The sequence below is a fragment of the Phyllostomus discolor genome, chromosome 3 (assembly GCF_004126475.2).
Source record: "Phyllostomus discolor isolate MPI-MPIP mPhyDis1 chromosome 3, mPhyDis1.pri.v3, whole genome shotgun sequence".
NCBI lineage: Eukaryota > Metazoa > Chordata > Mammalia > Chiroptera > Phyllostomidae > Phyllostomus > Phyllostomus discolor.
Genome location: NC_040905.2, coordinates 209071543 through 209340908, shown reverse-complemented (window position 1 = coordinate 209340908; position 269366 = coordinate 209071543). Strand labels below are relative to the sequence as shown.

General features: G+C 59.1%; 14 protein-coding genes and 5 long non-coding RNA genes across 69 annotated transcripts in view; 8 read left to right on the top strand and 11 right to left on the bottom strand.

Moving 5' to 3' along the window:
* The window catches only part of GLE1 (GLE1 RNA export mediator), a 21677-nt gene extending 10247 nt beyond the window's left edge, over positions 1–11430 (bottom strand). Inside the window, exons 1-7 of the mRNA XM_028517854.2 lie at positions 11247–11430; positions 5036–5266; positions 3677–3790; positions 1734–1882; positions 1408–1468; positions 884–1138; positions 249–474 (exon numbers count right to left, since the gene is read on the bottom strand). Coding sequence (XP_028373655.1) covers positions 249–474; positions 884–1138; positions 1408–1468; positions 1734–1882; positions 3677–3790; positions 5036–5266; positions 11247–11345 — 1135 coding nt within the window. The 5' untranslated portion in view covers positions 11346–11430. The remainder of the gene's footprint in view (positions 1–248; positions 475–883; positions 1139–1407; positions 1469–1733; positions 1883–3676; positions 3791–5035; positions 5267–11246) is intronic.
* A 3484-nt stretch (positions 11431–14914) lies between these two features.
* On the bottom strand, positions 14915–45136 carry ODF2 (outer dense fiber of sperm tails 2). Of its 11 annotated transcripts, XM_036022317.1 has the most exons (22): positions 44958–45077; positions 43652–43872; positions 41915–42005; positions 40982–41098; positions 40580–40705; positions 35297–35467; positions 34221–34381; positions 33408–33537; positions 32696–32827; positions 29730–29801; positions 28221–28292; positions 27983–28099; positions 27147–27332; positions 26535–26644; positions 24574–24709; positions 21621–21731; positions 21344–21448; positions 20205–20363; positions 18757–18857; positions 17152–17314; positions 16592–16717; positions 15563–16157 (listed from the first exon to the last, which is right to left on the bottom strand). In XM_036022317.1, exons 2-22 carry the CDS (start codon positions 43681–43683, stop codon positions 15969–15971), a joined length of 2607 nt encoding a protein of 868 aa, XP_035878210.1. In that variant the 5' UTR covers positions 43684–43872; positions 44958–45077; the 3' UTR covers positions 15563–15968. The 11 variants fall into 11 exon arrangements, with proteins under 11 accessions (XP_028363243.1, XP_035878210.1, XP_028363218.1 ...); XM_028507442.2 differs by lacking the exon at positions 40982–41098 and having other exon boundaries at positions 14915–16157; positions 40637–40705; XM_028507417.2 differs by lacking the exon at positions 43652–43872 and having other exon boundaries at positions 44958–45136.
* Positions 43881–46041, top strand: LOC118499826. The gene is made up of 2 exons (XR_004902375.1): positions 43881–44711; positions 45406–46041. It is a non-coding gene; the product is annotated as an uncharacterized LOC118499826 (long non-coding RNA).
* An 828-nt stretch (positions 46042–46869) lies between these two features.
* LOC118499360 lies at positions 46870–47767 on the bottom strand. The gene is made up of 2 exons (XR_004901873.1): positions 47170–47767; positions 46870–46958 (listed from the first exon to the last, which is right to left on the bottom strand). It is a non-coding gene; the product is annotated as an uncharacterized LOC118499360 (long non-coding RNA).
* Positions 47768–53363: 5596 nt separating this feature from the next.
* On the bottom strand, positions 53364–64681 carry CERCAM (cerebral endothelial cell adhesion molecule). 2 transcript variants are annotated; one of them, XM_028516794.2, is made up of 13 exons: positions 63749–64681; positions 62215–62325; positions 61943–62060; positions 61260–61394; positions 60883–61087; positions 58545–58664; positions 58236–58312; positions 58018–58124; positions 57068–57200; positions 55696–55823; positions 55310–55513; positions 54238–54490; positions 53364–53876 (listed from the first exon to the last, which is right to left on the bottom strand). In XM_028516794.2, the coding sequence occupies exons 1-12, from the start codon at positions 63943–63945 to the stop codon at positions 54238–54240; spliced, it is 1788 nt and encodes a 595-aa protein (XP_028372595.1). In that variant the 5' UTR covers positions 63946–64681; the 3' UTR covers positions 53364–53876. The 2 variants fall into 2 exon arrangements, with proteins under 2 accessions (XP_028372595.1, XP_035878207.1); XM_036022314.1 differs by having other exon boundaries at positions 64579–64676.
* An 18691-nt stretch (positions 64682–83372) lies between these two features.
* On the bottom strand, positions 83373–100486 carry URM1 (ubiquitin related modifier 1). 3 transcript variants are annotated; one of them, XM_036022313.1, is made up of 5 exons: positions 100392–100486; positions 96307–96377; positions 87635–87716; positions 85963–86011; positions 83373–84962 (listed from the first exon to the last, which is right to left on the bottom strand). In XM_036022313.1, exons 1-5 carry the CDS (start codon positions 100424–100426, stop codon positions 84357–84359), a joined length of 843 nt encoding a protein of 280 aa, XP_035878206.1. In that variant the 5' UTR covers positions 100427–100486; the 3' UTR covers positions 83373–84356. The 3 variants fall into 3 exon arrangements, with proteins under 3 accessions (XP_035878206.1, XP_035878205.1, XP_028373950.1); XM_036022312.1 differs by lacking the exon at positions 100392–100486 and adding an exon at positions 100067–100385 and having other exon boundaries at positions 83375–84962; XM_028518149.2 differs by having other exon boundaries at positions 84613–85692.
* A 3719-nt stretch (positions 100487–104205) lies between these two features.
* Positions 104206–105112, top strand: LOC118499825. Its single transcript, XR_004902374.1, has 2 exons — positions 104206–104820; positions 104914–105112. It is a non-coding gene; the product is annotated as an uncharacterized LOC118499825 (long non-coding RNA).
* Positions 105113–106949: 1837 nt separating this feature from the next.
* SLC27A4 (solute carrier family 27 member 4) lies at positions 106950–118521 on the bottom strand. Of its 5 annotated transcripts, none has more exons than XM_036022310.1 (13): positions 118364–118521; positions 116172–116338; positions 114199–114593; positions 112821–112979; positions 111838–111907; positions 111629–111720; positions 110754–110863; positions 110352–110561; positions 110053–110179; positions 109240–109374; positions 108869–109033; positions 108645–108791; positions 106950–107807 (listed from the first exon to the last, which is right to left on the bottom strand). In XM_036022310.1, exons 2-13 carry the CDS (start codon positions 116330–116332, stop codon positions 107650–107652), a joined length of 1929 nt encoding a protein of 642 aa, XP_035878203.1. In that variant the 5' UTR covers positions 116333–116338; positions 118364–118521; the 3' UTR covers positions 106950–107649. The 5 variants fall into 5 exon arrangements, with proteins under 5 accessions (XP_035878203.1, XP_035878204.1, XP_035878202.1 ...); XM_036022311.1 differs by having other exon boundaries at positions 118407–118521; XM_036022309.1 differs by lacking the exon at positions 118364–118521 and adding an exon at positions 117578–117865.
* Positions 118522–121043: 2522 nt separating this feature from the next.
* COQ4 (coenzyme Q4) lies at positions 121044–130329 on the bottom strand. Of its 4 annotated transcripts, XM_028521944.2 has the most exons (7): positions 130089–130329; positions 129874–130005; positions 128686–128782; positions 128075–128177; positions 124053–124182; positions 123429–123522; positions 121044–122952 (listed from the first exon to the last, which is right to left on the bottom strand). In XM_028521944.2, the coding sequence occupies exons 1-7, from the start codon at positions 130165–130167 to the stop codon at positions 122781–122783; spliced, it is 807 nt and encodes a 268-aa protein (XP_028377745.1). In that variant the 5' UTR covers positions 130168–130329; the 3' UTR covers positions 121044–122780. The 4 variants fall into 4 exon arrangements, with proteins under 4 accessions (XP_028377745.1, XP_035878197.1, XP_035878198.1 ...); XM_036022304.1 differs by lacking the exons at positions 121044–122952; positions 123429–123522 and adding an exon at positions 123572–123737 and having other exon boundaries at positions 130089–130208; XM_036022305.1 differs by lacking the exons at positions 121044–122952; positions 123429–123522; positions 128686–128782 and having other exon boundaries at positions 124048–124182; positions 130089–130208.
* A 3-nt stretch (positions 130330–130332) lies between these two features.
* Positions 130333–138566, top strand: TRUB2 (TruB pseudouridine synthase family member 2). The gene is made up of 8 exons (XM_028518067.2): positions 130333–130737; positions 131104–131235; positions 132577–132651; positions 133776–133837; positions 133984–134065; positions 135798–135870; positions 136358–136494; positions 137261–138566. The coding sequence occupies exons 1-8, from the start codon at positions 130362–130364 to the stop codon at positions 137611–137613; spliced, it is 1290 nt and encodes a 429-aa protein (XP_028373868.2). The 5' UTR covers positions 130333–130361; the 3' UTR covers positions 137614–138566.
* Positions 138567–153952: 15386 nt separating this feature from the next.
* SWI5 (SWI5 homologous recombination repair protein) lies at positions 153953–160369 on the bottom strand. The gene is made up of 5 exons (XM_036022303.1): positions 159931–160369; positions 158814–158862; positions 156348–156469; positions 155644–155738; positions 153953–154157 (listed from the first exon to the last, which is right to left on the bottom strand). The coding sequence occupies exons 1-5, from the start codon at positions 160107–160109 to the stop codon at positions 154093–154095; spliced, it is 510 nt and encodes a 169-aa protein (XP_035878196.1). The 5' UTR covers positions 160110–160369; the 3' UTR covers positions 153953–154092.
* Positions 159546–176673, top strand: GOLGA2 (golgin A2). 5 transcript variants are annotated; one of them, XM_036022291.1, is made up of 27 exons: positions 159546–159692; positions 161336–161458; positions 162398–162478; positions 165182–165277; positions 165525–165568; positions 165686–165746; positions 166180–166239; positions 166419–166499; positions 167362–167400; positions 167668–167730; positions 167820–167913; positions 168002–168108; positions 169551–169609; positions 169924–170065; positions 171301–171390; positions 171496–171603; positions 171791–171878; positions 172267–172604; positions 172873–172986; positions 174349–174573; positions 174662–174737; positions 174960–175048; positions 175320–175538; positions 175622–175724; positions 175819–175925; positions 176010–176166; positions 176271–176673. In XM_036022291.1, exons 1-27 carry the CDS (start codon positions 159612–159614, stop codon positions 176465–176467), a joined length of 3042 nt encoding a protein of 1013 aa, XP_035878184.1. In that variant the 5' UTR covers positions 159546–159611; the 3' UTR covers positions 176468–176673. The 5 variants fall into 5 exon arrangements, with proteins under 5 accessions (XP_035878184.1, XP_035878182.1, XP_035878185.1 ...); XM_036022289.1 differs by having other exon boundaries at positions 174957–175048; XM_036022292.1 differs by lacking the exon at positions 162398–162478 and having other exon boundaries at positions 174957–175048.
* A 601-nt stretch (positions 176674–177274) lies between these two features.
* On the bottom strand, positions 177275–219826 carry DNM1 (dynamin 1). Of its 18 annotated transcripts, none has more exons than XM_036022301.1 (23): positions 219575–219825; positions 206508–206581; positions 206052–206201; positions 205497–205700; positions 204707–204805; positions 204445–204605; positions 203299–203441; positions 203030–203165; positions 202780–202847; positions 201502–201640; positions 194950–195036; positions 192245–192315; positions 192017–192068; positions 191800–191811; positions 189522–189635; positions 185732–185841; positions 184822–184933; positions 184391–184402; positions 183836–184006; positions 182268–182509; positions 181692–181907; positions 179510–179546; positions 177786–177916 (listed from the first exon to the last, which is right to left on the bottom strand). In XM_036022301.1, exons 1-22 carry the CDS (start codon positions 219733–219735, stop codon positions 179525–179527), a joined length of 2556 nt encoding a protein of 851 aa, XP_035878194.1. In that variant the 5' UTR covers positions 219736–219825; the 3' UTR covers positions 177786–177916; positions 179510–179524. The 18 variants fall into 18 exon arrangements, 12 of the variants coding, with proteins under 12 accessions (XP_028365923.1, XP_028365925.1, XP_035878194.1 ...); XR_004902371.1 differs by having other exon boundaries at positions 177862–177916; positions 182294–182509; XR_004902367.1 differs by lacking the exon at positions 177786–177916 and adding an exon at positions 178287–178599 and having other exon boundaries at positions 182294–182509.
* LOC118499824 lies at positions 218478–222750 on the top strand. Its single transcript, XR_004902373.1, has 3 exons — positions 218478–219027; positions 220915–221526; positions 221776–222750. It is a non-coding gene; the product is annotated as an uncharacterized LOC118499824 (long non-coding RNA).
* A 2357-nt stretch (positions 222751–225107) lies between these two features.
* CIZ1 (CDKN1A interacting zinc finger protein 1) lies at positions 225108–247444 on the top strand. Of its 6 annotated transcripts, XR_004902364.1 has the most exons (19): positions 225108–227683; positions 228379–228508; positions 228713–228831; positions 230642–230713; positions 231752–231984; positions 234817–234907; positions 235111–235195; positions 235698–236266; positions 236519–236640; positions 237267–237467; positions 237962–238086; positions 240311–240398; positions 240850–240963; positions 241155–241313; positions 242771–242840; positions 243189–243310; positions 243694–243849; positions 244271–246260; positions 246294–247444. XR_004902364.1 is itself a non-coding variant. In XM_028521882.2 (18 exons), the coding sequence occupies exons 2-18, from the start codon at positions 228384–228386 to the stop codon at positions 244277–244279; spliced, it is 2460 nt and encodes an 819-aa protein (XP_028377683.1). In that variant the 5' UTR covers positions 225108–227683; positions 228379–228383; the 3' UTR covers positions 244280–247444. The 6 variants fall into 6 exon arrangements, 5 of the variants coding, with proteins under 5 accessions (XP_028377683.1, XP_035878176.1, XP_035878174.1 ...); XM_028521882.2 differs by having other exon boundaries at positions 244271–247444; XM_036022283.1 differs by lacking the exons at positions 244271–246260; positions 246294–247444 and having other exon boundaries at positions 235698–235881; positions 236011–236266; positions 243694–244045.
* On the bottom strand, positions 245005–248433 carry C3H9orf16 (chromosome 3 C9orf16 homolog). Its single transcript, XM_028521922.2, has 2 exons — positions 248196–248433; positions 245005–245481 (listed from the first exon to the last, which is right to left on the bottom strand). Exons 1-2 carry the CDS (start codon positions 248272–248274, stop codon positions 245309–245311), a joined length of 252 nt encoding a protein of 83 aa, XP_028377723.1. The 5' UTR covers positions 248275–248433; the 3' UTR covers positions 245005–245308.
* A 535-nt stretch (positions 248434–248968) lies between these two features.
* LOC118499823 lies at positions 248969–262066 on the top strand. Its single transcript, XR_004902366.1, has 2 exons — positions 248969–249096; positions 261736–262066. It is a non-coding gene; the product is annotated as an uncharacterized LOC118499823 (long non-coding RNA).
* Positions 250812–254621, bottom strand: LCN2 (lipocalin 2). 2 transcript variants are annotated; one of them, XM_028531064.2, is made up of 7 exons: positions 254401–254621; positions 253731–253867; positions 252567–252646; positions 252275–252394; positions 251922–252023; positions 251090–251122; positions 250812–251009 (listed from the first exon to the last, which is right to left on the bottom strand). In XM_028531064.2, the coding sequence occupies exons 1-6, from the start codon at positions 254536–254538 to the stop codon at positions 251097–251099; spliced, it is 603 nt and encodes a 200-aa protein (XP_028386865.1). In that variant the 5' UTR covers positions 254539–254621; the 3' UTR covers positions 250812–251009; positions 251090–251096. The 2 variants fall into 2 exon arrangements, with proteins under 2 accessions (XP_028386865.1, XP_035878181.1); XM_036022288.1 differs by having other exon boundaries at positions 250812–250968.
* A 999-nt stretch (positions 262067–263065) lies between the features above and the next one.
* Positions 263066–268396, top strand: PTGES2 (prostaglandin E synthase 2). 4 transcript variants are annotated; one of them, XM_028513805.2, is made up of 7 exons: positions 263066–263828; positions 264985–265182; positions 265919–265977; positions 266347–266496; positions 266753–266953; positions 267054–267171; positions 267856–268396. In XM_028513805.2, the coding sequence occupies exons 1-7, from the start codon at positions 263559–263561 to the stop codon at positions 267976–267978; spliced, it is 1119 nt and encodes a 372-aa protein (XP_028369606.1). In that variant the 5' UTR covers positions 263066–263558; the 3' UTR covers positions 267979–268396. The 4 variants fall into 4 exon arrangements, with proteins under 4 accessions (XP_028369606.1, XP_035878178.1, XP_035878179.1 ...); XM_036022285.1 differs by having other exon boundaries at positions 263565–263828; positions 265047–265182; XM_036022286.1 differs by lacking the exon at positions 263066–263828 and adding an exon at positions 263893–264525.
* Positions 268397–269366: the final 970 nt, after the last annotated feature.

Here is a 269366-nt window from a genome sequence, read left to right as displayed (position 1 = left end):
ATACTTGGAATCCTACATCTACTATATTACACAGAATCTCAAGTCCTTGACGGAAGGTGTTGGAGTGAGAAGGCAAGCTCCATGCGAACCGAAACTAAACCTAATTCAGTGAAAGTATTGAATTTTACATTTTATGTAAAAGTTCTGGCAATTTTTCCTGTCGCTTAATATTCAAAACGCATCCGTGCTCCTTCCCACATTCTGAAACTCGCAACAAGTTACAGGGCCTTACCCACACCCAAACTCACCCTCGCCCTGCTTCCCTCCCGGGCCCTGGCTGGGCGCGGGGGGCTCCTTGCGGACCTCCGGGCCCTGCTGCATCTGTGACTCCTGCTGCTTCACCCGGGCCGCCGCCTCCTCCTCCTCCTCCCGCCGCCGCTGGTCTTCACGGGCCCTGGCGCCCGCGCAGAGCTCCCGCATCTCCTGCAGCGCTCTCTCGGCCACCGCCTGGTCCTCTGCCGTGGGAAAGCCGTCCTGGGGGGTGACAGAAGCAGAGCTTGGGGTTATGCCCTAGGCAGCCTGTGGGGCTGACTCACACCTCACCCGTCGGTGCATTCCTAGAATTGGAACTGTTGCGTCAGTGCCGTGCCCTTCAAAAACACGTGCTACCTCCTGCTTTCCTGTTCTCGTAAAGGGAGCAGCATTCACCATGGTCGTCCACTCCCGGACGCCTCTGTGAGGCTTAAATTTTTACTGTGAGGAAAGCAGGCGCTCAGACTGTATCACGGGATGAACCGAAGTGTTTTGCAACCAGAAGACACGCACATTTTTGTAACCTCAGATGAGATGCTCTGCACCTACAGAGGCCAGTTTGGGGTGGGGAGCACACCCACACACGTGCACCCGAAGCCGGAAGACAGAGCACCCCCCGCCGCCCCCTCACCTCAGAAGTGGCCCGAATGATGCCGGAGATGAGGCCGCACAGCTGGTTGCCTCGCGTCCGGAAGGCCGACAGGTCCACCTTCGGCGGGTCCCTGCGCTGGTCCCCGGAGTCCAGCTGCTGGTTGAGATGCAGCAGCTCCTCCTGCAGGGCGTACAGGCTCCGCAGGCGGCCCTGGCCTTCCTCCCTCCGGAGCCGCTCCTGCTCCACCTGCTTCTGGCGCTGCTGCTCTGCCTCCCGCAGCTTCAGGTTGAGGATCTGCGGAGAAGACTGCCAAGTCACCTCCCTCTGAGGGGCTCCTGGGCCTTCTCCTTCTACACCCCCAAGTCCTGTGTGGGCTGCACACGCTCCCCCGTGGGCCCAGAACAGGAAAAGGACCCTGTGCCCAGGGTCAGTCGCACAAATGCATGAAGGGGCAGGGTCCTCGTGACTGTCGACCAGAGCCCGACTCTCGGGGTCGGTCACTGCTGGACACGGGTCACACTCACATGGGAGGACACACTCACACGCGTCCCCCAGGCTCTGACCTTTGCTCGGTGACGATGCTCGGCTTTTAGCTTCTCCTGCTGGCCCAGAGCCTCCCTGGAGCTGAAGGGGAAAGGGCAGGGAGAGCCGGTCAGGGGTGTCTGCTGAAACCCCTGATTTCCTCGCCCCGAGGAGCCTCCCTCTCTCTGGGAGACACTGCCTGTCTTCCCCAGGTTGGCGGTGGTTTTTCTGGACCATCAGCTTCTCTGTTTCATTCTGATACTGAAGGGCTCAGGAGCTGTGCAACTCTTTCCCCTGGGGTTTCCTGTCGGGGAAGAGCTGCAGCCAACCACCCCGACACCTCCAGTCGTCATTCCGGGGGGCTCACCTCTTCTCCATCATTTCCCGCAAGTCCTGGAACTCCTTGTGATGCTTCAGCTCCTTCCGCTCGTCAAAGCGCTTCAGCTGTTCGGACGCCATCTCAGAGAGCGCTCGCACCCTCCTCTCCTGCTCCTCCTGCCACTGCCTCAGGCCCTCCTGAAAGGGATCAGCACTGCTGCCTAGACCTCCCCACCACCCCGCTCCCTCACACTGAGGGTTACCTCCCGTCAGACCCCCAAGGGCCCGGGGACACCTGTGAACTGATCAGATGTGCCTCAACTAGGCATCGAACCCGTGACCTTGGTGCAGCGGGACGATGCTCTAATCAGCTGAGCTCCCCAGCCAGGGCCTCCTTTGGGGTGATCTTTAAATTCAGCGGTTTTGGAAAGCCCCATGTGGTTTATGTCACCCCAGGAGAACCTGGGAAGGGACAAGTGTTCACCCAAAGAGTATCAAATGGCCCTGCACTCCCAGCTCCATCATGTGTTACACTTCTGAGGATTTCAGGTTCGCTTCCGAAACCCTCACTGCAGCTCCGAGAACCCGCTGGGCACACTCCACCTCACGCCTTTCCTCGTGTCATCATCTCTGCCCAGGCTCCCCCAGCTCCACTCAGGAAAGTCCCGCTCCTTTATGCCTAAGGGGGTCAGGTACTTCATCTTTTATTCTTGAGGGTCTTCTCATGGGATTTTTAAGGGCAACTTGACATTTCAGCCATCAAAATTCGATAGTTAAGTAGTATATATAGTTTATATAGTATATATAAATATAATAAAATATACATATATATGTATGTATGTAATATATCTTTGGACACTATTTGCACTTTAGGAATTTGTCCCGAAGAAACACCTGCAAAAGCGTGCAAAGATGTACGTACAAGGATGCTCACCACAGCCCTGTTGACTATGGCAATAAATTTAAAACAATTTAAGTTATCAGGAGAAAGACTAACTACATTATCTGTATAGTTAGGTTATCTATTATCTATCACTACATTACCTACTCTCTCTCTAGCAGAGCACACTGGAGGACACTGCAGCTTTACGGAAGATGAGGTGATGAGATGTTACATATACCAGCATGGAAATGTGTCAAAACACGTTAAGACATTATTTTATTCTATTTTAAAAATTATTGTTATTTTTTAAAAGATTTTATTTATTCATTTTTAGAGAGGGAAGGGAGGGAGAAAGAGAGAGAGAGAGAAACATCAGTGTGCAGTTGCTGGGGGCCGTGGCCTGCAACCCAGGCATGTGCCCTGACTGGGAATCGAACCTGCGATGCTCTGTTTCGAAGCCCGAGCTCAATCCACTGAGCTACGCCAGCCAGGGCTAAAAATTATTTTAAAGCAAGCCCTGGCTGGAGTAGCTCAGTGGATTGAGCTCGGGCTTCGAAACAAAGCATCGCAGGTTCGATTCCCAGTCAGGGCACATGCCTGGGTTGCAGGCCACATTGATGTTTCTCTCTCTCTCTGTCTCCCTCCCTTCCCTCTCTAAAAATAAATAAATAAAATCTTTAAAAAAAGAGAGAGAGAAATCTCTCTCTTAAAAAAAAAGCCAAATACATTCATTAAAATAGCGCTCTTCTTTTCTCAAGAGGCTGTTAAGGTCCATCTTCTCAGTGCACTCTCATCTGACCACCTCATACCACCTCCCAGTCCTGGAGCCGTGCACGGAAGCCAGGAGAGCACATGTAATAAGCTCCCTGAAGTCCCATGTGGGATAGAGGGTGAGGACCGGAAACCAGACGTGACTTCGGAGCGCTCACTCTGGACCGCTACATCACACCGCCCCCACAGACCGACCCGGAGCTGCCGGCGGCAAGCTGGGCTCCACGATGGGCGTGCAGGGGGTGTGCAGGGGGCGTGCAGGGGACGCTCACAAGCCTAAGGGGCTGCACCTGGATGTGGCCCCTACAGCCAGGCCTGCCTGCCTCAGGGCCACTTACCATCCCCTTCATCCTGTGCACCAGCTCATACATCCGGATGCAGCCCTCCACGCGGGCGGCCCTGGAGGGCGGCGGCGCCACAGGCTCCTCTGTGTGCTGGGGCTCATCCCTGCCCTACACAGTCAGAAGGTGCGGAAATTAAGCTTTATATATATATTTTTTTTTTGGTAATATTAAGCTTTTAAGATAATATAGTTGGCATTATTCCTTCTACACAAAAACCACATGCCTACTTATAAACAACAACAAAAACAAGTTGGGTGAGAACTACAGCGTTTTCCATGATACTGACTGTTCTGATTGCTGTCCTGAAGACGACAAGATGCCCAAAGCGCAGCAAGCACCAATCTTTCCTGCTTGCTTGTTTGCTGTGACCTGCCAGCAAGTGTTCCCCCTTTCTTGCGGTAAGTGTCCGTCCATCAGCGCTAGGATGGACGGTCCACGTGGAGCAGCCCCTGTCCACGTCCCCAGTACCTTCACCTCCCCGGCCTCAGGGGGAAGTGCATGGCAGCTCGCACAGTCCTCTGGCCTCCCGGGGCCAGTAGCCACTTCAGCCATGAGGCTCATGAGCCAGGCGAGGCCGGAGCCCACCTCTGGGTCTCTCCGGTGGAGCTGTCTAGGAAGGCTCTCTCTGGGAATGCTAGCCACCCATAACGACTCAGTTTTTAAGCGAGAGAAACAAACCAAGGCAGGGACAAAACACAGCAAAAAAAAAAACAAACAAAAAAAACAGGGTAAAGCCTCATACAGCACCAGTGGAAAGCTATGGCAATTTCAAGAGCGGGGACAGGTTTTGCCCTGTGCTCCCACAGCCGGCCCAAAGAGGGAGACATCGCCAGTTACACAGGTGCGAGGCTCGTGTGAAAAACCATCCCGCTGCTCGTGACATTCACTACTGCTCTTGGCGCTAAGCTGAGAGGGACATTCCTCTGGGTCTTCGCAGAGACAGCACTGGGTGGCTGTGGTCAGCACCGTCACTGCCAACAGCCAGGAGAAGCAGTGGTTTTCTCCAGCACAAGGTCATTGCCACACGACAGTGTTACACAATTCAACTGTGTAACCACCTTATCCTTTGTCCTCAGCTCATCAAAAACCTTACCTTGGCCCCTGACTGGCATGGTTCAGTGGGCAGGGCCTTAGTCCCACAAACCAAAAGGTCACTGGTTCAATTCCCGGTCCGGGTACATGCCTGGGTTTTGGGGCCAGGCTCCCGGTTGGGTGCCATGCAAGAGGCAACTGATCAATAGTTCTCTCCCACACCAATCTTTTTCTTCCTCTCTTTCTCCCTCCCTCTCCCTCTCTCTAAAAATAAATAAAATCTTTTTGAAAAGAAAAATAACAAATAAATAAAAACCTTACCTTGGTTCCATCTGGTGTTGCTGGCGCTCCCGGGGAGGCTGGTGAGAAGACGAGGCTTCCGACGGGAGATGCGGGGGCAAGTGACGGCTGGCCCAGGCCTGCCGTGGATGCGGGGGATGGCGAAGTCTCAGAGGGAGCCAGGTTCTCTTGTGTGTGGGGCAGGACATGATCCACCACCCATCCGGCGTAAGGAGACAGCTTGGGAACCGATGTATACTCCTCTAAAACATTCTAAAGAGAAGAAGAGGCGAAACTCGCACATCCACTGATCTAAGCAATCAGAGATAACCTACCGCACGTCTTACTGAAAATCTAAGAAGGCACACACACATATATTTGTAATGTACGTACCAAAGACCCAAAGTCCCTGTATAACAATCAGCGATGATGAGAAAGTAGTTTTTTTTTTCCAGATTTTATTTATTTGTTTTTAGAGAAAGAGGAAGGGAGGGAGAAAGAGAGGGAGAGAAAGAGCAATGTGTGGTTGCCTCTCATGCGCCCCCTCCTGGGGACCTGGCCTGAAACCCAGCCATGTGCTCTGACTGGGAATCGAACCAGCAAACCCTTGCTTCACAAAGTGACGCTCAGTGCACTGAGCCACACACCACCCAGGGCGAAAGTAGTTTCTTGATAATGACCCTGACTGTTATCCTTTTAGAGTATCAGACTAAATAACCCTAGCTACAGAAAAAGGGCCCAAGCACAAAGGCGGTCATTAAAGTATATGCCAGAGAAATCTAAAAGGCTGAACAGAAAAGAACACAAAAAGGATTTTGAAATGTACCACAGCACACACAGCGGCACATCAGTCATCAGAAATACTGCTCATAGTCCTATGTAATGATATCTAAAGATCCAATTTTATGTGACAAAATTAAGAGCATAAACACAGTACATCTACAATTACATTTTAAAAAATTCTACTACAAGAAACTAAGCAAACAACTAGAACAGGAACAGAACCACAGAAAGGGAGATCACATGGAGGGTTAGCAACAGGGGAGTGGGAGAAGAGAGGGGGAAAAGGTACAGAGAATAAGTGGCATAGATGGTAGGTAGGAAGTAGACAGGGAGAGGGTTAGAATAGTATGGGAAATGTAGAAGCCAAAGAACTTGTAAGTCTGATACATGGACATGAACTAAAGGGGGGGAATGTGGGTGGGTGGGGGTGTGCAGGGTAGAGGGGAGTGAAGGGGAGAAAATGGGACAACTGTAATAGCATAATCAATAAAATATATTTAAAAAATAATAAAAAAATAAAAATGCTACTATATACACAAAAAGAAAAACCCCACAAAGGAAACGTACCAGAAATTATGTACCAAAAATTATGCTTGGGTAATAAGTGAAATAGTTCTTCTTGTTCTAATTTTATGTATTTCTTACATAAACTTTTAAATGAACATGTTATAAATTTTTAAATGAAAATAACAGGCACTGAAAAGTAGCTGCTAATGTAAAGGCCGATGAAATAAAATAAAGTGGAATTTACAGTAGAAAGTAGGAAGTGGAGAGGGGAGCAGCAGAAAGTAGACAGACAGACACTTCCAGCCAAGATGGAGGCGTAGGTGGACACACTGCCTCCTCACACAACCAGAATTAAGGACAACAGAAATTTAGAAACAAAAAAACAATCAGAACAGACAGAAAACTGAACTGTACAGAAGTCCCGACAACCATTCATCCAGACAGGTAGGAGGGGCATAGTCTGCGGCCGGCGGAGAGGGGTCCCGGCAGGAAAAAGTGGTGGCTGGAAGACCCGGGCATGCAGGTGGCGGCTAGCAGACCCCGGTGGCAGACCCCCAGCTCGGGGAGGCAATGAGCAGACCCAGTGAGGCGCACAAGGCAGCTGGCTGTCCGCAGTCACACATTTGCGCGCAGAAAAACCAGGTGAAAACGGGCAGTGAGACAGACCGCGCGACCCAGGGCTCCAGCGCCGGGAAATAAAGCCTAAAAGCACTGATTGAAAACACCTGTGGAGGTTGAGGTGCGGGGAGAGACTCCCAGCCTCACAGGAGAGTTCCTTGGAGAGACCCACAGGGTCCTAGAACGTACACAAGCCCACCCACACGGGAATCAGCCCCAGAAGGACCCAGTTTGCTTGTGGGAGGCAGCAGAGGGGACTGAAATCTGACAGACAGCACAGCGAGCGTGCCTGTTCCCTCTCTGACCCCATCCCCACATACAGCGTCACAACCCAGGGACTGGGTTGCCCCGCCCTGGTCAACACCTAAGGCTCCACCCCTCATGCGTAAGAGGCGGGACCAGACCAAAAAAAAAAAAAAAAAAAAAGGTTCAAACTGAAGAAAAAATGAAAGCCCGGGAGCCAATTTTTAAGCAACCAAGAGATAGCCAACCTATCAGATGCACAGTTCAAAGCACTGGTGATCAGGATGCTCACAGAATTGGTTGATTTTGGTCACAAATTAAGAGTTCATCATCACCAAGCCTTTATTATATGAAATGTTAAAGGGGCTTATCTAAGAAAAAGATAAAAAATATGAACAGTAAAAAGAGAAAACTCACAGTTATTATCAACCACACCTAAAACAAAAACAAAAACAAACTAAGCAAACAACTAGACCAGGAACAGAACCACAGAAATGGAGATCACATGGAGAGTTAGCAACAGGGGAGTGGGAGGAGGACAGAGAGGGAAAAAGTACAGAGAATAAGTAGCATTGATGGTAGGGAGAAAATAGACAGGGGGAGGGCAAGAATAGTATGGGAAATGCAGAAGCTAAAGAACTTATGACACATGGACATGAACTAAAGGGGGGGAATGTGGGTGGGAGGGGTTGTGCAGCAGGGAGGGGAATGAAGAGGGGAATGGGACAACTGTAATAGCATAATCAATAAAACGTATTTAAAAAAACGGATAAAAGATCTACCTCAAAAGATTTGGAGGTGGGGTTTAAATGCATAATAAGACTTAGAACAGTACCTGCCACAAAATTACTCAAAGATTGCAAGCTATTACATTATCTACATCAGTGGTTCCCAAATAGGGCCAATTTTATCCCCCTCCCACGCTACCCCCACCCCCACCCAGGGGACATCTGGAGACAACCGGGAAGGGGCTACTGGCATCCAGTGGGTAGAAGCCAGGGGTGCTCCTAATCCTGCTACAATGCGTAAGATGGCAACAGCAGCCCCCACCCCAGAGAATCATCCAGCCCAGACCAAAATACAAACAGTGCTGTGCTTAAGAAATCCTGGTCTAGCCCTGGTCAGTGTGGCTCAGCAGGCTAGAGTGTCACCCTGCAACCAAAAGATTGAGAGTTCGATTACCAGTCAGAGCACAAACCTAGGTTGCAGGTTCAGTCCCCAGTTGGTGCAAGAGGCAACCAATCAGCGCTTCTCTCAAACATCGATGTTTCCCTCTTTCTTCTGTCTCTAAAAATGCCATGAGCCCTGGATGGTATGGGTAAGTTGATCGAGTGCCAGCCTGAGAACCAAGGGCTTGCTGGTTCGATTCCCAATCAGGGAGCATGCCTGGGTTGCAGGCCAGGTCCCCAGTAGGGGGCACATGAGAGGCAACCACACACTGATATTTCCTTCTCTCTCTTTCTCCTTCCCTTCCCCTCTCTCTAAAAATAAATTAATGAATTAAAAAAATAAAAACACAACGAAAAAGTATACATGGGTGAGGATAAATAATAATTTAAAAATAAAAGAAATCCTGATGTAGATTGTAGACACACACACTATGTATAATAAACAGGTTTTCAACCTATGGGGAACAATTTGGACACAGAAGCAAAATGCTGTATGCACACTTAATGCAGTAAAAAGGCCCATTTTGAAGACATATTAAAAATAATGTTGAGCCTGGCTGGTATAGCTCAGTGGATTGAGCGCAGGCTTTGAACCAAAGGATCACTTGTTCGATCCCCAGTCAGGACACATGTCTGGGTGGCAAGCCAGGTCCCCAGTGGGGGATGCATAAGAGGCAACCACACACTGCTGTTTCTCTCCCTTTCTCCTTGTCTTCTCCTCTCTCTAAAATAAATAAATAAATAAATAAACAAAATCTTTTTAAAAATAATGCTGAGACAACACCTTTTTAGTTATTCACACACCAAAATAAATTCCAAGGGCAAAGTTTCAAATTAAATAAATAAATAAATAACACAAATACAAAAACACCATAAACAGAGAAAAAATTTAATTGACAAACTAGAAAAATATAGTCCTGGCTAGTGTGGCTCAGTGGACTGAGTGCCGGCTTGCAAACCAGAAGGTCACCGGTTTCGATTCCCAGTCAGGGCACACGCCTGCGCTGAGGGCCAAATCCCCAGTGTGGGGCAATGGATGTATCTCTCACACATCAATGTCTCTCTCCCACTCTTTCTCTCTCCCTTCCCCTCCCTCTAAAAAATGAATAAAAAAAAAACCCTAGAAAAAACACATGTGATATATATCACATATAAAGGTCTATTATTATCCCTAATACATAAGAGAACTTGTAAAATTTAAGGGAACAAAACCCCAATAGAAAAAATGAGAAAAGACATTAAACAGGCAATTATGAAGTAAAGATATAAAGACGTTCAATCTCAGGGAATCGAAAGAGAAATGCATTATCACTATACTGAGACTGCCCTGGCCAGTGTGGCTCAATTGGTTGGAAGGTCATCCATAAACTGAAATGTCGTGGATTCGATCTCTGGTCAGGGCACGTGCCTGGGCTGCAGGTTCGTTCCTGGTCTGCGCACGTACAAGAGGCAACCGATCAATGTCCCTCTCTCACAACCGATCAATGTCCCTCTCTCACATGGATGTTTCTCTCCCTCCCTTTCTTCCTCTCTTTCCCTCTCTCTAAAAATCAGTAAGCATGTCCTCAGGTGAGGATAAATTAATTAATTACACCAAGACCTTATGCTTACCTATTTAATAAATAAAAATTGAAACTACAATAATATATTCTGTTGACAAGCCTGTGGGCAAAGGAGCACAATGGTGCACTGCTCATGGGAAGGCAAACTGATATACCCACTTTTGGTGGGAAATTGGCAATATATAACAAAACGACAGCTATGTTTACTTTTTGACCCAGCAATTTCACTTCTGGAAGTTCATCCTGAAGATACACTTCCCATAAAATGAAAATACACAGAATAAGGTCCCAAGTAGTGAATTACAACTCAGCGGATAAGAACCCATGAGTCCATACTGACACAATTCATTAACCAGGGGAGAAAAGAAAGCTCTCCCTTATGGTGGAATGCCAGTTCACAACCACAGAAGGAATGGTGGACACCAAGAAGACACATTTGGCCCATCACAAAGGTGACTAACTCAGGCAGAAATCATTAATGGACGCTACGGGGGGGGGGGGGAGTTCTGCTAGAAAAAGGATATCCATTGGTGTAATCTTGGAATACCTCCCTACACAATACTAATCCGTTAAAAAGGAAAAAAATGAGTGTTAAGTGGAGATATCTAGCAGTTACCACCACTGGGACCAGGGGGTCAAGGTCAGCATCCCTAGTGGCACTGGGTTGGGCTGAAGCATCCGTGTGCTTCCTGCTGCGCGTTACTGAGAACACAGCATCGTTTCTACGGTATTCCTGCTAAGGATGCATAACCTAAGTATACAGCAGGCAGGCCCATGCTGGGACTCATGCTATAGAATGTAAGGTACGTTTTCTTTAAAACCATCAGATATAAAAGACAAGGAAATGCTTTAGAATTGTTTTACATAAAAGTCTGACAAGACAGGGCAGTGGCTAGATTACCAGCAACTCGGGAACAGGAGCTATGTATGCCTTAACGGTTTCTACCTGCCCCCCAACCCAGCGACCTAGTACACGACTTGGCAAATACAGTGACACGCCCCCATTCAACTTCACAGGTCCAACCAATGTCATCGAAAAAGGTGTTGTTCTCACTTGCAGCAACAGGTCATACTAATCGTTCACTGCTAAATGTGGATATCCTAGCACGTCCCCCTGCGAAAGTTAACCGACCCTGAGAGGCCCGGGCTGCTTTGGCAACAAGGCGGACGCGCCTCTCCGGGGCTAGAAACGAAGCCTTCAGAAAGAAGAGCGCCGAAGCAAGGGGAGTTCCCCCAGTGGCTAGGAGAGGCCGGAGATGGCAGAAACCCGGGGACAGAATGATGCACACACAAGAATCAGGAAACAAATGCGGACAGTTAGAAAGGACTCGCGAGTTCCCGGCGCAGCGGCCGTAAGGACCCATTGCTGACCTCGCCCTGCAGTAGCCAGTCGCGGTGGTAGCAGAGGCGACCTTTCTTGGAACTGCGCAGCGCCTGCAAGGTCTCCCAGCAGCGACCCTCGGACGGCATGACTCCGACTGCGGCAGCTTTGCGGAGAAGTGCCGCTTATGAAAGAGCAAGCCCTCCAATCAGCCTCCCACAAACAATCCCTCACTTCCGCTTCCGGTGCGCGCGCTCAGTGCACAATGGAAAGCAGCCTCGGAACGGTGCACGCCCCACTTCCGGTGCCGAGCCGACTGAAAGCGCGCCTGCGCGTGCACGGGATTTGCATTCGAGGGTGGGACCCTGCGGAGAGATTCAGACCCCGGGGCTCTTTTGAAGTTTGGATCCGCCTCGGATTACGTCCAGAAGCGGATTACGCTACATAATCCGAAACTGGGGTCCGCCCCGGATTATGTCGGAAGCGGATTATGTAGCATTGATGTGGACGTTGAGAAGTGGAACCAGCCCCACCCATACTGTGGGTGGGACTCGAAAAGGGGACGGCGGCTGTGGATGACAGTCTGGCCGGTCTTTAAAACTGTTTGTGACCATTTGACCCAGTGATTCTCCTAGGTATTCGCGTACACCCGAGAGAGATTAAATATGAGTCCGCACAAAAATGTGTTGAATTTCCTAGCAGCATTGCTCAGAATTGCCAAAAAGTGGGAACCCAGATGTACATCAACTGATGGGTCAATAAAATACGGTGTGTCGTGAAGACGAAGTAGAAATACGTGTGACAACAGGGGTGAACCTTGAAAACATGCTAAGTGAAAGAAGCCAGTCACAAGAGGTTATATATTGTACGATTCCACTCAGGTGAAATGTCCAGAATAACAAAGTCATAGACATTTAGACTTTATTTGTGGTTTCCCGGGGGGCCAGGAGAATGGAGAGTGGCTACTGAAGAATTAAGAGTTTCTTTCAGGGGTGATGAAAATGTAAAGTTAGCACAACTTTGTGAATACATGTAAAAAACACTAAATTTCTACACTTTAAAAAGGTGAGCCTCAGCTGGTGTAGCTCAGTGGATGGAATGCAGGCCTGTGAAACAAAGGGTTGATGGTTCGATTCTCATTCAGGGCACATGCCTAGGTTGCCAGCCAGGTCCCCAGTGCGGGGCGGGGGCAGGGGGCGGGGGCAGGGGGCAGGGGGCGGAGGGCGGGGCGGACACGCATGAGAGGCAACCACGCATAGATGTTTCTTTCCCTCTCTCCCTTCCTTCCCCGCTCTCCAGAAATAACATCTTTTTTTAAAAGGTGAATTTTGCCCTGGCTGGCGTAGCTCAGTAGATTGAGCGCGAGCTGCAAACCAAAGCATTGCAGGTTTGATTCCCAGTCAGGGTACATGCCTGAGTCGCAGGCCATGACCCCCAGCAACCGCACATTGATGTCTCTCTCTCTCTCCCTCCCTCCCTCCATTACCTCTCTAAAAATAAATAAAATCTTAAAAAATAAATAAACAAAATCTTTTTTAAAAAAGGTGAGTTTTATGATACGCGAATTATAGCACACAAAATAAATCAAACGTGGTTCAACATCACCCAGAGACAGCTTTAGTTAGGACTCTTTACTTTTTTCAAATTAAAAAAAATCTTTTTAGAAAATTATCTATTTGTTGTTCCACTTGCTCAATATTTATGCAATCATTGGCTGATTCTTGAGTGTGCCCTGACCTGCGATTGAACCCGCAACTTTGGGGTATTGGGACAACGTTCTAACCGACCCCCTGGGCCGGGGGCTCGGCTCTTCTTTTGCCTGCTTTGTGGCAGGCTTGTTGCTGGAGTTTGAAGCCAGATAAACATTTTTCATTATTTTGGGTGTAATAAATTCTCTGGACAAAATAAAACAATGTTGTTGACAGAGTCCCAGCAGTGGACTCTGAGAGGTTTCCCACATCGGCATGATAAGAACCAGTGCCTTGCATCGAGGTGTTTATTAGTTTGGTGAAAATAAGAATGAGTTATATAAACAGGTGTGCACACTGGTGTAAGTTTGCTCCCTGTCCTTCCTCGGGAAAATCTTGCACATATTGTTAAATTCAGGTCCATGTATGTTAAAGGTATGAAAACAGGCTTGGCTTTGTGGCAGTGGTAGTTTGTGGTTGTTTTGTTTTTGTTTTTTAAAGATTTTACTTAATTTTAGCCCTGGCTGGTGTAGCTCAATGGATTGACTGAGTGCGGTCTGAGAACCAAAGGGTTGCCAGTTTGATTCCCAGTCAAGACACATGCCTGGGTTGTGGACCAGGTCCCCAGTAGGGGGCGTGTGAGAGGCAACCACATATTGATGTTTCTCTCCCTCTTTCTCCCGCTTTCCCTCTCTCAAAAATAACTAAAATCTTTTTTTTTTTTTTTTTTAATTTCCCGTGTGTGTGTGAGAGGCAACCACACACAACCCCAACCAGGGACCTAGCCCACAACCCAGGCATGTGCCCTGAGAATCGAACAGGTGACCTTTTGGTTCGCAGGCCTGCACTCAGTCTGCTGAGCCACACCCAGGGCTTGTGGTTGTTTCTTCAGAACTTCTTTGGCAAAATTAAGTTGGAAACTACAATTGTCACCAAGACTGGGTTGTGGGGAGTAATCTGGTCATGGAATCCAGATGCCCGGGTGGCGCCCACTGCCCTGGAGGACACAGGGGAGTCCTCCGGAGTTCTGGACTTGGACTGGAGTGGCTGAGAGGACAAGACTGCATCACCCAGAAGGCTGATACCAGCCAGAATGAAAAGGGTGGGGTTCAGCATAGTTCCACATTTGTTCTCTCTAAAAATTTGTTGCTTTTGGCTTTTGGCTCGAAGGAGGCTTAGGTGCAACTTTCTTCGGTCATCCTGAATCCAGGTTCATCAGACACCAGCCGCTGCCACCACGCTGCCAAAGTTCAACCCCAACGAGATTAAAGTCGTATTCCTGAGATGCACCAGTGGGGTGTTGGTGCTACGTTTGCCCTGGCCCCAACACCCATCCCCTGGTCTGACATCGCCAAAGCGACCAGGGACTGGAAAGGTCTGAGGATCACAGTGAAACTGACCACTCAGAACACACAGGCCCAGAGAGAGGCAGTGCCTGCTGCCTCTGCCCTGGGCATCAAAGCCCTCGGAGAACCCCCCATGGGACAGAAAGAAGCAAAAGAAAAAAATCAACCGACAAAAAACATTAAGCACAGTGGAAATAGCACTTCTGATGAAATCAGCTGTGCTGACAGCTGTGTTGACTACCAGGCTTCAGCTAGAGAACTCTCTAGAACCATTCTAGATATCCGGGGACAGCCCAGTCTGTGGGCTGCAGTGTCAATGGCCATCGCTCTCACGACATCATAGGTGATGTGAGCAGCGGTGCAGTGGAGTGCCCGGCTTAGTTAAGAACTACTACAAAAGAGCTCTGGCTGGTATAGCTCAGTGGATTGAGCACAGGCTGTGAACCAAAGGGTCGCCAGTTTGATTCCCAGTCAGGGCACATGCCTGGCTTGTGGGCCAGGTCCCAATGGGGGCCGTGTAGAAGGCAACCACACATTGATGTTTCTCTCCCTCTCTTTCTCCTTCCCTTCTCCTCTTTCTAGAAATAAATTAAAAAATATTTTTTTTAAAAAAAGCCTTATTAAAAGAAAAAAAAAACTACTACAAAGGAACATATTTCAATTAAAGTTCAACTGACAACCAACGGGAAAAAATTTGTTTCTTTCTCTTTCTTTTAAATACAAGAAAATGTGAAGAGAACAAAAATAGCCAATGCATCATTCGCAAACCAATTAACATTTTAAAAACGGTAACGTATACACATATCTTCTTCCCACCAGCTAAAGTGATCTTCCCCTCAAGGATGAGCAATGCCCACCCCCGTCATTTCGAGGAACGCCCACAAAGACGACACTGGGCCAAAATGAAAAGAAAAACCTCATGTTCCGTGCACCAAGTACTTTACAAATGTCTACGGGCTCCCTTGCAACGTTTTACTTAATCGTTTTTAGAAGCGGGGCGGGGGGGGTGGGTAAAGAAAATCATCCACGGACTCTTAAATATTGACTAGAAAAGCTTTTTGTAAAACAACACAAATATTTCAAAGATAAATGCATTTCTCGGCTACAAACCTGGCAAAGAGAAACAAAAATCAACGATCCTGGGATTACCCTTTCCGAAGGCCAACTGCACGTGAGCCCTTGTGCGTCTGCCGTGAAGTGCGTGGGAGCGAGTGGCCTCGCGGGAACTCGGGTGTGAGAGGCCACCCCTGGGCTTGGGGAAAACACGGCACCCACGGGGTAAGGAAGAGAGGAAGCGACCGTGCTCCCGGCCCAGGACGCGTGGCGAGGACCTCAGAATACTTAAGAAAGATATTTCTAGAAAGAGGGCCATAACGGGACTGGAGGAAGAAGTCCAGTCCAGTCCAAACATTCTCTCTGGAAAGGTACGGGCAAAGCTACGGTGAGTTAAAATCTGGTTCCCTCATCGCAGTGGATTTGGGAGTAAGGCCTGGCACGGACGTCGAAAACTTCCATTGGGCACCTCTAGCGGAAAGAGGAGACAGTGGTTCCTGCTTCTTCGTCCCTCCTGCTTTAGGGACTTCCGTGGAGCCAGTGGCTAAGGACAAGATCCTGAGCGCACTTCAGCACTGGAAGAGACGGGAAAGCCACACGTGGGCTTTCCGGGTATGGCTTGGCGACTTGTCAGTTCCCGCGGCCTCGGTCCGGGCTCCAGGCCCCAGGCCCCAGGCGGGCGGCCTCAGGCGGGAGGAGACCTGGAGCGGATGGGGGAGCTGGTCAGGTAGGGAGCGTAAGGGCTGTCCCCGAACACGTTGGCGTAGGACGACTTGAGGAACTGGACGTAGTTCTGCATGCTGCGGTTGGTGCTCTCCGACTGCTCCAGGCGGTCCTTCAGGTCCTGCAGCCGGCTCTGGTAGCGGCGGTCGGCCTGAGGGGAGACACCAGCGTGGGCCGAGTGTGGGGCGTGTCCGGAATAACAGGGCCATGGCGACACAGAGACTTTATCGGTGACTGCCAGCGGCTAACGGGGAGGGGAGCGGGAGTGACTGCCAATGGGCACGGGGTCTCCTTCTGACAACATCCTAAGCTCAGACCGGGATGATGACTGTACCACTCCGAATATACTAAAATGACCCAATTATACAATTTAAATGAGTGGATTTCATGGTATGTAAATGATATCTTTCTTAACGAAGCCAGTAATAATGAAAAGGATCTACCCGGGATACCCTTCGGGGATGAGAAAAATTAAATCGTAACATGTTCCTAAAACAGCAAATCACCCTGCCCTGCGGGGCCCGGGAGGCCAACCCTCAGCCCCCTCCCTCCCGCCCGCCCGCGCCCGCCCCCAGCCTGACTCACGTCCTCACGGCTCCGCCGCAGCTGGCTCAGCTCCGTTTTGGTCCTGCTCAGCTGCGTCTCAAGGTCCAGGATTTTGTTCTGGGCTGCTCGTTCCTTGGAAGCTGCGTGCTCCTTGGTTTGGTCCACCTGCCCAGAGGGAGCGGGGTGGAGGGACGTGCCTACCCGACAGGGCAAACACCTGGCGGGAAGGCGGGGCCCCTGCCCGCTCTCAAGGACCACGCTGCACATCACCACGGACAGAGAGCTCTTTGGAACCTGAGAGCAGGGTTTGCTAACTGCGGGGACAACCTCCACAACCATCTTCACCCGCCCCTTCCCAGCGCCCCGTGAGCCATGACCTAAGACACAGTAGACCTGTCCAAGTCCCGCGAGGGCAACAATGAAATGGGCAGCCACGGGTCAAGCCCCAAGCCCTGTGCCCATCTGATCCCTATGGTGAACTCACGGGGGCGGGGGGAACTACTACTCCGTGCCCGTTTCCAGATGGGACTCCAGGCTCAGAGAGCTTGGGTGGTCCGCCCAGGGTCCCAGAGCTGGTGAGTAGCAGAGCTGAGACTGACCTGCCTCCTGGCGTCTTCGATGGCGCTCTCCAGCTGTCTTGCCAGCGCCCCGCATTCTCGAGTTTTCTCCTCCAGCCGCAGCTGGGACTGGTGGATGGCCTCCTCCCTCTTGGCGATCACCTGTAGGAACTCGATGTTCTGGGCGCTGGTCGCCTCCAGTTTCCTAGGTGAAAGCACACAGTCAGACCCTGCTCACCCCCACAAGCTCTCCTGGTCCGCCCCACCGGGGGGGCTGCCAGGCCCCCTGGGACCAGAGCTCTCCTCATGCAGGGAATCTCCAAGGAGTCACAGGAGGAAACCAAAGGAATCTGCTGATCAGCCAGGCAGCAAGGAGTGGCAACTGGAGCAGCTGGTTGGAGAGCTGTGTGAAGAGCCAGAGAAGCGAGCACAGACCGACCGACCGACCGCGCACCCTCCCGGGTAACACAGCAGTGGGCAGCTTGGGAAGGTGCGTTCCCTTGTGATCCCCACTTTGCAGCGAAGAAATGCAGCCTCAGAGACATGAAATCCAGAGTCAGCACGGCCGGCGGGCCTATCGCCAAAGCGCATGCCCTCAACTTCTTCTGTTCACTGCTGCCTCCTTCAGCAAAGGGACTCCAGCTGGGCCACACCGTGTCCTGTGTGACCAGCCCAGCGTGCGAGCACCGTCCCCACTGCATTTCTGGGGCGTGTCCCAACTTAAGGAGCTCTGCAAGACCTGCTGAGTGCAGCTGCGGGTTGCAGGCCAGCACGGCAGAGCAGAGGTGGAGGCCCGGAGACCCCCGGGTTCAAGTTTCCACCTCTGGGGGCTGCATGACTAGTCACAGCCTCCGAGGACCTCAGGCCGTTCAGCTCTCCAGCAAAGGCCCTAGCCCTGGTGCTGGAAGCTCTGGAGGAAGACAGGGGCGGGCGGGGACGGTTTAAGCTGCAGCTCTGCCAGGTGCCAAGTGTGTGACCCTGGGCAAGTCACTCCACCTCTCCCCGAGCTCAGTCTCCTCATATTTCAATTGGGACAACCCCAACCGCACACTATGCTGTACATCCGCACGCCAGGCCATGTGCGATAAGCCCTTCGAAGATGATCTCACTGAGGACTCACAATAACCCCAAGAGCTACGCTACTTTGCCTACCTCAACACCTTTCTCAAGATTAGTGATCAGAGGTTCAAAAATAAAAATAAGGGGACCCAAGGCCAGGGCCCCCGATTCCCGCAGGTGTGGTCTTCACCTCCGCCTGCCCCCAGCAGTCCCTAAGTAACAGACTGGTCTCAGGAGGGATGATCGGAACACAGAGCAGGATGGAGGGGCAATGCCCCCCACCGCCGTGCGCAGGCGCACAGGCCAGCTGGTGCGCTTGGGCGCGGTGTGCCCGGCAGGGGGTGCCTCCGGATGGTCCGATGTTGACCACGCTGTTCCGGAGCCTCCCCCCGTGGCCGGAGACCACCTTCCTCTCTCCCACAGTGCTTACCACTGCGTCAGGAGCAGCTTTTCCTCTGAGGTCTGCCTAGTACCTTCCAGGGCCTCAAGTCCCTCAAACACTTCCGCACACCAAAGCCCAAAGCAGCGGAGTGGCTGAAAGCCTCAGGTCCTAGGAAGAGGACAGAGATGGGACCAGGTGCCTCTAACCTCTCCAGTTCATCCACCTTCAGACTCAGCTGTTTATTTTCCTTCTGGGAGGCCTGGTGTTTCTCTCTTGCCATCTCCAGCTTGTCCCCCTGATGTTCGATCTACAATGACAGGAACACAGACTGGTTTACGAGGGAACCCCCCAGCGCGGCCCTCCCTTCTCCGTTGCCTGTGATCCACACCCCGGAAGGAGGCGCGCCGCCCTCAGCAGGTATCCGGGCCTTAACGCACAACCTGCGGGAGAGAGAGCAGGCACAGGTTAGGCCCTGCCCCCGAGACCGCGGGCTTTCCTCCAGCAAGAGGAGCCGGGTTTGACCCCGAACACCCGCGAGGATGCTTTCAGAACCGGGAGAGGCCACACGGTGGGATCCGGGGCAGATGCGAGGAGGCAGGAGCAGGTGGCAGGCCCACGGGACACACTGGGGAGCTTTTAGCAATTGTGTTGTGGGTCCTGGTGACGTCACGCTTCCCTGGACTGGGCACAAGGGCAGGCGAGGCAACAAGAAAGCTATCGATTCTTTCGGGGCTGGCAAGTTTGAGGAGTTACCTAGAGGGACGCTGTTCTCAGAAGCCTCCGCATCTGGGCTTGGAAGGCCCTGAGAAGGCTTGGGTTTGAGAGGGGGCGGGAAACTGTGGAGTGCTGAGAACGCGCGGGCCGGGCCAGCAAACCAGACAGTGGCCTGCGCTCCAGCCGTGTCCATTACGTTTATCAGCCCAGTGATCTCAGGGAATAACGTCTCCCCTCCGTGCCCCGGGCTGCCTTCTGTACAATGGGGAACACAACGCACCTCACCAAGTTCCTGGGAGAAACGAGTGAGAGAATGGTGGAGCGCAGGGCGTGTGCTCAAACATGGTGGCTACTTTTACTAGTAGCACAAGGATGCAGGTCAAAGAGGGGAAGGGTCTTGTCCAAGGTCACACTGGACACGAGAGGCATACACTCTCCTAGGCCCCGCAGGCACGGCTCCAGGAGCCCAGGGGCAGACTGCTCCCTCCTCCCGGGAGAAAGGGAGCCCTCTCTCAGGACAGAATCTCAGGCAACGGGTCGGCTGCGGAGCGAAGGCGGCTAAAGCAAGGGAACAGCGGGAGGAAAGAACACCCGTGGCCTGGCGCCTGCGGCTGCGTGGCTGAGGCCGCCGGGGGGGCAGGAGGGGGAGCAGGAAGGGGGAGCGGACGGAGACCTGGCCCTCCGGAGGGCGGGGTGACAGCAGGAGGGCCCAGCAACTGCGGTGAGTGGCGGCTCCTACGACTACAATCACTCCGGGCAAACACGAGGCATTTGGCACACCAGACTTTTATTTCACAGCACTGATGATAGCTCATTCCTTTCAGAGCCGGCAGCCAAGAAAAAGGAAGCAGTCCTCCCTCGGGGTGGGGCGTGCAGCTCATCTTGGTAAGCGGCCCCCGCCTCGGACCAGTTCATGGGACCCTTTCTGCCAGTCCCTTACCCGGCTGCGCAGGTCTGATATGATGGCTGTGAGGTCGATGTTCTTCCTCTCGTAGCCCTGCAGCTGGTCTTGGCACTCTGCCAGCTTCGCCTCCGTGATCTTGAGGATGTCAGGCAGCTGCTGCAGGTCAGCCAGCTGGGACTGGAACTGCCTCCGAGCCTGCAGCGCGGGAGGAAAAGGCCACGCTGAAAGGGTCCTCCCAGCTGCCGAAGGGGCTGGCCCGGTGGTTGGGAGGTAGGGCGGGGCCGCGCTCAGTCCTCAGAAGAGGATCCCGCAGGATCCGCAGGTCTCCCGCGGGCCCCTGAGGGCACCTGGCTGTCCTCCCGGGAACACGCCCGGACGCCCCTCCTAGTCATCATCAAAACACACTGCCGGGCCCCAGGCTTTGTGCCGAGGGCTCTCGGAACTACTCATCTAATTCATGCAACGGCCTGTAAAGTAGGTCCTGTTTCCCCAAAGAAGGACATTGAAGACCAAAGGCTCATGGACCCAAGGTCGCTCAGCTAGAGCTGGAGATTTAGGTCTAGCCTAACTCCCAGTCCCATGGAAAGGCAATCACAGGCTACAGGCCAGAGGGAAGGGTGAGAGCTGTCTGGCCTTTGTTCCCCCCTTGTAGTAACAAGGAGACTGAGGACTGGAGGGGGGCCGTGACCGGCCCACGGTTATGCAACAAGTCCGTGGCTGAGCCAGGAACCAGCCGTCTCCAAGGTTACTGCTATTAAGATGACTCCCTTCGAGTCTAGACAGCCACGCCACCTCCAGAAGAATAAGGCTCTTTGGGGAACAGGATGGGGGGCACATTGTTTGGATGGCACAAAATAAAGACACCAACTGAACGAAAAAGGCAAAAAGGCAGGGCATGTATGTGGATTTGAATCCACCTGGGTGCTCCAAGGAGGAGAAACTTTTTTTTTAAAGGAAACTGGAGAAAGAGAAAACCAACCAGTGGGGAGGAGGAGATAAAGAAGCACCGGTGAGAGGAGGTGAGAAAGAGAAAGAGAGCGCCCGCAGACAGCAGAGGGGAGCAGCCCGGCAGTAAGAAACTGCTTCACTTTGTTGTCCACGCCGGGGAGGGGGAGGCCCACAAGAGGGACAGACCGACGGACGTGGAACTGGGAAGCAAGGAAGGGGAGCAGTACCGCTTCAATCTCTTTGTTCATCTCATCTTTAAGCATCTTGTTCTCTTTGTCGCAGCGTTCCAGCTGGGCAGCCACTTCGTCAGCCTCCAGTCTGGTCTTCATCACCTAGGGACCAACACAGCATCTGGCCGTCTCAGACAGGGCCACTGTTTGGGTGGAAGATACCTTCCACACCCGGCCCTCCCCAGCAGAGGCCCCGGGGTTTTGCATCTCCCGGCCAGCTGAGAGGTGCTGCCCCGGAGGCGGGGGGGGGGGGGGGGGGGTACCAGGGGCCTACCTGACTCTTATAGTTGTCAATCATCCCTTCGTAATTCTTAACCGATGCCTTCAGCTGCTGGACCTCGAGGTGCGCCTGATTGAGTTTGTCCTCCATCGGAGCAAAGCTGGCCTGGAGGAGGCGGCCCGTGAGTAACTGATACGAAGGTTCCAGAGCGGGTCATCACCCCGCCCTCGGTTCCTCCCCCAAGGGGCCGGCAAAGGGAAGCCGCCGCAGCTGTTCAAACCCACGCCAGTGGTTTCCTCGGAGAGGCACCAGGGCAAGGCTCCTAATGTGACTAACCCAAGTGAATATATATACAAATAAGGGACACGTGTTTTCTTCTTCTCATTTCAAAAGCAACAATAATCAGTAAAGAAAGTGGAGAGAAAACAAAACAAAACAAAAAAACCCAGCCGTGGCTGATTTTGTAACTCAGAAGACTGAGTGCCGGCACCTGCAAACCAAAAGATCATCAGTTTGATACCCAGTCGGGGCACATGCCTGGGTTGGGGGCCAGGTCCCCAGTAGGGGGCGTGTGAGAGGCAACCTCACACTGATGTTTCCCTCTCTTTCTCCTTCCCTTCCCCTCTGTCTAAAAATAAATAAGTAAAATCTTTAAAGAGTAAATAAATAAAATCTTTAAAAAGCAAATAAATAAAATCTTCAAGAAAAAGAAGACCAATGAAAATGAATCAGGATGCACGATACTTTAGTTCACAGCTACATACTAACAGGTGTGCAGCGGTTTTGTTCTTCAGCAAGAATGGGATGATGCCATGCTTACTGCTGTGTCAACAATTATGTTGCCAGCTAATTCTGAGGTCAACAAATGTCCTCCTGCCACCCAAATGCTCACCTTGGCAGGTGGGACAAAATAAACCGTGTTATCTCAATACAATAAAATAACAAGCGTTCATTTATAAGGGACACAGCTTCAAAAAGACCCCCAAACAGCCTGACCTAAAACACGCCTGAAACACTGCTGAAGGAGGCAGGCGAGCCGCAGAAGGACGAATGAGCGGCGTGCGTGTGTTTGCACGCACGTGGGCGCGGGGAGGGGCCAGAAACAACACACATCCACGGTCGGCCGGGACCTTTCACTCCCGCGGCACATTTCTGTGATGGTTTACATGTTTACTGTGAGCAGATGGTACCTCTGTAATCACAGCACCTAGGAAAAAACTCTCCTACACGCTTCACGGAACAGCCACACCGCACCACCACAACACACGGACACGCGCTGTTCGCCGTGGAGGCCGGAGCTCATTGGCACCACGGCACCCGCACCTCGATGCGGGAGACGCCGCCACGCTCCCAGCAGAGCGGCTGACGTGGAAAAGCCCACGGTGCCGAGTGCGGGCGAGGACCCTCGGGGCGACTGTAACTGTCACACGCCCCGGATGGGGGTGTAACTCCCGACAGCCCCTTGACTGAACGGTACCGTCTACCAAAGCCGAGCTCGTGCACACCACCAGATGACCTGGCGTTCCGCCTCCAGGAATAAAGCCGATAAAAGTACAACACACAGGCGCGCCAACAGATGCAACACCGACCTGCGAACCCAAAGGCCCATCAGTTCCATTCCCGGTCAGGGCACGTGCCCAGGTTGCGGGCCAGGGCCCCCGTGGGGGTGTGCGAGAGGCAACCAATCGATGTATCTCTCGCACATCGATGTCTCTCTCCCTCTCCCTCCCTTCCCCTCTCGGAAAGGAAGTAAATAAAATCTTAAAAAAGAAAGAAAAGATGTTTCACAACCCAAACGTCCAACCCCAGCGGAACATGCGACAGCGCAGTCGCGCGGCACAGCACTGAGAACGAGTAAGTGTGCCGCCGCACACCGCGTGGGTAGCTTTCACAAACACGACAGCTAGGCACAGAGCTCGGTAAGAAGCAAACAGCCCTGGCCGTCCATTTCTCCGCCGGCAAGGACGCTGGCTGGCGCTGAGGAGAGCACAACCACCGTGCCCTCTGGCGCTCTGACAGAGCCCGGCTGCACGGCCCTCTGGCCAAGCGTCTGCGGTTTCATGCCGTGGGAGCCGTCCTGTGCCCTGGGGGTCACAGCTTCCCGTGAGGTGGGTGTGGCTGAACCCAGATCTGCAGGCATACGCAGATTTCTGCAGAAATTGGGGTCCCAGAGAAGGTTCTGGGGAGATGGGAAGGCTGCCATCTCAGAGGGCAAAGCGACCTTGGAACATAAAGAATGTCTTTGGGGTGAATTCCATGGAAGTTTGTCTGAACCCGTTTTCCTGAACTGACACTTGAACATTTGGGCTAAGGAATAGTTTCTCTTGATAAATAAACAATTAAGAAAAAAAAAACAACACCCAAAACCACCCCTAGATGTTGCTGCCAGATTAACTGAAAAGCAAGGTCGAACCTGGCTCTGAAATGTCAACCTCTAGCCAGGTGTCTCTCGCCCCCCCGGAGCACTAGGAGGGTATACAGTGAGTGATTAAGAGCTACAGCTCCCATCTCCGACTCAGGTTCAAATCCCAACCCCAAAACTCCCAGGGGCAAAATCCTGGCAAGAAACTTGACCTTTCTCTACGCCTGAGTTTCCTCATTCTACAAAGTAGAGACAATAATCTCAGTATTGGGAGAATTCATTCATGTGAGGGGGCCCAGCAGTGACCTGGGGGAGTCAAGGTTAACCTCCGAGTCAGGTGTGGCACGTGGCACGGCGGAGTGTGTCACGTTACACACTTCACACGCATCCCCAGTCTCACCAGGGCCGCATTTCCTCTCGCTACGGAAACCACGGCAACAAAGGGTGAGAGGTCTTGCCCCGGTCCTGCAGCTGGTAAGGGGCAGGGGGGGACTCGAATCCGGGTCTTTCTGACTCCAGAGCTTCTTAACCGAGCTGCTCCCTCCAGGCCCTCTGAGGACCCTCACGGTCACGGCTGGGGCCCCGCCGTCGGCCCCTCCGCAGTCCCCCTACCCGGCCCGTCCTGGCCCGGCTGTCCCTACAGACCTTCAGCCTCTCGTTCTCCAGCTTGAATGCGGAATACTCGGCGGTCTGCCGGTGCAGTCTCTCCACCAGGCTGTCCCGGTCTTCCCGCATCTTCTCCTCCAAGGTTTGCTGTTGGTTTACGAGATCTGTCACTCGGCTGGAAGGTGACAAAGTGAAAGCAGACGGGGAGAATCAATTACACAGGCCCTGAGGAGCCCAGGTCCTTGTGGGGCAGTGGGGCCGAGGGCTCCGCCCCAGGTGGTCACGTCCCACCTCTGGCCCCCCGCCTGCGCCCCGGCCTCCACCCCGAGAAGCCCACGCGCGGTCCTGCCATCGCTGCTTGCGGCACTCCCACGTACCCCGGCCCTGAGAGCAACCTCTGAGACCTGCCTCTCTCTACAGGCCTTCTCCTCCCAGGAGGCGAAGACACTCCCTGAAGACAAGGACTAGAGACTCGACCTCCTCCCAGCTCCCACAGCGACCCCTGGGTCTTTCAGCCAATCAGGTCTTGCACTGAGGACGGAACTCCACGCTGAGTGGTCAGGGACCCCACGCCCCAGGCATCCCTCTCCCTCAGGGGACACATCACACCGGGGCTCCGAATCGCCCGGACAAGGGCAGGTGTCATGATCGTGATCAGGCAGGGGCAGGTGTCATGATCGCGATCGGCTTGTTCAGCTGCGCGAGCACTCACCCAGCTCAGGCAGGCATTGCCAAGAACGTACACGAAACAGCAGGAAAGGAGCTGTTCCAGCAGCGGGCTGCCCACCTGCCCGGTGCCCCCCGCCCCCGCCCCCAGTCACGTGGCAGGGGAATCCCCAGGCAGGCGCAGAGACCACAGCCTCAGGGCAGCACTGGTGCTCACGGATGCCCGCGTCTACCCTGACTGCAGACCCAGCACGGAACCTCCCCGAGGTGTGTGTTCTCAGCACCCATCGAGTGTGGTTCCGTCTGCACATACTCCCGGGCGATGACCAGGCCCAAGCAGGCACACCACGTTGCTTTACCTGGCGAACTCCTACTCGCCCGTAAAACCCCAGCTCGGCTGCCTTCCTCCTCAGAGCCTCTCTCCCCCGACCCCTCTCATCTGAACCACACAACCTCTCTGTCTCAATTACGTTTCCCCCCGTGAGGCGGAGACCCTTCCGAGAGCCGCACTCGGCACAGGCCGAGCCCACGGCAGGTTCTCGGGGCACGGTCTGCTACACTGACTCGAACTCAGCGAAAGACGTTTCCTCTGGGAAGGCCTGCGTGACCTGGAGACTGAGGCAGTCCCCCGGGACCTGTCCTCGGCCCGTGGAGGGCAGGTCTCCGTCGCCCCAGCCCCTCTCCCTGGGCTCAGTGCTACCTCCGTGAAAGCAGGGGATGCGTGTTTTGAACCGCTGTAACCCTCAAGGCCAGCACAGAGCCTGGCGAATGGCAGCTGCTCAGTGAATGTGTTTAAACGAGCGACCACGGGAGCATGTCTGAGCACGTGCTCGCTGACACTGAGCACGTCTGAACAGTCCCTGCAGAGGACTCAGGGAGGCCACTTTGTCCTCCCCACACCGGCCACACCTCTGACTACAGACTGGGTGGCACACGGCAGAGAGAGCTACAGGGGTTACGGGCCGTCCAGTGCCCCAGGACAGGCACGAGGTGACTGGTGTCCCTGTGCCCGTGTCCTGTGCTGTGCAGACCAGGACCCGGGTCGGACCCAGGAGTTGGAGTCGGGCCCGGCCTCTGTGACGAGAGAAGCCCAGCCCCTCCCTCCACAGAACTGCTGCAGACGGGGGACCCAGGGACTGCGGCTGGAGCCAGGGCTTGGGGTCCAACCAGAAAGCCCACCTCGGGGCTGCCCGCATCGCAGCACAGGGCAGCCCTCGGCCAGGAGACCAGATGGCAGCCGTGTGAGACGTGACTTGCCCTAGGCCGCCAGGCCCCTTCCCCCGGCGCCCCCACCTCCCTCCGCGGCCCGAGCCCCCCTCCTAACACAGACGTACTCGTTCAGGACAATAATTTCCAGCTCGAGGTCCCCCTTGTCTTTCACAACTTGGTTGTAGCGGCTCCTCCATGATTCCAGAGTGGACAAAGCTTCAGCGACATACAGATCCTGGGAACACGGGACCACAGGGCCCGTCAGCCTGGTGTCCGAGCTGAGGCTGCTGGGTCGCCCTGGGAGACCCCTAACCGTCACCCCACAGCCCCTCTGCGAGAGGGCGCCGAGAGCGGCAGTGGGGGGTCGGGGGCTGCTTCTAGATCCCCAGTGATCCCATGCAGCGTCACACACCCCTCCTTAACCGTCACTCCTGCCCACAGTACTGATGTGGAGAAACTGTCCTGCCATCCTCAGGTCATCTCCAGCCAGCCACCGGCCCCAGCATCGCCCCTCCCCCATTTCATCCCGCCACCACCGGCCCCCTCCCCAGCCATGCATCCCACCAGCCCCTTCACCCTCTCCACCGCCGCTTTCCCTCCACGCACCCGCCCAGCCACCTGTATCCGGAGTCTCTACCTCTGCCCACCCAGACCACCTGCATCCAGCCACCCATCTGCCACCCGCCTACCCACCACCCGCCCCACCCCCACCCCGGAGCCTCGGGCACGGCCGCTACCTTGTCGGCAAGTTGCACGTGCAGCTGCTCGGCGTACTCCTCGCTCTTCTCGGCGCGTTCCTTCTGGGCTCGGATGGCCTTCTTCAAGGACTCTTTGTCTCGGTCTCCCTTTTGCTTCAGTTCCTTCAGCTGCTCCATGATGGCCTCCACTTCCGCCTTGTGCTGGTTCCCAGTGCGCTCCAGGTTCTGGGCGCGGGGAGCAGGGGGGGGCGAGGGGGAGGGACAAGAAAGGCCAGGGGCAGGCAAGGCAGAGAGTCGAGGAGCGAGAGGGAGAAAAGGAGGCCAGCGTGGAGAGGGAATGAGGGAGAGGGAGAAAGAATGGGGGGGGGGGGAAGAACAGGTCATAAACTGCGGGGGGGTTGGGGCTCCCCGAACACAGACCAGAGAGGCGGGCCCTTCCCACGCTCTCCACAGCACCCCCCCCGGGTCACCGGGTCACTGAACCCATGGGGTCTTCACAGGAGGACTCTCCCGTTATGTCCCTGTCACTCAGCAGAGCTGTGGCTTCAGAGGGTCCCTGGCTCACAGACACAATTGGCATTTGAGACCGTCCCTCCTCCCCATGGGTCCTTAGGAGAACTGAGGGCCTAAGGGACAAAGGGACGGGCTCAGGGCCATGAAACCCAGCCCACTCGCTGCTGGGAAGGGCGCCCGAGACCTCCGGGTCCATCTCGCCAGTGTCCCAGAGCCTCTCTGAAGCACAAGTGCTTTGGCAGCAGCTGCCCCACAGCCCTCCTGGGCAAAGCCTTACTGAGCGTGCCAGCCTCGGCCAGGCCACCACCCTTGGACGGCAGGCCCCTTCCCCCACCTTGCCCACCCATGGCGCCGGCAGGTACCTTGATCTGCATGCACAGGCGACTGTTCTCTGCCTCTTTGCACCGAAGCTGTGCCTGCAAGTGCCCACGCATGGTCTCCATGGACTTAGAGAGCTCGGATGCTGTCTTGGCTTGAGCCTTTGGAGAGATGGAGGAAATGACAAAGCCAAAGCTGGAACCCAGGCCTCCAACTCCAGAGCATCCTCCACCCGCGGAGCTCTACCGGCCTATAAGGAGAAGCAACCGCCGGGGACGGTACCTTCTCACACTGTATTTCCTGGAGGAGCTCTTCCAACTCCTTGTCCTTATCTTGCAGGAGTAACAGCAGCCGCTGCAGAGAACACACACCTTCGTGAGCTCCCTGGGAGGAGCTAGAAAGCCCAGCCCAGAAAGGAGAGACACTCCTATGAGGGCCTGGCCACAGGCGCCCAAGGTGCCAAACACATTGGCCCATGTCAAAGAGACCCTGGAGGGAAGCACCTAACATCTTAATGAAATGTTAAAGACAATAAACACATATTTATTTTGCAATTTAAAATAAGGTGCTCTGGCTGGTGTGGCTCAGTGAATTGGGTACTGGCCTGCAAACCAATGGGTGGCAGGTTCGATTCCCAGTCAGGGCATGTGCCTGGATTTCAAGCCAGGTCTCCAGTAGAGGGCGCACAAGAGGCAACCACACACTGATGTTTCTCTCCTCTTTCTCCCTTCCTTCCCCTCTAAAAACAAATAATAAAATCTTTGAAAAAATAAAAAATTTTTAAAAATTTAAAGAAAATAAAATAAGGTAACTTCACCCTGGCTAGTGTGGTTCAGTGGATGGAACGCTGGCCTAGGAACCAAAAGGTTGCCAGTTCGATTCCCAACCTGGGTTGCAGGCCAGGTCCCTGGTTCAGGGTGTGCAAGAGGTAATCTCACACAACGATGTAAAATAAAAATAACAAATTAAAAAAATAAAATAAGGTAACGTTAATTGTGGAAAACACTGAAAAAAAACACAAAAATATGCTAAAGAACCCCACAGTCCCCAACCCAGAGACAGTTGCCACATTTGTGATCGAATCTTCCACGGCCCTTGAAACAGCAGCGTCACGCTTCCAGGCACTGGTGGGTCGCAGTGTGACAAGGCCCCCGGGCCGGGGGTGCAGGGTTAGACATCGCCACTGCGACACTGAAGTGCGCACGGAGACGTGCAGGGAGGCACCGAGCGCCGCAGGCCCAACCCTGGGAAGCACGCTGGGCGCTGACGCACCAACGGCGCAAGGGGCCCCGGGGCTAAGGAACCTGCTGGACGGTGTGTCCGGGCCAGCCAGCAGCCCCCAAGTTTCTCTGGCCGTGGACCACTCCTCCCTGTTCTATCTGCACCCACTGACATCTTGAGGAACTTAGGTTCCACAGAGGAGATTTTGGAACATGCTGCCTTGGGAGGCATTCCTAGAACTGGGATCACCGAGTCAAAAGTCTCTGCCTTTAGATGGCTTTTGGTCCACAACACAAATAGGAAACTCAGGCGACAGACGGGGATCTGTAAATCCACCGTCCTCACCACCATCTCTCAGGGGGACGCACAGCTCGGCGGCTCAAGCTCTCCACCGGTCGACTAGACGAGCCCAGTGGAGCACGTAGGACAGGGGACACCAGCCCATTTTCTAGACCGTGAAACCAAGGCCCAGAGGAATGTCTGAGCGGGTGTGCAGCCCTCCTGCCTCCATCCAGCACCTGCGGCTTTCTCGAGGTGACCCAGGGGAGCAGGCGGGGGCGCCCGACGTACCGCTTTCTCGGAGTCTGCCTCTGCCAGCCGTTTCAGAAGGGCCCCCTGCTGCTCCATCATCCTGCCGGAATCCTTCCAGGGAAGGCAAAGGGAGAGCCAAGTCATTAGGCGATAAACCCAGCTGGCTACAGCCTATCGATTCTTCTCTCTTCCAAAATTACACTTCTAGTTGTGCAATAAAAAAAATTACATTCTCATTATAAAATATTTGGCGAACACAGATAAAAGCTAAAGCCCCCCTCAGCCCGATTCTACTGTTATTAGCTTGGGGCCTGTCCCGCCTCTTCTTCCTCCATGCATTTATTTATATGGAGCGGCATGTGGAGAAATAGTATCTTGCCCTGACGGGTGTGGCTCAGTGGACTGAGCACAGGCCTGAGAGCCAAAGGGTCACGGGTTTGATTCCTAGTCAGGGCATGTGCCTGGGTTGCAGGTCAGGTCCCCAGTGGGTGGCACATGAGAGGCAACCACACATTGATGTTTCTCTCCCTCTTTCTCCCTCCCTTCCCCTCTCTCTAAAAATAAGTAAATATCCCTGGCTGGTGTGGCTTAGTGGATTGAGCACGGGTCTGCGAACCAAAGGGTAGGTTCAACTCCCAGTCAGGGCACATGCCTGGGTTGCGGGCCAGGTCCCCAGTAGGGGGGCGCTCGAGAGGCAACCACACATTGATGTTTCTCTTCCTCCCTTCCTCTGTCTCTGAAAATCAATAAAATGTTTAAAAAACAAACAAAAGTAAATAAAATCTTTTTTTAAAAGAAATAGTATCTTTTGGGGGTAGAAAGGGATTCATGTGTAATTTTACCAAAATGTTATCATATTATATTTTTGTGCTGCAACTTAATTTTTTCAAAAATACTTCTACTGAGATATATAAATTCATATACCATATAAGTCACCCGTTTAAACTGTACAATTCAACTGTTTGGGGTACATTTCATGACTAGTTTTTTTAAAATTATGGTAAAATATCCCTAACACACACTTTGCCGTTCTAACTATTAGGTGTAGAATCCTGTGGCCTATAGTACGTTTACAATACTGGGCAACCCTCGCGACCACCTAGTTCCAGCACGTTTTCATCACCCCAGAAGGCGCCCCCGCACCGTGGAGCAAGCAGTCGGCACGCTGCGCCTCCCCCAGCCACCGCTCATCCGCTTCCTGTCTGTAACACCCCGCTGCGCTTCTCAGCTCTCCCCCTAACCCCTGGGCAATAAGGTTCGCCCGGCTTTTGTGACTGCGACAGACACCGCTGGGCGTGTCCGAAGGGCCTCCTCAGGGCTGACAGCGAGAGGGGGCTTTCTGCAGGGCGTTTCGGCCACCACAAATCAGAGAGGTACAGATCACCCACCCGAAAACACTGAGTTGGAAATAAAAGTTATTACAATTTGCCCTGGCTGGCATAGCTCAGTGGATCGAGCGCGGGCTGCGAACCAAAGCATCGCAGGTTCGATTCCCAGTCAGGGTCATGCCTGGGTTGCAGGCCATGGCCCCCAGCAACCACACACTGATGTTTCTCTCTCTCTCTCTCCCTCTCTCTCTCTCCCTCTCTCTCTCCCTCTCTCTCTCCCCCTACTCCCTTCCCTCTCTAAAAATAAATTTAAAAAGTTATTACAATTTTAAGAGAGTAATTTCACTATAACTAGTGAAATTCATAGAAATATGTTCCAGAAACTCTCAAGCCCACCGGGACAGCGCTCATGAGGGCTCAGAGTAACGCTGCTTGTAGTTTTTCTCAGAGTAACAGTACTCGTAATGGCAAACAAGCGAACGGAACTAGGTCTCCATCGACAGAAGAATGGACACGTGAATGGTGGTATTGTCGTGAAATGGGAGAAAGCAGTGGAAATTAATTACTTTTGGCCACAAGGATAAAAAATGGATAAATCTTAGGAGATGGAAGATGGGAGAAAGCAGTGGAAATGAATTACTTAAGGCCACAAGGATAAAAACGGATAAATCTTAGGAGGAGAGGGTATGGGGGGAGATGGAAGAAGGTGGGAGGGGGGATAAGTGGTAATGGAAAAAATACAATTAAAAAAAGAATTTTAAAAATTAAAAAAATAAAATTAAAAAACAACAAAACCAAAAACAGACACATCTCATAAAAATATTGAGCGAAAAAAGCAAACTCAATAGGGTGTATGTGGGATAATGCCACTTACATAAAGTTTGAGTACTTGCTCAACAGCACCAGATGTTGCTTAGGGGTTCACACTCACGTAAGCGATGAAATGTGAGACTCCAGATCAAGGTCCCCTCTGAGGGGAGGGAGGCGAGGAGTCGTCACGAAAGGAGACATAAGAGGGACTGAACTCTGGGGAGGAGGTTTTCTGATACACCGCGTTATATTGCTCATTTTAAATGTTAATTTTTAAAAATAAAAACAAGAGAAGTCGCCAATGTTAGGAGAAGAAAAAAAACACTAAACTAAAAAACGTCATCATTTCATCAGCACAGGACTTTGAGATTCTTGGTATCCCGTTCATCTGAAGAGAAAGACGGCTCGCCGCACTGCCAGTCCTGCCGCAATTATGTGCCGACATAAAATGTGTCTCAGAGGCCACCTTTTAGGAAATGCAGTGACACCATACAAGCCACGCCTGCCAGCCACTAGTCTCCTGGCGAGCGCTGGGCGCTCAGGTCCGGCGGCCTCCCTGTCTCGCTGCACAAGCCCGGGAACAGCTGAACCGCCCGCCGGCCTGACTCCCCGCCGCCCTTCTCCTGACCCTGAAGGTCCCGCCTGTGCCACCAGGGCCGGCTTCCACCTCTACCGGGTGCCGGCACTTTATGTGAATGACTGTGTCGAACCTCCCCGCAGACCCTTCCCCGTCGGGCCCCACAACACTGTTGTCTTCTCCCGGAGGAGGAGACCGAGGTTCAGGGAGGAGGCGCGCACGCTGCCGAGGGGTGGAAGGGAGCCCAGCGCGGTGCTGCGTCCACGCGAGGGCGGGAGCCAGGAGCTCACCTCTTTGGAGTGCTGCTCCCTCAGCAGGTCTCGGAGGGTGCGGTTGGTCTCCTCAAACGTGCTCAGCTTCTGCAAGAGAAGTTCCTTCTGCCTCGTCAGGGTGTTGATGTCCGAGCAGGTCATTTGTTTCTCCTGGAGGACAGCAAGCAGTCACGCACAGGGTGGGGGGGGGGGACAGCAGAGGCAGGCCACGTGGGGGGCTTAAGAGGAGCTGGGGCCAGGGAGCCCAGGCAAGCCCCAGCCGGGCTGTGTACAGGGCCGGGTGTGGGGGGTGAGGGCAGGGTCCCCAGAGGTGGTGGACCCGGAAGGACGGGCAGGATCTGAGCCTGCTGACAGCAATAAGTGGAGAAGGGGGTTGGGGAGCTCGCTGTGGGAGAGTGCAGTCAGGGCAGGCTTCCTGGAGGAAGCCCAGGAGGACAGGCAATACCTGGTGGCTGATACTGCACTTGCAGGAATCGGATGGTTGAGTGGTCCCAGGAGACCCATGATGAGGTCTCCCCTTAGAGGCCCTGGTCACCAGAGGTCATCCTCGAGGGTCAGGCCTCCGGTGTGAGAGCAGAGGGTGGGGCTGAGGAGTTAAATGTGCCCTCCCCCGGCCTGGAGATGTCATAAAGTCAGCCTGATGACTGCGCAAAGCCCCCCCCCCAGCTTGTGACTGCCCCCTCCTCTCGGGGCCCAGTGCCAGCGCTGGGCCAGCCTGCCTGCCACCCACCGTCTTCAGCTTTCCGATGGTGTCCTTCAAGGCCATGACTTGCTTGGCAGCGGCAGCCCCGTCCATCTCAGCCTCTACCAGCTTGGACATGAGGCACTCCTTCTCCTGCTGGAGGTGTTTCTTCTGGAGCCTGGGGCCAGAAAGAATAGGGCTCTCTGAGCCCGCTCAGGCCCCTGGCCGCCTGGAGCTCTGAGGCCCCAAGGCCCTGAGGCCCGCCTCACAATGCCCTGTGAGGCTTATCCCTGGTCAGGGCACAGTGGGGGAGGGGAACGGGCAGGCCCGCTCGCCCAAGCAGCCTTCCAAAAAGACACGTGGGCACCACAGCAGGATTCCACACCAGGTCCCATCACACCACCTCCAGCCCTGCTGGTGTCTCAGCCCCGAGCATGGCCTCTGCCCTGGGCCACGACCTCCTGGCCAGCTTCAGATCAGCTTTCGGGCCCCCCTACCCACTCTCCAGCCAGAGCCAGTCTGCTCACGCCACTCCCTGCTTTGAAAACCCTTCCGTGGCTCCCAGCTGCCGTCCATGCAAACTCCTCCAAGTGGCTGCCATGAACCAGCTCTTGCCAAACTCTGTGGCACCCCTTCCCCTCTGCCCTGCTTTCCACTTCTCAGCCACAGAATCCCCCCAACCTTGGGGCCTTCACCCAAAGTGTTCCCCAGCACCCACCAGCCTGACCATCTACAAGACTCCCCTTAAAGGTTGCTTTTTCCAGAGAGGCTCCCTGACCACCCCCCCAACACACACACACACACGCACAGGCAGCGGGGGTCCCCCCGCCCTCGCACCACGGCTGAGGAGGGCCGACTCACAGGGTGTAGTCCTTCTCCTCCTTGATGCGCTCGATGTTGTGTCTCAGCACGTTGTTCTCGTGCTCGGTCTCGGCCAGCTCCTGGGCCACCTCCTCCAGCTCCTCCTTCCGCTCCTCCAGGAACCTTTTGGCCATCTGGCGCTCGTCCTTCTGCATCTTGACCTGTGTGGGGGTGCACGGGCGGGGGCCACTGAGGGGCAGCCCATCGTCTCCACCCCATCGCCAGGCCCATTGCTCTGGGTCAAGTTCAGGGCACCTCTTCCAAGAGAGAGCTGTGCGAGCACTCGGTGCTTCTGAGTACGACCCTAGTTAACTGTCCCCAAGACCCTGGGCAGGTACTAGTCCTCTCATTTCCTTGCTACTGAGGAAACCAAGCGCAGAGAGAGCCCGAGTGTCTTGCTGGCTGGGGACCGAGCCAAGACACAAGCCCGTCGTCCAGCTGGAGGAGAGGGGACAGTATGGCCCCTGCGCTGTGGGCTACAGCGGAAGTGGGAGCTGTTGCCAAGCAGCCAGCCCCAGGTTCCTAGGAGGGGCTGTGGGCCCCACGTGCGGGCTGGAGGATTAAAGACACAGGCCACTGAGTGGGCAGGACCCGGATGTCACGCCAGCAACGCCAACCTCCTAGTTGGGGCCGTGGTCTTCCAGGTTATTTCTGATCCCACTGCCATATCCCACCTACAGACACAGCCCAGCAACTGAGGACAAACTTCCTTCACCTCCATGGGACTTTGTTTTTCAAGAAATCTTTTGTGTAAAGTGGAAAACAGAGATCCCCGAGTCCCCGTCACATTAATTCCAAAACGGGGATGGTAATACCACCAGGTTCGTCTACTGTTGTAAAAAATGAAAACAGGCCATCCATACAGAGCACCAGGCAAGGTCAGGATTAGGCATGGGCTAGGAGTTCAATGCAGAGGGACCCCAGGTTGCCCCCACTGCCCCTCCAGGGACATCCTAAGTCCTGGGGAGCCTGCTGAGGGGGAGGGAGGCCTGCGGGGCGGCAGCCAAAAGGAAGGCCCCCCAGCGCTGCACCTGGGCAGCCCCTCACGACACTGCCTCAGCCCCCCACACCCTCACCTCAGATTTGAGACAACCAACCGCGTTCATAAGACTGTCAATCTTCTTGTCATAACGGTTCATTTTGCAGTGACCTGAGTTGTCATCTTCGGTAGAGAGGTCACTTAGCCGCATCACCGAGACCAGCTTTTCTGAGGACGGGGGCGTGATCTCCAGGCAGTGAGGTGGATTCTGGTGTGGAGGGAGAACACAGGCGCTCCTGAGGCGCGAGCCCCCACCGCCGGCAGCCGCCCTGCCCCTGCCTGTCCACTGGAGGCAGGAGAACCCGCCCGGGGGCACGAGCCTTCCGGGCCTTCTTGAAGGGGTGTCACCGACCCTTGCTCAAGTGTTTTCAACGATTTTCTAACACAGGAATGAAGTTCAAAATAAACGATATAACAAAAATGGCAAAAAACAGTAATTCCCACGGTGGGAAAAAGTTTGGGGTAAGAGATGTTCTCATATGCCTAGGGCAGAAGTAAAAGATGTCAAAGTCTTTTAAATGACTATGAATGCCTAACAGTAGACAGTTGCAAAGGTAACAAATCTTCTATAAAAGGTACTTTAAGGACAAGTGAAAAAATTTGAACATGTACCAGATAACCTATGTATGATATTTAGATATAAAGATTTTAGGAGTAATCATTGTTATTTTGGTTATGTAGAACATTATTATTAGAAATGCATACTGGATAATTTAATATGGTATGATGTCTGAAAAATATTTCAATATACCAACATACAATTTTTTTTACAAAAAATTCTAAAATGCATGTGCCCCTCAGAAAAGTTCATGCAAAGCTGGATAATACTTTGCTTTTAAGACTTCAGAAAGAGCCCTGGCCAGGCAGCTCAGCTGGTCAGAGTGTCAGCACCACACGTGACGGTCGCGGGTTCAATCCCCAGTCAAGGAGGAACAAGAATCAACCAGTGAACACATGAATAAGTGGAATGACAAATCAACATTTCTCTCTCTCAAATCAATAAATCAAAATTTAAAGAAAAAAGACTTCACGCCCTGGCTAGTTTGGCTCAGTGGAATTGAGTGCTGGCCTGCAAGCCAAAGGCTTGCCAGTTCGATTCCCAGTCAGGGCACATGCCTGGGTTGTGGGCCAGGTCCCCAGTAGGGGGCGCGCAAGTGGCAACCACACACTGATGTTTCTCTCCCTCCCTCTCTCCCCCCCCATCTCTAAGAATAAATAAAATCTTTAAAAATAGATACATTAAAAAAGACTTCAGAGAGATTATTATAATCTGGGGATCCAAGATTTCCCAGGGTTTTTGAGAAATTGAACTTGACTCATTCTATACATTTATTCTGATGTATTAAGTAGTTGTTATTTGTCATCATTTGTACAGTTCCTTTACTCCTCTTGATCCGACATCAGCTGACATTCTCAATTTCCAGGGCAAAATGACCAGGAATAAAAGGAAGTGTTCAATAAGGCTGTAACTGTTACAGCAAACAAGCAGGTCTCTCTCAGGGTACAATTAAAAAAAAAACACAATTGCCTTCGGAATTGATCAAGAACATGAACCAATATTTAAATTCAAGGCAAGGATACAGATACATTGGTTAATACAGATACAAAATAGCATTGGTTAAATATGTAACAGTATAACCATGCACACAATGGAACATAGCCTTAAAAAATAGCGTGCAAAGCAAACACAAGGGAAGTTTTAAAAGAAGGATGTTGTGTGACAATGAAAATATGATCCCACTGTTACAAAAATAAAAAACCAGTCTGTTCATAAGAAAAGATCAGGAAGTCTTGCAAGTGACGTGGGTCTTCTCAGGATGGGAGGGTCACAGCTGTTTTTTAGTTTTTTCCTTAATTTGGATTTTCTTCTTTTTTTTCTTAAAGATTTTATTTATTTATTTTTAGAGAGAGAGGGAGAGAAACATCGATTGGCCGCCTCTCACACGCCCCCTACCAGGGACCTGGCCCAGCACCCAGGCCTGTGCCCTGACCAGGAATCGAACTGGCGACCTTTCCGTTTGCAGGACGATGCCCAACCGGTCACACCAGTGAGGGAAAGATTTTCTAATGTGCCAACAATGACTATGCATAGTTTTTATAAGAAAAAAGTAATTTTTAACATTTAAGAAAAGGATAATGGGAAAACATACACAGCATCATTATAATTAGAATAAAAAAATAAAACAAAAGAAACTACATAGGAAAAAGTGAGAGTAAAAGTACTACAATATTCATTTTGTATTATTCAAAACTAATGAATTATTCTTGGGAGACGCGGCAACAGAAACAGGAGCAGGGGGGATCTAGGGACGCTGGCGCTGTTTCACGCGCTGGGCGATGGCCACACAGGTATTTTCCACGAAGTCATCAAGTAACACATTTCTAGTGCGTCCTTCCTGCACTTCTCAACAAAAAGTTTTTTCAAACTTAATAGGAACCAGATTAGAGGAGGAGAATTATAGATAATTTCTTACCCTTCTGCATTTTCAACTTCCCATAATAGAAATGTCCCTTTAATAACAGAAAAAACGCAGACCTTCCTTCCCCCAAAGCTAATCTTACGTACCAGAAGGGGTCTTTAAACACTGAACTAGCCCTGGCCAGGTGCTCAGGTTATAAGTTCGATCCCTGGTCAGGGCACACATATAGGAACCAACCAGTAAATCCATGGATAAGTGGAATAACAAATCAATGTGTTTTTTTTCTCTCTCTCTGTCCCTTCCACTCTCTCTCTCTAAAAGCAATCAATTAAAAAAATTTAAAGAAACATATTAATGTGCCTTTAAAAAAAATAAAAATCCAACTAGAAACTCCTCCTGCACACAGCGGCCTCTGGGGCCCACCTTCCGCTCCACCAAAACCTCCAGGTCTCCCCCCCCAGGTCTCCTCTCTCTTGTCCGACATGGAAAGGGCCAGGCTATGGTGCCCTGGACACACGGAGGGCCCCTGGGAAGTCGCCAAGGGCCAGCCCGAAGCGCATGAAAGACAGCCACTCTTTGAGAGATGACAAGATGACAAGCCACCTCTCTGGGCCCCTCTGTTTCTGGACTCCGCGGCCCCAGGACCGGAAGGGTCGCCGAGCTTTCCGGAGGAGACCATGATTCCCAGCAGCCCGTGTCAGCAGGCAGTCAGTTCCCATAGCGACATAACTTGGACAAACCCTTCAAAAATTGCCAAGTCTTCTTATTTTTTTTTGAAAGGCATTTTAAGTTTATAAAATATGGTATGCTCGTTATAAAGAAATTCAAGCAGGCCATAAAAAGGTAATAAACCATTAGCGGCTCCCACACTCCAGGGGTAACCACTGCTCAGCACGTCCTGTGTCATCTCCCAGAAAGCGCTGGGTATGCACAAACATGGCCACAGCGCAGGGGTGCACAGACGCCCTCCTCTGTACCGGCTGGGCCGGGCTCCGTCCACCGTGTGACTCGTCACCGTGCACAAATACCACCCCGGTCTCTGTCACGTGGGTATGGCATTCCACTGTATGAATGGATCGTAATTTAACCAGTACCCTCCAGAATGATATTGAGCTTGCTTCCAGTTTTTCTCTACTATAAACAATGCTGCAGCAAACATCTTTATACACAGATCCCTGTACTTTCCATGACTTCTTAAGGACAAATTCCTAAGGGTGAAATCATACCACCCACGTTCCGATGGAGGCCGCCAAGCTGCCCCCAGAACAGCTGAGTCGGTTCCGGGACCCTCTCACGAACTGTCCGAAAAGATTCACTGACACCCCGCAGGCTTGCCAATACGAGATATCTGTCATCTTTTCAGCTTTTTTCCACTCAGTAAACGATAGCTTTTTGTTTTTAAAATGGAGTTGTTTTTCATTTACATTTCACTGACTATTAGTGAGGTCCTCAGAATTAAAAAAAAAAAAAGACACCACGTGAATTCCAGCCTCTCCTGCATTTTACACACACGCTAGTTAGAACACGTTTCATTTACTCCCTAGAACACTCCACACTCCCTTAATCTCTTAGGGAAAAACTGGGAAATCAGGAGGTCAAAACCATGAGCATGATTATAAACTTTAGAGTCATTACTTTTATTTATTTCTAACTTTGAAAGTAATAAGCTATCAGAAAAAGACGGCTCTTTCCAACCATTTTAAAGTGGCCTCAAGTCCTGTATCTGTCCCAATAATGAGGTCTCTGCCTGAAACGTGACCGGAAGGCCGCGTCCCGTCACTGGGACTTCTCACTGCGATCAGCTGGCACGTGAGCAGAGGGCACGCCCGCCACGCTGCAGGTTAACCCCGGGGCCGGCGGGCCGGCACGGGTCTCAGCGAACACGTGCAGCAGGAAGTGCTGCAGGGTGAAGGGGCGGGCAAGACGTGCACAGGTGTGGCTAAAGGAAAGATGGTAGCTCTCTTGGGGTCTTGACAACTAAAGCTGAAGGCAACTGTGCCCCAGGAAATTGTCCCAAAGTGGCTTTGATGGCTTTTGTGGAATGTGCACACGGTCTTAGGGTGACCACCTCAGAAGAGGCGCCTCCTTCCTGGATACGCACTTTCTGGGGTGCATGCGCATTTGGTTACGCTTCGGGTACTGTCACAGTTACATGGGGAGAGACATGCGGCCCCTCACATACAGAGTGGAGAGGTCCGGAGGGCCCTGGCTGGGTGGCTCAGTGGGTTAGAGCATCGTCCCGACACACCAAGGTGGCAGGTGCGATACTCAGTCGGGGCACATAAAAGAATCAACCAACGAACACATAAATAACTGAAATGACAAATCGCTCTCTCTCCCTCTCTCTAAAAATCAATTTTTAAAAAAGTACAGGATCTTCCCTGGCTGGCGTAGCTCAGTGGATTGAGCTCGGGCTGCGAACCAAAGCATCGCAGGTTCGATTCCCAGTCAGGGCACATGCCTGGGTTGCAGGCCATGGCCCCCAGCAACCGCACATCGATATTTCTTTCTCTCTCTTTCTCCCTCCCTTCCCTCTCTAAAAATAAATAAATAAAATATATTTTTTTAAATCTCTCTAAAAAAAAAGTACAGAATGTTGAATGAGACCCTCCCCTCAGCCCTAACTCCAGCTCTGCTACTTCCTCTGTGAGCCTTCACCCCTCCGGGCCTCGGTTTCCTTGTCCGCACACCGGGAGGGCAGGGCCCGCCACGTGGCAGCGCCGTGGGGGACCCGAGAAGACTCACGTACTTCCGGGGCCCGGCAAGGCTCTGAGTAACCGGGACCCACGGGGCTGTCTCTAACAGCTACAGCCGACCCTGAGTCAGCCCGGGCCTGAGGCCCGCTCGACCGGCCCTGAGCAGGCCGAGGAGAAGAAGAGCCTGAACAAGAGTGAGCCTACCTCCCACTTGCATCCCACATGCCGGGTAGATGACTTTCCAGGGGGCATCCAAGGTACCTTGGTTTTCACCCGGACACTCCGCCGCACGTTCACGGTGTCCCCTTTCATTCCGCGCTTATGAGATTTCTGTGGAAAGGCACAAACCCAGGGTCACTTCCCCACACACAGCTGGCGGTGGCGTCACTCCAGTGGCATCCATCTCCAACGCTGCACGAGAGCCTCTCCTGACTACTGCCGCCCTTTCTGCGCGGCAGGCCTGCCTACCGTCTGGCCAGGCACCTGAGACCCGCCAGCGGGCGCCTCTGTCTGCCAAACCTTCGGAGCTGGCGGTGCAAGGAGCCTGAGCTGCAGGGCGGCAGCCGGCTCCGCAGGCTTCACCTCGCCCCACGGGCATGCTCCTACCTGGCTGCTGGCCGCTGACGGTTTCGGGAGTTTTTTTATGTGGACGTGGACAGGGGTGTTCTCATCCACGTGAACATGTAAGGGGGGAGTTGACGAGCGGTCCTTCATGGTTTGCTTCTGGCAGGCCGGGGAAGACAACACAAAAAAGGTTGATCTGCGGATGAGTAAACTGGGCATAAAAAACAGGGCTGGCAGCCTCCGGGGGCCACTGAAAGCCTAGCCACCAAGCAAGCAGGACAGCTACCGACTACCGGCATGCAGGCGGGGACCAAGGCGGCAGTGCCGTGCAGCAGGCTCCTGAGAGATCCCAGCGGGAGACCACCAGAGGGATCCAGGTCCCACCGGGAGAAGGGTCTCTGCAAAAGAGCCCGAACCTCCGTCCCAGCCTGCTGGGATGCGGAGCTCTTCCTCGGACGTAGCGCGGAGCACGGCCGGGAAGCAGGTGCGTCCTTTTACACTGTAATCTGCACTGCACATGCGTGTTAGCAGGGCAAACACACAGCATTAGGGTGCAATATAAAGCAGGCAGCGGGCAGGGAAGGCATGATGAACACAGAGAGCTGGAGGGAATGCCAAGATGAGAAGGTTGTATCGATCGTAAAAAAACATACAAGCAAGGCAAAACCCCAGCTACATACACCGCATTCACCATCAGCCCCTAGCCCCCTCTCCAATCTTCTTCTTCTTTTTGTTATTAAAAAGTTTTGGAATTTGTTTGGAAGGATTAAGACAACCTCCTCACACCTGGCAGCCTTGCCACAAGCAAAAAAAAAAAAATCCCAATCCACCAGCAGGACACGGATGAAGGCCCCGAGCAAAGGGTCAGGCTGCTGTGCTCTCCGGCAGGGGAAGGCGGCTCCTGGAAGCGGGGGCGGCGGCGTGTCTCTGGCAGGGCTTCAGACCGGAGGGCTGCTCCCTGTACGTGCCACCTACCGTCACAGTCACACTGGGTACGCCGCAGGGTGTCCTCAAGACCTTTTTCTGCGTGAGACTTGTTACTCCGTTCTTCCCACACGATGGAAACCTGCACCCAGGCACAAGGACCGGATTATAAGCAGACACTTAGGGCTCTTCTGTTTCTCAGACCTCCCAGGATTACGTACTACGTGTGGTGGGAACACGGTTACAGTGAAGAGAACCAGCCTGGGGTCACTGGGCTCCCCTCACGTGGGCACCAGGCATGCATGGTGTGCCCCGCGGTGGGATGGAAGCAGGGGTGGTGGGCGCTCACAAGGCTGGCCTTTTAACCTGCCATCGCATCATACGGATTGTGACCTTTTGCTGAAAAGCCCAGGTGTCATCCTGTCAGGTGACAAAAAGCAGGCAGCACAGGAGCAGCAGCCAAGGTTCCCATGTGGCCAAGGGTGCAAGCGCCCAGGACGGTGCCTGGAGCAGAGACGGCTCCGGACAAACGCCCAGGGAACGAGTGACAGAAGGGGCCAGGGCAACAAGCTCTGGAGCAAAGTCCCTGCGCCTCGGATTCATAAAATTACAGTCAAATGGTCAACTACCAGGATGAAAAATTAGTGTTTCCCAAAACAGCCCACTTGCTACTCTTTAACCTCTTAATAAACAGGGTGATGCCCTGGCTGGTGCGGCTCAGTGGATTGAGCGCTGGCCTGTGAACCAAAGGGTTGCCGGTTTGATTCTCGGTCAGGGCACATGCCTGGGTTGCGGGCCAGGTCCCCAGTGGGGGGCGCACGAGAAGCAACCACACATTGATGTTTCTCTCCCTCTCTTTCTCCCTCCCTTCCCCTGTCTCTAAAAATAAATGAATGAACGAATGAATGAATGAGTAAAATATTTTAAAAATAAAAATAAAAACACCATACGTAATTCATATTATACATAAACAGCCCCATCACCAGATTTGCAAATGTAGCAAACATTTCATCTCCAAAACTTGGCAGCAGTACACCCAGGAATTCCAGGATGGGAAGCTACCTGAAAAGTTCATTTCATCCATCCCGCTGCCTTCTGACAGCCCCAAAACACTACTTCACCCTCCCCACAAACACCTGGGGCAATAGTGCAACGTAAAAATGCAATACAAAAATCCTTGAGCTTTTTAGCCAGCATTTTGCTGTCCTATAGCACACCCTGATAAACAAGAAAAAGTGCTTACGGAGCCCTCCTGATCCTTCAGCTGAGGAATACTAAATCTGAGCAGGTTTCTTCTCCTCCCCCCCCACCCACCGTCACTTAGAACACTCCTGCTCACTTGGAGCCAGGAGAGCTGGGGAACCTCTCCCCCCAGCGGCCTTCCCCTCAAACCGCTTGGTTTCCAGCAACACCTTGCTAACTGCCACATCCATCCCCTACATCCTCGCCCTTTGTTTACGCCCGGCCTCCTTTCAAAAGGACCTGAGCCTTGTCCTCCACTGAGACGACAACAGTGACCCAATTTGCTACCAGGAACTGGGACAACTGGGACAACTGGGAAGAGGGGGAGAAAGGGAGGGAGGGAGGGGAGCAGAGCTGGGGCCATGTGCACGCATTTTTTTCCCCCTCCTTCCCTTTAAAAATGATTTCCAAGTATTTTGGTGCAGACTTTCAATACACTGAACAGAGAAGCTGAACAGAGAAGCCTCCAGCAAGCAAGCCCGGCCCGGGGGCCCCTGAGCCACCTTTCCCTGCCCTCCAGGGGAGGCGCCCCCCCACTGGCAGTACCTGGGGGAGCCGCCCGAGGATGAGGCAGACATGACTAGGCATCAAAGCCGCAAAGGTGGGCTCTGTTCAGGGGGACCCAGAGGGGCTTGTCAATGAGACTCTCAGGGGCCCGGCATCAAACGTCCTCTCTGAGGGGAGGAGGGTGGAAGCTTTGGGGGTAGCAGGTGGATGAAAACTTGGGAGGCGCTCCTCTCTACTGTCCAAGTCGCACAGCAACTGTCCTGCCAAAGTGGGGGGAGAGAGGAGAGGCTGAGCGACCTGCGGGGCGGGCGGCGGGCGGGTGGGCGCTGGTCAGTGGGCGAGGGGCGCAGCGGGAGCTCCCTTCTCCAGGGAGAACAGGAGGCGGAACTCAGAGGGAGAGGACCACCACGCCCAGGCCCCGAGAGGGAGGTGGGGGGCCACCAAGAGGAAAACCTGAGGTGCTAGCTGACGTGCGTGGAGGGCGGGAGAGAACCGCTAGGCCCCAAGTGGGCCCGAAAGGGCCAAAACCGGCGCAGGGTGCGAGGGTTGTGGGGGCTTGTCCTGGCGGGGCCAGGGCAACTGTCTCCTAGGAGAAGGGGCGTTCCCGGCTGAATCGACTCTCCATGAGGACCAATAGTATTTGAAGGAAGGAAAGCGGAAGCAACCGGGGGGAAAGGGGGCGCTCAGCCACGAGTGGGTGCCCCCGATAGCGGAGGGAAAATCCTCCCGGTTGCAGCAGCGGCTGCTGGGATCTAGTCTCCAGGTTGGAGCGGATTAAACGCCCGGTTGTGCGCGGAGCGGACCTCGGGCGGGTGAACCCGCTCCAGCAGGGTCGGGGCCCCGGAGGCGGCCCCCAGCGGACAGCGCTGCGCACGAAGATCGGGCAAATAACTGACAGGACGAGGCCCCCGGAGAGGGAAGGGCAGACCAGGCGACGCCCACAGGCAGGCAGGAGGGCGGGGGGCCAGTCTCCGTCGGCGGAGAACAGGGACCACTACCCACCGGCGGGGAGCTGGGGACTAGTGTAAGCCCATAGAGAGAGGGGCGAGGCCCCGCCGGAGGGCAGCAGAGGGGCGAGCCGAGCCCCGCCGGTCTCCAGGTGAGGACGGAGGCGGCCGGCCGGCCAGTTAGCGGGAGGAGACGGCCCGCGCCGGTGGGCGGGGCGGGGGTCCAGGTTCTGACGGGAGCGGACTGGCGCACCAGAGGACTGCGGGCCGGGGGCGACCCGGAGAGGGCAGGGGCGGCGGCGAACGGCGAGGGCCACCCCGCCCACGGGGACCGGCCCCGGCGGCGGCCGCGGGGCGCCCCGGAGCGCCCTGGGTCCCGCCCGCCGGCGGCCTCTCACCAGGAGCGACACGGCTGAGCCCAGAAACGCCTTCTTATGAAGTCGTTGAAATCGGCGGCCAGGGTCGTGCCATGGAGACGCCGCGGCGGATGTAGTCCTGCTCCTGCGGCGGCTCCTCCCCGCTTCCGCCTCCTTCTCCGACACACGGTCGGGAGCTCGCCCATTGGCCAGTTCAAACCCCCCGGTGAGCCTCTCGGGTTTCGCCATTTAGGCCCAGCCCCTGGCGTCACAGAGATGCCCCCTCCCGTCCTAAGCTCCGCCCACCCCCGGGCCACGCGGCTCGTCCCCATGGATACGCGCGACGCTACCAGCTAGCCTTGCCCGGGCAGGCCCAAAGGTTCTGGCCCTGCTGCCCTCTCTGTCACTTTTGCCTGCCTTCGGTCCTTCTCGAGTCCCAGAACTTAGAGGGGCGCCACAGCTCTAACCTGCCCCATTTGACAGGTTTCAGGAAACTAGGCACAGAACGAGTTAGTGGCCGGAGCTGCGCCCTGTTTCTGGGAATCCAGCCCTGTCTCTACCCTGCTGTTGGTACGGAGATGGAAACGGCCTCTGCTCACCACTCAGCCTCTCCCCTTCGCCTGTGTATCTGTCCATACAGGAGGAAGGGTGTGATCTCCCCGCGCTCCTCACCGCCATCCTGCACACGGAATGCACCTGTGTGTACAGACCTACTCGAATGAGGCGCGCTCAGAGCCGCCATCTTCTCAACTATGCTTCACTGTCAGCCAATCAAGAAGGAGATGTCACGTGACTCACAGAGGTTCGCTGGATTCCTGGAGATTTGAACTTCCTCTGCCCCTACCTGGCTTCCATTTCCTTGACAGACCCATTTCCTTGACCTTCCCCGCCCCTGTCACCTCAGCCATGCACTGCCAGGCTCACACAACTGGTCCACCTTGAGATTTTAAGTTCCGACCCCCCACTCTCCAAACAGAACCTGCTTCTCTCTTGCTCTCACAGTCTAATGCCTACTATATCCATTTTTTTCAGTGTTAGGGAGCGTTTCACTCCCTTCGGCCCGTTCATCTTCTCCCTGTTGACCATGCGATGGATCCCCAATCCCTGTGACCCAACCATCTGAGACTCTGCAAAGACCAAACCCACAAATTTTTGCCTCTCGCAGCGGTGGCTACTCTTTATTTCATTTTATTTATTAAATACTTCTTATTTATTTGATATTTCTTTTTACTTCTTTTAAGACTTTATTTTTTTATTTTCATACAGAGGGCAAGAGAGGGAGAGAAACATCCATGCACGACAGAAACATAGATCGGTTGCTTCTTGCACGCCCCCGGCTGTGGACCTGGCCCACAACCCAGGCGTGTGCCCCAACCAGGGAATCCACCCACCACGCCACACCAGCCAGGGGTCCGTGTAATTTTGAACTGACCCTTTCCGACCTTCTCAAGGGGGTGAGAGACTTAGAGAAAAAGCAGAAGGGAGTCTTCTGAAGCTTGCCTGAGGGCCAGGCAAAAAGAAACCTCCACATGACCCAGCCTTGTGGACCGGGAAACTTTGAGGGGTTTGGAGCAAAAGCCAATATGCATTTTATTGTCAGCACGCGCCCTGTGCACAGGAGTTCTCTCTGGAATTTGGTGCAAGGATGTGACGAGCGCAATTAATACAGAATAGTTAAAAAATAAAAATAAAAAACAGAACATAGGTTGGGGCAGCGGGACACTCTAACCTGAGGCCTCATTAAAATGACTCAGATTTGTGGAAGGATGAAAAATCGGCCCTGACTGGTGTGGCTCAGTGGGTTAGGTGTTGTCCTGCAAAGCAAAAGTTTGCCGGTTCGACTCCCAATCAGGGCACATGCCTGGGTTAAGGGTTGCATCACCGGTCTGGGTGCATACAGAGGCAACCACTCAATGTTTCTGTCTCACATCAATGTCTGTCCCTTACCAAAAAAAAAAAAGGGAAAAGAAAAATCAGTTGGGTGCTTGATAAGTTATGTGATGTATATTCAAGGGAATACTACAGAACCATTAAAAATAAGACCTCAGGCCCTGGCTGGCGTAGCTCAGTGGATTGAGCGCAGGCTGGGAACCAAAGTGTCCCAGGTTTGATTCCCAGCCAGGGTACATGCCTGGGTTGCAGACCAGAACCCCCAGCAACCCCACATTGATGTTTCTCTCTCTCTCTCTATCTCTTATCTCCCTCCCTTCCCTCTCTAAAAATAAATAAATAAAATCTTTAAAAAAAATAAGACCTCAATCGTTCAGACATGGAAAGATCTCTAAAATCTAGCTCAGAAAAAGAAAAGGCAAGGCTGTTAGCCACAAAATACTGGAAGTTGGCCGTGATGCTATTTCTGCATGAAAAAATCCTGTGCCTGTTCGTATCTGCATGTAAAAAAAAGCTGGAGGTGGGGAAGATTTTCACTTATAAATTGTAAGTTTCTGTCATGTTTAAGCATTTTTGCAAAGGAATATGTTTCCAGTCAGAAAACCAACAGATCAAAGACTTGTTGGAGAAGATAATCATGACATAGTGGTTGGAAAAAACGGTAATAGAATGGGGTGTCTGGTGAAGCCGATGTAGGAGTTTGGGGGTAGGACATGTGCGGATATAAATTCACACAGAAGAAGACTGCAAATTTTGGCAGAAGGTACACGAGTATTTCTTATGCTATTATCTGTTCTTTTTAGCACTTAGAAAAATTTATCGTGAAGTGTATATTCAAAAGATAGCATGTAACGTGTATTTGTTTACAAGGGCCGCCAAGGCACCGCAGACTGAACGAAACAAGAGAAATGCATTCTCACAGGCCCGCGGGTGAAGTCTGAGGTCAGGGTGTGGGCAGGGCCAGCTCCCTCCGAAGTTGTTGGAAGTTCAGGCTACGAGTGCTATTGTCCTCTTTTCATTAAAGATTTTATTTCTTTATTTTTAGAGAGAGGGGAAGGAAGGGAGAGAAACATTGAACATTTGACTCTCACAATCCTGGGGACCTTGCCCAAAATCCAGGTACGTGCCCTGACTGGGAATCGAACCAGTGACCTTTCGGTTCGCAGGCCAGCTCTCAATCTACTGAGCCACACCAGGTAGGGCGCCAGTCATGCTACATTAGGGGCTATTCCGATATGACCTCACCTTAAATGATTACAGGTCCAACGACCCTGTTTCCAAATAAGGTTACATTCTGAGATTCTGGGGGTCAGGACTTCCACATCTGAACTGGGGGAGGACGGACACAATTCAGCCCACAACATAGTGAGGATACTCGGTTTAAAGATGCGCAATAAAACAGACGCTAACAGGCCGCCGCCCCATTTAAGAAACAAAGGAGAAGCCCTGGCTGACGTATCTCAGTGGATTGAGCGCGGGCTGCAAACCAAAGCGTCGCAGATTCGATTCCCAGTCAGGGTACATGCCTGGGTTGCAGGCCATGACCCCTAGCAACCACACATTGATGTTTCTCTCTCTCTCTCTCTTTCTCCCTCCCTTCCCTCTCTAAAAATAAAATAAAATCTTAAAAAAAAAAAAAAAGAAACAAAGGAGACCGACCTGCTTTAAACCAGGAGACCCTAGCTCAAAATGCTGACACTGGCAATTTTCTTTTTCTGCTATTTTTCTGAATTGGGACGATGAACGCAGGTTTCCCTTGTTAGTCAGAAGTCCCCACGGGTGCAGGAGGAGCTGCCTCCCCAGCTCCGGGACCCAGCCCTGGCGCAGCTCGCCCGCCCCTGGGCCCCTGAGCCCCTGGGCCCTCCGGCTCCAGACTCCCCATTGGCCCCAGGGCCTGATTACCGGTTGTTTCTGGCCGGGAGCAGCTCCTCCGGGGACCTGATGAAACTACCTCGCACCGCCCTGGGGAGAAGGAGTCCGTGCTCCAGAGTGAGCCTGGCTTTTTCTTTTGGGTGACGTGAAAGATTTCAGGACCTGGGTGCTGCTGGAAGAGAAAGTTCTCCCGGGCCCTGTGAGGGTGCGGCCCCCTGGACCCTCTGACCAGGCACTCACTGGCCCTGCCTCTGAGGTTGGGTGGGCACGGGAGTGCCCCTTCTCGGCGGTGGTCCTGCCCCACCAGCACCCGCATCACCAGGGAACTCGTTAGAAACGCAAATTCTCGGACCCTACCCCCACCTACCAAGTCAGGAGCCCTGGGGGTGGGCCCAGCCACTGTGTCTTAGTAAGTTCTCCAGGGGGTTCGGGTCCCCTCTAAAGTTTGAGAACCACTGCCCGGAGCATCGAGAGGCATCTTGGGGGGGGGCAACTCTTGTGCCCTTTCATTTCACAGAGGGGAAACGTGACAAATTTTACCGAGAGGACAAGGACCTGGCTCAAGAGACCCAGATCACGAAGTGGCAGTTAAGGTGGAACTGCAAGTTAGGTCGTGGGTTTTCGCAGTCCCCGCTCTTTGCTCTGACTCGGGCAGACCTCCCAGGTCCACCTGATGTCACTGTGCTGTCACCGTCTGGAAGGTCCCCGTGATGCCAGCGACCGTCAATGCAGCACTCCTCTGTGCAGCACCGTGCCTCCCGCATTAGCTCATGGATCCTCGCGATACCCAGTGAGACCTGCCGGAGGGCTGGCTGAAGGTCGGGACACCTGCCCAAGGTCACAGGGCTAGGAAGGGCAGAGACAGAACTCAAACCGGCTTTCTCTGGCCCCAGGGCCCATGCTGTAGATAAAAGACCACACCAGAGACTGCCACCACCCAGGGGTGGGGACTGGGGCCCTTCTCCTGTGTCTACAGTTCGGCCGAGAAACCAGAAGGGAGTCGAAGATCCCCCTGACCAGGCAAAACAGCTGGCAAACAGCTGATGCCGAAAAGCTACCACCATTCACTCATACGACAGCCCCCCGCCCTTTGGTTTGCACACAGCCGTATCAACCTGGGCGGGGGACAGGGCAGAGTGGAAGCAGTCCACCACTCATGACTGACTGAGTGCCCACTCTCTCTGTCACCCCTGCCACCTGCAAGCAGCAGGTGTGCCTCAGGACAAGGTTTCCCGACCTTCACGGCGGGGCACTCACGGAAAACCAAAATATTTGCACAGCCTCTGGGTGGTCGGAGGGCGCTGTGGGGGGTGTGGAAGTCTTGATGAAAGTTTTATACCATGTTATTCATAATATACGGATTAGAAACTGTAGTATAAAGCATTAGGGGAGTTGGTGCAGCTCAGTCTGGTATAAAACTTCCAAATAAAACATGACACTGGATAAAAGAGAAGACAGCACAAAAGACCACACGCTATGTGATTCCCTCCCTGTGGCAGTTTAGAAAAGGCAAAGCCATAGGGACAGAAAACAGACCAGTGGTTTCCAGGGCTGGAGGGGGCGGAGGGAGCTGAGGGCAGAGCAGCGGTGTAGGGGAGCTGGGGGGGAGAGACGTTATATAATAATTATACAGCTCGCAGGTTCCCTGGCTGCAGGTTGTGCCAGTGGCGGTGGCAACACGACTGTTTACGTTGTCAAAGATCATCACAGCAAACGTTACTTTGTAGAGTTAGCCATGGTTCCCAAACCTGTCAGCTCCTCGGAATGACCGGGGATGGCCTGGTTCGAACACAGTCAGGCTTGACCCACGACCCACTGAATCAGCACCTCGCAGTGGGAGACAGGAGGGGCCGGAATCGGCGTTTTAACAAGCTCCCCAGGCAACCGGTGGTGGAGTGTGCAGCTTGGGGCCCAGACTTCTGGGGCAGGACGGGTTTCTGAGCTTCCGGCTCCAGCCCAGACTTGAACCCTGTGTTCCAGACTCGAGAATCCACCCCCTGCCTGACACCCGTGCCTGGGTGTCAACTGCAGCACGTGGAGAAGTGACCTCCTAACCTGCCCCCAAACCAGCCTCACCCATCGTCTTCCCCATTCTCCCAGGAATTCTGCCGAAAACGTTGGCATTGTCCTCAATTTCTCTCCTCTTTCTCCCTCTCTCTCTCTCTTCGTTGTTGTTTGGTTATTTCACAATTATAAACTTAACTCTTCGGTCCAAGGTCATGGACTTGGACAAAGGCAGCACGGAACCCAAACAGCTGCAGCGAGAAAAGGAGGACAGTGGGGTGCTGTGAGCGGCAGGTGTGGGGGCGCCCTCCTGGGCCCCGTTCTGGCGGTCGAGATACAGCACAAGCCAGCGGCAGCGCTGTCCACACACAGCCAGCAGCAGCTACCGGCCTTGTGGTTCCCGGCCCTGAGGCGCTGCACAGCTCCCGCAGGGCTCATGGCCTTTTCACCTGCCCGGAGGCCACGCACTTGCCATCCGCCGCTCGGGCTTGGCAGCACCGAGGAGAAACTGGAACCGTCTGTGTTGGTCCAGCTTTTGCCAGACACCAGGCGCCAGCACCCATGTGCTTCAGGGTGAAATTCTCGTCATCTCTCTTGCGGCAGGTGGACTCCCCCCGCCAGTGCCACGGCGGTGTGTGAAGTCACCGCCCTGGCACGTACGTCCCAGAAGAATTCCGTGAAAGCAGGGGTCGTCATGGCCAAGTTATTTCTCACCAGGGCTCAGGGCGTGAAAGGTCCTGCTGTCTTTGGAAGTCGGTCTGCAAGGAGCTTGGAGGGCCGGCCAGCACGTCCCAGAACGCGGCAGTGGGGCTGAGTCTGGTTGGGGCAGCACCCGGGGCGGCGCCCAGGGGGGTGGCTTCGGTGTCTGTAAAGCCTCCTCCTCTCTTGAAATTCGGGGGGGCTTTGCCTCATCACCCCCACTGTCGACAACTTGGTTGTTGAGTCACTGCCATCGTGTCTCCCCTGGATTATTTTAATGGGTTCTAACTGGCATCCCCGTTTCTACCCTGGACTGCCCCACAGTTCACTGTTGGCACAGCAGCCAGAACAAACATGGAAGTGTAAGTCATTTCTCTGCCACAAACCCTCATGGGGGCCTCCTTCTCTCATAGTAAAAGCTAAAGTGGCCTCCCAGTCCTCTCTGCTGCGGCCCTTGCTCACTCTGTTCCAGCCACACTGGCCCTCCGGCTCTCGTTTGAACCCGCTAGTCCTGCTCCTGCCTCAGGACCTTTGCACATACTGCTCCCTCGGCCTGGACTGGTCTTCCCTCGGGTTTCCCCATAGCTTCCCCGTCACCTCCTTCAGGTCTTTGTTCGGGTGTTAGCTGCTCAGGTTGTACTCGATGTCTCCGCCCTTGTTTTCCTCCAGGGCGCTCATCCTCTCGTTTTCACTTGCTTTTTTCTCTGGCTCCCTCACCAGAATGTCAGCTCCATGAAGTCAGGGACTTTTTTTAATCTTTTTTTTTGGTTTGTTTTACTTACTGCTGTATCTCTGGTACCTAAACCTAGCCCATAGGAGGTGCTCGTCTAAAGAACGAAGGGGGAGCCCTGGCTGCTGTAGCTCAGTGGATTGAGTTCGGGCTGCAAACCAAAGTGTCACAAGTTCGATTCCCAGTCAGGGTACATGCCTGGGTTGCAGGCCACGACCCCCAGCAACCACACATTGATGTTTCTCTCTCTCTCTCTTTCTCCCCTGCCCTCTCTAAAAATAAATAAATAAAATCTTTTTAAAAATGCCCTTAAAAAAAAGAATGAAGGGGGGTACCCCAAACCTGGAGGGAAGTGACTTGTTCAAGGTCATGGCCACCCAGAATCAGTGGCTTTCACTCTTAGAACAAACAAATCATCACCCCCCCAGTTCTGGCCCAACGCCCTTCTCACAGCAACGCCGGCTTCCAGAGCCAGAGCCCGGCCAGCCGGACCTCATCCCCACGACAAAGCGAAGGAGGGCGCGGCCTCTGCGGGTACCTGTCCGGCTCTGCCAGGACCCAGTGCTTACAAGACCACATCAAGGGGCTGCCAAGGACTCCTCTGCGGAGGGAACCACAGAGCCGCCTGATCACAGTCCTGTGCCTGATCACAGTCCTGTGCCGGTGGAGGCCCAGGCAGCCATCTCCCCACCCCTCCAGCTGCCCAGGTGCAAGCACTGGAGGCAGTTGCTAGGCCCAGATGCTCGACTCCAAGGGGTCCGGGGTGGGGTGGTGGAGCAAGGCCTGCAGGTCCCGAGCAGAAGAGCAGAAGCATGCAGAGCTGCGGGGGCTAACTCACAGCACAGGGTCAGATTTCAGAAGCCCCAGGCTCCCTTCCCGATATCTGTCCCATACCAGCGACAAGGTCCAGGCTTTGCTGCCTAGCGCCCTCTGGTGGCTGCACTGGTTCGGGCCACAGGGGAGCCCTGGATCTTCCCCCAGAGACTTCCACCAGAGGGGTTCCAGCCCCACAGTGAAGATCTGAAGGCAGGAGGCATCAGAAACCCTGGGTCTGTGACCATGGCGGTCCCAATGGGTGTGCATCCCCTGTGGACCGGGCTTCTCTTCCCACCTGCACTGCACCAACCAGCAGGCAAAGAAGCCAGGTGGGCCCACCTCTGCCTCCAGGCTGCCCTCCTCCCCTCTGTCTCTCCACCTAACTGCTCACCCATAGGTCCCAGGCCCTGTAACAAGCAAAGAGGCTCAGCCATGAGTTAAAAAATATAAAGTGCAAACACCAGCTGGATTTTATTGAGGACCTACTGGGCGCTCGGTCCTCCGCCCACCTCCTTGTGTTTCCCGCTGGCCAGGGAAGGCGTGGGCCCTGGCAGGGGAGACCCGGGCTTTGAGCCGGGGGTCGGGGGGTGGGCTGAGGTGGAGGTAGAAGGGGGTGGAGGGGCCCCAGCAGCTGGGTCCTCAGGGAGGGCAGGGCCCAGCCTGAGCCTCCCTCCTTCCCCCGTGCCGGGCTGTGAGGTGGGCGGGCCGGCCGGGGAGAAGGCCAGCCAGCCTTGGGCTTCCACGAGGAGATGGAGGAAGGGGACGCATCTCTGGTTTCTACCACCAAGAGGTGGCACCAGAGCGCACAGTGGCCATGCCTGAGGCGGCAGCCAGGTCTCCCATGGCTCTGGGGTTCCTGGTGGCGTCTCCTGCCACCAACCGTCAGCTCTGCTCCCTGGACAGCTCCGGCCTCCTCCCCCTAGGTTCTCCTCTGGAGTCACCGCCTGGACCTGGTGGGACAGGGGAGGCAAGAGGAGAGAAGACCACTGGAACTGGACGGTGAGAGGCACAGACGGAGAGTCAGAGGGGGACACCAGCAGATACAGAGAAACACAGAGAGACAGAGACAGACCGAGAGAGCTAGAGGCAGAGAGAGAACCGCAGAGACAGCCGAAAACACAAAACAGACAGAGACGGGGTCAGGGAGGGGGACGGGGAGAGGAGGAAAGAGAGGAGACAGACCCGGCTAAGAAGCCGAAAACAGACCCGGGCAGACACGGACGCAGAGCTGGCCGTGAAAGCAGAGAGAAACGCCCCCCCACCCCCCCGCAGGCCCACAGGGGCGGGGCCTCTTCCGAGCCCCGACCTCACCTAGAGCTCGTCCCTGGGGTGGGGACGCAGGCCGTGCCCACTGCTGCTGGCCAGGTCCAGGCGGGGGTCTCGAAGGGTCTTGTGAGAGCCGCTCCAGCTGATGAGGCGGCCACTGTCGTCGTCCCAGGGTGAGGAGGTCTCCGTGTCACTGAGCCACTCGGCATCCCCCGCGAAGTGAGTGGGCTCGGCCAGCAGGGGCCGGGCAGAGAAGGCCCGCAGGTCCCGAGGCCAAAAGTGCGCTTTGTACTGCTCGCTGTGGGGTAGGGGGGGAGGCTTAGGGGGCTGAGGTGAGCCCCCCTCCCCGACCCAGACCTCACTCTGGCCTGGAGCCAGGCCCCTCTTTGGTCACAGCCCCTCACTGCCTTCCCCGTCCAGACCTCACAGCAAACATGACGCATAGTTTCTCTCTCTCTCTCTCTCACTCTTTCTCTTTCCATTGCTTTGAGAGAGAAAGGGAGACATCAATGTGGGAGGGAAATATTAATTCGTTGCCATTTCGTTCTCGCCCTGACTGGGGATCAAACCCATGACCTTTCAGACTATGGGACGGTGGTCCAACTTCCAGCTGGGCCATGCCGGCCAGGGGAAGGCATGGTTTCTGCCCTGGCTGGTGTGGCTCAGTGGACTGAGAGCCGGTCTGCAAGTCAAGGGATCGTCGGTTCGATTCCCAGTCAGGGCACACGCCTGGGTTGTGGGGACAGGTCCCCCGTTGGGGGCATACAAGAGGCAACCACACGTTGATGTTTCTCTCCCTCCCTTCTCCTCTCTAAAAATAAATAAATAAAGTCTTAAGAAAAGAAAGGCATGGTTTCTCTTAACCCCACTTTCCAGATGAGGAACCTGATGTCCACAACAGGGAAGTACCTTAATAAAAACCACATGGCCAGCAGAGAATTCAAGAGAGAATTCACACCTAGGTTGTCCAGAGTCCAGGGCGAGGCTGGACTGCTCAACTACTCCTTGATGACCCGGAAGAAGTTCTTAGCCTGGCCAGCCTCAGCCTCCCCGCCTGCCCAGCCGGGGGCACGCTACCTGCTGAGGCGGGCCTGCCCTGCCCCCACCGGAGACTCACTTGGGGTGCTGGTCAAACATGATAGGCAGGAACTCGTCCACAGGCAGCATCCGGTGCAGGGGCCGGGAGGCCAGCAGCTTGCGGGCACCAGCCAGGCTCAGGACGTAGGCCAGGGTCCAGTAGGAGTACCCGGCCACCACCAGGCCCGGCAGCCCCGGCACGGCCACCTCCTTCTCGGGGTTCACCTGCTTCCGGCCGAGGTAGCTGTAGGTTATGTCAAGGGTCCCAGGAGTCACTACAGGTCCTGGTGCGTCCCAGCACCCCCTCCCCCCGCCCCGTCCTCCAGGACCAGCGTGGGGGAAGGCAGGCCCCACGCAGGAGGACGCAGCCCCCAGAGGCCCGCCCCTCTCCCTCACCCCCGGGGAGGGGGGAGGCGGGCTGCCTACATCAGGTCCCACGGAAGTTTCTGGGCCTCCACCTCCTCCATCAGCCTCTCCAAACGCCCCTTGAAGTTGCTCTGAAATCGCACGTCGTCCTCGAACACCATGACCTGGGCCAGGCCCCTGGTGACCACCTGTGGTAGAAGGTGGGGTGGGGGGGCGGTTCTTTAGATTCGGGCCGTCCCCTTCCACCTGGCTAACGCAGACGCTCTCCCTGGCCTCCGTGATGTGCAACAGGCTCAGTCCTGGCCACACCCCTCAGCTGCTTCGGGGCCCGCTGGGGCTCCCACCGCCTGGGGGGGCACTGAAACCCCAACGCCTCGCTCGCTCTGGCGTTCAAGGCCCCCCATGTTAGACTCAAGACAGCGGTCAGAACCCATGCCACACTCAGCGAGTGCTACTGCATCCCAGGCGCAGAGCCACTGCCCGTCTCCAGGGACCCTCGGGGGGCAGCACACACGACGGCCGGTACTGCAGTCAGGAGACAGAGACTTGGGGAGGAGGGCCCGCTCGCCCAAGGACACACGGACGGGAAGTGGCGGAGCCAGGATCTGAACCTGCACCTGCTGGACGCCAGGGCCCGGGTCCTTACTTCCGCCTCCTGAGCTTTCCTAAAGGAAGCCGGGCTGGGAGGGGTGTGGGAGACCCCAGCCCCCAACAACCCGAAGAAAAAGCACTTTCTGCAGCTTTTGCAAATGTGCAAAGAACAGGAAGTCGGCTCAGTGAACGGTGCCCTGCACATCACCCACCAGCCGGTTCGGAGACCGTGGAAAACGAAGGGACTAAAGCTCAGACACGTGTGGTTTCTCCACAGCAGAAAAAAGCAAGGAGCACGGCTGTGCGCCGCCTCCTGCAGGGAGCGGCATCCGGGGGCTGGGGGTCCCAGCGGCGGCCTCTCAGCGCTGCCCACGCCCCAGCCCTGGCCGAAGGCGCGCCCAGGCTGTTCTCCTTCCCAGCCCCGAACAGCCAACTCCTCCCTGCCTCGGGGCCTTGGCTCCTACTGTTTTCTTCTGCTGAGGAGGCGCCTCTCGTGGCCTGGCCACGGCGAGGCCCATGCTGACCCCGTGCCGGGCCAGAAGTCCAGGCCAGTCCGCACTCTGGAGCGGCCCGTGCCCCGCCCTTCCGTGGCAAGTGGGTCCTTTCCTGATTTCCACGGTCCCTCGGGTCCCCGAGCCCCAGGAGGGCCAGGGCTACATTTTTCTTGTTCACCTCTCATCTCTGAGAGGATACCTCCTAGCACACAGTAGGTGCTCAGCAGAGACCATGGAAGGACTGAGACGGAGGGCTGGACACACAGGAGGTTTAAAGCCGCTGGTCATCTTTGTTGATGTATCATTCACCCGCGGTTCGCCGCAGGGGCCGAGGGGCGGGTCCTCACCTCCTCCCAGATGGAGTGGTGGCTCAGGAAGCAGCCCACCTCGCCCTTGGTCAGCGTGCGGCCCGAGTAGGGGTCCCGGTAGCCAGGGAGCAATTCCACACCGAGGCTCCTCATGACACTGCTGTTGAGGGTCCTGAGGGAGACAGGTGGGAAGGGGTGAGGGGTGGCCAGTAGGGACCCACCCGGGGGCGCCTGGCCGGTGCGTGTGGGGTCGGCCACACTGGCGCCTGGTTGGAAGGAGGTTTCAGCCTCGTTACTGCTTCGTGTGGCCTGAAGCCATCAGAGTGACTGGGTCAGGGAGACCGTAGCCCCCTCGGGCAGGGGGGCCCCCAGGGGAGGGGGTGGCAGCCTCGGGGGGAGGCACCCCAGGATGCACACGGGGAACGTGGCAGAGGCCCCAAGCAGAGGGTGGGAGTCCTGTGGGCGGAAGGGCTGGGGTGTGTGCAGCAAACAGCAGCGCGCTCGTGGGGCTGAGTAACCCCGGGTTCCCCTGGGGCACAGGACCGGTCAGCGCCACCCCACCCATCAGGGACCTAAGTCCAGGTTGGAGAAGAATGACCCTGATCATTATCACGCAGACACCTAGGCTTGCAACACTTCCCGAGTCGGGCCCCAACCCCTCACAACCCCCTGAGAGGAAGACGCTGCGGTTGGCCATACACCCGGCAGGGCTGGGAGATGGGGGCGGCTTGTCGAACCCGCACAGCTGCCCAGTGGCAGGGCTGGAGCCCAGGCTCAGCGGCCCCAGCTCCCGGGCCTTAACCGCCGCACTCTCCCCGCTCCGGTGGGCCGAGGACGGGCGTCCCGTCCTGGTTCTGTCTGCTCTGGGGCGCCCTGGGACACCATTTCTCAGGCCCTGTTTGAATACCTCCCGGGACAGGGAACTCACTCAACTCATTCATCTGCTCTCCCCACGCCCCGGGAGCTCCCGTGGACCCCTGGGGCCTCACCGGCCATCCACGGCGTCCACCACGCGCCCAGAGATCTCCATCTCCCAGAGCGAGCTCAGCATGCGCTCCCGGCGGTCGGGCCTGCGGGCCAGGCTGATGACAAAGATCTGCAGGAGGCAGGGGAGGTGGGAGTGGGGCTCGGGTACAGGGGAGGCGAGGACCCACGGGGAGAGCCCACCCACCTCCCGACCCCAGTCCTGCCGGCGGAGGGAACTTACCTCATCAAACCCCATCTTGGTGGGACTCTTTGGGGGCCGGGACACGTGAGCCGACGCCCGCATCGGGGGGCCGTCCACTGCGGAGGAAAGCACCCCCAATCGTGAGTCCCTACGGCTCTCACCAGCAGTGACCCTGGAGTCCTAGCTCCCCTGCCCCCACCCCTGCTCCCTCGGCAGAACGCCCAGCTGCCAGGGCCCTTGGAGACCACAGACCCCACCACACGGATGGGAGGCTGAGGCCCAGCATGGCCTGGGGCCCTGGAGAAGGAGCAATAGCTGCAGGTGGGCCCCCGGGCCCCCAGTCCTCACCCAGCGCCTCCAGGACCAGGTGGATGAAGTTGACCCTCTCGTCCGCCAGGTCCTGGTGGGATTTCACCGGCACGTTCATGTACCCGTAGCGCTGCTCGTTGCACACGTGCACCGAGACCCCTGCAGAGACAGGCACGGTGAGGGCCGGCGGAGCGGGGAGGGCTCTCGGACCCAGCTGAGAGGCCCCGGGCCGGTCCTGCCAGCGTCCCAGTGCGAGTCCCCTCTGGGACTCGGTGTCCCTGCCTGTGGGACCGGAGAAAGGGCTTGAATCAAATAATATAAATATAAATATAAATAGGGAGCTTTCTGCTGAGGTGGGTTGCTCATTTAACAGAGGTTCCTAGAGCACCTGCTGGGTGCCAAGACAGACTGAGTCCCCACCCTTGGGGGCCAGGGTGACGCAGGAGCAGGCAAACTCCCTGAGACTCCAGCCAGTGACTCCGGCCACGGAGGCCGCCCGGTGGGGCCATCGTCTCACACCCCAGCCTCCGCCCACCGCTGCCCAGGTCCGGCCCTGAGCCTCACACTTAACCCCACACCCTCCCTCGCCCTCCATGTCGTCCTCCCCGGCAGACTTGTATTTCTCCATGACTCGCCGCCTTTACTGCAATCATTGATTTACTCTTCATCTTCTGTGGACCGTGAGCTCCTCGGAGGCAGGCGCGCGGCGTCTGCGTACCAGTTAACTGCACGCCCAGCGTGGAGCAGAGCCTAGCCTGGAGCGGGGGGGGGGGGGGGGGGCTCCATGGGTCGCTGGGGGTGGACGGGAGCGAGGCCACCATCCACTGAATTCCTCCAGCCGCCGGTGAGCTCACTGGGGCTCACACTCCACGCAGCGGGAGCAACGAGAAGGGCTTTTGCTGCTTCTTCCCACGCTTTCTCCACGTATTGGTGTCATTCACTTTTTGCACGTGGTTCTTCCCCTCCTGCACACCTGCACCGCAGACACCGCCAACACCCCGTGCACAGAACAGCTGATGGCGATGCTCTGCTCTCCGGCCACCCCTCACACCCTGCCTGCTCAGGTGCAGCACCTCTGGGTGAAGCTGGCTCTTCTCATTGACCCTGACTGCCAGCAGAGACATTCAGGTCCTGCCCCACCCCCCTGCCCCCCTACCTCCTCCTCAGTCAATGCCCCAAATGACACTCTGCGGGACCGTCTACAGAACCGAACCCCAACACTTGTGTCTGCCTCCGTCTCGTCTACGGCTCTTCCTTGGACCTGGATTCATCTCCTCCAAACCCAGACGTTGTCAGGTAACTTCTACCTTAAAACGACCAACAACGAGCTTTTCAGGGTTCAGGTCCTGTCCCGGGACCCTCCCTCCGACAGCTGCCCGGAGCTCCCAGGCTACAGCCCAGATGCCTGCCGACCAGGCCCGCACCCGGGGGCACGGTTTGCCCATCCCGCCTTGGCCTGCATTGGCCCCCACCCCTTTCTGTACTCAGCCACTTGTCTTCTTGTGTCCCCTGCCCCCTCAGGTCCTTTTTGTTTTAAATAGGAGAAGGGAGGGAGAAAGGGAGGGAGAAAGAGAAGGAGAGAGACATCGATTGGTTGTCTCTTGTATCAGCTCTGACTGGGGTCTGAACCCACAACCCGGGCATGTGCCCGGACCGGGAATCAAACTGGCGACCCTGCACTTTGCAGGACAATGCTCAAGCAACTGAGCCACGCTGGTCAGGGCTTAAAATTGATTTGAGAGAGAGAGGAAGGGAGAGAGAGAGAAACATCAATTTGTTGTTCCACTTCCTTATGTATTTGTTCATCGAGTCTTCTATGTGCCCTGACTGGGGATCGAACCCGCAGCTGGAACATGTTAGGACAACGCTGTCACCAACAGAGCCACCAGGCTGGGGCAATCCCGCCCATACTGTAGATCTCAGCCCCAAAGTCCACATCCTCCAGGAAGCCTTCCCAGATTAGACCAGCTCTAGTCTAGCCCCCGGAGCACCCACAACCAAGATGCTGTCCTTCCTGTCACAGCTGTGACTGGACTTTGATCTGTGTGCCCCCGGGAATGATGGGAACGGAGGCTCCGGGAGGGCAGGGGCTGCCTGCTCCTACTCACCACCCTCTCCCCAGCCTCTGGCACACGGTACGCACACCACAAATATTTGCCTAGCGGAGGAATCCACAAAAGTGCCACAAGGCGGACAGCCAGAAGCAGGATCAAACCCACTGGAGCAGCGGGCTCAAGAAAGGCTCCACGGGACCCAAAGGACAAACATGAGTTAACGAGATGAACTGTGGAGTGGGGAAGGGCATGCGAAGCAGAGGGAACAGCACGTGCGAAGGCCCAGAGGCTTCCGGGGAATGATCGGGGAGAGCTGTCCTCACCAGCGGCCTGGCAGGAGTAGGCAAAGACGATGATGTCATCAAAGGGCCAGGTGTAGCTGGGGTGAGGGGGGTAGAAGGCGAGCTGGGCCGCCCCCTCCGCCCGCAGGGACACCAGGAAGGTGGAGTGGACCATGGGGACCCGGAAGCAGCCCCGGCGCTGGCGGTTCTTGGTAGGGAAGTACTCGGCCGTGCGGCGGTAGTAACCCTGGGGAAGGGGGTGCTCTGGGTGGTGAGGGGCGGTGAGGGGCGCCCTCCATCGCAAGAGCCCTGCTCCCTGCCACAGCACGCAGACCCCGAGGCCTCCAGGCCCTCTGCTCTCCGGGTCCCTCCTCCCACAACCCCAAGCTTCCTGGGGCCCCCTCCCTCCCCGGCCTCACCTGCGGCGTGATCCCGCACCAGAAGTTGGAGTAGTAGGTCTGCGAGTCCAGCATCGGGGCCGCCACAGGCAGCCCCCGCTCCATCAGAAGCCGCAGCGTCTGGTTGTTGGTCAGGATGTTGTCTGTGTCTGCGAACTTGGAGGAGGGGCAGGTCACGGACCCCAGCCTTGCCTGGGCCGCAGCGCCCCGGGGAGTCACGCGTGAGCGGGATCCCTCCAGATTGCCAGAGACCCACTGGGGTGGCTCCCAGAAGCCAGTGGGGTCCCCTGGGAGCGGGCTAACACACAAACCAGGGGAGCTGCCTCCGGACCAAGGATCGAGTCTGGGGTGCTGGCTCAGCAGCGGGTCCAGAGAGGGGACCTGAGCTGCTGACCTAAGACCTTCCTCTGAGAAGTGACTCGGGGAGCGGATCCGCAGGCCTCTGCTGGGCCCCGGGTCGGGGACCCAGGCCCGGTGTGCCCCGGGGTCTCTGTCCCAGGGATCCCGGCTGAGTCTCTAGTCTGAGTTCCAGCCCTGAGAGAGCAAAGCTCAACATCCGGCCTGCTTTCTGGTGCAGGGTGCGAGCCGCAGGGGAGGTGCCGCACCACCATCTCTGCCAGGGCCCGGGCCCAGCCCAAGTGGGCAGCCCCGTCGCAGGGTCGCAGGGTCACAGGGTCGCAGGGTCACAGGCGAGGCTTTCTTACCAGGATGTAGTCGGCCCCCAAGCCCCTGGCGAAGGCCAAGGCTTCCTGCTTCAGCTCCATCAGGAACTGGTGCCTTTCTCTGGTCCAGTGCTTGGGGCCCTCTTCGTCCGGGTAGGGCCTGCGGGGTACAGAGGGGAGGTGTTTCCCCGGGGCCGGCGCCTCCCCCTCTCTGCAGGACAGTGGGCAGCAGCCTGGCCTGGACGCTGCCCCTGCTCCTCTCTGGGTCGCAGCCGGTGCCCGTCTCCCCCCAGCCCCCCCCCCCAGATCCACACCTGGGCTCCCCCTCGGGCCTCCAGAACACGGCCGCATAGTCACTGCCCACGGCGGCCAGCCACTCCTGCAGCATCTCTGTGGTGTTGTCCACGTTGTGGTCCGTGGCACACCTGGGGACACAGAAGGGAGGAGGGTGCGGACGCAGAAGGACCGAACCCCGAGGCAGCCCCGGCCTGCGGAGCGCCGCCACCCTCGAGGCTGGCCGGCTCTCCGGGGGGCAGGGGCGACAGGTGCGTCACAGAGGAGGGTCTGAGAGTGGGCAGCCGAGTCCCCGTCACAGACAGGTGTGCGACCCACTGTGCGGCCTACGGCAGGTCCCCGTCCCTCTCTGGGCTTTGGTGTCTCCCTCTGTGACTGTAAGACGCCCGGCCGGGGCCGGGGCCAGCCCAGTGGGCTGAGACAACAGAACCCAGGTGCGTGCGTTTGGGAAGACGTGAAGCACTTCGGCTTTGAAGAGTGCACCTGCCCCGTGGCCTGGTTCCCCACCTTCCTTGCCGGGTGGTCACAGGTCGGCCCCTTCCCCTGAGTCCGGGCTGGACAGAAAAGCTGGTGCTTCTCTCTGCCCAAGAGTCGCCATGAGGACCAAACGACCGTCCGAGTGTCCCCGAGAAGTGCCGATGGCCCACAGAACGTATGTCACAGAACACAGCCTCTCCTCTCCTCTCCCATGACTGCGCGGGGCTGCGGGGGGCGTAGCTGCGAGCCCAGGCGTTAGGGGACACTGGCCCTTTAAGCCAATTCCCCAGGAATGAACACTCACTACGTGTCAAGTCCCGTAGGGGTGGGACTCACAGCTCCCAAACTGTGGTCATTGTGGGCAGCCTCCCCAGGCCGCGGCCCCACCCCCAGCCCGAGTCTGGTGCGCTGTGAGGAGCAGCTGGTCACTTCCCTCAGTTTATCCCCAACCTCAGCTTGGGGCTCCACCCTGTCCTGGCTTCCAGAGACTGTGGCCTCTGACTCCAGGGCCCTGTGGGGGTGCCTGGGTGGGGGGCGGGGACACCAGAGAGGGGCCCTGCCATCAGCTGGCAGGACCAACCCTCTCGAGACAGAGTCTGGGACCAGCCCAGGGGGAGGGGTCGGGTCTGACTCCCCTGAGGAGCAGCCCGGAGCCCGGGGCTGACAGCACCCCCGCTGCTGCCCAGGAACCCCCAGTCCTGCAGATCCCTGCCACCTCGGGCCCCAGGGGACGCCAGCTGTTCCCAGTCAGCTGCTCCACTGCGAGTGGAGCCAACCACAGGTCTGTGGGGTTGAGTCTGGGCACTGACAGAAGAGGGGCCAGGCCCAGCCTGCACCCAGAGGTGGTCCTGAGAGGAAGAGGAGGGGCCAGGGTGGGTGTCCTAGAGTCAGCCCAAGGCCTGGGACAGAGGTCTGTCAGGGGGGCCAAGGGGTACCGGGTGCAGCCTGGGGCCAGGGGCCGTGCAGGACTGTCTGCCAGGGGAGGAGCCTGTCTGGGTGGTGTCTGGAAGGGAAGCAGATGGCCCCATGGGGCTGGGGGGCAGACGCCCACTGGGTGCCCATGCCGGGGTCTCTCACCAGAGGGCCAGCCGGGCCCGGGGGTAGTCCAGCCGCTCCAGAGCACCCAGGTAGTGGGGCAGCGAGTGCTCGGCATTGCGGGCCAGGATGGCAATGACCACGATGGGCGGCGGAGGCTCCGCAACGCCGGTGACCTGGAGCGGCGGCCCCAGCAGGAGCAGCAGCTGGAGCAGCGGGGCGGCGGGGGCAGCGCGCATGGCGGGCGCTCGGGCTGCGGCGGCGGCGGCCCCCGGGGCTCCGGGCCCAGCCGAGGGGAGTGGGCGGTGCGGCCGGGCCGGGGCGGGGCCCGGGGCCGGGGTGGAGCCAAGGCGGCCCGGAGTGGGGTGGGGGGAGCGTACCCCCCCCAAGTAGTCTCCCACTTCCCCGCCTTATACGGTGGTTTTCAAGTGTCCTCTCCTCGGCCAGAGGCACGGGAGGGCCAGGGCCCGGAGACCCGCCCCAGACGCGACCCGGGAGCAGCCCCCTCCCTGCTCCACGCGGGAGGAGGGAGGGGGACAGAGGGGAGAGTGTGGGGTGACGGCATCCGAGCCGTCCCGGCGTCTGCGAACGCTCCACTCCAAATCCTTGAGCGTGCAGCCCCCGGAAACCGGCTCCACCGAGCGCCCGACACCCCAGAGTCCGGATTCTCAGGGCCTCCGTCTGGCCTCGGACCTCGGCCGCCCACCCCGCGGGGCAGGACTGATCCTCGCGGCCGGGCCCGGGTTCCCCGGCGCCGCCGCCGTCCCCCGGGCGCCCTCTGGCGTGTCCAGACGGAACTTCATAGAGTCGCGAGGAGACTCGTGGGCCTGAAAGCAAGACCGACTTGGGGGCGCGGAAGGGGTCCTCCTGACCTGGGCGCGCCATCCCGCTGCGGTCCGAGCTCGGTGTCCTCCGCGCGTCATCGTCCTCGCCCTCGCCTCTGTCGCCGGCACCGCACTGCTTCGACCCTCTGGAAGAGCAAAGTCCACTCTTAGACTGAGGTGCAGAACTAGGAGGCACCACACTAGGAGGCACCACGCTAGGAGGCACCCCTTTCACAGCAGGGGACGCAACCTTCCCCTGGGGCGGAGTGGGGTCCTCGGCCCGGCTGAGATGGAATGGGGTCTCCAGCCTCTCCCAGGAGAGGGCGGTAAAGGGGAGGGGCCTGGAAGCACCGGCGGAGGGTTGTGGCTGGACACCCGCCATCCACCTGAGGCGGGCCACTCTCCCGGAACCTCGGGCCCTCATCCGGACCGGGTCGCGAGGATGTCCTGAGGTTTACATCGGCACGGAGCCTGCCCCTAGGAGGAATTCCTGGGGCTGGAAGGCAGGGCTGGAGAGGAAGTCAAGCTCCCCTTCGTTCACCGCCCACCAGGAGAGCCTGCTTTCCTGCAACACCCTTGGTTCTCCCTTCAGCCACTTCCCCGGGTCAGGGAGGAGGGCTAAGTCTGTGCACACCGTCTCCACTGGGAGGGGCAGGGGTGGGGCCCAGCACGGAGCGGACTTGCCTACCGATGGGGCAGGCCGCCCGCCTGGCTCCAGTACTTCCACCAGGCCCAGTGGAAGCGTCCCTCCAGGCAGGACCACCTCCCGGCCAATGGCCCCGCAGTGGAAGGCCTCAGGTCTCTCCCTGATTTTCTTTAAAAAAAGATTTTATTTTCCCAGCCCTGGCTGATGTGGCTCAGTGGATTGAGTGCCGGCCTGAGCACCAAAGGGCTGCTGGTTCGGTTCCCAGGCAGGGCACATGCTCCGGCTGCAGGCTGGGGACACGCGAGAAGCAACCACACACTGATGTTTCTCTCCCTCTTTTTTGCCCTCTCTCTAAAAATAAATACACATATGTTTTTTAAAGATTTTATTTATTTTTAGACAGAGGAGAAAGGAGGGAGAAAGAGCCGGAGAGAAACATCGATGTGTGGTTGCCTCTCCCATGCCCCCTCCTGGGGACCCGGCCTGCACCCCCTCCCTGATACTTCCTGAAGAACACGGAAGCCATCAGCCCGGAACTCCCATTTCCAGCTCCTGCCCCCGCAGCCAGCCTCTGGTCTCCCCGCCCAGCGCGGTGAAAGAGGGGGGCCCCCCTCACGACGGAACTACCCCTGGGCTTCAAGCGCCACCCCCTTGCCCTCCCTGGACGGCCAACCTCCCTCTCTTCTGGATCCTTCCTTTGACATTCCAAAGGACTGAACTCTCCCCCGACCTCAGATACAAAACACCAAGTGGCCTGCCCTGCGGGGCCCCAGCTGCAGCGCCCCCTGCAGACTTCTGGGAGGGGATTCTGTGCTCTGCTCTGCCTCTCTCCGCGCAGAGCTCCACACAGGCCCAGGCCGCTGCAGCCCACCTGCTCCTGCCGAGACCAGCACCTCCCGGCCACTTCCCTCAACGGACGCCTCCTCCTCACCCAGGAGGGCAGCTGACCACACGGACTGCTTCCTCCTCCCAGTTTCTGGAACACCGGCACGCACCTCTACCGCCCACCGAGACCCACAGTCCGTCTGTCCGAAACACAGCCTCCGTCTCTTCCCCGGACCTGCTCCCACTCTGCTGGCCTCTCCACTCTATCGAACGGCACCTCCGCGCACCCGGTCCCTCGTGCTGGAGACCTGGGTGTCACTGACAACAAGCCCCTCTTCTCTTGGCCCAGCCCATCACCTCACCCTTGGCGTCCCCTGCACGAGGCCACCTCTTCCCTTAGGCACTGTCACTTGCTTGGTTCAGGTGCCGGCACCGCTCACCTGGGCCCCTGCACTGCCCAGCTCCCCGCATCCCCTGGCTTTCCCCCTGGAAACCATTCTGCACTCAGTGGCCCTTTCCAAAATGCCTGGCACGAACAGTCATGGTGGGGTGAGGTGAGGACTGCTCATGGCCCTTAGCAAAGAGCTCAAACCCCTCCAGGGGCAACGGGGCCCTGCGGGGGCTGCCTGACTCTTCAACCCCCCTGCCCTCTCCTCCCACCCGACCTTCTGCTCCAGGCAGGCTGGACTGTGTACGGTTTCCAGAACACTCCTAGCTTTAGGACCTTCCCACACCCTTTTTTCTTCTTGTTCCTCTGCGTGAACTGGTCTTTCTGGCCAACGTTTCCACGCCCTCCGATCTCAGCCTAAACTTCCTTCCTCTGGCAAGCTGCCCCCTGTGTCATGTTTCAGGGACAGAGCCCTACACGGCACCCTACGTAACCCCGTCCCCTCAGCAGCTTTCACGGAACACATGCCAGGTGCGAGCAGAGCCCTCGGGAACGGTAGCGGGGCGCACGAGGCAGACAGACCGTCTCCGGTCCCGCGAGCCCACGGGCCGGCCCCAGGAGACAGACAGGACAGGCCAGGTGATGATGAGTGAAGAGGCAGTTGCAAAGAAAGGAAGCGCTAGGAGCAAACTATAAGGAGTTCATAAAAACAGAGAGCAGCTGGGGGTGGGAGGGGAGTCGAGGTGTCAGTGAAGACATCGCAGAGCCCAAGGGGAGCCTGCCAAGGAGAGTTCTGGGGGAGCAGTGTTCCCCGCGGAGGGAGCAGGTGGGGCCAGTGTTGTGCAGCAGGAACAAGCCGGGGGGCTGGGTGGTTGGAGCGACGGGAGCCAGGGGAGCGTGGGAGGAGGCAAGGACCACCGAGGGCCTTCAAGCCACGACAGGGTACTGCATTTTTTAAAGTGCAATGAAAACCTCTGGCTGGCTATCTCCGCTGGTCAGAGGGTCACCCTGATACACCAAAGGTGTGGGTTCCATCCTAGGTCATAGCACATATATGGATCAACCAATGAATGCATCAATAGGCGGAACAACAAATCAACTTCTCCCTCTCTCTCTCTTCCCCCCACCCCTCTCTCTCAAATCAATTTTAAAAACATATTTTTTTGCCCTGACTGGTGTGGCTCAGTGGATTGAGCATCAGCCTACAAGCCAAAAGGTCTCTGATTCGATGCCTGGTCAGGGCACATGCCTGGATTACGGGCCAGGTCCCCAGTGGAGGGGGCGTGTGAGAGGCAGCCAGTTGATGTTTCTCTCACTCACACATCCATGTTTCTCTCCCTTTCTCCACCTCCCAAAGTAAATAAATAAATAAAATCTAAAAAAACCCCGAAACGTTTTTGAAAACTACAGTGAAAAGATATTGGAGGTGATAAACAGGGAAGGGAAATGATTTGTCTTCAAAAGACTGGTCTGGCTACAGCTCGGAGGGAGGACCGCGGGGCCAAGGACGGAAGGCGGGAGACCCCCATACAGGGACGACGCACGGAACGGGGGAGGGGAGACGTGGGAGCTGGAAAGAGGAGCCCAGAGGACCCACCGCGTCTGCAGCCAGGCCACTTGGGGGGCTGCTTCCTGAGTGGGGAAGACCCGAAAAGGTGGAGCGTAAGCTGGGTTCTGTTTGGACCTTATTTTAAGCTGCCCTTTAGACTTCCGGGCAGAAAGACCACACGCCAGACCTGCCTGGCTGTGAGTTCTGAGGCAGGGACCTGTCCCCCTCCATCACCATTTTTTAAAAGATTTTATTTCTTTATTTTTAGAGAGAGAGGAAAGGAGGGAGAAAGAGAGAGAGAGAAAAACATCCTTGTGTGGCTGCCTCTCACACGCCCCCTACTGAGGACCCCCAGCCTGCAACCCAGGCATGTGTCCTGAATGGGAATCGAACCGGCGACCCTTTGTCGGCACTCAATCCACTGAGCCACACCAGCCAGAGCCTCCCTCACCATTTTATCCCTGGCCCTGGAGCAGGGCCAGCCAGCCGACAGAAAGGTGATGAGGTCACTGTGTAGGTGGGCTGATGGAGCACCTGCACCCCACTCGTACACATTTGTTTTTGCCCCCCGATAGAATAATAAGACATACTCTACAAAGGTAATACCGGGCCAAATTCACAGCAATCCTAAAGCAGTGCTCCTCAAAGTATGGTCCCTGGATCAGCCAGCATCAGCGTTACCTGGGAATTGCTAGAAATGCCCGTTCCTAGGCCCTCCCCATCCCGATTGGACCAGAAACCCTGGGAGCGGAGGTTAAACCAATAAGCCTTCCCGGGGATCTTGAAGCAGGCTAGTGTCTGAAGCCGCTCTTCTATGGGGCCCACGGCCTTGCTCTCCAGGTCATGCAGGACACGTGCCTACATGCCTGGAGGAAAACTGGGCCCATCGCTCTGGACAGTACACAGTCCATCCTGGACCAGCACCTAGTTGAGCACCTGCCGGGTTTCTCCCCCCGCCCCCCCCCCAACATCTTCACTCCCATCCCTCGGCCACTGTAGTTCTGGCTACAGCCAGGTGGTGGCGCCAGCGCCTCAGGCTTCACTCTGGCATCAGGAAATAAGAGACCCCAGAAGAACCGTCCCCCTCCCCAGGACCTTCTTCCGACTCGGAGCCCGAGCTCCTGAGCCTGCCCACTGGCGAAGGCTCTGCAGGGTGGCCTCCACAGAGAGAAGGGTGCTGAGGGTGGCACACCCGCCGGGGGGCCAACCCCCTCTTCCCGGAGATCGGGAAGGTGGGCTGGAGGCCACCTTGTTCAGAGAGACTTTAGGGGTGTCCGGCCTGTAGGGCTTGGGGATCAGGAGCCCGGGCAGGGGGCTCTGGTCCAGTGGACTCTGGCCGCACTCCCATTAACCCTCTGCCTGCCTTGCCCAACCTCATGTGAGGTCTCAGGTGCCGTTTCTCTGCCAGTGGGTGGGGCAGCCTGGGGGTACCCCAGGGCCCCAGTATTGGGGGTCCCAAGCAGATTGGCAACGGGGCCCACAGCTGGGAGGATGCTTGGGTGGAGCTCTTTCTTACCAGCTGCCGGCTTCACATCGCCCGGGTTGGGGGCTCTCTGGGCCCCTGTCCTGCTTTGGGGCCACGGAAGCCCACGATCCCCGCCAGAGGATGAGCCCACGCCCCACTCCTGGTCCTGGGTGCCGTGCAGCGGGTGGGAGTCTAGGAGCCCCGTCGGGCTCCCTCCCACCTCAGGCTCCAAGCCCCGTCCCCGGAGGACCCAGGGCTGAGCGCAGGCTTGCCCCCCATCTGTTCCTCTGCCTCTCATCTTTCCTATTTGAGGGGAGACAGAGCCCCCCAAATCCCGCTGGAGTCACCCTGCCCACTCCGCTGAGACCTAGCCTACCTTGGTCTCTCCTCCAGGAATCCGCCCCCACGCCCTCCTCTCCCGAGGTCCCACCCAACACCCACACCCACTCCAGAGGACTCCCCTCTTGGCCAAGACTTCCTCTCCCAGCACCCAAGACGCGGAGCTGCCCTCTGGGGCTCTGCCTCCGTCCTCCTGCGGGCGGCTGGGGCCAGGCCAGCTGTTTTCCACGGGCGGCCAGCTGTTTTGCCCATCAGGAAGCAAGCGGCCCTGGCTCCTGCGCTAAAGCTAAAACCATTGCTGTGGCTGGGCTGCAGCGTGGCAGCCCGGCTGGGCCAGGGCCTGGGAGCTGTTAACTCCTCTGGGCCCAGGCGGCCCCCCCTACCCCACCCCCCGCCGCTCGTCCCTTCTGCCTCCCCCGAGCACTGCAGGGGTGCCCCCACACTAGACTTCTAGAGACCCCCAGGAGACCAAGCATGCTGCCCCCACCCCCATCAACAACTGCTGCCTCTCCCCACTCCCCACAACAGCCTGTCCTCGGGTGACCCCAGGTGAGAGGAAGGTTCAGAGGGATAAACGTTAGCAAGTTTGAAACAATAACAGTAACAGCTGTCACCGAGTGCCGCCGGGTGCCAGGCACGGCGCTAAGTGCTTGAAGTGTGTGATGTGACTTAATTTTCACAACTACCCTGGGAAGTCGGGAATATTTTCTTTTTTTTTTTTTTTATTCTCACCCAAGGACATTTTTTCATTGCTTTGAGAGAGAGAGAGAGACGGAGGGAGGGAGGGAGACGGAGGCAGAGACAGAGAGAGAAGCATCAATGGTCACCTTCTCCTATGCACCCCGACCGGGGATCGAACCCACACTGTCCTGACTGGGAATCGAACCCGCGAACTTTTTGGTCTATGGGATGACGCTCCGACCCACCGAGCCACACCAGCCAGGGCAGCGGCGGGTATTTCCACCTCACAGGCGAGGAGGACACTGAGGTGTGGGAATCTGAGTCAGTCGGCCACGCCCACGCAGAGCTGGGGTTTGAAACTGGACTCCCTGCCTCTCTCTGGCTGGCCCCCGTGGCGCCAGGATCACTGTTGCTGCTGCTATGTAAGTCCCCCCGAGTTCCTCGCCCCGGGCTTTCTTTCCCTGGCCTGGGCCTCAGTTAGCACCGTCCGGGAAATGGGAAGCCAAGGGGCACAGTGGCCTCCGCCCCCCCCCCCACCCCCGCCACTCCCGCAGGCCGAGCCGGAGCGGCGCCAGGCTCCGGGTCCCACACCTTCCAAGTATTTATTAGCAGATGATTCCTCTTGGTGGCGGCAGTCAGCCTGGGCTCGGATCCCGGCCCTGCTGCTTGCTGGCAGCCGGGCTTCGGGCAGAGACTCCACGTCTCGGAGTCTCCGTGTCCAAAGCTGGAAAACAGACACAGGAACGCACCCACTGCGTCCTCCGTCTGTTGGGAGGAGGATGAGATAACGCAGGTGACGTGGTTAGCACGCCACCCTACACCGAGAAAGCGGGAGGCACATCGCCCCTTCCTATTAGGGCCATTACCCACAACCTGGAAGGGTGGCGTCGCCCACCACGGGGCACCCCGGCGGCGCCGGGCACAGAGCTGGCGCGTAGGAGGGCTCCATAGTTACTTCGTGAGTGAATGCACCCTGACACAGGGGACAGCAGGCTGCCCAGGGGCACAGTCACCAGGGGGAGCTACAGGGATCCCAAGGCACCCCATTCTTCACTCCTGCACCCCCGCGGCCTTCCTTCCTGAGGCCGGACCCTGGTCTAGAGGAAGGTGAGGAGGGACAAGGGAGCAGGGACCATCCCCGGGCCAAGACAGCCCAGGAGGTGACTAGGCCATGGCTGGGTGGTGTCTCAGGGTCTGGGAACGACCCCTCAGGACGCAGTGACCCGTGCTCTCCCCCTCTGTCCCCTCCCCCGGCCCACCATGGGTCAGCTCCCTGGTCCCAGCCTAGACATCTGGAACCGGGGCAGACAAAGGGCTGCAAGGAGGGACAATAACCTTCTGTCCATTTTCAGATGCCGGGCCGGGCCGGCCAGGGCTGGGGGCCGGAGCCCCGGCGAGGCGGTGCCAGGCCCCCCGTGGGCAGCGGACAATGTTGGCAGTGATGGAGAGGAGGCATTTCAAAGTGTTTTGTTCCCACTGACCCCTCCCCGCCGCATCTCGACCCAGCTCGGGGTGAGGCCCCAGCCCCACCCCCAGCCACCCAGGCCCCTTGCTCCGGGCGGCTTGGGGACTGGCCACATTCTTGACCTCAGGGGAAAAGTTTAGACTCTTCGCGCCCTGGGCAACAATAACAGTGTCACAGAACTGATTTAGGAGCGGCACTTACCATCACAAAGCGGCAGACAAAGAGCCGGGGCTGAGAGTGCCGGGCCTGCTGCTCCGAGCCCCTCACTGCTCTCCTGGGCTCCGCCTGGGGGGGGGGGCTGGGTGCCAGGCCCTGACCTTGGGCATGCTGGAGGAGGCCTGGAGGTGAGGAAGGGGCGAAGGAGAAGAAATCCAAATGGGAATGGGCAGGGGGCGGAGGGGCTGAGAGTTACTTCCTGCTCCACCACCCATTTGCTATGTGACCTAACAAGTCCCCCACTCTGGGGCTCGGTGTCCCTGTCTGTAATAAGGAGGCCAAACTGTAAGGCCAAAGGCCGGAGGCTCAGACCTTGCAGTGTCGATGACGATGATGGTGATGGTGATGATGGTGATGGTGATGAGTATTTACTGCTGCATTCCAAGCACATGGGTGCCGGGCTCTGTGACCACCAACCCTGTCCTGGCCTTCGGCCTTTCTAAACGACGATGCGGAGCCCTCACGGCCTCTTCCCCCTCCTCCTCTCCCAAAGGCAGAGAGGAACGGACAACTGATGATCAGCACAAATGACGGCTGCAGAAGCAACGCTGGAGCCAGCTCCGCACTCCGGGGAGAACTCTGGGCCTCCCCTCGGGTTTTGGGTGCTCTGTGCTCTCAGAGAAAACTTCTCCGGTAACGGAGTGTACGGAAACGACCCCGGAAAGCGTGGGCTGCTCGACCTCTTTTACCTCGTTCGGTCCTCAGCAGCCTCACAAAGCAGGTGCATCATCGTTAACTCCAGTTTACGGCCGATGCCCGGCGCCCCGAGAGGTGGGGTCGCTTGTGTAGGCCCACGCAGCGGGGAGGCTGCGGGGCTGGGGCAGCGTGGGGCTGGTTCACCTCTGATTGATTAGGCTGCGGCGGGAAGGAGAGAGAGGCTGGAGGCAGCTGGACCGGGGTGCGTTCTGGGTGGGAGGGCCTCTTCTCCCGGCCAGAAGGCTATGAATAAATAAATGTCTGATTACCCCCAGGGGGGATTCCACCCTTGGAGCAGGTGCCTTCAGAAACGAGATTGATTCCTGCCCGTGAGCAGAGGTTGGCCCGGGCAGACACCCACATGCTAGGGACTAGACACCATGACCCCTAGCGGGGACCCCTCAGGAATCAGAGGCAGGAGAGGGAACATCTAAGGACTCCTGGGGCTCTGGAGACGGGCCGTGGGTTCGAAAGCCAACTAGGTTTTTCCCGGTAGTGTGTCTATGGAGGACAGGTCACCTCAGCGCCCTCTGCCTCGGTTTCCCAATCTGTACAACTGTGCCCGCCTTACAGGAGTGTGGGGACCATCCGGTGAGGTACAGGGAAGGCCCGGAACAGCTGGGTGTATGTCCTGACTGGGAATCGAACCCGAGAACTTTTGGTCTATGGGATGACGCTCTGACCTACCGAGCCACACCGGCCAGGGCAGTGGCGGGTATTTCTACCTCACAGGCGAGGAGGACACTGAGGTGTGGGAATCCGAGTCAGTCAGCCACGCCCACGCAGAGCTGGGGTTTGAAACTGGACTCCCTGCCCCTCTCTGGCCGGCCTCCATGGCGCCAGAATCACTATGGGCACTGCCTGTTTCCATTTGGCAAGGTCCTCCCCGCCAGGCCCTGTGGCCAGGACACCTCCAGGTGGGCGCTGCGGGGACGCCGTGGCAGACAGTCGGCTGTAGACCTTGCTTTCCAGGACGTGGCTGGGCTTGGACTGCAGCATGAGGGCCCGCGGTTAGACCTGAGAGCATGGGGGCAGGGGGGGCGGCTGTTCTTTGGGATCCGTAAGGTAAAGGCCAGCCGCGGCTTCCCCGAGACAGTGAACGGAGCTAGCGGCTCCGCCCCACCCCCCGTGCCTGAGCAGGGCGGTCAGCCCCGGGTGTGGCTCCTGGAGAGAGGCCAGAAGGAGAGGGGACCCGAGGAGGCGCTGCCCAGAGTCTGCCCCGGCCCTTCGGTCCGCAGGGACCGACCTGTGCGTGCAGAGCAAGGACAGATGGCCAAGCGTGGCGTCGGTAGCACGAACAGTGCTGCCCTCGGCGTCCTAAGGGGACCTGGTGGGTTTGAGTCCCAGGGCTGCAGCTCACTGTGTCGCCCAGGGTGCGCTGCTAACCCTCTCGCGCTCATCCTGCAAGTCTTTCAGACCCCGAGGGCTCAGAGGGGGCCGCCAGGGGCAGCGCTAGGGGTCCACGGGTCCAGTCCGAACGCTGGCCGGGACCCGGGGGTCCTGCTCCCCACACACCAGCCCCTCCTGCCCCCCTCACCCTGCTTTGCCTCCGGTTTCCCCAACCATCCCTTTGGCTTCCTCGCCGGAACCGCCAGTGTCACGTGCGCCCCCGGACAGAGGGCAAGGCAGCCCAGTGGGAAATGTCGCAGATTCTCAGGGACTCGCAACGGGTGTGGGGGCGCCGGGAGTTAGTCCCGGAAAGGACAGCTCACGCTCCCTCCCTGCCTGTCTGTGGGCACAGAGTAGCACTCACCTGGGCAGAGCACCTTGGGGTCCCCCTCGGCCTGGGAAGGCGGCTGGCACTGCTGGGCCCGCCTCGGGCACAAGCTGACTTCCCCACCCAGTTCCTGCTGCTGAGACGGGCTGGTCAGGCAGGCCCGCAGGTGCCAGCCAGCCCTTCCTGGCACAGACTTCCTGGCATCTGCTGGGCAAGTAGGCTGGGGGTGAGGCAGGGGGGCAGGAAAGGATTCCTGGGAAAAAGGTGAAGGTGTTTCTTACAGAATTTGTCCCCAGCCCTTAAACCCACCCCCCTTCTGGACACTGTGGGGCAAAGGTCCTCCAGGAAGCCACGGGCCTGCAGGGGCCAGGAGACAGCTGATGGAGGGAGAGGGAGCCCGGGCCCCTGCCCTGTCCTGTGCCTACCCCCCCTCCGCCCCCGCCCCAGCAGGCCAGCGTGGCCCAGGCCGCCGTGTTTGCTTTTCCCGGCTCCACACTGACTCCATTCACAGCGGCCTCTCTCCACCCCCAGCCAGCGGCCCGGGAGCCAGGGCACCAGGGGGAGAGATCACCACTCACCCCGCCCTCCTTCACGACCCCTCCCGCCGCCTTCTCTTTGGGGATGGCCAGCTTCACGGGCTTCCTAGTTGTTTTTTTTTTTTGGGGGGGGGGACCACAATAGGAGGAGGACTGGGGCAGAGGGGGCCCACCCTGGAGAGGAAGAGGGAGAGAGAGACGCCAGAGGGAGGGACCGAGGAGCGTGAAGGGAGGTGGGCAGAGCCAGGGGGACAGGGGAGGAGAGAGGACGGTGGCGAGCAGGGCTCCAGCTGGAGGGTCCGTCCAGGCAGAGGCGGGCTGGGGAGACGGGCGCGGAGCAGGGAGCCACGTGGCAGAGGCTGGCACCTGAGGCCGGGAGCCCCCTTCCGGGCCAACCCAGGACCTGCCCCCTCACCTGGCTCTGAGCCATCGAAGCAGGCAGGGCCCGAGGTGGACCTTGAGGCCGGGGCTCCGGGCTCCCACCTGGAGACCAGCCTTCTCCTCACCCCTGGGACAGGGGCCGGGACGGGCCGTGACCCAGTCTGGGGCCGGGGGGAGGAGGAGGGTGACAAGTCTCCTCGAGTCAGAAGGCCATGGGGGGAGGCATCTGAGGGGGTCCTGCTCTTTGCTCCCTCTGACTGTCACGTTGGTACATAAAGGGGGTAGAAAGGTCAGATGCGGCCTTTCAGGCCCGTGGGAAAAACGCTGCCCATTTCCCTAATCCATATTTATTGGTGTGAGACACAGGGGTGGGGGGAGCCCCGCCCTCGCCCACGGTCCCAGCCAGGCCAGGTTAGCAGTACGGACGGGCTCCGTGTCACCCAAATCCTACTCTTTGTCTCCAGATTGGCTCCCGAGTCCTCTCCCTCCCCTCCTCCCCTTGGCCCCCCCCCACCCCGCTTTGGGGTTGCCAAGCAACTGTGGAAGGGTAGCTGAAATATTTTCTTTATTACAAGCGAAAGCAAGACAGCATCATGGCCCCTGGAGGGAAGCGGGGTGGGGGCTGGGGGAGAGGGTATCTTGTGCCCTGGGGGGACCTGGACACCTCAGCGTGCCCTGGCCCGGGTGGTGGGGAGGCAGGGCCTCGGGGCCCAGGAGAAGGTGGAGGTGGAGCAGAGAGGTGGCGGTGGGGGGACTAGGTGGGCACACAGACACTGGCCCGGTCCCCCTGCCCCATAACGCTAAAAGGAGGAGCAGTGCCTGGAGACTCAGGCCCCGGCCCCTCATCCGTCACCCCACAGCACGCATTCCGGGCCCAACCACTCCCCTCCTCTGGGCCCGAGCTTCCTCCTTCCTGCAACGGGGATAAGGGCACGTATTATCTCACTTAATGCTCACACGAACCCCACGAGACATTCATTCTTCCCAGTTTACTGGGTGGAGAGCTGAGTCTCAGGGACGTGAAGGGATGGGCCCGGCAGGTGAGTGGCAGAGGTGAGGTTCCTGAGCCCAAGCTGTCTTGAACAACAGGCTTATCGAGATGTGACTCACACACCACACAGTCTGCCCAGTTCACACGGACAGTTGAATGGCTTTTAGTGAGTTCACACAGTTGTATGACCATCGCCACAACCCATTTTTGGACATTCCCATCACCACGCCCCAAAGAAACTAACTCCTCATCAGCCTTCCCTCGTTTCCCCCAACTTCCCTCCCGCCAGCCCGAGCTGGCCGGCCACTAATCTGCTTTCTGTCTCTACAGATTTTCCTATTCTGGAATTTTTTTTTTCTTTTTTAAGAGAGTGGGGAAGAGAAGGGAAGGGAAGGGAAGGGAAGGGAAGGGAAGGGAAGGGAAGGGGAGGGAAGGGGAGGGAAGGGGAGGGAAGGGGAGGGAAGGGAAGGGGAGGAGAGGGAAAGATGTGTTGGATATATATCGATCTGTTGCCTCTCACACACCCCCGACTGGGGACCTGGCCCCGCAACCCAGGCATGTGCCCTGACTGGGAATTGAACCTATAACCTTTCAGTTCGTGGGCCGGGAACTCAATTCACCGAGCCACACCAGCCAGGGCTCTATTCTGGATATTTTTATACATGGAATTAGACAGTGTGTCTGAGTCCCAACTCTTCCAATGGCTTCAACCTCCCCGGGGTGACAGAGTGCGGTGTCAGCCGGTGGCACGGTTAGGGACGTGGTTTTTGCTGTGTAAAACCTGGCTGTGTCCCTCGGCAGCTCTGTAGCTGGAGGAAGCAGCTTCCTCTGAGCCTCAGGTCCCTGGTGTGCAAAATCAGGAGGGTCATGGCGTCTCACAAAGCAGCGGTGACCTACCGAAGTGTCAGCCCGGGCCCAGTGCTTAACATACGGCATTGGCAGCTGGGTGTCAGTGATCCGTTCACCCAGGCACTTAACAAAAGCACTGCTTTTATTCAGCACCTGGCTGCATCAGCACCACTCTGGCTGCTGTGGCTCAGTGGATTGAGCGTAAGCCTGCGAACCAAAGGGTCACAGGTTCAATCCCCAGTCAGGACACATGCCTGGGTTGCGGGTCAGATCCCCAGAAGGGGGCGTGCGAGAGGCAACCACACATTGATGTGTCTGTCCCTCGTTGTCTCCCTCCCTTCCCCTGTCTCTAAAAAGAAGTCAATAAAGTTCAAGTAAAAAGCAGTCAGCACCTTCTAAGGGTCAGGCATTGTTCTAGGTGCTGTGGACACAGGACTGAACAGGATGGGGGGGTCTTTGCCCACATGGGGCTGACCTCCTGGAGGAGAGGCGAGTAAGGCAGCCGAGCAGCCAGAGGGTTCCAGCAAGGGGTGCGCCCAGCGAAGACAGCGCGGCATCGCGGGGTGAAGCCGCCCAGGTGGGTGGAGGCGGCTGCTTCAGCTAGAAAGGCTGCCCTGACCCGCCCTCTCCTATCTCGGTGGGGGTGGGCGGGGGGACATGGTTATAAACAGAAACACGTTGTTATGCAGGGGTTCTTAGGGTCCTCTGTGAGTGAGGACAGTGGTCTGGCTTTGTCAGGTTGTCAATCCATTTATTTAGAAAAAAGGATTTTTATTTATTTGGTTTTGGAGAAGGGAGAGGGAGAAAGAGAAGGGAAAACACATCGATGTGAGAGAGAAACATCAATTGGCTGCCTCTTATACACGCCCCGACCAGGGACTGGACCTGCAACTGGCCGGGAAACGAAGGCCCAACCCGCTGAGCTACGCTGGCCAGGGCTCAGTTCCTTTCTGAATGTAGACCACTCAGTGGTCACCACGTAGGAGTGCCGGCTACTCCTGGAGAACTCGCTTAGTACACATGGGGCAACCGGAGCCCAGAGCAGGCGCAAGCCGACTGCGGGCACACTGCGTGCGCACCAGGAGAGGGCGGGGTTCTCTTCTCCAACGCCAGCTGCCAGGCCCGGCTTCGGGGGAGCCCGGACCGATGGGAACACTTCGGGACAGGGTGGGGAGCGTCTGGCATGTAGGCGCAGCCTGCCTGGCCTGTCACCACAGCTGCTCCCTGGGCACCTGCCTGCCACGCTCTGGGCCTTGGGCCCGCCTCTGAGGCACAGAATGGTAACCGCAGCGTGAAGGGAGCCCCCTTCAGGGACCCCCGCGCACGCACAGCAAGGCCTGCAGCTCCACACCTGGAACCTCAGTGGGCAGGCGGCCTTCCTGGCCCCTGTGGATGCTTCGCTCACTCATCTTCCACTCCAGTGTCTCAACATCTGTCTTCTCCTTCATTTGTCTGTCTGTCCACCCACCCATTCATTTAGTTGTGATGCAGTCATTCGCTCATTCTTCATTCACTCATTCAGCAGACATTCACTGAGCAGGTCCTTTGTGCAGGCACGCTGTCTGGTCGCACGCCAGTTCCGGGAGGAAGGACGTGCTGACCTGGCCGTGTGGACAGCTCTGCGACCTTCTCTCTCAGAGCCAGTGTCGAAGAGGGAGCGAGAGAGCAGAGGCTGGGAGCGGCTGAGTGCACGCAGGGCCTAAACACATGTCCTGTGTGTGTGCGTGTGTGTGCGTGTGTGTGCGTGTGCAGACAAGGACGCGGCTTTGCCGCCGGCCAAGGCAGGGTGCGTTTGGGCCCTGCAGCACCGCGGCCACCTCTCCGGAGGAAGGCCCGGCCCCACGCGCCCACTTCATGGAGCCGCTGACTACCAGTCAGGCCACTGGCGTTCACCGACGCTGGGAGCCCACGGCCACGCTGCCTCTTCCGGAAGCGTCCCACGGCCTCCCCGCCGGCACGCAGGGCTGGTCTCCGGTGATCCCGGGGAACTGCACTCCCCCTTCAGCTGCAGCGCTGGCCTGCGGCTCTGCTGCTGTCGCCGGGACTGGCTGGGTGTCGGTGTGTCTGAGCAGGTCTTCCTGTCCACTGGGCGGGCACTTCTAGGGAGGCAACACCAGACCCTGCGGGTCTTTGTCTGGCACTCCCCTCAGCCTCCAACCGACAAAGGGCATGCGCAGGCGCCCACTGCATGTCACTCGTCACCACGTGGCCCGCCTGAGGCCAGCCGGACGGTGGTGAGCACAGTCTGGGGCCCTGCTCCGGCGTCACCTGAGCCGGGCCACCATCGGTTCTCCCCTGCAAACCGGCAGCTGCTGAGCTGCTTGCTCTCCTCTGGTCCCGCCAGCCCTGGTTCCCCTCCCCCACCTCCCGCTCCTCCATCCTCCAGGCATCAGCCCCAGCAAACCTTTGAAGACGTACACCTGAACTTGGCAGACCTCTCAGGGTCCCCGCTGCAGGGAGGAGAATATCCCAAAGCCTCCTCGTGTCCTGCAGGGTCGAGCAGGGTCACCCCAGGTCCACCTCAAACTTCCTTTCTCTCTGTGCCCAGCCATGCCAGATTTTTCTTTCCCAGAACTCACCATTTTTTAATTAATTTTTTTTGCTTGCTAGCTTTGCGGCATGCTGTAGTTCCCGCTGCCTGGAACAGGGTCAGCACGACCGGCGCCCACCCAAGTTCACCTACCTCCCCACTGCCCGGGGCGGCTCCTCCTGCACCCTGCCCCCGCCCCGAGCCCGCCCTGCACTTGACCTGCCCCCCTGTGCATCTCCTTTGGGGACTTGTGCCCACTGCTCAGACCCCCACTGGCACACAGTAGGCGTTTTACAAACGTCTGTTCAGTGACTGGAGGCAGTTTCCCTGAGGGCGAGAGTGAGGCAGATCGGCCCTTTCCTGCTCAGAACCGCGGGCTTTAAAGAGCCCTGACACCCCGCTGAGGCCCCCTCCTGGGACGCAGCTGCGGGGGGGGGGGGGGGGGGGGGGCGGCGCGAGAGCTCTGTGTCCCGCAGAGCCCACTCTGGCCACTCCCTCGGGGCCCTGTTCCCCCCAAGGGTGGGGCCGGGACAAGGTTCTAATTTGTAAGGAGACACTGGGTGTTCTCCCAGGTTTGGAGACTCCCCCACCCACTTTTTTTCCCTGTTTTTGTTTTCTTTTTTGGGGGGGTGGTGAGTCTGGAGTTTTCAGTGAGCACTCCCATCAGTCCCCTTCTCATCCCTGGCTCCGCCACCTGCCAGCTAGGGCCGAGGCTCCAACCCGCCCTGCCGCCGGTCTCGGTTTCCTCGTCTGCGAGGCTGGACGGAGAGCAGCGCCTGCCTCCCAGAGCTGCTGGGGGCGTCAGCAGGCCACCACGACCTTTAGTGCACACAGTGCTGGCCACCCTCGGTGCTTGTGAGTGTTGGTGTCGTCGCCCGATGGGCAGGGCCCTGGGGAGGCCCCAGTTAGTCGGCGGGGCTCCCTCTCTACAAAAAGCCGTCACCCCAGGAATGGCTCCCCGGATGCCACGTTCCTTCAGCTTTCGTAAGAAATCCCTGGAGGTTTACGTGGTTCGTGACGAGTCATCGGCCGACGTCCAAGGGCGGACTGGAGGGGCCACGCCAGGCCCCGGAGGCCCAGAGATCAGTAGCACCCACTTCCTGTCCCAGTGAGGACACACACACCAACATGATAATTCAGGGGGGCACGTGGCAAGGTGGCCCCCAGCCATGAGGAGGGGATGAGGGGACCCCTGGGGTCGATGGAGGGCAGGAGGTATGGGAAGAACGGCCACAGACTCCCCTCGGGGTGGGGAGTGAGACTCGTTGGGGAAGCAGGGCTGAGGGCTGTGGCGAGAAACTGGGCATGTGCTGCCCCAGGAGACTGAGAACCCCTCCTGGCGGAGGTGGGGGTGGGGAGCGCCTCTGGGCGAGACAGAGCCCCTGCCCTGCTGGACGGGTGGGCTGTCCAGGGTAAGAGACAAGATTCCATGCCCCTCTTCCACCCTGCTCCCCACCCCCGGCCCCTGCCAGAGCAGAGGCACCTAGGAGCCTGCAGGAGGTGTCCTGGGCATCGCCCTTGTCCCGGGTCCCTGCAGCCCGCGGATCCTGGGGGGTGGGGGTGGCGGAACGACGGATTGGACGTGGTCCCTGGAGGCGAAACCTTCGGCCTGGGGGTCAGGACTGCATCCCCTCCCTTAAGCTTCAACAGAGCCTTTTAAAAGGGGCGACCCTCTGACCTCCAAACTGTTCCCCCACACCCTCCGGATGGAAGCCCCTGGGGCAGGAGCTTAAGGAAGGAAGGCTCCAGAGGCCTCAGCTTCAATGCGGATAGGAAGCCAGGAGTCCCCCGGGGGCAGGAGAGGGAAGCTCAGCCAAGGCCGGGAGCCTGAGTCAGGGCCATGGGAGCGCAGGGCCGAGATGCGGGTGCCTGGCCCAGGAGAAGGGAGGGGGCGACGGGCGAAGGGTTCAGCGGAGGGAGCAGGCGGGACACCGGGAGTCTAGGACGCAGGGTGGGGGTAGGAGGGCGAGGGGTCCGGCCAGTACAGGGGGGGCGCCCCCGGGGAGGGGCACGCTATGTCTTTAAGAGCAGCCTGAGCGCAGGTTGCAGCTGCCTGGCCAGCCCGAGAGACAGCGGAGATTCATTACCCGCCGACACAATGACCATTGATGGCCCCGTGGCGTTATTCAAATCCAGTACCAATTGCAGCCGAGCCCCTTTCTCCGCACCAGGCCCGTATTGTTGGAGCGGCCCACTAAAAGCCCGCCCCGGCCCCGAGCCGCCAGAGGCGCCCGCTGGGGTTCAGCCCTGCGCCTCGCCAGCCTGCCGGCTCCCAGCCCGGCTCACCGGGCACGGCAGGTGACCCGGCGGTGCATTCCAGCGCTCCCCGCCGCGCCCCGGCCGCCGCCACCACCGCGACAGGCGCCCCGGCCGAGACTCAGCCACAGGGAAGCGGAGAGCACCGGAGCCGGTGCGTGCGCGGGGACAGCGGGGGCGGGGACCCACGAGTCTGGCAGTCCCGACCCGGGCTCGGAGACGCCACCCGGCCTCGGGCCCCCGCTTTCTGGATTCCTGGCGAGTGCGGGAAGCCCAGGCTGGGGGTGGGGAGAGGGGAGTCGGGGTTCCCCGGGCCTGACGGAGATTCCCCCAACCTGGGGCCGCGCAGAGAGCCAAAGCGGGCCACTTGAGGGACCCAGGGCCGCGACGGAAGGAGACGCACGCCGGGGGCGATGGGGACTCCCCGAGCAGGGTCAGACCCGAGTGTCGGCCCCTCCACCTTACCGCGGTACGGGCTGCATCCGCTGAGCGTCTGCCGGGCGGTCGGCGTGCGGCTCCGGAGGTCTCCCGGTCCCCCGCTTTTAGGGAGCGAGGGGGAGCCCCGTAGGAGACCGGGGCCCTGAACTCAGGGGCTTCGCCACTGATTGTCCAAACGCAATTCTTGTACGAGTCTGCGGCCAACCGAGAATTGTGGCTGGACATCTGTGGCTGAGCTCCGGGCGCAACAGGGGCGGAAGCCGCGGGGACCCAGCTCGAGAAGGCGAGACCCCTGGCTCGCTCGCTCGGAGCGGCGGCTGGCTGGCCCCAGCGCCAGGATCGCGGCGGCCGGGCCGCGCTCGAGACACCGGTGCGCGCCGCCAGCGTCGCCATCCTCATCCTCGTCCTCGTCGTCCTCCTCCTCCTCCGCCGCCGCGGGTGACCAGTCCTGGCCGAGGGCGTCCTCCAGGCGATCGCGGCGTCCCCCTTTTTTCAAATTTCGGCCGAAACGAAGCTGGCACGCCGCGGCAGCAGGGCCCGAAGGGGGTCCCGGGAGCCCGCCCTCGGGCCAGCCGCAGGAAGTCGGGAGCGAAAGGAGATGCCGGCGGAAAGCGCTAACTCGTTTTGAATTGGTCCTCACCTAGCCCCCCACCAATAGCCCCCAAAGAAAAGGCCTAAACCGACCCCTAGATCCCCAATAAGCCGACCCCTCCGGCCAGCCCCTCTAGAGGGGCCGATGGGCAGAGCCTCCTGCAGCCGCCGCTGCCGGAGCCGAGCCGCGAGGGGGACGGTGCGATCCAGCCGGGCGGCCGCCTGGGCTCCGGAAACCGAACTCGGACAAACGAACCCTTTTCATTAAAGACAAATCTCCGGAGATGGTGGGACTTATTCGTTTATTTCCTCACAGGCTGGGGGTCAGGAGCTGCCCGGGGGAAAGGGGCAGCGGGGCGCCGCGGGCGCTGAGGTCAGGTCACCTGTCCCTGACCCTTCTCAGGCTCCGGGCTGAAAATGACCCCGAATGCTGCGGACCGTGGCTTGGCGCTGCCGCCCGCACCCCCTGCTGCCCCGGAGAACGCGGTTTTCCCCGCGCGTCCTCCTGCCCTACTGCTCAGTCCTCACTGGGGTGCAGTGGGGGGAGGGATATCCCGTCTCTAACCCCCTGGCCCCGGTGCAGGTGAGAGAGAAATCCGCTGGCCCAGACCCCAGCACCTGGAATCCTGGGAGGGACAACGAGCCCCTCGGAGGGGCTGGAGGCAGGGGAGACGTCTGGGTTGCAGGGAGGCGGCGAGGACAGGCTGCAGGGGGCCGCTGCAAGCCCCTCGCTCTGTTCCCTGACTCGGAAGCCCTGACCTCGGCACGCCGCGTGGGCTGGTCCCACAGCCTCTCTAGACGGAGTTCAGGGTCCCAACGACGCCTCCATTTGCACCCAGACCGCCTCCTACCAACAACCCCAGCACAGCTGCCTCCACCCACGCAGAGGCCCGAGGGCCTCCACCTGCAGAGCGAGCGCTGGAGAGCAGCTCGCTAGCCAGGGTGCGGCCGGCGCCTCGGGCCTGGAGAGTGCCAGGTGCGCACAGCCCCCTCGCCGCCGCCAGCACCGTGCTGGGGCACCCAGACTGGAATCTCACCCTACAGAGCGAGAGGAAATCCCACCTCAAATGGCCGATATTTAGTGACAAGCAATGTTCTGGGCAAGATTATGTTAATGCCCTATTTTTTTTTTTTTTTTTTTTTGAGGTCTCCCTCCAGCAAAGAAAGCTTTTCTCCAGGTCACGGGGAAGAGGGGCTCGGTGGTCTTATCCACATCACCCCTGTTGTGACTGGGGCTCTGGGGCTGCTGGCGGGACAAAGCCTGGCCTCAGATGGACGTGTGACGGACTGTGTGTCCTGGGACCCTGACTGGGCTCGGCCACCCCCTTCTCCAGACGGCCTGGTCAGGCTGCCCCTCACAGTTGGGCGAGGGTTTCGACCCCTGCCCTTTCCTGTGTGAAGGGCGGCTCTGAAAGCCCTGGGTGCGGGCAGAGAGTGGACCAGAGAGAGTGGACCAGAGGCCGTGGCTGAGGGCATGTGGGGTGCCTCTGGTTTCCAGGGATAAAGCTCCAGGCGAGGCTAGTAAACAACCCAGTCTTTTATTTGCCCGAGGCCAGCTGTTGCAGACCCCGAGGCCCAGAGACTTCCAGAAGGGTGGAGGGAGGAGGGGTGAGCCGCCCCGCCTGCCCAGGTGCTGCTGCCCCAGCCCTGCTTCCTGCAGGAGGCAGGACGGGAGAGGGAGCCTAATCTGTGACGTCAGTGTCACCCACGTTTTCAGACACTGTAATTCATCAGCTGTTGCTGAGGAGGAAACTGAGGCACACTGACCCTTCCAGGCCTCTGGCAGTCCAAGGTTAAGCCCACTCCTTCCTCTCCAGAACGGGCTGCAGGCAGCCTTTTGCTGGGGGGAGGTCTCAGGAGCCCATCTGGTGGCCTGCTGGGGGGGGCGGGGGAAGGCCAGCCAGGGTCAAGGGCTGGGGATGGGGGAGCAGGAGGAGGGGTGTGGCTGGAAGAGCAGCTGCTGGGTGGTGGGCAGGGGGTCAGCACTGAATAGGGGATCCCAGCTGGGGTTCCATAATGACACCAGTGGGGGACAGGCAGAGCCCTCTACTGTCCAGATAGGGAAACTGAGGCGGGGACGCCTCCAATGTCTGAGGAGGGAGGGGCATCCCACCAGCTGTTGAGGGCCATTCGTCTTTCCCACGAGGACACTATGACCCGGAGCTGCAGCGCCTTGTCAGTGGTCACTCAGTGTCTAGACGGAGACACAGGAATGGAAGGCAGCTGGGTCACCTGGCCCCAGGGCCCCCTCCACTCTGGGCAAGCCGGAGGGGCGCCCTCCCCCACCTCAGCTGCTGGGAGAGGGAGGGCTGGGCTCGGGCGCCCGCCCGCCCGCCCGCCTTCCCCTGCTCATGTGCCTGCGAAAGGCTCATTTTAGCACCTGCCCTCTTTTCCCTGCCTGGAGGGAGCTCAGGGGACAGAGCAGGGAGGCAGGCAGCCGAGGGGGAGAGGGAGCTCCGGAAGCCGGGTCCGAGGGGAGGTCCGGTCGGTCGTCCTCCCCGCCCCACAGGGGGCCCAGGCACAGAGGGGGGCCCTCAGCCGCCGTGCAGCGTGGATATGAAGAGGACGCTGTCCTGGTCCTGAAGCTGATAGTCCAGCTCGCCCTGGTCCGGGGGAGAGAGGAGGAGGAGGGTGCCGTCAGGGCTGTTCTCCCAGTTTCAGCCCACGGGCCGGGGGAGGGGAGCCCCTGGCTGCTTTGGGGGAGAACCGGGGGCCCTGTACTTGAACTTGCAAACGTCCAGGATGGAGGACGGCTCACCCCTCCCCCTAGCTCCCCTCTTCTCCCTCTCTCGGGATGGGAGGCTGAGCAGCCCAGCACGGAGGCTAGAGCGGCACGGGGAGGGGCCGGGGGAAGGGTGTGCCCAGGTACTGACCAGCAGCTCCCAGTCGGCATCGTTAATTAGCACCAGAATTCCTGGCCGCCTGCGGGAAAGACGGCGGTGAGCAGCAGGAGGGGAAGGGCAGGGGGCAGTCAGTCGCGAGGGCTGCAGGAGAGTGTGATGGGAGCCTTCCCCCTGAAGTTCCAGTGACAGATGTCCCAGGAAGTGGAAGTGACAGTCTGACTCTAAGGCAAACCTGGTCCAACAGTCATGGCCGTGGGGCCAGGTAGAAATCCCAGCATCCCCGCCTCCCTGCCCCGGGACCTCAGGCAGGTCCTTTGGTTTCTCTGAGCGTCAGCGTCCCCAACTGGGCACAGGCCAATGACAGGGCCTCCCCACAAGGCCCGCTCGAGGGTGAGCTGGGATGGAGGGCGAGGGGCTTGCGCGCCCGTGTCTGCGGGGGCACCCGCGGGTAGCAGCGTGTTTTCCCAAGGGCCCGTCTCAGCGCTCCCACCCCAGGGGCAGCCGACGGCGGCCCCGGGCAACGAGAAGCCCCAGAGCAGCCGTGCCCGGTGTGAGGCGGGCGAGGCTGACTTTCAGACTGGGTCCCCAGCCTTGCTGTCTTTGGGGGGGGCGGAGGGGGAGCAAGTGGCCTCCATGGCTGCTGGGCCATGACCTGAGCCAGGGGCTGGATGCAGCCTCAGCCCCCAGGACCTCCTGGTGGCCTCTGCTTCCGGGCAGATGGACAAGCGCCCTCTTCGGCCGGCCTTGTTGTAGAAGTCAAGTGACTTCTTGCACACGGAGCCTGGCTCCTTGCCGAGGGGGCTGACCTGGGCCTGGGGCGGATGAAGAAGCTGTGGCCGAGGGTAGGGGTGTCTCCAGCGAAAGGAAACGACATGTGTGTGTGTGTGTGTGTGTGTGTGTGTGCGCGTGCACGGTGACCCCCTGGAATCCTAGGCCTCTGCTGTCCCAAACTGCAGGGGCCCCCAACCCCCAGGCCCTGCACAGAGGACAGGTACTGGTGGAGGCCGGTCAGGAGCCAGGCTGCACAGCAGGAGGCGAGCGGCAGGCTAGCCAGGCCGCCTGAGCTCTGCCTCCTGTCCCTCCCCACCCACCCCTGCCCGTGGAAAAACCGTCTTTCACGAAACCAGTCCCCGGTGCCAAAAAGGTTGGGGACGGCTGCAGCATGGCGTCTATTAGCCACGCTTAAATTCAAATTTAAATCACCTTTGAATGAAACTGAGTATTTAGTTCCTCATGCACACTGGCCACATTTCCAGGGCTCAGCAGCCTCTCGTAGCCGGTGTCTGGTTACCGTACCGGACAGCACAGACACAGAACACTGCCGTCTGCGCGGGAGGTTCCAGACTGTCCGGGAACGAGAGGGACCTTGGGCAGCATCTTGTCCTCAGTACTTCTGAACAGAGAGAGTGGCTGAGGCCCAGAGAAGTAAAGTAACTTGCCTAAGGCCCCACAGCAAGGTCGTGGCAAGCAGAAGGAGGAATCCCAGTTTCCTGAGAGACGTACCAGTTCCCTGACCCGATGTTGAAAACGTTCCCGACAACCCAGCACGGCAGCGAGAAGACTGAAAGCTCCTTTGCCTCAGAGCTCGGGGGACGGCAAGGAGACGAGAGGGCCCGGGGCAGGCTGTGGCCTGCACAGATATGGGGCTCAGCGCCCCCCACCCCCGCCCCCCTCCCCCCAGGGCAGGGCAGAGGGGACTCACACACTGTCTCCTTGGAGGAACAGCTCCGGCCGCTCCTTGAGCAGGTTCTTCTTGATCCACACGAGGAGGCTCCGGAGGTCCCCTGGGGGGAGGGCACAGAACACGCCGCTGTGAGCCCCGTCACTGCCGACCCCCGGGCCCTGCCCGCACCGCCAGGAAGCGCCCGTGGCACCCAGGGCCCTCCTTTAGCCGGAGCTGCCAGGGCCCCTGGCCTCGCGGACTCCCGAGGCGAGGAAGGTCAGCAGGGCCAGTGACCTGCCAGAAAGGTTGTCAGAGGAAGTGTCACCTAGCACGACTGAGGGCTTGGAAAGGGACCCGAGGCAGACAGCAGGAGGCACTGTCCCATCTGGGGGTGCTGGACGGCAGACCCCACCCCCAAGTCCCGGAGGGCGGTCTGGAAGGGCCGCAGACAGGCTGCCGGAGGCTCCTGAGGAGCCCGGTGCACCCCCACCTCCCCGGCCAGCCCCGTGCGGGGGGTTCCGCTGGGGTCCTCAAGGGTCCGCATGCATGTCCCTTTGCCAGGGAAGAGCAACAACCGCTGAGCTGATAACATCGGCTAATTTCCTCCAGCAGAGGGGAAGCCGGGTCCCTCGCCGGCCAGAGAGCTGACGAGTCGCTGCCCCGTGGGCCCCCCTTCACGGAGCCCCCTCCCGCCCCGGGGCTGTGGGGACCCACCCCGAAGAGGCAAGGGGTTCAGGGTCGACAGGGCCTCTCCTGCTCCCCTGGACACCGACAGCCGCCACTCTGTGGCTGTGGGGCCGCCACCAAGCTCCTTGCACATTGAGTGGAGGCTCTGGGCCACCTGTCCCCAGGGTCACCTCCCTTTCCCAGGAGCAGGGTCCCAGGGCACAGCACCCCGACACCTGGTTCGGGAAACTCCTCAAGCGCGACGGCTCTCAGCTGCTGCTCCTCGAACTGGCCACCTCCCGAGGCCATAGGAGTCCCCTCTCCCCTGCCGTGACTGGGGGGCTGAGGGCCCCGGGGGAGACAGCTGGTCCCTGAGAAGCCAGTGGGGACCTCGGGACTAGCCACGCCCACCCCACCCCGAGACCTTGGTCTCAGGCGGAGCTGGAAAAGGGCCCCCAGGGCCCTGGTCTCTCCACCCAGAGCCCGAGTCCCGGCACGTGGGGGAGAGAGGGGCTGCGCGGGCAGAGAGAGCACGGGTTCTTCCCGGGCCGGGCCCAGGAGCGTGCCACACGTGCAGGGCCCGCCTCGGGCAGGGCCGTAAGACGCCCTCCACGGCCCGCACACCATCCCCGGAAGGCGGCTGGGCCGCACCCTGGACACCACGGCTCCCTCTGCTCCGGGCCGACTTCCCTGGGGCGCCAGGAGAGAGCAGGGCCGTGGGCAGCGTGTCTGTGGACCGAGACGTCACCTTTCGATTTTAATTCCTGCTGTCACACGGAGTAGGTCAGAGGCCTCGCGGTCCCTGGAGTGCAGGGCGCGGGAGTGCTGCCCCCAGCGGGCTGCAGCCTCTGGGGCCTGGGTGTCGGAGGCTTCCCCTCGGCTCCCTCTCGGCACTGGCTGGTGGGCCGCCAGCCCATACGTCTTGGGGCCGCTCGATAGAGCCGCCGGAGTCTGGCGCATCCATCAGCCCGGCCTGGCGGGCTGGGCTCTGCCCGTGTGCGCAGAGGCGCCGAGAGGGACCGGGCGGCGCCTGGCCCGAGGGCCACCCGCTGCCCCTGCACAGCCCTGGCCATCCCGAACCGAACCTGACCCAGCTGTGTTAAAGGAGGGGCTGCTCTTCCAGTCTGGACAAGCTGGGGGTGGGGTGGCCGCTGGTCACGCTGGGGTCACCCGAGCGACGGCAGCATCACGGAGCCCCGGAGGGGCGGGCTGGGGGCGAGTCTGCCGCCGGTGCTGGCTCATTTATCACGATGCTCCTCTTTGCTGAGGTCATTCCCTCCCTCCTCTGCACCCCCCGGGCCTGCCCACATTCTTGATAACCTGTTACCATGGTGAGGCCACCACATCACCATCCTTATTGTTCCCCCATGCCTGGATTTGGGGGTGGGGAGGGAGAGGACTCATGGCAGGCTGCGAGGGCTCCTAGGCCTGGCCTGAAACACCCCCCAGGGACATCTTGCTGGGCTTGCTGAGGCCCAGACAATATGCAAATGGCCTCCAAGCCAGATGGTCGGCTTCCAAAGGCACCCAGGGGAGGAGGAAGGGTTAAGCAGAGTCAGGGGCTGGTGGCTGGAGGACGGCTCTGGGGAGTCTCCCTTTCACCTGGCCCCAGTGTCCTCCTGCCTCCCCACCGCCTCAGAGGATGGCTTTCCCCCTGGAACCCCGAGCAATCACTCGTAAGATGAATGTTTACTGAGCAACTACTATGTGCCAGGTGCCAGGGAGATGCAGTGAGTGAGAGACACGGAGCCCACCCTCGTGGAGCTGACATTACGTATTTAACTAGCTGTGACAGACGTTATTTCCCTCGCGCAGAATCAGAAAAGGCTTTTCTGAGGATGGTAACCTCGGAGCTGAGACCTGAAGGGTGAGCAGGGGAGGCCGGGGGAGTGTTCCAGGCGGAAGGAAGCACACGTGGGAAGACCCGAGGCCGGAAGGGATGGGCAGCTTCAAGGTGACAGAACAGGGAAGGCCAGGAGACCGGCATGCGCAGCAGCCAGCGCCCAGACCCCTCGGGGCACGTGTGGGCCCCAGAAGGGGCCTGCTCGGGGAGAGACGCCCCCCGCCCCGTGAACCCCACAGGCATTTGCCAAATCTGTGCTCCGAGGGCTCACGGCCCACACTGCCCAGGCCGCACTCCGTGTCCCTCTGCCCTGATGTGCGTGCCGAGACCAGGGCAAACGCACAGCGTCGCCAGCACCGGGGCGCGCTGCGAGGACCCAGCTATGGCCACGGCGCACGGCACAGAGACCCAAGCGCAGCACCTCGGCCCCCCTGCATTCCAGTGACAGGGCCTTAGGTGAGGCACTCCACGAACCTCGGCCTCCTCCTTGCAAAATGGAACTGGTAAGAACTTCTCGTGGGGCGGCTGTGAGGAGGGAACAAGATGGTCCATGCACAGCTCTCGGGGCTGCTGTGGCGTACCGCTGCTGTGACTCCCCGATGATGCAGAAGAGCCCGTGCCTTCTGCCCTCCCCTGACGCCCTGAGCTCCCACACTCTGCCTGGGGGCCTGGACCCTGGGCACGTGCTCAGCCCAGGCTGCTTTGGTAGAGTCAGCCAACCATTAATCAGACAGTGCTGGGGCTGGCTGGGGTTTTCTGTGGGATCCACTAGCTTTCCACCAGAAGCTGCAGAGGGGTTGGGAGAATGGTGAGGGGGCCCCAGACACTGGCCTTCCCTCTATTTCATTTCTTTATTGGATTTGTATAAGAGTTTATTTTTTAAAATTTATTTTATTAAAGATTTTATTTATCTTCCGAGAGGGGAACATCAATGTGTGATTGCCTCTCACACATCCCCTACTGGGGACCTGGCCTGCAAACCAGGCATGTGCTCTGACTGGGAATCGAACCAGCAACCCTTTGGTTTGAAGGCCGGCACTCAATCCACTGAGCCACACCAGCCAGGGCTGTGTAAGAGTTTATCTGAGCCAAACTGATGACATATGTCAGGACGCAAAATCTCAAAGCCTCCTCTTCCCTCCACCTTCGATGTGCAGACCCTTCAGATGCCGCCAGGAAAATCCAGCTGCAAGGAATCCCATCCTGAGGCGGTGGCCACTAGAGGCCAGAGCGCCCCTGGGCACGCGGCCCCAAAGGAGGAGGGGAGCACCCTAACGCAAGGTGTGCGGGGCCTGGCCCTCCCGTCTGGGGAAAAGCAGGTGATGGGAGCTGCTCGCCACTCTGCTGGAGCGGCTGAGGGCTTGGTGTCTGGAGGCGGGGACTGGCACTACATGGCCTTGAGCAGGAAGTCACTTCACCTCCCCGAGTCTCAGGGTCGTCCTCCAACCAATGGGGACAACAGCCGAACCACGGAAGAGCTGCCGTGAGGACTCGGGCACGACGCCAGCGGCGGGCCCAGCCTGCACCGCGCCAGGCGCTCAGGACCCACGCGTCCCTGCGCCCGGTGACTCGGGGCTCCTTGTCCTCTGGGCTGCCGGAGCCTACAGCTCTGGGCCTCGGGGCACCATGCACGCCCCTTGCCCACAGGCCCCCTCACCCCAGTGGGCTGGTCCTTGTCTGGGAACACTGGCCACCCAGTGCGGCAGGGCCCCCCAGCGGTGTCCGTCGCGTTTCTCAGGCCGCGGGAGCGATCTCAAGGTCTCATCTGACACTAAACCCTCGCTGCCACAGAGCCCGAGCCAGCCTCTCTGCACGCCCCAGGGGGAGCTTTCCTCTCAACCAGAAATCCGTCTTCCTGTCATTCCCGCCGAGCCCGGCTGTCCCACGGGGACCACGCCGACACACGTGTCCCCCCTTCCCCACGCCGGCCCCGCAGATTCGGGGGAGACAGATGCCAGGCCTCCTGGGCCTTCTCTTCCGTGGGTTCAACCACGCCAGTCCCCACCACGTCCGCTGGGCTCCTCGACGACGGGGCTCCTCTGGGCGCCCACCCCGGCCTCCGTTGAAAGGGAGAAGAAAGAGCCGGGGTGGGGGGTGAAGGAGGAGAGAGGGTAGGGGGAACATCAGAGGGCCCATTTACAAGTGAATGGGGGCAAGAATGGAGCAGTTTGTGGGCTAAACTGGCCTCAGAAGGAGGTTTACAGATGTGCGCAGGGACGCTGCTCATTGTTTAATTAAGCAGAAAGTGGATCTTTTCAAAAGCAATTTTGCACAGGGACGGGGAGGGGTGGGGGGAGTGGAGGGCGGCGGGGAGGGGATCAGCAAACAGGCCCCAGAGCAAAGAAAGGAACAGCTGGCCCCAGAGAGGCTGTGAAATGCATGCTAAGCAGTTTAAAGCGCCAGCCCGGGAGCTCCCTCCAGCTCCTGCCCTCCCCCGTCGGCCACCCTCTCACACAATGGCAGGGCAGGGGAAGAGGGGCAGGGAGAGGGGAGGCAGACACGGCTCCTCCTGGGGGCCGGGGCAGGTAGTGCCCAGGCTGGGGCAGTAAGTTCCGGGCTTGTTCCAGGCCGCTGGCCAGGCCTGGGCTGCGAGCCTTGAGACGAAGGGGTCCCTGAAGCCTGAGCATAGAAGCCCGCCGCCCACGGCCACAGCGCCCAAAGCGGGTGGGTGCCTACCAACTCCCGTCAGTACAACCGAGGACAGGGCCTGCTCCGTGCAGATGGCTGTCAAGGTGTCCCCTACGGACACGTGGCTGCCTAGGTCAGCACGCCCTGCCTCCCAGAGCTGTACGCTTGATCTGACAGCAACATTTCCGCACTGTGGGTGGGAAACAGACAACCAGCTCAAGGAGACGGGATCTAGCCCGACCTCCCATTTCACAGATGGGAAAACAGAGTCTCTCGAAAAGTAGTGACTTGCTACGGGGCCTGGCTAGGACTCCTCTCTTGCAGTCTCACCCGCCTTGGCCTTGGCCTTGGCTGTCCTCTCTTCCCAAACTGGCTGGGTTGGAAGCCCTCCCCTGGCCCAAGACTCAGGGCGCTGGAGTCCCCTTGTTCGTCAGACTTGTCACAATCCATAATCTTATGGCTGCTATTTTCTCTGCCGGAGCCTCCAGGACCTACTTGGCCAGGGGCAGCCCATGGGCCGGGAAGGCTGCCAGACAACCAGCCGATCTGGGCACGGGCTTGGGGGAAGAGTAAGACTCTCCTAGTGGCAACTGCGGGGCTCCCGTGTGCCAGGGTCAGGCCCGGCAGCTGCCAACCAGCCATGCGGCTGTGATGTGACCCAAGCCTCTGGGCACAGCGGGGCAAAAATGGGGACCAGGGGTACAGTCACAGCCAAGGGCCCAAAGACCGAGCAAAAAGGCCCGTTCAACTACCCACCCCCTTCCCTTTCTTGCTTCCTGGGGAGGGGAGGCAGGCCCCGGCCACCCTGCAAGCAGCGGAGGGAGGCTGAGGGACCACAGACCTGGGTACCCCCGCTCCCCAGTCACTCTGGGCAGGTCACTCTCTTCTCTCTCTCTCTCTCTCTCTCTCTCACACACAGGTGTGGTGTCCTCGATGGTCTGGGGTGTGGGGTCCAGGTGTGGGGTCCAGGATGTGTCTACTGGGGTCATTATGAAAATCGGAACAAGCAGCTGCTGAAAGCATGCATATAAATGAACAAAAGGGTAAAAACCGGGAAGTACGCCCCAAGCGTGAGATGGCGCGTGACCCAGGGAGCCTCCCGGGCCAGCGGTGCTGTGCAAGGACCCCGGACAGAGCCCCTGGAGTCTGGCTCTGAACCCCAGTTCCACCGTCTACACAACCGTGTGGCTCGGAGGAAGGTCCTTGGCACTTGGGTTTGGACTTCCCCTTTGTAAAACGGGATGACAGCTGCCGCCTAGGAACTCGTGACAATGATTTTCGCACCCAACTGGGGCCTTGCCTACCAACACCGAACTCAGCCGGCGCCCCTGGTGACACCGGGCTTCTTTTAGTCCCCGGACCACAAGGGCCGCGTCCTTGGCCTGGAGCAGGCCCCGGGCACCTCTGCTGTCTCCCCAGTTTTACGGGGCTGGCTCCCTTCCATCCTTCAAACGTAGCCTCCAGGCCACCGCTTTAAAGAGGCCTTCCCTGACCCCATCGCCTGGCTCCCAGCGCCCTCTGCCCTCCCGCCAGCGACCCCACTCGCACAGCCGCACCCCTACTCGCCGCCCGGCTCCCCTTCCATTATACCGCGGGCTCCGCGCGGGCAAGAGCCGTGTCTGTTTCACTTGGCACCGAACACCCAGCAACCAGCACGGCACCTGGCACGAAGGAGGCACTCGAAGATGTGCCGACCGCAAGGAAGAATGAAGGACTGACTTCCGCAGTTGGCATCTGGTAAGCATTCAGCCAAAGAATGAATGAAAAGGGCCGGAATTATTAAACCTGAGGATGTATGTTCGTGCTATGCAAATGCAGGGGGAAGTAAATCATAACTGTGATATTTTAATCACTTCCCAGGCAGGTCTTTAAGGATGAATCTTTTTTTTTTAAAGATTTTTATTTAATTTTAGACAGAGGGGAAGGAGGAGAGAGAGGGAGAAAAAAAACATCAGTGTGTGGTTGCCTCTCATGGGCCCCCTACTGGGGACCCAGCCCACAACCCAGGCGTGTGCCCTGACTGGGAATCGAACTGGTGACCCTTTGGCTCACAGGCTGGCACTCAATCCACTGAGCCACACCAGCCAGGGCTTTTTGTTTTAATCCTCACCCAAGGACATTTTGTTTCATCGCTTTCAGAGAGCGAGGGAGGGAGAGAAACGTTGACACGAGACAAAAACATCATTGGGTTGCCTCCCACGTGCGCCTGGACCAGGGGTCGTACACAGGTCTACCCAGGCCAGAGATCAAACCCACAACCTAGGTGTGTGCCCTGACCAGGAATCGAACCCACAACCTTCTGGTTACCAGACAACTGAGCCACACTGGTCAGGGCAAGGCTGAGTCTTCGAGACTTCTTCTGAGGGCCCCTGCTCCCTCCCAAGGCTGGGTGGCCACCTGTCAAACCCAGAAACAGTCGCCTCTGCCACCCCAGCTCTCACCCCACCAAGGACACACAATCCCGCGGTCCTGACATCTACGACATTTAACCTCAGCCTCACACCCACACTGGCCGAAGGGGAGCAGTGAGTGCCCTGTTCCTTGGAGGGCATCCCCCGGCGCCAGAACGTGGCACGCGGACCTGCCCTGTGTGCTGCTCTCCAGCCTGAGGGGGGGGCTGGACACAGTCCTGGTGGCCAGTGAGTGTGGCCGCTAACTGTGCGCTTCCCGGCAGGTGCTTGTCTAGTTCCAGAAGAATCCTGTCTGACCTCACCGTCTTCCACCGCCCGCCTCCAGGAACCTCACCCTCCTGCCTGCTGACCGACTGCCTGCCCTCCCCCACAAGCGTCTCGGCCTGAGGTGAGCTGGGCTCGCGGTCCCCAGGGTCCTGAGCACTCGTCTCTGACCGGCATCGTTGTGAGGTGCGAGGTGCACCCCCGCAGCTGGGACGCCGGCCCACGTCCACACTGCGTGCGGGTGTTTACCCAGCTGGATCCCCCCCCCACCCGCCCACTGTGAAGGCGGGGCTGGCTCTCGCCCACGGTTCTGTCCCCAGTGCCTGGTACATGGTCTGCCACCCAGGACGGGCTCAGTGTCAGCGTGTTAAGCAAAGATGAACGAGTATTTGAACGGACAAAAGGAGAAAGCCCACTGTCTCCTTCGTCAGCCTCCCTCCTCCTTGTCGGCTGGAAACGTTCTCATCTCAATACTCTCACCACAACGTGAGCCCGTCCGCACTGTTCTGTTCTCGGAGAAGGTCACCCCCCTCATGAGAGCCTCTCCCTGCTGCCCTCTAATAGCAGCAGAGACGCTCTTTCTAACAACCCGGAGGGCGGGGGACCGCCGTGCCCGCTTCTCAGGTAAGAACGCTGAAGCCAAGAGGCGAGGCCCTGGCCTGAGGTTGTGAGGGGATTCCCATCTGAGTCTGTCTCAATATAGAGCCCACATCCACAGAGACTGAGGTTCACTACACCCTGCTGGGACTGGCTGGGCCCAGGGCAGATCGGGGAAGGGTGCTCTGGTGATTTCTCTTTCTCCCTGCCCCCCCCCCCCCTCGGGCCAGGGAAACCCAACCGTTCCCACTTGGATGGGGCTGAGTGGCCCCCGGGGGGGCGGTCAGACAGCCCATACTCACAGGGCTCCTCCTGTCCAGGCAGGGTGATCTGATGCTTCTTCACACCGTCGAACAGGAGCTCCGCGCCGCCCCTGCAGAGGAGGGCCAGAGGAGGACAGCGGGTCAGCGCCCGCAAGCACCTCGCTGGGACTGAAAACCGAGGTGGGGGGTGGGCCTGGCAACAGAAGCCCGAGAGGTGCTGGAATCCGAGGTTTGGGAACACCTGGGGTCCCGCTGGCTGACTCTCAAACCTGACTCCCTGACATGGCGAAGTGGGATAGGAACCATTGTTCCCAGTAACCAAGCACCCAAACTCTCGGACTTCTGCTTCTGCTCCCGCTTCCTCAGGAGGCAGCTGAGCACCCGGGTTCGGGCTCGGTGCTGTCGGCCTCAGGGCGGAGCCCGGCCGCCACCTCTGCCCGGCCCCTGGACCCTAGGCTCGCGGCTCTACGTTCTCGAACCTGTCCTTCCGTGCACAACGACGTCGAGAGGCCACCGTGAGCACACTGGGGACACTCTGTGTGTTGCGGGGTTCCCTCTGGCCAGGGGAGGGTGTGGAATGTCCCTGCTCGTGCCGACCACCGCTGGTCTGCAGGGCACACACCACAGGGCCAGAGGGTGAGACACTCCCCCTTGCACAGCAATGTGCAAGCCCATTCTCCATCTCACTTCACCCTCGGGCCATCTGGGGAGGGCGGAAGGGAAGCAGCTGCTGTTAACTCCACCCAGTGGAGAATCGGGGGCTTGAAGAGGTTACGTGACTCATCTAAGGACACAGAGGCAGTGGCTGAAGTAGGCTTTGGATTCTGACGGGTGTCCGCTCAGCCCCAGGGGCCTTGGCAGAAAGGAAACCAGGACGCCCCGAGGTCAGAAAGCCCCTTGAGGGCAGAGTGCGGTCCGCTCGTGCGCGCCAGCACCTGGACGGGGGAAGGCGGGTCCAGCAGAGACGCTTGCGGCCAAGGCCAGCAGCCAGGGCTTACGGCGGGGACACCAGGGCTCATTCAGTGCCCCGCACGGCCTCTCCCTCGTGCTCTCCTGACTCCGTCCCAGACCTCACGTGGCTCTTAACTGAGAAGGCCTTAACAGACTCCGGCCGGGCGCGAGGCCTCCCGCCCCACCGCCCTCTCCCGACGTCGGGGAGCAGAGATGTCCTGAGACGGTCCGCCGGGGAGCACAGGGAAGGCAAGCACTGTCACGGGGGAAACATGGGGCGACTGTCATCCGAACAAGGTCATGCTTTGTCGACGCAGAAATGCGGAGGGGGCGAGGAGGCCCATCTGTGGCTGTGTGCGGGGCCGTTTCAGCTGCGAGCCTGCACAGAGCCTCCATTTATCCCCTTCCAAGGGCCTCCTTCTCTCCTGGGTGGGGGCTGGCACATGCAGCAGCTGGGTGGGGGAGGGCCACAGGCGAGGGGCTCAGGAGTTGGGGGTCAGAGAACAGGGGTGGGAGCTGGAGGCACGGGGACCCAGGCCAAACCCGGCGGTGCCAGGCTCGGAGGCTGAGGCTGTTTTCCCTTTACAATCGGATGAGGGACCAGGGGGTGACCTGTCACCATTGGGTTTGCTAGCCCCCCACGAGAGGGGTTTTTGCTGTCAGCACATCTGGACAGGAGTGAAGTGGACACCCAGCCCCTGGAGTGATGCAGGAGGGCAGGCAAGGGGCTTGTTTTGGCCCCAGAAGAGAACCAAAGCTGAACTCTTTTATGTCTGACAGAGTTCGCTCTTCGGAGTCAACTAAAGAACTGTATCTTAAGACACCCCATCCTCCCTCCACTCCCCAGTTCTTGGTGGGAGTGCTTCCTGGTCCCAGTGAATGATACAGACATTCCCCAAACCGCCTTTCCTTGTAGTTTATCACCTTCTTGTGTTTTTAGGTTTTTGTTTCTTTCCTCTCTACCTGCTGGGATGTGAGCTCCGCCTGAAGCAGGGCCCCGAGCACAGCAGGCACCCGATCTGCCACATGTGAAAGTGCCCACCCCTCCCACTTCTTCTCTCACTTCAACGGCACCCCCTCCCTGTGCCAGCACCTCCCAGGCTCAGGAAGGGGGAAAAGGGAAGAGAAGGAGGGAATCTCACACCTCACACCATTGGGGCAAAACACATTTGTACCACACACTCTGAATCCCGTGTGACCCGAGGAAATGCCCTGCTAGGGACAGCACAGGGGGCCAGAAAAAGGACAGAGCTGGTCACTGGGAAGAGCGAGGACGGTGTGAGCGGTCTTCCGAAGACTCTGTCCCAGCTGGTGGGGCCCAGGAGGATGCCTGCTCCGGGGACGGAGGCCGGGTCCTCACCAGCCCCCTAGAAGGGTCAGGGGACCAAAGGGAGAGACTGATGGGCAAGGCAGCTTCTTCGCAAACCTGTTCAGGTTAGGAGTGAGGGTGAAGGGAGTCTGCTGAGAGACGTACGGAACAAAAGAAGGGCCGGGGACAAAAACACACATCAGGTCAAGGACAGAGAGAGAAAGAATGTGGGTTTGCCCTGCATCTTGGGCATTCCTGCTCCTGAGAAGCTGGGATTCTCATGAGACACCACAGCAGGGGTGGAGGTGGGCGAACGGTTGGAGGAGCAAGGTTGCCCTGCCTTGCCGGAGCTCACTGCTGCTCAGAGGAGTCTCGAGCAACAGTGAGGCTGAGGCTCGAGGTGGCCAGGGCAGAAAAGGGGTAACTAAGCTGGTCTGCAGCTCTGGGGCGCAAGGACCCTCATGTGAGTTCCTTACTGCCGCCACCGGAGACAGAAGGCGTTTCTGATGAACAAGATACCGCGTCTGACGCAGTGAGACTGAAAAGTAAGCTGGCTGTAGACAAACCCGAACCCTGGCAGTCTGCAGCCTCTCCCTTTCCAGCTCTGCAGAGGCCTGCCAAAGCTCTGGGGATCCTCCCAGCACCTCCAGGCGCTGGGGGCCATCGCTGGGCCAAGGGTCGGTAAAGCAAAAACAGTCGGGAGGCCAAACCAGTATGGTTCTAATTAAAACCAATTAAAATGCACTTAATATTCATGAGACTACCCCACTTCTCAGGGACAGAAACGCTGAACACTGGGAAACATAGACAGAGTTCTATTTATCTTTGTGTCCTCAGTGCCTGGCTCACTGCCTGGCACATGGTAGGCACTTAATAAATGACTGGTGAATAAACTACCCAATGAAGGGAAAGCATGAAAGAAACTGGGGGTATCCAATGGAAGAAAAGGCATTTAGGGACAGAGGTTTTAGAGTTTCCATTCCAGACTTTTCTTTTCACATAAGCCTAGGCTTGTTTATCTTCTCACACAAACACACACGCTCACACTCACAAACACACACACGCAAGCTTCCATATGACTCTGGAAATGACACCACCCATCTCTTAGGGTCTTAGTTTCTTTTCCTTCTGAACTCTGCGGTTTCTCTCAGCTCCAAAACCATACGTAGGCGAAGACAATAGCGGCTTGAGGAGACATGCTCCCTGATCTGCGTTTCTTCCGTTACTGGTGTGCGCCCATTTCCCGCACTTTCCATCTGTACTGTCAGGGTGGGTCCCCTTCACTGTGCTATCTTATTACCCCTGTATCTCCATGGCTGCGGAGGGCGCTCAGCGAATGCATTGACGTCCTAAAAAGGGCTCCGCTCTGTTTCACGCCCCCCACATCCTGCGAAAAAGAAAGGTGTCTTGTCTTGGCCACACATCCCACGAGAAACAAGACTTCAAGAACCTTGGAGGTAGACTTGCTGCCCAAAGGAAGGCATGAAGGAGTTGAAGGGTGGTCCTTCTCGGTTCGAGGAGCTCAGGTGCCAGACTCGCCAGCCTGGTCCAAAACGGGATTGGCAAAGAAGGCAGACACGCCACCTGCTAACCATCGCGCCTTTGGAGTCTGGCTGGGCGCAGGGCACCAAGGAGTGCCCAGCCCGCACTTCCACAGCCGGGCGTGCGCCTCTATTCCCGGACATACGGCCTCGTCGCCAAAGGAGACCGAGCCTCTCAGGCTCTCCGAGGCGATGGCGTCGCTCAAAGAAGGTGCCCGAAACCTCGGAGATTCGGTCGTGACAGACCCCAAGGCACAGGGAGAGGAGTTCCGAGCCCCAAGACTTCCATTCATCCCCACGGCGCCCCCAACTCTCCGACTCACCCGAACTCCACCTCCACTGATAAGGGCGCTGCCATGTTGAGGAAGCCGAGCTTGCAGGAAACTCCCCTCAACTTCCGGTGTTCCCACCCACTTCCGGTCACATCAGGCGGAAGAGGCGGGGCCGTCTTCAGCTATTGGAGACCGGCCAGTAGTGGGTATCGGAGAAGGGAGGTTCACGGGCGTTGTGGGGGAGCGTGCTTTGGTGGGCGTTTGGACTGGGTCCCCACCTCTGTCTTTTAGAGACGTGGCTCGGACCACCAGGGCGGGCAGTAACCTGTTCGAGCCTCAGCTGGGCGGAGGAGAGCCCGCGGCATGTTTGAGCAGTGAGTGCGAGCCACTGGACTGGTTTTCTTGGAGTAATGACAAACTGTTTTCAGTCGGCACACCGCTTGGGCGAGCCCGCCCACCGCTCTGAATAAATGACCCCTAAGATCTCTCTCCTGAGTTATTGACTCCTATCCAGCCACTCCGCCTTCAACTTCGATTTAACTCATTCTGCAGATATTTACTGCACGTCCTCCGTGGGCCAGGCATCTTGGTGGGTGCCGTGGGCGCAGTGGTGCACGGGGTGGAAAAGGTTCCTGCGTTAGCGCACTCACAGTCTAGTGGGGGAAACTCACTCTGATCAAATAAACACACCAGCCATACTGTGAAATGTAAAATCTCAAACGGAAAGAAGCGACCCAGAGTAATCGGAACACAAAAAGAAAACAGACTGGACTGGACTTGAGCTCTGAAGCCTGAGTAGAATTAACTAGGTCGATGTCAAGGAGGAGAGATTTCTGGGAGAGTTCCAGGGTGGAGAACAGAAGGCGCAAAGGCCGCGGGTGGGAAAATATGCTGGATCACCAAGACAGGGAGGTGCGGATTGGGGAGCAGAGGGCCTGGTAAGAGATGCGGCTGGAAAGGAGGGCAGGGACTAAATTATGCCTTGTGAGCCAGGTAGGAGTTTCAGTCTTGGCCCTGGTTGGTGTGACTCAGTGGATTGAGCACCAGCCTGTGAACGGAGGGGTCTCCAGTTTGACTCCCGGTCAGGGCACATGCCTGGGTTGCCGGCTGGGTCCCCAGTAGGGGGCATTTGATAGGCAACCACACTTTGATGTTTCCCTCTTTCTCCCTCCCCTCCCCCTCTCTAAAAATAAATAAATAAGTAAATAAATTGTTAAAAAATTTTTAAATGTTTTTTTAAAGAAAAAATTTCGGAGCCCTGGCTGGCGTAGCTCAGTGGATTGAGCCCGGGCTGGGAACCAAAGTGTCCCAGGTTCGATTCCCAGCCAGGGTACATTCCTGGGTTGCAGGCCATAACCCCCAGCAACCGCACATTGATGTTTCTCTTTCTCTCTCTCCCTCTCTCTCTCTCTCTCTCTCTCTCTCTCTCTCTCTCTCTCATCTCTATCTCCCTCCCATCCCTCTCTAAAATGTCCCTCTCTAAAATGAATAAATAAAATCTTAAAAAAAAAAAAGGTTGGAGTTCAGCTGCCAGCTTCATGATCAGTCCCCTCACCTCCTGGCTGTGTCTTTGGGCGAGTCGCTTAACATCTTTGTGTCTCAGTTTCCTTATCTAGAAACAGCCCCTACTTCGGAGGGCTGTTGTAGGGTCTACATGAGCATGTGGCACAGCGCCTCTCCTTACAGCAGGGTCTCACGTGCGCCACTGCCACCCCCTGAAACACCCGACCAAGAAGGCTTGGACGTGGTTCTTAATCTTGTCCTATAGCCAGCCACTGAGGTTGGATTCGTCTCCCTTCTTCTTCTTCTTTTTTTTTTTTAAGATTTTATTTATTTATTTTTTAGGGAGGGAAGGGAGGGAGAAAGAGAGAGAGAAACATCAATGTACGGTTGCTGGGGGCCGTGGCCTGCAACCCAGGCATGTACCCTGACTGGGAATCGAACCTGCGACACTTTGGTTTGCAGCCCGAGCTCAATCCACTGAGCTACGCCAGCCAGGGCTTGATTCGTTTCCCTTCTGAGCTGGTGTTGCCACCCCACCTTCTTCCAGCACCACCCATCACCCTTCACCTGCACCTGCTTCTTGCCTGGAGGCCTGTCTCCTACCTCCCTCTCTGCAGCCTGGGCTTCCTTATACAGTCCGACTGCATGGACAGTCCTGAGCACCCTCTACGCACCAGGCACTGTTCCAGGGCACTGGCGAAATGAGGACAGATGCGACGCAGCCCCGGTCCTCAAACAGTACAGAGGAGTCATGTGCCTCACAGGCCCCGCGTTCACCACGCTGGGTAGGTCACTTCCCTAAGAACGTTTGGGACCAAATGATCTCTTAAGGTCCTTTCAGCAAAAATAGTCTAAGACTCTGCCGCTGCACCCAGCTCCCCGCCCCCCCCCCCCGCCCCCCAGCAGGAGCCTTGTCTGATTCGTCTGCGATTCCCTAGCTCGTACTGCACATGGTAGGGGTCTGGTAAGTGCTTGCTTGCGAATGAATGAATGAATGAATGAATGAACGAACGAATGAACGAACACATATCACTCCACTGCTCGACATCATTTAATGCTTTCGTTTTGTTAACAAGACAAGGGCCTTCCTCGGAGGCATGCAGAGCCCTTAGCGCCTCTGTTCCCAGCCCCCTCTTTTTAGGTTGAATGTCCTCTGGCCCTGGGAACTGCCACCTCCCAGCGCTGGAACCGGAGAGCTGGGGAGCGTGTGCACAGCTTCATCCCTTTAGCAAACATTCACTGAGCACCTGTTCAGTGCCAGGCCCAGGGCTGGTGCTGGGAACACAATGGTGAACCAAACCAAGGGGATCCCCGTCCTCCAGGGGCTGATGTTCTAGGACAGGGGTCCCAACCCTTGGGCTGTGGACCTGGGCCAGTCCCTGGCCTGTGGGGAACCTGGCTGCCCAGCAGGAGCTGAGCAGCAGGCCTGCGAAGCTTCGCTCACGTTACTGCCCAAGCTCCACCTCCTGTCCCCCGTCTCCCCTCCCCCCATCCCCTTCTTGGAAAAATTGTCTTCCACAAAACCTGTCCCTGGTGCCAAAAAGTTCGGAGACCGCTGTTCTAGGAGACACGGATGGAAAAATGTAAACAAACAAACAAACAAACAACGGACCACACAGTGCAATCAGTGTTATGAAGGGGGTGGCCCCACATGGCTGGGGTGGCGGTGGGCAGCCCAGGGGTAGCCTGTGGGAGCCGGAGGTGGCCCCTAAGCCAGCCCTGGAAGTCGCTTCTAAACCCTAACCCAAAGGAACTGTGGGAGGCGGAGGTGGGGAGGGAGAGGGCACAGGGGAGGGCCAGAGGCCCTCCCTCCCTCCCGGTCCCCACAGGCAGGGGCCCTCCAGCTCTTCCCTGCACGGCCCGGGAGACTGAGCTGCCTTCCGGGTAAACCAGCCCACCCTGTGAGCGCCTGGGTCTCACCTGCTCCTGAGCCTACCCCACTCAACCTTTTCATTAGTAACAGTAACAGTGTATCCTTCTCTTCCTTCAAGGAGTACATATTGAATGCCCACTTTGCACCTGCCAGGTGCTTTGCATGCATTACCTGAGTGACTCCTCACAGGGATTATTATCCCCATTCTCCAAACGAGAAAACTGAGGCTCAGAACCAGCAGCTCGCTGGCGGGACCCCTTAATGTCCGGCCCAACCCCAGGCTGCGTTGCCTTAAGAATCCCTGCCTGCTGTTGGGCACGGCTCGCCCTAAGGCCTGCCGCGGGGATCCGCGCAGAAGAGGGGCTTGGGCCCCATTCCCCTGTCCCTTCCAGCAGGCTGGCCGGCCCGGGCGGCGGCCACCATCCCCTCAGAAGCTGCTAGGGAGACAATGGTGGGGTCGGCGGGGGGAGGCGAGGGCGCGGGCGCCCCCCTGCCCGCTGCCCTTTGTCTTCCCTCCTGCTCCCCTCGTGCGCCCCGGGAGGCTGGGAGGCGCCTCTCGCAGGCTTCCTCCTCCCTTTCTTGTGCTAATTGGGTGTCAAGCTGAGATCAGTGAGAAAGAAATCCTCCCCGGCTCGGGTTAAACTGCCGCCAAAGACCCGGGCTGAGCCCAGAATATCATTAGGAGGGGAGGAAACAGGGCCCCCTCCTCGGGGGGGAGGGGCCAGCCGCTCATTCAGGCCCCTTTGAAAGTCACTCGGTCGCCCCCTCCCTCACCGCCGTCGCTTCAATGGGCCCCTCGGAGGTATTTAACCTTCTTCCCAGGAATTGAAAGCGATACGCCAAGCACTAGCCTGGGCGGCCACTTGCCTGTCCCGAGGGCGGTAGGACCTCCCGGGAGGCTCGAGGCAGGCCCCTCGCAGCCTCCCTGGCGCAGGTTGCGGATGGCAACACCGAGGCTCCTGGAGAGACTCTGCGTCTCCGAGCCTCGGATTCCTCACCTGTGCAACGGAGGTCAAAATAGCAGCTACTTTGTGTTATGAGGTTAATGAAACAATGCACGTGAAACGCCCCGCGCAGCGCCTGGCACGCAGGAAGTGCCCCCACGTGGTGGCCATGACAAGTCTAAGGAAGCGGTTTGGCTTCCTTCAAGGTTCTCCTAGCGGGGCTCCCAAGTCTCTGGAGGTGTGCAAGTGCCAGGGCCCGCACGGCTCTCCCTTTTCAGATTCAGCTTCAACTCTACAAGCACCCCCACCCGCGTCGACCCCTCCCCCACCCACCCCCAGCCTCACTGCACTTCTGCAACCTGCCGGGCTGGCGGTTCACCCCCAGGCCTTTACACTTTGCTGCTCCTTCGTGCTGGGACACTCTTCCCCTGGGGTTATCGGAGCTCTTCTTTGAAAAGTCTCTCTGACCAGGAAACACGACCCCCTCAGCCCCATTCCTACACCCCGGGCACGGGCTAGGACGCCAGGCGTGGTGCAGCTGAGCACACAGCCTTTGCTTCTTCACTGCTAGGCCCCTCTGCCCAGCCCCCAGGCCATAGGTCTAGGGCCTGGGTCTCTAGCTTGCTCTGAGGGACCCCCTCACCTCCCACCCCACCCCCCTGCACAGACGCCTTTAGCATCTGCTCCCCGGATGAAACCACTCGGTGCTTTGTAAAGAGTGAAGCACTATATAAATGTCAGGAAGTGCCCAATGAACAGTGCCCATCGTTAACATCACAAGCACGTTTCGAGCACCTACTGTGTGCACGGAGACAACTCACACAACCATGGCTTGGATGAGGCTGCAAGGCCCAGAGGCCCACCAGCTCCACCCCTTCACGGAGGGGCTGATGGGGAAGTGGGGAACTTAGGTCTAGTCTGGAGTCTCCCTTTTAAACTGCCATATACTGAGCAGATATCAACACTAGACCCTGGGCGAAGAGACTTCCATGCGTGGTCTTATTGCACACCCACACGGGTGCAACGTGGAGGCCTGAGGGACAGGAACTGAGGTTGAGCCTGGCTAATGGGCTTGAACGCACGCATGTGATTCCTGAGCTGGAGCTTCCACCGTTTCATACTACTTTTGGTGACTGCGTTTAACCTGGAGGAAGGCTTGCAGGGCACGCACTGCTGAGAGTTAAAGATACAAGGCCGTGCTGTCAGCCAAACCCAGCCCCCTGGAAGTCCTCAAAAGCCCAAGCCAGGGTCCCCTGGGCTGCGTCCCTGCGGGCTTGCCAGGGCTGAGCACTAAGGGCCGGTGGGACTGTGCGAGCTCTGCGCGCCCTCTGCTGGCCACTTTGGGGGACTGCAGGCATGCCCACCGCCCCTCCCCCGACCCCACTTATTTAGCATCTTCGTCGGAGGGGCCGACTGCCACCCCTCCCACACTTCCCCCCAAGAGAAGCCCCATACTCCTCTTCCAAGTCATTTCCCCCGGAGGCAACCCAGGTTTCTTATCCTGGCCACCCTCCACCTGAACTGCCAGCTGCCGGCCTAGGGTGTGGCCCGCAGGCATGCGTGGAATGAAAGGTCTTCCGGCTTTCCCGCAGTGCTCTGGCCCAGAAGGTGGGTGGGACAGTGGGGAGGGCTGAGGGCTGGGCTCTGCATTCCAGCTTCCACTACTGCTGTGTGACCTCAGCCAAGTGACACAGACCTGGGTGAGAGTCAGCGAAGATGAAAACCGGGGGCACAGTGCCCGATGCCCTCAGCCGAGGCGGACCCCTTTCCTATCAGGCCAACGGCTCCAGCCTGGGTGTGACCCCAGTGTGGGGCCCAAGGCACTGCTGGCTCCACAGCCCTGGTCAGACCGCTCCAGGGAGCTTTCCTGCACTCTGCCAGGGCTGGCGGGGTAGCCCTGCGCTGCTTCCTCGCAGCCTGACACCCCCAGGGAAAGGTACCCCAGGCAAACGGAAGAGCCAGGGTGTGGAAGGGGGACCCTGCCCTGGGGTGAGGGGGTCCGAGCAGGCCTTCCGTCATAATGGTTCCCTGAATCCTCCCCATTATTCCCGTGTCACTGAGAAGACTGAGTCACTTGCCCAAGTCCACATGCTCTTACGTGGCACACCTACTTTGGACTCTGGAGCTAAACCCCTTGCGAGACAGGTGGGACCTGAAACGTGGGATGTGGTGTGTTACCGCCCTAAGTCCACACGGTTGAAGAGATGGGTGAGTGATGGGACCAGGGGGCAGGAGGAGGGTGGGGCCTGAGGTCGAGTGAGCTCAGGTGGCAGGCACACAGGCTGGGGGGGGGGGGTCAAGGCAGTTTATTGGCTCCTGAGTGCCCCCCACCGCCCTCCTCTCAAAGCCAGGTCAAGACTGAGATGGAGAAGGTGACACGGACAGACCCACAAAGACAGAAAGGCCCTGCCTGAGGGACAACCAGGCAGCCACCTGGGGAGAGAGAGGACAGGAGAGAGGGAGGCCGCTGGGTCCCCCTAGGGGTGGCTGCTGCAGGTGGGGGGCCTTCTCCCATCCTCCTGGAGGCAGGCAGAGCCGGGTCACTTCAGAGCGGCTCCAGCGCCAGGAGCCCCTTTGCCTAGCTGATGGACGGCCACCTCTGCCCCTGCCCAACGCGCTGGCTTCCTGAGTCTGGGGGCGTCTGCCCCAGCCCCATCTGCAAACTCCCCGCTCTGGGGAGTGCTTGGACCCTCCCCCGCCCCCCGACCTAACCCAAGACATCATCCTGAGGGGCTCAGTCAGTCTCAGCCGGGGGACCTGCCTGGCCTTGAAGACAAACGTGGACACGAGGCTTTCACAGAAAGCCGCTGGGGGAGGGGGCGGCGGCAGTGAGTCACTTGGCAGTTTGAAGAGGGAGGGGGGTCGGCGCCTCGCACTCGAGGGGCCGGGCCCTGATCGCTTTGGTCTGGCATTGCCTGGGACCCTTCGGGGGGTGGGAGCCGGGGCTCTGGATCCTGCATCCGCTGGCCCCAAGAGGGCCCGGGGCGAATCACAGCTTCTCCTCGCCAGCCTGGATGCGGGCATAGGCCTCCTGGTCCAGCGGGACGTAGCGGCCCTTCCGGGCATCCATGTAGAACAGGGGGTCTTTCACGACGGCAGGGTCGAAGCCCTCCTTCCGCAGCTCCATCTTCTGCAGCTTGAAGGTCCCTGCGGGAGCAGAAGATGGGGAAGGAGAGTCAGAGGGTGCAGGGCAGGGGCTGAGCTCCTGGGGACCCACCCAGCGGAGCTGAAGGTGGACAGGGGAGGGTCAGGGAGACCAGGATAAAGGGCACCGCACTGCCATACGAGGGTGAACCCACCCCTTGGGTGGCCCCGGAAGGCGACCAGAGCCATGCACTCATCCCCTTCCCCCACTCCCAGTCCCCTCCCCTCGCAGCAGCCAGAGGGCTTTGCAGAACACGCCTCTGACCAGGATACCCTGCACAAGCGCCTCGGGGGCTCCCTGCAGCCACCTCTCTGGTGCCAACGCTGGGGGCCTCCTTTCTGTCCTCCGGTGTCCAAAGGCCTTCCTGTCTCAGGGGCTTCACACTCGCCCTCCCCACCAAGTCCTCCCTCTGGCTCAGGCCGCAGCTGACACGCCCCCTCCTCAGGGAAGCCTCCCCGCCCTCCGAACCCCTCTCCGTTCACTTTTCCGCCGGTTTGATCTGTGCCCCGTTCTTCCCCTTGGAGGCCCTCGTCCTGAGGCTGCCTCTGCCGCCGCTCTGGACGCACAACTCGGGACTCAGCACCCATATCCCTGAGGCCCAGCGCAGAGCCTGGCACACAGTAGGTGCTCACTGTTTGTTCCGTCCATGACTGGATGAACCCTCTGTCTCTGAAGGTTCACCCTGCTCGCCTGTACACAGGGAGGTCAGTTTGCCCACTACCTGGCTAGGCTATGGGTGAAGGTCAAGTGACAGCCACCCAGGTCTCTCCAGAGGACACCCGGAAGGGGCCGGGGCCCGGGCCCGGAGGCTGCAGGCCGCAGCCAGGGCGGGGACGGACCTGTTTTGTGAAGCTCGGGCAGGAAGCGCAGGAAGATGGGGCGGGCGTACAGGGGCAGCTCCTTCTCCAGGTGCTGGGCAAAGCGCTCCAGGTCACAGTTGCCAGAAGGGTTGGCCACAGCAGCCATCCCGGCGCGGCCCTCGGTCCCTGGGGGCAGAGGAGTGGACAGTGAGTGGCCCGCAGTGCCCCTTGGTGGTGCCTCCCACCCCGCCGCACAACCGTACCTGGCACCTCCACGCCATAGACCGCCACGTCGGCCATGTCCAGCAGGCGGCTGAGTGTGCCCTCCACCTCCGTGGTGGACACATTCTCGCCTTTCCAGCGGAACGTGTCCCCCGTGCGGTCTCGGAAGTACAGGTAGCCCAGCTCGTCCATCACCAGCACGTCGCCTAGGGGGGCGTTAGGTGAGGGTGGGCCTGAGCCAGTCTAGCTCAGGGCCCAGGGGCTTGGGCCAAGCAGTCCTTGCCAGACCCAAGGATTTGCTTAACTCTGGGGGGGGGGGGGCGGGGGGAGTGCTGAGCGGGGAAGGCCCCTCGTGCCTCTCCATCCCACCCCCTGACGGGCTGTGAAGGGCTGGGGAGAGCTGCCCACCCACCGGTGAGGTAGGCCTGGTCCCCCTTGCTGAAGACATCATTGGCGATCTTATTGTTGGCGCCCTGGTTAAGGTAGCCGTCGAAGCGCCGCATGGGGTCCTGCTGGACGATGCGGCCCACCAGCTGGCCAGGCTCACCTGGGGGCAGGGAAGGCGGGGCCAGGTTTGCCCTGGGTGGTCTCTCCCACTGGTCCCCCCTGCCCCCAAACATGCCCTGGACACATGGCTTCTCACAGGAAGGCCCATTTCTCCCCTGGGCCCAGGGACCCCCAGGGCAGGCGGCTCCTCGTGGCAGGCAGGTCTGACACAGGCAGGCGCTTGGTGACGTCTGGTCAGCCCAGTGGTCGGAAAGAGGAACAAGGAGATGGAGGCGGGGCCAGGCCCTACAGGGACAGTCTAGCCAAAGCCAGCGCTGCCCCCTCTCCTGGCTCAGCTCCAGGAGCTTCCCGCTCCGCACCACACTGCACCGCCCTCAGGGCCCCCCAGGGGGCAGTGCTGAGCGCTGCCGTCAGCCCCCCTGCACAAGCGGGGACTCAGGCACAGGGCTGAAAGGCTGAGCCAGGGGCACCCCAGGAGGCCTGGACCCAGGGCCTCCGGCACGGAAGTAAATGAATGGACTGAGGCTGGCTGGCTGGGACGGCGAGAGAATGGGCGGGTGACCGGATGGCTGCAGAAATAAACGACCTGGAGCCCTAAGAGAAGAACTGGCTGATGGCCACTGGTCGGAGCAGGGCCACGGCCCACCCAGCCCTGTCCCGTGTCTCTTCCGGGCCAACCTGCCCACCCCCCACTCCCAGTCTCCACCCCAGGGCCGACCTGGCTGACAGGGAAGGCAGACGCCGTCGGGCCCCCGGATGAGCTCCATGGTGTCCTCGTTGACACGTACCAGCCGGATCGGGTACACGAAGGACAGGATGCGGCTGTTGAAGCCGCAGGCTCCGACCTGTAAAGGCCGAGACTTGGGCCTGGGCTCTCCACCGGGGGTCCAGACCTGCACCGCGTGTGTGCGGAGGCACGCTGCAGCGCCCACAGCCCCTCGCCGGAGCCCCGCCCACCCCTGCTGCCAGCGCCTCCCTCGCCCCGCCCACACGCTCACCCCGCCCCCCAGGTCGCACCTGGCTGTCGAAGTTGCCCAGGCTGCAGTTGCACTCAGTGGCCCCGTAGAACTCAGACACCTGGGAGATGTTGAAGCGACCGGAAAACTCGGTCCAGATGGACTGCCGGAGGCCGTTGCCCAGCGCCATGCGCACCCGGTGCTGGCGTTCCGCCTCCCGGGGCGGCTGGTTCAGGAGGTAGCGGCAGAGCTCCCCGATGTACTGCACGATCTGGGGGCGGGCCTGGTGTGAGTGCGCCCCCGAGGCCGCTCTCACCGCCCCCCTCCCCACGGGGTGATCCTTCTCGCTGGGCCTCCACTCCCCAGGTGAACGAGGACCCACTCGGCTGTAGGACAGTGGTCCCCACGTGGTGGCAGTGGCGGGCCGGGCCGGGACAGGGTCACCCCCGTCACTCTCACGCACCGTGCAGTTGTACTTGACACAGTCATCCCAGAAGCGGGAGGCTGAGAACTTCTTCCGGATGACCACCGTCAGGCCATGGAGCAGGCACTGCCCGATTCCCACGATGTTTCCTGAAGGCCGAGTGGGCCCTGGAGGTCAGGGACCTGGGACACCCTCCCCTCCGGTCCCCCTCTCTCCTGTCCTCACCCTCCAGCACTAATGATCCCGCCTCTCCCCTGGTGAGACATCGTCCACGGCCCCCCAGCACCCTGGGATGAAGTACTCGTGCTCCCAGAGCCTGCGGTGCGGGCCCCACGTGCCTGCTCTGATACCCGTAATGCACCCATGACGCTGTCCTCCAACTGGGGGGACCAAGCTCGCCTGCATGGTTTCTGCACCTCACATCTGCCTGCCGTGGGCACCTCTTCCAGGAAGCCTTCCTGGCCATTACTAGGCTCTTCCTTTGAGCTGAGCTCCTACTCCCTGGCCCTTCCACACTCACCGCACTATTTCTCACACCATGTAAAGTGGGTTCCCATCACTCATCCTGCCCCAAACACACACCCAACTCTAAGCACCTGGAGGGCCAGGACTATATTAATTCATTTGTCTTCCTTTAAGGCCCTAAGACCAAGCAGCGAGACCTCGAGCATCTGCAGAAACGGAACACCCAGACCGGCCAAGGTGCCCTGCGGGACACGGCCACGCGTACGTGCACCCACCAGCCTGGAGCGCCCGTGCTCACTCAGAGGCCCCCGGTCAATGGCCACGGCTAGATCTGAACCCCGATCTGACCCCAAAGCTCATGTGTTTCCACTGCAACACACTGCCCGCCAAGAGCGGTGGGGTCCCTGAGGCCCCAGGGGCTCCGGAGATGGAGGGGCGGCCCAGGTTACCTGCGGAGTGGTAGAGCGGGAGGCAGTCGTAAATGATGTCGTCATGCCGCATGCGGAATCCGTAGTACACCAGGGCGGCCATGCGGTAATACCTGGGAGGGCAGAGGGCTCAGTGGGCCCCCCGGGCGGGGGGGGGGGGGGCGGGCAGGAGGGGAGGCTCCCGGGCCCTGCCACAGCCTACCGCTCTCCCCCAGACACCGGCCCCTTACCTGCTGTGCACCACGATGGCGGCTTTGGGCAGCCCCGTGGTGCCCGACGTGTAGACATAGAAGAGCTTATCTGGAAAACACACCCATAGGCGGCCGTGAGGGGGACAGCACAGGGCTGGGCGCGGGGTCACACGGACGCTGGTGGGGGCGCCATTCAGTGCCCACGGCCATCCCGCCCCCTCCAGAAAGCCCCCTCCAGTGAGCCCGGATGCCGCTGTCTGCCCTCATGCCTGAGCCCGTTCCATCGACAAGCATGTGCCGGGCGCCCCTCTGTGCCGAGCCCAGGGAGACGCCGGTGACCAGTTACTGAACCCTTCCCGCCACACCCTAGTTCCCACATATCTTTTTCAACCCTCAGAAATCACCTCCTGTCCCCATCCCCAATTTTATGGCTGTGAGAGCCGGGGCTCAGAGGGCAGCACAGGTGTCTGGAGTCAGACAAGGGAAGCGGCAGGGCTAGGACAGGAGCTCAGTCCAGGCTCCGGGACACCAGGAGACACAGCAGGCTCTGGGCTCCACAAGGCAGTACAGAGGCGGGAGGGCCCGAGGGGCTGCCTGAAGGAGGGGAGGGGCCAGCAGGCAGCCCAGTGCAGAGGGATGTCACAGCCCAACAGGGTCCTGCAGTGGACAGGGGCTGGGCGGATACCAGAGAGTCCCGCCCCTCGCCCAACCCCACCCTGACTCCGGAACCGGCAGGCACACGCTGGGCCTCCGAGAAGGCTCGTTCCACGAGTCAGAATCGGATTTTGTAAGCTCCGGCGCGTCCGGCACCAAGCCTGGCCCATTCACACACATCAGCTCGTTTAACCTGCACGGTAGCCCCAGGGCTACTGTCCCCAATTTCCCAGATTGAAAAGGGAGATGACCTGACTCACTCCAGGTTGCTTGGCAAGTATGCAGAGGAACCCGGGCGTCTGGCCCCCGGGAACAGTGATCTCTCCTTGACCATCCTAGGTCCCCTCTGTGGGGGTGGGGGGGCTCACCTGTGAAGCCCTTGTCAGGGCGACTGGGCAGGTTCTTGGGGGCTTCCTCCAGCAAGGGGTCCAGGTGCTCCGTGTGGGCAGGCACCGAGCTGGGCTCCCACGGTCCGGAGCAGAAGAGGCTGAGCTCGGGGTCCAGGCTGGCCTGGATCTCACAGATAGCTGCGGGGGGTGGGGGACGGGGTGGGTCAGCAGGCCGGCCGGGACCCAGGGGGAGGCTGGCTGGGTGGGGGGCCTCTATGTTACAAAGACTGACATTTCCCATCGGCCACCGGCCGACTCTTTGCGTGACTCCTCCTGCCCACACCGCCTAGGACGTAGGCACCAACACCCGCCCATTTTACAGATAAGGAAACTGAGGCTCTGAGAGCGAGGGGCTTGTTCAGAGCCAGGCTGTGCTGAAGCTGGGAACCGAGGCCAGCTTTACCTCACACCAGGATCTGCACTTACCCGCTGCACCAGGCCCAGTTTGCGGGGGTCTGGTTGGAAGGGAGGGTGAGGCTCAGAGCCTCGCCGCCCCCCAGCCCCTTCAGACAGTGGGAACCTTCTCAGGCTCCCCCACGCACTGCAGACATCCCAATGGTCCACTGCCCCGGGCACCGGCCGGCCCCAGCCCACCTGGCCCCTTTTCCTAGGGCATCCTTTTGATTTAGCCAAACACCTCCCCTCTCCCTGCCGAATCCTTCCTCCTGCCCGTTCAGCATCTCAATAACCTTCCCTGTCTGTCATCCCACACCTGTCCGTCATCCCACACCCGTGGCAGTGCAGGAGGAGAGAGAGGGGACACTAAGGCCAAGCCTGGGGCAACTCTGGGTCCTGGCGACGCTTACAGACGTGCAGCAGTGGGGGTGCCGCTCCCACCCCTACAGACCTCAGTCTCCTGGCCTGCAAAGCCGGTGACGGCCCCTCCCCCACCGGGCTTTGCGAAGGCGAGAGCTGCTCTCGCAGAGCGCCACGCTCGGCACATGGCCGGCGCCCAGTGTGGCAGCACATGGAACAAGCTCTGCAGGCAGCGGGGAGTGGGTTACTGTTCCCACTTTACAGATGAGGAACTGAGGCCTAATGAGTCACAAGGATAGGCGCCCCTAAACCTGAGGGCTCGCCTGGCACCCGCCGCTTTGTCAGTGGCCCAGGTGAAGGATCGCCTGGAGAACAGCACTCGGGAGGCAGCAGGAGAGGAACCTGGGGCAGAGAACTCCGGCCCCTTAGCTCGGGGCACCGGCTCACCAGGAGTGGCCGAGCCCGGGCCGTGTGGCTCCAGGGCTCCTGCCTTAACCCCCGAGCTACGCAGCCTCCCCACCCAGGGCTGGAGCGGGGAGTGTGGTCTGTGCAAAGTCCCACGGGACTTCCCTGCCTGTGCCCCACCCCTTGGGGGGCTTACCCGGGGCCATCTCGCTGCCGAAGATGAGGGCCCGGGCCCGGGAGGTGGTCAGGCAGTGGCGCAGGGCGTCCCGCCGGAGGTTGGTGTTGATCAGTGCCGCCTCCACTCCGACCTTGGCCATGCCCAGCCACAGGCCCACGAACTCGTTGCGGTTCTCCATGAAGACGGCCACCACATCGCCGGAGGCCAGGCCCCGGGCCTGCAGGAAGTTGGCCACACGGTTCGAGTAGTCGTCCAGCTGGCGGAAGGTCCAGTGGGTGTCCGTGCCCTCAAAGATCAGGGCTGTCTTGTCGGGGTGGCGCTGCACCGTGGAGGCGAACAGAACGGGCACCGTCCGCCGCTGCCGCAGGTACCGCCGGACCTTCGCCTTCACCGTCAGGAGCACCAGGCCGCCGCTGTGCGGGAGCCGGCAAGGGGGCTGTGACTGCCGGGGCTGGGGGTCGGGTCCCGACATCCCGGCCCAGGGCGCTGCCCCATGGGCCTGACACTCCGGGGCCCAGTCACCTATAACACTCTCCTTGTCCAGCATCTGCTAGCTGATGCTGCAAGGGGGCCGGGCGGTTACTCCCTCCCCTGGACAGAGGGGGAAACTGAGGCTCTGCCAGCAGGTGGCTTGCCCTGGCTACACGGGGTGGGGGTGGGGGATGTGGTCAGACTAAGATTTGAAGCCCAGTCCCCTCTGGCTCCAGAGTTCAATCCCTGCTACCGCCCCTGTCTGCTCGGAGTCAGCTGCCCTGTCAGAGCCTTCTGGGACGCCAGGGCCCAAGTCATGGTCCCAGCTCCCCTTCCGGGCTTCCCACAACGCCACATCCTATCTCCCCCTGCATCGCCATGATAAATCAAGGGTAAGCCTGCGACCTGTCTGGCCTCCATCTCTGTGAGGCGGGCAGGAGCAGCAGAGGGAAGGCTCCGTCTTGTTCGCCACCTTCTCCCCCGCCCTGCTTGGCACCAGGTAGAGATGTTCCCCAAGTGTTCGTGGAGTCTCTGGTTGCAGCCCCCTTTCCTGCTCTGCCTCTGCCACCTCTGACCCCTGACCTCCCTCAACGTCCCGGCCTCCAGGCCTTTGCTGATGCTGCACCCTCTGGCTGGAATCCCTTGTCCCCACCACCTGGCAGTGTCTCTCAAGAACAAATGCCTCGCCTCGGGGGGGCCTCCTCTGGTCCCCTAAGGCCCTGGCCCACCACCGTTCCTCCCTGTCCACGCTCCCACAGCTCTCGGCTCCGCTGCCACCCTTCTCGCAGTGGCCACTGGACACCCCCTTCTGCAATCAGATCAGACTGACAAATGCCGAGCGTCCTGCTCCGGGTGCGGGTCACTGTTTTGGGTGCCGGGACACTATTGTGAGCGACTCTGCCAGGGTCTCTACCCACACTGCACCGCCAGGTCAGGGATTGACTGTGCCCCCTAAGTACCTCCCTGACCAGTCTAAGCTGGTCCCGGGCCTGGGTCTGCCTGGCTCCTCTCTGGGCCCCAGAGCCTGGCGCCTGGCATGGAAAGTGTGGCCGCAAGTGTTCCTGGTACAGGGTATGGACCAGAAACACCTGCGGAGCACACCTGACGTTCTCTGGGGAAAAGATGCTCCCAGGCATCTGACTTGGGGCCCTGCTCTTGAACTCAGGCCAACCCGAGGACAGGGCCTCTCCCGCAGGGTTCCCGTCACCCTCTCACAGGCCACAGCATGTCCCTGGGACCCTTTCACAGGTCTCCTCAACACAGCTGGCATTCCGTGTTCTGTCCCAGGCCCCCAAGTCCGCCCCAGGCTACAGAGCACCAGGTTAGGGAGAGTCCCCGGGAGGGGACTGTGACCTGGGAGACGGAGGTCCAGGTATTGTGCCAGGGGGAGGGTGGCTGCTCCTTCGGGGCCTAGGTGCCCTGGGCTGGTAGAGGCCACGGGTCTGGTCTGGGGAGACCCGGGGGACTAGGAGCCCAGAGAGGCATGGGAGACTCCAGGAAGGGCTATGCCAGGTACTCACAAGACATCGCGCCTGATGGTCTTGATGAAGATCCGGACGAAGCGCCAGCCCCCGGCCCCCAGGTAGAGCAGCAGCAGGGAGAACCCCACTTGGGTCCACGGCAGCTTCAGCACCAGCTTGGAGAACAGCAGCGCTCCGAGGAGGGACGCCCCGAGCAGCATGGTGACCTGCAGGCACGGGGCGGTCAGAGGGCCCACGGGAAATGTCTGGGCATACCACGCCCTGGCCCAGCCCGCCAGGCCACTGTGATCCCAGGGGGTCCACGTGAAGTGAGACTCAGTGGCAATGAGTGTGGCGGCTGGAGACAGGGCCCCTTTCCAGGGCCGTCTGGAAGGGGCAGGCTAGAGGCGGGGGACTGGAGGTGAGGGGTTCCTGCGGCGACAGGCAGGAGGCCGGGTTCTAGCCCGCTGTCCCTTTCCCACTTCAGGACTTAGTCTCCCGCTCTGTGCAATGGGCGTAGTGAGATTTGCTCTCAGAAACCCTCCGGCCCAAACAGGACGGCCTATTCTGCCACCCACGGTCCCTAACCAAACCGGCTTGAACAGAGGTACTAACTCAAGTGCCTCTGGCTGGACTCTGCACCCAAAGCCCTAGGGAGGTTCTGTGGATGACCAGGCCAAGCCCCCACACTCAGAGGGACCGACATCTTCCTGCCTGGGAAGGGGCCCTACTTAGTCCCTGCCCAGAGGCTCCGGCAACGCCATGCCTCTGCTGGCCCATAGAGGGCGACAGAGCAAAGGAGGTAGAGGCCGGAGGTACCTGAGCGGTGACCGCCCAGAGAGCAAAGGTGATTGAGAGGAAAAAGACCTTGAAGGCACCTCCCCAAACACCCTCAGCAAGCCACTCAGATGATTATTTGGGGATTGGACTCGGGGGAAGAGAAAACCTGGCTGGGCTGAGATTAGGACACTTGGGTTCTATTCCTGGCGCTTTAAGGATCTGCTCAAGAGAGTGGCAGATGGGACTGAGTTTTTCTTCGGGTCCTCCCGTACCTGGGGAGGGGGTGAAGGTCAAGGCGGTAACGTAGCCTAAGAGCCTCCAAGCCAGAATGAGGACATGGCCTGGACCACAGGGAGCCCTTACAGGTCGTCTCCCCTTCCTTCGGCCCAAAAGGAAAAGCCGGGAGGAGAATGAACCAGCGACCCCAACTCCAAAGCCATGATCTCCCAGGTTCTCAGACCGCAGGCCTCCCAGAGCCTGCCAGGGATGAGGTGTGGAGAGAAGGGAGTGCCTAGTTCCTGCAGGCCCCTGTCCACAGTCACTGCGGAGAGCCCTGGCCCCCCAGGAGCCAGGGTAGCAAAGCGCCCGGCAAGGAGACAGAGCAGTAGGGTGCGCCTCCCACCCCGGGCCGGCACCGGCACCTCCCCGTGCTGGGGCCGCGCATATTCTCCCGCTCCGGGACCCACTTCCCTGGCTTATGCTCACCCGGCGTCGGCCCCGCCTTGCGGCGCCCCGTCCAGATGCGGCCCGGCAGCGGCAGCGGAGTGGGGAGTGCGGGGGGCATCAGCCGCCCCTGGGCGCGCAGAGCCGGGTCTCAGCAGCCCTTCGCCAGCTCCGCGCCCTGCATGGTGCGGCCCGCCCCGCCCGTGGGGCTCCTCCCCCGTCCGCCTCCAGCAGCCCAAACCGGCAGCGCCGGCCGGCAACACCGCCTTCCGCGCCTTCCCCAGGGCAGGCGAGCCGCAGAGCCGGCGACGCAGCGCAGCCCTGGCGCTCCAGACACCGCCTGGCCCAGTCCGCCCTGCGCGCGCGACGGCCGCAGGCGGCGCCCTACGTGGCACTCTGGGAGTTGTAGTCCGTGTCGCAGAGACCCCACCCCCACTCCCACCCCACCCCCCTTTTCTCCTCCAGGATCAGTAAGAGACAGGCGGACTCTGTCTAGGTTCCGAACTCCCAAACCCCGGGCAGCCGGGCGTGGGGAAGAGCACCCCTCCCCGCTACGTGGGCGGAGTCTGAAGTTAGACCTGAGAAGGGTTCGGCGAAGGCCCAGCGCCACACCTACAAGAGATCTAAAAGGGTGGTTTCCACCGAGAGCTTAGCGGGGATTAACTCCAGGCACAGGCTCTGTTGCCCAACGGCTAGCGCACAGGACCTCTACTGGAATTTGGAATGGTCATTTAAAGGTTGTGAGTGCGAGTCCCACCAGAGTCCAGCTCCTCCCTCAATTCCATTCAGGTGTTTCATAACCACAGTACCTGTAGAAGGTTCAGAAGAACTGCAGCCCTGAGCGCCTCTCACCTGTGCTTCTCGGGCGACAATGAACCTGTGTCTGGAAGACTGAGTAGCAATACTTCCCCATCCATGGTATCTCGTAAGCAACCGGTCACACCTGGTGGTACAAAGGGCACCGGCCTGGAGACCTGTAACTACTGTAACTTTGGCCTCTGATCACTCTGAACCTACGGCCAATCGACCTCCAAATCAGTGACCGTGTTTGTCATGCCACTGGCTGAGATCTGGGCCACTGGCCAGCTTCCCAGCCCTGTGCGTCTCTGGGCATCTGGAGACTTGGCGCCTTCATGATGACAACGAGGTGGGCATCCGTAGCTGCCCTTGGTCTTCGAACAGATCCCTCAGTCCCTTAGTCCAGAGGTCTTTGAAGTGTGTCTATTCATGGGACTAAAGATTAAAATTTGGTCTGGTAAGTATTAGTATTTGGACCTATTTCTTCCAGAGTGTAGGGGGCATCCTTTCGGGGGACCTAGGTAAATGGGAGCACCGTCTTCTCAGGGTGTGGGTGGTACAACCAGGAGGTGGTGGTGTTGCTCAGGGGGTATGGGGGTGGGCGTCCAACAGGCTTGAGTCAACTTCTCAGTTGAAAATTCAAAGTCCCCATTTCTTCTTACGTGTAACAATGAAGACACGCTAACAGTGACAGCCTCACAGGGCTTGTGTGGAGTGCCACGGGGGGCACCTGGATTAGCACCTGACGTCATTTGTTATTGTAGCTTCCGGGCTCCCTGGTAACAAACCACCGACAAAATCTGGACATGAAGACTGATCCACCGGGCTCAGCACACAACAGAAACTTGACAGATATTTGTCGAATGAGTAAGGGTGGACCGGAAGTGCTGACCTTACCCACACCAGGACCCAGGAGTATAAATATGATTACTTCTGCACCAACCGCTGAGGTCACATACAGAGAAGGCAAATGAGACTTTGAAGGTCGGTTGGTGACCAGCCACCTCCCCATTCCCCCTCACTTGGGTCGGTCACACTGGCAAAGCCAGAGCAGTGACCCCAACAGACGCTGGGCCAGAGCTGAGGGGCAGGGGCCAGGGGACCCCGAGGAAATGAGGCAGTGTGCCTTTAAGGTGCTTACAGGCTACTTGGCCGCACGGAGAGCGCTGGCGGAGATTAGATCGCTGGGCTGGCCCTCACCAAGCGCTCACGGCATGTCTGTTCATTCCTGCCATGGTTGTGACGTCTTCTTTCCCTGTCAAGTCAGGCGCACCTGGGCCGCGCTGCCAGCCCCGCCTGTGAGGCACTGGGCAAACCGCCTCTCCCCATGGAGCCTCAGTGCCCTCGTTTGTAGAATGGAAATACCTACCTCCTGGGGCTGGCCGCTGTTGAGTCAGTGAGGAGATGCTCGTCACGCTGTCAACACAGGGCTGGCACCGGCAGGGCCTCAGCTGCCGTGAAGTTGCTCAGCTCCGGGAGGGTGGGGATGCAGCTGTCTGGATCACTGAGAAGCCCCAGCAATCAGCAAATACTTGGAAGATGTTTGTGAAATGACTGAGGACTAGGGGGCTTGTGTGTCAGAATCCACGGGCAGGGGAAGGCCACCTGGTGGGGTGCGGCGGGAGGGACTGGGTGCGCCAGGCTGAGCTGACCCCGGTGCAGTGAAGAGGCGCCAGAGGTCCTTAGGAAGGCCAGGGGCTGGGTGCTGCCGCTGGTGGGATGGGCTGTGCTTAGGCTGACCTCACAGTGGGCTCCTCCACCGACAGGACCCCCATGTGCCCCGCACTAGGGAGCCAACATCAGCCTTAAACCTCCAGACTTCTCTGAGACTGACGTTTGGACTTGCCTGAATTGAACCCCCCGAGGACTGAAGTGGTCTGGTCCCTGGCACACAGTAGGTGCTTACCCTATAGCTATGCAGTAGTGTTTGGCATTGGTGACCTCTGAGCTGTGTGAGTCCTCCCACTGTGGGCGTGTGCAAAGCACATACCTCTGGCTTATTGTGTACATGGCGGTGTCAGAGGCCTCAAGGGGCCTTAGTGGCAAACGACAGCTCCCACGTCCTCAGTGCTCACTGCGTGCCACAGCAGTGCTCGGGCACACGGCCCTGTCGTGAGACGGGCACGCACTATCTGGTTCACGGAGCAGAACACAGGCCCCAGGGGGCGCCGTGAGGACCGCCAGGGTCAGCGCTGGCCAGGTCTACCTGCCTTTAGCGCCTGTGCCCCCGAACACTGCTCTGGGACCAGCTATGTGGGGCTTTCATTGGGCAGAAAGGGAGCTGCCCCTTGGCTACTGGGAGAGGGCTCCAAACCGGTGCGTCCCAGGACGCCCCAGCTGTGTGACCCTAGGACTCGCCCCGAACCTGAGACCCTCAAGTGAGGCTGTGTTGCTGTGGGGACTTTGTAAGACCTGGAGTGCGGGAAGCCCGACCCGGGGCTTGCCACGCACCCCTCCCACGACACAGCAGCGAGCCCCGGCAGCGAAGGGAAAGAACAAGGTCCCTGCCGGCCCTGGAGCAGACCCAATCTTGTAAATAAATAATTTCAGAGCGGCAGGCAAGAGAACAAGGTGATGTGATGTGATGGCGTGAGGGGGGCTGCTCAGTCGGCGCGGTCAGGGAAGGCCCCTCCCGGGGGCACATGTGAGCACAGATGTGAACGACGAGCCCTGTAATGACCAGCGGACAACGACAGGAGAAAGGCCCACACGGTTTATTGAGATGAATGAAGTTTCCGGGCAGAGGTTGGCAGGGCCTCGCGGGCTGTGTAGGAACTCGGTAAGGGGCACCTATTGCCAGCACAGTTTTTCTCCAGCGGATGACAAAAAGGCCACCCTATGCTCTGGACATAGGACTCCGCCCCAGCTCATCCTGACGCCCAGCGCCCACCTCTTGGGCGCTGCAGAGACCCAGGGCTATGCGGGCACCCAGTGGCTGGAGCAGGCGGGCTACCAGGCTGGGCAGAGGCTACCCGAGTCTGACCTTTCTCCCCTGACCTTGGCACTGTTGACTTTTACTGACCTGGGGACAGGGGTGCCTGGGACCCTGGGGTGCCACGGAAACAACGAGTGGCTCTGGAAAGCTGGCCCACACTGCAAAGAGGGATGAGGTTTAAGGAGCGCACACCCACCCCCTCCTCTTTCTGCAGACATTCAGAGAGCCCAGGAAAAGGCCGCTGCCCTTTTGGAGGGCCACGGTTCCGAGGTCAGCCTCCCGCAGCCTCCCTCTGCCACGGGGAGCGCCCCGGGTGGGGGTGGGGCAGGCACGAGGAAGGCCGAGGCCCCGCCCTGCGCCTGTGGTCTCGTTAGCGACGTGCAGTAGCACCCCCAACTCGATGGCTGGTGTCAGCGCGCTGATGCACCCAAGGGCTCGGCACCGCCCGGCACCAGTGCAGCTCCAAACACCCTGCGGCCGTCGTCATCCACGGGAAACCGAGGCCCCGGAGAAGCAAGCAGGCGGCCTTGCGACCTCTGTTCTAGTTACTCCAGGGAACTCCCTGCCCACCTCTGGGCTGTTGTGGCCTTATCCACCCAAAACCACAGGCTCTGCCACTCTGGCCGTGCATCTGACACTAAGACTAAAGGCAGGGCCGCCCACTCTTCCACAACCCTTCCCGTCTGCCCCACTCCTTGTCTCTGACCCGAGGGAAAGGCCCGGCTGCTGCTCCACAGTGACCTGCCGGCTGGCAGCTGCCTCTCCCAGCTGAGAACACAGAGACGCAATCGCCCCTGCCTCTTGGGTAACCCTTCTCCTCAGCATCGCCCCATGGAGCCGCCACAATAACCATAGGAGGAGGACCCTTCCCCTCTCACGGATGAAACGGGCAGAGCGGAGGGGCCCTGCCCTAAGCCCCGCAGCTGAAAGCCGCAGAGTGGGGAGTGTGAACCTTTTTGCCCAACTTCGGACCAGACGTGGGGTGGGCAACTGGAGGGCAGGCTGGAGGGGGCGCGTCCTCTTGGGCTGCAGCCTGAGGCCGCCGGTGAGCCGGCACCGGGCAGAGGCAGGGGGAGCCTTCATTCGGACAGTCCACGGAGGCTCCTCTGCCCCGCCTCTTCTCGGGGAACCTGGCCTCTGGAACTGGGTACAGTCTTCCCCCCGGAGGACACCCAGCCGCCCTGGCTGGCAGGGGGTCTAGGACACGGGCGTGGACCAGAAACACCCCTCACGAGCCGGGAGGGCTGGCTCCTGCGCACGTGCGGTTCTCTCTGGGCGGCTCCAGGCGCCCCTCGTGTCCCCCTGCACTGCCTGCTCCCTCCCAGACGGGCCCTCGCCGCCACTCGGCAGCAGTGGGTATGACAAATTCTGATAAAAGACGTCCAAGGGTCAGCATTCACAGACAAGGGACAAAGGGGTGGCCAGGAGCCCTCTGCCCCCGGGGAGGTGGGTGGGGAGCCGGGTCGGGCCCTCCTGGCTGGGCAGCCGAGGGCCTAGGCCGGGCCCTTGGTGTGCCCCGGGGGGCTCGTGATGCCCAGCTCCTCCCGCAGGGCCGTCAGGGGCTGCGCCCAGCGCCGCTCGTAGTACAGGTTGAGGACGCACGGGGCCCGGCGCCCGCTCTGAACTGCCCACGGGATCAGCTCCGAGACCAGCGCCGGCAGGTGCCTGCGGGCAGCGGGGGAGGAGGACACAGAGGACACAGAAGGTGCTGGGGGCCGGGCTAGCACGTTTCCCCAGGGAACCTTCACACGGCCCCAAGAGGAAGCTAGTTACTGTCACCGGTTTTTGAGCGGGGAAGCAGCAGCTCAGTGCGGTCAGAACCCCGCACCCAAAGCCCCGCGTCCATCCAACGCCAGAAACGAATGCTAGATCCCCCCCCAGCCGCGACTGCAGCGTTCTGACCCGGCACTGAGGCCTGGCCCGAGAGACCCCGGGGTCCCAGGAAATGTCCAGGCCGCCCCCGTTGCCCAGGAAACCCCGCGCCAGGCCAGCTTCACCTCCCCGCCCGATTCTTCCCACCCTGGCTTGCTGGGGGGCCACGGGGGCTGCTGGGGAAGGCTGCATGCTCTTCCGTGCCCTGGGGCCCCGCCCCCTGTGAGGTCTCCCTTGACCCCCAGGCCCCCCACCACCTGAGAACTTACCGGGCGCGGAGGCGGACTGGTCCGAAGAGCGCACCCAGGATGCACATGGGCAGGCCGGTCTGGACAGCTTCGAACCACTTCACCACGATCTCCCCTGGGGGGCAGGGCGGGGGTGGGGTGGGAGGTGAGCAGGGGCCGGAAGGGAAGCCAGAGAAGCCAGCGGCGCTCACGGCGTCGAGCAGTAAGGCGCCTGCTTCCCGCTAAGGCGTCTCTTCTCTACCAGGGTCGGCCATGCCCAGTCTGCTCTGTGCTGTGCCCTGGGGCACTTGGCTCGGAGTGGAGGAGAGGGTCCATGAGTCAGAGGAAGGGCTGAAAAGGAAGCCCGGGGTCAGGATGCAGAGGACTGGACAGCCAGGCTGGCTCCTACAGGCCGCAGGGGGTTCCTGAGGGTGTCGGAAGAGGGGCCCCCGATGCTCAGGTGCGCGAGAGGCAGGCTCGCGGGGATGGCACGGACGCTGACCTCACGTTTGGGTAAAGTGGAAAGGAAGGCACCGAGCCAGCTAACTGGTGCAGGGCCGGGGTAGTGAGCCCTGCCCTGGCCCTGGACACAGACCCCGAGGGATAGGCCCGTTGACGTGCCCTCTCCCCACCCAACCCCCCGGTGGCTGGCAAGGTGGCACTCACCCAGGATGTTGGTGGGCATCCCCAGCAGCGTGTGGAGCATGTCGTGCACCTCCCGGTACCGCTGGTTCACGTAGGCTAGCTCCTCATCGTCCACGAACCGCGTGGGCGCTCGGGTATCTGGGGAGACCCTCTGACAACCATGAGCCGCCCCTATACCCCTCCGCACAGTTCCCGAGGCCCAACTGCCAGCCGCTCCTCCACTCTGTCAACCACCCCCACCAAGCTCAACCCCCAGACTCTCCAGGGACTCTGCTTCTGCCTGCACCTGCTGACAGGGGGGTCCTCGGGCAGGGAACGCGGTAGCGCCGATGGCCGCCCCCCCACCACCTGAGCCGACTCACACACAGTGTCTGCTGCGCCTGTGGGACTCCGCAGTGAAGGAGCCCGAGGGGAGGGGGGAGTGGGAGTGGTTTCACGGCTACAGAGTTTCCCTCTTACAAGTGAAAAAGCTCTGGAGGTTGCCTTCGCAACAGTAAGAGGATACTCAGTACTTCTGAGCTGTCCATTTATAACTAGATGAGAAATTTTATGGGTTTTGTGTTTTTTTAAACACAATTAGAAACTGGGTAAAAAGACCCAAGGAATGAGCTAAGGACCCTAGGGTGCCTTGGGAAGGTCCCAGGTGCTCTCCCCCACCACCCTCACCTTCCTGCTCATCCTCTATGACCTGGCGTAAGCGCGCCCTCCACGGGAGACCGTCCGTGACCTCCAGACGGGTCAGGCCCAGGTTCTGGCCACCGGAGCAGCCCGCGCCTGCCCGTGGCACTGAACACACTTGTGTCGTGACATTTAACGCACATGCTTGTTGATGTCCCTCCCCCAGACCCGGGCTGTCCGGTGCAGCACCACTTGCCACACGTGGTCACTGCGCCTTGAAATGCGACAAGTTCCAACTGAGATGCACCGTGCATGAAAAATACTGGATTTCAAGGACTTAGCGTGAGAAAAATGTCAACTCTCGATAACTAAAAAACCATTGACTACCATGTTGAAACAATATTTTAGATACACGATATTAAACATTATTAAAATAAATTCCACTTGTTTCTTCCTGCTTTACCAAAGTAGCTAGGAGCAGATTTTACGTGTCCTACGTGGCTTGTGTTCATCTACCATGAACAGGGCTGCAGCGGCCTGCCAGCCGCACAGGACGGGGGCGGGCTGTTCCGCTCACTGTTTTATCCTCAGGGTCTGCGTGACAAGCATCCCCTGGATGCCTGGGGAAAGGCCAGTCCCAGGCACTTTTCTGACCCCAGGTAGGAATGCTGACTGCCATTTCACCCGCCCACAGCCTCTCTGAGCCCTCAGCAGCCACAGTGGACAGACTGGGAGCGGTCCAGTGCCCCTGTCCCCGAAGCCCGGCCTCCGTCTGTCCAGGGGCTGAGAGGTGTGACGCCTTCCCTGCTTTGGGGCTGCTGGCTCAGTGTCATGGTCTGTCTGTGGCCTCAGGGGGTCCCGGGTCCTAATGTCTTCTGCAGGGTTGTATTCGCTGTGTGAAGCTGTAGGTGAGCATAGTAATAGCAGCTGCACTTACTGAGTCCCTACTATGTGCCTGCACTGGAAGGTGCCCTTTACATAAAGTATACTCCACCCTCCTGACCATCCAGGGGGCAGGTAGAGTAATGAGCCTCAGACACAGATAAGGAAAACGAGGCTCAGAGAGATCAAGTAACTTGCCCGGGATGACACAGCTAATCAAACGGCTGAGCTGGAATTTGAGACGGTTTGCTGGGTTCCAAAGCCAACAGCTGTAACATCCATTATTGATAAGGCCTGTCAGCGCCGGGAAGATAGACATCAGGTCCCTTCCCCGCAGATAAGGAGTCCGAGCCTCAGAGAGGTCAAATGACTCGCACAGGGCCCTCGCGCTGAGGAGGGGTGGGATTTGAACCAGAGCTTCTCTCTCTCTCTCTCTTACTCAACACAAGCTATTCTTAACTCCAAAGCTCATGCCTGTAATCCTTTTAAAAAAGATTTTATTTATTTATTTTTAGAGAGAGGGGGAGGGAGAAAGGAAGAAAGAGAGGGAGAGGAACATCAGTGTAGAGTTGCCTCTCTCGCAACCCAGGAATGTGCCCTGATTGGGAATCGAACCAGCAACCTTTTGGCTCACGGGCCAGCGCTCAGCCTACTGAGCCACACCAGCCAGGGCATCATGCCTGTAATCTTGGAGCCGTGAGGATGAACATGTTCCCTACCAATGTCCCCCTCGGGGAGGGCGGCCTCACGTTGAACCTTGGTCTACATCTCTGCGGGTACACAGGTGTTCCGCCCCCTGCGGGCTGCTGGTGTCCAACCTCTGGCAGTGTCACAACCTCTGGGGCAGGTGCCCCAACTCGGGCTGTGACCGGCAAAGTGCCCGGGGAGGCCCTCCACGGTCACAGGACAAGAGGCTCCAGGTGAACTTCAGAGGAAGGCTGTCCCTCCCGAGGTGACACCTGGGGCAGGTCACCCCCCCAGGTGCTTCCCCAGGGAAACCTGGCAGGTTTCCCACTGGTGAAAGAATGTGCGTGCTGGCGAAACCGGAGGAAGGTGGTACGAAGTGGGGCAGGGGCAGGAATGTGTGGGGGCAGGTTATTTTGTCAGGGACAGCAACCTTCCAAGGCAGTGGTTCTTAGCTGGGGACAGCCGTGGGTGTTACAGCCGAAGCGGGGGTGTCGCTGGTGGGCCGAGGCCGGGACGCTGCTGCACACCCGGCCAGGCACAGGACGGCCCTCCCCACAGCAGAGAAGTATCCGGCCCGAACTGCCAACAGCGCCGAGGGTGCGAAACCCGGGGTCAAAGAAACCTTCGCCCACTCCTTCGCCTCCTCCAGCCTGCGGGCTCCGCAGCTGGGCGGGACGCCACTTCGGGGGTCCTTCGCTGGGATGTGTCTGTGTTGGCAGGTGGGGAAGGGGACGAGGAAGGTATCTGGCTGTATCCTAAGGTCCTTTCATGAATCAGGTGTCACTCTCCTGCAGCTTTCTATCGCTCCTGTTACAAAATCCAGACTGCCGCCCACGGCCAGCTGGCCCTGCCCACTGACCCCGAAGCCCACGGAGCCCACAGGCCTCCTCCCCGCCTCTCCCCTCTGCTGCCACGTCGGTCAGTTTCTCGCTCCTTAGACACCCAGGGCCCTGCACTCTCGCCAGTGGCTCTGCTCAGCAAGCCCCTCCTATCTCCCCTCTCAGGGCTGGCTCCTCCTCCTCCCCTAAGTCTCCTCAGGGGGGCCACCACGCCCACCACCATCGCCCCGGTCCTCTCTCACGGGGACTGCCGTCCTGGCAGCACGGTCTCCTACAACGGGAGCTCACGGGCAGGCCTGGTTTCGCTCCCTGCATTGTAGCTGCCGTGAACAGTGGCTGGTGAGTTCTAATTGCTCAGTAAACATTTGTCTGAGTTTTTATATGGCAGTTTCCTCCTTTTACAGCGCCAGCTACAATATTAGCTTCCTGAGGGCAGGGGCCTTGTGTGCTTCACCATTATGTCCCCAGGACCTGGAACAATGGACGACATGCCAGACGCTGAACAAATAAACCAGTTCCTCAGTCACTGGGACCCTCCCCTCCCCCTGGAGCTGGACAGTGCCACAGTCTGTCACGCTCCAGGGCAAGCATGGCGTCTGGCACAGGCTGCCAGCAGTTAACAGCACGACCTGTTTGCACGCCGCTGCCATGAACACTGGCTGTGTGAAGTCGGCGAGGGGCTCTACTCCTCTGGGCCTCACTTCCATCTATTAAAGGGGATAATGGTAAGACGCCACGACAGGGTTACTGGGAAGATGCAGCAAGGTCGTGCATGAGCCTGGCATCTGGGGTGCAGCAAGAAGTTAGTGAGTGCGGGCCACAGTTGCCCCCCTGGAGCAGCGTTATCATCCCACCTACCTGCCCCCACAGAAAAGGACAAGGCCTTGGCACAAGAGACCAAAAAACACTCCTGCCCCACGGTGGCAGCTCAGGGCTCTGCCTTCCCGGGGACATCACTCCCATGCCCCTCATCTGAGCTTCCGGTGATGGCCACAGGCACCGAACCTGGAAACTCACATTCACATCCAGGAAACGAAGGTACTCTCGGCCGAGGGAGCCCTCGGGCAGGCTCTGCAGCTTGCCCAGGTCCAGGGTGGACAGCGAGATCCGGGGGCGCTCCCTGCAAGGCACGAGGCAGGACTCAGGCGCTGGGAGGGCCCAGCAAAGGTAGGCGAAAGGTTCGGTGAGAACAAGGTTGCGGCAGGTGAAGGGGCAGAGCAGCAACGGGGTCACGTGTCCTGACAGAGCATCATCTCAGTGGCGGGGGCGGAGGAGACCACCGCAAGCTGAGGTCGTGGCTCCTGCCCACCACGGCGCAGTCTGGGCGGGCAGGCCTCAGGTGTGATCGGGGTACTCACAAGGGGCACTGCAGAAGGGGGTGGGGGTGCAGCCAGCACGGGTGCGGGTGCTCAGGGAAGGTACAGAGCCCCATGGCTGGAACCGGGCCGAGGCCTCCGCACAGCACCACCTATGGGTCATCACAGTGTCTACATGAATGGCGTCCCTGGAGCCAGGCAGTGCTCGGCCTGGGCGGCCACCCTAGAGGAACAGGACTGACACAATGTGACTCCAGAGAAAGCAGGGTCCCCACAGAGTACTCCCACCCCTCAGACAGAGCTGGGACCTACTGCAGGATCTGGGCGCCCTCTGGGTCCCTCTTCATCTGGTCCCTGAGGACCTTCAGGGCACGGCGCCCTGTGGTCTCCCCCAGAACTGCGACCATGTCTGAAAGGAAAGACATTGCGACAAAGGTAGGCTGTGCTCTTCGGTCAGTTACTTGCCCTGGTCTGAGTCTTCAGTTCCAAATGCTAAGACAGGGATGAGACCCACCTCCTAGTTATGAGAATTCATGTTAAACACTTAGCAATCCCTTTGCACACAGTTCGGGCTCAATATACCTATAGTTATAACATTAACATCATTAATCTACTGGGGTGGGGTGGCTCTGGTGAGCACTGTGCTCTCAAGAGGTTTCAGATCCCTTTCCCATCCATTATCACAGCACGACGTGTTGTCCCCATTGAAGGTACAACCTCTGTTACCAGAGTTCTGGGTTGGAGCCCAGGTGCCGTCCCTGTCTAGGTGACCTTGGGCAAACTGCTTCACGTTTCCAACCTTTGGTGTCCTAGTTTGTGAGGTGCAGATAACTCCTTTCCAACAAAATTAATGTGAGAAGTCAAAAACAGTATGAATATAAAACACTTAGCACAGTGAGTCACCAGGACGTGCTCAGTGATCAGTTCGCATTATTGTTTGCATTAGTAGAAGTAACAATGTCCCTCCAACTTAAGAAGCCTAATGAGAAAGGCATTGTACAACCCTAGGATGTTCTGGTCACACATACACCTGCCAAACATTTATTGAGCACTTATTACCGGCAAAGCACTATCCAAAATTCTGCCGGTACAGAGGATTAGCACGGTCATCATGGTCCCTGGCCTCATGAAGTGTAATTTCTAGAGGGATGTTAAATCAGCACTCAGTGCGTGTTGATTAGTCATCTATTTAGTCCAGAAATTCTCTTGGTAGCTGGATGACAGAATACCCCGCGAAGTAGTTTCAAAAGGCAGAAGCTCAGATTCCAGGCCCCTTCCACCTGCCCTCCTCCACACCTGACACATAGGCTGAGTTTAGGATGGAACCCGGGAATCTGCATTCCTGTGAATGTTCCGGGTGATTATGAGGTCCAGCCAGGTTTGGGTGCGCTGACCTAGACTGTTCTCCCGTTACCCACAGGAAACGGAAGCCCAGACAGAGGTCGGGACCTGCCCAGGCTTCCAAGGCAAGGGTCTCCACGGGAGCGCGGGCAGCCTTACCGTGGCGATACGGGTTGTAGAGGGCCATTCCGGCAGAGCCGGCGGCCAACAGCGCCTTCTGCAGCGGGGAGGTGGGGATGTGCTCGGGGTAGAGCAAGCCGGTGCCATGGCTCGCGGCTCGGAAGGGCACGTCTGCCGGGCAAGAAAAAGGCCGCGGTCAAAAGCGTGTGTACGAGGGTCGGGGCGCCGGACTCCTTCCCGTCTCCGCCACTTGCCTGCAGCAGGCCCAGGGAGACCCTGGAGCACGCGGAGGAGCCGCAGGGGTCGCAAGGGCCCCTGCAGCATCGTCGCCATGACAGCAGGCGCGTCCCTACGGCCGCGGGAGGACGCCTGGGGCACGGCGGACGACTCAAACTTCCCTGGCGACGGAACGCCGGAGAGGTCAAATCAAATGACTTCGATCCCTATTGCTGAGTCGGGCCTTTTGGAGCCGGCGGCGGCGGGGAGGGAAATCGTAGCACGGGCAGAAGAGGGCCCGATCGCTAAGTATGAGAAGGTCTGCCACCTACCCTACCGATGTAAAACTCTCCCCATTTCATTTCACCCCCAGAAAGGGTCTCCAAATAAGCCCCGCCAGCATTGGGGTTCAGCGCCGGACCGTATTTCCTTTGCCCCCGCACCGTTCCCCCGAGGATAATAAGAGGAGAACCATTTCCGGCTGCGACACAGGGCGGAAGGACTCTGTTTGGGTGAGGGACTGTACGGCACTTCCGTGCGCCTGGCTGGGCCGCCAGCCCGGACCGCCGGCTTCGGAAATGGGGTCCGCCGGCCTGGCGCGGTTGCACGGGCTCTTTGCGGCCTACAAGCCCCCGGGGCTGCACTGGAAGCACCTGCGGGATGCCGTCGAGACGCAGCTCCTGAAGGGTGAGTGCCCGTAGCCCGACCCACGAGCGCGCTCCCGTGCTCCCGGGAGTCCATTTCCGCCTGTGATCCCCGTGCAAAATAAAGTCTTGTGACCCAGTCGCCTGGGCACAGCGTTTCCCTAATCTTGTATTCTGTACTCTATGACTTTTCACTTTCCTTTGTGTTCAAATGGTAAATAGACTAATTGTCTGTTGTCATAAGCAGTTAATAAGGAATCGAGTAAATTTGAACTCAAGTTTTTTTTCCTACTTGCTATTCTGTTTGTCGCACCGCGGGTCCTCTTCTGTCGCCTGCATCTCCATCCCCTCCCTTGCCCCCGGGTGATCGGACAGACTTGACAAGCTGTCCTTTACCCTGTGTGCTTAGGTCTCAATGCCCGGAAGCCTCGTGCCCCTGAACAGCGTGTTCGCTTCCTGCTGGGCCCTGCGGAAGGCAGCGGGGAGAAGGAGCTGACCCTCACAGCCACCAGTGTGCCCGCCCTCGCCAGCCATCCGCTGGGTAAGGCACATTGATGGTGTCCCTTCCCAGGAACGCTCTGCCCAGAGTCAGCGTCTCCGTCAGTGCTCAAACTCCTGTCCCAGACCTTTGGAGGGCCACACGGTGGAGATGAAGTATTTGACAAGGACTATGCAAATTTCTCAGGGAGTAAATACTGTAGGCTTTGCAGGCTCAGTTCTGCCTTTGTAGTGCAAAGCAGCTGTAAGCAGTATGTAAGAGCAACAAGCCTAGCTGTATTTCAGTAAAAGTTCACTTACGGACACTGAGATTTGAATAATTTTTTTTGAATTTCGTGTAATTGTCATATATCACAAACTAGTATTTACTTGAATTTTTTTTGAACCATTGGAAAATGGAAAAAAATTTCAGCTTGTGGGCCATTATAAAAACGGGATTTTGCCTGTGGACTGTACAATTTGCTGATTCCTTTACTATTCTGGGACTCCGGGTGGGAATTGAGATCCTTAAGGCAGAAGTCCTAAGGAGGTAAGAGTCGGGAGGCTGTAGGAGGACCAAGGGGCTTGACCAGAAACCTCTAAACGCCTTAAACAGGGACACTCAGTGACTCTACGGTGTAATAATAATGAGTATGACGTAGTAAGGGTCTGCTTTGTACTAGAGACCGTATGAAGCTTTTTCCAAACACCACCCATTGAACCTGCGCCACAGTCCTGTGAAGTGAATCCCATTCTCATTTCACAGAGGGGGAAACTGAGGCTGCGTGTTGACGTTCAGTAACGCAGCCTGGGTGCAGTCAGCTCTTCTGCCACCCCAAGATCCCTCCTGAACTACAGAGGCATGGATGTTTCTGGTGTGTTCCAGCATTCACTCCATTTTTTAGCAGCTTTTTCAATAAAATTGATACACACAAAAAACTGCACATATTTTAATGTGTCTATCTCGGGGGCTCCTTCATTTCTCAGTAGTTATTTTCTGAGCAAGGAGTGAGTTCTGGGTTCTGGGGCAGCGCTGTGGACAGACCCACGCAGGCCCTGCCTGGGAGCTCGCAGCCTCCTGTTTCCTCCCTGGGGGCGTGGCCAGGACTCGCCCGCCGGTGCTGAGTGGGGAACCCTACAATCCTGATTCCCATGGTCATGCCCAGGCCACCGAGGGAATGGTGAGCGGTCGAGTGCCCAGGCATCTTAGGCTGCCCTCTCTCTGGGTCCAGGGAACTGAAAAAATGGTTCTAGGGCCCAGATTCCATGGAGGGGAAGCCTGCAAGTCCAACCTGGCCCTGGTCTGGTCTCCATGCATGAGGCTCCATTCTAGGAATGAGGTCACCACACAGCCTGGAGCCATCCTCACATGCTGAGGAAAGGGACTTCGTTTGCTTCTTTCTAGTATGCGGACCAGCTTTCACCAGCCTGAAGGTTGGCGTGGGACACCGGCTGGATGTCCAGGCCTCTGGGGTGCTTGGTAGGTGCTGTGGCGAGCCTGGGGGTGCGGTGATGCAGGCTTGGGGGAGGATTGGGGAGACACTGGGAGCCCGGCCATGTCCAGCTTGTCATCCATGTTCCACCACTGCGCCCCCTTGATCCCCGCCCCGAGTCTGACCAGCTGGCGGAAGGGCGGAAGTCACGGTTGCCCACCTTTGTCAATTGAGCCTTCCATGTGACCTGTGATAAGAAGCCATTTGTGCACATGTATTCACTGTGGTAACCTTACTCGGTAGATACTGTGTGATTTTATGGGAGAAAACAAGCTTCCACCAGCTTAGTTGACTTGTCCTGTGTCGCACGGCTAGTGAATATCCCTGGGCCGGAGAGGGGAAACGGTCCCTGCTTGCGCGGGGCAGCAAAGCGTGTGACTCTGGCCCCCCTAGCCAAGGTCTGGGTGTCACTGGAGCTGGACACACAAAGCCCTGAGTCATGAGCCATCTGTGTGCCAGGGTCAGGCGGTGTCCACATCCTCCAAACGCGACAGTCACAGTCCCCTTGTCTCGCTGCCTGGAGCTCTGGCAGGCAGACGTGACCTCATGTCCACTCCCTCTCTGGGAGTGAATGGAGGACCATTCTCTCCTTCAGCCCGAGGGACAAACAGAGCCAGGGGAAGGCAGGGAGCGGCCACAATGCCCGTTTACGGGGCCCCCCCTTTGTGCTGACTGCTTCTGCGCATTGCCCCGATCTTCACAACACTACAGGGGTCGGATGCTGTTTTAATCCCCAGTTCACTGATGGGGAGCCTGGGGCCCAAGGAGGCCGAGGGACATGCTTAGAGCCACCCCCAAGTTAAGTACCGGTCTGTGTGACCTGGCCTGTGGTCTCTTACTTGTGAATGCATCAGAAGTCCCTGGGGAGCTTGAGAAGCATCCGGCCCCCCCCCCCCCCCCCACGAATCAGAGTCAGTGCATTTGGGTGGGGCCCAGAAATCGGCATTTTCATATACACCCAGAGGACCTCACTTGCTCCCTGTGGAAGCGCTCCTTGCCCCCTCGCTGGCTGCAGCGGCATTGGAGCGGGGGATATTCTGGTGGCAGTTGGGGGTCCCAGGGAAACGGGAGGTGGGGAGCCGGGCGTGAGATGAGTGTGCATGCCTTTCAGTGCTCGGCGTGGGACGTGGGCGCAGCCTTCTCACCGACATGTACAACGCTCACCTCACCAAGGTATGGGGGGCAGCCGGGCGGGGGCTGAGCTCCCTGAGGCAAGACCTGAGGGCCACCCCCACCCTAGCCTCAGTCTGGCACCTCCTCCCTCAGCGCCGAGGCCTGGAGCAGGGACACAGCTGGGTCTTCCGTCCCTGTCCTCGCAGGATTACACAGTCCGCGGCCTCCTGGGCAAAGCCACGGACGACTTCTCGGAGGATGGGCGGCTGGTGGAGAAGACGACGTATGGTGAGAGCCGGTGGGAGCCCAGGGCCGTGGGAGGTGCGGCGGTGGCTGCCCCAAGTTTGCTTTCCATCAACCCCTCCCCCACCCCCACAGTCGCTCTTAGACACACGGAGTGGGCTGGCCAACGGGGGGCTTTGGACACATCATTCTGTCTCCCAGGAGCACTCCGTGCTCCCCTGTGCCTGCTCACGTGGCTTAAATGTCACCCCCCCAGGGAAGCTTCTCGAGCCCCTAGACTTAGCTGGATGGGCTCTTCAGAACAGCAGTCGGCCAGCCCTTAGCGGTCACCCAGCATCCGCCTCCCGACCAGCCCCACCCTGAGAGCAGACACTCTGTGATTTCTTGCCTGGGATCGAACACATGGATCTCAGGGCCTGGGGCGTGGGAGGGGCTCGTCAGACGGGGGCAGGGGCATGTGGGGTAGATGGGGAGGGACCAGGAGTAGGTGGGGGTAAGGTGGGCGAATAGATGGGTGGATGGGGGCTGAGTGGGTGGGTGGCAGATGGGTGACCGAATGGGTGGGTGGCCCGTTCTTCACTCCTCACTCTCCCCGTGCGCTAACGCTGCCCATGCCATTCACTGCATGTATCCGGCGCGTGTTTCTGAGCGTCAGTCGTGTGCCAGGCCCTGGGAAGGCGTTTGGTAAATCAGAGGGGGTCCCCAGTCTCAGCGAACTCAGATTCTCGCCAGGAGAGAGACACTCCTCTGCGTCTTCTGGAGAACAAGAAGAACACCGCGAGGCCACACTGTGTCTTTGTGTGTGTAGGGGTGTGCCTAGGGCTGTGCCGGCATCCAGAACACGCGTGAAGACACCTACCAAGTTGGCACTTCTGAGAGGGGGGAGCCAGAATCTGGAGAAGGGGAGATACTTGTTGGTGCTGATCTGAATTTCTTAAAGAACATTCACGTATCAATTACATAATTTAAAAATAGGGTAAAAACCAGAGAAAACTAAACGGTGGGAAAGAGACCCTGGTGCAGAGTGGCAGAAGCAGGAGGAGTAAGCAGGGTACTGCAGGAGGGCCTTCCTGGAGGAGGTGGCATTTGAGCTGGCACTAATGGAGGGGAGGAGGCAGTGGCAGGTGCATCCCAATGAGGCGACAGCATGAATGAAGCCAGGCAGAGGGATGGGAGGCGTGGGCCTGTCCAGGCTGGTGAGGCTTTGGCCCCCACACCTACGTCCTAACCTTTGGGGCCCTAAGTTGGCACCTGCCCCAGCCGGACCGCAGCATCAGCCTGCCGGCAGAGTGGGTGAGTGTCCCCAGGCTTTGCCGCCACCTGCCCCACAGTCACGCGGTGGCACCGGCAGGCAGAGCTGCTCCCACTTCGCCACCTGTTTCTGCATTTGGACAGATGGCACCCGCCCTCTCGGGGCTCCTGGCACGAAAAACCCTAGACTGGGGCTCAGGAGGCCTGGCTCGGAATACTAGGCAAAAGTCACATTATATCTTTGAGCTTCGTTTTCAGATGAAAATGCTTTTACCCTGGAGTCTGTGAGCCCATTGGAAAGGTCCTTAAAGTGCTGAGCTCACGAGCACCGTTCTGAAAAGAGGGGCCTGAACTTTCATAAGATTCTCAGAGGCCTTTCAACCCCCAAGTGGGACCCCAGGGACCAGAGGATGCTCCGGGAGTCCCTTCAGATCCCAAGGACGGGCTGGTCCGGGGAGGGGCTTGTTCGTTTGCTGTCGTCTGGCCTCCTCGGGCACCTGTGCGCTCACCATCCTCTGACTTCCAGACCACGTCACCAGGGAGAAGCTGGACCGCATCCTGGCCCTGATCCAAGGCTCCCATCAGAAGGCCCTGGTGATGTAAGTGGGGTGGGCCCTCCAGGAGGTGCAGGAAAACAGCGCGAGGTGCCCAAGGGCTACCATAGGCTCCGCCCACCTGGGGGCAGATTCCGCTGGTGTATTCAGAGCCTGAAATCAGGCTTGAACCATGCATTCCTTCTATAGCGAACAGAAAGGCCTCTGTGTCAGGTCTCGGGCCAGCCCGTGGGGAAACGGAGGGGAGCGGAACGCCAGCTGCCCTCCTGGGGTGTGTGTGGGGAGGAAAGCATGAGGGCACAGCCGGGGCGGGAGCAGCCAGCGCGTGCGCGGCTGTGGACGCCAGGGAGAGCGTGCAGAGGAGGCAGACTGCGTGGGCAGACCGGAAGGGACGGAGGAAAAGCTGCCGCAAAGGCCCCTGGGAGGGCAGGGGAGGTCGGGGGCGGATGGAGAGCTTCGGGGAAGGCATCTCTCGGGAATGGGCAGGGCCGGGGCGGGCAGTCAGCTCAGCTGCCCGCCTTCTGACCCCCAGGCACTCCAACCTTGACCTGCAGACCCAGGAGGCCTATGAGATGGCCGTGAAAGGCTTGATCCGGCCCATGAACAAGTCCCCGATGCTGATAGCCGGCATCCGGTGCCTCCACTTTGCGCCTCCAGAATTCCTCCTAGGTAAGTTGCCCCGGGGAGTTGGAACAAGGAGATGGGACTCCTGGGGCTGGGGGGTCATGGGAGAACACCCTTGCAAAGGCCAGCGCAGGCCACCCCGATCTCCGCTGGCCGAGGCGGCGGGGACCAGCTTCCTTCCCAGCCCTGGGCTGGGCTTGGCCGATCACAGACACGCAGAACAAATGCTGCCCTCGCTCCTGCCAGGTCAGCCTCTGAAGCAGAACTTAACAAGCAAAGGTTCCGTGTAGCAGCTCCCTTCCAGAGCCAGCAGTCCGTCACGGAGATGTGGGCATCAGGTGGCACCCTCACACTCCCCGCCCCTGCCTCCTCCCACTGCCCCCTTGTCCACTGGTCACATGGTCAGACTCCATTTCTTGGGCCCTGACCAAGACTCTCCCCATGCTAAGGACCTTACAGTATAAACTACCCCTTAGACTCCTCACAACCGCCCATTTTACAGATGAGCAAACCAAGTCAGAGCAATGCTTTGACCTTAATCCACCCACACATCACCGGGGGTCTTCGTACACGGCAGACTGGGACTCAGCGAGTCTGGGGAGGGCCTGAGGGGCTGTGGGTCTAGCAGGCTTTCCCACAGCACCTCCCGGGTGGCCTTTAGGCTCCACTCTGAATAGCAGAGCCCTGGAGAACTGAGGTGACGTGCTAAGGTTATTTCCCAGTCTGGCGGTGCCAGGGGGTGTGGATCCGGGCGAGCAGACGCCAGAGGCTGTGCTCCTGACCACCGTGTCTGTCGCTGTGTCCCGGGCAGAGGTGCAGTGCCTGCACGAGACGCAGAAGCACCTGCGGAGGCTGGTGCACGAAATCGGCCTGGAGCTGAAGACCACTGCTGTCTGCACCCAGGTGCGGCGCACGCGCGACGGCTTCTTCACCCTGGACGACGCCCTCCTGCGGACCCGGTGGGACCTACACAGCATCCAGGACGCCATCCGGGCCGCAGCCCCCCGGGTGGGAGCAGAGCTGGAGAAGAGCTTGGGGCCGGGGCCCGGCACCCAGCAGCTCCCTGGTCCAGGCTGGCAGTGGGACAGCGATGGGCCGAGCTCTGCCTCGAAAGGCTGGACAGCGGCGGGGCAGCGGGCGGGTGCGGATGAGGGTTGTTCCTGAGCCGGTGCGGGTGACCGTGCAGGGAGGAGGGGGAGCTCCGCCGCGAGTGACACGGAACTCGGAAGCCGCAAGAGAGGAGAGGAGAGGAGACCGAAAAGGAAAGACTTCTTTGTGTGTGGAGGAAAGGGCGTACACATACTGGCAGTGCGCTTAGCGAAGAACTAATGCCCGTAATATGTAAAGAGTTCTTAGAAAACAAGAAAGATGACAAATTGGGCAGATGACACAAACTGTTTGTAAAAACACGAAAAGAAATCCCAGTGGCCAGTAAGCCAGAAATGACGCTCAGCCTTCTAGTAATGAAAGACCTCCGGGGGAACAGAAGACGGCTTTTCCTTGCCTCTGGACAAAAGTGATACAAAGATAACACCCAGCACTGGTGGCGGGAGGAAACGGGTGATCCCTGCCCCTACGAGTGTGAGTGACACGATGGTGAGGAGCTAGGGAGATCCCGGGCGGGTGGGGAAGGGGGCACTGCTCACACAGAAGTCGCAAGACCTCACTTCCCCTCCTCAAGGACACTCGAGAGCGAACGGGTCCCACCTCTCCTCCCAGACCAGAGAACACACAGCTTACATCCCCCTGGTCTGGGAACTTCCCTGGACACTTGTGGCAGGTGTGAGACACTGCAGGTCCCGGGGGAGGGGCGGAGGAGGGGGGACCTAGAAGCTGGCTACAAGCTGAAGACCCCTAAGAAACACAAGATAAACAGCCACCTTACGTTGAGCTTATTCAGGGGCTTAAAGGAGGAGAGAAACGAGGCCGGGTGCTCCTGCAGGGAGGAAATGATGACCTTTCCTCAGCGCGCTGTAGTCACGGAAACACCAAGACACAGGAGCCTGTCCCCCGCCCTGACCCCAGCAGAAAGCCTGAGCACTCACTAGAGGGAGTGACTCCGGTTCTGATCCCGAGTTTCTGCCCTCTGTCGGGCTGGATACATCTTACTCTCATTACCGGCGTCCCTGAACTGAATTCTTCAGGAGACAACCCAAATCGGTCTGGGTCCGGTTCAGCAATAGCAGGAGTGTACAACTACCAGCTTTTGGCAGTGTGTATCAAAATTCAAACTGCTGCCTTACGACTCGGCAGTTAAGAGTTTCAGGGAATCAGCTTAGGTTGCAGAAAGTTACAGATACATATGTTTCCGGAGCTGCACTGTAATAGTTACAGATGGGAATGTTGTTACCACCCATTAGTAAGGGACTGTTTAAATAACCAGCGTATATAGGGCCAAAAGGATCTGTTCTCATGTTTCCAAGAAAGTCAACCTGGATCTGGCTGGTGTGGCTCAGTGGATTAAGCACCAGCTTGCAAACCAAAGGGTCACAAGTTCGATTCCCAGTTGGCACATGCCTGGCTTGCAGGCCAGACCCCAAGTTGGGAGGACTGAGAGGCAACCACACATTGATGTTTCTCTCCCTCTCTGGAAATAAATAAAATCTTTTCAAAAAGCCCTGGCTGGTATGGCTCAGTGAATTGAGTGCCAGCCTGTGAACCAAAGGGTCGCTGGTTCAATCCCCAGTCAGGGCACATGCCTGGGTTGCAAGCTAGGTCCCCAGCCAGTGTGTGAGAGGCAACCACACATTTAAGGGGAAAAAAAAAGACCCCAGCTCCCCTTTTTATAGCCCTTTTTTTCTAGGCTTTGGACACCTTGGCCCCCGTGTTGTTTTTTTTTCTTGGTTGTCTTAACCTCCAGGCATGTGGGTATGTCCCACTCGGACTAGAAGGAGCAAGCTGGCCTCTGGCTGGGGCTCTGGTTTGGGCCCTCAGGGGAAGCACTGCCTGTCCCTCGTCCCTGCTGTCACCGTGGGAGAGAAGGCTGCAGTTACCAGGGCTTCCGCACCTTCCCTCCGGGGCAGCCGCAGCTCCGTGCGGAGCTGAGCTGGGGTGCGCTCCTGGCCGTGGGGCCGCGCCAGCTCAGCTCCCCCATCTGTAACGCGGGGATAATGATTCCGCCCACCTCCCCACCCCATGGGGTGGTTGGGGGAAAGAGGAAGTCACGGTCAGGTGCTTGTCATTTTGCCTCAGCCTGCTGCTGTGGCTGCCCTTCTCGACAGTGACCCAAAGGGGTGGCCACAGGGAGAGGCAGAGGCTGTCTCTGCCCCACACCTCACGTCTCCAGCATAAACTCAGTTGGGACTGGACAGACACGACTTCAGCCAGGTGTTCAAGGTCAACGTCAACAGTATCCTTGATGTGATGTGACAAAAATGACCCTGTGCCTCCAAGGTCTTCCTCCCAATAACCCACAACCCCTGCCTTAGCCAGGAGAAGGACACTGGATTCTGGGGTGGGGCGTCCTGCAAAATACCGGGCCGGTCCTGAAAACCGTCCCGGTCGTCAAAGGTGGGGGAGTCCAAGGAACTGCTGTGGCCGAGAGGAGCATAAACGGCAGGACAACTAGATGTGACACAGCGTCCTGGGGCCGGAAAGGACCTGAGGTAAAAACAAAAAAAAGGAAATCTAAGCAATCGCTGGACTTCAGTTAACGCATCAGTCAGTGCTGGCTTATTGACCGTAACGAATATGCTGTTGGGAGGTGCTGATACAATAAAATACAGTAACACTGGGGAGGCTGGGTGCTGAGTTTGAGAATTCCAAGTACTGTCATCTCAGGGTTTCCTCCAGACAACTGTTATTAAAAAAAGAAAAGTCTATTTAAAAAAAAAAAAAACAAAAAAACACCTGGAGAGATCTTGGAGAATCCAGATTCTAACCCTAACTCTTGGATCTGATTCAGCAGGTCAGGGGTGGGGCCCCGACACCTGAATGCCGGGGTCTGGAGAGCTTCTGGGCTGCGTTACACTGGGTGCCAGGGGGCAGGGGGCGTGGTGCACGCGGAGAGTGCCAGGAAGCTCCGCACCCCTCCCCGCTCCCCAGCCCTGTGCATCCCTGCGCATCCCTTCCGTGCGCCTGTTCTGGGGCTGTGTCCTCGCTAACAAAATGGTCAGTGTAAGTCAGTGTTTCTTTGGGATCTGGGAGCTGTCCGAGCAAATTATCAAACTTGACGGGGCTGTGGGAACTCCCAATTTATAGCCAGCCGGTCAGCAGCGGGGTAACAGCCCGGGCCTCGTGAGTACGCCTGAACCTTCACCTGTGGGATCTCTGCCAACCCCGGGCGGTGTCAGATTCGAGCTGAAATGTTGGCCGCCCAGTCGGGGTCCCCTGAGAACCACAGAACTGCTTGGTGTGGAAAACACCACGTGCCAGGTGTCAGAAGTGCTGTGTGCAGAGGGGAAACCGTCTTCTTCCACCTGCATGTGTGTTTAGTGTATGTGTGCTGAATGAACCCAAATGGCTTTTTTTTTTAACAAAGTGGAATTGTACACAGAGGACACACCTGTGCAACTGCACAGGACCTGCCCCTCCATGATTTCTGAGCAGGCAGCTGCCCAGGGCATCACTGGTGCCGGCCTGCTGTCAGCTTCTCAGCCCCGGGGGTGAGTTCTGACCCATCCTCCCCACTCAGGGTGGCCGGGCGGAGACAGGAGCAGGTACCTGCGCCACCTGTGCGGACTCAAGGCACGTTCACTGCCTACACCACCCCTCCCTCCTGCCAGAATTCCCAGCGAATGTAATCACAGTGTACAGATGGGGAAACTGAGGCACTAAGAAGGTGATACTTGCCCAGGCTTCACAGCCAGTCAAGGTTGGATTTGAATTTGGTAATCTGGCTCCAGAGCCCATGCTCTTAATCTCCATCCGCCACGGCCTCCCTAGCTTGACCTCAGTGCAACCTAGGCCCAGCCCAGTTGTGTCCTAGTGCGTCCCCGGTGAGGTTTTCCCACTGAGACCCCGGGGCCAGGGGAGGTGCACGTGACCAAACCCCGCTGAAGCGCCGTGGCCTCGTTAGATAGGAAACACACGGAGATGCGTGTTCCCACAGGCAGACCGCTCAGAACAAAATCAGGCGATACTGTGTTGGGAGCCGCGCTGCCTGGCTCCAGGAGCTGCAACCCCCCATCCCCCCGCCCCGTGACGAAGGATACACTCGCGGGGCTACCACCCACGGCCAGCCCTCCCCTTGTACCCGAGATCCCAAGGTCTCGCCTGGCAATTCGCCCCTCTTTTTTGCTTCATCGGTGTCCTCCTTTTTACCTGATTCTTTTCATCAGCACACAAACAGGCTGTTACATTTATCTTAAGAGCAAATAAACAGGAAAGAGCATAGCAGGTCCTCCGTCAAAAATTACACTCCGGATGACCGAACGACCCAGCAGTCCCCTTCCGGGCACGTGTCCGGAAGGGTCTGTGCGCACTCCCGTTCACAGCAGCTTCAGCTCAAGGCGGAGCCAACACGTGCCCGCCAGCAGACGGACGGATGAGCGCCGTGTGGCCCATCCGCACGAGGGAATACGACTCGAGCATTAAAAAGGGAGAAACTTCTGACTGACGGATGCTACGACATGGATGGGCCTTGAAGACATTATGTTAAATGAAAGAAACCAGCCCCAGGAAAACGAATACCGAGCGACACCACTGACGGGGGGCCCCGGAGCGGGCAGAGTCACGGGGACAGAGAGGACGACGGTGGTGCCAGCGGCGGGGGGCGGCAGTGGGTGTTGACGGGGGGCAGGGTCTCGGCTTCGCAAGATGGGAAGAGCTACAGAGACGGATGGCGGTGGTGGCTGCACGACAGTGTGAAGGTCGTCAATGTCACCGAACCGCACACTTAAACCTGGGTCAGCCCTGGACGGTGCGGCTCAGCGGGCTGGGCACCGCCCCACAAAGCAGAAGGTGCTCGGCTCCGCCCCAGGTCGGGGCTCCTGCTTGGCTTGGGGACCTGGTCCCTGGGGGGGGGGGCGTGTACCAGAGGCAGCTGAGGGACGTTTCTCTCCCTCTGTCTCCTTCCCTTGCCCTCTCTCCAAAAAATGAATAAGCAAATAAAATCTTTAAAAAATAAAATGGTTAGAGCAGAGGCCTGACTGGTGTGGGTCAGTTGGCTGAGCAGCATCGTGCTGCAAAGTGACGGACTCCCACTTGCCGGGTTCCTGGTCGGGGCGCACACCACGCCTGGGGTTCGGGCCAGGCCCCCGGCTGGGGCCGGTGTGACAGACAGCTGATCTCTCTCTCTCTCTTTCTCCCTCCCTCTCTCTAAAAATAAATAAGTAAAATCTTTTTTTAAAAAAACCTTTAGAGTGTCGCAGGTTCGATTCCCAGTCAGGGCACATGCCTGGGTTGCAGGCCACAGCCCCCAGCAACTGCATATTGATGTCTCTCTCTCTCTCTCTTTCTCCCTCCCTTCCCTCTCTAAAAATAAGTAAAATCTTTTTTTAAAAAAACCTTTAGAGTGTCGCAGGTTCGATTCCCAGTCAGGGCACATGCCTGGGTTGCAGGCCACGGCCCCCAGCAACTGCATATTGATGTCTCTCTCTCTCTCTTTCTCCCTCCCTTCCCTCTCTAAAAATAAATAAGTAAAATCTTAAAAAAAACAACCTTTAGAAAATAGTTAGAGCAGTCAATTTTACGTATATTTTACCTCCCAAAAGCCCCAGGCAGAAAAATGAACGTACACTCTTGACCTCACACCTCTGTCCAGTGCGAACATGAGAAAAGTCCAAACCTGTAGGAATTGTTATGAGCTCGTCTGAGCCACACTGACAACAACTGCCTGGAGGCAAAACCTACTGAGAAAACGCTCCAGAGAGTTTCATACGTTGCAATCAAAAGAGGCAGCGAGCCCTGGCTGGTGCGGCTCAGTGGACTGAGCGCCGGCCTGCAAACCAAAGGGTTGCTGGGTTGTGGGCCAAGTCATGTTGATGTTTCTCTCCCTCTTTCCCCCTCCCTCCCCCTCTCTCTTTTAAAAAATAAATTCAATTAAATTATAAAAAGAAGTGTAATGTGGTCTAGATTAGCTAGCGGGGTGGGAAAAAGCAAAGGAGGGAGCGACCTTTGGGACTGGACGAGAAGGTAAAATGACAGACACGCGCTTCTTTTCCTCGGGTAAAAGGGAGGGTGGTTACCAGTCGGCAGTCGGCAGTCGACAGCACAGCAGTGACAATGCGGGGCCCTGTGGTCTCAGCGCTGGTGGTGGTTTTGCCCGAGGGGTTTGGCAAAAGGGAAGTTACCTTGACATTCCAAAGGTGTGTTATCACAGAGGCAAAATGACAACAGACAGGCTCAGTTAAGGTAAAGACTGACTTGTTGGGGAAGATTCTGGCCTAGCCCATGACTATCCGTCATAAACTGCTTTTTGTTCAAAAGCTGTCACTTCAGACCGTCCTGTGTGGTGACTCGGGTCTCTGAGTCTGTGAGGCCGCCGTGCAGGGCTCCCCCGAGCTTGTCAGGGTTAGTATGCAGCCCCCTTTTTGTCCACACCACTTACGGTGTCTCTCTGCCTCCATCAAGAGCAAAACTCTGCCCTGGCCAGGCAGGTCGCCGATCAGAACACCATCCGGGTACACCAAGGTTGTGGGCTCCCGTCCCGGCCAGGCGCCTACAGGAAGCGACGGAGGCAGGATAGCTGGGAAAATTTCTCGGCAGGGGGGATGGGGAAACTGAGGCAGCTGAACAAACTGGCCAAGCTGTTCACAGCCAGATAAAACCCCTCCCTGGAGACGACATCCAGGCCTGCATTTCAGCCCAGAAAATTGACAAAGCCAGGTGGGTGACAGTGACCCCTGCCCTGGCACGGACCGACCAGTAGAGGCCATGACCCTGAAAGAACATACTTGGAGAACTGGTGACTATTCTGCTGACCCTCCCCGGAGAGCTCCCCTGAAATTCCTGCCCGCCTGCGAGAGACAGATAACCTGTCTGGATGAAGGACTAAGCGTGCTAAGCACGCCTTCTCCCTCCGGGTGGCACACCCAGTGCCTTCCCTCCCTGCGCTCCGTCCCTGGCAGGCGTGCACGCCCTGAATGCTAAGGGTCCTTATGAGACTTGCAACCGGGGAGGCGTGGGCAGTGGCAGCTCGTCCCAGGCTGACCCCCTGAACCTGTCTCCAGGGCCCCCTTTCCTCTGACTTCCCAGGGAGCTAAGGCAGCCCAGCCTCAGCCCTCCTGGTGCTGCTTCTGTGCCAAGTCTTTCTTTGTTTCCCTGTCCCCAGCTTTGTTTCCCTGTCCAATAAACACGTGCTCGACGTCACCTGGACGCACGTTGTGAAAGCAAACCCATACACTACCAGCTGGCCGCAGGCGGGCCCACTCGGAGCCAGGCCCTCTGTCCCGTCGTGTCACCAATGAACGCAGAAGTAAGTGGAGCGACAAATCTATGTCCCTCTCTCAAATCAATTAAAATGAGAAAAGAAGCCCTGGCTGGCGTAGCTCAGTGGATTGAGCTTGGGCTGCGAACCAAAGTGTCGCAGGTTTGATTCCCAGTCAGGGCACATGCCTAGGTTGCAGGCCACAGCCCCCAACAACCGCACATTGATGTTTCTCTCTCTCTCCCTTTCTCCCTCCCTTCCCTCTCTAAAAATAAATAAATAAAGTCTTTAAAAAAAGAGAGAGAGAGAGTAAAGAAAATCACAGGCTGTCGGTACGGCTGATACTCGACATCGCCAGTGCTCAGGGTTATGCTCTGACCTAGCCCGCGAGCTCCATCCCCACATACCCGTCGCTTAACTTTTCCACCTCCTTGTTGACGCGGCACCTCAAACCTCACAGAACCCAGGCCTAAGCCCTTATTTTCCCCTCCACCCGGCTTTCCCCACACACTTCTTCGCTCCAGTAAATCACAGCTCTACCCTTCCAGTCGCTCAGGCCAAAATCCTAGCAGGCCTGAGGCAGGAGATAGGAAGGAGGAAGCTCTGGGAGGTGCCCCAGGGCTAAGATAAAGGACAAAGATACGGGACAGAGACCCTGCTCTAAAACCGGTTGTTTCCGCTTTCTGGAAAAGCGATGGATCATGGTGAATCATGAGTGCACCTGTGTAGAAGATGCTACATGAGCTCTGCTTCATTATAATATCATAATAAATTAACATCATGCGACACCCCCATCTCCTGTGGCCAAGTGAGGAAAATCGTGGGAGACCACATGCGCAGTAGCTTTAAAGCAATACAACTATTGCACACGCACAATAAAAGCCCGCCAAAACTAGCCAGGAGGGATCCGCCCTATAAGAATCGAATCCCTCCAGCCCCAGAGGTCAGCCTCTGCTCAGAGCGGGCCTGCTCCCACGTTCTGGGGAGTGTACTATTGCTTCACAAATCTGCTCTCTCCCTTTCTGCTGTAAACTCTCTGTGTCCGGTTCAATTCTTTCTCCGCGATCCCCAAGGACGTGGTTAACTATGCGCACCTGTGACCGGCCTCTTTCCATCAACAAATTCTACTGGCTTTCTCTTCAAATACTCTCGTTTCCAGAATCTGACCGCTTCCCACCATTCACCCAGGTCCACCCTTGCGCCCCCTCCACCGGGGGACAGAGGGATTCTGTAAAACTGCATGGCAGGTCTTGCTACTTTTCTGCTCAAAGCCCCTCCCCATCTCACCTAGACTAGAAGCCAAAGTCCTTACAGTGGCTTGAAAGGTTCCCAAATCTGCCCCATTTCCCGTCTTTTTAAAAAGAGATTTTATTTATTTTTAGAGAGAGGGGAAGGAAGAGAAAAAGAGAGGGAGAGAAACATCAATGTGAGAGAGATACATCAATTGGTTGCCTCTCTCATGCCCCCAGCTGGGGACCTGGCCCACAACCCAGGCACGTGTCCTGTCTGGGAATCAAACCAGCGACCCTTTGGTTCACAGGCCGGCACTCCATCTGCTGAGCCACACCAGCCAGGGCCCAGTGCTTGTCTTCTCCCTGCCTTCCTCCTTGATCGCTGCTGCGCTCACACTGGCTTCTAGGCTGTTCCTCAAACACGCCGGCCCCTCCTACTGGTCCCCCCAGGTATCCATGGGCTCCCTCCCTCCCCTTCAGTGGGTGTCCGTCTTCTGACAGCTTCCCACCCCCTTAAACCGCCCAGAGGGGCCCCTTCCTGGGCTGGGACGTGAACTTGAACTCATTCACTGTGTGCTGGGGCAGAGGAGACGCCCGCACTTTATAAGCTTCAGGTCCCGTCCCTTTTCCCTGACGTATTTGGCTCCCCAGATCTGAAGAACAGTTTATCTTTATTTTTTTTTAGATTTTATTTATTTACTTTTAGAGAGGGAAGGGGGAGAAAGAGAGAGAGAGAGGCATCAATGTGCGGTTGCTGGGGGCCGTGGCCTGCAACCCAGGCATGTACCCTGACTGGGAATCGAACCTGCAATGCTTTGGTTTGCAGCCCGCACTCAACCCACTGAGCTACGCCAGCCAGGGAAAGAACGGTTTATCTTTATCTGATTTGTTGCCTGTCTCCCCGGCCTCAGAATGTAAGCCCCACAAGGACAGGAATGTCTGTCTTTTTTTCTTACTGCCGCATCCTCAGAGGCTGGAGCAGTGTCTGCAAAAATGCTGGTTGGACGAGTGAATGAAGGACCAGACACGGGAGTGAACATCCATGCCCCGACATGCCACTTTCAAGCCGAGTTTTCTCTTCACACACCCCCAGCCCACTGCCCTCCCCCCTTCTCCTTCCCAGCCCTCCTCTCCCCCTCCCTTCCCGGACCCCGCTGTGCCCAGAATATTGGCTCATTACGGCCCCACTTTATATTTATTTATTTATTTATTTATAAAGACTTATGTATTTATTTTTAGAGAGAGGGGAAAGGAAGGAGAAAGAAAGGGAGAGAAACACTGATGTGTGAGATACATCCACCGATTGCCTCTCAGGCACCCCCATCTGGGGACCTCGCTCCCAACCCAGGCACGTGCCCTGACTGGGAACCGAAGCCGTGACCTTTCGGTTCACAGGCCAGCGCTCAACCCACTGAGCCCCACCAGCCAGGGCTCAGGTCCCACGTGAAGCCAAAAGGCCCTTGCATTCCTCGGGAACCAGGAGTACACTTAGAGCACACAGGCGTATCATCATCATAATGAGCTGACATTTGCCTCTATCTTCACCATCATCAAACCAGCCTGCGTATCTACCATCACTTGTGAAGTGGCTACAAAGGGTATCAGTGCACCCACTTTATAGATGTAGAAACCGAGGCCTGGTGAGGTGGAGCCCCCCGCCCAGCCTCCGGCCTCTGTCTGCACGTGGCACACCCTACCGAGCTTTCCCCGTGGGGCCGCAGGATAAAAAACCAAGGCAACACCATACCCTCCACCGGTGATCAACATCTGGACTTCCCCTGCCATATCCTGTCCGTCGCTCCTTTGAGCACCTGGCAGGAGGCGTGGGACTCCTCCTGAGATGGGCTGGATAACAGGAGGGACCCACATTAGTCACACAGAGAAGTTCCTGTCTGGGTGAGACTGGGCTTTGGGTGCTGCTGCAGTGGTGGGGGTTGATTAAGAGACAAGCATCAGGTGGGCGGCTCAGGTGTGATGGGCCTGGGGCGGGGCTGTCCTGGGGCCTTCCAGCCCACTTGGATCAGCAAAGAAGCCTATGCTCAAAGTGACACCCCTCCCCCGCAGAGCCATGTGGTCCCCACCCCAACCCCTACAGGCACTACCTGAGCCCCTAATGAGACAGGACCTAGAAGAGCCCTGAGATAGCAAACAGGATGGGCTCCTCCCCGGCAAACCAGCTGGGCAGGTCTGCCGGTGCCAGGGTGCAGGGTGGGGCGGCAGGTAATCGCCAGCCCCGGAACGGAGCCGACCAGTGCCCGGGCCCGGGAGAGGCTCTGGGAGCCGCCGGAGGAAGCCCACCTGGAGCCAGCTCTGAGGGGCCGGCTGGTCTGGGAATGGGCGTAAAGGTGACTGGTTTGGAGGAAGGATTTGATCAGATGTCATTACTGGTGTTTTAAAAGAAATTTTGTCGATTTTGAAGGCACACAGACCAGAGGGGCTCAGTCCCAAGCACGCCGGGGTTGCTCACTAAGAAAACAGGCCTGCCCCAGGCCTGCAAAGTCAGGGTCCCTCCAGGGGGATCCCTCCAGCTCTTCACTGTTATAAGCCCTTTCACGTAACTGTGATACCCAGAGATTCAGAAACTATTTCCAGGTCCTTAAAGAGCATGTCCAGCCCTGGCTGGTGCGCCTCAGTGAACTGAGTGTCACCCTGCGAACTGAAAGGCCACTCACCAGTTCGATTCCCAGTCAGGGCACGTGCCTGGGTTGCAGGCCAGGTCCCCCCTTGGGGGCGCACAAGGGGCAACCAATTGATGTTTCTCTCCTTTTTCTCCCTCCCTTCCCCTTTCTCTCTGAAAATAAATAAATAAATAAATAAATAAAATCTTTATTGAACAAATAAAGAGCGTGGCCTTGGAAACCTTCAATCTCTGAGTCTTCCACTTAAGCTGTGTTTCTTTGGGAAAGTGACTTAACCTCTCTGAGTTTCATTTCATTCATGTGGAAAAGGGGGACAACTATACATACCTCTCAGGGCTGCCTTCAGGAATACACGCAGAGGTCACACTGAGCCCGAGGCTCGGGGCCCGCACAGGGCCCGTGCTCCGCGTGCTAGCTGCTAGCGTTATTATCGCAGCTGACAACCCTTGGGATCCTGAGACGAATACAAGAAGCCCAGGGAGCTGAAGGTCAGGAGATCTGCTCCTGTTCAGAGTTTCCCGATGCCGGGAATGAGACACTCAGTGAGAAGAGAGCAAAACTCCCGACTGGAAGAAATTAGGAGACAGGGGCCAAGGCCAAGAAGGCCAAAGCTAAGGCTGTTCATCTCTGGCCCCTGGCCTGGGTATAGGTCAGGGCCTTGGGCAGAGATTTGTGGTTTAAAACCTTGGGCTTAAGGGCCTAGGAAGTTCCGGGTTCAAGCTCTGATTCCTTTCATTGATGCGTGACCATGGGGAAGGAACTGAGAGAGAATAAACCTCTGCCGGGGAGGCAGGACAACACCCCAGCAGCCGGGCCCAGGAATTTGGACCGGCGACCTCCAGCAGGTCGCTCCACCTCTCTGGGCTTCAGTTCAGGGACCATGGAGCTGGGGATGGATGAGGATGCCTCACCTACGGCACTGACCCACGATGCTCTGTGACTGGTGGCTATTGCGACCATCAAACGCTTCTCTGAGGAAATCTTTGCTTGTAACTGGGCCCCTTGCCTGGACTTCCTCCTTTCCCTCCCTCCCTCCCCGAGGTGTCCCCTTTTTCTGAGCAAAGCACAAGTGGGGTGCTGTCAGGTCACGCTCTACCTTGGTGAGGTCTGGCTGCCCAGAAACGACCCCTCCCGGTTCCCAGGGCTGAGTACGCAGGCTGTATCGCCTTTGAGTTTCTCTGCATGCCAGGCGATGAATATCTTCAAGTCACGTTTACACTGGAAGTGGTCAAACAAACTGCACATTCGTAATGCCAGGGCCACCCCAGGCAGCACCATCTGGCAGGCCCGGAGAAATGTCACTCACACATCTCACAGTCAGTTGGCTTCTTACCGACCTGGGTGGGTGGGGGGCAGTTTCCAGAGAAAACCCTCTCCCCTCTACGGGGTGCTGGGATAATCTAGTCTGTGGCTAGTCGCCGGGCAGGCCCCGACTTTTCCATCAAGACCCTACCAGGATAGCTTTCTGGCAGTTAGGCTCATCTTTGAGCAGACACTGCCCCCTTGAGGCCACCTGAGTCATGACATGTGGGAAGGATCCTTGTACAAGAAGGAAACGGACCCAGATGATGCTCTCCTTCCAAACTTCCTATATTCAGCGCCTTAAAATTGGCCCCAGATGCAAAAGTCTTGGGGCCACTGGCAGTGTATTCGCTCTCACCTTGAGAATCTGGAATCTACCCTAGTGCCATCCGTGGTAACTCAGGGCACCCCCGCAAAGTGCACAGCCACAGGAGGTCTTGGGGCTCTCGGTCGTCTGTAACTTGTAAAGAGGTGAAGGGTTGAGGGGACAAGTGACAAGTGTACTTGGTTCTCAGTAATATGCGGAATTAGGGTTGAGGATGAGGTTAGAGTTACACAGAATAACTGGCACAGAGTTGAGGGAAAGATACTTAGCTATACATTTTGATATTAGACACCAAAAAGAGGGTGGGAGGAGTAAAGGAAATGAAAGGCAGCACGAGTGACAGCGAGGCCAGGGCTAACTGGCTGGGCTGGGACTGGGCGAGTGAAGAGGTGCCCTGGCGGGGGTGCGGGGACGCTGGGTGCTGCATGGAGGTGTGGGGAAAAGAAGAAAGCAGCAACAGTCCAGCGCCTTGAATAGGCCTTGCTGTTACTTTGGTCCATTCCCTTTGTTATTTTCTCCCTACATGTCCGCCTTTCAGGTCTTCATAGGACTTATTAAAAATCTTTATTGGATTTTTTAAATCATGAGCTAAAATCATCACACACGTGAGTTGTAGGAAATAAAAACGGCACCCATCTGCCCCCCCCCCCCAAAAAAGATTTGTCCAAAATGCAGAGCTGGGGTACAACTGCAGCTGAGGGGCGCTCCTGGCCTAGCCAGTCTCCAGCTGGACTGCGTGCCCGTGGTGTTGGGGCCTCTGCAAACACCAGGTGCCCTCCCGGAGGGCTCCCCTGCCTCCCCCGCCCCCCCACCGTGCTCGTCTGGCGGACCCCTTCACTGCGCAGACATCGATGTCTCGTCTCCCGGGTTTGCCCCACGTCCCGAGTTGCTTAGGTACCGCTCACACGCGCTCCCATAACCCCGTGACAATTCTCTATCAAACTGCATCGTCACCACCTCGTAGTTCCCGGACCTCCTGCTGGCAGGCGAGCGGAGAGGTGGGGCCCGCAGCCCCCCAGCTCCTGGCATTGGCTTTTTGTGTGAGCAGAGGCAAGCCGAGCCAACGGTCCATGTGGAGGAAATGGGGTGGGGGGGAAACTTAAAGGGGGGAGTCGTGTCTCCCTAAGGGAGGGGTTGCCTGCCTTCCAAGCTGGCCTGTCACCTCCCCTCTCCTCCCTCCACTGTAAAACGATGCCACCGGGGAAGTTGTGAGGGGATGGGTCAGAACAGGTGACAGGCGTGTGGGGCCTCGGCAGTGAGAGAATCTCAGGAGCCCACGGCTGCGCTGGCTCCGTGTCTAGCAACTCTCACCTAAGAGTTAACGGGACAGGGGCGGCGCCACTTTCAACAGGGCAAGTGCCGAGTACGTGTGAGGTGCAGGTGGGACGGGCATCATTCGAGATGGACTGACAGTCTTGTCCTCAGAGGGCACTATACTCAGGCTGGTAAGAGGCCAGCGCAGGGCCTCATGGTGTGGGGGCCGGGTCAGAAGCCCGAGGTCAGGAGCCCGAGGGGCCTGGGCTGCTGTCCCGGCTCTGCCACTGTGTGACTTCCCCTAAGTGGCTTCCGCTCTCTGAACTTCAGTTTCCTTACCTGCAAAATGGGGGCAACAGCACCCATCTCATAAGGTGGCTGTGAAAACCTGGTGACATGATGATGTGGAAGTTTAAGTTTAAATGGTCAGCATGGATCAGTGTGGCTTGGTTGCGTGTCGTCCTGTAAAGTGAAGGCTCACCGGTTCGATTCCCGGTCAGGGCTCATCCTGGGCTGTGGGCTAGGTCCCTGGTTAGGGGCGTGTGAGAGGAACCGCTATTCCTTTCTTTCTCCCCTCATTCCTCTCTCTCCAAAAATAAATTTAGAAAGAAAAAGAAATGGCCAGAAAAGCCCCACAATGAGAATGCATGCAGGCCTTCCTGGTGAACCTGGACGGGCGTGCCGATGCAGCCAGCGACTGCGGCTGCAGCAGGGCCAGAGCGCTGAGCAGGAAGGGCTGCTGCTCAGCCCGGAAGGCAGCTGGGCCCACCCCCGTCCCTAGGCGCTGGGTCCCCACGCAGTCACCACTGAGCCCTTGAGGCACCCCCTGAAGGTAGTTGCTCTTGGCTGAGAAAGCAGCCAGTGCCCATCAAATACCCACGGGCTCACTCTCATTTCCCAGCCTCCCCCAGTCAGTTTGGGCCACGTGGCTGGTCCTGGACAGTTATCTGTGGGCAGAAGTGACGTCTGTGGATTTGGGGTCAGTTCAGAGTGGATGTGTGTTCTCCACCTTTTCTCCTGCTCTGCGTTCCAGCGTTGAAGCTCTGAAATGTGAGGGCCACCAGACCCTCATTTCTCGATTTCGTGAGACAAAGAAACCTTTACGGGGGTCAGCCATGAGAATTCAGGGCTGTTTGTTGAGGCAGCTGATGCTGACTGATACATCCAGTGCTACTGTTATTTCCACTTCGAGAGGCCAAGTCAGATGCCCCTGGCCGCAGAGCTTGTAAGAGGGCAGCACTGGAGCTCATACTCAGGCCGGACTCGTACGGCCGCTTTTTAGAAACTATACTCACTTCACCTTATCACAGCCTGTCCCCAAGGCCTCGGTTACATCTGAAATCTTATGAGAGTGCCCAGCAGGACAGGGCCAGAGGGGCCGCTGGAGGAGTCAGAACACCGAGCAAGTCTGCCGTGATGGAGGGACCGAGCAGAAAGGAAAAGGGCTCGCGGAGAACAGCGTGCTCATTGCTGGGAGGAGAGGGGTGTAAAGGGACTGGATGGTAATGGGGAAAAAACGACAATGAAGTCTGGCGTGAACCCTGCCATTCTGGATTGCACGGGGCGGTTTCGACATCCCAGTTTCACCCCCGCCAGGGCTGGCTGGCGGCGATGAGCAACACCCAACGCAGAAGTGGCAGCTCACCCCTGCCTGGCAGAGGTGCCCGCTGGGGACCGGAACCCACTCTGTGCAGATCGACTGACAAGGGAAGAATTCCCCCAGTGTTGCTTTTTCACTCTCAGCTCTCACCCCCTTTCCCCCACCCCAGAAAGGCAACACTGCAAACCGTCAGCTTCAGAGCTAGACACGGGCTCAAATCCCTGCTCTGCTACTTACTGGCTGCGTGACCTCGGGCACGTTACTTTGCCTCTCTGAACCTCGATTTCCTCATCTGAAAAATGGGGAGAGCAAAACTAGATCCCCACAGGATGCAATTTGGCACTAGAGATCATGGGTGTGAAGCATGTCACAGCCCCTGGCCCACGTGAGGCTGTTGTAACGAAGGCAGGCTCTGTCCCGGGAGAGGGGGGGCTGCCAGAGGAGAGGGAGTCAGCGCACAGATTCACAGCAAGGTGCATCAGCCCTGGCTGGTGTGGCTCAGTGGATTAAGTGCTGGCCTGCAAACTGAAAGGTTGCCGGTTCGATTCCCATTGGGGGCACACAGCTGGGTTGCGGGCCAGGTCCCCAGCTGGGGGCATGCAAGCAGCAACCAATTGATGTATCTCTCGCATATCATTGTTTCTCTCCCTTTCTCCCTCCCTCCTCCTCTCTCTAAAAATAAAGAAATAAAATCTAAAAAATGTAAATTAAAAAAAGATTGTTCACATGTTTACTCACAAATAGAACGTGCACACACACACACACACACACACACACACACGGGTGTCACTGGGGCATCTGGGGAGTCTGGAGGTGGGCGCTAGCCTTCCTCCCCAGCTTAGCGCTGGGAGAGGCCCGGGGGTCGGCAAAAGGGCCCCTGTCTGGCCCGGAAGCCTGCAGGTGCGCTGCGTGGGCTCTCACAGCTTCTCCTGTCCATGCCTGGCCGCCCAGCTGGCTGCGGACCAGGGGCTGTGAGCCTCTGCTCAGTCACTCGTGTCCAGGCCGAATTCTGGATACAACTCTTTAGTGGTGACACCTCGGATCACAGCTGAAAGGAAGGAGGACTGGCCAGTGGCAGGAGCGGGACAGTGGCTACATCCCTGTCCGCCCAGGACCCCTCCTGCATCTTCTTCCTGCTTCCCTAGTTGCCAAGATAGCCCTCCTGCGACTCCTGCCTGGCCCCCGCAACTAGACTCACTGAACCCCACCCCGCTCCGCAGAGGAGTCGAGTGCAGCTCCCCTCGCGTCTTTTCCCCACGCAGAGCAGCTGCAGCGCCTGCTGAAGATGGACGTGTGCACTTATGCGGTGTCCCGCGCCTGCTGGCAGCCCGGACTCCCTCGCCCGGCCCAGGTGCCCTGCCCTGGCCGTTTGGTGACACTGTTCCTCCTGCTCCCTCGAAGGCTCTCCCCTGTCCCCCTCCCCTCCCCCCCCCAGCGGCCACCCTGTTCTGACCTCGGTGTCCTCCATCTCTGCCCTTCGATTCCTTCACAGCAGCTGGCATGTTTTATTACTCATTGGTCTGTGTTCCGAAGTGACTGTTCCCCCCCTCACCCCAGCATGGAGACAGAAGTCACATGTAACACAGCCTTTCGAGTGTCTGGTTCTCCAAAGTGTCCCCACGCCTCGTGGCGCAGCCCAGGCCAGGGGCTCAGTAAAGAGTCACGGGAAGAGGGAAAGTGGGTAGGCCGCCCACTCGAGCTCCACACCCGGGGGTCGAGCCCTGACCGCCAGGCTTCCGGCGCCTCACGCTCCCGCCCTCCTGGGCCCTGCGCAGCCCCCTCTCCTCGTCCACCTGTCTCCCTGCTCCTGTTTCCCCGCCCCCTGTGGGACCGGTCCCTCACTGAACCACAGAGAAGCCCGACCTGCCTCGGACCCTGGACGCCCACGGACAGTTCCGCAGCAAGCGATGACGCCCATGCAGCAAGTAGACAGACAGTCCCGGCTCTGAACACTGTCGCCAGTGGTCACAGGCCGCTGACCGTCCACGTCCACCGATCTGAGCCAGGTGATGCAGCTGAGGCCATCGACACAGTTCCTTACCTGCCAGCTGGGCAGTCCGGGCCAGCCCAGACACCCCGGGGTCTGTGCCTGGGCTCAGGCCTCTGCAGAGTGAGAGTGGGTTTGCGGAGGAACAAAGTGTCCCTTTAAGCCACACAGAGTCACCCTTGCTCCTTCTGCCTCTGCCAGCCCCTTGAAGCAAGGATGGTGTCTCAACCAGTCTGAACAGGCCCCAGAAGACAGGGAACCCCAGATCTTGGTCCAGCAGGTTGGCGAGCCCATGGTCAAACCTGCCTGCAGCCTCAAAGCAGGGTCCGCCCACAAGGGGGGAGAAAACCCTAAAACCCTTGACTCAGGTAAGAGCTGTTCACCTGCTTCGCTAGGTGACAGGAAGGGTAGGGGCATTCAGGGAGCGGGACAGCTGAGAAGGTGGGAGGGTCAGCAAGTTGGAAGGCTCAGGGGCAAATCCCACCACCCCTGGGAGATGGGGACGCCTTCTAAGCCCTGCTCGCTCCCCCGGAGTCCTGCTGCTCACCTAGTTTGCCCAGCAGCATCTGGCCTACATCCTTGATGTCGTTGTACTCGTGGAGCTGGGAAATGTGGTCCTCGAGCTCATCCACGTTGTAGCCTCTGGGGTGAGGGGCGGACAGAGAGAGAAAGCTGGTGAGGACCCAAGGTTCAGAGAGTAACAAGGCAGCACTGAGGGCCTGCTAGGTGCTCCGCGCTGGGGACTAGGGATGGCAAGAGAGAGACCCTGTCCACTAAAGCTTACAGTAGCAGGGATCAGCCTCTGGCAAATGCTCCCTGTACCCTCAGGGAGGGGTCCCAACCACACTAGTACTGTGTGACCCTGGCCACAGCTGAGGGGTTCACAGATGGTCACATGAGTGGCCAATCAGATCCTCTCAAGTATGAAATGCACATTTAAAAGTTGCTCCGTCTTGCCCTGGCTGGAGTGGCTCAGTGGACTGAGTGTCGGCCTGTGAACCAAAAGGTCTCTGGTCTGAGTCCCAGTCAGGGCACACGCCTGGGTTGAGAGCCAGGTCCCCAGCTACAGGCATGTGAGAGGTAATTACACATTGATGTTTCTCTTCCTCTCTTTCTCCCTTCTTTCCCCCTCTCTCTAAAAATAAATAAATAAATAAAATCTTGAAATAATTATACTGAGCTAGGACGACTGGGTTGCAGTGACTGGGCACTAGTCGTCTTAAGGACACTGAGGAGCCCAACCAGACTTACTCAGATATTAACTGGGAGATCTCCTTGTCCAGCAGGTCCCTCTTTTCCTTCAGCTTCTGAATGTCAAGGTGCGGAGAATCCTCGCTGGCCCCATCAGCCGGGCCAGACTTGGGAGATGGCCGCTGAGTGGCACAGAAAGTCATTAGCTAGATGGACTGACCAGTCAGCCACAGTCCAGAACCTGCAAGCTGTCCCCCAAAGCCGCTCCCTGCTTCTGCTTGGTGACACAAATAGATACCACCCAACCCCAAATAAGACTACCCGTATTTTGCTGTGTATAATGCATGCTTTTTTGCCCAAATTTCTGAGGGGAAAGAATTAAACACAGGTGGTACTTGAAATACCTCGTGTCTGTTCTTGTCTTTTGTAATTGTTACATAAAATTTCTTGTACCGTATGTTCGAAAATAAATGCTAAAATTCCTTTATAATACAAAAACAAGTATCTAAATTTAAATAAAGAAAAAATTAAATTAGGCAATTAAAACAAAAGTTTTTTTTTCTGAAAGTTTGGATCAAAAACTTGGGCATGCCATTATACACGACAAAATACGGCACATTTCTAGGCTTCCCTTGGAATTCGATGTGGCCCTATAACGAAGTGCCAGTAAGTGGAACTTAACCAGAAACAGTGTCTGCTGCATGTGGGAACTGTCCTTCCAGGGAGACGGCAGGCCTTTCTCTGGCCTTCCTCCTTCCCACCAGCTGGACTGTGGAGGTCGCGCGGGGGCCCAGCAGGGTCTTGGATGATGAGGTAGAAGCCACGTGGACGACGTGGTGGAACAAGACTGGGGCCTGGGAGACTGTTCAGGCCACCGTTACTGGGGTTTTCCTTCACTCCCAGCCAAAGCCACTCCCCACTAAAGGGCCTCTCCCGGCCCCCAAGCTGACCCCAGAGAACCCGCCCCGGATCTGCGTGGATCCTTCTCTGAAGCCAGTGATGCCGCTGGGTTTATAGTCTCGTTGGACAACAAAGTCTTCTCCTGGGGCTACAGTTCATCCTTGCCCTTTCTGCTTCCAGAAGCTGCAAAGGCCCGTGCCTGGGTCACTGCTAATCTTCAGGAAATGTGGGTTGGATCAACTGTCCACACGTGATGCAAGAAGAGACCACGGAAGACGTGGTTCCTATTCTTCGCACGGGGCGTCTAACTGGTCAGTCACCAAAAAGTGAGCAGTCACCATCTGCCAGGCACTGGCAAAGGCTCCCGGGGCTCAGCAACGGAGCAGGCGGCGAGCCTGGCCCTTCGCCTTCATGGAGCAGGCAGCCTCGTCCCAAACAGGAAACACCCAACACTGGTGCCCCTCCTCCAGGGGCCTTCACTTAAAGCTCGGCTCCAGGTCACCCTTCCTCAGAAAGGCCTTCTCTGACCATCCCATGTAAACGGTCATCCTCAGCCACTCACTGTCACTTGGTCCTGCTGTTTTATGACGTCTACCACCAATGGACACGTCATACCTTCCACGGACAACATTATCGTCATTGCTGGCCTTATATGCTGGAGTGTAAACTCCACATGAAGGTGGGGACTTTGTTATACTGACTGCCGATGACACTGGGTCTACTACAGTGCCTGGCACATAGTAGGCACTCAACAACATTGGTCAAATGAATGACTGATGGACAAGTTAGTAATCACCAAACCGCAAGTCTGAAAACCGCTTTGAAGTGGAAGTTACAGTGTGCTACGGGAGGGGGTGTCTAGCAGGGTCGCTGGATTGAGCTAGTAGTGGGGGAGCAGCTTCTCGGAGGAAGCTCAGTTCTAAAGGACGCTGCCCTGGCTGGGGTGGCTCAGTGGATTAAGCGCGGGCCTGCAAACCAAAGGGTCACCGGTTCGATTCCCAGTCAGGGCCCATGCCTGGGTTGCTGGCCAGGCCCCTAGTGCAGGGCACGCAAGAGGCAACCGTACACTGATGTTTCTCTCCCTCTCTTTCTCCTTTCCTTCCTCTCTCTCTAAAAGTAAATAAAAATAAAATCTTAAAAAATAATAAAGGACATGTGGGTCTGTAGAAATAATAATAAAGGTCGTGTAGGCATCAGCTCATCCAAAAGCTCAAAGAAAAGTATCCCTGATGGGGATTCATGATTAGGGCAGTCGATCCACGTGCCCTGAGGCAGGAGGCAGCACAGGTGTTTGAGGGAACCAAAGTGGTCTCTGCGCGGGTGGGATGGGTGGGGGCGGGGGCAGTGGAGCTGACAGGAAGGAGGGGAGACAGCCCGCATGGGGTGCCACCCACAAGGGCAGGCCACTGCTTCTCCGCAGAAGCTTGGCGGGCCTGAGGAAAAGAAGGGGAAGGGCTGAGAAATGACCCGGAGTGTCTCAGCATAACAAGGGTGGGGTTGGCTGAGGGGGACGGGGTGGAGACATTATGGGGGCGGGGTCCGCTGCGGTGGGCATGGGGAGGCGGGCTGGGAGCAGCAGTGGCTTACAGGGTGGAGGGCAAGGGGGTGGGGCACAGGCATACTCACTGGGGATCGGAAGGCCCCGCGGCAACTTTTGGAAAGTCCTGGCTGGGTCCTGGAGAGGAATCCAAGGGGAAAACGGCTGAGTGGGGCTGGAGTCCGCTCCCGGAGAAGCGGGTACTGTGGGGTGGGGGAGGACTTGGGAAGAAAGGGCGCCAGGGACTGGATCCAGTCGGGAAGGGGCAGATATGCTCCTGGGACCAGGGCTGAGATCCTTGAGGAAGGGGAGATACTGATAGGATGGAGCGTGTGGAGGAAAGGATCGAGGTCTCTGGAAGGAAACTCGAGGGCGGGAAAGTCTGGGGCAGAGCTACGGGGAGGGAGTTAGGAAAGGGAATGTGAAGGGATGCGCTTTCCCCTTGCTGTTCGCTCCTAGCCCACCTCCTGAGCCCTGGGGTCCGGGGCCCCCGTATCGGGGGGGTCTGCAGTGCAGGGGGATCCAGGGTGGGGGCAGAACAGCGGCCTCTCAGGTCTCCCAAAATAATCAGGATCCTGTGAAGGAGACCAGGAACGGTCAGGCGTGCGGCGAGCTGCGCGCGCACCCGACGAGGTCGGGCTCCGCCCCCAGGGGGGCGGAGACAGCTTTCCGTGTGGGTGGCTCCGCCTGTTCCTCCGGGCTCGCGTCAGCATGGCCACGCCCTTTCCCCTTTCATCTTTCTTAAAGACCAATGGGGGCGAAGGGTTAAGACGACGCCCACAGCACTGCTGCCTATAATCGCCCTGGACCCTCCTTTTCTGGCTTAGCCGCAAAGATGCGTGGTGGCTGCCGGAAGCAATTCCGAGGTGGTTTCCGGGATCGCGGTGATGTGGCCCCCCTGCACCCCTCCCCTTCCCGAGATGTCGGAAGAAGTCCGACAGAAAAAATTGGCCGAGGCCAGGAAAAAGGTAAAACGTGCCGAGTCGCGGCCCCCTGACTTAGCCCAAGGCCCCTCGACGGCCGGACGGTGGCCAGAGTCTGTGCTGCCCCTGAGGCACACGGGGCGAGCCCCTCGGCGTCCCCCTCCCCAAAGTCGTCTCACCAGCCCCGCCCCCCCAACCCCGCCGGCAGCCCAGCCCCCGCCCTCGCTCCTAGCTCCCGGGTGACTTTGGGCCGCTGGTTCCCGGCTCCAGGCTTGACCCTCGCCTTCTGCCTCCCAGAACCGGACCTCCTGGCTCCCTGGGCACCGTGGGCTCCCTCTCCAAGGACCTGGGTCCGGGCCCTGCGCTCCCTACCCCCACCGCGGAGCGGCGGGAGCGGCGACTCGGGCGTCGGTTGGGAGGAGTGGAATGTAGTTGTGTCACAATCCCCCTCGAAACTGTCATTACCCAGCGTTCGATCTTACGACCCAGTCTCCTAATGTTTTCATCCGCTTTCCGGTTCTGTGGTCACGGCACAAATATCTTAAAGGGGACTCGGGACTATGGGACTTAGTCCGGAGAGGTTTCAGGCTTCCTTCCTCTAGACTCTACCCCAACCCTAGACATCGATAGCATAAAAAGCCCGCATTTCACTAGTGATCTCGAAACAGTGACCGCATCTGTGGGTGTTGGTGGGGGCAGTGTGTTTTGTTTAGTTTGGTGTTCTCCCAGGTTTCTGCCCTCCAGAGACTTTGACATTTGTCGTCTGAATCCTCCAACTCCTGTTGTAATTCTCTGTGACCCCGGGCCCTGGTTGGCCCGCAGTCAGTGCTCTTTGCGGTGAGATCCGCTTATCCTCCGTGGAGCCGATCCCGGGAAACCGCACTTCACAGCTGGCAACCGTCCCCCAGTCGTCACCTCAGCATGGGTTGCTCTGAGTGCCTTGGGATACATACGGGACTGAAGCATCGGTTTTGCTGGATTATCCTGGGAGAGACAATGCCTTTTATGTGAATGTACTTAAGGATGGCATTTACATAGATTTGTAAGGGTATAGGAGACTTCTCTCTGAAATGGTTCTTGGGTTGTCTTTTTTTTCCCCTTACCATCCCAGCTCACTGCCGTGGGACTGCACTGATGTAAAAGCTTGCGTAGCCGTGGTGTGCATGCATCTCTAACGGATGTATGAGGACAGACCTTCGGGTCTGATCACTTCAGTGTTCACTACCTCTGGCAGCTACTGTTTTATGGCATAACCCCCTGAACTCAGAGACAGAAGACTGAGTTTCAATGGCATTATTGCCTTTTATTTATTTTTAAAGATTTTATTTATTTATTTTTTAGAGAGGGAAGGGAGGGAGAGAGAGACATCAATGTGTGGTTGCTGGGGGTCATGGCCTGCAACCCAGGAATGTACCCTGACGGGGAATCGAACCTGCGACACTTTGGTTCACAGCCTGCGCTCAATCCACTGAGCTATGCCAGCCAGGGCTGCATTATTGCCTTTTAAAAAAAAGCTATGTTATCAGTCCATTTCTGCAGTCTTGAAGTAAGAGTCACAACACCTTGTAGGGTTGTTGTGGTGTTTAATAAGCTGGCGAACGTGGGTGTTTTGTGAACTGTGTAAGCAGGGTGTGAATGCAGGGGTTGGTGGTGGTGGTCGTGAGTCTCACTGCTTTTCCCCTTTGCAGCTGAGAGAATTCCAGCAGCAGCGAGGCATTAGTGTTCCTGCAGTGGCTAAGAAGAAAAAGAAGATTAAAAATGGCAGCAGCCCTGACACAGCCACTTCTGATGGCCGTCACTCGCCTGAGGATGTGAGTCTTGGCCAGCCAGGCTTCCGGAGCGGAACGGGGGTGTGCAGGGGGCGGTGGAGGGCAGTGGTTAAGATTGTGGAAGAGCTGTCAGGTACTGGTTAAGCAACCTCTCCCTCTGTTAGGGATACGGATTGGGGTGAATTGTTTAAGCCACGTAGGTCTCTGATTTTACAGCAGCAAAATTGGGGTCATATTGTCTTGCATTTAGGAAGTTTAAAAGACATTGTTTTTATATTGATCCCTAAATGCAGGGCGTGGTATGGAGTAAACATCCAGCAAAGGGCTGTTGCTATTGCACTTACTGCTTGGAGGGCTTTTCCTCATCTGTGGCCTCCAGGGGAAACCAGGCTATGAGGACAGCCAGCCACTTGTCAGCAGGCTGTCCCTCCAGGAGGCACCCACAGACCCCCCGGGTGTGGTGAGGGGAGCCCCAGGCACTGGATTAGGAGTTCTGAGTCCAGCTCTGGGCAGCCCGAGGAAAATCACTTCCTCCTGGGGGGCCTCTGTTTCCTTATCTGTAAGATGAAGTTGTTGCATCACATTGGGGTCTCCCAAACTTATTTTTAGCTGGAACCCCTTTCATTCAAGCAGACCTTCACTCGGAAGTCCGGTGGTTAAAATGGAGGTGGGGGTCTGGAGCCCTGCCAGGGGCATCCCTGGCGTCCTGGGCCCGAGGAGAAGGTCTGATGGGTGTGCGCAGAGCTGCACCGCCCAGGGGACCGCTCCTTCTGTTCATCGGCGCTCATGGCTGCCTGTGGCGAGGCGGCGAGTGGCTGCTGGGAAAGATGGCCCAGGCCGTGGCATCCATCCCCTTCTCTCTTCTCTAGCATTGAATTTCCCTGGGCCCATCTCTTCCTCCTTCTTTGACCCTCTTGCCTCTCTCTAAGCCACTTTTCTCTTTCTCCCCCCGCCCTTGTTTTTCCCTCTCGCTTCCTGTAGATTCAGGACATTCTGAAGGTGCTGGTGTCCGACCTTAACCATTCCAATGGGGTAGCGCTCTCCCCATTGGACAATTGGAAGGTGAGGCAGTGCTGAGACCCCTCTCCGGCTTGTTCTCTCCCGGCTGCGCATGTCCCAGGGCTTCTCTGGTGTTGGGGGGGTACTTGGCCTCTGGCTTATTTTATGTTGCTGTCATTAACCTCGTCCTGTCCATGTCTGCTTTTTCACCCGCTTGGTTGACTGGGTTCATTTTTCTTCCCCTACATCTTTGATCATCTTGGAGAAGGTGAGGTGCGCCTTGAAGGTCAAAGGTAAATTGGGAATAGCTCCGAGAGCAGGTGTGTTGGGTTTGGGCTTTTCGGCCCGCGTGTTCGAATGTCCGGTGGTGCCCGCAGACTAGGCGAGAGGAATGAAAACAAGCCTTTCGGGTCTTGCCCTGAGGGCATCAGTCTCCAAAAGACCAATGAACTGCAGAGCAGTTTGTGATTTTTTTTAAGTTGATTAATTAATTTTGGTTTGGGAGTCAGCTCCCTAGGGCTAAGAAGGAATACAAATCAAATAAGGACACGTAGCCATATTCGGTGGGCTTCTGATGTCAGAGGCACTTGGCTGGGCCCCAGAGAAAACAGGGGAACCAGAGAGAACGCCCCCTGAGGGAGGCAGGCTCTGCTGGAGGGGGCAGGATAGATGTGGCAATATTCCACATGCTCAGCTGAGGAGGAAGTTGGTTTTCAATGGATTTGAGGCTGGAGGGGGTGGCCTTGGAGGCCAGTTTGAAGATCAGAGGTGGGTGACGACCATCCATTTGGAGAGAGGGGAAAATGGGGGTTCCCGGCCGAGGGCTCAGTGCAGGTAACGGCCAGGACTGGGAGCACAGTCCGGAAAGGCGGGGAGCCCGGCGTACAGCGGGCCAGGAGGTGACATCCTCCGGACGTGATGTTGGCACTTCCTCCTTGATTGACTTCCGTGGGGGACATCTGCCAGGCCAGAGGAGTGGGGCTGAGATGGGCCCAGATCCTGTCAGCAACAGTGTCGGGGAGAGGGGCTGGGGCAGGGCGCTGCTGGCTGGCGTCGGGACCGCTCGCACCGGTCGGTCAGGTTCCTCCAGCTGCGACTCACCTTGTCAGCCTGAGCGGCAGCACAGGCCTGCAGGGATCCTGCAGCTGACGACCTGTGCCTGTGTCCCTCTGTCCTTGCGCAAATGAAGTTGCAGGTTCCCACAGCCCCTACTTGTTGTTTTTAAGTCCTCTTTTTATAGGGGTCTGTTTCCCGCGGAAGTTTTCTACTGCAGTAACGCAGGCCTGTGATCGCCACATCCTGGGCGGAAACAGAGCATCTCCAGAAATGGGGAATGATGGAGAAATAAAAAACTCCTTGATGGAATGGGGCATTTGAGGGGAGTGGACAATGTTTTTTAACAGCCCCGTACTTAGCTGCAAGACTTAAAATGATGACATAATTTGTTTGCTCACAAAAGTCTTGTTAGATATATTTCAGTTCTCAGAAAAATAGTTTTTTTCCCCTTCTGAGCTTTTTTGCACCTAATGCTAGGGGTCATTGGGAATCCGAGGTGCCCAGAGAGACCTAGAGCCTGCTGGTGCCGTGGCTGGGAGGGTGCCCACCGGCCCCCAGAGTCTCTCACCCAGACAGCTCGGAACCTCTGCCCTTACCTATCAGAGTCAGTTGTGTGGTTTGGCAAGGCAGCACCAGGTTCTGGGGGCAGAGGGCATATCGTGAGCAGCAATGCAAATAACCTGACCCGGCCTCAGCTCCCCCAGGCTCTGCAGCACTTGCTGTAAGGAGGGCAGCGGATTGGGATTTTCCAAGGCCAGAGCTGGGGGTTCCAGAGAGCAGGCAGCCCCTCTCTCCAGGCCCCAGCCTCGCTGGGCAGGCCGTGGCTCCCTGGCACTTTCCCTGGTCGCGCTCAGCTTGTCACCTGTCTTCCCTCTCCCTCTGCCCATCTGGCCTGTTGGACATTGGTTTTCTAGAGCCAGAGGCTTGGATGAGGTGTCGGGCCTGAGCCTGGAGAGGGGCTGGGCGGGGCTGGGGAAGGGAGAGCGGCTTCCCGGGGCCCCTGGTCCTCGGCCCGAGGCTGGTCTTCAGGAAGCCCACGGTCAGAGGGCGGACGTCTCACCCCTGGTTTCTCGGGTGCTTTCTTGGCCGGGTAGTGGTTGTTTTGGAGCTAGGAGGTTGGGGTGGGGTTACTTTTCACCTCCAGGAACTGGGAGAGGCTTCTGGTTGGGCAACTTCTTTCCCAGAAACGACCTGAGCAGGCAGACGCAGCCGGCGTTTGGGGGGAGGACGGAGGAGAGGAGAGCGAGAGGAAAGAGGCTGAGAGCCATGGAAACCGCGCCTGCTTCTCCGTCACTGCGCCCTCTCCCCAGCGGGGGTCCATGTTGGGGGGGGGGTCTCTCTGAGGCACAGACAGGCTTTGTGGAAGAACACAGCCCCCCCACCCCCAACCCACTGACTCGGCACCCCTCCCTTCCACCTGCTGTGGCTGCCACAGGTCAGATCCTGCTGCTGTCTTTTGCTGAGCTCCAGGGAGAGCAGGGCCCGTGTCCATGAAGGAGGTCTTGCAGGCCTGCTTTGAGCCCTGGCCGGAGGCTGCAGCGTGGCCGAGCCCTGGGCGAGCCGTCGCCACACCCCAGAGTGGCTCCCAGCATGTGTGGCTGTCACTCTGACTGCAGCAACACCTGCCCTACCTGCTCCGCACCCCTGCATCCACGGCAGCGAGGGGCCTTTCCCACAGGCCTCCCTAACCCCCGCTTTTGTCTGTGACAGGCGCCCAAAGACCATGCCACCCCCGCAGCACTGCCTTCTGATAACACCATGTCCCCTGACAGCGTCCTTTCCCCCAGTGCTGCTTCGTCATCTCAGGTTTGTGTCTCTTCCCTCTCTGCCCGCCCCCCCGCTCAGTGTTCACCCCCTTCCTTCCCCGGGGACTGGGCCCACTGTGGACTCGCCCCTGCTTTCTTCGGGCGGCTCGGCCCTTCCCGAGGACCAGGGCGGGGGAGGCCAGCACCAGGTTGCTCCCTAAGTTTCGGGGGGATGCAGTGCTGTCAGACTGACCCGGGCTTACCTCACCCCCGGGCTGTTCTCACTGTGTGTGTTCCTTCCCCAACAGAACTATGATCCTGAAAGTGGCCCTTTCGTTCTGCCCGAAAGCACGTGAGTGTCTCCTGTGGGCGCAGCAGTCCCGAGGCCGAGGGGGTCGGGCAGGCGCTGCCCACGGCCCCTTCCTTCCCATTGAGCCTCCTGCAGCCCTAACTGCTCTGTTTGTTGCAGGTTCTCATCCACCGAGAGCCTGCGCCAGCTCTCCCAGCAGCTCAACGGTCTTGTCTGTGAGGTACTGCGGGGACCAGAGCCCGGAGCGGGTGGGAAGGCGGGAGGAGATACGACAGAAACTGAGACAGAGGCTCCCAAGAGGAAGGGAAGATGCTGGGAGCGGCCAACCCTCCTGGCTGGTGCTTAGCTAGGCATCCCTTCTCCGGTCTCCCTTTGAAGCTGTGCCAGTGAAGGAGGTGGACCATGAGATTGGATGCATCGTTTCATCCTGCTGCAGAGGGCACAGGATGAGAGCTGTGTGTGTGTGCGGGGCGGGGGGGGGGGGCAGGCAAGGGGGGGGGGGGAACCGGGAGGGGTTGGCAGAAAAGGAGGAAGGGGCCAACTTAGGCAGAAAAGAAAATTTCGCTAGTCGGTGGGGAAGACAGGAAGTTGGCGGGCCTGGGCCTGGAGAGGGGCAGAGGGCGTCTCCATCTGGGCTCTCGCATCTCTCCTAGTCTGCGTCCTTCGTCAACGGGGAGGGGCTGGCGTCTTCTGCCAACATAAAGGCTCTGGAGGTGAGTGGCTGTGGACTGGGACCCAGGGACCCTGCAGGCCAGCCCCCGACCCCGGCAGAGGGGGCTGGGTGCCCTGCTGCCAGCTGAGACAGCCCGGACACCCCCAGCCCTAATGTTTGCTCTCTCTACCTCTCCCCCGGCCCTCCTCCAAACCCTCCTCCTCTCTGCATGCGCCTCAGAGCCGGTACCAAGAGCTCTCTCTAGCCCTGGATTCCAGCAATCTAACAAACAAACAGCTCGGTAGCCAGATAGAGGAATTGGTAAGAGCCCAGGGGTGTGTGGGGGTCCCCTGATTCCACACTGCTAATCTGGGGCCCCTGGGGCCAAGGGAGAATGGGGGGCCGGGGGGCCTAGGTCTCAGCTGGAGGGACCCCGGAGTGCGGAGCATGTGGCATGGCTCTTTCTGCGGCTGCCCCTTCGCCTGCCCTCTGTCCCCCGGCCTCCCTGCTCGCTGAGTCCTCCCCACGCTGGCCCTGTGGCGCTGTCGCCTCTCGGCCCTGGGGGACCACTGGCTTGCCTGCTGTGTTCTGGCCCTGACGCTGCCTCTCATTTGCTCTGCCTTTGACCCTGAGCAAGCCGCTTCTCTCTGGACTTCCGTTTCCTGGGGAGGTAGAATTAGAGGGTGTCCAAGGTCCCTTTTCGCTCAAAAAATCAAAAGTTTAAAGGTCCCTTTCACGCCTGTATGTCTGCTGCGCAGCGGCCCAGTAAATGCCCGCAGAATGAGTGAGCGCTTCCGAATCGCGAGCTGGCGGAAGGGCCGTCTTTCCCGCCTCGAACCCCGGTTCCCGAGGCTCACGTCATTGTCATTGTCCTCTCGCAGGGATTCGGGTTGAGACACGCACTTCTGTAGCTGGGAGCAAAACCACCCTACACCCGGAGTCTGTTCGCTTGGCAGCTCCGAACCTTTCCCTTTAGAACCCCTTCCTGGGGGGCGGGAGTGGAGGGGGAATAAATGGTGACATGGGAATGGGAAGAAATTAAATAAGTGCACAAATAAACGATTGGTATGTTGCCATTAAAACAAAACAAAACACCCATTCCTGGTCCCCATCCACCCCCCCTCCTTGGTCTGGGGACCACAGTGCAGGGGATAACCCCCGCCGCCTGCCTTTGACTCCACAGAAACGACAGAACCAGGAAATTGCGGATCAACTGGAAAAAGTAACGTTGATTTCTCTGTCTGCTCATACGTGGCCGAGGGTTCGGGGGAGGGCTCAGACCGGAAGGCTCATTCTTGGCTCGCCCGCCCCGGCCTGGAAAAATAACGGCCCCTCCCCATCCCTGATCCCCCCCACCACTCCCCACCAACCTGGTTTCGTTGACGGGCCCCTCCTGCGCCACGGGTGGCGTTCTGGGGCATGTCTTTCGCTGTGTCATGTCCTCCTCCTCCTCCTCCCGGTGAGAGACTGGCCTCCTCTGTCCCCGCAGGAGAAGCAGGAGTACAAGCAGAAGCTCGCGAAGGAGCAGGGAGCTCTGAGGGAGCAGCTGCAGGTAAGCGGACTGGCCACAGGGTGTTCCCGCGAGGCCCCCAGGTGCCGCTTTTCCTTGTTCTCAGCCCGGGTTCGGCCTTTCTCGCAAAGGTTCACATCCAGACCATAGGGATTCTAGTGTCGGAGAAGACGGAGCTGCAGACGGCCCTGGCCCACACTCAGCAAGCAGCCCGGCAAAAGACAGGTGGGGACTGGGCGCCCTGCCATAGCATGGACTGGGCACCCATGGGTCTCCGTGGCATCCCTTCTTCTGACGTCCCTCTGTCCTTGCAGGGAGGCGGAGGACCTCGCCGGTCTCCTGCAGTCCTCGCAGCAGCGCGTCGGCGACCTGGAGCGGACGCTGTGCGCCGTCTCCACGCAGCAGAAGCAGGCGGACAGGGTGAGCACAGCCGCCCCCGGGGGCGAGGGAGCCCCGAGGTCCCTTCCTTAGGACGGAGTGTCTGCCGCTCAGAGGGCAGCACGGCCGTTTCTCCCCGGTTTAAAGTCGTGTGGCTGTGAGCAGCGGCCTGGGAACCAGTGGGGCCGTGGGCACTGGGGAGCACTGTCCGTGGGGCTCAGAGCCTACGTGCCAGCCCCGCCCTCGGCCAGCCCTGGGCCTCGGCCAGCCTGGGGACTTGGGGGGCCCAGGTACAGAACAGTGTGTTTAACATGCTATCCTGTGCGTAGAAGGGGAGAAGTGAGAGACAGGGAGAGAGAGAGCGTGCGCGAGAGGCCGTGTCTGAAAGGGTTCACAAAGACCCAGGGTTGAGGGAGAGGGCGGCTGGGAGGCATGTCCCTTCTGTGCCCTCTGAGTTCGGGGCCGCGCCAGTGTGTCATCCACTCAAACAATGAATGAGAGATTACAATGAAAACCTAACCCCTCCCCTCATATCGTGCCCCCGCCCCGGGAAGGAAAGGTGGTTAAATAATCAGAGACCGGAGTGTTCAGTCGCCGCTCTAAGTGATTTCAGGCAAGCGGCGTCCCCTCTCGCGCTCCGCACTGCTCGCCTGTGAGACGGGGGTGGCGACAGGAGCTGCTCCCTGCGGTGATTGTAGGGGCTCTGAGGGTTGGCGTGGCGCCTGGTAGAGCGCACAGTGAAGGTTCACAGGTGACGGTGCCCGGGCCGCTGTGGCTCACGTGGTTGGAGCACCATCAACTAACCGGAAGGGTGTGGGTTTGATTCCCAGCCAGGGCACATCCCTGGGTTGCGGCTGGACGCCCAGTCGAGGCACGTGCAGTCCCCGGTCTGGGCAGGAATGGGAGGCACCCGGTTGATGCTTCTCTCTGGCATCAGTGTTTTTCTCTCCCTTCCTCTCTCTCTAAAAACCAGTGAAAAAATGTTCTCAGGTGAGGCTAAAAATTTGTCTAGTTATTTTGTTTTTAGACAGAGGGGAAAGGAGGGAGGCAGAGAGGGAGAGAAAGGTTGCTTCTCACATGCCCCCCACTAGGGACCTGGCCCGCAACCCAGGCGTGTGCCTTGACTGGGAATCGAACTGGTGACCCTTTGGTTTTCAGGTCAGTGCTCAACCCACTGAGCCACACCAGCCAGGGCAGGTAAAACAATTTTTTTTTACGTGATGACGCTAATAGTAGTAACAATAGCAGAGCATCTGCTCTCCTGGGCCTCTGGCAGCCAGCTGTGGATTGAATCTCTTGATCTGCCTCTCCTGTCCCTGCCGGTTGAGTTCCTATTGAAAGCGAGTGAGGACGCAGGCTTGGAAGTGCTCTGGAAAGACGTAGAACGTGATGGCTCTGGGTGACGGAGTGCCACTGTCACCGCTGTTGGTCTGCCAGCGCACCGGCTGCCTGCCCGGTCCTGACCTCGCCTTTCTGTGTTTCAGCACAACAAAGAACTAGTCAAAAATCGTGACGCCCTGAAGCTGGAGTTATACAAGAGCAAGTAGGATGGGGGCGGGTGAGGGCTGGGGGCCTGGGCTGGGTGCCGTGCTGGGCGGTGGGAGGGGTGCAGGTAGCATGGCGGGAGGCCGTCCAGGTTCGGACATGTGCAGAGCAGGCTCCGGTCCCTGCTGCGCCAACTCGTGCTTGGCCTCACACGGCTCATGTCCTCTGTTTGGCCTGTCACTTGCGGCTCCTGATCCTGGGTCCCTTCTAGTGCCAGGAGTCTGTGGTTTCACAGTGAGGGCGGTGGGTTGACCACCAAAGTGACCCTTTCTGTCCTTTATTCATGCCTCTCTCCACTGCCTCTGGCCACAGCAAAACTAACGAAGACCTGAAGCAGGAGAACTCAGAGCTGCAGGAGAAGCTCCGGGTCCTGGTGACGGACAAGGAGGCCGTGCAGCTGAGCCTGGAAGAGCTGCAGAGGAAGCTGGAGATGTCGGAGCTGCTGCTGCAGCAGGTGAGGGGCTGGGGCCCTGGGGCCGGGTTCTGTGGGGTCACCGTGGGGGACCCCCAGCCAAGAGCTGGCAAATTTGGATCTGCGTTCTGGTCCTGCCATAGAGTCCTCTAGATCTGGATACAAATCTGCAACTTCAGAATCAGACTCTCAGGGAGAAGGCTTTTTTAGTTTTGTTTTTACCAGCGTCCCGGGTGAGAACCACTGTTGTATAGATGACATTTATCAGGGTAGGTAGCCCATGAATTTTATTTTCTTCCCCTGGGGGGGCCAAGCCACCAGGTGGTCAGGGTGCCTGGGCCAGAGAGCCCCTCCGAGCAGCTCTCTGCCCTGGTGGACCTAGCTCCTGCCACAGGGGTCTTCCTTCCGGAAGAACACGGAAACAGTCTCGCCCCCTCTCCCAGGACAGACCTTTCCTTGCTTTGAAAGGGGGTGTGTGAGGCCCCTGCCCTTCCTGAGGTCTTCCTGAGCAGACAGCTCTGGCTCCTGCGGTCATCCCCCTGACTGCACTGTCCTGGACGTGACCTGCTTGTCGGCGCTGCTCTGTGAGCAGGGCCCCAGAGTGAAGCGCCAGGCTCCGCTTGTGCCCTGGCCTGGCGGCGAGCGGATCTGAGATCGCCGCTCCACCCACCCCCCGCCCCGCCCCCACCAGGGCACGCTGCGCCTGGGCCCGAGATAGGCAGTGTCATCAGTCTAAGAAGTTAGAGCGGAAGGGTGCTCGGAAGGCCAGGTGGCCGCTCGTACCACTCCATTTGAGGACCAGCACCAGGGTGTCATCTTCTTACGGCCATCTAGAAGGCCATGGGCAGGGGGGCGGTGGGAGCACGCTGTATTCCTACGCTGTATTGGACTGCTCTGCAACATGACAGAAATTAAGTACCTCTTGTGTGCAGCAAAGGGAAAACAAGCTGCAGGACGCTATCTGACCGAACCCCAAGACAGCACGACCGTAACGTGTCTGAAGTAAACATGTTTGCATCTGTGTAGGAAGGGTCAGGAAGGGTGCACACCACATGGGTAGGGCTGGGGGCTAGCGGAAACGCTGGGAGGACTTTGAACACGCATTGTTGGAGTAGCTCACAATAGTACCTCGTAAACGTAAATGCTGTGGACACGGCACCGACACCATCGGGACAGAGTTCTTCGTTGACCCCGAGCCGCATGTTGATCCCAGCCCAGACCCACTTGGGGAGCATCGTGTGGCTTCCCCAGGTCTAACCTCACTCTTCACCATCCAGTTTTCTAGTCAGTCTGAGACCCCTGATAGCAGGGAGCAGTTACAGCAGGCCCTGGAGGAGCGGGCCCAGCTGGAGACACGGGTGGAGCAGGTGAGGCTTTGCGGAGGGTGGGGTGGGAGAGCAGGATGACCCCAGGCGGCCGGGAGCCGGGGAGGCCCAGTGCCGGCCCCGCTCACTCCTGCGCCCGCTCTGCAGCTGAAGGATTTGCTGAAGCAGCTGCAGGTGGAGAGAGACCAGTATGCAGAGAATCTGAAAGAAGAGAATGCCATTTGGCAACAGAAGATGCAGCAGATGTCAGAGCAGGTGAGATGTGACCTGCGGGCCCCCCACCTTACAGGTTGCTCGGTCTTTCTGGCCATCTGTAAATGGGAGTCACATCACTTGCCATGTGCAGCCAGAGGGGTGGGTGTGTTTTGTGGGTGGGGGCAGAGAGGGAGACGGTCGCCTGGCCGTCCCTCCATCCCCGCCACTCTGTCCACGCTTTGGCCAGATGTGCAAGCTGAGGGAGGAGAAGGAGCACGGCCTGAGTCAGGTGCAGGAGCTGGAGACCAGCTTGGCAGACCTGAGGAGCCAGCTAGGTGAGCCGAGGCCGGGGCGAGCGGGGAGCAGGGCGGCTAGAGTGCCCCCCAAGGGGGCGGGTGGATGGACGGGCCTTGTGGCACAGGGAAAGGGGCCTATTCCAGGAGTTGGCAAGCCTTGCAATTCCTCTGAGCCTCAGTGTCCCCATCTGCAGTAAAGGGGTAGACTGTGAACTGTCAGTGACCCAGAGTTGTCTTGAGCATAAAAAGTGTAAAGAACTCTATTTGGAAGCATCTTGCAAGACTGAACATCATAGGAGTATGAGGAATCATTAGCCAGGATGCCAAGATTTGGGGCTAGGAGGCCAAGTTAGGAGCTGCGGACCAAGAAGAGCATTTTTTGAGACTGCAGAGGCAAGAGGCCCTTACTGTGTGCGTCCTTTCTCAGCTGTCCCCCCACCCCAGGAGCCCCCAGCGGGGCCCTCGGAGGCGGAACAGCGGCTACAAGCCAGAGCGGAGCAGCTACAGCAGGAACTGGAGACCCTGGCAGGGCAGCTGCGGGCCCAAATTCAGGACAATGAAAGTCTGAGCCGCCTGAACCAGGAGCAGGGGCAGCGGCTGCTGGAGCTGGAGCAGGAGGCCGAGCGCTGGGGGGAGCAGGCGGAGATGCGCAAGCAGATCCTGGAGGACATGCAGAGCGACCGCACCACCATCAGCCGGGCACTCTCCCAGAACCGCGAGCTCAAGGAGCAACTGGCCGAGCTGCAGGACGGCTTCGTCAGGCTGGTGCGCAGCCCTGCCTGCCCGGCTCCCTTGCCATGCCTTTGGTGCAGGGCAGGGCCCTTTGAATCTCCGGGCCTTGTTTTCCCACCTCTAAAATGGGGTGGCATGGTGCTTACGTGACATGGAGCCTATGAAGGCATCCGGTGACCCAGAGAGCCCACGCGGGTGAATGTGGGGGGAGGGGCGGTTTTCTGCCTGCCTCCACGGTTCCCTGAGCTGCGATGTGTCTCCAGCTGCTTTGCGGGGCCACTGATTGCTTCTCTCTGCCCAGACCAACGAGAATGCGGAGCTCACCAGCACACTTCAGACGGAGCAGTATGTCAAGAAGGAGCTGGCCAAGAAGCTGGGCCAGCTGCAGGAGAAGCTGGGGGACCAGAAGGAGACGGTAACCCTGCCCCCACTGAGAAGGGCTCAGAGCCGGCTCCGGCCTCAGGGGAGGGAGGAATTTGGGCAAGGCTGAGCTGGCTGCTAGGGCCAGGACAGAGGCAGCTGTAGCCTGGAGACAGGTGACCTCAGAGTTCTTCAGAGCCTGTGACTACTTGTTGCCCCCTACCCCTGACCTTTATTTTATTTTTTAGAGGTTTTATTTACTTACTTTTAGAGAGAGGGGGAGGGAGAAAGAGAGAGAGAGAAACATCCATGTGTGGTTGTCTCTCAGGTGGCCCCCACCGGGGACCTGGCCTGCAACCCAGGCACGTGCCCTGACTGGGAATCGAACTGGCAACCCTTTGGTTTGCAGCCTACGCACAGTCCACTGAGCTACACCAGCCAGGGCACACTTATTTATTTTTAAAAAGGACTTATTTTTTAGAGAGGGGAAGGGAGGGAGAGAAACATCGATATGCGAGAGAAACATCGATCCATTGCCCCCCAACTGGGGACCTTGTCCGCAACCCAGCCACGTGCCCTGACTGGGAATCAACTGGCGGCCTTTCAGCTCACAGGCCGGGACTCAGCCCACTGAGCCACACCAGCCAGGGCTACCCTCTGACCTTTAGAGGTGGGTAGCCCTGCGCTGTGGGCCATCATCACCAGCTGAGGCGCCGAACTCGAGGGGAAGAGGTGTGGATGGCGTACGAAGGGCGGCTCACTGCGGTCAGCTCTGCCTCCTAGCCTCTGCCCCGCTAGTCGCTGCTGACGTCGCGTCTCTAAGCCTCAGCTTCCTTAGCTAAACAGGGAGAGCATGTTCCTGTGGAAGTGCTGCGGACTGAAGGAGAGTCACGTGTGCAGAGTGTCAGGCGTTTGGTGTGCGCTTAGCAGGTGCTGGTTGGCATTCTGCTTGTTCACGAGTCTGTGGCCTAAAGTTGGCCTGGAAAGCAGGTTGTGACAAGGGACAAGCCTGGGTGAAGGCGGCGTGTGTCCCTGGACCGGGGCGGGGGCGGCGGTCGCTGAGGTCCTGGCCAGAGGAGGTAGGGCCATGGGCAGGCGGCTGAGCCTCTCAGTGAGTGCCTTATTTTTTTTTTTAAATAAGCTTAAATTTTTTTTAAGTTTATGCATTTGAAAAAGAGGAGAGAAACATCGATTTGTTGTTCCACTTATATGTGCCCTGACCAGGGATCAAACTCACAACCTTGGTGTATTGGGGTGACGCTCTACCCAGCTGAGCTACCCAGCCAGAGCTCAGTGCCTGCATTAGGCACAGGGGTCTTTGCCCAACCTCAGGCTATGGGCTCAGAATCTGGGAGCAGTGGGCTCAGAATCTGGGAGCAAGCCACCACTTGCCCTCACTCCCGGGGTCTTCCTGCAGGTGGAGCTGAGGAGCCAAGAGGCTCAGAGCCTGCAGCAGCAGCGGGATCAGTACCTGAACTACCTGCAGCAGTACGCGGCCGCCTACCAGCAGCTGCTCTTCGACAAGGATTTACTGCAGAAGCAGGTGCTGCTGCACTCGCAGCTCCTGGAGCAGCAGCAGCAGGAGGAAGCTCAGAGCAAGGAGGAGGCCGACATGGCCCGCCAGGAGTTGCAGGAGACCCAGGTGAGTTGGCACGCTGGGGGGCCCCTGAGCCCTGCCTGGGAAGGCCTGCAACCTGTGTCCCTTCTCACGCTCTTTTCTGGCCCTGTAGGGGCTCCTGGAAGCTGTCAACCAACAGAACCAGCAGCTACAGGCCCAGCTGAGCCTCATGGCTCTGCCTGGGGAAGGTAATTGGAACTACCCGGAGGGAGAGGACAGAGCCCAAGGAGGAGGGGGACCCCTAGCAGCGCAGAATCGAGCTAGAAGAGACGTTTAGGACGGCCAGTCCTTTGCTTCTGGGGACTGGATTGCACAGTGAGGCGAGGCAGAGCCGGGCCCCGAGCGGTCTTCCTGGGCTGCTGCGCCTCCCACGTGGGGTTGTCTGAGGACCCTTCCGCTGCCCCCAGCAGGAGATGAACCGGACCGGGAGGAGGAGGGGGAGGAGGCTCCCAGGCCGAAGCTGAGTGTGCCAGAGGACCTCGATAGCCGAGAGGCCGTGGTGAGCTGACTCCCTGCCCCTCCCCCCCACTGTCCACCTTACTGCCTCCCTCTGAGGTCCTGCCCGGGCACCCCGCTTACCTCTTGGTTTGCACCCTCTAATTCTCTCTACCCCCAGTCTGCCCTGGGGGCCGATGGTCAGACAGCACACCATCCTTGAGCCACAGATGTGTCCACAGAGGCCCCCTGGGGGGAGCCCCTCTCTGCCTCTGTGCCTCCCACGTGTCCTGAGCATTCCCCCACAAAAGCACACGCGAACCTCTCGCTCGCAGGTGGCATTTTTCAACACGGCCCTAGCCAGCGCTGAGGAGGAGCAGGCGCGGCTGCGCAGGGAGCTGAGGAAGCAAAGGCTACGCTGCCAGCACCTGGCTCACCTGGCCGCCCCGGCCCAGCGCGAGCCGGAGGAGGGAACCCCAGCCCCGGCCCCCAGCAGGGACAGCGCACCTGCGGAGAGCCACCAGGCCCTCCAGGTGGCCATGGACAAGCTGCAGGTGAGTGAGTGTCCCCCGGCATGGGCCGGGGAGGGTGGGCATGGGCAGGGCAGGTGGCTACTGACTGTGCTCTCCGGCCGCAGAGCCGCTTTACAGACGTCATGCAAGAGAACGCGGACCTGAAGGAGCGGGTCGAGGAGCTGGAGCACCGCTGCATTCAGCTGTCCGGGGAGACGGACACTATCGGTGAGGGGGTGGCCGGAGCGGGGGGCGCGGCGTGGTGGGCGGTGAGCCCGGCGGCTGAGCTCTGCCCACCACCTGCCCTCCCCGCCCCTCGCAGGAGACTACATCACCCTGTACCAGAATCAGAGGGCGGTGCTGAAGGAGCGGCACCGGGAAAAGGAGGAGTACATCAGCCGGCTGGCTAAGGACAAGGAGGACATGAAGGTAGGGGTCCTGACCGGCCGCGGGCTGGGCCGGGCCAGGCCGGGCGGGCGTCGGGGTGTGGCTGCTGAGCGCCTCTCTCTGCAGGTGAAGCTCCTGGAGTTGCAGGAGCTGGTGGTGCGCCTGGTGGGCGAGCGCAATGAACTGTACGGCAAGTTCCTGGGGGCCGGCCAGAGCCCTGCTGGAGAGCCCACCGCAGCGCCCCCAGCCCCTCAGGCACCCGGAGCTGCTCCCAGCCAGGGTGGTGAGTGGGGCCCGCGGGGAGGGCAGGCGGGCCAGCGGGCGGGCGGAGCTTGCACGTCACCCAGAGCCCTGCCCCTCCCTCCCTCTCGCTCTCTCTCCCCAAAGACCTCCTCGAGGTGAGCCTGGCCGACAACGTGGAGCTGGGCCCGGCTGCCCTGGAGAACTCCACCGCGCAGCAGATCATGCAGCTGCTGTGCGAGATGCAGAGCTGCCAGGAGCACCCGGGCCTGAGCAAGAACCCCTGCATCCCCTTCTTCTACCGGGCCGACAGCAACACTGGGGTGAAGATCATGGTGATCTGACCACGTGACACTACTCTGGGGAAGCGGGGTGGGGGCTCCGCCCCCACACGGTCCCCCTGCCACCCCGTCCCTGTCATTCCTATTATTATAAAAATACAAGAATAAACTTATTTATTGATAACATAGGACAGAGTAAGGAGGTGGGGATGGGGTTGATTCGACTCTATTTGTTTTATTTCAGAATAAATGGATTTAGCCATACTGTGTGGTCGAGTGTGCTCCTGTCCCCGGTCCCTGGGCCCCGGGCCCCGTGCTGTGGGCACTGAGCAGGAGGTGGGTCCGGCCAGCAGAGGGCAGGCCTCTGCACTGTGTGCAGCCCCAGTGTGTCCGAGCGCGCCGAGTAGGGCTGAGAGATCTGGGTCTGTCTCCTGCTGGCTGCTTGGGAAAGCCTGGGGAACCCCAAGGGGCTGGCCGTGGGGCTTTAAGGGTCAGTCCTGCCCTAGTGGTTGACAGACTCGGAAGCCTGATTTAATCCTGGGCAGGAAAGCAGGGTGCCACCACCCAGGAGAGCTGGCTTCCAGGCCAGGTGGTTTCCATTCCATGACCCTGCCCTCTGGTGGCCTGTTTGTTCTGTCCGCGGGGCCTGCCCACACCCCACATCCACCCTGCAGGCTGAGATGGTGCCCCTGCCCCCTAGTGGTCGGAGCAGGAGTCGCAGGATGAACTGCGAATCTCCAGGTGCTTTCCCAGGAGGCCTTGGAAAGGATGGGGCCTAGCAATGGCCGGGCCCTTCACGCACCCCCGCACCCCAGTGTTTGAACCTTCACCTCCCCCTGAGTGGCACAGAGAACACCAGCCAGCAGAGCACACAGTTCCCCATCGTCCAGAAATGGGTTTTATTCTCAGCCAAGAGACAGCAAGACTGGTAGCGGTCAGAGAACCACGCAGCTGCCGGGACAGCGCCCCCGCACACAAGGGGGGAAAGATGGGCTGGGGGGCAGAAAGGGGGTGGCTGTCCACAGGCCGGCATGACAGGGAAGCTCATCGGAGGTGGCACGCTTTGGAGGAGGATGGTAGGGTGACAGTGTTTCCTTGCAGTTGGGCCACAAGACTCCTCAAAGACAAGCACGGTAACTCCCAGCACAAGGGGTGAGGCTGTGCCAGCCATATATATTCATGTGTGTGTGTATGTGTGTGTGTGCGTGTGCGCGTGTGTATATATATATGTATATATATATAAGTATTTATAGATATTTATAGAACAGGGCAGGAGAAACACCACAGAGGGGCACGAGTTTCACCAACGTCACGCTGGGTGTGTCAGCTCACCACTACAATGGACTAAGTCACAGATGGAGGGGGAGGCTTGGGGAGCCACTGCCAGGTCACAGAGCAGCCGTCCAGGCAGGCTTGGAGAGGGAAGTCTCCGAGGAAGAGAAGGGATCTGGTTAGAGGTCGAAGGGGGGCCTGGGGCTCTCAGGACGGGACGGACTTGCCTGACCCGATCGGCTGGCAGTTGGAGAGGAAGCAGAGAGAGAACAAGAGAGAGGAGGGAGAGACCTGGTAAGGCAAGGGCGGCTGAGCCCGGCGGGGGCATGGGGGCGAGCGCAGGGGAAGACGATGCAGATGAAGCTGTGGGCAAGGGTTCCGGAAGAGAGGAGAGAAAGAAGGCGAAGGTGGGAGGGAGGAGCTGGAGGTGGGCAGGGGCCAGAGCTGCACGGAGGTCTGGGGGGCAGGGTCTGGGCTGGAGGCCCAGGCGGAACCTCCCCCTGCCACACACGCTGGTCTCTCACACACCACCAGGCAGTGCACCCACAGCTCCAGACACACGATCAGCCCCCTCTGGCTCCCCCTTTCTATGGCCCCCTATCTTTCAGCCCACTGGCCCAGGCCGCTGCTAGCCTCGGGGAGTACGGGGCTGTGAGCCCCAAGCAAGGGCCACCAGGCCTGCTGGAGAAGACGGGAGAAAGAACACTGTTTGAACCAGGAGGGCGGAGCTACAAGGACAGCTGGAGGGAGCCTCGGAGGCCCCTCCGTGTGGGCAGGAGGCCCAGGAGTCCTCTGAAGGGACCCCGGGGAGGCAGGGAGGACAGGCAGCTGGATGCCAGTGGCCACCGGCTTATAAGTCTAAGAGGGGAGCCTCAGCTGGTCGGGGGACCGCAGGTCGCGTAGGTGAGGCAGGGCCCTTCCTGCTGGGGAAAAGCAGAAGAACGAGAGTCAGCGGCAGGGGTAGAGCGGCAGGTGGGTTCACCGGGCGAGCTCTGCGGCCCGGCTGGGATGCAACTCAGGGAAGCTGACTCGCCCAGGTCAGCGGACACTGCCATCCCCGTGGCTGAAACGTGCAGGCCACCTCCAGGAGCAACAGGCCCGGGTCTATGAGCCCAGAGGCTGGCCATGGTGCTTCATCTGGGGCCGAGCGCGCTGCCTTCCGTGGTGCACTAGCGGGCGTGACGACGCCAAGGGGATCGGGGAAGGGGCTGTGGGACCCTGCCTTGCCTGTGAGGTGCGTTCTGGGCTGCTGGTGTGGCTGGGACCCTCAGGCTTCCAGAAATCATCAAACAACGAGACTTTGCCCCAGATCGCTGCTCAGCAGAGGTGGGACTCCGCCCTCCTCTGCCCTCCGGTGGATCCGGTTCCCAGAGCTCCAAACCTGCACGCTGCCTGCCCCGCCCCAGCAGCATGGCTCGGATTGAGGAGTGAGTATGGCACTCCCAGGTCCTCTGGCTGCCTGAGTCCAGTGCCGTGCAACCCCCTCCAAGCTCCCTGTCGCTACACCATGAACCACGGGCTCTCTGCCCTCCGACGGCTCTACGGAGCACCCATGTCTACCAGCTCGGGTGCGGAGCCTGTCCCAAGAGCTCCCCAGGCTCAGCCATGGAGACCTTGAGCAGTGGCACTGAGTCCCGAGGCTCGCTGAGAAGGGAGGTGACAGAGCCAGCTGGCAGCAAGGACAGAAAGAGGAAAGAATAAGTCTGGAGCTATAGAAGGGGGTGGGAGGAGAGCCTGGCTCTGAGGTCCTAGGTGCGCCCCCCACAGTGTGGAGCTGGTGCGGCAGGGGGCAGACACACCTTGCATGCAGCAGGCGGAGAGGCAAGTACCTACCGTGGCTGACGCTCCTCAGGGGTCACTGATAGTGATTCTGAAAGACAGCACGAAATCAACATGGCAGTTCACACGCACGGACAGGGCAGGCCTGGCGGTGGGGGGGGGGGGCGGGGACACGCGCACACACACACGCACACGTCCGGGCGTGCACACACATGCTGTGAGGGCCCACGGCCCCGCATGCTCACGCTGACACACATGCCCACAAACAACACACGTACGCCTCTCCCGCCTCCCGCTGCCCAGCCCCCCCGCTGGCTGGCACGTGCAGCACGGACCTGGGGCATGCAGCCACTAGGCACACTGAAGCACACGCGTGGCCTGAGTCACAACACAGAAGCTTGCCCGCATACAGGAGGCATTTGCACCAGCTCCCTGCACACTCATGCCTGGCGTGCTCAGAGGGCCACCTGCAAATCTCCGTAAGAAACAGGTTTTGCTTTCTTAGGGCCCGGCTATCCTGTCTCTGCCCAAGAGCCTTCCATGGCTCCCTACCGCCCCTGTCGCTGAGCCCCAGTAAGTCCAACTTTTCTGTGGGCGCGGAGGGTTCCCCCGCCTGGGCCACGGCACCTAGGGCAAGCCCTGCTTATTCTTCCTCAGTCTGCCCGCAGCCTGCTCCAGCCAGCGGCTCTCCTTCAGGCCTCCCACGCCGAACCTCGCCCGCGCTGCCGCTCCCAGCCCCGACGCCTCGCGGCGCCTCACCACCTGAGCCTCATCTCAGCCGGCACCCAGCCTCACGGAAGGCCGGCTGCCCCCAGCCCGCTCCTCTACCCCCAGGCGGGGCGAGACTGGCCACGTGTTTCCTGTGTGTCGGCAAAACTGGAGCGAGAGCAGGTACCAGATCTTGACGTTCCCACATGTCAGACCTCAGCGCAGACCCGGGCGTGTCAGAGACCCTAAGAACCTGCACTCCCGCTGGAAGTTAGCCAAGGGCCCCCAGAGCCACATCTGCAGTGAACTCGGCACTCCTCTAGCCACGGACTCCCTTGACCACCCCCCCCCACCAACCCTGGGGGAGAGGCAGAATGTTAATCACCATTGGGCAGACGGGAAACTGAGGCCCTGAGAAGGAAAGGGACTTGCCTACAGGGCAGGGTGAGCCCGACGCTCTGAACCCCGGGCCGGGGCTCTTGACCAACACCGTGCTGCCTGCCTTACCCCCTCTGCTTTGGCTGGCAAATCGCCATACGGCAAGCCCCGTCTCTGCTTCCTTTTGGGCCATGAGGGCTAGACCCGTGACCCTACCCTGCAGCCACCGGGAAGCATGGATAGATGCTGCTGGTCTGATGTGTCCTTCCTCAGGGCGTATGTCCAGTATGCACAGGGCAGGCTGTTGGGTGTCAGAGTGAGCTTCCTTAAAAGAGGGCCGTGGGTCAAGAAGGCAAAGCCAAGGGATGAAGTAGAGTCCTTTTCCCTGGAAAGCTCTGGGACAGGGGCAGCCTTCACCCGCTCCTGCCCCACACCCGCCATGCTGGCCCAGGACAGGTAGGGCCAGAGACGGGGGGAAGGAAGAAAGCCACCAGATTGCCCCATGCCTCCCTCCCAGACCCTGGCACAGCTGCTCCTGTCCTTCCCCTCGCCTGGGTGCCATTCGTACACTCTCACACCTGTGTGCACGCCCACACACACAGCACACGCCTTGCTGGTCACAGTCACCGCCTGGCCTCTGTCCTGTGGGTCAGAGGCGGGACACTCTCCTGGGACAGCTCACAAGAGCGGGGCCTGGGAAGGGGGGGCATCAGGGTAGCCCTGAGCGTAAGTGAGCAAAATCTACACGTCCAAAGAGAATCTGGGTTCAGATCCTCTGACCCGAGGGAGGCTGACCTAGGGACGGGAGGAGAGAAGAGGACACGTGGAGAAGGGGAAAGGAGCAATGCGATGTGTGGGGAGAGTGAAAGAGGACGGAAGCGCCATGCAAGTGCTTGAAAGAGAGGGACAGGTGGAATGAGCCCCACGCCCCCCCTCCCCCCGAAACGACAACCTCCGGGACTCAGCGCTCCCTGGGGAGCAGGCTCCACCAGCCCTCCGCCACACCTCCCGTGGTTCCGGCACCCACAGGTGCCTTGAATGAAGAGCGCCGGTTCTGGCTGCAAAGGCCGACGCTGCAGAATCCGGCCCGGTCTCCCTCCCGGCCACGCCCGCCCAGCGGTCTCTTCGGCCGCTTTCAGCATCTACTCACCTGGGGACCCCAGGCGGGGCACGGTTGGGGCGCGAGGGCACCTGGGGGGGAGGGCCGAAGGGGTCAGGGGAAGCCCCCGGCCTGGAGGGCACGGGGGGCGCCGCCCCCAGGGCGGACCCAGCAGGCGGAGGCCCAGGAGCAGGGCCCCGCGACCCGGGCCGGGCTGGGGGCACGGCGGGGGCTCGGCGCTGCGGCGTTGGGCTGGACGTGGGTGACCTGCTGGCGAAAGGGAGCGAAGGACAGGGCGAGGAAAGAGATGAGCGGCTCCGCCCCACTCCAAAGCCCCCGCCCATCCAAGCGCAGGCCACACCCACGAGCGCAAAGCCCCGCCCCAGGTGATCGCGGGAGCTTAGGCCACGCCCCAGGTGGCTCCAATTTTCCAGCTCCACCAAGCTCCGCAGCCAGCGCTCCATGGCAAGCCCCGCCCAGCAACAAGCCCCGCCCTCTCTAAGATCCGCCCCTCGCTCCAAGTGGGAGCTGCCCCGGTGACGCGGGCGCGCCACTGCCCGGTCCCGGCCCTCCTCCCACGGGCCCCGGACTGGGGGGCTTTGGGGCCTTGGGGGCCGGCCCTGGTACCTGCGTCCAGCCGGTACACTCTGCACCTGCAGCCAGGAGTCGTCCACGGGAGGGGGCATGGGCGTGCTGACAGTGGTCGTGTTGATGTCGCCGATGATGCTGAGAGCCTCCTTCAGCGCGTGGTACATGCGCAGCATCTCGTCTCGCCGCTGCGCTTGCTCGGCCGACTCCTCCATCAGTGTGTTCTGGTCCCCGCACGAGTACAGGTTGGCCAGCAGCTCCGAGAAGATGAATTCCTTGGTCTGCATGCCAGCAGGTGAAGAGAAGAGAGGGCTGGGACCTGACACCTGTCTGCCTTTCCACCCGCAGGGCCCCCCTGTGCCCCTGAGCTGGACTGGAAGCTTCGGGGCAGGGAGGGGTTTGCCTAAACCCGGAGATCTCCCCTGCCCCAGCCCCAACCCCAACCCCTGCCCCTTGCTCTTTTCTCGGGTGGTCCGGAGAGGAAAAGTGACCTGTTCAAGGTCACAGCCCTGAAAGTAGCTCAGGGACTACCGCACAACTGGGGCACCCCCTTCCTCAGCTGTTTTCAGCCTCAGTTTCCTCGTCTGTAAAATGTGTTAATTAAACCCTTTTCAAGGACCTGCACGTTCCACTGGACCAAAATAACAAAGACAGTTAAAAATTTTCTGAGCCCTGGAGTAAAGGGTTGTGACTATGTGTCTGGATTGGGGGGGATGTGAGTCTTGGTGTATAGGGAAGGGGTGGGCTACCTGGGGTTACCTGGCCTGGGCTCTGGGACATTCATGGGGAGATGCTGAGGTTTGTTTGTTTGTTTGTTTTTAATGCCATAGGCCTATCTGATGTCGTATTCAGTATTCAAATGCATGTTGAGCATCTCCTACGTGCCCGGCAGTGTGTTGCTATGCACTTTGTATTCATTCATTCCTCAAGTCTATTATTACCCATATCTTCCATATGAGGAAACAGGCTCAGAGAAGGTAGTTTGCTTGCTTAAAGCCACACAGGGAATCTGAGGCAAAGCCAGGATTCGCACAGTGTTAGTGGTTCTGTGGAGTGTACATGTCAAAACGTGATCTGGGAGCCCTGGCTGGCATAGCTCAGTGGACTGAGCACAGGCTGCGAACCAAAGTGTCGCAGGTTCGATTCCCAGTCAGGGTACATTCCTGGGTTGCAGGCCATGACCCCCAGCAACCGCACATTGATGTTTCTCTTTCTCTCTCTCTCTTTCTCCCTCCCTTCCCTCTCTAAAAATAAATAAATAAAATCTAAAAAAAAAAATAAATCTCGTGTGATGGGTGCACTGAGTTTGTCACTGTTTAAAAAACAACAACAACGTGATGTGGGTGTTCTTGTACAACGCAGATTCCCAGCCCCTTCTGTAAAACTTTCCAGCATGTTTGAAACAATCTGAGCATGTAAATCTACAAAATAACACATGAAACCCACATGATACGTGTTTCTACTAGATGGTTCTGGCGTGGACCCAGGCCTCCCTCCCTAGACCCGGTCCCACTGGCCTGCCCCATGCTCCCCCCGGCCAACCTGGCTGCCCACCTCCGCGGTCCCACAAGAGCACCCGCCCGCCCCGCCCGCAGGGGTGCACCCACGTTGTTGATCATCAGATGCATGATGGTCTTAGGCATCAGGTCCCGCACGGTCTTGTTGACGATGGCCATGTACGAGTCTACCAGGTTCCGGATGGTCTCCACCTGCCGCTCCAGCTGTGGGTCCATGGAGTGCATGAAGCTGTCCGAGCCATTCTCCTCGGTCTCGCTGGCCTACCGTTGGGAACAGAGGACATCAGGGCGGCTGGGCCCTTGACGCCGGGCTCCAGGCACCAGCCCCCCCCCCCCTCCAAGGGTACCTGGAACGCTGAGGCACCGAGAGAAGCAACTGGCCGCCAGCTGGACACATGCGCACCAGCTCCCCCATACACTCTGGGTCTCTGGGCTCTGCCCATCCCAGGGCCTCACAGGACCCCAGGCCCTTGTTTAATCTTATCTCGTCTCTGATTCTAGGGCCTAGAACTTGCCTGTTTCCCAGTCAATAATTTGGGAAAGGATATCTCTAAGGTCCCCTCTTGACTCTAAGGATCTGGCCAGAGGTGGTGCCAGGCTGAAGATGCATGGGAGAGGGCTCGGGGAGGGGGCAGGCACACTCACCTTCTCCTTGTCCTGGGAGGCCCATGCCAAGGTCATAGAGGTCACCACACCAGCATTGCCACCGCGGCCGGCCCCAGCAGGCAGAGCCAAAGCAGATACACAGAGGAAAAGGGGGGAATTGAGTGAACCCAGGACACTGTACCCCAACTCAGGCAGCTCTAGACACCGCAACGGTGGAAGAGGAGTACAAAGAGGAGACAGTCACAAAAAACCACCCTCATAGGACAGGGATGCAGGAAACGCCATCTGTGGCAGAGAGTGGACACGAAACCGCTATTGGAGGTGGGGGGAGGAAGGCTCCACGTGGATCCCGCCCCAGCACGGGGAGGGGGAGGAGGTCGGTTACTTTTTGCTCAGCGAGGGCTCTGAAATGTGGCATTATTTGGTGTCACTGAGGCCCCGACCCCTCTCCTCCCCGGCCTGCCACTCACCCCCACACGCTCGGGGTACACTCCAGCCCGCAGGAAAGAGGCCTTCCAGCTGTCCACCTCCTCCTGTGTCTCGCAGGCCAGTTCCAGCTGCCGATAATCCTTGTAGACATTCCTGCAGGATGGGGCAGGTGGTGAGGGGAGATGGGCGAAGCCCGTTGACCTTGGTGGTTAAGGGCATGCAGGGACTGGGGTCATCACGCCTGGGGTCCTGCACTGGCTTTCTCGTTTCCCAGCTGGGTGACCCGGGGCAACTCCCTTCCTCTCTCCAAGCCTCAGTTTCCTCATCTGGAAGATAGCTTAGCAATCATAATTCCTGCCTCCTAGGGTCCTTGCGGGGATTCAGTGGAATGAGCAATACAATGCTCAGTTAGAAAGGGATTGAGCCCTTGGACAAGGGCATCTGGGACAGGGCAGCCCCTAGGGTGGGACTGGCTCCCTCCCTGGCGCTCTGGGGACCCCTCCGATGGCAGTTATCCTGAACTGTCACCTCCGAGCAGGAGAAAGCCCACTAGAATCAGCCCTGGGTTTCAGGGGAGATGCCCGGTGCTGCCACTGGCCCCCTGCACACTCACCCACACGAGAAGGGGACCGGGCCTGACTGGGGCTCGTCCCCAGGCCTGGCAGAGTGTCTCATGCAGAGCAGGCGCTAACCAAGTGACTGGAAAGATGGGGGTGGGGGGGTGGGGAGGAGGCAGGAAGGAAGGAGAAGAGGGAGGGAGGGTGGGTGGGCCGGGAAGGTCTTGACAGTGATGCTGAGCGCACAGCAGGGGTTCCATGAGTATTTGCCAAATGGATGACTCTCAGTGGGGCTTGGGCAGGGCCCTGTCCTTTCTGAATCTGTGTACCCCATTTCTCCCCGGTGGGGGAGGCGTGGGGCCCCGCAGCCCCGGCGCGAGGGGCGGGCAGGCACCTCTGCTCCGTGTTAAACAGGGCGAAGATGTGCTTGCTGGACATGAAGCCCTTCTCCACGTCCCGCAGCTTCAGGTTGTCCACGGACAGCATGTATTTCTTCTCTTTCTCCTGCGGGCAGAGCCGTGGGTGAGGTCGGCGCTGTGTTCCGAGGCGCCTCGCTCCCTAAGGGCCTCTGCGTCGGGGGGGCCTGGGGCTGTGGGTCCTCACAGCGGCCCCGGGCGCAGGTGGGGGGCCTGCTGGGCACCTCTGCATACCCGCCGGGGCCCTAGGGCCGAGGGTGGCTCCCACATCCTGCCCCAAGAAAGGCCTGGAGGCAAGCCAGCCTAGCCCCAGCCCAGGGACCCCCCCCACCCCCTCAACTCCCCGCCCTGGAGCCTCTCTCGCCCCTGGCCTGGCTGCTGGGCCTGCTTTGGATAAGCCTCTGACTTCATTTCCTGACTAGAGACAGGAAGGGGGGCCACCAGCCCCTCGCTTCAAAGGGCTGGCTCAGCCCACTCCCCACAGACGCCCATGTGTTAGCAATCAGCACATAGCGCGGGCCTGGAGATGGTGAGTCTGCGTGCAGATGTGTGTGGTTGTGTGTGTGTGTGCAAACACACACAAGCCCAAACACATACCCTGTCTCCATTGTGTGTGCGTGCCCATGAGTGTTCGCTGCACAGGGGTATGAATGTGAACTCGGGTGTCTGAGGTGGTACCCAGCACAGCCGGGTGCCCATGTGAGCACGTTTGTGTGCCCGTGAGGATGTGTGCACACTTTTTGTAGATGTCTGTGCCAATTGTAAACATCTCGGTGTTTGCGTGAACGTGCCTGAGGCACACGGACTGTGGGTTCGCGTGTTCACGTGCACACGGTTTTGCGTAATGGGCTGGGTGGTCCGGGAGGAGCTCTGTGTGTCTGGGGATGGGCGTGTGGGTGCCAGGCCTGTGTGCACACGTGTGCAAGCCTGGTGCAGGCCCATTTGCTGGTAGGCTGCTGTGTCAAGGGGAGGGGCTCAGAAATCTCGGGAGGGTGGGCCCCAGGATGGGGCTCTGGGAGCAGGAGAGAGGGTTCTGCTGTGTGTGACTCGGGTGCCCACCCAGCGCCACGGGGCCCACGCTGGGGAGGGGGCAGGGGTGCTCTGTGTGGGTCTCGGGGACCCAGGACTTGGGCAGGAGCCTCACCCATGTCTCAGGTGGGGGGGCTGGGTTTAGGAGAACCCTGCTCCCTGTCCTGGCATCATCCTGCCCACCTCCCTCTGCCCCCTGCACCCGCCTGGCCCATCCTGTCGCATAAAGCCCTCTTTATGCCAGGCGAGTGGCTGGGTGGCCGGGAGCCCCAGAGGGCGGCTGGGGGAGGAGAGGAGGAAGTTGCACACGAGGCCAGGGAACATCTGGAAGCGTTCGAGGGAGGCCCTGCCGCCGCCGCCCTGCGCGCTGGGGTTGGACACGAAGCAGGAGTGGCCTCCTCCCCCCGCCCCTCCCTTCCTGCTGGCCGGCCCCCTCCCCAGGCCCCTCCCTCCCCGCACAGCTCCTGCTCGCCCCTGCCACGTCAAAGGAGGCAGAAGGGGAGCCGGGAGCAGAGAGGGGACCTGGGGCTGGCTGGGCTGGGGATGGGGGCCTCGGATCTCCAGGAGATGGGGCCGAAACTCCCACCGGACAAGGGACACTGCCGTCCGGACGGACCGGAGGACACGTCCACTCCGTCTACCCAGTGTTTAGACTATCTGTTCAGGACTCCCGAATTGTACAGTAGTCTGCACATTGGTTAGGCTGGCTGGGTTAGACCCTCGGCGCCGCTGGAGAGCTGGACCGACATCCGCCACCCCAGGGCTGGAGCCTGCAGCTGGGGCAGGGGGCGTGGGGGCACGGGGTGGGCTGGGAGGAGGTGCAGAGGGCTGCGGTGCTGCCCTGCTGGGACACGGGGTGGGGGTGCCGATGGGGGGTGAGAGGAGACGGAGAAGATGGGGGCAGTTAATGAGGACCGGGGATGTGGGTGGCTGTCTGACCAGAGGGTCGCCCCAGTCCCAGAGACCACAGGGCTGGCGGCTGGGGGAAGCCGGGGGACAGATTACCCTCCCCCTCGGCCGGGGCCACCTCCATGTCCCCAGATGTGCTTGTGCAAAATACCATCACATCCAACACACACACACACACCGCCTCACCTTGACACACGCACCCCACAACTCAGGCACACACGTCCCCAAACCCGCACTTCAAATCACACATCCATGCCCCAAGCACACACGCACATCACAAGTGCACACACGAGTGAGCACCCCCACACCCCCATCTTACACCCTAAATACATACATATTAAATACACACTTATCTCAAGTATTGCACACGCACACACACCTTCCTTCCTCAGCCCACTTGCCCCCCCCCCACACACACACACTGACACACTGAGCGCGGCACACACGTCCGGTCACACTGCAGGCACACACAGCCTGTCCCCAAGTGCACACGAGAGCCTCCTACACGGAACATACCCAGACGCTTGCATCCCGAACTCTCCCCTGCAAACACCCCCACACGGCAGCCGGGAGGCCTCACACCTCCCCGCCGCCCCAGGCTCGCTCCCACTCCCCACACACCCGCAGGGCCCAGGCCGGCTTCCTTCCGCACAGCGCAACTCCAGCGTTCACACAAGGCTCAGAAACGGTCCCCCGGGTACAAGGTGAGGGGCCCCTCCTGGATACGCCACCCCCTCCTGCGGTGCGGTCAGCCAGCCCCAGGTCACACTGTACACTGTGGGGCCCACAGTGGGCACCCCCCAGCCCACGGGGGGGGGGATGCCTAGGGAGCCCGCCTGAGTGACAGAGCAGGAAGCGACGCCACTCACCCGCCTGCCACTCCACCTCACACTGCAGCCCTTGCAGGGGCCCCTGCGCTCAGGGAGCGGCCAGGGTTGAGGTAATGAGGTCCAGATGGCCGGCGCCCCCGCCAGTGATGACAGGGGGCCCCGCCCAAGGTGGGGTGGGGGGCCTGCCCAGGGTGACTTGGAGGGGCAGAGATCAAGGCGGGGGGCTGGGGAACCAAAGTCACGGGGCCGTACCTCGAGCCTCGCTTCCCCGTCATGAGCTGAGAGCACCCTGTCCCCCAGGAGCACCCTCAGGAAGAAGAGGGTCCCTTCCCCCATACTGTGGCCAGCTGGAGTTCATTACCACAAGCCCCCCCAGCCCTCCCTGCTCTCTCTCTGGTCACCTCTGGAATCCAGATGTAGAAGCCAAATAGACTCATTCTTAAAGGAGACCAGCAGCCAGGGAGGGAGGGAGGGAGCAGGGCGGGGGTCTGTGTGCCCCACTGGGCAGGGAGGGGTTTCAAGTGGCACCTCTGTGGGACCCCGTCCCTCCTGGCCCCTCAGCCAGGTGACCCTCCAAACATCTCCCTCGGATGGGGGGGCCAGGGGACTGGGGTGCAGGGGTTAACAGGGTGTCTGGCAGCTGGACTCCGTGTGTCACGGGCCTGTGGGGGCCACAGAAGAGGCGGCACGCCCCGGAGCAGGAAAACAGGAAGGCCGCAGGGCCAGCGGGGTGGGGGCGCCCGGCCCCCTCGCCCCCCCTTTCCATGGTGTGCAGCCCCCAGCTCCCCAGTCCGGCCAAGCCATCTTCTCAGCCCAGCCTGGATGAGCCCCCCAGGACAGCCTGCCCCCGATCCTTGCAGCCCACCTCCACCCAAGGACCTTTGACGGTTTTTATATTTTTTTACACCCTGCTGGGTGGTCCAGTCCACACCAAGCCAGCAGTAGGGCCTGACCCTGGCCACCAGCCAAACCCCTCGATGACCAGTGGCCCTTTACTCACCTCGTCATCCTTGTACCAGGACAGGTTCTCGGCGGTCAGCACAAACCAGTACTCCTTGGAGCCTCCCTTCATAATGCCGATGTTGTTGATGGTCAGCCAGCCCTTCCGGATGACCTGGGGGGCGGGGGCGGGCGGTCAGCGGGCAGAGAATGGGCTTCCCCGAAGAGGAGCAGGCAGGCAAAGAGAGGCACGGGGAAGCCCACTCCTCTCCCTGCTCTCGGAGGCCTGGCTGGTCGGGGAGGGTGGGGGCCAGACCTGCCCTGTTTGAACCACAAGCGAACAGGTCGGGAGACAGAGGAAGGCAGAAACCAGCTCAGGACAAAGGGCCTTCTGACAGTCAGAGCCGTCTGAGTGGGGGACTGGTGGCCTTGGCAGGGGATGAGCTCCCCGCCGCTAAAGGTATGCAAGGAGACCTTAGGTGGCCGACCGGACAAGACCACTCTGAGCGTCTTTGCAGCTTCAGATCTGATTTATTCTAAGCCTTGTCGCTGACCTCCGGGACTTTGCACGCGCTGCTGTAGCCTCTGCCCGGAAAGCACTTGCCCTCCTGTTCGCCTGGCAGATCGCTACTCACCCTCTGGGTCTTGGCTCAGAAGTCACGATCTCAGGCAGCCCCTCCCCCTCCCCGCCCCCGCAGTAAAAGTCAGGACCTCCATTATAATCTTGTATCACTCTCTGAAGTCTTCTGTGGCAATGACTAGTATTTTGAATTCACGTGTGTGTGTGTATGCATCTGTTCACGTCAGTCCCTCTTGCTGAACTGTGAACTCCCTCGCTCGGGGCATCCCAGCACGTTGCAGAGCGCGCGGCAGGCAGGAGGGGGCCAGTAAGCATACGCGGCATGATACAGTAGTGGGGTTCGAAGAATCTTCGGCACCAGGCCCCGGACACAGGGAGGGTGGCAGGGAGCCGGGGCAGGGGGAAACCTCAGAGTCACAGGAAAAGGTCCCTTTTCTCAGCAGGAAGAAGCTGTCCCCAGGACCGTCCCGAGCCACTGCCACAGACCAGGGCCTTCGGACTATGCTCCCAGGGCAGAGCCTGGCCCAGACCTGGGGGTGGGCCGGATGCAGAGGAGAGGGGGGGCTGCGTCTTCGCCACCCCCTTGGCCCTGGCCTCCCTGGTCTCCTCCTCTGGGCACCCAGAGAAGACCCAGGGAGCCTGGGGCCGGGCCTGCTTCTGAGACCCTCGAAACCCCCCTTAACCCTCTCTGGCTTCCCCAGGAACCCGAGTCACGTGGTGGGTCAGCAGCTGAGCCCTTAACAGGGACACGGCAGCCTGGTGCCCCGTGGCGCCTCTCCCGCCCTGTCCCAGTGCAGCGAAGACTCCTCCAGTTTCTCGCCACTGTCTTCGGAAACGAGTCCAAAAGCCACACACTGGCACTCGTACCTCAGCGTCCGACCAGCAGGCCCCGCCCTGCTGCTGCCCCGCCTGCTGCTGATCCGCAGCCTCCGTCCTCCCTGGGCCCCCGCAGCCCCGCCCTCCCCCCTAATCCAAAACCCCTCCAGAGCCCCTCCCACTCCCCCCCGACCCCCACTCTGCCTGGGCCAAGCCTGGAGGCCTAGGTCTCCAAGAGGCAGGGCCAGGGTCTGACTCCCGTCCAGCGGCCAGCACGGTGTAGGCGCCAGTGAGTGCTTGCTGAACCCAGCTGCCCTGAGTTACTCCACTCGTGGATTACTTTATGCTACGGAGCACCTACTGTGTGCCAGGCAAGCTTAAAAACATGCTTCTTTTCCTGGCTGGCGTAGCTCAGTGGACTGAGCGCGGGCTGGGAACCAAAGTGTCCCAGGTTCGATTCCCAGCCAGGGTACATTCCTGGGTTGCAGGCCATAACCCCCAGCAACCGCACATTGATGTTTCTTTCTCTCTTTCTCTCTCCCTCCCTCCCTCCCTCCCTTCCCTCTCTAAAAAGAAATAAATAAAATCTTAAAAAAAAAAACATGCTTCTTTCCCATCCATCCATCCATCCTCCCAACCATCCAACAGATGTTTAAGGAGCACCTACTCAGTGCCAGGCCCCTGCCAGGCATCTTCACCCACCCCGGCCCACACGGTCTGCCTCCGGCTGAGGCGGTGCTTAGCTCATGCGCACTGACGGACAGGTGGAGGGGACTCTGCCTGCGGCCAGGCCTTGCCATGGCCTGAGAGCGCGTGCACAGAACCCAGGGCTGGCGTGTGCAAGCGGCTCAAGCCGGAAGGCACCCTCTCGCCCATCCCACTACAGTGAGCCCCTTCCTCCCCCCTCGCTACACAAGCCAAGAGCCCCGGTCCTGGTACTCACCAGAATCTCATCCTGTAAAGAGGTAACCATAGCAACCACGAGAAGCATTGGGAGAGAGGAGAGAGGATTACTGAGGCAGAGTGGGAGGCTTGTGGCTGGCGGCTGGCGGGCTCCCTGGCCCCCGTGGGACCCCTGCCCTCGGGGGAGGAGGCTCTCAGAGCTCGGCATCCATTCGGCACCCTCCATCCCTCGGGCCGGGGCGCAGGGGCTCGCTCACCTGGTTGCCTGAGGTCTTCTTCTTGTTCATCTGGCTGCTCCTCTGCTGCGCACTGCGGGGGGGCGGGGTGGGGGGACAGTCTCAGGGCTTCTCCTTTCAAGAGGCCCGGCTCCACTGCCACGGCTCAGTGGGCACCACCCCCAGAGGGTCAGCCCCGGCCTGGGTCCTTCCCTGACACCCGCCCCCGCACACACGTGGTGTCACCTTCTCTTCCCGGGGAGCACTCACTTGGCAAAGCCGATGAAGTCCTCGTGGTTGGTGTTCATGTACGCCAGCTCGATGTCGATGAGGAGCATGACCTTCAAGGGCACAGAGGTCGGGAGGGAGGTGGGAAACACACCAGAGTTTCAAAATGTGTGAAATACTTACAGCACATAGAGGACCCATAACAGAATTCATCCACAATCTATAATAAGTGAAATACACACACACACACACGAGTATCTGTAATAAATAAGGAGTTCCTACCCAACAAACACAAATCACAACAGTCAAAGAACGTGAATGGGTTCATAGAAGAAATGCGTATGACCAGTAGGTTATGCACCTGCCCGTCATGAATAAAGAAACGTAAGTTCAAACCATGAGACCCTTTTAAATCTATCAACTTAGTACTAAATACTGACAATGACCAGTGTGGGCATAACTGTGAGAAGGTGAATTCTCTCTTACACTGTTAATATCATATCAGTGCTGTGATATGCAAATTGCTATCAAACTCTCGGAGGGCAATGTGGGACTATGTAACAACAGTAAAATGCACACTCTCACTTCTAGAACCATGTTGCACAAACTCGTCAAGGGAGCAAAGGTGTGTATGCACCAGGGTGCTCCGTGTGGCGTGGTTCGTCCTGGAGAAAAACGGGGACCAAGCCACTGGCCGCCGGAAGGGGAAGATGGTGCCCTCTGAACCATAAAAGCTGATCAAGGAGTGCGGGCAGTCTCTAGGTCCGGGCACGGGACGACCCTCTTTGCAAATGCCCGAGAGTTGTGATGAGAGGGACACCCCAGATGCGGCCTGCAGGCTTCGGACCCAGGGCCTGCCGCTTCCTGCGGGTCTGGGGCCTGTCCCCACAGAGCCTGAGGTTCCACAAAGGAGTTGTTTCGGCCTCACCGCCAGGGGAAGACACCAGGAGAGGAGGCAGGTGACCTGTCTGAGGTGTAATAGGTGCTCAGCCCGTTGATGTTATGTGCCGATAATTATTTTCAGAGGAGAAAGCCATGACACCCACGTGGCAGGAATGTGGCTCGCTGAGATTAAGACAGAACCTGGAACCTGTGTGTGAAGGAAAATGCCTGGGAGGGGAGCTGGGGGCGGCAGGGGTGACGGAGGACGCTTCCTTGTACTTGAATCACGTCTGTGCTGACTGAATATGTGATTGAGTATTTATCCCTTTTGTAATTAAAAAGAGGTCAATAAGAATTTTTCAAGATTTTACTTATTTGTTTTTAGGGGATGGAAGGAGAAAGAGGGAGAGAATCACACCGGCAACCTTTCGCATTGTGGGACCACCCCCACCAGCTGAGCCACACCGGTCAGGGGGGTGAGATCCAGGAGAATTCACAAGCCACATCAAAAACAAACATGGGAGTGATGGGGGCCGGTGCGGTTGTGGCAGGGGGATGTGTCAGGACAGCAGTTGGGAAGGGGTAGCCAGGGGCGGGCTTGGACCGGAGGAGGAGGGATGGGCAGGGAGAGGGGACGGGTCTGAGAGCCTCATGCGGGCTGTGAGGAGGGTTTGCCTGTCTTTGCCTGCCTCTGCCCCTCCCGGCACAGACGCAGCAGCCGGCAACATCTTTGTGACGGAGTGAATTTTTGATGAATGACTACATAAAAGGAAGAGGCGTGGCTACAACAGGTATAGGGGACTCAGAGACACAGCAAACAGTGAGAGAGGCCCAAAGAGAGGTGATCAGAGGATAGGCTGCTAGGGAGTTCAGGGGCAGGTGGTGGGGGTGTAAGATGGGGCAGCCGCCTTGGAAATCAGTGTGGTGGTTATTCAAAAAACAACCATGCAGCCCTGGCCGGTGTGGCTCAGTTGGTTGGAGTATCGTCCCGTGGACTGGAAGGCTGCGGGTTGGATTCCCGGTCAGGGCACATGCCTGGGTTTCAAGGTCAGTCACCGGCTGGGGTGTGTTCGCGAGGCAACCGATCCATGTGTTGACACTGATCCATCTCTCACCCTGATGTTTTTCTCTCCCTCCCTCTCTCTCTCAAATCCATTTTGAAAACTTAGCATGCACAGAATTACACAGAATTACCATATGATCCAGCAATTGCATTTCTAGGTACAGGCCCACAAGAATTGAAAGCAGGGTCTCAAAGGTAATGCTTGTACCCCTGTGTTCGTAGGAGAATTATTTGCCACCCAAAAGGCGGAAACAAGCCGAACGGACAAACAGAATGTGGGCAGGCACAGGCTGGAACACTGCACAGCCTCCAGGAGGAAATGCTGACAGATCTCCAACACGGGGGGACGTGAGGACATGACACCAAGTGGAATCGGCCAGACACGGAAGGACAAACGTGGCATGCTATCACTTATATGAGGGCCCTAGAGTTGCCACATGCACAGAAACAGGAAGTAGAATGGTGGGCCCCAGGGGCTGGGGGGCAGGGGAATGGGGTGTCAGTATTTAACAGGGACAGAAGTTCATTCTGGGAAGATGGAAAGTTCTGGAAACGGACGGTGGTGGTGCTTGCACAACCGTGTGAGCGTATTTAATACCACAGAACTAACTGCACAGTCAAGTTTACGGTGTGCGTGCGTGTGTGTGTGAATTCCCCCACACTAGAAGAGAGAGAGAAGCAGAGATTTGCTGTGAGGACAGGAAGCCCGGGGAGGCTGACACAGAAGAGACAAAGCGGGAAGGAGGAAGAGAGCCTGGGGACGGGACGGCCGAAAGGCTGGGGTCAGGGGCCGTGGCCTCACCTGCTCCTTGGTGCGGCCCTCGCGCTCCCGGATGTGGGTGGTCACGATCCGCTCCATCTCCTCTCGCAGCCGGGGGTACTGCTGGAGCTGGGGGAGGGCGGGAGGGGAGACAGCCACGTACACGGGGGGCACGGGCAGGAGACACCCCAACCCCGCCAGAGCCCAGGGGTCCAGGCGCGTGGGGGGGGAGGCACCCACAGAATGCCCGAGGGGTGGGGGTGGGGCCGAGAGATCTGGGGTCCCAGGAAGCTGATGGCATCCAGCCGTGGCCACCCCTTTCCTCCAAGAATGGGTCCCGAATGGCAGTTCGAGGGTCTCCTGGTTCTAGGCCTTCTTCACTGTCCTGTCTAGCGACCAGGGGTGAGAGGGCGGTCCCGCAGGCAGAACTGCCACGGGAACCCGCTTGCTCCTTGGGGCCGTCTTGGTGGCAGCCGTCTTGGAACCGGACATTGCACCGAGGCCTTGGCTTGGTGGCCTGTTAGCTCCCGGGGCTCTCCCTGACCCTCGGGGCTCCCCCTCGCCTGAAGGCTCAGAGGGACAGTCAGGTGGGGAGTCAGGCAGGGCATCCCTATCCAGGAAGGATCTGGGGAGGGCAGGGCCCGAGGTGCCGACTGGCCTCCCGAATCAGGCTGGGGACAGGCAATGCTCCTTGTCAGAGCCCTGAGGCAGGGGAAGCCAGCAGTCACACGGAGGACATGCGGGAGCCACAGACACGGGCATGCGAGGACACAGGGGTGGGGGGTGGGCGGGGGCATGCGGAGCGGGGTGCCAGCAGCATGAGCAGTACCCCGCGGGGGCCTGGCTGGGCCCCTGGCCCTCTCGGTAGAGCCCACCCCGGTGTGCCCCTCTTGGCGGGCTCGGGACTGGCACCATCATCTCCAGCCACGTCCGTCTGGCTCCAGGCTGGCCAGCCAACCTGTCTCTACCCCGCTGCTCTGGGGTCGGGAGCTCAGCGGCACCCACTTCCTCCCAGTTTTTATCAACTGAGGCTGCAGGGAAACGCTCCAAGCCTTCCCGCTCTGCCTGTGGGCTCTGCCCTCAGCTCAGCTGGACTGGGGGGGACAAGGCCCAGGGTGACGCCTCCTCCTTCCAGTCACTGCTGGATGTCACCTCCATCCTGCCCTGACCACCCAGGAGCTGGATTGGCGGGGGGGGGGACCTCGCTGTCACCTTCCCTCATCAGACTGTATTCTAATTGCCCTGAAGGCAGGGCCAGGTGTGCCGCCAGTGCTCGGGGAGGGCGCGCCGAAGGGGCGTGGGAATGAATGGAGGATGGATGTCTCTGCCCTCCTGTGCCCTCTGACTCATGCGTGAGCCGGCAGCCCCTCAGGGAGGAAGACTGGCTGAGCTGCTGAGGGTGGGAGCCCACCCACAGGGATGCCCAGTCCTGCTGGCCCACGCTGCCCCTCAGTGGCCACGGGGGACCCAAATGGGGCAAAGCGAGGACCGCTTGTTTGTCCCTGGGCCGGGCCACTCAGGCGGGAAGAGAGCCGCAGGTTAGCGTGACTAGGTCACGGGTACCAATTCTGAGGGCAAGATGGAGGCCAAGGAGGGGGGGTGGGGACACTGGCAGAGGAAGGAGGGTGGGGCGGAAGCAGCGCCCTGGGTGCCGGCCCAGGGGGGCAGACGTGAGAGATGTCGCGTCCTCCCGCCCCACCTGACCAGGGCCTGACGTGGCCGAGGCCAGGGGGGTCTGCGGGGGGAGGCGCAGCCCGAGGCCAGGGGCTAAAACACAAACCCACGGGGAGGCTCAAGGAGTGGTTCCCGTTCCTTCTGGAAGGAAGTCTCCGAGTTGGAGCGGAGACTTGGGACTGAGTCACCACCACCAGAAGGCGTCCTCTGAGGTGGTCCCGAGTGTTCCCTTGCAGGGTGGGGCTGCCGGGGAAGGGGGAGGGTGGGCAAGGAGGGAGGAGGGGGAGGAGGGAGCAATTTGCCAAAGAGCATGACCAGTCCTCCCACTAGCCGCCCGGTCGTTACGTTGGCCAAGTTCTCCACGTGTCACACACGCAGGGCAGCCTCAGCCCCTTGGAGGAGCTCTCTATTCCTTGTGAGCATCTTTTTCCATTCTGACGGCCCCTGAGCATTCCCAGAACGTTTAGCCAGTTTCTAAAGTGGAACTTTCCTCTCTCAGGCCTTGGCCGAGGCGGGCGGTGAGCTGGAGCCCACCAGTAAGTGGTCAGGCACAGGCCCTGGAGTCACATGGCTCTGGTTCAAAGCCAGCGCCAGCCCCGCCGACACGCCTCGGGGCCGTGGCCGGACCTCTCCGAGCCTCGGCTTCTCCCCGTGGAAAGTGCGGCAGTAATGGCGCCGCCCCTCTGAGAGCTGGTTGTGAGGCCTGAGCGGCACGTCACACGCCTGACCCTGAACTCCGGGTTCTGTCCAGAGGGGAAAACCGATCCCAGCAAGCCCAGGAATAATTACAGTTGACTATTTTTCCCTGGCAGGCCTTGGACACTTAGAACATCTGGGGAGGGGAAAAAAAAAAAAGGACAAAGATAGGTGAATTTTGCCACATAAAGAAAAAAATAATGTGTATGCATGAAATAACTCAAAAGGTGGAACGCTTTTAAAAGAAAGAATTTCAAAGATTTCCTTTTGAAATTTGTTGTTGATCATTTTTGGGGGGGTTCACAAAAATCATACAGACTCATCATAAAAAAGTTGAAAGTGATTAAAACTTGTGCAATAACATGGAAAAATTCCTATGTTCTTGCTCTCTCTCTTAAAGTAGCAGTTAGCATTTTGGTGGATGCGTCTTTGGGACATTATCACTCATATACATTCCCCCCCAAGTAGGACACATTCTTTCCTGAAACCTGCTCCCCGTCCCACACACACATAGGGTGTTGTGGAGGGACATATGACAGGAAACGGGCATGCCTTGCCCTTTAGGCAGCTGCAGGCACGCCTCGTTGGCTCGCCCTTCGCCGATGCTGCGTGTGTTACAAATCGAAGGTAAGACCCTCCACCAGCAAAAAGCCTGCGACTCACTGGAGTCTCAGATGACGGCTGGCATGTTTTAGCAACGAAGTGTGTTAAAGTGAAGGTATATATGTTGCTTTTTTGAGACAAAATGCTGTTGTACACTTAACAGACTGCAGTATAGGGTAAAGATAACTTGTATACACTGGAAAACACACACAAAAAAATTTGCGTGACTTGCTTTATCGTGATTTCTTTCCCAGTAGAGGTCTGGAATCAAAGCCATGACATCTCCAAGGGACGACTGTGTTGGTTTAAATTGTCTGTGTACCTGGCTGTTATAGCTCAGTGGATTGAGCACGGGCTGCGAACCAAAGTATCGCAGGTTCGATTCTCAGTCAGGGCACATGCCTGGGTTGCAGGCCACGGCCCCCAGCGACTGCACATTGATGTTTCTCTCTCTTTCTCCCTCCCTTCCCTCTCTAAAAATAAATAAATAAAATCTTTTAAAAAAGATAAAAAAATTGTCCGTGTAATGTTTTATGTAATCGGTCTCCTCTCAGTGGACACATGGGCTGTTTCCAAAAGTTTATAATTTACATTAAATTACATAAATGTCTAACCACTATGCTGTACATCTGAAACTAATATAAAATAATACTGAATGCCAACTGTAATTAACAAAAAAAAGAAAAATTAAAATTCACGTTTTTAAGAGAAAAAGCAGGATGAACTCTGGCTGGTGTGGCTCAGTAGACTGAGCACAGGTTGCGAACCAAAGGGTCACCGGTTCGATTCCCAGTCAGGGCACAGGCCTGGGGTGCGGGCCAGGTCCCCAGTGTGCGGCACTCAAGAGGCAACCACACACTGTTTCTGTCCCTCTCTTTCTCCCCTGTCCTCTCTAAAAGTAACTAAATAAAATCTTTTAAAAAGGATTTTAAGAAAAGCAGGATGGTAATACATTCATAGTGTGATCCCATAACAAAACAAACAAATCTATGTATAGAAAAAAAAATTTGGAGAAATCTAAGTTGATGAACACTTTTCCCAGGGCAACCTTGCCTAGGATCCGAGAGGCAGCCTTTGAAGTCCGGAAAGGATGCCTCAGGCCACTGATGCCCCTGGACTCCCCCTGGGGAGAACTGCTTCAGGCAATCTGGCTAAAAATCTTCAAAATGCCCAAAAGTAGACGAGTGGGAAAAAGGCATCTAAAAGGTCACAGATGTCTCGAAAAGGGGCCGACCCTGCCCAGCGCATATGGATTCATGTCAAATGAGCAGTCCAATATGCTTTTAGGCAAATTGGTTCTGCGGGACCGGGACAGCTCCCCGACGCGGGGGGGCCCTGGTCCCAGATGCCTCCCTAATCTAAAATCCACTCCGCTCTTCTTCCCTGAGACTCAGTTTCGTCATCTGTACAATGGGGATAACACCACCACTTTTTAGGGTTGTTAAGTCAGATTACAAAGACGAGCACTTAGCCTAGTGCTCGGCATGTAGGAGCAGCCTGCTCCTCATCCTCACTGTCGTCACTGTCACTGTCACTGTCACTGGTGGGAAGGGCCACGGCTCCGAGGATGCTTGGGTTGGAGCACAGCCTTCTGGCAGACATGGAGGCCAGGGGGGACTGTGAGTGCAAGTAGACCCAGGGTTACACACTGGCAGGGAAGTTCAGGGCCGGGAATCGCCTGGCCAGCGTGGGCGTCCATGTGGGTGGCCGAGGGGCTGCCAGGCCTGCTCAGCAGACAGCTCTGCCCACAGGAGGCCGTGGCCGTGCGGGAGGGATGGCCAGGCCCAGCCCCACCCAGGCGGCCGCCGTACCTTTTCACTACACTTTCTGATGGTGGACGTGAGCTCACTGACTACCATATCCACACACTTGATACTGGGCTCTTTGAGCTTCTGCACCTGCTTTTTCACTGTGGCTTCAAAAGCGAGGTCAGGTGTGAAGAGGCCCGTCCTGCACCCAGGGAGGGGGAGGGGACAAGAGGAGGAGTAGCCACAGGCGGGCGGGCGGGTGGGGACAAGGAGGGGAGTGAAAGCCAAGCAGGGCCAGGGTCGAGGTGGAGGATGGCACAGGCATGGGGGAAGAGAGAGAGACACCGACACAGAGAGAGAGAGAGAGAGAGAACAGAAGACAATGTGAGCGTGGGGCCGGCCCTCCCTCCCACCACCCGGGGCCGGCACCTCCCGGGTGCTGCCGAGCACCCCCCAGGTTCTGTGGGTGTGGGGGAGGGTGCTGCTGAAGGACCGAACGCCCTGCTCCGCACGAGGCCCCTCACTGGGTTCAGGTTTTCCCGCCAGGGCTTGGCCCCTCGCTCCCCAGCTACCCTGAGCCTGCCCTCTCTCTGTCTCTTCCAATCTCTTCCAATGCCACCTTTGTCACAGCCGTGGGTCCTCCCAAGGGGCTGCCCCAGGCCAGAACACCACCCACCCATTCTGGTCAATTCTAGGTTTCCCGGCACCTCTTGCGTTCCCTTCACCCCGACTCCGGAGCCCAGCGCAGTTCCCTGCTTCCGCCGGGGTGGCTGCACCCGGCTGCCCCACGGTGCACGGCACAGCTGCAGGGGGCTCCACGCGCACAGACTGCGGTGTGCATGGCACCCCTGCAGCTGCAGGGTAGCTGCCTGACCTCCGCTCTCCAGCGCCCCACTCTCCTCCTGCCCCTCGCTTTCTCCTCAAGGGGCATCCTTTGCCTCTCCTCCGAAGAGGGCTGGAGGAACTCGGCTCAGAAAGACAGAAGAGAGAGAAGAGGAAAGACAGAAAGAGTGGAGGTGGTGACAGAGAGGGGCCAGGGCAGCAGTGGGGGTAGGAAAGGAAGGGAGGCTGGGGGGGCGGAATCAAATGAGCACTGGACTCGGAGTCCAAAGCCTTGGCTTCCAGGAGCAGCTCCGCCACCTACTAGCTCACATGACCTTGGACAAGTCACTTGGTCTCCTGAGCCTCAGTTTTCCTGCCGTGCAACAGGCGCCATCCTCCCTGCCCTGCCCTGCCCTGCCCTCCTTGCGGGGTTCCGTGAGGCTCAGAAGGCAGAGCAGAGGGAAGGGGGCTCTGTCTCTGGAAGGAGATGCGGATGAAGGGGAGGGGGAGGGCCCCGAGTGGGGGTCCTCGGTGAGGGCGGCATGAGAACGGGGAGGGTGAAGGGCAGCGAGGGCTCAGGGTACCTGCTGGACCTGGGTCCTCTGCACCCCTCTGGCCGTCCAGGCCCCTAGAGCAGCACCCAAGAAGGTCCTGTCCCTCACCTGCCTCCCGGGCCAAGGCTCCCCCAAGACCTCTCCCTGGAGTCCCCAGAAGGACCCGTGTCTGAGGGCGGAGCGGGGGCTCAGGACCACCTCAAGCCCTACTCTCCCCGAGCAGGGGGAGCCCTCGGCGGGCTCTCCGGGTTAAACAGCCGCCAGCATCCCTGTCTTACCAGCCTCTAGTCCCTTGGTGTCCTGGGCCCGGGGGCCAGGGGGGTGGGTGAGGCCCCCTCGGAGAGTCCCCCTGTCCTCGTCCGAGGTGGCCTGCCTCTCCCACCCCGCTGAGGTCTGGACATGCTACCGGGGAGACAGTGGGGGGGGCGTGGGGGAGGGGCGCCTGTCAGCAGTGCGGGAGGCGGGCAGAGGTGCGGGCCGGCGGGCCGCCGGGTTACCTTCTTGGAGCACTGTCTAACGGTGCTGATTAGCTCCGAGATAACCATGTCCACACACTTGAGACACGGCTCTCGGGTCTTCTTCACCTGCTTTTTCACAATGGTCTCAAAGGCCATGTCTGGGGTAAAGAGCCCCGTTCTGAACGCCCGGAGCGGGAGAAGGGCAGTGTCACAGGCCAGGGCCCCCCGGGCCCCCCCGCCCCCCCCACACCTCTGAGCTCTGCCCTCGGGGCCGTCCCACTACCCCTCTGTGGGCTTCAGGGTCCCCATCTGTAAAATGGGCAGGGACTCTAAGGATAAGGACTTCTAATCGCTGCTCATCGGGCCAAGACAAGATCTGCTTATATCGTCCTTTCATGTCTTAACTTCCTCTTAAGACCCTGTTCATGCTAAAGGTTCTAGGGCCAGACACGGTTTGAAAACTGCTGCACTGGGATCTCTTTGGGAGCCTCTCCAGGAACAAAGTATTTTGTATTAAGACCAGGAGAGGCTGTTTTCCTCCCTGTGCCTCGGCCAGCGCAGGTATCAGTCTAGAAACTCAATGCCAGACCTTGGACAGGAAGCTGCGTGAGAGCAGGGGCACTCACTCTGGTCTGGTTCGCTGCCCGGCACGGAGCGGGCCCTTTAAGTTTTCCCGCTGCAAGAACACGGGGTGTGGGTCTGGGTCCCTGAGGTGGGCCTCAGCTATTAGGGAACAGTCTGGTTCTCAGTCCCCCTCCCTGCTCCACGGGCCTTGGGGCCGGCTCAGGGGTGAGGAGTACAGTGGGATGGGCCCGCTTAGGGACCCTGGGGCTGTGGAGGGCCTGGGGGGTCTGGAGGGTGGAGAGGCCCCATCCCATCATAAAAGGACACAGACCGATACCTGGATGCCCCCCGCTCCCCACGCCCTACCCAGGGGCTGGGACAGCCTTGTGCAGCCACCTGGATAGAACTGGGGGAGCTGTCTCACCCTAGAGCTGGGCAGGGCACCCAGGCCCAGTGGGCGTTACCTGGCCACCTGTGTCCTGGGCTCCACCCAGCCCGCCCAGCCTCCAGGCCCGGATCCCAGGACAGCAAAGGAGGGCAGCAGGCTGCAGGGAGTGGGGTGGCTCGGGCCTCCCGTCCACCTTCCCCCGCAGGAGCCTGTGCGAACTGGGGGCCAGAAAGTCGGGGTGGAGGGGGCTGGGGACCAGGGCTCTAGGTCTTCCCCGAGGGAGGCTTGCTCCTCCACTCCCTGTGCCTCTGCACTAGACCCCCGGCCCTCTGCGGCTGGGCCCCCGCCCCGGTCCCAGTACGTGCCTGATGCCATGGATATTCTTAATGGCATAGCTGATCTCCCTTCGGAGCTCCTTCTCGTCGAACTCCATCTGTGTAGGAGAGGGAGAGACGGCCAGCCCGTCAGGCCCTGGCTCGCTCTCTGGGAGGTCACCATGGGGCCCACCCCACTCCGGGGGCTGGGAGCAGGGGCCAAGGTAAGCGTGGGAGAGTCCTGGCGGTGCGGGTGGGTGGTCCGGGGCCCTCCTACCCCCCGGAGCCAAGCGTGTCCTACCTTGACCAGCTCAAAGGGGAAGCGCTCGTGGAAGATGCGGTTGATGCGGGCTCCCCCCGACAGTTCGTAGGTGTCGATCTGGTCCCCCGAGCCCTCGATGCGCTTCTCAAAGTCCACGGCGAACTGCTGGACCATCCTGGGGGGAGAGGGGCGTGGCCTGAGGGTTGCGGCGGGCCAGTGGCGCGGGGACCTGGGAGAGCCCTGGGCCCGGAGGCTGGGGGAAGGCGCAGCTCAGGGATGGGGAGTTGAGAGTTGGGGGGGACCCTCACTGCAGCAGGGCCTTGGTCTTGCGTGCCGGGTCGTCAGGACGGAAGTTCTTGTACTCTTCCACCTCCTTCTCAATGGACAGCAACTGGCTCTGCAGCTTGTTCCGCAGCCCCGGCAGCGTGTCCCGGATGTGGTTGGTCAGTTGCTGGGGGTGGGGCCAGACAAGGGTTAAGGCCCCGGGTCATAAGTACCAAACCCCGAATGCCCGCAGGGCCAGGCAAGGACCAAGGATGCCAGGGAGGCTGTGGACCGGTGAGCGGTGAGCGGGAGAGCTAAAGAGGCAGCCAGGGCCCTGCCCACTGCGGCCCTGCCCCCCAGAAGAAAAGCTGCCTGAGGGCAGGGCCTGGCACACAGTAGGTCCTCAGACAGGTGAATTAATTGAATTAATGATTGAATAACTCAATTTTCAAAGAGGCCAGGAATCTAGATTTTTATTTGAAGTTACCTGACTTTTGACTATTTTTGGACACCACAAAGGGGGCACGAAATACATCGGGGGCGGGGATGACTGGCAGGCAGGCTGGCTGCCCCCTGCTGGAGCTGGGAGGCTCACTCTGGCCAGGTCCTCCCACACAGAATCCGCCGGAACCTGCGTGGCCGATGACACGGGGCCTTATCGCCACTGTCACCGTTGTACAGACGCAGAGACGGAAGCTCAGAGAGCTGGACACTCACTGTCCCAGCCCGTGAGTGACAGAGTCGGGACTGGAACCCAGATCCGTGGCCTTACGACTCCCAAATCCTGTTCCACGCCACACCGCGTTCCCTACTGCCTTCCTTCCCTCATCTCACACAGGCGCGCCTGGATTTCTGAGGCCCCAGTGCAGATGGAGGCACACCCTGGGGGAGCTGCTGGGGTCGCCGTCCCCGCTCCAGATCGGCCCCTCCCCACTTCCGGAGGAACCACGGTCTTCGGCCCAAACAGGCCAGTCCTGGCCTCCAAACCCCAGCCCCTGCCCGCGCTGCCCTCCACACTAGACCCCCGTCTTCTCTTCACCCCGGGGGATTCCAGGGCTCCCCTCCCCCAGGCCCCAGGCAGGGAATGGTTCATGCTGCTCATCGCGGCTGGTCGCCCTCACAAACCCCACTTCAAGGATTCTGTTCTCGTGCCGGTTTCCCCAGGGGGCCTCACGAGGGCCGAGCCCTACCTGGTTGAGGACCTTCTGCAGGTAGGGTGTGCCCATCCGGTCAGCCAAGTGTCGGTAGGATGGGTGGGACAGGAAGAACTTGCGTTCGGCCGCCAGGGCGGCCGTGATGTCCTTTTTGCCATCGATGTCCTTCTGGCTCCGGTTCACCACCCCGATGTAGCCTGTGGATGGGGTCAAGGTCAGGGTCAACCCCTTGCGGGGGGCGGGGTAGAGGGGAGGGGAAGGGCAGCGCAGCGGGCGGGAGGAGGAGCGGCCTGACTACCTCTGCGCAGGGGCAGCAGCTTGTTCTCCAGCACGTCTCGGGCGTCCGTGCCCTCGTCCATCAGGTCCAGCTTGGTGATGACGCCGATGGTGCGCTGACCTGGAGGGCGGCAACGATGGAGGTGGCCCGCGCGCTCCCGCCGCCACCCTGCCGCCCCATCTCCCCTCCCCCCGCATCACCCGCCGCCTGCCTGACCCATTCCTTCTCTACAGAGCAGCCAAAATGGTTTTTTAACATTTTTTCCCTGAAAGATTTTATGTATTTATTTGTATTTTTAAAAAGATTTTATTTATTTTTAGAGAGGGAAGGGAGAGGGGGAGAGAGAGAGAGAGAGAGAGGGAAACATCAATGTGCGGTTGCTGGGGGTCATGGCCTGCAACCCAGGCATGTACCCTGGCTGGGAATCGAACCTGCGACACTTTGGTTTGCAGCCCACGCTCAATCCACTGAACTAAGCCAGCCAGGCTGTATTTATTTTTAGAGAGAGGGGAAGGAGGGGAGAAAGAGAGAGAATCATCGATGCGTGAGAGACACATCGGATGGGTTGCCTCTCGCACACGCCCCAACAGGGGACCTGGCCCACAACCCGGGCATGTGCCCCGACTGGAATCCAACCAGCGGCCTTTCGCTTTGCCGGGTGGCCCTCCAACAGTGGAGGAGCCATCTCGGTCAGGGCCAAGGTGATTTTTAAAGGCATAGGTCGGATCCCACCCTCCAGCGGCTCTCCCTTACCCTGTGAATAAAAGATCTCCGGGGCTCGCGCTGTCGCCGGCTTTGGGTGGGAACTTACCCTGAGGGTCCACCTCCTTGGCGATCTTGAGGGCATCGGAGTTGGCCAGGTCGGAATTGGCCGGGGACACGGCCAGGATGAGGCAGTTCTCCTTGGTGACGAACTGCATGAGCATGTCCCGGATCTGAAACTCGATGTCGGGAGGTTGGTCTCCCACCGGGACCTTGGTCATTCCGGGCAAGTCCACCAGGGTCAGGTTCAGCACTGGACGGGGCGGATAGAGGGCGGGCGCAAGGTGAGTGGCTGGGCAGTAGGTGGGGGGATTTAGGAGCACGGTTTACAGAGGACCCCCTAGGGAGCGCGGCTGCAGGTGGGCGGGGTTAGGACACGCCCAGAGCCCCAGTGAGGCCCGTGGAAGGCGTAGAAGGCGTGCCCGGGACTGGGCGGGGTCACGGCAGGGGGCGGCTTGGGGTAGGATGCTCTGAGGAGGTCCCTGCCGAGGCGGACTCAGCTGAAGGGCGGAGCTAGAAAAGGGGTGGAGCCAAGAAAATAGTCCTCAGGGGCCGGGCTAAGCAGGGGAGCCCAGAGGCGCGGAAGGCCGCCAGGTTTTCTCACCGTGCGGCGAGTAGACGCGGAGGTTGATGGGCACCGGCGAGATGCCTTTGTTGGTGCCTGTGACCCGGTCGGTCTCAGCCTCGATCTCCAGACGCACCTCCTCGAAGTCGGTGAATTTCTTCCCCTTGCAGTGCAGGAACTCGGCATATTCTGCTCCAAAAGCGTGGGGTGAAGGTGTTGGAGAGGAGGAGGGGGAGTAAGCATCACAGCCCGGAACCCACCTGGGTCCCATCTGCCACCGGGAATAGCACCCCAGCCCAAACGCTGCCTTCTCCTCCCTCCCCACCTCTCCGTCATGCATTTTTATCCTCACCGTCCAGATGGGATGAGGCCCAAAGAGGGGAAGCCCCGCCCCCGCCAAATCATACAGCACCTAGTTCAGCCGCTGTGCTGGACCTCTCCTAGAGGGTAGGGTGGGAGGCTGGAGAGGCCAGCCTGGCCGAGGAGGGCGCGTACCTGTGGTGGCATTGACCAGCTGCAGGACCAGGGGGCGTCTGGTGACGATGCCAGATCCTCGGGGCAGGAAGTCCCTGCAGTGAATTGGAGGTGAGAGGAGGGTCAAGGATGCAGGAGGCTCCCTCTGTCCCTGCAGCACCTGTCCTGCCGCTAGGAGCTCCAAACAGGCCCCGAAGTGCCCCCCCGCCCCATCCCGCGCACCTTGGCCCAAAGGCTTCTGGTCACTGAGGGCAGACGGCAGCTGAGGAAGGTGGGAAAAAGCCCCTCAGAGTCCCCTGGGTCACAGAATTCATGCATCTGAGCTGGCAGGAGACGAGACCAAGTCCCCAGGCCCGCCTCGGGTCTGCCTCGAGTTGGTTCTGAGCCAACAGGAAGTCCCTGCCCCAACCCAGTCACTGCCATTCGGCCCAGAAGAAACCGAGGCACGGGGTAACCCCGCGCGCGCGCGCAAGAGTCCCGAGGCCACAGAGCGGATCCCAAGGAAACGGAGCCACACCCCCTCCCCTCCCTTCCGCTGTGGCCAGGGGCAGCAGACCACTTCCCCTTCCCAGAGCCATCTGGCTGGGGCTGGGGATGAGGGGGGGGGGGAGAAGGAGGCAAGGAAAAGGACTCATGCTTCCTAAGTGCCTACTGCATGCCAAGCTTTTCGTGGGCAATATCTCGTGGATCCCACACAAGAGCCCCGCGAGGCAGGCGCTGTGGCTACCCTCATGCACAGGTGAGAGGAGAGTCAAGGTGAGGCTCCGAGACGCTCAGATGTTCGGGCTGCGCAGCCAGGGTCTGACGGAGCGGACCCCGGGCCCGGCTCTGTCCGACTCTGCGGTGACAGCCCCCTGGCCTTCAGCCCCATGGAAACCCGGCCCCTATAAGAACTGGACCGAGGGGTCCCCAAATCACAGCCCCCCAGACCTGATGTCTGTACCGCAGACACGTGCCTGCACTGATGCGACCTCGGCAGTCCTTCGGGCTAGCTCTCGGGGGTGCAAATTCACTCCGTCCTGTCAGCTCTTCTCCTCCCCACCCGGCCCTGCACCCCGCGGCCCCACCCCGGCTGGCACAAGCATGAGGGTGGAGGCCTCTCTGGGATCGAGCCGTTGGGACTCATAGTCATGGGATCCCCAGGGTCCCGGAAAGCGGGGAGCAGGCTGGAGCCCGGGGGGCTGTGAAGAGCTGCTCAGCCACCTCATCCATGGAGCGGCACATAGAGGCCCAGGAAGGAGAAAGACATACTCAGGGTCACACGGGGCTGGGAGAGGGCCAGGGCAAGAACCCCGGTCTCCTGCCCCCCTAGCTCAGAGCCTGACCTGGACACACACAGCTTCCTGCACGCCAGGGTTGGGGACAGAGAGTCCTGGGCTCCTGGGGTCAAGGTCTCCTTTTGGAGCCCTAGGGAGGCCCCCTCTATCTCCTGTCCTCACCCTGCCCCTCCTCTGGGGAGGTCAGAGGCTGCTGGGGAGGAGCCAACTGCTTCAGTGGGGAAGGAGCAGGATGAGGAGTCCTGAGTTTATTCATCTTTCTAGATGCTGGGCATGTACTTTTCGCTTTTGCAAGACCGTGAGCTTCAGAGGGCAGGGCTTGCACACTGCTGGCATGTCCCCCACTGTACCCCAGTGCCTGGCACAAGGCTTAGCACACAAGAGGTCCTTAATAAATGCCGACTGAGTCCCCAAGTCCTCAAAACAGTGCTCTGGCATGGGAATCACCATTTCACCGACAAGGCAGCTGAGGCTGGGAGAGGGGCAGTGACTTATCCAAGGTCCCCCGGTTAGGGGTGGCAGGGCTAGGGTCCACACCCGAGGGTCTGCGGGACCCCAGGGCCTGGGAACTTCCCCGGCAAACCCTGCCGCTCACTAAACTCGAGCAGCCAGACGTGGCTTTTTATGTAATTCAATTACATTCTGTCTAGGACATATTTGGGCGCAGCTGCTCTGCGCCAGGCCCCGCGCCGGGCCCTGGCCATGGGAGATGATGAGTCAGACAGTCCCCACTCGGAGGAGCTCGCGGTGCGGTGGGAGAGACAGACAAATACACGGATAATGCGATGCAGTGTGACATGTGCTGGGAGGGAGACACGCCAGGCGGCACAGAGAAGGTGGTTAACCGGGGTGGGGGGGTGGGGACGGGGTGCTTCCTGCCTCCGTCTCTCCCGTCCCTTACCGACTCCTTTGGGAGGCGACTCCCTAGTATTTGGGATCTCCCAGCTGTGTGGGGATAGGACACCTGCTTTCACAGAGCTTAGGGTGAGTATGGGGGGGCATCTGCGGTCCACCCGCTTCCCCATTAGTCGGCCCCAGCAATACCATGGCAACAGTGGTTGCCATGGGAACTTTAGGAGGGGTTGGGAAGGATGGGACTCCCCACAGAGAACCCCCTGCACAGAGACATGGACTTTCCCTGGAGCGCGTCCCTGAGGGGCCTCCCCCCTTGCAGACGGGCCACTGGCCCTGGCAGGGGGGAGAGGGCTGAGCAAAGCCACGCCGAGGGTGTGTGGAGCCCAGGACCAGGCTGACGGCGATGTTCAGGGGTCTGGGCCGGCCTGTCCCAGGTCACTGGTTCTCCAGGGCTGCTTAAAGGACAAGCAGCTTATAGGAAGCAGGAGATTAGAGGGCAGGGCCACGCACGGGAGCCAAGCCCCTTGGCAGACCAGCGGGGCCGGGTGGGGACCGGGGTGCCCGGGCGGGGAGGGGCCCCATCCCTGCCATGGCCCAGGCCCTCTAAGGGAATCAGAACTCCCTGGGCCGCTTGTTAACACGCACATTCCTCAGACGTGCAGGGCTCAGATTTTGTGCGGTCGGGTGCGGGGGAGGGGAGGAGGAAATCTGGGTTTTACACACAATCCCCATATGATTTTCATGTTCCCTTTCAAGGTCAAGGGTCACTGGCTCAGTGGTTAGGAACCAGTGCCGGGCAGAGGCTCTGGGTTTGAATTTCACCTCGGCTATTCCCTGGCTTGGTGCCCCGGCGGAGGCAAGTGGCTTCACTCTCTGGGTCTCAGGTCCTCAGCTGTGACCCAGCATCATCTAAACGGGGGGTCACGTGCTACCTCGTGTGGCTGCAGGAGGATGCTCGGAGCCTTTCCACGGAAGGAGCTCAGGCAGTGCCCGGTACCCGGGAGGTGCTCAGCGGTGGGAGGGGCCTGCTGAGACAGCCCCCTGTGCTCAGCCTCCTCCCCAGGAGGATTGTCAGCAAGGGGTCCGGTACCCCGAGGAACCCTCTGTCTCGCCTTCTCTGGCACCGAATTGGAGCTCAGGACACTGACCACGGACGGTGGATGGAAAAAACAGACATCGAGGAGGAGAAGCTTTCAGAGAACATCTCGTTCCCCTGTCACTGCCCAGAGGGCGGGGCAGGGAGCCGTGAGGCCGGAGTGATGGGGGAGGCGGCTGAGATGGGGCCCGAGGCCTGTTTCTCAGCCCCACACCTGGACGGTCAGAGAGGGCACCTGCCGGTTCCTGCGTCCAGACCCTGAGTGCCTCTCTCCTGGCCGGATTCCTGCGCCAGGCCCAGGCTCAGCACACAGTAGGTGCTCAGGCAACACTCAAAGGAGGCAGCATAGCTCAGGCCTAGCAGCTCCTCAGCTCCGGCCTTTCACCCGGACACACTGTCCGCCAGTGCTCTAAGTGTCCCCTGTCACCTCCCCACTGGGGAGTCGGGGCTGATCCAGCCTCCAGCCAGTGCCGCCCCTGCACCGCCCACCCAGCTTCTGGTTAGCCTGAGGGAGGACGGAACAGGTGCCCAGAGGAAAGTGTGTTGGGCCCACCAGCCTTGGTGGCCGTGTGGGCGGGAGGGATGGTGGCATGCCAACTGTCCCCACTCATTCTGGGCAGATGGTGGTTTCCCGGGGGGCCGTGTCTTGCCATATGCAGTGGCACCTTTAAGCCTGATGCACAGAGAGGAGGAAATAAACACCCCTCCGGACCTCCTAACACCGCACGCTCCCTGTCTGAATTGTCACCGTCATCGCCAGAGGAGTTTGGGGAAAGTATACCAAAGGTACCCCCACCCTGGTGCCTGAGATCCGGGCCCAGAGCTCAGGGACCCCGGTTCCAGGTCCTGTTGAATGCAAACTGTGTCAGCCTCGTGCTTGGTCCGGTGCGTGCCCAGCAGTGCTCACCCTTATAAGTCTCCTATTTCCGGGGCTCTGATGTCAGTCCAGCCTGGCGTTGAATGTCAGAGCTGCCACTCAGGAGCTTTGTGGCTTCCATGACCATACCTCCCTGAACCTCAGTTTCCACATCAGTGAAATGGGTTGCTGGTGGCTTGTATACATTAATGTCTGGTAGACGGTAGCTGTTAGGATTATAAATTATGATCACTGGAACTCGTTGAGCAAGCCAAGAACACAGGCTGAGCTCCCGCAACCATATCGCCAAACGGCACAACAGGGAGGGAGCTGGGAGGGAGCTCCTCCTGGGGGCCGGCCGGAAGAGTGGGCGGTGGGCCACGGTATTCCCAGCCAAATCTTGCCCCTGGAAGTGGGAGGCAAGGGGCCCGGCGGGCTCTGAGGAGCTCTCCAAAGCAGGGAGCCAGGGCGGAGGCAAGCATGTAGGTGGGCCAAGAAATACAGTTGGGAGGAGGTGAGGCTCCTCCAGGCAACAAGCCCCTCTCTGTTCCTGCCGCCCGGGAGGCCCCGGCGCGCCCACATCGCACAGCCCGTGGATTTCCAGCGGAGGTCTGAGCATTTCGGGGCAGTCCTGGCTTTGGCTCCCCCTGAGGTTCTGCTGTCCCGAGCAGGGGCTGGGCTGGTCCCGTTTGCCGCCACGTCCCCGGCACCCAGCATGGATCTGGCACGTGCCGGGCACTCCGGCACCCCTGATGGCCGAGAGAGTGATTTGAAGACCAGCTCCTCCAGTTTGCCCACCATCACCTGCCTTGTCCAGATGTGGAAACTGAGGCACAAAAAGGGAGGGGTGGTACCCAGGGCTCTGGATGCCAAATTTGGGGCTCTCTCCACAACTGTTTTGTCTGTTAAAGGAAATCTGTGATCTTTCCTTGTACTGTATCTTTCCGTCCTTCCCACCTGTCTTCTTAGCTTCCTCCCCTCCTTCCTTCCTTCTCTCCCCTCCTTCCTTCCCTCCTTCCTCCCTTCCTTCTCTCCTTCCTCCCTTCCCTCCTTTCTCCCTTCCTCCCTTCCTTCCTTCCCTCCTTCCTTCCTTCTGAGTGTCGACGACTTCACATTTTCAAAATGGAAATCAATTTCTCTTTTGCCCCTTACTTAAAAAAATCTTAGGGCTTCCAGTGGCAGGGTCTGGGGAAGAAAGTGACGAGGAGTCCCTGAAGCAGCCCAAGCAGCAGGCCAAGGAGACAGACAAGATAAGGCGTTCTGGCAGAAGCAAAAAGGGGAGCAGAGGAAGCTTGAGGAGCTAAAAGTGGAGGCTGCGGGGAAGGGCCTCCAGGCCCCGGGGGGCGGGGGGGGCGGTGCACAAATCTGGCAAAAAGTGAGCGGCCCCTTGTGCCCGGGGCAGTAGCCGCGACCCTCGGTTCCATTCCCGTTTGGACACCTGGGTTCCCGTCAGGTCGCCTCTCGCCCCCTGTAGCTAGAATGAACTGGAATGAAGTGTTGTCTTGGAGACCGCTGTGCATTGAAGAATAAGCTTCTGTAAAAAGTTTTTAAAAATCTTATGTTCTCCCTGTAAAAAATACTCAGAAGGGGAGATAAACGGTGATGGAAAGGAACTTGGCTGGGGGTGGCGAACACACTCTCCAACAGACGGGTGACGGGTTATGGAATCGTACCCCTGAAATCTCTGTAATTGCATTAACCACTGTCGCCCCATGAAATTCAGTAAAAAAATATTCAGAAGACACATAAAATGTTTTAAAAACACGAAGCTGCCCCTCACCCCCCGCAGCCGGGGCCCCCACTGTGCACACTCGCTCGTTGGGAATAGTGGTCCCTGCAGACGCTGGTGGGTGGCAGACCGCTGGCCGGGGAGGCGCCAGGGGCTGTGGAACCCACTTCGTCACGAGGTTTCTTTTGGGGTGACAGAAGTGTCCTAAAATTAGATTGTGACGGTGGTTGCACAACTCTGTAAGCACACTCCAAACCCTTGCGCTGTGCACTAACGCAGGTGAGTGTTCTGGCCTGTAAATTATACCTCGATACGGCCGCTTAACACGGATGTTTGCAGGCCTGTGTGAGGCCGGTGTGCCAGTCTCCCCGTCTTAAAGGGGAAGAAACTGAGGCTCAGAGAGACGGGGTCAGGTGCCTCTCACCTGCCCGCACACGCTGGGCTCCCCTCCACACTTAGGTGGCAGCTCTACCTGCTGGAGAGCACATCCTGGACACGTCCCACCCTTGAATCCGGAGCTACCATCCGGGTATTGCTTATCACCAGCGGCTTGGTGTGTCAGACTCTCATTTCCACCACTAAATTATTTCCCTGCTGCAAACCTCAGTTTCCCCGCCAGTGAAATGGGACACAGTCCACGGAGCAAAGGGTCCCTAGGGGCCAAGGCAGGTGCCCAGCGGGGGCCTCTGCACCCCTCCCAGGCCTCCTGTGGGCTGTCCTCACTGCTGGGAGGCAGGCCCGGGGCCAAGGAGGGGGTTCCCTTCTGGGGTCCTGGGTGGAGCTGGGATGTGAGGGCCGGGGTGTTTACATATGAGCCCAGGAGGCTCCCTGGGGTACCAGACGGAGTGGGAGGAGACGGGGGCAGCCTCCATACCCTGTCTCAGAACTCCCAGGAGCCTGACATTCTAGCTTCCACACCAGCTCTTCCCATCCTGCAAGATGGCAGAGGAAAAAACTGAGCAGCCGGGTACTAAGGAGAGGAAACCTGAAGCCGAGGAGGCTGATGCCCGTGGCAAGGTTAAGAAGGGTCACCTCAAGGCCAAGACGCTTCAGAGGGGAAGCTGGGCTGCAGCCCAAACCCCGGCCTAGTCCGAGGACCTGGCAGACACTCCGGGTCAGCCGAGCGTCCCCGAAAGGCGGCGCAGGAGGGGGCGTCTTCAGCGGCTACATCCAGCATCGGAAAGAAGGAGGAGGAGGAAGCTCTTGCCACTGTCACGAAGCCAACGGGTGGCGACAAGCACGGCGGTGCCTGAGGGGTTCAACTCCCGCAAACGCCTAGATGGGACTCTACAGGAGCCACGCCTCCAGAGACCTGGAGCCGTGGCCAGACACACTCCAGTCGGCGGGCCGTTCTCATCGTCCTCACCGGGGCCAGAGGGTGGTTTTCCCGAAGCAGCTGAGCAGTGGCCTGCGGCTTGCGACCGGACCTCTGTCCCTTAATCAAGCTCCTCTGCACAGAACACACTAGAAGTGTGTCATCGCCACCTCCACCAACATTGATATCAGTGGTGTGAAAATCCCCAAATATCTCCCTGACGCCGCGGAAGAAGCTGCGCATGCGCAGACGCCAGGAGGGCGAGCGGTGGGACGGACGCGAGACTGCCGAGCAGCGCAGGGCGAGCAGAGAGAGCCGGGGGGCTCGCGGACTCTGCGGAGGGTCGAAGCTGCCCCTCAGCTGCAGGGCTCCCTCGACTCTGGGCTCGCTCTCACCAGTGGGCTGTGGCCTCACACGCTGCTGTTCGAAATTTCTTGCGAAGAACCTGATTAAACAACTGATCTATTAAAACACATTCCGCCCTGGCTGGTGTGATTCAGTGGACTGAGCGCCAGACTGGGAACCGAAGGGTTGTCAGTTTGATTCCCAGTCAGGGCACACACCTGGGTGGCGCGGGCCAGCTCCCCAGTTGGGGGCACATGAGAGGCAACCACACACTGATGTTTCTGTTCCTCTCTTTCTCCCTCCCTTCCCCTCTCTAAAATTACATACATAAAATCTTTTTTAAAAATTCCAGACCAGCCTGCCAGGTTGTTACGAAGATGTATCTGTCAAGATTGTAGAATGTGTTGCGCTGAACAGTTCCTTCGCTTGATTTATAACTGGACCATCCAGACATGTGGCAGGTGCACCCCCGTTTCTGCCCGTGTTCCACGCCTGGGGGCACTGCCCGTGGCTGGCTTCCTCCGCCCCTGGCTCCCGCTCCGTCCCTCTGTATCGGCTGGCCTGCATCCCATCCCCTGGGGCTCTGACCCTCTGACCCCAGCCAAGGCCTGCGAGTTCTCCTGGCGCCAGGATCAGATGCAGAAGCTGATCAGAGTCACCTTTCAGGTCCAGCCCCGCTGCAGCGGGTGGGGGTTTGGGAAAGATGCGCCCTGGCCGAGGCTGGGCCCGAGTCTAGCCGTAGGCTTGGCTCCGCATACGGCAGGGGCATGCTCCGAGCACCTAGGCTGTCCCGCAGGGCCACCAGTGCCTCCCCGACCTTCCTGGTCCCACTTCGCTCTCTGCTCCTCGGGCCCTTGCTCAACTGTGACCTGTGCCCGGAGTGCGGAGGCTCCGTTGCCTGACCAAGACCTCTTTTTGCTCAGGGCCGGACATCTATGCTCAGATGCCTTCTCTGGACCCCTGATGACCCCCTCCCTCAACACCGGGCTCCTCCCGCCCTTCTTCAAACAGAAGAGCCCTTGGTGTGATTTAGCATCTGTCTGTCTGTCCTGCTTCACTGTGAGCCCCCTGAGAGCAGGGACGGGTCCGGCTCGTGCAGAGCTGCGTCCTCGGGGCCTGCCGTGCTGTGAGTGACAGGGAGACGTCAGTGGCCACTGCCCCCTCTGGTTGGTGACTGTCTACCCACAGTGTTTCAGTTATCCACCACTTCTCTCTGGCCTCAGTGTTTGCGTCTGAGCAATGGGACCACGAAGGTGTTTCAAAATGTTCCGGGGGAAGGACAGAGCTTAGTAGTGGGGATGAGCTGCCCCCCATGGGAAGGGCTGGGGCCAACCCAGAGGGGCTCTCAGAGGCCAGAGACTAGTGCCAGTCTGTGCTGGGATGAAGGTGTGGAGGAAGGGGCAGGGGGCGTGGTAGGAGGCAGGGAGTCTGAGCAGGGTTAGACCAAGACGCTAGGAAACCCCAAACCTGGCCTCCCAGGCTGCCACACCCCGGGTGGAGAAGATCCCCGCTCTGGCCGCACCTCCCAGTCAGCACCTGTGCGCAGGCGGGGACAGCGCAGGCGCTTCCTCCGTGCCCGGCCTCCTCCGGAGCTCTCCGTGGGCTTTATCCCCACGACCCCACGAGGGAGGAGCTCTTACCATCCCCATTTTACAGATGAGGAACTAGCTGAGTGGCCCGAGGTGGCAGCGCCGGGCCACACATCCCGGCCTGATTCTGGAGCTGGAGCTCTCAGCCCCCCGCCACAGCCCCACCTGCCTGGGGACCAGAGTAAGAGCAGCCGGGGCACCAGAGCCTGGAAGCCCGTCCCGGGACACCCCACTCTTGGCTCTGGAGGGGCACGGCAGGGAGCGGATAGGCAGCTGGGGTCCCACAAAGTGGAGCCTGGGGCCCCAGGCGTCTGTTCGTGGAACACCAGGGTGTCGGGGGCCCACGCACACTCCCCTCTGTCTGCACACATCCCCGGGATGATCTCATCTACTCCACGGGAACGGCTTCCAGATTTATACTCCCAGCCCGCCGTCCCCTGGGCCCTCGACGTGCGTTCTCACGCTGCCCACCCCACCCCACCCCACGCCTCACACTCCACACGCTCACAGCCAAACCCCCGGCCTTCCCGCCCCCCGAGACCTGCCCCCCTACTCCGTACTCCGGGGATGGCGCCCACACCCAGCCAGGGTCGACAGCACCGGGGTCATCCTCGATCCTTTTCCTCGCCCTCCACATCCCACCCACAGGCCAGTCTGGTGGGACCTTCCTCAGAAGGGTCCTGAAGCCCACCCTTCTCCTCTCCACTGCTGAACTCTGGTCCGGGGCCTGCGCCCCCCCTTGCCCACCGCAGTGGCCTCCTCCTCTGTCTCCTGCCCCCTCTCTTGCCCTTCCCCAAGTCACCCCACTACTGAAGAGCTCCTGGTAATAATGAACACAAGCTGGATGCCTCACCGCCGTGTAAGGGCCTCGGAGACCAGGCCCCGCCTGCCTCCCCGGCACCGCCGTGTCCTCCCTGCTCACCGAACACCAGCCACCGTGGCTCCCCTCTGTTCCTCAGACGCACGGAGCGTGTTACTGGCCCGGGGCCTTTGCAAGGGCTGTCCCCATGGCACAGTGCGTGTCTCCTGGGCTAGTCACGTGGCCTCTCGTCCCTCAGTTCTCGTCTCAGATGCTGCTGTCCCCTCCCCTGACCTCCCTGCGGACAGCGGCCCTTCTCCCCTCCTGAGCCTCGACCGCATTCTCCGGCATGCCTCACGCACGTGCTCCCGAGTTCACGATTTCAGTCTCCTGTCCGGGACGCAGAGCCTTTGTCTTTTCTCCCATAGAACCCCCAGCACAGACCTGTGCTGGCCCCGCCATGAACGTCAGCTGAGTGACTAGACGAGTCAGCCTCGGCGTTCCCTTCCATGCAAAGGGGGTGAAGAAATAGCATGGACCCAGGCACATCCTCGCAGGGTCCCGGGCGGCTACTGGGCCAGCCCCATTACAGAGCGGACGACAGGGCCCTCCCAGGTGCCCGGGAGCCTCTGCTTCCTCTGATGCATCTTCCACCCCCCCTCCCTGGGGGGGAGGGGTGGCCCCTGGGAAGCCCCAGCAGGCAGAGCTGCTGTTTCCATGCAGATGGGCCTGGGGACCCAGCCCTAGGTGGAGAGGTAAAGGAGCCCACGAGGGAGCAGGCAGGGCCAGCTGGGGCTCCGCCACACCTCGGTTCTCCACCTGCTCGACCCTGGGCCTGCATCTGAACACCTGGTGCGTCCTCCTGCAGGGCCAGCATCAGGGGGCACTGGGGAGCCGAGGGCAGCCAGAGGGCCCAGCACTGCACAAGCAGAGAGCAGCGGCCGGGCCGGCCTGCTGTGCTGCCAAAGGCTGGCACCTCCCTCTGCTGGGCAGTGAACTCCGCGAGGGCAGCGGTTGGGCCTTCCCTGACACACCGGCCCCCAGACCTCACTGATGACCAGCTCCTCCCTCCCTGTGTTCCACAAAAAGGCTTTTACCCCCAGGGACTCACTGAAGCCCCCCGGCCCCTGTCTCAGGAAGGTAGGGCAGCAGCTGTGGGCATTGTCCCCATCCTGCAGACGGGGAAACAGAGGCCCGCACACCTGCATGTCCACCCCCCGGGCCCAGCGTGGGGCTCGGCTCTCAGAGGCTGCGCAGGTCCACACGAGGAACCTGGGCTCTGTAGGCTTTCCTGGCTGCGTGACCTTGGGCAGGCAAGGCGCCTAACCTCGGCGTCTCTGTTTCTTCTGCCGCAGGGTGGACACCATGGTACCTGCCCCGTGGGGCTGTTGTGGGCACGTGGGAAGGGCTCAGCAGACGGTAGCTGAGGTGGCCTTCCCCTGCAAACCCCCTGCCCAGAGCACGCAGCCCGGCACGGAGCAGGCGCTCAGCAGACACTGGACGAGTGAGAGGCAGGGGTGAGGTCTGCCCGCTGCCCAGTGCTGGGCGTCCATGGGTGCCATTTCAGGAACTAAGGCCTCAGGGCTTTGTCGCGTCTCCAGGGCTCCCCTCACCCCCTCCCTCTGCCTGCTGGGCCACGGGGAAGGGGCCCATCTGGGTGTCTCGTGCCTGTGTCTCTGCAGCGTTGGGGGTCACGTGAGCAGGAGGAGGGCTCTCTGGAAGCTGATCCCCAAGAGACAGACGGCCTCCCCTCTGCTGACCAGATGGGCCAGCCGCCCCCACTGTGGCTTTCCAACATCCCACGGACACACTGCTCCAGGCAGGACCCTTCTCTCCCGCCCACTCTCTCCCACGGTTGGCATTGGGCTTCCCAGGTCATTAAAGAGGCAGAAACAACCATCTGGTCCAACTGTCCATTTTAGAGATGGGAAACTGAGGCTCAGAGAGGGTAAGTGACTGGCCTGAGGCTTCACAGCGGACCCTGGCTTGGCCCCAGGATGTGTCTCCCCAGAACTGCTGCCCCTCGCAGGGAGGGGCCTCTGCCTCCCTCTCCCACAGGCCAGTCTCTTCCTCGGCCCTGAAGGTCACTGCAAGGAAGCTAGGGTTTCCAGAGGTGAGGGAGGGAGACGGCAGGGTGTGGAGGGAGGTCAACGCCAACCTGCCCCTCCCTCGGGCTGCCCAGCCCCCATCCGGCTCTCCAGCACTGGGAGAACGTCATCCTCTCTCTCTCTCCTCAGTACCCCCTAAGCCATCTCTGCCTCCCCTTTCTTGGAGGAGCACGGGGTCACGACCCTGCTGCCCCCCCAAACCCGGGACCCTTTTTGTCTTGGCGGTTGCTCCCCACTCCCTGCCACCTGGCCCTCCCAGCGCCTTGTGGGATCAGAAGCAGGAGGGGGATTAGGTTCTGCAAATGGCTCCCCCCTCCCCGCCATCCTGCCTCCCCGTCTTAGTCATCTCTGCCCTCCGCAGCCTCCTCCCTCCATTACGATCCCTCTGCCAGGCCAAGGGGAGAACGACATTGACAGGCGCCCTCCGCCCAGGGGCGGCGGCGGAGCAAAGGGCCGGCTCGTCAGAAAAGGCTCAGAAGCGGCGCTCCCCCACCCCCTTCCCTTCCTCATCCTGCTGCCCGCGCCTCCCCCTAACCGCCGCGCTGCGCACGGATGGCGGCGGAGCCGCAGAGGTGTGTGTGTGAGGGAGGGAGGCTGCGCCTGGTCCTCGAGGCCCACGGGCTCTGTCCTCTCCCTGGGGCTGTGGAGGGTGTCCCCTGCCGCCGTCCAGGAATTCCCATGGCGGGAGGGAGCTGTCCTCCGTAGAGCCTAGGGGCGTCCTCCGTAGAGCACTGCCCCGGGGGTGCTGTCCCTGCAAGGGATCCCCGAGTCGAAGGCAGGCGCTGAGTAATGGAGGCCCCTCGGTGCCCTGTGGGGGGTGGGAGGTAGCAACCCCGTGCAGGGGTCTCTGTCTTCCCTAAAGGATGGGGTGGAGGAGGGGGGCGTGATACCGTGGCCGGTGGCCTGACGCCGTTTTCGGACAAACTGGGGACGCTGCGCCCCTGAGGGGCTCTCATGAAGGAGGAGGGCCGCCTTCCTCTTGGCTGGAGGCGGGGTAGGGGGCCGCGGTCCGCGGGTGCAGCGCTAGGGGCTGCGAGGTCGCAGCGCCGTCGGGGCCGGGGGCAGAAGCCCTGGGGGCTGAGGCGGGGAAGTCCGCGCTCCGGGGCGCGCTGCTCCTACCTGCCTACGAAATTCTCCAGCACCGAGCTCTTGCCCGCGCTCTGGCCGCCCACCACGGCTATCTGAGGCAGGTCGAGGTCAGCGTTCTGGCCGATGGCGGAGAAAGCGTCCTGCAGCCGGTTGACCAGCGGGATGAGATCTTCCATTCCGCGGTTGCCCATGGCTGCGGCGGGCCCCGCGGGCTGCGATCCGGCCGCGGCTCCGGCTCCGGGCTCAGGCTCCGCCGCTGCAGCCGCGCGCTTCGACTGCCTGCGCCGCGGGCCCCCCGCCCCTCCGGGATCGGAGCGGAGCGCTGCAGCGGTCAGCCGCCAGAGGGCGTCCGCGGCGCTGCAGGACTGCCTCCGTGCGCAGGCGCCGTCAGCGGCACCATGGGGATTGTAGTTTTTTCCTTCTGCGGGTTTCGGGGAGCTTGAGCAGTGTCTGCGGGGCACAGATGCTGCACCAAAGATATAATTTCTGGGAATGAGTGAGGCTCTCACGCTTAGTACCGGGACTCTCGGACAGTGGTTATGGCTGCTTCACGCCATCTTGCAGATAGGGAAACTGAGGCTCGGAGAGTCGATGGGCCTTCTCCAAGGCCACAGTCTTTTGAGCACCTCCCGGAACCAGGGCCTGTCCTGGGCACTGGAGATACAACTGTGAGCAAGACAGACGAGGTCTCTCCATCCTCACGGACCTTACATCCGGGTGGCAGATACAGACAGTAACTACCAAACAGATACATGAAACAGTAAAGGCGAAAATATTTTATACTAAGAGCCATGGAGGAAAGAAACAGAGGGTGTGAAAAGAGGTACCTGTGTGGATGCAAAAAAAGGTCCACGTTAGCCTGGGAGGAGTTAGGGTGGGGGGCGGTCCCGAGGAGGCGGCTTTTGAGAAGAGACCGTGATGACGAGAAGAAACCAGCCCTGGGCTCATCAGCGGGGAGAGCGTGCCGGGCCGAATGAACGGCAAGTGCAGAGGCTCTGCCACTTAGAAGGCCGTTCTTGGAAGAGTTGGGACTTCCTGTACTAGAAAGTAGTAAGTGGTCTTAGCCCCAGCCCATCAGCGCGGTGGTAAAGCGGCGGCATTCCAATCCGGGACTCCTACCACCATACCCTGCCGACGATCCCTTCCGCACAGAGCCCACAGAGCCCCACGCCTGGCTGTCCTCCTCTGCATTTAAGGAGCCTAATGTGGGCCCCCTACAAGGAGGCTAGGAAAGGGAGGCCAGCGTCCCCTGTGCTGCTAGGGGTCAGTGGGTCATTTTCTGTACATGAACAGGGTTGGGGGGAGAGCAGTGGCCTGTGAATCAGAAACTGACATTGATTCACCCATTTAATACATATTTACTGAGCCAGGCACTATGCTGGACCCCGGAGATAGAGCAGTGAACAACATGGACAGGAAGTCCTTACCCACGTGGGCCTGCCTTCCTGACTAGTGGAAAAAGAGACACAAAGCACAAATAAGCTAATAGACGTCACTTTGTCACATGGTGATGACAGCCTTGGGAAGCAAGGACGCCGGGTGAGGTTGGGAGCAGGGGCAGTGTTGCTCTCGTGTGATCGCAGTGGTTGGAGCAGGGCTCTGGTAAGGAAAACCTTTGAGCAGAGACCTGAAAGAAGTGACAGTGACACATGGGGACACACAGCGGAGGGATTTGCCAGGCAGGCAGAGGGGACTAGGCAGGTGTTATCCCAGGAGACTGGCCTGGGCCTTAGACAAGCTGTGGGACCCAGGCCCCTCCACATTGCTAAGCCTCAGTTGTCTAACCTGGGTAATGGGGATAATGTTCAGTCTGTGGGGGGCACAGCCCTGGCCTGGCGCTCAGGAGACTCTCATTGAACCTCAGCTTCGAAGATGCCAAAGATGACAGCCCTCCCGACAGCTGGAGGGTCAGCGACACACGACACACACCCGGAGCTCCAAGCCAGCCTGTGATTATGCTCTGAGGACCAGGGAGAGCAGAGGTGAGGCCTGGAGTGGAGCCCTTCATTCGGGGAGGGGTGCGGTTTGCACACGTCTGCCTGGAGGCTGCTGTCATGGCTGGGTTGGTCTTCCTAATTAGGATGGTGAAACGTGTTGTAAAAATCAGACTCCACACAACACTTGAAAGCTTCTGGTCATCCTCCCACCCAGACATAACCACTAGGTACAGCTTAGCGTTTATGCTCTGGCTTTTCCACAGATATTTGTTTTGTTTCGTGTTGTTTTTACAGAAGTGGAATCATACGGTATCCCCTGTCCTGCCGTATCGCCAGTGCCGGACCGGCGGCCTGGGCCTCACCTGCACAGAAGTGCAGCATCTCAGGCCCCTCCCATGGCCCGCAGGGCCACGCTTGAATTTAGTAAGAACCACGTGCTCCAGAAGATTCCTCTGTGCATCAAAGTCACCAGAGAAGCTCTGGTATATCTTACTACATGCAACTTTTTAGTACTAGTATGTCTCAGGCGTCTCTCAGGGTAAGAACAGATAGGACGGTCGTGTTCCTTGTTCTTGGCTGCATAGTTCCCCATGGCCCGGCCGTGCCCTGTTTCTCGTTCCCTCGCCTGCTCAGCATGGTTGGGTTGAACTTGAAGAACGGACGAATGAAATGCCACCGTGGGCTTCCAGCATAAGCAAAGGTCTGGAATCAGAAAGAAAATGAACTTGAAATCTACCCTGGCCTCAGTTTCCCTCAGATTTTGGTGAGGGCCAAAGGATTGCAGATGGTTCTCTCCATGCACTGAGGAGCCGGGGGCCCCGAGGGCCAACGAATTAGCTGAGAGTCTTAGAACTGGCATTGACTGTCTACTCTGGGCGCCCGAGAGGGAGCATTCTCTCTGGAGCTGCTGCTGCACCGCGAGCCACCCACTGTGCTGGGCAGATTCACAACAGGAAATTCGCTGGGCGTCTCCTCCCCGCCAGGTGACTGTGCTGAGAGATTCTGCCCTCAGGAGGGAGAAGCTGTGAATTCGCTTCTTTTGGTAGATGAGGAAACTGAGGCACAACGAGGCTAATGAGGAAGAGTCTGCAGTCACAAAGCTGGGAAGCGATGTGGTGAAGATGTGAACGGAGCGGGGAAGAGTCCGGCTTCCATGTTTCTGTCCTGCATGACGCCAGCTCTTGTGACCTGTGTGTATTTAATGCAAGTAAAACACCAGCCTGCGCTGGCGGGTGTAGCTCAGTGGATCGAGCACGGGCTGTGAACCAAAGGGTCACGGGTTCGATTCCCAGTCAGGGCACATGCCTGGGTTGTGGGCCAGTTCCCCGGGGGGGAGGGTGCGTGAGAGGCAACCACACATTGATATTTCTCTCCCTCTCTTTCTCCTTCCCTTCCCCTCTCTCTAAATATAAATAAATAAAATCTTACACACACACACACACACACACACACACACCGGCCCTTCTGATAGGGTTTCTGTTGTGCATACAGTAGGTGCTCCATACATACTGGTTGTATTGAATTAAACAGCAGCCTTATTGCACAGCTCCTGGGTGAAGCCATTATCTTTAGTCGGGAAGCCTGATGAGGGTCTGGGCCCCCTGGGTTCATTCGATCCTTTATTCTTCAACAGGTACTGATCCGTGGCTAGCTACTTCCTGCTGGACCTCGAGCAAGACATAGTGGGGTGGAGAGGTTAGTAGGATGTGGGACATATCCCGCTAGAATGTGGATTCACGGGGGAAAGACGGGCTGAGCAGAGAACAAGGGCACCTGCCCTGGTCTGGGGCAAGGTCACTGCTGAGGAAGCGGCCGCGCCGGGCTGGGCACACCCAGTGCCCTCCTCTGCACGGCCGCAGGCTGAGCGCCAGGATTCCCCGGGGCCGCTGGTCCCCCGCTGCCCAGGCCTCTGGGCTGCACTGCCCTGTCTGACAGTGTGGAGCTCCCCACGGGCCCAGAGCAAGGCAGGCGCCCTTGTGTGCTGATGGTTAGGTGCCTGTGGGTCAAGAGCGAGCGCAGCACAGAAGCTGGCCTGCCTGGTGTTCAAATCCCACCTCTGCCACTTTCTAAACCAATAACCCTGGGCAAGGCACATTCCTGACCCACAGTTTCTCCACGTGTAAAAAGGGGCTAATAATATCACCGAACTCACAACTATGGGTTGTGAGTAGTAATTTAGGTGAAGCAGGAGACTAGTGCCCGGAACCGTGAACGATTAGGGCTGTGATGTGATTATAATCATTATCGCCATGGTGCTGTCTGAAGACACTGCAGCTGTGTGAAAGCAGCAGAGGGTGTCACCTCTCGATGGGAAGGACAAAGGGTCGTGCACACACATAGGGATTCGTGGAAGACACAGAGCGGGGTCTGGAGGCTTGCACCGGGGGCCGGCGCAGTCCCTGGCTGGCTGAGCTTGCGGGAATTCCAGGCCCCGGGGAGCCCCAGGTTGCCCAGCTCCCGCTGTGGACAGAGGGCTTGGAGGACATGTCCAGCAACCAGGGAAGGCCTCCTGGTGTTTGAAATGAGCTGGGAAGACGGGACTGGAAGTGGCCTGGCGAGGGAGAGCGTTGTGGGGGAAGTTTGGTTCCTCTGGGGACAGAAGGCAGCCACCGTGGCTGGGCCCGGTAAGGGGAAGGGAGGAGGGAGAGCCTGCTGCCTACCCACAGGTCAGTCGTGGTTAGAGGGATGGCCACACTGAGGCCCTAGGCTGGGAGCGGCCCTGCCCCAGATCACTGCGGAAGGCAGGGGCAGCAGCAACACCCACCCTGCCACGCTCCACCTCTGTTCTCTGTCTCCTTCCCACGTGTAGTTACAGGTAAAGGCACAGTGGGCGGCAGCTACTGGCGAGGCCACATGGTAAGCATATGGTCTGATATTTTTCTCTGCCTCTCGTCTTTCCTGCGGCTGTCACGGAGCACAGCCTGTTCCCGGGGTTTCTGAGCTAGGTGTCTGGTTGTGGGCTCGCTCTGCTGCCTGTGTCGGTGTGCCGCGCTGGCGGCCTCGAAGCGGCCATGCAGTGATGGGCACAGATGTCGAGGAGGGGGAAGCTGCTAGGGCAATACCAGCCCGAGGATGGGGGGAGGATGCTGCATCTCAGGGTCATTCACTCATTCCGCCACTCATTCATTGAACTGACCTTTCCCGGGTGCCACCCCAGGTGACCCCAGGCAGTGGTGACGGGAAGCGCTCTGAGCTGGGTCTCAAGGACATGGGGACAACTCAGCAGCTGCTTTCTGCCATCCAGGGGCCCATGACATTACTGAGGGCAGATATAATGCCAGGTAAGGAGGTGGCTGGTTACAAGATAAAGACACCATGATCAACAGCTGGTTAGAAAGTAGGAAAATAGTGACAATCGCCACCATCTGTCTAGGTGCTAGATCAAGAAACCTGCAAAACCCTGAGGTAATGCAAGGCTTGAGGAAATGCAGACATTCATTCACCTTGTCCTTAAACTAAAAAACTCAGGGTAAGCATGTCAGTTCCTCTCCAATTTAAACACATTTCATGCAACACCAGAAGAAATTCTGATGGGATTTGGGGGTGGGGGGGAAGCAGGGAGAGAAGATATAACACAATCATTCTGTAATTTACCTGAAAAAATTTGCAAGAAAGGGGGTTGGCCAGACATTTTTTATAGAGCATAATGTCAGGAGCTTCTGTTGCCAGGCATTAACATATATCCCAAAACTATAATCGTCACACGATGTGACATCGCCCTGGGAAGACACGGGTAGGTGCTGAAGCAGAATAGGTGTGGATGTAGATCGCATAAGCATAAGAGTTTATTTCCTGATAACGATGCACCTCAAGTGAGAGGCGAGGCAGAGGTTTCCGACTGAGGCTGCAGCCTCTGACTTCACCTGGCATGCGCAGAGATGGGGCCCCTCTTCTTCCCCCAAAATGTTCCATGCGGGACTTTGCCTGCCAGCGATGGATTAAAAAGTAATTGACACGAGTCTAGCCCCCGGCCGTGTCCTCAGATTGTTCCTATCCACTGTCTTGTCCGGTCTTCAAGGAGGGAACCAAGGTCAACGTTTTAAAAAATGTTCACTCCCTCTTCACGAGAAAGTCATTCAAACCGATCATATTAGGGGAAAAAAGAGAGAAAGTGACCCCTACCCCCAGGAGCCCACTACACACATCTATTTACTCTTTCCGAACCCGGGCTCATCATGTATACGCAGCTTTGTAAGCTGCTGAGTTCACTTCGTATCGCACTGTGAGAGTCTCAACGTCCTTTGGAAACACAGCGTCTGTGGCTGTGTGCCATTCCTTAGAAGCAGCTGCCATGATTTACTTAGGCATTTCCTCAAAGTTGATTATTTTCCAGACAGCTATTATGTTTTTATAAATCACCTGCTGGCTTTTAAAACTCCCCTTTCTATTATTTTCTTGAGCTAGACTCCTACCAGTGTGGTTACCAAGTCAAGGCGGAGAATTTGCCAATTGCTGTCCGGAAATCAGGAAACCGAGCTAGCCAGCATTGCCTTCCCTACCTCGGCCAGCATGAACATTAATTTTAGGTTTTTTTTTTTTAAACTGCCAATGTGCTAGGTTCATTGATGACAGGTACCAGTGCTAAACATTATGTATTACCACCCTCACACCCCCTGTGTGGGGACACCCCTTTTATACACGAAAAAAGGGGCTCAGAGAGGACTCTCCCAACGGGCCAGGGTCGCCTAAGGCAGAAGGCGGTGGAGCCCCGATTCAAGCCCAGGCTTCAACACTAGCACCCAGATGCGAGCTTGGACCTGGGCGGAAGCCTGGGCGATTTTGACTCGGCTCTCCTTTCCCTGCTCACTGCCTGTCTTGGTTCTCACCCGAATGAGTTTTATAATTGGGGAGTAGGTGATGCTGTGGCACCCTGCCCTAGCGCTACCTGCCCTTCACAGATAAAGCCCAACTCCTCAGGCCAACCTTCAAAGCCACCATTATCCAGGTTGCCCTTTCACCCAAAGGTGTGACCTTCCCCTGACCCTGGATTTTCCGGCGCTCGGGCCACACTGAGCCATTTTCGCGCCTCTAAATCCAGGCGGAGTTAGGCACCTGTGCTGCCTCCGCCCCTAACGTCCCCCAAACCCCGCGGGGTTGCAGCAGAGCGGGTCCTGATCCTTAGGGCAGCACCTGTCACATGACTGCAGATGGCTCGACGCGGGAATCTCCGCCGTTTGAATGCGCCGGGTCGGCCTCGGGTCTGCGCGTCCCTAGCGCCACCGTGCGCCCCGCCCGCACACAGCGGGCGCTTATTGTAAAGGGAGAGAATTGCCCAGAGATGTTCCCAGTTACAGACGTCTCTGGGCAACAGCAAAGGGAACAGGGATTGCTATTCGGTGACCACGGACTGTTTGGTTCAGTGACTCCGTGTAGGGTCGGAGGAGAGGGGCTTCGGGATACAGGATAGAGTCATAATTAAACGGAATTTCCAAGCAGGACCGGTTCAGAGTCCGGATGAATATCGTTTTTTATCATTAAACTCAGGCCTCTTCACCCGCTGCTGAGTCCAGTCAGCAACAAAACACTTTGAAGTAGACCTCCCCACTTTTTTCTGGGGCACATTCTTTTGCCAGGTTGTGCGGGTCGCGGGTCTCGGTTCCCGAGTGTCCAGCGGTCGACTGACTGCACGCCCCCTCCCACCTCAGCCCCACGCGGGCCCTCCGTATCGCGGGACAGTGGTGGCCGCGGGGAGGTCGGTTGGGGACGGTCCTCCTCGAAGTCTCCCGTGATGTCCTTCCGAGACGGCAGATCCTTCCCGGTGACAGACGGATCTTGAGCTCAGAGCCGCCCCTTCCTGATGCAGAGGACCGGGGTCGGAGGGTCTGCTCTGCCAAGGGCACCCTCGCAGCCCGGAGTCGCGCCCGCAGGCGCCGCGGCGCCAGGTGAGCGGGCGCCGCCCCCGCAGCGTGACGTGTACGCGGTGATGGATCTCGCCGCGTGGTCTGCAGCACCGGAACCTCCCGTCCTCCAGAGGGCGCTGGCCAGCCCGGCCTGCAGACCGACCTACTGAGCAGACAGGCCCAGGTGAAGCCTCAGGAGCCCGGGATCCCCGGATCCCCGGATCCCGGAGTCCCGGAGCGCGGAGCCGGAGCAGCCCGGCTCGCGCGCGGCCTGCTCGGCCCCTGGGGGTGACGCAACGGTGGAAGGTGTGCGGGGAGGAGGCTGTGCAGTTCCCGCGGCCGAAGCCGCGCTGAGAGGCGAGGTGCGCGGGCCGAGGACGCCTGGGGGGACGGAAGGCTTAGGGGACGCTAGAACGGAGGCTGAGGGCTTCGCGGGCAGTGGGGTTGCTGGAGGTGATGTGCAACACGGCTGTATCTGCCCAGGAAGGGTTGGCTGAATGGCCGGGTGGGGTGGGGTGGGGTGGGGTGGGGGGCGGGGCCGAGCGGGGAGCCTACCTTCTACTGTGTTCATAGGCGAGAGGGGAAGGCTGACGACTGGGGTGGGGGTGCTGCTGTTCTTGACACCAAATAAGCACAGGGGAGAGGGTGGGGGTATCAAAGGGGGCTGCGAGTGGGGAGGGCTGGAATGCGTGAGTGGTCGCGCAGAGAAAGGCTGCAGGGGGAAGTGGATTGGGGTCGAATTCTTTTGGTAGGGTGGAGCCCAGAGAGTTGGAGAGGCGGAGGGCGGGGTTGGTTGGGCCTTAGAAGGCGGGACGGTCGGCGGGATTTGGGGAAATTGGCGGAGGGTGCTTGATCCCTCTTGCTGCTGTCAGACTTGGGGGCGTAATGATGGGCTGGGGAGGAAATGTGGCATGCTCTGGGTAGGATGGGGGGCGGAAAGCTCAGCTAGCAGTATTTGAGGCCCGAGGGTTGGGGTGGGAAACCCACCACGGGACCATGGGAGGCGAGTGGCTGGTCGCGTGGTGGGGAGCCCAGCCTCACTCCCCTTCCTTCCCAGCCACCATGTTCAACCAGCTCCAGCAGCAGCAGCTCCAACAGCACTTGCAACAGCAGCAGCAGCTGCTGCAGCTCCAGCAGCTGCTCCAGCAGTCCCCGCCGCAGGCCTCGCTGCCCGTGGCCATCAGCAGGTGAGTCCCCCGCGGCCCTTCATGGGCGGGGTTGGCCGGATCCAGCCCTGCCACTCAGGTCCATGCCTTGGAGACCCCCCCTTCCCAGCCCTTACTCCCAGGGGCACGCCTCAAGGGGGGCAGAGAATGGAAGTGAGGGGTCTCAAGAAAGAGGGTGGGTCTGACTCTCCCAGTAACCCTCTGACAACCGCTCTCAACACACAGGGGGCTCCCCCAGCAGCAGCCACAGCAGCAGCTTCTGAATCTCCAGGGCGCCGCCAACTCGGCCTCCCTCCTCAATGGCTGTGTGCTTCAGAGGGCTTTGCTTCTGCAGCAGCTGCAAGGTATGGCCACAGGCCCTTCTCATTCCGTCTTCGAGGCAGCTTCCCAGCAGCCCCGGCACATGGGATCTCAGCAGAGCCACAGAGTAACCCTGAGAGGGAGCCACTGTCAGCGTCCTAGTTTACCGAGGAGGACACCGAGGCCCCAGGAGGTGCAAGTCCCTAAGTTGCTCAGCGGCCTGCAGGTCTGTCTGATCCCAGACATGTGCCCTTGGCCACGGTGCTGGCTCAGTGCACAGCACTGAATGAGTGACGTTCAGATTCAATGAGGCACTGGATGGAGAGATCTGTTTTAACCATTCTCCTCCCCATCCCATTAGGCAGACGAGGAAGCTGAGGTCCAGAGAAGGAAAGTCGTTCGCCCTGGGTCACACAGCACCAGCAGTGTCTGAGCTAGACCGAAGCCTGGGCCTCCTGGCCCCCTGGATCTCTGAGGGGATGTCTCTTGCCCTGTGCTTTAGGCCTGTGCCCTTGCCTCAGTTTCCCCACGTGGAGAGCAGTCTCTCAGCTCTTCCTTCCAAGATGCTGCTCCTGATACTTTCCAAGATCCCCTAGCCCCTGTGGGAGTAATCCAGGGCCCAGGGCCAGCTCCTGCTCAGACCCAGCCCCTCCCACAGGGTAGGGGGACTTGCTGGGGCTGGGCACCGGGCTGAGGCCTTCCCAAACCCAAGTCCTTGACTCTGCTGACAACCCTAAAGGAAGGCACACTCACGATCCCATTTCACAGATGAAGAAACTGAGGCCCAGAGAGGGGTCCCGTGCCCAAGGTCGCACAGCAAGTAGGCGTTGGTTAGAGGGAGAGTCAGAGCCCAGATCTTACCACGGATGGGACAGTTGGCGGCCTTCCGCCCTGCCAGGGCCGCGTGGCCGGGAATGGCCCTGGGAGCTGACTTAGAGATGACAGATAACATTGTGCACCTGAAAGCTATGTGATTTCATTAACCAATGTCACCCCAGTAAATTCCATGAAAAATCAACAACAACAAAATAAATGGCAGATAGATGGACAGAGAGATCAAATCACACACAGGGATCCCCCCAATCTATACATATGTATTCCCGCCCCCTTTTTTTCCCGTTTTAAAAGTTACACTCTTCAAAGACAGGTGAGCAGAATATTTTAGAAAGAGGATAAAAACCCCGACATAATCCCATATAGATTCGCTTACCTCCTGAAGAAAAGACACACCCGCAGAGGCTCCAGGGTATCACCTCCCGTTTTTTTCTGGCCACCAGCTCGGGGGTTTGTATTTGACTGTGGTTCTTGGTGTCAGTGAAAGGCTGCATCTTATTCCTTTTTCAGTGAATAGAAAGGCATGATCATTTATCGCATAATGTGACAGTCTCTGTAAGGATTCTTCTTTTTTTTTTTTAAACAGAGGTTGCACTTTTTTTTTTAAAGATTTTATTTATTTTATTTTTAGAGAGGGAAGGGAGGGAGAAAGAGAGAGAGAGAAACATCAATGTGTGGTTGCTGGGGGCCATGGCCTGCAACTCAGGAATGTGCCCTGACTGGGAATCGAACCTGCATGCCTGGTTTGCAGCCCGCACTCAATCCACTGAGCTACGCCAGCCAGGTGTAAGGATTATTCTTTAGCAGCTGTTTAATGTGCCACTGAACAGAATGGGCCTTTGTTTACCTAAACCTTCTCAGTTTTTGTGTTGTTTTTCTGTTTTAAATAACACCGGGGTGACTAGCGTGTTTGAGACTGTTTTCTTAGAAGGAATTCCAAGAGTAGGATGGCTGGGTGGGGGAGGGGGGGGTGGCTGTCTCGCGGCCCTTGGTAAGTGATGCCGAATTGCTTTCCCAAAGGACTGGACCAGTTTGCAATGTCACCAGCTACGTATGACAGTACCGGTCTCACCATGCCCACAGCAACATTGGGTATTATGTGCTTTTTTATATATATATGTGTATATATGCATACAACTTACTAATTCGGTTGGCCAGAAAAAGCTGTGTCCTCCATGTTTCAGTTCGCTTTCTCCGAGTGCTCGTGCAGTTTAACATTTTGTAATCGTCTGTGAAGCATTTGTATTTCCTTTTGTGACTTGTCCATGTCCTTTGTCATTTTTCTTTTGGAGTGCGCCATCTTCTGTCTCATTGGGAGTGCTGGTTGGCGTTCTCTCTGCGCGTAGTTGTCATAAATTCGTGTTGCTAGAACACTCACTATGTACAAGGCGCGCTTCTGTGTCTCACTGAGTCCTGGTGAAGCCCTGTGAGGGAAACACTGCGTCACCCCGTGTTACAGCTGAGGGAACTGACCCGCTTGGGTCCAGAGCTAGTCCCGTTGCGTCTGGGTTTGAGCCAGCTCTCACAGCGCAGCTGACCCCTACCCTGAACCCTTGTGCTTCTTGGCCCAGCCCTGGCGCAAGAATTTGAACTGGCTTGTGTGGTTCAAACGCTTTGTAAGCACTGGGTTCCCGAGTCTGATGAGGCGCCCGGCCCTAAGGAGTCTCCCCCGGGTGCTGGGCAGTGGGAAGTAGGGAAGGCAATTGGGCAGCGGGTCAGCCACACCTGGTTCCCAGGGTAGCTGGAGGGGGACCAGTCATCTTGCTGGTTCCCCCCGTGGGCCCTGTGCTGGGTGTTCTCACATGCTGGAAGGCGCACCCCAGAGCATGCCTGCAGGTGAGCAGCGTCCCCGGGGCACCGACCAGGGAAACATCTGGAGACAAAAGGCAGTGTCCTGTGCCTCACCCCGTAGAGCAGAAAACCAGCCCCAAAGCCACTCCCCACCGAGGCCCAAAGTGGGACTAGGCTCCCAGCTGCCATCTCTCCCCATTGGCGGGCCTGGGGTGGGAACAGTCCCTTTTGAAATTATCCGTGATGTTCCCATGGTGCTTTGGGGGCCTGACCCCTGACGCTAGCTTCTATCACCCAACCCTAGTTATAACCCCTCTTCTCCCATCTTCTTGCCCGCAGGTAACCTACGCAGCTACAACCTGGCAACCCCGAACCTGACGGCCCCCAGCCTCACACCCCCACAGCTGGGCACCCCAAATCTACAGCAGTTCTTTCCTCAGGCCACTCAGCAGTCCCTGCTGGGCCCCCCTCCAGTCAGGGTCCCCCCCATACACCCCTCCAAGATCATGCTTTCAGGGCGGACCCCCCCGAAACAGGCCCGGACACCCCCCTCCACCACCCCCGATCACAAGGTGAGTGGTGGCCGGGGTGGAGCAGGCGGGGCTGGGAGAGGGCTGGCCTGGGTATCGACCCAGCTCCGGGCTCTGGCTCGCACAAGGCCTCTGGGCAGGTCACGCCCCTCTTTGTGCCTCAGTTTCTTCGCCTGTGAAAAGGGCAGGAGGCAGATTGGACCTGTGTAGTGTTTCCCAAACTTCGAATATTCCCGAACCCCTGATGTGATTTTTGCCGTGTCCAGACACTACCAGTGTTATTATTTACCTAAGATTTCTGGTTTTTTTGAAAAATTTGAGATGTAATTGACAGATAACACTATATGAGTTTTAGGTGTACTCTGGCAGTTCTTAAAATCAGTGCTGCCCAGCCCTGGCTGGTGTGGCTCATTTGGTTGCAATGTCATCCCATAAACCAAGAGGTTGTGGTTCAATTCCCAGTCAGGACATATGCCTGGGTTGTGTGTTCGATCCCTGGTTGGGGCCTGTACAAGGGGCAGCCCGTCGATGTTTCGATGTTTCTCTCCCTCTCTCTCCCTCCCTTGTCCTCTCTCTCTTTTTTGTTATTTATTTTTAGAGAGGGGAAGGGAGGGAGGGAGAGAGAAATATCAATGTGTGATTGCCTCTCACACGCCACCATCTGGGGACTTGGCCCACAACCCAGGCATATGCCCTGATGGGGAATTGAACCAGCAACCCTTTGGTTTGCAGGCCAGTGCTCAATCCACTGAGCCACACCAGCCAGGGCCCTTGCCCTCTCTCTGAGATCCATAAACATGTCCTCGGGTAACAATTAGAAACAACAACAACAACACAGACTGCCCAGTGGGAGAAAAATGCAGCTGTATGTGCAATTTAATTTTTCTAGTAATCACATTCACCAAGTGAAATGAAACAGGTGGAATTGTGTTCATATATTTTATTTAGCCTAATATATTAAAAATTGCCACTCTCATATTTAATCAATATAAAAAATGAAGGGGACATTTTACATTCCTTTTTCTGTGCATGTATTAAGCCTTTAAAATCTGATGTGTATTTTATATTGAAATCTCGGCTCGCCACAGTTCAAGTGCTCAAAAGCCACCCACACGTGGCTGATGGCTCCCGTCGGGGCTGGCTTTCAGCGCATCCGCCTCTTCTCAGGTATATAAAAAGGAAACACATCACCAGCTAAAACTTTGAAACCAGCGTAAAAGGAAGGTCCCTGGGGTGAAACAGCGACAAGTCCTGAACTTGGCAGTGTGGCCGTCTGCCGTTCTGAGCGCCCTCACCCCTCGGCCCCTCGGGGTCCGGCAGCTGGTGAAAGCACCAGGGGGAAGGGCCCCCTCCCCCACCACACACAAGCACAGAGACTAAAGAGACCTCAAAGCGAACAGCACCCTCCCCGAGATCATCCTGTCCCTGGACATCCGGCAGTTCCCCGCACACACCACGCTCCTCGGAGCATCCTGGCGCAGGGGCAGTGCCCCGCTTCCTGCCTGCTCTGGGGCAGCCCCCACCGGGGGGTGAGGCACCTCCCCCCAGACAGGGGTTGTGGTCTCTGACCTTCCAGTGGGCCTCTCCTCGCATGGTCTTGTCTAGGACTAACCACCCCCCATTTCATATAAAGAGTTTATTTTCAGAGAGAGGGGAAGGGAGGGAGAAAGAGGGAGAGAAGCATCGATGTTTGAGAGATACAGCGATTGGTTGCTTCTTGCACGCCCCCAACTGGGGAGCTGGCCCCCAGCCTTGGCACGTGCCCTGACTGGGAATCGAACCAGTGACCTTTTGCTTTGCAGGCTGGCGCTCAATCCACTGAGCCACACCAGCCAGCCACCCGCCTCATTTTACACATGGGGAAACTGAGGCGCAGAGCGGGTGGAGGTTGCTCGGGGCTGCACAGCTGTCTGGACGGACACAGAGCTGAGCCTCCTGACTGGAAGGCCAGTGCCCGCGCCGTGCGGGGTGAGAGATGGGTGGTTCCCGGAGTCCTCGTGCGGTGCACGGTCCAGCTCCTTACTGGTTCCTTGGGCTTACTAGCAGCGGGGAGGGGGCTACTCCTGGGCTTCCGGGGGGGTGGGGCTGCAAACAGCTGGAGCCGCGCATTTATTTAGCAGGCATCTGTAAGTCCCTGCAGGGCACTCCGTGGCCCGGCCCTCCTGGAGATCTTGGTCTGGGGAGGAGGGTAAGACGTTAATGCAAATAATGTTCCCACCAATTCACTAAGCACCCCCGTGGGGAAGCCCACGGCCCTCTGGGGGCCTGTGCTAGGGGTCTGGACCCACGGTGGCATCGGGAGGACTTCCTGCAAGAAGCACCTTTGGGGCTGTGGGTGTGGGCCTGGCTGGGGCTTTGGGGAGCCAGAGAGAAGACCAGCGTGGATGCAGAGGGGAGAGGGGGACGGGGGAGAGCCGAGGCCGGAGGGCGGGTGTGGGGCAGAGGTCATTTGGTGTAGGAGGGAGGGTAGGTGGTGTCAGGCTCCGGGTGAAAGGGGCCCTCCGAGCCCAGGAGCAGTCACAGGAGGGTTTCTGCCTGGTCCAGACAAGAGATGTGACCGGGTTTGCGTTTGAGACGGGTCCCTCTGGCTGCTTCGTGGAGAAGAGGTGTCAGGAGACAGCTCGGTGGCCAGGAGGGGGCTTGTGTCCCCCAAAGCTGGGTTTACTTAACTGTCAGGCAACCGGATGGAGCTCCTGGACACGACGTCCGGGGCGTTTAAGGGCAGCTCTGGGCAGCTCTGGGCCCGGGCCCAGCTGAGGTTCCCGGGCCCCTCTGTGTCCGTGTCCCCGGGGGGCTGTGGCAGCCGCTCTCGGGCAGGAGCATACTCACAAGGGGGCGTGGTGGAGGGCGGGGATGGTTTCTGAAAGGCAGCAGGATTCTTCTTCTCAGACAACCCCCATGGACGACAAGGCAGACCCCGCGGAGGGGTCTGAGGAGGCCACGGAGCCCCACGCGGACACACCAGGTGAGGGAGGCTGCCGGCCCTTCGGAGGGGACATGGGGTGGGCAGGTGGGTGGGGGGTGGTGATGGAGGCGGGTCTGGCAGGTGGGGGTCCTGGTGCGGGGTGAGCCCAGGCCCCATCTCCCCGAAACTGTTGGTGCCTAACCTGCCCCTGGCAGTCCCTCGTCTGCCCCTCGTCCTGGACCGAGCCTCTCCTCCCTGCCCAGATGACTGTGCCGAGGAGAGACGCACTTCAGCACCCGAGCCGGAGTCCTGTGAGGCGGCTGAGCCTCCAGCTAAAAGGTCAAAGAGGTAATGACCCTGGACCCCTGCTCTATTCTCATTTCTGGGAAGGCGGGGGGTGGGTGTAGGTGGGGCTGGGACCACTGAGGGGAGCTGGAGCCGGGGGAGGGCCTTGGCCTCTGGCTTGGAGGAAGGTCAAACCTACTTCTGCACCTCACCGGGGGGGCCCCAGGCCAGGCAGACTCGGGTGTCTTCACTTCTGCACCTCACCTGGGGGCAGACGAGGTGGCCAGGTTGGAGGGGTGACGGTGTGCAGATGTGCACTTGGGCCCTCAGGGTGGGCAGGGAGTGGGCACCCTTGGATTTATAGTAGCAAGTTGAGGGGGGGGAGCAAGGGATCCTGCCAATTTATTTAAGGGAAACTGGGGCCCTGAGAGCCAAGGGGGCCTCGCCCAGACGCCCAGCTGGAGCTCGGTAGAGTGAGGATCGGAATCTGGGTCTCGGCCCTTCTCGGGATCCCCTTAGGGCCATCCGGAAGACATGAGTTTGATCTCCTTTTGGTCCTTCCTAGCTCAGAGGAGCCCACAGAGAAGGGACCCTCGGGGCAGCTGCAGGCGAAGGTCCAGCCACAGGCCCGGATGACCGCACCAAAGCAGACGCAGACCCCAGAGCTGCTGCCTGAGCCCCTGGAGGCCCGAGTGCTGCCGCGGTTCCAGCCACGGGTTCTGCAGATGCAGCCACAGACTCAGCCACAGGTGCCGCCCGCGGACGCCCAGGTGCAGCCAAAGCTGCAGAAGCAGGCGCAGACACAGACCTCTCCAGAGCACCTAGTGCCGCAGCGGGTGCCGCCCCAGCTGCAGGAGGCGGCTGAGCCACGGAAGCAGGCGCAGGCGCAGCCGCAGCTGCAGAAGCAGGCACAGACACAGACGTATCCCCAGGCCCAGGCAGGAACACAGGCACAGGCCCAGACCCCGGAGGAGCCGCCGGAGCAACCTCCGGTGCAGTTGCCAGTGCCGCCCTCGGACCAGGCCCAGGGGCAGGCCCAGACTCAGCCACAGGGGCCGGCATCAGAGCGAGCACCCGTTCTGGTTCATTCTCCCGTGCTGGAGACACCGCCCAGTGCAGTAGAAGCTGGAGCAGGTGAGTGAGCGCCGGTTGCCAGCTGGCCCGGTGGTGGGACAGCTCTGCCCAACCCCCTCTTGCCTCCCCGGCACTGTCCAGCCCGACTGAGCGCTGCCTGGGACCCAGCGGTGGGCCTAGAACCGGGGTTGGGAACGTCACACCAGCGGCCTCAAGGCCTTGGCTGGGAGCACAGTGGGTGGCCCTTGGGCCCAGGTCCCTCTGGGTCAGGCGGGAGGCGGGCCCTGGGAAACAGCGTCTCTGTGATTCCAGGCCTGGAGGGGGCCTCCCGGGAGCCAGCGGGCACCCAGGTCAGCACGGAGGAGAGCCAGGAGGAGCTGACCGGCGGCCTGGATGTGGGCGAGTGTGAAAAAAGGGCGAGAGAGATGCTCAGGGTGGGTAGAGACGTTCACGTGGCAGCGTGAGGACCTCGGCGCCCAGTGGTCGGAGGGCCCCTTTCTGTCCCAGCCCCTCAGAGGGCCCCCTCATGTTTCCTCCCCCCCCGGGCTGTGGGCAGCACAGAGTGGGGTTGACGGTGGCCCGCCAGACTCTCATGCTGCCGTGTTGCCTCACGTGCCTTTGCTCTGAAGGTCTGGAGGTGCTTAGGTGACGAGAGTCCCTTCCAGCCTGCTCCTCCCAAATAGAGCCCCCAGTGCCCTCCCGTGGGCGACGTTGCTCTTTGGGGAGAAGAATGGCAGCCCGTGCCAGGGAGTTGGGTCCCAGCTCTGCTCCACAGTGGATTGTGGCCACGCCCACTCCCTTCTTTGTGTCTCAGTTTCTCCATCTGTCGTGGGTGGGTGGGTGGGCTTTAGATTTAGGTGGGCCTGGGTTTGAATCCTGACTGTGGTGCCTTCTACCTGTGTGAGCTTGGGCAATCATCTAAGAGCTTGGAGCCTCGGTTTCCCCATCAGTAAAGTGGGCTGTCAAGCCCGAGGAGATGATGCTCTTACATATCTTGTACTGGGACTGGCTCACCACAAGCACCCAGCTGGTGGTAGCTCAGCCTCTGCCCCTGGTGCAGGTGTGGGGGGCCGGGGGCTCCCTGAAGGTCACCATCCTGCAGAGCAGTGACAGCCGGGCCTTTAGCACTGTGTCCGTCACACCCGGGCCACGTTCCAGCGACTCGACCTCTGCCACCCCCGCCGCCGCCGCCAGCACGCCCTCCGAGCAGGCTCCCCAGTTCTTCTGCTACATCTGCAGGGCCAGCTGCTGCGGCCAGCAGGTGCTGCCCCCGGGCCCTGGGCGGTGGGCAGGCTGCGTGGGGCGGGTGTGGGGGACGCCCAGGTCCAGGGTGGCCTGCGTGGCCCCATGGGGCCCCGTGAGCCCCGCCCCTGCTGGCGGCTGTGCATCTGCTCGGGACATGTTCTCTGACCCGCCCCGAGGGCAGAGTTTCCCAGTCAGGCAGAGCCGCTTTGAGTCGGCCCTGACCAGCCGTGTAGACCTCAGAAGGCGCATTCACCCTCTGTGCCTCGGTTTCCCCGTGGGTCACATGGAGAAACCTTTAGAACCCAGCACATCAGGTGGTTTTGAGGATTCAGCAACCTGACACTGAGGTCACGAGCCGCAGGCCCAACCTCGAGTGAGCGTGGCGTCAGTAACAGTGTTATGCCCGTGTTATGATTCCTGGTGCTGTTGGTACGAGGCGGGAGGCCCCCAGCGCGGCCCGCGTGCCGGGGCCGAGTCCTGACGCCCACCCCTGACCCCCTCCCGTCTCAGGAGTTCCAGGACCACATGGCGGGGGCCCAGCACCAGCAGCGGCTCTCGGAGATGCAGCACACGAGCCAGGCCTGCCTCCTGTCCCTGCTGCCCGTGCCCCGAGATGTCCTGGACAGAGAGGACGAGTGAGTGCGGGCTCTCGGAGGCCCGGTGCAGGTGTGGGGGTGGGGGTGGGGGCGGCGGGGGCAGTCTTGCCGGCTGGGCGAGGCTGGGAGGGGCCTGCACACCCATCTGCAAAGTCTGCCTTCGTGTCAGGCATCGCCCTCCCCAGAGGCCTCTGGGCACCCATAGCTGTGTGACCTCGGGCCTCAGTTTTCCTCATCTGTAAAACGGCCTGCCACGGGGTGTGATGCAGGAATCCGTGAACCAGGCAGCTTCGTAAGGCTCCATCCAGGCAGGAGCAGTGCGCCCACCCTCTCAGGAAAGCAGTGGGTGGTGGCACGGGGGCTGCTCCCCTGGCATTTGTGCAGACCTTCCTACGGGCATGATTTGGAGAGCCAGGTCATCCTGGGACTTGAGGTTAGGTTACCCCTTTGTGCTCATGGGCACTTGGTCGGGCAGAAATGTCCGCCCTCCTGGAGCTGGAGGCCAGCTCTTGGGGCAGGAAGGTAGAAGCTGGGGGGACCTTCTGTGACCCTGTGGGCAGCCACAAAGGCCTGCAGGGACCAGGAGGCGTCATCCCTGAGGGAAGCAGGTCGGCGTTGGCTTAGGCCACCCCGGGGGACCTGGGCTCTGCCTCACGGGACAGCTGCCCCTCAGCTTCAGGTGTGGTTTTTCAGGAGAATCCAGAAACCCAGATTTGTATGCGAAACCTCCCAATTTCGAAATAGCTGGTTCAGAATGGAAACAAAACAAACCCAGTGGAGGGCAAAGGACACCCTTTCATGGGCTGGGTGGGCCCCGAGGCAGGGGTCAGGGACTCGGCCCTGAGCCACCACAGAGGGTCGCAGCTTGAAGTCCCCTCTGCAGGGGAGGGCACGGGAGCCCTGAGCAACAGGGAGCCCCCTTTCCGAGGGCAGCTGTGACTCCGTTCTCGGGTCTCACTTTGAGAAGCGCTTCCCCACGTGGCTTTGCAGTACGTTCTGGAGCTTGAAACCTCCCCGTCCCCGGCCTGCCAGTCCCACTCGGGTGAATTAATCATCAGCACAGGCGAAAGGTGACTCACACAGATGTTTCTCGAAAAGTTAATGTAATGCCGAAACAGTTTAATTGGAAATGATCTAAAACATCCAAAACGAGTGGGTTAGTTAGATCGGCTAAGGCTCTCGTCCACGTGGCGGAACAACCGATGCGTGGCACAGCAGTGGGCATGCGTGATAAGCAGAACACGCACACGACGCAGCGCCCTGTTGGAATGGGGTTCCGGGCTGCATTTGCAGAGTGAACCTGATGCTGTCAAAACTGACCTCATGACCCAAGGACACTGGTCGGATGTAGCCCAGGCTCGTAACCAGCTTCAGGGGGACGGGATTCCTGGCGTTGTCTCCTGTCAGCCCCCCCCAGTTCCGACCTGGCCCCCCGAGGCCAGGCAGACCTGGCGGCGCTTCAGATCAGCTGCCTGCCCCCCCTTCCCTCATCCGACGCTCAGGATGGGGCCAGGCCCCGGGGATTCTGGGGTGGAGCCCTGGCCCCCCCAGAGCTCCGCACAGCCCAGGGCAGGTGGAGCAGGGGTTTGGTCCCGATAAGTCGCTGTGAACAGTGCCGTGGCCGTGGCACTTTGGAGCCACAGACGGGGCCTGGCCTCCTTGGATGGGGACGGGGACGGGTCCGGGAATGGGGCAAGGGGCCAGACTGCTCTGGGAAGCACGGGGCATTTAAACTGGAGGGTAAAGAGTAGGAGTTTGAGTTTTCAAGGCCAGATGGTCTCGGTCGTGTCACTGCCCTGGTGACCCTCTGGCATCCTAAATGCTTCTAGCTTTCATTTCTCCCCCAAGTCTCCTCAGTTATTTTTTTTAATTTTGCTTTAAAGATTTTATTTTTATTTATTTTTAGACAGAGAGGAAGGGAGGGAGAAAGAGAGGGAGAGAAATATCAGTGCGTGGTTGCCTCTTGTGCGCCCCCCACTGGGGACCTGGTCTGCAACCCAGGCATGTGCCCTGACCGGGAATCAAACCAGCGACCCTTTGGTTCCCAGGCCAGTGCTCAATCCTCTGAGCCACACGAGCCAGGGCCGCTTGGTTATTCTTATGTAAGTATTCTTCCAGATGAAGCTCAGACCCATTTTATTAAGTTTCCTAAAAAGATCCTGTTGGGCTAGCACTCCATTATTGGAGCATCTGGGGGAGTTGCTGTCATTCTGAGAACATAGTGTCACATGGTGCTACACTTGTGTCATCTGTCGTCATTCAGGGACCCACCCCTGAGGCGCTGGTGCAACACCTGCCAGGTCTACTACATGGGGGACCTGATCCAGCATCGCAGGACGCAGGACCACAAGGTACGAGGCTCACGTGCCTCGAGGGCCCCCATGGGGGCTGTCTCCGAGCCGAGGGCTGGGGAGGGTGAGCCCAGGGTGGGAACGCGAAGTCAGCGCCAGCCCTGGCGTCTGTGCATGCGTCTTCTCCGTGAGTCAGCCCCGCTTCCTCTTTGGGCTTCCGCCTCCCCAGCTCTCCAGTGTGAGCAAGGCGCCGTCTGCCCTGCCATTCGGCCACCGGGCTCTCGGGGCGCCCCTTGGCCCTTGTCCTCTCCCTGTCTTCCCTCTGTTGCCATCTGCCGTCCCGTGTCGGAGCCAGCGGCACAGGGAGGGGACGTGTTTGCCCGTGTTCTGGTGCAGGAGCTGAGAGCAGCCTGCTGATTACAGATGTGGCCTGCAGGGGGCAGGCAAGGCCTCCCTGGCTGCACCTGGGGACACTGCCCGCCGCCCACTTGGCCTGCCCTCCTTTCCCCAGATCGCCAAACAGTCCCTGCGACCTTTCTGCACCGTTTGCAGCCGCTACTTCAAGACGCCCCGCAAGTTCGTGGAGCACGTGAAGTCCCAGGGACACAAGGACAAAGCCAAGGAGGTAACCGCAGCTCCCTCAGAGGACCTGGGCCCAGCGGCACCGAGTCGTGGCCAAGGCCACATGGCAGGTTGAGATGCGTCCTGGCCCTAACGCAGAGCAGAAGCTGGGACTCCCGGGGCCGTGGGGCGGATGATGGGTGGCACCTCGGCTGCCCAGAGCTGACCCGAGCCCTGGCCTGCTCCCCTGGGCAGCTGAAGATGTTCGAGAAGGAGGTGACCGGCCAAGATGAGGATCACTTCATCACAGTGGATGCTGTGGGCTGCTTTGAGGACGACGAAGACGAGGAAGATGATGATAATGAAGAAGAAGAAGAAGAAGAGATTGAGGTCGAGGAGGAGCTCTGCCAGCAGGTGCTTGGGGGGAGGCGGGGGTTGGGAGGCTGGACCCCCAGCCCAGGAGGGACCTCGCCCCACCTCCCAGGGCCAGGAGGCACTTGCTCCGATCAGTAACAACATAACTATATTCTCCCTGACTATGTAACTACGTATGGCAGTGAAATAAGCGAGGGCCTTGGGGCTGGAATTCTGACCTGCGTCAAAGGAGGGAAAGGGCATCCTAGGCCCAGGGAACAGCATCGGTGAAGGCACAGGTGGGGGAACCACACGGGGCACCCAGCCCAGGAAACGTCAGTGTGAGGTGCTGCTGAGGATGATAGCTAGCTAGAGCAGTCAACGGTTTCCGAGCACCTACTGTATACCAGGTGTGTACCAAGCACTTTCCTGGCGGAATCCCGCAGACTCGGATGCTGGGCTGTGTTTGGAACGCCCCAGCTGCTTTGCCTCCTGTGAGCAAGGGGCTGGAGAAACGTGGATTCTTTTCCGTTTAACGAATGTTTTTGGAGCCCCCATTGTGGGCCAGGCCCTGGTGCTGGATGGACACCAGGGGTGCGTGTGGCCCAGGGCCAGGCCCCTGCCCTTGTAGCCCTCACCCGTTAAGACGGGGCAGCAGAGGGACTGTGGGTTGGGGGGTTGCCAGGGTGGCCTCCAGCCCCGAGCGGGTTAGGGTGCGGCTGGCTTTGCTACTCAGGGTCAGTCGCGGTGTCCCAGGTGAGCCCCTACCATCGCCGAACCTGCCGCCTCTGCTCAGAAGCTATAGGCCCAGCTCAGGCTGTGAGGAAGGGTCACAGCCAGGGTGGCAAACGGGAATGGCTGTCACTCCCAGGAGCCACGTTTATTTGCCTGGTGTGTGGGGGAAGGCACTGCCAGGCACGGCGATGCTGGCGTGGCTGGAGCCGGATGGCCTCATCTGGAAGGGGCTTATGTCCAGCAGAGGGGACGAGGGGTGCTAGATCACCTGACACCAGGTCACTGCGGCGTCAGGTAGGAACTCAGGGAGCTGGCAGGGGCCCCACAGTTAAGAGTGAAAGCAGGCCCTGGGGCCCCTCGGGGTTTACTACCTTGCTGCTTCCTGAGCCTGCTGTACGGCACGGGACTGGTGAGTTAATGTGCCTGGGCCTCACTTTCCGCTTACGGAAAACTCGTGAACCACAGATGGCTGTGAGGATTCAAGGAGGTGATGTGTGTCATGTGTTGGGCATACCCGGCATGGATTATGGCCACCGAGAGGGGCAGGAGGGCTTCCTGGAGGAAGGGACTGAGGGAGCTGAGCCTACAACGTATAGATTGGGAAGGGTGCTCTGAGAGGCAGGTACGGCACGTGCAGAGGCTCAGCGAATGCCACCCACAACCTCCCCACAGTCGGGTCTGTGTTCAAGAGCACGGGTGCGTTCCAGGGCCCCCCCACCCACATTCAGGGGCGGGCGGTTCTGGGGGAAGCCGGATCCGAGGCCCCGCTTGCACGTCTGCAGGTGAGGTCCAAAGGTGTGTCCACAGAGGAGTGGAAAGACTCGGAGACCTACAGCCCCAACACTGCATATGGTGAGACCCCAGCTCTGGTCCCAGGCTCAGGTGACCCCCCAGACCCCAGCCAGGCAGCCTACCCACTCTCAACAAAGGCAGACCCATTCATTGTTGGAGCTGCCTCCACACTGCCTTCCCCGGTGGCTGCCCAGTCTGCGTCCCCACCCACAGGACAAGAGGGTCCCCTTTCCCTGCACCCTCACCAGCCCTTGCTGTGTGTCGATTTGCGGACGATAGCCATGCTAGCAGGGCTGAGACGACACCTCACAGTGGGGGGGGGCGGGGGGGGACAAAAGGGCCCCCAAGAGGGTGGCGCGCCCGGCGGGCCTGGGGGAATGTGAGCACGCAGACCCTGCTGTCCCACAGGCGTGGACTTCATGGTGCCCGTCGTGGGCTACGTCTGTCGCGTCTGCCACAAGTTCTGCCACAGCAGCTCGGAGGCGAAGACCTCCCACTGCAAGTCCTTGGCCCACTTCGAGAACCTGCAGGTGAGGCGGGCCTCCTGCCCGGGACCCTGCCCCCATCCAAAATAATGGGTGGAGGGGGGGGGTGACGGCCAGTGGCCACCTCCCTCCTGTGCTGGACATCAGTCCTCAGGCACACGCCCCAGCAGAGAGGCCCTGCCCACAAAGGGGATGAGAAAATCAGGGTGGGGCGGGGCGCTTTCTGTTCTTTCTGGGGGGAGGGGGGTGCAGTGCTGAGGGGCCAGGCCATGCTGCAGAGTTCTGGCCCAGGGAGGCGGAGTGCAGCACACAGGGCCACACGGCGAGTCCAGTGCTGTCTTAGCCGGGTTTCAGGAACAGCTGCTGGCCAGGGTGCATCAGGGAGGGAGGGAAGGAGCCCTGCCTCACCTGCGCCCTCTTGTGTCCAGAAATACAAGAAGACCAAGAACCCCAGCCCCGCCACCAGGCCCGTGAGCCGCCGGTGCGCGATCACTGCCCGGAATGCCCTGACGGCTCTGTTCACCTCCAGCGGCCGCTCACACCCCCAGCCCGGCCTCCAGGACGCAGCCAAGGGCCCCAGCAAGGTGACGGCCCAGCCTCCCCAGCCCCCACCATTTCGGCGCTCAGCCCGGCTCAAAACCTGATAGGAGAAGCTCCCCACGCCCACCTGGCCTGGGTCCAGATGGACGCTGTTTAGAGCCTGCGTGGAAACTTTGACACGGCATTTTTACTCAGAACCCAATAAAAGAAGGTAGTTTGGCTGCCTAGTCCCCACCAGCACTTCTGTCTGGGCAGACAGGGGGAGCGGAGCAACCCAGCCAGCCTTAGCCCGCACCCAGCCTCTCCGGGCACCGCGTGGGGCCAAACCGGACAGCCAGACGGGTTCCCCAACCAGGGACTCTGGGGTCGCACGGCACTTCGCCCCTCTGAGCCTCAGCTTCCTTCTTAATAACGTATCAGGGTTAGGAAAGTACCTTCCAGTAAGATCTCATTTAATCTTCACAGCGACTCTAGGAGGGAGGTCTTGGTACCCCCCGATTCCAGATGAAGAAACTTGAGGCCTAGCCAGGTCAAGTGACTTGCTGAAGGTCATACGTCTGGTGAACGGCCAGGATTTGATTCCCGGCCTGAGCTCTGGACCCCCGTGCTAGCCTCTCTCCAGCTGGATCCTGTGGATGGTCACGTGCAAGAAGGGCTGCACCTCTTGCCTGGCTGCTCCTCTGCTCCTGAGTTTACGGGGCTCCAGCGGGGACTCCGCCCTTCCGGTCAGGTGACCCAGGATGAAGCAGCAGTGGGCGGGGCCTCGGCCGAGTTGAACCTTTAGTTCCCCCGTTTCCCCATTTGGGAAGGACCCCTACAGATCCACAGTCAGACCAACCGAGGGGGACTGAGGCCAAGAGCAGGAGGGTGGTGCCCGAGGCTGCACAGCATGTCTTGGTGTCTCAGGGAAGGGCCCTGGTCCCCAGAGAAGCTAAGCGCAGCACACAGGGTCGCACAGCATGCCTGATGCTGCCTCAGCCTGGCTGGGGGAGCCGCTGCTGGCCAGGAGTGTACCAGGTGGGGAGGAAGCCCCGACCTTACCTGCACCCTCTGTGTCCAGAAATAGAGAAGGCAAGAACCCCATCCCCACCTCCACGCCCGTGAGCAGTCGGTGCGTGAGCAGCGCTGGGAACACCCTGACCGCTCCGTGCACCTCTGCCGGCCACTGGGGTTCCCGTGCCAGGACACAAAGGCACAGCGGTGTCGGAGACCAGTTTAATACAGACACTTAAGGCCTGGGCAGAGTGGAGGGTGCCCAGGAGTTGGGCAGGCAGGCAGGCAAGGGGTGGTGGGCCCACGCCTGGCCCCAGGAGGGAAGGCTGGGTGGTGGAAGTCGGCCCAGACACGCCAAGGGGAGTCCCTGAAGAGTGGCTCAGGCAGTCAGGGCCACCGGGGGACCTGTAGGCCAGCCCTGGAGAAGGTGTCTAAGTCAGGCGGTGAGCGCCCAGGCTAGAGGCCAGCCCAGGGACGCAGGGCCGGGGCTTGGCTCGGGGCTCCTGGAGCCTAAGGGCTGGCATCGCTGGGGGCCTCCCCCAGCTGCTGCTGGAACTCCAGGCGCGTCTGCCGGTTGGACTCCAGCAGCTCCTGGAGGCGGGCGTGGAGGTGGTCGTTCTTCTCTTCCAGGTGGTCCAGACAGGAGTTGATCTGGTCCAGCATGGAGTTGATGGCGGCGTATTCTGGAAGGAAGGGGGAAGACAGACGAGATCCAGGGTCTCCCCAGGGCTCACAGGCACCCCTCGCCCCCAACCATCATCCCCCAGCCTTCTACTCCTTCCTGGGCCTCAGTGTCTCCACCTGGAAAGTGGGTGGATACCGAAAGAGGGCAGGATTTAGAGAAATAATACCTTAGCTCCCCGTCCTGTTTTCCGGGGTTAGGGTGGTCAGCAGGCAGTGAGCCCGGGTCCTGCATGGGAAGTCCTGCCAATCTCCTTTCCACGCCCTTCGTCTGCCCACAGGCCAGAGCCCACATTCCTGAGTGAGGCCGCTCAGGCCTCTGTCCCAGGCCCGCCCATCTTCCCAGCTCTCCCATGGCCTTTGCCCTCAGGATCAAAGCACCCAGGGGTCTCCAAGACCCCACTCTCCTCTCCGGCCCCGCCTCCCATGCCTTTCCCTTTCCTCTCTCGCATCTGCCTCTGCCCACCTCAGGCCCCTTGAACGTGCCGTTGACTGTGCCTGGAATGTGCCATGTCCTCCTCCTGTCTTCCCTCCCTCCTCTCCTGGATGAGTCCTGTTCCTCACGTCTCAGCGTGGATGCATGCAGGGAGCCCTCCCAACACCCCAGGCTGGATCGGGCCCCTGTGCCCAATCCCCCTCCTCGCACCTCCATATCGACTGATGCGGTTACCTGCGTGCTGGTCTGTCCTCCCTACCAGGCTGCAGAGCTCCGTGAGCGGAGGAGTGGCCTTGTGCTCACTGCTGTTTCCCCGAGGCCCTCACTGTCACACAATAAGCATTTGTTGAGTGAGTGAGTGAATGAATGAATGAATAGGTGAGTGAATGAAGCCTCTAAGTGGTCAGCCTTTTTGCCTTTGCTCAACTATCCCTGCCACCCAAAACGCCTCAACCGCAACAGCTGTTTGAAGACCAATTCAAAACACCTCTTCTGAGAAGCCTTCCCTGGTCTCCCCCAGAAACCATCACTCCCTCCTCCAAAGCCACTTCTGACCCGCCTCTCAGCAACACAGCGTCCCTTAGGACCCACGGGCTGAGCCCGTGCCCACTGCGGGAGGGAGTTCTGAGCCCGTCCGTGACTCAGACACGCTGTGTTGCCAGCTTGGGACGAAGGGGAAGGAGCCGGCAGTGTTTGGAATAGGCTAAAGCCGCAGGGTGTCTGGGATGTGCATGCAAATGTGTCTGCATTCTGGAGGGACAGCACCCACCACACCTGGCAGAGGCCAGGGTCCTGGAGAGTGTCTGCTGGGGTTTTACAATCTAACATTTCAAGGCACAGATGGGGAAACTGAGGCCCAGGAAGGAAGGGACTCGTCCAGGGCCCGCCAGCTGGTTGGTGGCAAAGTCGTCAAGATTCAGACTTGGGAAGCAGGGCACGGGAGCTTCAGCCCCAGCTCCGTTCCATCCCAAGAAGCTACTGCACCTTTCTGGAAAAGGGAGTAACTGGGCGGTTGTGAGGAGGCAAAGATGCGAAGAGCTCGGATAGGGCCCGGCTGCAGCAGGTATGTGGTCCATGTTGTCAGCACCTCACAATCTGTGTCATGAGACACAACCAGGAGGAGGTCGGGGCGGCGGCGTCTCCACACCACTGGGGCCAGGCGTCTTCTGTGTCAAGGGCACTTCCCAGTCCTGAGCCTTTGCCTCCCTCCTCCCACTGCGCTAAGTCCTGTGGCATCTGCCAGGGGCCGCTTGCTGTGACTCCGGGGAGGCCCTTCCTGGTGCTGCTTTGCACCCATCTGGCCGCTGCTGGCCGGCAGTGTCCAGGGCAAAGCGACCAGCCCACCCCTTTCCCTTGCGGGAGGGCTTCTACTTCTATTAAATGCAGCCCTTCGTGGATGTTAAGTGTTCCAAAACCACTGTGGTGATTAGTGCACGCTCTGGATATGCCGAAGCGCGCTGAACTGTACAGTTTAAATGGATGAGTTGTCTAGTATGTGAATTATAGCTCAATAAAACTGTTACCAAAACGAAACACAAAGCTCTATACCCCATGTTTACTAAGTCCTGCGCTCTAAGTCAATACAGCAATATTTATTACACGAACGGGAATAATGATAACCACTTACTGAACCCTTGCATCTTGGGACCTACTAAATATTTTCCATTCATTTTCCCACTTAATCCCGACACATCTCAGTGAACAAGGCATTAATCATTTTACAGACGGAGAAACGGGCTCCAGAGGGTGAGAAGGGAGTTGATAGTTCTCTCTCCACACCTCACTTCCCACCCACCGCAGTGCTGGGCGCGCAACAGGCTGCTGTATAAGCCTGTCGCATTCGCCAGGGCTCCAGGCCCCACCAGAAAAGGTGGCTGAGATGCTGACTCAGCAAGGGCGCGCGCGCTGGCACTCTCACCCCGGCAGCCCTAGAGCCAAGCAGGTCCACCGGCCCCGCCCCCTCAGGAGCCTACGTCCTTACAAGGGCCCAACGAAGTGGCTGGAGCAAATCCCAAGGGCGAGTGTCCCTGAAGCGGCCTCAGTTTCCCCATCCGTAAACCGTGGCCGGATGCCCACAGTTCTCAAATGTTGCAGTTTCCAGGGACGCACTCGCAGGTGCCCGTCCTAAATTCCGAGACAGCGCCTGCAGCTGCAACCCACCCAGGGGCGAGGGGTAGGAGGGCTCCTTCCTTCCAAACCCTTGTCCCGGCCCTGATCCCCCTTCCCAGGAAGGTACCCCTGAGAAAGCAAAAGTCGCTTCTGCCCTCCCCCCCGAGTCACCTGCTTCCCCGAAGCCGTCATCCTCGCCTTCCGCGTCCGCCTCCACCGGCATGCCCAGGTCCCCGTTGGGGCCCGACATTGCAGGCTCGGGCTCCGCAGGGGCCGCAAGACGCGGAAACGAGGCGACCGTCACGCCACTAGCCGGTGCGGGGCGTACAGTGGAGGCGGTGGATAGAACGCAGGGCCGGAAGGGTGGGGCCGCGCGGATTAACGCAACCCTAGGCTGGACAGCGGGGCCCCGCCCCCAAGGCACTGGCCTCTCGGCCCGAGCTCCGCCCCAGACTCGTCCCGCCCACAACCAGAAACCCCGCCCCCGCTCGCCGTCAGGCCCCGCCCCCACGCTCCGAGTCCCGCCCTCACAGTCAGGCTCAATTATCTCTTGAGACGCTGGGCTGTCCCCTGGCTGCCCGCCGAGGAGCCTAGGTGGCGGAGGCTCCCTCGAGCGAGCTGAGCAGAGGAGCAGGGGCAGCCTGTGACACCCCCTAGTCTCAACCCCCATTCTGTCCCCGTTTTGCCCAGTCCTGCCGCTGGAGACCTGCGGGAGGGCCAGCCCGCGCCTCCGTGTGAGTGAAATCTGAGACTCGAGCCCTGGCTGGCGTAGCTCAGTGGATTGAGCGCGGGCTGCGAACCAAAGTATCGCAGGTTCGATTCCCAGTCAGGGCACATTCCTGGGTTGCAGGCCACGGCCCCCAGCAACCGCACATTGATGTTTCTCTCTCTTTCTCCCTCCCTTCCCTCTCTGAAAATAAATAAAATCTTTAAAAAAAAAATCTGAGACTCAAGGTTTCTAAAGACCCTGTATGGCTTCCGGACCATTTTCATTCATGGCCTCCGTGCAAGTCACATTCTGTGCGGCAGAGGGCTGTGAATGGCTGTCGGTCAAGGAAAGCTGCGGGATAAGGTCGACCCAGCTGCCCTCACCCCTCACCCCTTTTACTAGCTGGGGAAAGGAGGCCTGCCCGAAGTCACCCGGCTGGCAGGTGTCGCTCTTGAGCTGGGCCCACAGGTGTGACCTCCAGGGCTCCAGCTGAGAGTGAGGCGCGTGTCCCAGGGGAGGAGGACTCCTGTAGCTGTTGCCACCAGCAGGCCCCATGGCTGCGGCAACCTGGTCCTGGCCTCACACTGGTTGTTAAGGCCAACCCCAGGAGAGCGGTGAGGCCCAGTTATGCTTCTTAACTGTGACATCCGGGAGGGATCTTCTGTCCCAGAAGCTGTCCCACTATTTCACCTGAGGAAGGGGGGGTCCACAGCCTGTAATCGGGGCCACCGCTGACTCGCATATGGGCAGCGCCCCGCCTTCTTTCTGAAGCAGATTGAGTGCAGGTGAGGCCTCAGCCGAACCAGTGCCTGAAGAGTTTTTGTGACTGGTCCCTCACTCAGGTCAGCCAACCCCCTGACTATAAGGGGTGGGCATCCTTCCTCCAGTCCTCCAATCAGCCGCCCCCCACCCAAGCCTCCACTCCTCCCCACCCGGGCCCACTGAGCCCTCACAGTCCCCTCGGAGATGCCTGTGCCCACAGATGGAGCAGGTGGCAGAGGGCACCTGGGCCGTTCCTGAAGAGGGATGGATCTCTGGCTCTGAGAGGGTGCTGGGGGGCGCCTGGGGGCAGCTGGGTGCTCACACGGGCGGACGTGTGCATCACGCCTCTCGGTGCCGGTTCCCTGCGTGCACGTTTGCGTCCACCTGCTGGGTCTGTGTGGCGTGTGCCTGTGCGAGCCTTGGCATGTTTCTGGGAATCTGAGGGTCTCCCTGAGGGTCTGCTGCCCATCCTGAGTCTGTGTGTTTGTCCCCTGGTCTCTGGCCTTGACCTTGCAAGGGGAGAAGAGGCCGGAGAGGGGTTCCTGTATGCGATACAGACGCAGACGCTGCAGCCCGTGGGTGGACAGGAGCTTGTCGGGCCCCAGACACAGGCCCGGCGAAGGGGTGGTGCGGGCCTGGCGCCCTCAAGCCTGCTGGAATCTGGATCCCCAGCAGCATGCACCCCTCTTCGCCTCCCCCAGCCTGTCCCCGATGGTCTGAGAGGTCATCACAGAGGTGTGGGTGAGGGGCAGTGCTCTGAATGGGGTCAGGATGGCCAGTGCCAGTCATGGGGGGGCAGGAGGGTGAGCACTGGGACCATAGCAGGCTGGCAAAGGGGCAGGGGCCTACCCCTGGTGACCCCCTCTGCCTGGCACAGCCTCACGCTGGACATTCCCCTGCCTTACCCACTGTGCACCCCTCCTGGCCTGGCGGCCACCTTCCAGCACCCATACGGGTCCTGGTGAGTTGGGGGTGACAGCAACTGAGCCTCCCCTGTCCCTCCAGCTCCCTGGCCCTGGCTGAGCCTTCGCTCTAGGACCTATTGCAGGTGGCCAAGTATAGGCATGAAGTGTGAGCCTGCCAGTGTCTCCATTGGTCTGGGTACCCCTCAAAGGCCAGGACACGCGGGGGCTCCCACTGGCCTGGCGGTAGACCCAGGGTTGGGGGCCAGGAAGTGTTCAATCGAGGACGGACTCCAATTCTGTGGCCTCTGTCCTCACTGAGGACCCCAAGGGAGGTCTGGGAGCGGTATTGAGAGCCCACCTTTGCCCCTTCCCCTCCCAGGTGGCCCGGGCGGCAAGGAGCACAGACTGGGGGACTGGGAGCACGGGTTTATTTGGCAGTCAGGGAGCGATTCCATCAGCAGGGTGGCTTAGGGGGCAGCTTGGTGGGCTGGACTGTGAGAAGGGTCTCCTGGCCCTCTCACTGGCATCCGGGCTGGTGGGGGCAGCTGGGTGGCATCTTGGGCAGAGGCTGATGCGAGGGCCGTGGGGAGGGAGAGAGACGGGAGGCACGTCGGCGGCAGCGTCAGGTGGGGGCACGGCAGGCCTCTGCGCTTCGGCCCCATCAGCCCTGTCCCCAGCCGGATACTCACCGCCAGCTCACTCGTCGTCGTCGATGCACTTATCTGTGGGGGAGACGGTCCGTCACAAATGGGCAGCGTGTGTGTGAGCCCTGCACTGCCCCTGGGCTGCCCCAGGCCCCCACCCAGCCAAGCAGCAGAAGATTTAGGGGTTCCCTTCAGGGCTGGGGCAGCAGAGGGGCAGGGGAGGGGGGGAGGGAATCCGGAGAAAGGCCTGGGAAGACCTGGGCGGGGTGGGGGCGGAGCTGGCCACCTGTTCTCCAGAGGAGGCAGATGAGGCCCAGCCACCTGATTGGGCACTCAGGTCTCCTGCCCCTTAACCTTAGGAGCCCTGGCAACCCCTCCGCTTTGGAGAGGCTGGTGGCTCTTTGAGTAGCCTGCCAGGTTGCCTGCGGACTAAGGCACCTCCCAAGCCAGTGGTGAGCAAGTGCCGGGTGAGGGAGGAGGCAGCCCAGAACAGCAGAACCTGGGGTGTCTGGAGAGGCGGCCCAGGATGAAGGGGGGCCTGGGAGTGTGAGGCAGAAACGGCCGAGAGAGCAGCATGTGGGGTATGGGGGAGGGGGCCCCAGGCAACAAGACTGAGGAAACCTGGCCTTGAGCCTGAAACACTCATCTGAGTTAGGCCCAAGCTGTCTATCAGGGAACAGCGCTTGGGCCCCTGATCCCTGGGGGCTCCACAGACCCTAGGGGTGGGGCGTGGTCCTCCTGACCCCAAAGCAGCTCCCAGGGGGCCCCAGTGACGGGAGCTGGGGACTGAGTCCCTCCTCTCCCCTTTCCCTGGGGGCACAACATCAGACCTGGACAGTCCCCACGTCCCTTTCTCCTCCGCCCAACTGGCCATTACCGATCGGGACAGGGAAGAGGATGTGGTCGCTGGTGAGGCCCAGGGACTTGGCGAAGCGGATGAAGTTCTCCTTCAGTTTAGCGGGTAGTTCCTTGGTCCTCCCTGTGGTCAACATGGCCAGCGAGCGGCCGGCGGACACACCGTTAATATCGTCGAATGGGAGAACGAGCCTCAGACCGCTTCCGCTTGGAGAGTCTTCAGAAAGCCGTCCTCCCCTGGCCTCCCCGGGGCTCAGAGAAGCGGTGGTGGCCCTGGGGGAGACCTGGGGGGCTGAGCGGGGATAGGCCGCTCCCCTCCCCCGACAGCGAGCAGGGGCTGGGTCCTGCTGGGGGAGGGGGTGGGTGAAGACCCACCGTAGAGGGTGATCTTGAAGTACTCCTGGTTATTGAAGACCTTCTTGAAGAACACCGTGGCGAACTGGTTGTAGTTGGTGGCAGCCACTCGCACGGTGTAGCTCTGCAGATTCGGGTAAGCTGTGGGGTGGACAGCGAGGGGTCAGCCCTGGCTGGTTGGACACAGCAGCTCGTCTCTCCCCAGCCCCGCACAGGACAGCATCGGTGTGGGGTGCAGGGAGGTCTGCTCCCCCTCTGGGGGGACCCTGTGCCTGGGACCCCACCCCCAGGGCCCGCATCACTCAGGACTCACTCTTAATGTTGCCCAGGGTGTACTCTCCAGGCCGGGCACTTGGAACAAAAGGTCTGATGAAGTAGTCACAGCTCTGGCCTCTGGAGGGGAGAGACGTGTGGTTGAGTGGGGGAGACACGCAGGCACCGACCCCCTGCGCTGGATGCACTGAGGGCCAGGGCTGCAGCTGGAGGGGCCAGAATTCTGGTGCCCCGGGGCCAGCCCAGCCCATCCGCCCCCCAGTCCCATCTGAGCCTGTCCCTGGCTGTCCTGTGTGGGCCGCCCTGGGCCTCCTGACTCCCACCGTCCTTCCCTCTTCCGGGCTGTCTCCTCTTGGTGGCCTTCCCTGTGCACTGTCCCCCAACCCTGGGCACTGGTCCCCTACTCTTGTCTTGCTGTGTCCCTTTCTATACCCTCTTCTGGGGATTGACCCCCCCCAAGGCTCTGGTCTGCTCCCTGTCCCAAGGACTGCCCTGGCCCCTGGGCCAGCCCTGGCCTCTCACTGTGTCCTTGGCTCGCAAACCCACCCCTGTTCCGCCCCCACTGCACGACTGCTCCAGCCCCTCCCCCTGAGGTGCCAGAACCAGAAACCCACAGAGCTGGGTGAGCCCTGGCACCCCACCATTGCTCTCCCCACTGCAGCCAGAGGGAGGGACCCTGTGCTTCTCATCAGATTTTTGGGGTGCCAGGGTCTGAGGCCCTGGCAGTGTGACCCCCACCCCCACCCTCACCTCCAGGCTGCTCACGAGCTTGTGCCAGGGGCAGCCACGCTACGGCCTGCGGCTGCCTGAGCCCCCCACCCTCGCCCCGCACCTCCTTCCGAGGCAGGTGGGCTTCTTCAAGGCCTGGCCCAGAGGCACCTCCCTGGAAGCCCCCAGTGAAGTCCTGGGTGGGGTTCCAGGCTGGGCCCAGTGACCCCCCCCCCCCACTGCAGGGGGACACCCCTGCTCCCCCTGTCTCGTTCCTGAGGGCTCTCTGCCCATCCCTGCTGCTGTCTACACAGAAGTGACCGATGCATTCCGGTGCAATGGATGAAGAAAGGAAGGGGCAAGTCTATGAATCCTAGTCCCGAATAGCAGGATGAATGACTGTCAGCATCCGTCATCCCCCGGCCATGACATCAGAACCTACCCCCCAGGCGGCCCCCGTGTCCCCCAGGCTCCCCCAGGAGGTGGTGGCTCTCACTTGAGCAGGACGGAGGTGACGTTGTAGCTGTGGTCTTCTTTCAGCTCGTAGGTGGTGGTGTACATCTTAAACTGGCCGTGTTCTTCTTCTGAAACTGCGTTCCCCGCCAGGCCCACGACGTACCACTTTCCCTGGAACTGCAGGGGGCTGGTGAGGGGCAGTGCGGGCCCCGGAGGTCCTCCCCTGCTCTGTTCCTGCGTGCACCTCCGGGCAGCCTGGCCCAGGACCAGGAGCCCCTCTGCCAGGGCCGCAGGCCTCCTGACTGGGCGCTCAGGCCTGGGCCAGGCCTGCGCTGATGCAGCCGCCAGCCGCCGGAGACTGGCAGGCCAGCAGGGAGCCTGGAGTCCGGCAGGGATGGAGTGACCCTTGGCAGTGGCCAGCTGGCCCCCCTGTGCCTCAGTTTCCTCATCATGCAGAGGGACTGAACATGTTCCCACTTTGTGTGGACTGTGGAGGTCACGGGAGAGAGTGCAAAGCTGGGCAGGTCGGCAGGGCCGGGGTGGGGACGGGGGCATGGGACATGGCTTCTTTTATCAGGGGACCCAAGGGCAGGCTGAGCTGAGGCCTGGGCCCATCCTGTCCTACCACGCTCCCTAAGACTCTGCTCCTCCTCCCCCTGCTCCCACTGTTCCTGGGGGTCTCCCCTCAACTGTCCTGCCGGGCCCCTTACCTGGTCATCTTGGAAGTTCGGCTGCAGCGGGACCCTGGACAGGCGTGGGGCTGGGATCAGGTTTTCGGTGGGGCCCTGGGCCTGGGTCTGCAGGGCGCCCAGCAGGGTGAGGCCCAGCCACAGGAGACCGAGGGGCATGGTTTCAGGGCTGAGGCAGCTGGGCAGCTTCAGAGCCTGGCAGGTGGTGGAGGAAGGGGAGGCGAGTGAGGAGGCTGGCCTGGGGCCCTATTTATGGTCCTCCTGCTCACCGGCTCACCCCCGGGTGGAGTGATTTGCCCTTTGGCAAATTCTGAAAGGGTGAAGTAACTTCCAGCAACTCCCGCTGAAACATTTGGTAAGATTTCTGCCCCTTTTCTCCACGGCAGGATTGGGCAACATGGACAGGCAGGAAGGCCAGGGGAGACAAGAGGGGACTTTCCCCAGGGCGCCACACCTCTGCTGGGACAAGGGCTCCCTGTGCACACTGTGTCCCTTCCCTCTGCTCAGGGCGGTCCTGTTTGTGTTCAGTCATCCCAATCTGGACCATCATCTCTGACCTCCAGGAGCCCCTGCTGGGCCCAAGGCCAAGGTGGGGTACTGCGGGAGGCTCCCTTCCTGGGCACCCGACGAATGCCAAGAAAGCGTCACCGCAACAGATCACGTCCTGTTTCCCGGTTCTCAGAGGGGACAGAGATGGGTGGGGCCGCTAAACGCAGAAAGAACAGAGTGTGTTTCCTGAGGACTCAGTGCCCAGCGCCTCGCCCTCCCAGGGGCCCCAGGCCAGCCCTGGCACAGGAGGAGAGCCCCCCTCAGAGGCCGATCTGCAAGGGCGCCTGCCTAGAGCGGCCCCTGCCGTCCTCCACTCTCCGTCTGCAGCAGCGCACCCGGACCGGAGCCGACCCCTGCGGACTCGGCCCCTCCTGTGGGCCCAGTGGGCACAGACCCCGAGCTGGGCGCTCCGGCCGCACGTGCGGTTGCTCAGCAGAACAGGGTGGAGGCTGCAGTCCCAGCCGCATCCTGATGGGGGGACGATGAGGGGTGCACACCTGTGCTGGGTCAGGGGGCTAGGGCCTGGAGGTCCCCGGCTCTCCACCCCACCGCTCTGGACACCAGGTGCTTTGGGTCACAGGAGCACGAAGACATGGCTTGTCCTTGGGAGGTCTCTGAGACCAGCCACCGTCTCTGGCCGCAGCCTGGGTCTGCGGAGTCCAGTGGCCCGGGCCTACGTCCCCATACGTGTTCCTGCCGTGGCTGACCCAGCTGTGAGCTGGGCAGCAGTTTCCTCCCTGGGGGTTGGCCGTCCCTGGGAGGTAGGGATGGGTCCCAGGCACCGGGCTGTGTCTCCCAGATGTCACCACGAGGGTAGAAGCTGTCTGGATGCCAGGCCTGTGAGGCTGATTTGAGAGGGTTTGCTGGCCCCCAGAAACGGGCAGGGACCTCACTGGTTCTGCCCACCTGCTGCTCAGAAGCCAGTGCCTCCATCCTGGGCTGTGGGGCAGCGGTGCCAAGGGAAGGGGCTTTGGACGGGGCTCAGAGCTGGATGGAGGCAGGGTGCGGCCTCGGCCATCCTGAGGCAGAGAGCCCTCCCCACCCCCCGCCCCAGGCCCTGCCCTGCCCGCCTGTCCGGGTGATGAAAGGGCAGGAAGTGGAGATGAGCAAAGCTTCGAGGATGTTGCTGCCACCCAAGCTCACTGCCCTCCAGGACCCTGTGGCTGCCCCCCTGCCCCTCTCATCCGCACAAGCAGGCCCAGGGGCTCCACCCCCGCCACTCTCTTTGACCTTAAAAGGTATCTTTGAGCCTTCAAATGTGGGAGAGACTGACAATGGAGCCCCGGAGAACTTTAACTAGGGGAGGGGCAGTGCCTTGGATCACCAGGGAGTCGCTGGGTGGAATATTCTAGACTCTTAAAGTCAAGGAGCAGAGTGGCCAGTGTTCCCTGGTATGAGCTGGGGAGGCGGGTGGCATGGGGTGTGCAGTGTGAGAAAGCCAGGCCAGGTGCAGGAGGAGCAGGGCCCCAGCTCAGGGGCGCCTGCTGGAATCCTGGCCCCTCCAGGTGCCTGCTAGCTGCTGCCCACCCCTGCGCTCCGCTGGTGCCCCGCTCCGTCAAGACGGACGCACTGCGGATTCTCGAGGCCGTGCACACCTCAAGCCATGCACACAGTGCTGGTGCAGACACGGGCTGACTCCACATGAGGTGATTTCCGAGTTTCTGGCCAAACCCACACAGGGCCCATGCATCTCGGTGCTGGCTCCAGGCCTGACAGGACCCTGGCTGCCCCATTTTCGCCCACCCCCCTCCCACTGGGCCTGGGCACCTACCCAGCCCAGCAGGGGACTCTCAGCTTCATCCTGCCCGGGGCTGGGGCCAACCCCTGGGCCCCAGCGCTCTCAGAATGGTCAGCACTACATGCGTGGCAGCGTGTGGGGTGCGCCAGGCACGTGCCTACTTCCGCTTGGCCCCTCTCTTGGTTCCCACAGTGGCCTCTGGGCTGGTGCTACAGGACCACCCCCACCCACTTTCCCCACTCCCTCTCGGAGCTGCAAAGGTCCCCAGGGAGGCCACGGCAAGCCACGCAGAAGCTCTGGGGCCAAGACCCTCCTGGGAAGGCTGGGCCTCCCACGTACTGCTCTGGGTCCCTTCAGCAACGGCAGGAACGTAAACACCATCCACACGTGGGGCTCTCAATGGCAAGAAGCCAGGAGAAATCTGGCTGTTCCAGACCCGCCACGCCCTCCACCTGTGACTGGCAGGTGGCTCTCCCCTCCGCACATGCCCAAGAGGTGAGGCTCCCAGGAACCACAGCGGCCTGCTCTCCCACGCAGGGCTGGGGGTAATCCCCTCAGGAAGACAGCGAAGTGTTCTCCGTGCTAATTGCACCCGACGGGCCCAGTCTGACCGCGTGCACTGGTTTCCGGGAGCTCGTGCACAGGGTCCAGCCCAGCCGTGAATGACGGATGGCTGGCGGGACAGCAATCCCTTCTGACTCGCCTGAAGGGCTGGGCAACAGGTCCCCAGACAGGGGGCACTAGGCTTCTTGGGGCCTGGGGCAGAGCCCAAAAGCTTTCAAGCAGATGCCCCAGGAGGCTGGTCACAGTAGCAGGGACTTCTGGTGTCCACAGATGGGCCCTCCGTGGTCACTCACTGCAGGGCCAGACACCCGGGACGGGGAAGGCCTGTGCCCCAGGGCCTTGGCTTGACTGTCTAGTTTCCGGACGCAGCTCTCCAGCCCCCATGCCCCATCTCTCACGCCCGGGCTCACCAGCGCTCACTCGAGCATTTCTCGGCTCCTGCCCTTTCCCCCCAGAGGAGACCCTGCTTATGGGAAAGCTCTGAAAGGTGGCCACTGCCGCAAAGCCTGTTACACACCCACTGGGTCCCTCCCTCTGGTGGCGCCCACCGGGCAGCGGGCCACAGGCCCTGCCACACAAGGTCTGGGCCCAGGGCAGTCTCCTGGTTCTGGTGCTCGGGTGCCCGGCCCAAGCATACCCCTTAGATGGGTGCTCCTGCCTGCCCCTCTGGGTGAGAGGACCCATGAGGACCCCAGGACCGGGACTGCAGGCCATTGCGCTGAGCAGGGTCTGCGGTGAGCTCCGGGCATCCAGCCGGTGGCGGGTGGATGCTCCTAGGTCACCCCCACGCTCCAGGCTCCCTGGGCCCACGGCTGGGTGTCTGTTGTACACCATCAAGGTGGCTCGTGTGAGGAGGGGGGTCTGACTCTCGCAACAGGCTGTTTCTGTCTTTGTACCCCCAGAGCCCAGGACACACTGGGAGAGTGCTCAGCCCAGACGGTGGGGTTAAAGGAGAACAATGTCTGAGAGTTACTCGGGCGCCTGCCTGGGTCCTCCCTGGGTGCTGGAGACTGACTGGGCGGCGGCCCTTTTGCCCCTCCCCCTTCTTCTCAGTGTTGAGGAGGGTGCGGGTCCCAGCTGGGCTCCTCCGGGGCACCAAGTGTTTATCTCAGATGGGGTGGGGGCATGGTGGAGCCTCTCCCTCTCGGGGAGGGGCATCACGAGCAAGGTTTGGCCGGCAGCGAGCAGGACAAGGTCAGGCTTCGAAGGGAGGGAGAGCATGTCCACCTTCAAAGGAGAAGAGGCGGACCCTGGCCAGTGAAGAGAGGGGCGAGGGAGGCGCTGGAGCAGCCCCGGCTGGAGGACAGAGAGGAAGGCTGCTTGGAAGGGGGCTGCTGTTCCGCAAGGGCAAGCAGGGTCGGGTGACCTGTCTTCCGGAGGCCCGAGGGGACTTTGGCGAGGATCCATCTGAAAAGCAAACAGGTCTGAAGGGCTTCCCTCCACGTGAGCACCAGATCTAGCAGGAAACGGACTACACCCTGCAGGCTCACTGTTGTGGACTCACGGTAAACACGGGGCATGCATGGCCTCGGGCGTGAGCTCTATAATGAGAAATGCCGCCAAGTCACGAGAGCCCTGTCCAGCGTAAAAGTTCAGAAAAGGAACTGCAGAATAAATCCAAAGAAAACAGGAGCAAGTGAGGAGCAGAAATTAGTAAGAGAAAGATACAATGGGAATACCAAAGCCAAAAGCTGACTCTTGGAAAAGTCAGAGGTAGAAACTTGGAAACATTTCGCAACACAGAAAGACCTAGGACACGAGTAAATAGAAGTGGAAATTTTAAAAAGGCTGTAACTAGGTGGATTCTACAGACACTGAAGGGTAAGAGAATGCTGTAGGTAAAGAAGTGGGGAATTTCCCAGCACACTGATTTATGGATTCAAGAAGTCAGAGAAAGTCAGAGCAGCCCTAGAACCGCCACAGAAACTGACACGCTATTAACAAATCCCCCTGGGAACACCAGCCATGCACCATAGACCCCACGTATTCAAAGTGCACAATTAGAAGAGAATTTATTTTTTATTTTTTAAAGATTTTATTTCTTTATTTTTAGAGAGAAGGGAAAGGAGGGAGAAAGAGAGGAAAAGAAACATCAATGTGTGGTTGCCTCTCATGTGCCCCCTACTGGGGACCTGGCCCACAACCCAGGCATGTGCCTTGACTGGGAATGGAACCAGCGACCCTTTGGTTCAAAGGCTGGCACTCAAGCCACTAAGCTACACCAGCCAGGGCTAGAAGAGTTTTTAAAAATAAAATTTTAAGCTTCAGATTTGTAGAAAAATTGTGAAAATAGTTTGCAGAGCTCCCATAATACCCTGCATCATTTTCCTTATCATTAACATGTTTTACATATTACAATTAATGAACCACTACTGATACATTATTTTTAAATTAAGCCCATACTTTATTCAGATTTCCTTGGTTTGCACACAGGGTCCTTTTCCTGTGCCAGGGTCCCCCACAGAAGTGTGACAACCAAATGCAACACGGGGTGGATCACTGCTGATGCTGACCTTGACCCCCGGGTTGAGGTGTGTTGTCAGGTGTCTCCACGGTAAGGTGACTCTCCTTCCCCCTCTGCACACCGTCCTCTTGGGGAGGAGGTCGCTCTGCACAGCCCAAAGCTATGGAGTGGGAGCTTTGCTCCATCTCCTGGAGTGCAGGGTGTCTACATAATTGGGAATTCTGCACGGGAGATTTCTCTTCTCCCAATTTGTTCATTCAATCACTTATTTGTGTCAGAATGGGCTCAAGGTTATAATCCTGGGTCCTTTTGACATACCCCTTTCATTGTGGTTTTTGAGCAATTTGGTAAGTGTCGACATATCTAAATGCCCACAAAACCACGACCACAGCCAAGACAGCGAGCATATTCATTACGCCCCAAATTCCTCATGCCCCTTCCCTCCTCTCCTCTCCACTATACGCCCCTCCCCCACCCCCAGGCAACCACCAACCTGCTTTCCGTCACCATATGTTTGCATGTCCCAGTTTTATACAAATAGAACCAAACAGTATATAATCTTTATTGTCTGGCCTCTTTCATTCAGCCTAATTATTTTGAGATTCATCTCTTCAGTAGGTTCTGAATGGGATGAAGGGGCACTGGGGCACTTGGGTTGAACCCCCTGGGGTACCAGGGGCAAGAGAAATGGCAAAGTGGGGGTTGTGCAGTCAGGGAGGGCAAAGAGGCTGATAGGACTCCTGGGTTCTCCTTGCTGACGGGAGAGAAATCGGTTAGTGGGAGAGACAGCCAGTTGGGTGGTTGTGCCGGAACTGAAGGGGATACGTGGTGAGCATCCCGTCGTCCTGGAGGCAGCTGTAAACTCAGGCCTGGAGTCAGAATAGGGCTGACCTGAAACCACAGGTTGGTTTCAGGTGTCCATGACAGAGACGGTAACAGAGACCAGGGGAGGGGAAAGGTGGCTGAGGTTGTGTGCATGTGGCCTAGGAGGGTGAAGACTAAATCCTGAAGAACCTGAGTCTTAAGAGGCTGCAGAAGAGAGGATGGGAACAGAGAAGTATGTTCAGAGCAGTCAGTTTAAAAAGGCAACAGGTCCAAAATGGAGTCACTTGGGCTAAGCACACCAAACTAAGTTCTAATACCTAACCTAATTTCAATTGCAACCTTCCCCAGGAATGTAACCTTAACTGGGTCAGTCTGGCATTTCCCAGTGGGCAGTAATGAGGTAACACTCTTTTTTGTCCCTGTGCGCTTCTGCCTGGAAAAGTCCCCCATTTTGTACTTGCTAGATGGGATGCTACCTAATTCATGAATCGCTGATCAAAACCGATTTGCACTTTAAGTTTACTCAGCTTTGTTTTTTAAAAGATACAAGAAGAACAAGGAGAGATGGGCGGGGGGGAGTTGTCATGGGGCCATAGAAGGCCATGTATACTCAGCCCCAGGAGGAGACTGGCCACCAGACAGAGGGCAGGTTACAGAAGTCATAGCCTGGGACAGAGCTCACAGGCTGGCTGGATCTGGGCGATGCCTGGACAGGGGCTCCTTCTCCCCTCTGTGTGAGAACGCTGGGCTTGAGCCACCTGTCCCCTGATGTCCCATAGCAAGAGGGAAGAGCACAGCCGTCCCTGGATCTGCTCAGCCACAGCTGGTTCCTCAGCCCCGAGGTCCCCTGGGCATTGAGCAGGGCTGCGCCCAATGCTGGCCCCAGGCAGGAGGCCGGACTAGAAGAGCTTATTAAGGGAGGGACAGTGTAGGGCACTGAGCCCTGGCAGGCAAGCCAAGAGGCATGGGCCTGCCCCAATGTCCGCCCCATCTTGGCCAGGGGGGCAAAGGGAGAACTTTGCCAAGCATTGTTGGTGGAGAGGCTGGTCACTGGGTTTCCTTCCTATTATTTGGCAAAGCTGGAGCTGCTGCCAGGTGGGAAAAAAAAAAAAAAGGCCTCTAAGGCAAGGACCTCACTAACCTCCAGCTTCTCCCCATTAATTTTCTCACTTACTCCTGACCCGCCTCAGTGCAGGGGACACTAATATTTTTACAGAAAGGGAAACAGGCTGGAGAAGGTGAAAAGGGTGCTGATGATTCTCTCTTCATACTCCACACCTCGCCCCTTAGCTTGCCCCCCCCCCCCCCCCCGTGCTGTGCACGCGACAGGCTGCTTTGTCAGCAAGCCACATTCGCCAGGGCTCCAGAACACACCGTTAGAGGCGCCTGGGGATGCTGACATAGCAGGGCGGGCGCGCCCACCCAGGCAGCCCCCTCTGAGGAAGGTCCACCAGACCCGCCCCTTCAGGAGCCTCGGTCCCCAAAAGGTGCTGAGCGAAGCGGTTGGAGCAAATCCAAAAGCGCGAGTGACCATGAAACAGCCTCAGTGTCCCCACCTGTAAAACGGGGTCGGCTGTCCACAGTTCTCAAGGGCTGCCGTTTCCAGGGACCCAACTCGCAGGTGCTAGTCCTGAACTCAGAGTTGGCACCTGCAGCTGCAACCCACCCAGGGGCGGGGAATGGGGATGGGAGGGCTCCGCGGTCCGTTCCAAACCCCTAACCTGGCCCCGATTCCCCTTCCCAGGAGAAAGCGAAGATCCCTTCAGCAGTCTCCAAGTCATCTGCTTCCCCGAAGCTGTCGCCCTAGCCTCTTGCGCCCGCCTCTGTCGGCGTGCCCGGTCCCCGTAGAAGCCCGATGTTGCGGGTTCAGGCTCCGCAAGGACGCGCGATGAGGGAACGCGTCGATCGTGGCGTGGACGGCGGGCCCCGGGGGAAAGCTGCAGGCCGCGGCTGGAAGGCGAAACCAGAAGAATGGAACCACGCGACGTAAGTCGGCGGGGAGGCCGGACCCTTGCCCCAAAGTCCAGAACCTTCAGGACCAAGAGCCGTCTCGCACTAAGACTCCACCCCAAGGCTTGAGCCCCACTCCCGTCCTAAGCCCCTAACCTGCGGCAGCCGGGATCTCCCGCCTAGCGAGCGAGCAGAGCTCCTGGCCCGCCCCGCCAGTAGACCCTACCGCTCCGGACCCACAACCCGTCTCGCCTTCAGATCGCCGCCTGCTCCCCGAGCTCCGCCCCTCTCCCGGCCGCTGGGCGGGGCCACCCTGGGGCTGCCCGCCGAGAAGCCTAAGTGGTGGAGGCTCCGGCCCTCCGCCAGGGCTAGCCAGCCCGGCAGAAGGTCGGGGCAGACTAGGACCCCCATTCTGCCCCCATTCTGCCCCATCCTGCCTCTGGGAACTTGTGGGTAGGAGAGCCGGCGCCTGCGCGTGGGCGAAATCTTAGACACGTGGTTCCTTAGGTCCCCAACGTGTAGGAAAGTTTTCATGGTTCGGGTCATAGGAGAAATGCTGCAGTAGCCCGGGAGGGCAGAAAAAAACCCGAGTCTCTGGCGCCCACTGTCGGTCAGGTATGAGGTGTGGCTGCTGCCGCAGCCCATAAGGACCCGAAGCCGTGACTCCGTGACACTCCGAAAGGTTTCGTCTCTTTTGGTTGGGCAAATGAAATAGAAGTTATTATATATTACAGACGACATTGGGGCTCAGAGGCCACACCGGGAGCTATGTGGCCGAATCGAGTCGAGGCTACCGGTATTCCCTGCCTTTGGCCCGGGTCACCACCAAGTTCTGTTACATCTATATGTGCAGGAGCTGGGGAATTTAGCGACTTCCAGACATCCCCGCGCATGTTTCTGCGGCCCTGCGGAGCGTAGGAAAGGTAGACGCCGGGCAAACACGCCCCAACCCGCGAGGGGATCCCTCCCCACTCGGCGTCACCGTCACCCGGGCAACCTGCTGAGAGCCCGAGGCCCGGCCCTTTAAGGGAAGCCTAAACCCTGCGGTCTTGGTTTCGCGCTCCCGCCCGCTACGCCGGCCGAGTGAACATGGCCCAGGCTGCACGGGTGCTGTGGCCCGGCGGGCGCGCTCTGGCCTGGAGGTTGTGCGGTATCCCGGCTCCCGGACTACCGGTGCACAGTCGCGCTGGCGTTGCGGGGGCGGCGGGAGGCCGGAGCCCCGCAGCCATCGCCCCCAATGGGAGCCGCCGGCTCCTGGGGGCTGCGGCTCTGGCCCTGGGGGGCGCCGTGGGGCTGTACTACACCGCGCGTTGTCACCTGCGCTCCCAGGATCTCCGCGCCGAGCGCTCAGCCGCGCAGGTAAGCCGAGGCTGGACTGAGCCGCGCACAGGTACAGACGCTGGGGGCAGCGTCGAACTTCGGGACTTCTGGGAAGCGGTGGGGTCAGGAATCGCCCCCGCTGTCCCCTCATGACCTTGGGCGAGTGACTTGGTTTTGATTCCAAGCCCTGAGCGTTTCCATCTGTGAAATGGGCCGCTACTGATGCCTGCTAACTGGAATTGTCTTAGTGTTCAGGTCGTTTTTCTAACTTACTTAAGACTTTTTAAGGGGAAGATTTTTGAGGTCACAGAAGAGGGAAAGAAAGCCTCTTTCACTTTACCCCATTCCAAATCCTAAGGTTGTGTATTTATTTATTGGTATTGTTATTAGCATTTTTATGGGACCGATGACCCTTAGACTCCAGGTCCTGAGAAAGGGAGGGGCATGAAGTGTCCCCCCAGCCGGGTGGTGGCCCAGCTGCCCTTGAAATGCTTTGTACGCAGCACCCGCACAGTCCTTACTCTGCTGGGCCCCACCACCCACCCTCAGGTGCTTTTTCCTGGACCCAGGGTAACAGGGCTGGGTGGGAGGCGAGCAGAGGTCTCTGTATCTCCCTGCTCACTTCCATGGTCCAGCCTCAGTTTCCCGTCTGAACATCGAGGGCAGTGGACAGGAGCTCACCTGCACACCTTTCCTGATGGACGTGCAGGATCCAGGATCCAGGCCCAAGGCCCTGGTACAGCCCTTCTCCCTTGGAGGTTTGGGGTAGAACCCACTCTGGCTGACGCTGGGCTGCTGGCTGACGGGCTGTGGCCGCGCTCTGCCCCCTCACCCAGGGATGTGTGCTCTGAGTGGAGACATGGCTCTGCATCTGGGAGGGCAGAGCAACGTGGGTGTCTGCTGTCCCCTTGGGACAAGAGGAAGAGGACGAGTGTCTTTCCAGTGTAGGACAGAGACCAGAAGGTTCCTTCTGCACAGACTAGATGTCCTGCCTGGAAAGCACCCTGGATTGAGGCTGAGCTGGGCTGTCCACTGCACGAGCCTGCTCCCCACCTCCCCCTTTCTCCCTGCCCCCCCCCATTCCTCCTGATGTTCTCAGGGGCATCTTAGAAGACTCCTCTAGGAAACAACTTTGCTGGCGGGGGGGCCTGGGGACCAGGCCTCAGAAGCCCCCCTCCCTCTGCTCTCCACCCAGCTCTCCCTGTCCGACCACCTGCAGCTGACTCTGTACCAGTATAAAACGTGTCCCTTCTGCAGCAAGGTCCGTGCCTTCCTCGACTTCCACGCCCTGCCCTACCAGGTGGTGGAGGTGAACCCCGTGCGTAGGGCCGAGATCAAGTTCTCCTCCTACAGGAAGGTGCCTATCCTGCTGGCCCAGGAAGGAGAGAGTTTGGTGAGCTCTGAGAGCCCCCTACCATGTCCTGGGCCGTCCTGGAATACCCCGAGTCAGGCCCTGCTTTGCAGCCCTGGGAGGAACTTGGGCTCTTGGCCACAGCTGAGAATTAGAGGGGAAAGTAGCTGGTATACAGTGGGTGCTCAGTAAGTGTGGGCTGCCGTCCTTCCCCGCCAACACCAAACACCAGCCGGGTCTGAGAGATGCTGACGGAGCACCACCGGGCTCAACAGTGTAGGTTCTGAAATCAGGGTGCTTTAGGTTCAAGGCGTGGCTCTGTCTCTCACTGGCTTTGTGACTTGGGGCTAGTCACTTAGCCTCTCTGGGCTTGCGTCTTCATCAGCCAACAGAGGACCATACCCTCCAGGTTGTAGGCAATGCCTGCCCAGTGCTTGGCTGCTGGTGTGTAGCTTCTGGAGTCCACCCTGCCCCTCAGTGCCTGCAGCAGTGCCTGGAGGCCAGGCAGGGGGTGGGGCAGGCAGGGCCCAGAAACTGGGTCCTCCCCACTAGCCGTGCTTGGATCTCCCTGAGGGCTTAGGATGGGCTTCCCTGAGAGCGGGGACTGTGTCCTGGGGAAACGGGAGAGCTCAGTGGGCATGAGTTTTAGGGGTGAACCCCCAGGAGGGCCAACGGTGCCCCGGTTCCACCCAACCAGTTTCCCCGGAATGCCTGGGCATCAGTGTTGTTTAGAGCCTCCCACCCCTACCCACGGTCTAAACCGCCTCTCCTCCCCCAGCAACAACTGAACGACTCCTCTGTCATCATCAGTGCCCTCAAGACCTACCTGGTGTCCGGGTAAGGGGACCCTTGCAGGCCCCGCAAGCCGCCTTTTGTCCCGTCTGTCTCCAGGGAGGCCTCACCTGCGTCCTGCACCGGGAGCAGGGCGGGGCTGCTGCTGACATTTCCAGAATGGGCTGTGGCGGTCCTACTCTGAGCCTCCCCCTCCGCTCCCCGCACATCTCCTCTGTCAGGGAAGGGTTCCTGGTGTCTGCCCCAAATCCCTCTTGCTGTAGGACCCCCAAGAGGCTGGGAAACATTTGTGGGCGGGTCCTGGCTCCACCTCGGGGCCAGGTCAGGCTGGGGTGGACAGTCACCTCAGGAGGCCAGGGCTCGGTCTCCTGGGGGAGAAGGGAGCTGCGGTGAGACCCTGCCTGTGTCCCGAAGGCAGCCCCTGGAAGTCATCATCACCTACTACCCACCCATGAAGTCCTTGAATGACCAGGGCAAGGAGGTGACCGAGTTCTGCAACAAGTACTGGCTGATGCTGGATGAGAAGGAGGCCCAGCAAATGTATGGTGGGAAGGAGGCCAGGACGTGAGTGGGGCTGCGGCTGCCGGGGAGAGGGGTGAGGGGTCTTCCCCAGAGGGGGCCGGGCTGAGCGAGACGCCGTGGGGTGGGGCGGGAGGTGAGCAGCGTGGGAGACCACGAGGGCTGGGGCTGTGTCTCCCTAAGACCTGCTGCTTAGACCTCTGCTTCCCATCCATACCCTGGGGGGGTCCAGATAGCAGGTCTGCTCTGCTCCCCGCCTCCAAAGCCCACGTGACCCGCCCTGTCCCTTGCTTGCCCGCAGGGAGGAGATGAAGTGGCGGCAGTGGGCGGACGACTGGCTGGTGCACCTGATCTCCCCCAACGTGTACCGCACGCCTACCGAGGCCCTGGCCTCCTTTGACTACATCGTCCGGGAGGGCAAGTTCGGGGCCGTGGAGGGCGCTGTGGCCAAGTATCTGGGGGCAGCTGCCATGTACCTCATCAGCAAGCGGCTCAAGAGCAGGTGATGGTGCGCATGCGTGCGCGCGTGCGCGCTGGCCTTCCTGCCGACCTCGCCTGGGCTTGGGTAGGAGCCCCTGACGGACTTTCCCATCCCTGCCCAGGCATCACCTCCAGGATGACGTGCGCAAGGATCTGTATGAGGCCGCCAACAAGTGGGTGGCAGCCGTGGGCAAAGACCGGCCCTTCATGGGGGGCCAGAAGCCGAACCTGGCCGATCTGGTGAGTGTGGTGGTGGCAGGGGCGTGCCCAGGTTGAGGGACCTGGCTCTGGGTCGGGGAAGCCCGGGCAAGGAGACCCCAGGTGTAGGCAATACCGCCATCTCCCAGCTCCCCCGCCTCAGAGGCAGGTGGCTCCATCTGTGATCAGGAGCTTAAGGGAAACCAACGGCAAGGAACTGCCTTGGTCCCCATAACTGGCAAGTTTAATGGTGGTGTTGGCTTCAGGCCTGGCTGGATCCAGGGGCCAGGTGGTGTTACCAGGGCTCAGGATGCCCTGTTGCATCTCATTTCCTTGGCCCAAGGCCAGCCTTTGTCCAGTGCCCCAGCCTCCCCCCAGCGAAAGTCCTGCATCCCTGTCCATAGGGAAGCGTTCCTGCAGGCAGGCTGGTTGGTAGGCCCAGGTCTCTGGGTGGTGGGAGAGGTCTCAGGGCATGGGAACAAGGGAAGGCATTTTCCCAAAGGAGACTCTGGGTGGGGGAAGCGAGGGGGTTGCCCAAAAGGGAGTATCAGGGTGTTATCCCTCATACTTCGTTCAAAGCCCCACATCTAAAGTTAGTCCTTCAGTGGGTCATGAAGCCCTGGACAGGGGAGGTGACAGGCCCCGGGGCACACAGCCGGCAGATGATGGGGCAGGTCGGGATGCCCCTCTGTCCCTCCCCCTCTGTCCCCCAACCCCCACCCCCAGGCGGTGTACGGCGTGCTGCGTGTGATGGAGGGCCTGGAGGCCTTCGACGACCTCATGCGTCACACCCGCATCGAGCCCTGGTACCTGCGGGTAGAGAAGGCCATTGCAGAGGCCTCCCAGTGACCGGAGCAGCCCACCGGAAGGAAGCCGAAGACTGCAGAAGACTCTGGCTGCCCGGGACCGGGTGCACGGGACCAGCACTCGGCGATGCTGTGCAGGGGGTGACGGGATCATTCTACCTCTTGTCCACCCCGTCCCCGCAGCGTTCTCTGTTTCTAGCACTGCACTGGACATCTTCGGGGGAACGGCCCCCTGAGGGGCACAGAGAGGCTACCTCCCCCGGCTCCCTGTTGGGGCTCTCAGTGGCTGCCCTGTCCAACCCTGTGGGTGGGAATTGGGGCGGAGCCCCGCTCTGGACAAGGGAAGCAGGGACGCCTTGGGTTAGGGGGGAACCCCATCCTTGGCTCCTCATGGTTCCTGTTCTTCCCAAGCACTTCTGGACTGTTTTGTTTGAAATAAAGAAAAAAATTCTGCCCCCTCATGGCGGTGCTGCAGTGAGGTTTGTGGGTGCTGGGCGGAGCGGGGGGGGGGGGGGGGGGGGAGCGGGGGGGCGGGGGGGGCTTTGGGTGGGGCATTGGCCAGCTGTGTTCTTATGACCACCAGAGGGCGGTAGAGGATGCAAAGCCCTGTAGGAGATGAAAACAAGGTCTGGTGCTGCCACCTTTTGGCCAACTCCAGGATTGCGTCTTCTCTGGGAAGTCACTACAGGGACTCGGTGCCCATCTGTAAAATGGGTTTAGCATGCATGGGCATGAAGTCCTCATGGCAGGTAGGAAAAGCCACACCTCCCAGGGGAGAAGGCCTCAAGCTAGGAACCCCTGCCGCATCTTGGTCATGCTTAGGTCCTCTGTGGCCTTGATGGTAGCAGAAGGCCTGAGGTAGGAACACTGCTCACATGACCTTGGGCAAGCCCCCATCGTTGCCTGTCCTCAGACAAGCCCTTGGAGGCCAGTTAACTTCCATGGGGCTGGTGCCATCAGAGTCGATGCACCCAGCAGGCAACATGTGAGGGGCATGTTTACGCAGCCAGTGGGTCTGCCGCCTGTTCTTGGAACACAGTCCCCGCTCTGTCCCCTCCCAGGTTCCTGGAGCTCAAGGTCAGGAGCACGAGGGACGAGAGGAGTGAGCATGGCCGATCCCTCCTCCCTGGGAGTTGGGGGGGTGGGTGGTGAGCCACAGCCTAGGGCTCAATGATTGTGAGGATTCTGGTTCACTTTCGTTTGGTAGAGTGTTCAATTTCACCTTGATTATTCAAATAACATCTATTGCACATGAGTAGAACCAGCAGATAAGCAGAAAGAGGATACCAGCTAGTACTGTGTCACCACCCAGAGCTACCCACTTGCATTTTTTGGGAGTACAGCCTTCTACTTTTTTACTTAGTTTATATGCAGTGCACATATGTATTTATATCTTATATGTAATAAATATATATGTATATCTAACAGTTA

What these genes read in the sequence shown, in the direction of transcription:
- ODF2 (XM_028507417.2), bottom strand. Translation starts at nt 45,121, where the DNA reads ATGGGCGAGCTCCCGACCGTGTGTCGGAGAAGGAGGCGGAAGCGGGGA. An exon ending in GAGGAGAAGGACTACACCCT is followed by an intron (nt 33,538 to 34,220) that starts GTGAGTCGGCCC and finishes TTCTGGCCCCAG; the next exon opens with GCTCCAGAAGAAACACCTCC. An exon ending in TATCAGACCTGCGCAGCCGG is followed by an intron (nt 18,858 to 20,204) that starts GTAAGGGACTGG and finishes CTGTCATTGTAG; the next exon opens with ATCGAACATCAGGGGGACAA.
- CERCAM (XM_028516794.2), bottom strand. Translation starts at nt 63,945, where the DNA reads ATGCGCGCTGCCCCCGCCGCCCCGCTGCTCCAGCTGCTGCTCCTGCTG. An exon ending in CCTGGTCCTGGAGGCGCTGG is followed by an intron (nt 58,313 to 58,544) that starts GTGAGGACTGGG and finishes TTTCCTCCGCAG; the next exon opens with TGGACGGCCCCCCGATGCGG. An exon ending in CCAAGATGGGGTTTGATGAG is followed by an intron (nt 58,125 to 58,235) that starts GTAAGTTCCCTC and finishes TGCCTCCTGCAG; the next exon opens with ATCTTTGTCATCAGCCTGGC.
- URM1 (XM_036022312.1), bottom strand. Translation starts at nt 100,212, where the DNA reads ATGTCCGGGAATAGAGGCGCACGCCCGGCTGTGGAAGTGCGGGCTGGG. An exon ending in GCCTGGACAGGAGGAGCCCT is followed by an intron (nt 87,717 to 96,306) that starts GTGAGTATGGGC and finishes CCCTCCCCCCAG; the next exon opens with GGGACCTCCGGAGCCTCCTC. An exon ending in TTCCTCCAAGGAGACAGTGT is followed by an intron (nt 86,012 to 87,634) that starts GTGAGTCCCCTC and finishes TCTTTCCCGCAG; the next exon opens with GCGGCCAGGAATTCTGGTGC.
- SLC27A4 (XM_036022307.1), bottom strand. Translation starts at nt 117,675, where the DNA reads ATGCCCCCCGCACTCCCCACTCCGCTGCCGCTGCCGGGCCGCATCTGG. An exon ending in CTGCCTTCCCTGTCAGCCAG is followed by an intron (nt 109,375 to 110,052) that starts GTCGGCCCTGGG and finishes CCCTGCCCCCAG; the next exon opens with GTGAGCCTGGCCAGCTGGTG. An exon ending in GCCCGAGCTTCACAAAACAG is followed by an intron (nt 107,808 to 108,644) that starts GTCCGTCCCCGC and finishes CTGCTCCCGCAG; the next exon opens with GGACCTTCAAGCTGCAGAAG.
- COQ4 (XM_028521944.2), bottom strand. Translation starts at nt 130,167, where the DNA reads ATGGCGACGATGCTGCAGGGGCCCTTGCGACCCCTGCGGCTCCTCCGC. An exon ending in GAGGGCGCCCAGATCCTGCA is followed by an intron (nt 128,178 to 128,685) that starts GTAGGTCCCAGC and finishes CGTGCCTTGCAG; the next exon opens with GGAGCGCCCCCGGATCTCGC. An exon ending in CCAGTCCGCCTCCGCGCCCG is followed by an intron (nt 122,953 to 123,428) that starts GTAAGTTCTCAG and finishes CGCTGCCCGCAG; the next exon opens with GCACCTGCCGGCGCTGGTCT.
- TRUB2 (XM_028518067.2), top strand. Translation starts at nt 130,362, where the DNA reads ATGAGAAGGTCTGCCACCTACCCTACCGATGTAAAACTCTCCCCATTT. An exon ending in CGAGACGCAGCTCCTGAAGG is followed by an intron (nt 130,738 to 131,103) that starts GTGAGTGCCCGT and finishes CTGTGTGCTTAG; the next exon opens with GTCTCAATGCCCGGAAGCCT. An exon ending in GGTGGAGAAGACGACGTATG is followed by an intron (nt 134,066 to 135,797) that starts GTGAGAGCCGGT and finishes TCTGACTTCCAG; the next exon opens with ACCACGTCACCAGGGAGAAG.
- GOLGA2 (XM_036022289.1), top strand. Translation starts at nt 159,612, where the DNA reads ATGTGGCCCCCCTGCACCCCTCCCCTTCCCGAGATGTCGGAAGAAGTC. An exon ending in GTAGCCAGATAGAGGAATTG is followed by an intron (nt 166,500 to 167,361) that starts GTAAGAGCCCAG and finishes TTGACTCCACAG; the next exon opens with AAACGACAGAACCAGGAAAT. An exon ending in CATGGCTCTGCCTGGGGAAG is followed by an intron (nt 174,738 to 174,956) that starts GTAATTGGAACT and finishes CGCTGCCCCCAG; the next exon opens with CAGGAGATGAACCGGACCGG.
- SWI5 (XM_036022303.1), bottom strand. Translation starts at nt 160,109, where the DNA reads ATGACAGTTTCGAGGGGGATTGTGACACAACTACATTCCACTCCTCCC. An exon ending in ATCTCCCAGTTAATATCTGA is followed by an intron (nt 155,739 to 156,347) that starts GTAAGTCTGGTT and finishes CCCTCACCCCAG; the next exon opens with AGGCTACAACGTGGATGAGC. An exon ending in GATGCTGCTGGGCAAACTAG is followed by an intron (nt 154,158 to 155,643) that starts GTGAGCAGCAGG and finishes CCTTCCTTTCAG; the next exon opens with CTGTGATCCGAGGTGTCACC.
- DNM1 (XM_028510118.2), bottom strand. Translation starts at nt 219,735, where the DNA reads ATGGGCAACCGCGGAATGGAAGATCTCATCCCGCTGGTCAACCGGCTG. An exon ending in AAGAATATCCATGGCATCAG is followed by an intron (nt 201,641 to 202,779) that starts GCACGTACTGGG and finishes CCGGGCGTTCAG; the next exon opens with AACGGGGCTCTTTACCCCAG. An exon ending in AGGGCCGCACCAAGGAGCAG is followed by an intron (nt 192,316 to 194,949) that starts GTGAGGCCACGG and finishes GTGCCCTTGAAG; the next exon opens with GTCATGCTCCTCATCGACAT.
- CIZ1 (XM_036022281.1), top strand. Translation starts at nt 228,384, where the DNA reads ATGTTCAACCAGCTCCAGCAGCAGCAGCTCCAACAGCACTTGCAACAG. An exon ending in CCACCACCCCCGATCACAAG is followed by an intron (nt 231,985 to 234,816) that starts GTGAGTGGTGGC and finishes GAAAGGCAGCAG; the next exon opens with GATTCTTCTTCTCAGACAAC. An exon ending in AGGAGGAGCTCTGCCAGCAG is followed by an intron (nt 241,314 to 242,770) that starts GTGCTTGGGGGG and finishes GCACGTCTGCAG; the next exon opens with GTGAGGTCCAAAGGTGTGTC.
- C3H9orf16 (XM_028521922.2), bottom strand. Translation starts at nt 248,274, where the DNA reads ATGTCGGGCCCCAACGGGGACCTGGGCATGCCGGTGGAGGCGGACGCG. An exon ending in TGACGGCTTCGGGGAAGCAG is followed by an intron (nt 245,482 to 248,195) that starts GTGACTCGGGGG and finishes CCTTCCTTCCAG; the next exon opens with AATACGCCGCCATCAACTCC.
- LCN2 (XM_028531064.2), bottom strand. Translation starts at nt 254,538, where the DNA reads ATGCCCCTCGGTCTCCTGTGGCTGGGCCTCACCCTGCTGGGCGCCCTG. An exon ending in GTCACCTCCGTCCTGCTCAA is followed by an intron (nt 252,647 to 253,730) that starts GTGAGAGCCACC and finishes TCTCCCCTCCAG; the next exon opens with AGGCCAGAGCTGTGACTACT. An exon ending in CACCCTGGGCAACATTAAGA is followed by an intron (nt 252,395 to 252,566) that starts GTGAGTCCTGAG and finishes TCCACCCCACAG; the next exon opens with CTTACCCGAATCTGCAGAGC.
- PTGES2 (XM_028513805.2), top strand. Translation starts at nt 263,559, where the DNA reads ATGGCCCAGGCTGCACGGGTGCTGTGGCCCGGCGGGCGCGCTCTGGCC. An exon ending in CCGAGCGCTCAGCCGCGCAG is followed by an intron (nt 263,829 to 264,984) that starts GTAAGCCGAGGC and finishes CTCTCCACCCAG; the next exon opens with CTCTCCCTGTCCGACCACCT. An exon ending in AGCCGAACCTGGCCGATCTG is followed by an intron (nt 267,172 to 267,855) that starts GTGAGTGTGGTG and finishes CCCCACCCCCAG; the next exon opens with GCGGTGTACGGCGTGCTGCG.